The sequence below is a fragment of the Chlamydotis macqueenii genome, chromosome 1, assembly GCF_036417535.1.
Source record: "Chlamydotis macqueenii isolate bChlMac1 chromosome 1, bChlMac1.mat, whole genome shotgun sequence".
Taxonomy (NCBI): domain Eukaryota; kingdom Metazoa; phylum Chordata; class Aves; order Otidiformes; family Otididae; genus Chlamydotis; species Chlamydotis macqueenii.
Genome location: NC_141556.1, coordinates 191,659,043 through 191,947,400, shown reverse-complemented (window position 1 = coordinate 191,947,400; position 288,358 = coordinate 191,659,043). Strand labels below are relative to the sequence as shown.

General features: G+C 38.4%; 4 protein-coding genes across 6 annotated transcripts; 2 read left to right on the top strand and 2 right to left on the bottom strand.

Annotated features, from left to right (window-relative positions):
- The first annotated feature begins 46,237 nt into the window (after positions 1-46,237).
- FRY (FRY microtubule binding protein) lies at positions 46,238-216,270 on the top strand. Of its 2 annotated transcripts, XM_086771999.1 has the most exons (62): positions 46,238-46,307; positions 76,815-77,014; positions 95,192-95,245; positions 102,227-102,366; positions 103,400-103,490; positions 103,886-103,965; positions 104,083-104,163; positions 105,765-105,933; positions 108,279-108,371; positions 108,467-108,565; positions 111,072-111,173; positions 115,105-115,208; positions 115,702-115,810; positions 116,758-116,844; positions 118,622-118,793; positions 120,484-120,616; positions 125,001-125,108; positions 129,379-129,634; positions 130,748-130,930; positions 131,810-131,896; positions 133,635-133,894; positions 134,189-134,378; positions 135,141-135,265; positions 135,452-135,509; positions 138,700-138,791; positions 138,966-139,138; positions 141,071-141,231; positions 141,986-142,096; positions 144,056-144,210; positions 146,251-146,350; positions 146,681-146,852; positions 148,618-148,874; positions 150,604-150,750; positions 154,737-154,905; positions 155,645-155,735; positions 158,493-158,575; positions 161,615-161,765; positions 162,342-162,445; positions 166,479-166,664; positions 168,688-168,886; positions 169,533-169,654; positions 170,470-170,657; positions 171,589-171,683; positions 173,412-174,013; positions 174,296-174,393; positions 174,486-174,656; positions 180,748-180,888; positions 181,631-181,810; positions 182,850-183,011; positions 183,853-183,927; positions 184,979-185,149; positions 191,061-191,261; positions 191,787-191,948; positions 195,539-195,702; positions 196,910-197,099; positions 202,000-202,149; positions 203,000-203,098; positions 203,572-203,655; positions 209,676-209,693; positions 212,308-212,418; positions 214,057-214,250; positions 214,818-216,270. In XM_086771999.1, the coding sequence occupies exons 1-62, from the start codon at positions 46,238-46,240 to the stop codon at positions 215,074-215,076; spliced, it is 9,039 nt and encodes a 3,012-aa protein (XP_086628125.1). In that variant the 3' UTR covers positions 215,077-216,270. The 2 variants fall into 2 exon arrangements, with proteins under 2 accessions (XP_086628125.1, XP_086628126.1); XM_086772000.1 differs by lacking the exon at positions 209,676-209,693.
- A 2,737-nt stretch (positions 216,271-219,007) lies between these two features.
- ZAR1L (zygote arrest 1 like) lies at positions 219,008-220,782 on the bottom strand. The gene is made up of 4 exons (XM_086742141.1): positions 220,165-220,782; positions 219,785-219,877; positions 219,565-219,639; positions 219,008-219,151 (listed from the first exon to the last, which is right to left on the bottom strand). Exons 1-4 carry the CDS (start codon positions 220,780-220,782, stop codon positions 219,008-219,010), a joined length of 930 nt encoding a protein of 309 aa, XP_086598267.1.
- A 3,428-nt stretch (positions 220,783-224,210) lies between these two features.
- BRCA2 (BRCA2 DNA repair associated) lies at positions 224,211-267,866 on the top strand. The gene is made up of 26 exons (XM_086742127.1): positions 224,211-224,301; positions 225,101-225,352; positions 227,322-227,427; positions 228,224-228,276; positions 228,382-228,422; positions 228,516-228,627; positions 230,224-230,279; positions 231,196-231,310; positions 235,590-236,774; positions 237,560-242,392; positions 243,588-243,680; positions 245,137-245,206; positions 245,596-246,014; positions 247,036-247,226; positions 248,975-249,162; positions 255,090-255,260; positions 255,557-255,908; positions 256,574-256,729; positions 258,648-258,792; positions 262,067-262,188; positions 263,265-263,466; positions 263,648-263,814; positions 263,909-264,044; positions 264,790-265,046; positions 265,786-265,938; positions 267,228-267,866. The coding sequence occupies exons 1-26, from the start codon at positions 224,223-224,225 to the stop codon at positions 267,864-267,866; spliced, it is 10,293 nt and encodes a 3,430-aa protein (XP_086598253.1). The 5' UTR covers positions 224,211-224,222.
- Positions 267,867-267,922: 56 nt separating this feature from the next.
- N4BP2L1 (NEDD4 binding protein 2 like 1) lies at positions 267,923-283,750 on the bottom strand. Of its 2 annotated transcripts, XM_086771998.1 has the most exons (6): positions 283,367-283,750; positions 273,759-273,883; positions 272,840-272,928; positions 271,556-271,632; positions 270,213-270,476; positions 267,923-269,896 (listed from the first exon to the last, which is right to left on the bottom strand). In XM_086771998.1, the coding sequence occupies exons 1-5, from the start codon at positions 283,486-283,488 to the stop codon at positions 270,248-270,250; spliced, it is 642 nt and encodes a 213-aa protein (XP_086628124.1). In that variant the 5' UTR covers positions 283,489-283,750; the 3' UTR covers positions 267,923-269,896; positions 270,213-270,247. The 2 variants fall into 2 exon arrangements, with proteins under 2 accessions (XP_086628124.1, XP_086628123.1); XM_086771997.1 differs by having other exon boundaries at positions 267,923-270,476.
- Between the last annotated feature and the right edge of the window lie 4,608 nt (positions 283,751-288,358).

Below are 288,358 nucleotides of genomic sequence, written 5' to 3'. Positions count from 1 at the left end.
ATGTTTGGTAGATGAATACAATTTTTAAGGTCACGTTTTAAGACTTGGATTTTTTTTAATGTTTTGTTTAACCTGGGAGCAGTGATAGATCGTGTTGTCCAGGTGACTGAAGGTTAAGATGACTGTTATTTTCCCTAGGTAGTTGTGATGGCTCACAATGCAAAACAGTGATCTCCAGGAAGCCAGCAAGACAGCATCCAGACTGCTTGAAGTTAACCCATCTCTGCCTGGACTAGAAAACTATTCATGAAAATTACATTGCAAAATTAAAGCATTGAGGGAGATCACTACTGGAAACTGTCGCTTCAGGGAAAGGTAAGACTTTGCATTGATTATCTAGTCATTACAGATTTACATGAGATTTTACTGTTAGAATGATAGTGAATTTTCTGTATGAATACATTTCTTTGTTGAATAAATGTGGCAACTATTATCCTTTTTTTAGTAAATAGTGAAAAATCTTTTGCATAGGTGAAAAATAGAAAACATGCATATTGGGATTTGGAAGCTCATGTATATGTAGTTCTTACTGAAAAGGCTTGTGTGCATGAATTTAAATATTTGGCAATGACAGGCTTTGGTTTCTTGTGACCTCACTTTAAATATGAATTACAAAGCTATATTAAGACCATCACATGTGACATGAGATTGTGCACATACTTTACTACAAGTATTTATGGACTCTTTGTCTTAATGACAGTGAAAGCTGGCAAACCATTACCAGGAGCTGAGGAAACTTGTGGGTTTTAACTAATCTGATACAGTGCTAGTGTTTCGTTAAAGCCTTCCTGGGACTGAAATTTGGTTGGCTGTATTTAGTTTTGTAAATGCTGATATGTATTTGAAAAGAGATGAATAAGCATTTTTCATGTGTACTAACTAAGTATCTGAAATTGCTGCAATAGCTACCATGCATTTATATCTCAAGGAATTAGGGGAAAAATAGAGAGCAACACGAGTAGAAATTCATCAGTGTCCTTCTCTTGAACAAAACAAAGCCTTTTATTCCTACTAAGAAAGATTGGATGGGTTTTAACCTATCATTATTAAGCTGTTCTGTCATAGAAAAGTAAGATTTCTTGGAGTCAATTAATTTTGCCCTGTAATTGGCTGTAAGTCACAGCAAATTATGTTGTTAGCAGTATTTCTCATGGAGTACTGGCTTCCATAGCGCTCCCAATTCTACTCCACTGAAGAGTGAAGTATTTTCTTTTGTTTTTAAAGAGCAGTACTATAAAGGCTCTTGACAGGTCCACAGACTTTTCAATCTGAGTAACTATTTTTATGTTCTTCGTTGATTGCTTAAATACAGATTTTTCTGTTTCAGCTTTTCTGGATTTTTGGATGACTGTTTTCAGTACAGTGAGGCAATTATTATAGTACCATTTATTATTCAGTGCCTATTTTATTTTGATGTAGTCTTTTTTTATCCAAGACAGTGCAGATCAAAGCAAGTAGAACCATGTATTTATGCTGTAGAGCACAAAGATCTGTAAATGTGAAATATATATTCTAGACCTATATGACCAGATCGTGATTTTCATTGCCTAGAGGTAAGTTGTTCTGTGCAACAGGGCTGTGTACATGCAGGCTGACATGGAAAAGTCTCCATATGGCTGAGTCTGTAAGTTCGGTTCGACTTGTGGTAGGGCTCTAGGATGCATATCTGCAGCAGCATCTGCAGTTTCAACCTGGTGTCCCATTGGAGCGTGCTGAAATTCCCATGTCAGTCACTGAAGGGTGCAACAGAGGCGTCTAACCCGTATAAAATAATGCAGCTGCAGGAGTCTGCTGCACGGTCACTAGTGCTCTGGACACAAGATTGAGCACGTATCATTGCGCCATGTGAGCCAGGATGGAATGCGTGATGACTCTGGAAAAGTACAACTATATGTAATCACAGGCTGTAAGCTGGGAAATGAGCACGCCGTTTCCTAGACTACCTTGTGACTGTAATTCTAGGACCTCCTATATCCTGGTTAAGCAAACTCAGAAAATATGAGATATGGCCACTTCTGGACTAGTTCACCTGGTTTACTGTGTCTCGAAACAACTGATTATACTAATGCTTCTCCTTCACAAAGCAGTTTAAGAAGATATATCCTCTCAGCAGTTAAGCTAATGGCCTCTGAGTGAAAACAGTATCCTATGGCAGCAGGCTTCCCACTCCAATGAATACAAATTTGGCATACTAGCAGGTATCTTGTAAATGTCCTTGAACTCAGAGCTGGAATTACATGAATATGCAAATATATTCATGGACTTTTATTTTCGAAAAGGGAGATGAGACCAATTGACATGATGTGCTTTTGTGAAATCTCTTGTCTTTTACAGTTTAGAAAAAATGCCAGGGCATGGAGGGAATGATTTAGTTCCATTTAACTAGAGAAGTGGGTTTTTTTAATTACACTGGTGAGGTATCAGAAGAATTAGTAGTACTAAAGTCTGATGAATGTGAGACCTGTTGTCTTTCCATAGGTTCTTTCAGGTTTTGGAGGATGACATTGCTGGCATCACTGAGAGAATGCCAGGGGAGATCGTATCTGTTGCTACTCATAAACATAACTGCCTTATTTCCTCTTATGTATTTCATTGCTGCACTATAAATTTATGCTCTTTGATTGATTTAATCTGATGATATTTTAATAGTGTATTTGTCCAACCTTAAATTGAACTCGATCAGTTCTGCACCTTTGGCTTTTGGAACTGATGAATGGAACTAATGTCTATTTAGACCCACCAAGGCACGTGACAAGCTATCTGGCAGTAATCTAGGAATGCAACTAAATGTGTTTAATTATACACTTTGTTTGCTAGGTTAGAGTTTTAAAATTTTGCAAGATGGAGGCCTCAGGACGTAAAAACTCAACCATTTTATTTTATTTTAGTGCTTTGCTTTCATTTTTCAAAGGTTGAGAAACTCCATCATTTCTTCTCTCAGTTAATTGTGAAGCCTGTGTTGCCTCTGAAGGTCCTAATTTTTACTTCAGTTCCAATAGCAAGCGTTGGTTGTGTCAAAGTGTCAAAGAAAAGTGCAGTTCCCAGCAGCTATAGGTTCAGAAAGTTGTTCTGCATTTCTGTCTCCCTTTTTGGAGAGACTTAAGCGTGGCTGTGTGGAAGAGTTCAATTCTCCAATTGTCTAAACTAGGTACCTATATACATAGATTATAGTACTTCACAAGCTGGTGGGTGAGCTAGTCAAACCAGTAGTTTAAAAAAAAAAAGGAAAAATAAAACAGAGAAGGAAGAGCTAAAAATAGATTTGTTTTGTTATTTTTAGGAATTCCTACTGGTTGCATAAAAATGACTGAAGTTAAAAGGTCATACTAGAAATGCTTAGTACCTTTCAAACATTCATTTTAATCTAGTGCAGAGATCCAAATGAAGACTGACACTTGGAATTTGGGGGAGGCAATATGATTTTTTCCTAATTAAAAATATCAGTGTTCTAGCTCGAAATCTGTTCTGGGAAACAGATCAGCATCATTCATCATGTTGTAGCCAACAGTATTGATATTGTCTTGAATAAAGTAATAACATTTTAGGGCTGATAAGCATCATTTAATATTGTGTAACAGTGGGTTTTGTTTTTCTTTTCATGTTAAGATACTGTAATAGTTCATGAAAGGAGTTTGTCAATATTAATCCCAGAAGAATTCTTCAGAATCTTTATAGCTATAAGATATGTGAGTGTTTAAATAATTTGGTTTTTTGCATGTACCTTTTTACTTCCCTAAAAGAAGGAGGAGAAGAAGAAAAATAAAATGTGGGAGACCCGCATCTGGTATTAAAGAAAATATTTTTTGTTTAGGAGTGTGCATAGCATGAAAGATATCACGAAATAGGCAGCAATTCTTACTAAAACAGCAAATACTTAAAAAAAAATCACAAGATGAACAACAAAATCACAGAAAGTATGTCGTTATTTCCAAAGTAAATATTTTACCAAATAGGTTTTTGATACAGGGAACAAGATGTACAAGGAACAGGATGTGATACAAATCCAGTACAACATTTTAAACTTCCTGGCTTTTCACTTGCTTATATTTAGATAAAGCTTAAATGGTTCCACTCAGTGCTATTTTGCTTTGATTCAAACAGATAACATTTTTCCCATGTAGGTGGCTGATTTGGGGGATTTTCAAAGCATAAGGAATTTTTTCTTCTACATGTTCCTCCATGTAGTAGGATAAGGGAAAGGCTTTCATTCTCCATTCCCCCCTATAGAGAAATGAGCTAAAAAGTCCAAAGATACAGATACACTACTTTTTCTCTCAGTGCTGATGTGCTATTTTGGGATACATGCTGACCTACTTTCTATGTTTCCAGAAAGCGAGCTGAAAAAATTTAGCTCAGGTTGCAGAAAGATTTGGATTTAGTTTTCAGTGGATGTCCGTACATCCTTTCACGTAGATATGCACACACACAGACACACATTGGCTCATGTGGGGGTTGATGTATAGTAGCAAATCAAGATTGTCAATTTTGGTACAATTTCAACAATAATAGCAGCAGAGATCTGCTGCTAGACACCTGCCTTTAGAGGATTTGACAGGAAGATGTTTCCAATCCAGTGGTGCCGTTATTCAGGGTTACATGGTAGGACAGAAAGCTTTCAGTTCCCAATTTTGAATAAATTTGATACCTAAGTAGAAACATCTAAAATTGCTGTAAGAGTCTCGTTATAATATTTTTTTCCAGTTTCTTCAGCATTGTCTTAGAGACTGGTAGATAAATCGCCTTTGAGTCATTTACTTTGACTCTGTGCCCCGTGCATCTCTTTATTCAGCACCCTGACCATCAAAAAATGTTCAGCCCATTAGTTTGCCATGCCCAATTAAAATAATGATACATAAAGCCTGGGAATTGTATGAACAAATTATGAAAGAACAAATAATGAGAGATGAAGACTTGCTCCTGCCCTCTGCTTAGGGCAGAAAAAATTCATCAGCTCTGGTAACACCACGCTTACGTGTGGGCTCTTCCCAGCAGAGCAGCTCTGCTGGTGGAAGAAAATCCTTTTTTGTTTCTTGTGCTTCACTCACGATGACCATAGTGCAGAAGATCTTGGTGCGGCATTCCTCTCATCTGTATGAACATCCAAAGGTTAAGCATCTGTAAGTCTCGGTAAAAGTCTGGAGCGAGTGAGAGGAGGACCACGAAGATGATCAGAGGGCTGGAGCACCTCTCCTATGAGGACAGGCTGAGAGAATTGGGGCTGTTCAGCCTGGAGAAGAGAAGGCTCCAGAGAGACCTTACAGCAGCCTTCCAGTACCTAAAGGGGGCTTATAGGAAAGACGGGGAGAAACTCTTTAGCAGGGCCTCTTGTGATAGGACAAAGGGTAATGGTTTTAAAATGGAGGGAGGCAGATTCAGACTGGATATTAGGGAAAAAAAAAATTACACTGAGGGTGGTGGAACACTGGAACAGGTTGCCCAGAGAGGTGGTGGATGCCCCATGCTTGGAAACATTGAAGGCCAGGTTGGATGGGGCTCTGAGCAACCTGATCTGGTTGGAGATATCCCAGCTCCTTGCAGGGGGGTTGGGCTAGATGACCTTTGAAGGTCCCTTCCAACCCTAACCATTCTATGACTCTAAGTGTGCAATTAAGGGGAAAAAACAATATCCCCTATTCTCAGTTAGGGGAGATGAATTCTGCTTTGCAGTGGTACGTCTCTCCCTCTCTATGTTAACTACAGATGGAGTTTAGACTTCGGCAACTTAATCTTAGAATGTCTGCAGCTAGGTGAGAGAAATCTGGTGCCTTTTCTTTGTACCACAGCTAGAGTCAGGAGTTTTGTTGATTTGTCAGTACTGATGTAGTTCTACAGGGAAAGGCGCGACAGTGTAAATGAGGCTTCAAAATATCATGAATGGCAGGTCTGAATCTTCCTGTGACTGACAGACAGCGTCTTCTCTGGAAAGTATTATGACCTACTTAAGTTAAACTGTGGATATGTTATATGCATATTTTTCTAAGGCATTTTAATTTGATATGTCTCATTTTTAAATTTACATTGTACAACATAAAGACTATACGCAGGACTTTTAAAAAAATCTGTCTTTCAAATCTTCATTTATAGTTGATAATTGAGGTGAGTTTTAGCTCTGTGAGAGTTATGTTAAGAGTCCTATAGACGCAAACCTTTTTAGTAGGCTTTTTTTAGCATTTGGATGATGTAAAATTTTAACTTATTAAGTATTCTCTGCAGTTGTACTACTTTTCAGGGTGTCCAAAATTGGTGAGATATTAATAAATAATGAAGATGAATTAGTATTACAGCATGATAGTTATATGTGAGTTGCCTAGTTAAGTGCTCGTGGTACAAGAAAGCATGTTTTTAATGCTGCTACATGGAAAGTAATAAGAGCACAGATTGTAGATTTACAAATACAAAACTCTTCAGGGTAGTAACTTGAAGGAAAGCCAAGGGGCAATTTAAGAAGCTTGTTCAGTTTGGCTGTCAGCGTGATGCTAAAATATTGTGGTACTAAAATATTGCATCCAGTACCTTGATATTTCCGCTTAACAATGAGGTATAAATAAAGGAGACAGTTAAAAGAAGAGGCCTGTGGAATTTTTAAAGATCTGCAGGAGGAAAAAAAAACCGAACAAAACTTCTGTACTCAAGAGTTCAGTCATGTAAATCTATAGAACAGAAATTTGCCAGATGAGCTGATCATCATCTACAAGTTCTTGTCTTTCAAGAGGCCGTTTCAAAGCAAGGAATTTCTCGGCTTTATAAACAAAGGCACCTGGAAGTTGAAGCTGAACTAGCTGAAAAGTGATCTGAACTTCACCCATTTCTCTGTGTGCTTCCAGTCTGTGTAGGAACCAAGGGGATCTCAGGTTATTTAGGTCCCCTTGGGGCACCCTATTAGCTTCCACCCTCTCAAAAAATATTTGTTACATTTGCACACTATGCTGAAAGAGCTGTTTCCCTCATACTCTGCTGGAGTCAAGACTTGGAAGGATAGTCCCAAGTCATTTTCTCCACCTAAGAAAGATAGAAATGATATGACCAGTGGCGTCAAGTGCCATGAGTGGGTCTGATCCTTGCTATCGTACTCTTTCACTTCCATAGCTGAAAGTTGTTCTCAGATGCAGAGTTGCTTTTTCAGCTAAATTTATAGTGCTAACATGGCGGTAGTGCTTAATTAGAAAAAATGTAAAGGTAATGATTCCTAACGCAAACTGATTGAAGGACTTATCTTACTGATATATGTCTTCCTGAAAATAATTAGTTTTTATAGTATTACCACTTTTTCTTGGATGTTTGCGTAATTACAGGAGTGTTCGGGAATGTATTTTTTCATCTTTGCCTGTCCTACAGACGGGTAACAGCTTGACTTCCCAGAGATAAGGGAGATCATGGTATTCTATGCTATCACAGGCATTAGTTCTTCAAATTCCTCTTGAAACTAATCTGAAATGTCAGAAAACTGTAGTTTATCTGAGCTATGTGAAGATACTGCAACAGGGCTGCACAGTCTTTGTTTGAATATTTTTGAATCTAGATTAATTTCAGGATTATCATCATCAGGATTATCGTCCTGAGTCCTAAATGGCCTGCAGTCCGGCTGAAAAAATTATCGCTCCTCAATATTTTGCCACTCATCTTAATTTGGGGGTTATAAAGCCTGGAGCTGAACTTACAAGAAGCAGGAGGATGATGGTGTTTGTGCACCTCCCTGGACTGAGGAATGAATTACTGGAAGAGTTCAGTGGGAGTCTCGCTATGTTTTGGGAGTGTTGCAGGATTTATCTCCCTTGGCAAGCTTTTTTCTCTCTAACTAAGCTCTTAATTGACTTTGTGTGAAATAAATTCCCCAGTTCTGAAGCCCTGTATAGAGATAACGGTAGAAGGCAGCAAGGAGTGGAAGGGTGTTTCCTTTTCTTGAGACAACCGATATACATGTCGATTAATGTTTGCAGTCAGTGAGCAAAAAGGTGTCTTAAAATATGTACTTGCTACAGTGAGTGTCTGGCTTAAACTAGATGATTGCACAGTTTCACTGAACATTCACGCTACGTTTTTTCTCAGTTGTTTTCATACGTGTTACTAGTCAGAACAAGGTTGTGTCATCTTAGTTTAAAATTTACCAGTTGCACAGCTGACACTCAGAAATGTAACAATCCTGTTCTGGTGTTGCAAGAGTGATCTTTATTTCTTATTTTCATTGTGTACAATAGTGTGCGTGTGTATATATATATATATATTTGATGTTTATCTGGTGAGCCTTGGGTCACTGCAGCTGTGTGCAGGGGCACACTTTCAGCAGCACAATCCCTGAAGGGAGCATCTGTTAAACCCTTGATCTCTTCTGTCATTTTGCCTGTGTTACGGCACTTGCAAAGGGGATGCAACCACTCTCTCCTGCTAATACTGTTTTGAATGCCTTTGCTGTCATTATTGCAAATTAACTATTGTCAAATTAGTCTAAATTGTAGCTAACTCAGGCCAGTACAGGCCAGTCGCAAAGAATCTCATTCAAATTTTAAAATGTTTTTCTAATTTTCTAATTTGTTCATGTTCTTGTGTTAATAACAGCTACAATCAATGAGGGTCCTGATCTGGATAATCATAGGGGAATTGAATAATCGGATACATCTGTACAGTTTTATTAGCCTTATTTAAAAATATAAAAATATATAAATAAAAAATACGCAAGCACACTCCCTTAAACTTAACATTGGTATGCAGGCTATGTAAACTGTGTCAGGTTTGTGGCAGTGTAATACAGCATGATGTTTTTCCAGTCCTGTCCAGGAACGATGTTTCATTATTTGAATGCCATCTTGTCATGCAGCTGATGCTTTAAAAAGTCAGAGGAAAATAACTGGTAAAATTGGGAGCTTTTAATGTCATTGTTCAAAAAGGTGGTGCCTTTTAACTACTTAGGTTCTCATACATCTTCAGGAAACGAGGTGGAGGAAAGAGAACCCCAAAATATCTCTAACTTCAAGTAAGTCTGTACTGGGAATCTTATTCTTCTTTTCATGTTTTGTGATGTTTTTTCCCCTTTTTCAAAGATGCATTTGGGATTTTTCACTTACCTTGAAGTTTGCTTTAGGGGTCAGCCTCTGCTTGTGCTTGCCAAGCAGTGCTCGCTGTTGTTCAAGGCAGCAAGCTTCAGTGGTGGTTACTTGCCGTTGGCCACTGCTTCCTGTGGTTTCGACACCCTGAGTTGCCCCACATCCTTTCCTTTTCCATATTTTTCCACACATGTACTGGCTGTCACCTTTCATCGCTGAGTATGGGGACAAAAAAAATAGTATTTAATATTCAGGTAGCTGTTCCTTTCCTTGCTTTCTGCCTTTCTTTCCATGACAACGTATGAGGAGCTCCAGACTGCTTCTAAATCCACGTTTACGAACTTTCCCTCAGCCACTCTCGTTTTATCCAGGCAATGCTTTGCTTACTGCAGGCAGGAGAGGGAAACAGGGAGAAGAGAGGGACACAGAGAGAAAGAGAATCTATTTATTTGCAATATGGAGTTCAAATTCAGGAGCACTGGCAAAGCGTGAATAACTAGTTTGTCTAATTCAGGTGCAGTTTGTAAGAGAGGTGACCGAACTCTGTTGTAAGTCTGTACACAGGAAAATGCTTACTTTATGAAAGAAGTATCTTACTGTATTGTAGTGTTAGATGCAGTGAGTTTTATTAATTCTGCTCAAATGCAAAATAAGTATGTATAATAAAAGTACAGAAATTTAATGTTGTGCAATTAAACATGTACAACTCAAGTGTGGATATTTATGTCTGGAGGTTTTAAAAATAATTTACACATCCATGCTTTATGATGCTGTAGCAATGTCATGTTGGCTCTTGTATACTGCTGACTTCTGTAGCAGAAGCTGAAACTCATGTCCTTGGGGTTGTGCATTCAAAGTAGCTGGTAAGGATGTTTTCTGGTGTTTCTAGAGCTCTGGCCTCAGGTTGAAAACCTCAATTTTCCTATTGATTGGTCTCACACTTGAGACAGTTTTATAAGTAGTTCTGTGGAAGCTGAAATACAGCCAAGTATAAACAGAGCAAATTGAGTATTTCCCTAATACTAGAGAGAGAATAAAATTAAGTCAAAGTTTATATAAATCTGTATGTTACGCTTCCCATGAAAAGGAATGCTCTGAAAGCATGCTAGAGAAATAACTTTAAACCTATTTCTGTGCGCCAAACATGAATACATGCGCGGTTCTGACTCTCCTGAAAGTGTTACAGCTAAGAAGGAGGATGGTTTGCTGACTGATGGAAACGGAATGCATTTGTCATCTTAGACAAAAATTTAAGGTGCTTTTGGAAAGACTGCTTTTGTCTCTGGGGAAAACAGAAAGATAGGCTCACATCTTGCAGTTTGTGTGCTCCTTTGGCCAATACTGTTGCTTTAATAGATACCTTGATGATTGCTAGATGAAACTGAGAACGCTAATTTAGAGAATCATTTGACTAAAACTAGGTTATGTTTCTATCACTGTTAGGAATCCATCTAGCTTTATTGTATTGTTACTAACACTCTAGAATTATCATAGCTAAATGTCACTTTCCTATTCAGCGCACCACACTGTGCATGAAAGTGAAGTGAGCTTTTGGGGAGAATATGGAGAAGCTGGAAAGTTACAGGCTCAGCATATAATCAAGCGTCCTCTGAGCTGATACTGAACAATAAAAATTTCTATGTTCCAATTTCTTTAATACTAATTAGGAATATACTTATTTCTGAAAACTAACAGTATGATTTGTGCATCTGAATTTAGGTGTGGCCTGAGTACACGTACATGATCCGTCTTTCTGGGGATTCAGGTAAAATATAGATACTTTACATATTTGTCTTAAATGGAAAACTAAGATAAAAGCTATACATGGCTGCTCAGACCACTGCACTTCTGAAAAGGAGCAGGTGTCAGTGTTAAGGATCTAGGGAACAGTTAGCCCCAGCATAAGGGTACAGATGAAACTTAGACCAGTAGGAGCCTGAGGAGTAGTGCTTTCTGCTGTTCTGGAACCGATTCCCACCAGAGCCAACACACTTCTCCTCTATTTCTTTTTTAAATCCCAAGAGCACAGATTTTTGAGAGCAAGTACAGCTCCTGGCCCGGTTGACATGTGGGATCATGACAGCCTTGATTCTGAGCTTAAGTGCTGGAGAGAAGGCAGTATGGATTCCTAAGATTTGGGCAGAGTTCACTCAGATCCAAAATGAAGAGGAAATCAAATGGTCTGAACCTCATCCTTAATTAGTAATAGATTATATAAAATGTGTTTTGTTATGTGGATGTAGACGTAGTTGTATCCAGACTCAGAACAGGAAACAGCTATTAAAGAGCTATTATTACTGAATTCAAAAACTGGTGATAAACAGTTTTTCAAACACAAAAAGAAAGTCTGCAGAGGGTCAAGTCAAGGACGGGTAGCCTGGGAGGAATACAGAGAAATTACCTGAGCAGCCAGGGATCAAGTTAAGAAAGCTAAAGCCCTGATAGAATTAAATCTGGCCTGGGACATCAAGGGCAACAAGAAAAGGTTCTATGGGTACGTCAGGGATAAAAAGAAGACTAGGGAAAATGTGGGCCCTCTCTGGAAGGAAATAGCAGATGTGGTCATGGAGAAGGCTGAGGTACTCAATGACTCTTTTGCCTCAGTCTTCACTGGCAAGTCCTCTAGCCACACCACCCAAGTAGCAGAAAGCAAAGACAGGAACTGGGAGAATGGAGAACTGCCCACTGTAGCAGAAGAGCAGGTTTGAGACCCTCTAAGGAACCTGAAGGTGCACAAGTCCATGGGACCTGATGAGATGCTTCCGCGGGTCCTCAGGAAACTGGCGGATGAAGTTGCTAAGGCACTATCCATCATATTTGAGAAGTTGTGTCAGTCTGGTGAAGTTCCCACTGGAAAATGGGAAACAACCATCATTTTTAAAAAGGGAAAAAAAGGAGACTTGGGGAACTGCAGGCCAGTCAGTCTCACCTTTGTGCCTAGCAAGATCATGAAGCAGATCCTCCTGGAAACTATGCTAGGGCACATGGAAAATAAGGTGATTGGTGACAGCCAAGATAGCTTCACTAAGGGCAAATTGTGCCTGACAAATTTGGTGGCCTTCTAAAATGGCGTTGGTGGATAAGGGAAGAGCAACTGACATAATCTACCTGGACATGTACAAAGCATTTGACACTGTCCCAAATGACATCCTTGTCTCTAAACTGGAGCGACATGGATTTGGTGAATGGACCACTTGGTGGATAAGGAATTGGCTGGATGGTCACACTTAAAGAGTAGTGGTCAACGGCTTGATGTCCAAGTGGAGACTGGTGACGAGTGGCATTCCTCAGGGTTCGGTATTGGGACCGGCACTGTTCAACATCTTTGTTGGCGACATGGACAGTGGGATAGAGTGAACCCTCAGCAAGTCTGCCAAGGACACCAAGCTGTGTGGTGTGGTTGACACACTGCAGAGAAGGGATGCTATCCAGAGGGACCTTGACAGGCTGAAGAGGTGAGCCTGTGCAAACCTTATGAAGTTTAGCAAGGCCAAGTGCAGAGTCCTGCACATGGGTTGGGACAATCCCAAGCACAAATACAGGCTGGGCAGAGAATGGATTGAGAGCAGCCCTGAGGAGAAGGACTTGGGTGTGCTAGTGGACAAGAAGCTCAACATGAGCCTGCAATGTGTGCTTGCAGCCAAGAAAGCCCGCCGCGTCCTGGGCTGTATCAAAAGAAGCATGGCCATCAGGTCAAGGGAGGTGATTCTGCCCCTCTACTCTGCTCTGTTGAGACCCCACCTGCAGTACTGCATCCAGCTCTGGAGCCCCCAACATAAGAAGGACATGGACCTGTTGGAGCAAGTCTAGAGGAGGGAGACGAAGATGATCAGAGGGCTGGAGCACCTCTCCTATGAGGACAGGCTGAGAAGGTTGGGGCTGTTCAGCCTGGAGAAGAGGAGGCTCCAGGGAGATCTTATAACGGCCTTCCAGTACATAAAGGAGGCCTAGAAGAAAGCTGCAGAGGGACTTTTGACAAGCACATGTAGTGATAGGACAAGGCGTAATGGCTTTAAACTGAAAGAGGACAGATTTAGATTAGACATAAGGAAGAGATTCTTCACTATGAGGGTGGTAAGGCACTAGAACAGGTTACCAAGAGAAGCTGTGGATGTCACATCCCTGGAAGTGTTCAAGGCCAGGTTGAAGCAACCTGATCTGGTTGAAGGTGTCCTTGCTTCTTGCAGGGGAGCTGGATTAGATGACCTTTAAAGGTCCTTCCAACCCAAACTATTCTATGATTCTATAGTTCTATGATAGTTTTTACCTTCTTTTGCGGCAGTTTCGTAATACTCACCAGGTACTAGCCCAGGGGTTTGAGAACACATCCACGTGTCAGGTTGTAACACACAGCCTGTTAGGACCTAAGGCATGCATATTTAGGGAGGATATGATGGAAGATGGCTGTGCATTAAGTAGACAATTACAAGAAGATGTGGCGAGTGGGAAAAGATGAGAAATGAAATCTTCACAAGGGCTCAAGAGGACTGCATGGCAGAATTTTCTCTCCTCCCTTCTTTTCAGTGTGGTACTTATTTCAGTGTTCTCTGATACAGTGTTCCTGTATTTGTTTTCCTGTAATGTAGGAAAGACATGTGAAACCTGTTTTAGGTCTGTCCCATTACATTGCATAGGACAGGTTTACTGAAGAGGGAGATAAGTTTTGGCTGCCTTTCTTGTTTCCTCTTCATTAACAGAATTTCATGTAACACAAGCAATCCAGAGTCTTGAGCAAGGGACTCTTTCCGCCACAGTGCAACCCATTTATCTGTGTTGTGTCTCATCCAGCACTGAATCAATACAACATTAATACACTGGAATTTTTAGAAGTCTCTGTTATTAATAGGCCACATTTATTTGACTGCCTGTCCATGAAAAGCAGAATTTTCATTATCGCTTAGTTTTCATGACAAAGAAAGGAAGAAGACTGAATCTTCTAAATCTCTGGGATCACTTTGGACAGTGACATCACTTAACAGCGAGTGTAGAATAAGCTATTTGTAGTTGATGATAATTTTCATTAAAACTATCCTCTCCAAAAAGTACTTCCAAGCTCGAAACATTTTGATTTTTTTCCTCTAATCTGTAACACTTACAGAAGCTGAAATGGATTGTTATTATTTCACAGATATGTGCTAACAATAAAATACTGAACTAAAATACTCAGAAGCGGTTGTAAATAGAAAATTGTATCTGAAATCTGTAACCTTCATAATCATAACTTGCTCACGGTATTCACTTTCTACACAGAATGCAATAGGAAAAGAAGGCCATCTGCCAGGTTTTATTCATGACTAATACTGCGCTCCACTAAATAAAATTCCTGCACAGCCTCTAGGTCTTTCTCGTAGCACTGTACCCAGAGCACAGGCCTCATTGTCACAGATTACAGTGGAATAATAGCCAGCATGATTTTGTAACTGCGAGTGTTACTGTCGTGCAGATTCTGGCAAGTTCCACCCTCAGCCTTTGATCTTTGGAAGATGCCCAGCCTCTGGGCTGCCGCTTGGCGAGGCTGCGTGTCCTGGCAGCTCTGAGGCCATCTGCCAGGAGCCCCGTCAGCCGGCTGCGTTCCTGCGCTGTGCCTCTGTACACCGTACTCTGCTAGAAAATGCCTGTTTCCAGGCAGGGTTTGCGCTGCTTTTCTGGTGGGAGAAGGATCAGCTTTCAAGTCCTTGTGAAGATAAAGTTGTGACAGCTATCATGTAGTGAGGACATCAGTGTGAAGTGAAATTATTACAAATGCACATTAGCATATGAATTATTCTGCTTATGAAATGCTGTGACATGAGTCAGCTTCCCCTCTTAATATGGGAAGCACGCGTTACGGATCAAACAGTAAGGGACTAATATTATCCTAGAAGCAGATTACAGCTTTAACCATATATTTTGTTTGTTGTTAGCAAACAAGAATATGACTACAAATTAAAGGTGCTTCTCTTCTTTCGGCTGAAAAACAATGCAGTTGAAACACTTGGCCAAATCTCCTGTCAGTATGCATCTATAAAAATCAGAATGCCAGCGTAGAAAGCAACTCTGGAAAAGCTGTTTTATCTGTTTCTATTTCTGTGAGGCAAGGAATTGTTTGGGCTGAAAGCTTATTTCTCTTTTCTATGACTGTAATTCAACATTAAGTTATCTATCAATCACAAAGGAAAACTGTCAATGTAGTGCATGGTATGGCTAGCATCTAATACTCTGATTTAGCTTCCTCTCAGGTCGGGTGTAGAACTGAGCAACTGAGAACTAATTGCACTATTCTATGAGTTAAGTGTTCGTTACAAGGCTAGAAATTAATGTGAATCTAAAATATCTTCACTGTCGTTCAGAGTATGACCGTGACTGATTATTTGTTGACCTTTTCCTCATATACCCACTTCTGAAAAGTGATGCTTGACTAAAGAGAGTTTGTTTGGATGCTAAGCTGTGTCAAATCGAGGCTCTTTGCTTGTAACAGCATTAGAGTGGAAGAAATGGGTTAACTCAAGCAAAGAACGTGTCAGATGTTCACATCCTATGGATGAAGACAACCAGGTTATTCCAGAAAATTAAACAAATATTTTTTTTTTAACAGTTGGAGGGCTTGAACAGCTGTGTGTATTCCTCACTTTTTGATTCCCCGTTTTCTCTTCTTGCATTGTTTAACTTTCCTATTTGAAATGCAAAACAAAAGAAGTTAGAGACTTCATAGCACAGAGCTATGACTGCTCTGCTATGTACAGGGGATAAGACCTAGGTAACAAGTGCTTACAGGAAAAAAAAAGAAGAGAAAGTTTTCTAAATGAGTATATACTGTTAAACGACCTCTTCTCCGCAAGCAGGTACCCAAGAATACTCAACTTCGTTGTTATCAACTTGATTTCTTTGAACACTTCTAACACCTGTAAAACTCAGCCAAAATGCAGTAAGTAGCTTGAACATTGCCTTTGTAACCTTAGTTTTAGAAATATTTTAACTAGGGATAACCTGGCACAGTCACTGAAAGAAACAATTCACATGTCACTGTCCTGGCTGCTTACTCCTGTCTTTTTGTCCCTTGTGGCAGCATGGCTAAAAAGAAATAGGTTCATCTAGGTTTGTGCCATGGTTTGCTGTGCAGCCTCACAAAATTGGTTCTAATACAACACAGAGGGAGGCTCCGTGGGCCACAGGCTTGTTTGATTGATGGATTGACTGACTGACTGTGTTGTACTGGTTTAAAATGCTAGTAAAGCTCCAACTTTCCTTTCCTGCCATTGTAGTTCCTCCAGCATGCACGGCTAAGAGGCCTCATTCTCCCTTGGAGGTATTTATGTACCACTATACTCAGCTATGTATGGCATGGTGGGAAGGTCCATGAATCAACCTATACTGATGCGCACGTTACTTTACCAAACCAGACAGGAGCTCATTATGTTGTTGATTTTTTTTTCTTCCATCATACAGGTTTTCTGAGCCAGCCTGCGCTGGCTGAGACACTGAGAGCGCTTTTTAGGAAACCTTTTCTTATTTCTGCTGTTGATGGGCATGAATATTTCCTCAGCTGAACAAGAGGATGGCAGCTGTAAGGCAGTCATAATCACACATGGCTTACTGCACATGAAATATAACAAAATTTGCTGCCATCTTATTAAACAGAAAGCTAATGATAAGTCCTCCTTTGAGAAAACTTCTTTTACTATGACCTAGACCATGCTAATTTTCTATCTTTAAATCTGTATTTCTGCAGTACAGTGTATAGTCCAAACAAATCAGTTATCAAATATCAGTTTCTGTTAGCTTTTATTTACCAAACTTTAATCAAAAGAAATAGTAATAGAAACTGCAGAGACTACAATTGGGTAGACTGCTGGAGGCAAGGGGTATAATGTTCTCTTTTAGTCGTCAATCATAATGGATAAACCAAATGATCTGTAGTACAGCTGTCTAAATCGGGCACTTCTGAGCTTTCAAAATTGTTAGAAAGTACTGAACTACACAGAATCTACTAGAGAAGCCTGAAGCCTTATAGATCTTTGCCAGCCTGAAAATGTAGCCAAATTATAGTTCCCAGGCTTTGTTTTTCATCAGTTGAGCACTTTCATGATTCAGTCCTGAATGTAACACGATGATTACTTTCTTGTAGTAATCTCTTCTGAAGGATCTTGTGTAAACCTTTGATGGGATAAATAAATAATTAGTCTTCTTTTATCTTCTATGCTAAAACAACTGTAATAGATTAATGACACTTTTTTTTTAGAAACCATGTTGATTAGTCCTATTGTGTTGTAATCTTGGTGTTTTACTCAATTCTTAATTATCATTTTAATCGCACTTTCAGATAAAGGCTCCCTGAAGTGTAACTCCTTAAACTATATCCTTCTAAAAAAATGATAATAATAATAATTTGTTCTCCAGTCTCTATTATAATTTTCAATTATTTACTTATTTTTGCAAAATACTTCAGCCATTTGATTCTTTATTTCCTTCTCAGTTCCTGGATATATATGATAGGAACCTTGTGGTTGATTGCATATAAATTAGCAAGTTTATTTCCACACATCATGCTTGCATTTTTTTGTTGAGTCCTTTTTCTGGTTTTATTTCCATCTATAAAGGTGCAAAGCTTCTGTCTCTAAGTAGAAAATAAGAGGTCTTGAGAGGGATGTTGGCACTACAACCTCGGTGGAGAAGACAAATTTTATCAAGATTGTGCTTTTCCTTCCTTCGTGTGCTGAATATTAATATCTTTTTTGAATGCTCAGTGCATCTGCTTTATTTCTTTGGTCTTCTAATTAATAATCAGCTCTTCCAAGTCCCTCTTCCTCCCCAGTTCCTGGTTTTATTTGTTGTATTCTGCTGTAACTTCTTCTGTAATGGTCTCACTTGGGAGTAGACTGTGAAGATTTCACACATATGTCTCAAAGATGAGAAGATGACCACAGGAGGTACATAAACTAAGTCACTAAAAGAGTTAGGCTACTACAGTGGCACGTAGGCACCTCACTCCAACAACTTTCAGACACCGCTAGGACCCTCAGCTTCTCTTCTACTGCTGCATATTCCTTTAACTGCTTAGGATTTACAGTTTTCAAGTATTTGCTTGTCTCGATTTTAGGTCTGAATGAATTTTTAAAGAAGGTGTTCCAGAGCAGATCCTACAATAGGCGATTTAGTGATGAGAAGTTTGGGGTAATTTTATCTGTCCTCTTCTGGATTCCCACCTGAAGGCCACTCAAGGGTAAACTGTTCTTAGACTCCAGTGTACCACTGCTGGATCAGGGGCTTGCATCCTTGACAGGTCTCCCCCCATCTGAAAGAGTGTGATCACTATCACACCTTTGAGTATCCCAGCGGCAGTTTCTCCTGTTGGAAATGTTCCACTTGGCATGAATATTCATTGGGCTGGAGAAGGTGAGATTGTATAGTGCAGCAATGGTATCACTTAGCTAGGATATGGGACAGTCACTTTCAAGTCACTCTTCTAATGAATATTTAATTATTTATACGTGCTGGAGTAGTTTCAGCAGGAAAAGTTACGAGCTGCTTCCAGAATATCCTGTAGCCTGGTGGTTAGGTCAGTTACTGAAGATGCTGAAATTTTATTTAAAGCTTCTGTCAAACTTCAGTTTAAAGCTCCTCAAATGTCAATTCCTGCATTTGGTATTTGTTATTTCTCAGTCTTCACACATGGTTCAGATGTATTTATTTTTGCTCAGATTTAAGCACTTTCTGTTGTTTTGAAAAGCTTTTGATTCCATTACTTTGACTTTGTTGGACTATCAGGAATGGACTGAATACTTTTATGTTGGTTTAGTTAAAGCTGAAAAAGCAAGTGGAGTTGGGAGAGAAGGGGAAGCGAGGAAAGCTTCTTTGACCTGTTTTATTTTTATTATTGTTATTAACTGGGGAAAAAAAAGAGGATGAGATCAGATGCTACAGATTTGAAGGACATGAAAGAAGTATTTTGGCCTCTAATGATGAAGACCAGTGCCTAGAGGAAATTTTTTTAAGTCCCTGAGGAATTTAGACATTCAATTCCCTTTGGTTATAGCCTAATTCCCACCAGCTAACGTATTTTGGAATCCAGTGGGATTTTCAAAAGCTTGTTTCTGGATATAAACAGAGCTCATGATCCTTTGAATACTCAGCAAGACTAGAAATAATCAGTTTGCTATGTACGGTTAGTGTTCACTTGGTTTAAATCACTTTGGTTTAAATAATCAGTTTGTTCTGAATGTAAGGTATGATTTCTATGTGCGGTTGACACAGATTCTTACATTCATAATTTCAGCTTGCAGCCAAATGCAATTTAATTTCCAGAGGAAGAAGACAAAATCTAGCAGACTATTTGGATCCTTCTGCATTTCTAACACAATAAAATATTTTAAAGCTATGTAGAGGTATATTAAGATACATTGTTTCCCCCCTTCCCTTCCAAAAGCATGTATGTGAACAGTTTATTTTTTGTCAGCAATAATAAATGTTGTATTGAATTTCATACAAAAACTGTATTTGGAGCAGCCAACCTCTTGATCATTACACCAGTCATACAGTGTACCCTGTCTTTAGGAAAGTAATTAAAGCGTTCATGGTTTAAGTAAGTGTTTTAAATGATTCGGAGAGATTAAGTTCAGTCTTCAGGTGTTAAAATCAGTTTGCCCTGATATCCATGGTTGAAACATCAGTTACTCTCACTTTGAATTACCACTCTGCTCATTCACTTTGCCATATTATAAGTTATGGTTATTTAACAGTAAAATGTATGTAGTTAGAAGATTTGTTAGTTTTAATTTACTAATTAATTTTCTCTCATTTATGATAGAATTCAAGTAAGAAAATCAGCAAGTTCACAGAAAATGTTAGGATTTGCCCTTTCTTCTTTCTGAACATCTGAGAAATTAAGATCATATCCTTGGGAGGCTCACAAGATTTCATTGGGATAACTGGAACAAAACAAGAAAAGTACCTTGGCTTTTAGTCAAATGGAGAGTTTATAGAATCATAGAATGGTTTGAGTTGGAAGGGACCTTCAAAGGTCATCAAGTCCAACCCCCCTGCAGTGAGCAGGGACATCTCCAACCAGATCAGGTTGCTCAGAGCCCCGTCCAACCTGGCCTTGAATGTTTCCAGGGATGGGCATCCACCACCTTTCTGGGCATCCTGTTCCAGTGTTCCACCACCCTCAGTGTAAAAAATTTTTCTCTAATATCTAATCTGAATCTACCTCTCTCTATTTAAAAACCATTACCCTATCTTTGGCTTACACATATTTAAAGGGTTTATTTTTATTAGACAGCAGTTACATAGAAAGAAAATCAGTCACACTGGCAGATATTTGATTCTGACTCCAGTAGGAAATAACATTATTCATTCTTGAGGAAAGAAATCCCAGACTGATAGTTGTGGCCATAAGAACCTTTGGACTGTTATCAGTCTTTAAAATGGAACATTGTCAAAGGACAGGACTAAAAATCCAAACGTACTGTTCAGGTTGTACCTTTCCCCAGACAGCTCCCTACACTGGCGACTGGGTTGTGTTTTTGTTGTGGGTTGTGGTTTTTTTTCTCTCACTCTATTTTCTTTTTTTAAGGTTTAGCAACACTTGTTTAGCTTGCCAAATTAATGAACTATTAATGAACCGATCTGAGAAATGCTGTTGGTATAATATAATCCATACTAGCCCTAGACATAGCCCTGTCTCATATTAAATCATATTTTCCCCTTTGCACAGATAGTGCTGCTGAGCTCAGGTTTGCTGAACTTCCTAATTACCTCCAAACCTTCAAATGAGTTATTTCAGCCTGCCTCCTCCCTGTGCTGTTTCAGTGATGCAGGGAGGAGCATGCAGTAACACTACACCTGTTCCAGCACACGCCTATCAACTTGCTCAACTTCCCCAGCGAGTGACAAGTTGAGCATGAGAACATCCGAGATTGCTTGGGTCTGGAACCACTAGTCTAACTTCTGGATGTTCGGATTGGCTTTGCACTGGGGTGGCTTTAACAGTTAGTGCTCTATAATGGCTGTTGATGACAGCAACTTGTACTCTAGGACTAAGAGTAAACTGAATTCCTATCAGACTCGTTGTAAATCAACAAGACGGAGAAGCCTACCACCAGATATCCTGCTAGAAAATGACTTGAAAGGAAAGTTTCAAAGAAATTGTAGGAATATAGAGCCTATACATCCAAGGCGCCCTAAGAAAAGACCTTCTATATTTTCAGGTAGGAAATGCTATTGTTAATAGTATATTGGTGCAATATCTTTTAAACCTTTTTGGTAATACTTGAAGGATTCAGTAGCTGATTCCAGTCAGAATTTATTCTGTTTTAAATCCTAAGACATTCTTCACAGATAGATTTAGTGAAGTACCCTTTATGTTAAATTATGTCAGCCATTAGAGTTAAAGTGCTGGAACCAAAAAGAGAGACTTTCATCGTATTTTTTATTTCATATTGCTTGCTTGTGGTGATTTTTTAAAAATACTTAGCATTTAAAGAAAACCAGTTGTTTCTCTACAGCTTTAAACTGCGTTTTGCTTAACCCCACTTACAAGCAATGCAGTCAATAGCTGCAGTATAAGTGTCTCTGTTGCTGCTGTAATGCTATGTCTCATTGCTTTTCTGGAGCAGGGTGGTTTGGGGGATACTCAGGGTAGCTGGGTTTTTTGTGTAGCCAGAAATTAACATCACTAAATAGTCAAATGCATGCCTTGAATTCCTGGCTTGCACTGGAGCCTGTAATGTCTGCAGTTAATAGTTCAGTTTAACTCTCTAGTTGTTAAGAAGTAGGAACAAGGTGTAAGAGTGGATTTCAGTCCAGCTCATGTCAAGCCTGGATTATTTTGTGGTTTTTTAAATTATTTGAAATATGCCTAAAAATAGGCAACAGATTAGCATGAAGACAGAGGATTTGTTGCAAAACAATCAGGTCATCTTTACTAGGAGGACTTAAAAGGTTTTATGGGGACAAAACCAATACCAGCTCATCCCTGCTGAAACTGAAGATGTGTTTCTGCGAGGTGATCAGAGGAAATTAAATCCTTTATAGAAACAAAAATATACTGGTTTTTAAATTGAGGTATCTCCATTTCCAGGTGCAAATGAGGTGGGTTTTTTTTTAATTTCTAGGGGGAAACAGTACAATTGTACAGATCTTTGAAGACCTATGAAGTATATAAAAAAGTGTTACTGATTATTTAAATATTAATATTATATTCCTTAATAACAGCTAACTTTACATGGGTACCTTCTCATGAGCTGAAACACCGCTGAAGGAATGGGAACACGATGTTAAAAGATGACACAGGGCAGCACTGTTTATTTGGGGTTTAGAATCCCCACTGTACCTATGTTAGGGTATTTGAAATATTTCAACACGTTAGGAAATAAAGCTTTTTTCCTCCTTCCTGTTCTACTTCCTCAGCTTAAAAAAATGCCGAAAGCCTTATCGGATCTTAAGTCAGGTGACTCAGACATGCCCAAGGCTCCTGTGCTTCCCCAGTGCCTGAACAGGCTCTTCCTGAGGTGATGTGATCGGTTGGTGACTGTCAAAGCACATTATTTTGGGCAGGATAGACCTTCTGTATCTTATTCTTTCTCAGTTGCTGCTTTTTGTCTTCTAGCTACCTATTCTGCTCCTTAATAACTTCTTTGTTTGTTTTTTTTCCTTCCGTAATTTTTCACTTCTTTTCCATGTACATCAATATTTTTGTTAGAAAAAAACATATTAAATAGCCTTGTGTTTGGTCTCCCAACACCCATGTTGTGGCCACCTAGATTTCTCCTTTATTCTGTGATCTTCCTTTTTTTTTTTTTAAATAATACAATTCTTCTTTCTCTCTGTTCTCTTTCCACCCTCCCAAATTACCACACTACCAGTAATACTCCATCATTTGTGCTGCGTCAGATACGAGCACTTTAATGTAGTTTGTGTGTCTGGAACGCTGCCATTACACTTGTGAAATCCACTGCAGCTGTGTTACTGTACACTCAAGGGCACTTAACTCAAAGGTAATGCAAATTGCTTGCTATAAGCAATTGATGGAGTGTGATGGAAAGATGGGTGTAGTCTTTCATTTGGTAGGTCAGCAGCATACATGGGAGAAGCTTTACTTGATTTGCTTTTGAAAGCAGGTTAACAAAGTAAGCTGAAGTCCTCTAGACCATTGTCTTTCATGCTGTAAATGTAGGTTAGAATGGTTAGAGGTATGGTAGAATCACTGAATGGTTTGGGTTGGAAGTGACCTCTAAAGCTCATATATTCCAACCCTCCTGCTGTGGGCAGGGACATCTTCCACTAGATCAGGTTGCTCGAAGGCCCATCCAACCTGGCCTTGAACACTTTAAATAGATATTAAATATATATATATCTATAATATATATATTGATATACTTGGTCTTTGGGATCACTGCTGAAACCCGCTGAAGAACGTGGTAATTCATACTTCTTTGTTCCAGCCTAGTCATCTATTTATATAAATGAAGCACTGTGATCCTGTCTTAGTTTTAGGACATGCTTGCAATTCAGTCTGAAGTGTTGTTTTCTTTCCTTTTACCCTATCTTAAAGAGCTTAACTAATAAAATAGTGAATAGTGACACATCAAGGCATCTAGATGCAAGGATATAGGTCAGTCCATACGTGGGGACTCATCTTTCAGACTTGGCGCAGACACAGGGAGGCATTTTGCACGTGATAGGCTTGGTTTACTATTTTTTCTTAACTCTGGCTAGAAGCTCACTCTTTAGAAATGAAAGCTGAAACCTGAGAAGAGTGACATGTCTGTCTGTCCTGTCATCATGAAGTTAGTCATTCACATATGCTTAGGCAGGACTATCCAAACAAGGGTATCACTTGGTTATTGTGTTCATTCCCACGTGGCAAGGGGAGGACAGAAACCATGACTGTGAGGAGAAACCATGGCATTGCCAAAGGGATGCACTGCACAGAGATACCTTTTCCTTCTTTCAACAAAGCACTTCATTTCTTCTTGTCCTTTAAATTCAAAATGTTTAGAATGGTTGTGTACTTCAGGGCTTCATAATATCAACTGCCAATATCTAAATTTTCATTTTTACTATTTCATGGTTACGTGCTTTTTTTTTATTTTGAAAATGACGACACAGACATAAGCGATCATAATCAACATTATAGGACCATTTATTGTCAGTAGAGAAGTTCATCACCTTAATTAGCTGAGTTTCTACATTTTTGCTGACATGCCCTCAGCTCAGCATACTCTCCTAGCCATGAGTGAACCTTACCTTGGCAGGACCATACAAAAATGAACAGTGTCATATCTTAACCTGAAGATAAACCTGTCACTTGTTAATGTGAAAAGAAAAAATTGTAAAAAGGCGGAGTGGGCAATGAAGGGGCCATGTCTTTATAAAGGTACCTCGGAAAGGTAAATTGAACTAATGGAAGGGCCATAAAATTAAAATGGATTAGCTAAACATCATTAAATGCATTAAATGCTAAACAGCATTAAATGCCTATGCACAACAGCCTGAAGAAAATTAGTCTGTATTTATTAATTTTAATCTAGGGAAGTGTAGGATGAGTTTTTACTCTTATTTCTTTTTGGAAGAAGGCTGCTGATACTGTTGTTGTTCGAGTTGCCACTTTATACATGGGAAAGACGTGAGATTTTGGCTGGGATTGTTGATTTTCTGAAGAAAGCAGAATAAACAACACAGAACTTATAAAGATCGAAATACTAAAAAAAAAAGTAATAAAGTTCTTACTTGGAAGCAATACATATTGTGAGCTAGGGATGTTTGTTTAAGTAAGTACCACTGAAAATCCACTTTAGTAGTGTTATTAGCATCTTGTAGGCTTTTTTCTTCTCCTTCTTCATTTTCATATATGTGCAGGTAGCCTATATTATTGTTGAATAATGCTTGTTGACTGCTGTGTCACTTTTAAAGGACGGAAGGTGAGAAAAATACTTTGGATTTTCTGCCTCTCCCAGGACCAGGCCCGCCTCCATTTCATGGCTGAATGCCTGTGACTCAGGCATTGTCTTCACAGCCAAAATAAGCTCTGTTTATTCTGTGGGACAACACGGTATCGCTATTTTTGTAAAAGCATTGTGGTGTTGCCGTGAGTTAATGTAACGAAGGTCAGTGGTTAATATTACGTTATATAGCTGCTCAAAGTAAGAATGTAGGTTGCTGGTCTGTGATTTTACAACAGAATAGCTAGTATTCTGTAACAAATTCACTGCTTTTTTTTTTTCCAGTGAAAATATTGTCGCAGTTAGAAGTCTTGAGGCACTCTCTCAAAGCATTTCTGGAGTTCAGACCAGCATACAGTCTAGCAAAGTCACTTTCTAAAATAAGTAAGTTGATTTGACACCATATTTGTATGTAAATTAAAATACTGAAAATAATAAAAGAAAGAAGGGTTATATATATATAAGAAAAATATTGTAAAGTTATTCAGCAGTGATGTGAATAAATTATTTAATTTTTCATAAGACATGGAAATAAAATAGCCAATATGTAAGTTTTATTTTTCTTTTGACTGGCTACGTTAATTGGGAAAGACTTGCCAAAATCTAATTATTTTTAATAAGATTCCAGAAAATCATGGGCACAGTATGTGTCTTGATTCAAATGAGTTATAATGATCTGTGTTCAGTATTTTAATTCAGTGAAGATTTTAATATCTTACCTCCTCTCTGAATAAATTGTACTGTATGATAATAACGTATGCTTGTAATCTGCATAGGATAATTGCTGCTCACTTACGGTACCCCTTGTGTCACCCTACGCATTGAAGTTTGGTAGAATGGCTTGAGTTGGTGCTGCATTTTACAAGTGTCATCCACTAACTGCAGAAGGAAAGGCAAGACTGGCTTGTCCCAAAGTTGTTCTCTTCCCTTCCCGAGTTGAAAAAATTGACTTGGGTTCTCCTTAATACTGTTAGCAAGACCTTCTACTGATTGAAAATGTGGGGGGAGGAGGGTGTTGCATTTTTTAAATGACTGTTCATATTGTAAATTAGCATAAGTTCTGTATGTTACTCTGTTTTATTGAGCCTCATGTTAAGATATGCCACTATGCTATAAAATTGGTACATTGCTGATTGAGTCTGTGTCCACCCATTGATCTGGGTGAGTGACCACTGCTTTATTAATATAAATTATCAAATTGATAATATCTTGCTTTTCTCTTGGCCTTCTGTATTTTTATGCTCACTTACATATTTCTACATATATTCCTTAATATTGTCTTCAGCATTTTAGTTCTTGATTTTTTTTTTTTAAGTATCATTTTCTTCAGAAAGAATGGGTCAGTGATTGAGAGGAAAGGTCTAGATTCTGCATTTTTAATTGTGATGTAATATATGGATGTTGTCAAACTTGTTTTCTTCTTGGGTTCACTGGTATTTTATGGACTATGGAGACTGATTTCCTAATGTTCTTGTAGGCAAGTGATGAAGATGCTACCTCACCTTTAAGTTGTATTTGAGACATAAGGGAAGCTCTCTGTTCCATTGGAGAGCAACTTGAACATGAAAGTGAGGGGGAAGATAGGGAGGAAGGTGAGGTTCAGATAGGGGAGGCTCCTTTTGCTGTTGTGGCTTGGATTTTTGTTTTCCGACTTGTTGTTTGTTTTAAAAACTGTCAGTGGTCTCCTAGATTTAGACCGCCACCATCATTTGTTATGGATGTTAAGACTCTGCTTTAAAGCAGACTCCAGTGTTCAAGTAAACAAAACCCATTGTACACACAGTAATATACCTCAAATCTTATGATGTCTAAGGATTCATAGACTTCACTGTGCTGGAAGATGTTGTGAAGCAATTACAGCACTTGCTTCCTGATTTCAGCATAAGTTTCTGTGTGTGCAGCTGTAGAAATAGCATGTGAAAAAGAATCCGGTTTAGTAACATGGTTCGCCAGTTTGACCCTTTGGCTCTCTGCTATGTCCTATCTGGAGGATCATGAGTAAAGCATAGAGTGAAATCTTAAAACTTGTACTGAATGCTCGCCTTCTGGGAAACATAACAGGCTCTTTTGTACGTTTACGTAATTTTCAAGAATTGAATTAATATTCAACACTGAATCTCCAAAAAACGTATGTTGAATTTTAAAATAGAAAATCAGAGTGCTAAGGAACATTAGCAAAATAGTTTTCTTCATTTTAATTTCTTTGCTGTCTTATTGCACCTGAATTTAAACAATAACAGCAAAAAGTTCAGGAGTTTCTGAAAATACTTCCTCTATTTCAATAGGAATTTTAAAAATCAGTATTTTATTAATCTGTATAGGTTCAGAGACTGTTTTGCCTCAAGACAGATGTGGATAATAAAACTGATGTTAATTACAAAAGACTACCTAATGAAAACTCTTTGAACACAACCAGAGGGAGCTGGAAGGATTTTGTACTGTTTCTCATGAAAGATGCCCCGACAGTGACATGAAATCCTTCTGGCTCTTCTGGTAAACCAGCTGAAAGCAGATAGGTACTGAGTTCATATATTTAGGTTTTCATAAAGAACAAATTTCATCAACTGTATCTCTCATATTAATTTTCTTTATCGCTACTAATTAAGAGTGGTTAATTTGGAATGTGATTTTTATGATTTTGGGGGATTGAGTCTTGAATTAAGAACTTCAGGAGCTCAGAACCTTCTTTATTATATTTGGTTTTTCTGTGAAGTTGAAATTGCACAGTGCTTCACAAGTTGAGATCAATTTAAATTCTTCTTGCACAGGATTTACTAACATCTAGCTGCTACACAATGTTGGAAGGCAGTTTTACAATCACATACAATTTTGAAGACCCAACAAACATCTATTCATACTTTTTAATCATATACTTAAGAAGCATTTAAATTTAAAATTTCTTAAATAAGAATTTTTTTCCCATCTGTTACTAGAAGACATTACTCTTTCCAGGAAAAAATTTCTGTAGATGAACAATGTCAATCTAGTGGCTCCTCTTCCAAGGACCTGGCTGTGTAGTTGGGTTTTCGTTTATTTGTTTGTTTTAGAACTGCCTGAGGGTATTGCTGTGACTTTCTGTGGGGTTTTGCTCTGTGTTTCTGGATTATTGTTTCTGCAATTTCACAGTGGCTGTAGTGGCAATGTGCTTTAGTTGCAGAACACGCTACTGTGCATCCCTATGCTTACTTTGTTGTGAATTATCTGCTCTTCCTAATAAACCTTTCCTGGGGTAATCTGCGATGCAAACAATAAAGGGTTAGCAAAATAAATTTTAATCATAATGTCTGCATGTTGGTAAGGAAAGGAGCAGTCAACAAGTGTAATCTTTCTTATTGTAACCTCAGTTGTCGTGTATTTCCCACTTTGTTTAGGGTCAATCTCTTGCCAGCCTATCTGTTCTCTTCTGTTCCTCATATGCAAGTCAGAGAAATCCCTTTCTAGCAAAACTGCTCCACTTCTTCCCCATTTTACCTGGACCAACTCACAGCCTCCCCTAAAAATTCCCAGGCATAGTTCAGAAGGTGTCAAGAGCTGAGGAATCAAGAGAGGGTTGGATGTTGCCACCAGCATGTAGATAATGTTTTATTCTATGCTTGTAAAGCTGTTTTGTGCCGTCTGGCCTCGTGGCCAGAGAACAGCCCCAATTATTACTATAAGCATGTCACTCATGGTCTAACGTAGTTGAATCACCAGTCTGTCCAGCAAGACAAAATCTTAATGACTATAAAGGTCATTAAGGTCATTAAAACTCAGTACCAGTTTGTTCAATGAGTCATCTTAAAGTACTTCTGAGAGGACTTGTTTAGATTTATCACGGACAGTTATTGACTCCTGTATGGAGAATCACTCAAGCATTAGATTTCCTCTAGAAGCTGAGACTCTGCTCTGAAGGAAAAAGTTTAATGTGCAGCAGAGGTTTTACTCTCATACAAAGATGCCAGGGCAAAAGAAGAATGACAAGAAAAGCAGAGTACCAGGAACTAAATTAGGCTCACAACATGGAATTTCAAGGTCTGAATTGTATTTCATTTTCTGCTGAGCAAATTGAGGAGAAACAAAGCATTATGTATACAAGTCCAATTCTAAATCCATTCTGTAACTAGAAAATCAGCAGTTCTGTCTTTAAAAGCTAGTAATAATGTAATTCAAGTTTAGATTTGTCATACTAAATGTTATGGGACTCTTAAGTAAGAGTAGAGTTACAGATTGTCCTTTATCTGGTTGCAGGGTTAAGAATAGTTCTGCATAATCTTGTTATATTTTGATTCCTCAAACTTGAAGGAGGTCTCAGTGACTGTGTAAACTTCACTCAGCGGCAAGAAGAATGATGGTGATGGGAACAGAAAAGGCCAAGATAGCCAATACCGCCTTTGCCTCAGTTTTTACTTTCAAGAGGCCATCAGGAATCCCAGGTCCCAGAGAGCAGTAGGAAGGCCTGAACTAAGGCAGGCTTACCCTTGGTACAGGGATAACAGGTTAGGGAATGTTTTAAACAAACTAGACATGCATGAGTCCATGGGACTTGATAGGATGCAACCGCAAGTGCTGAGGAAGCTGGCTGATGTCACTGTCAGGCCACTCCTGATAGTCTTTGAAAGCTCACGGCAACTGGGGCAGGTTCCTGAGGACTGGAAGAGAGCAAACGTGACTCCTTTTTCTCAAGAGGGCAAGAAAGAGGATCCAGGGAACTACTGGCCGGTCACCTTCACCATAATCCTTGGGAAAGTAATGGTGCAAATAATCCTATAACCCATTTCCAAACATAAGAGAAGTAGGTGACTGGGAGCAGGGGGAAGGGGGAGCAGGGGGAAGTCATACTTGACCAACTTGATACCCTTCTACAATGAAATGACTGCCTTGGTGGACGAAGGGAGAGGGGTGGATGCTGTTTATCTCAGAAAGACTTTTGACAGTATCTCATGCAACATCCTGATAGATAAGATGATGAAATACAAACTAGATGAATGGACAGTGAGGTGGATTGAAAACTGAGCTGCCAGGCTGACCGGGTTGTGATTAGCAGCAGGAAGCCTAGCTGGAGGTCAGTCACTAACAGTGCAGCCCAATGGTCAATACTGGGGCCAGGAGTTTTTGACAGGAATCTCATGAAACTCAACAAAAGTAAAAGTCAAATTAATACGATTTTACAACAATTTTGTTCAATATTTCCCCTACTACTTCTGCAAGTACTTTGGTTCATAATCCACACTGTATTACTGAAAATTATACCAATTCTCATGCTCTGCTTTCCAAGATTATTGTAATTGTTCAGGCATTTCTTGAGTCTTCTTTTTATTGTCAATCTTCTGCACTAAATATTACCAGAAAACCAAATATACTTTTTTTTTCTTTTTGTGAAATATAAATGGTAAAACCATCAAGCAATCCTATAGACCTATAAACCCTCCAGTGTTATGTTTACTAACACAAAATTCAAACACCTTGAACATGAAGTGCCTCTTTGTATACAATAGGATTTTTTGTATTCCATCAATGCTGTGAAACATACCTGCACTTTGTAGCATGCTGAGGTGCATCACCTGCAGAAGATACAGACTGTCACTAGCATTGATGCCAGTTGCCACAGTCCTGTTTTCTGCTCTGTGAGCTCAGAACTATGTTAACTAACTTCTTAGGGCTATTGTGGCATGTTAAGTACACCGTGTAGCATCCTTACTTCCCCTTATTGTTAAAAAAAACTCCAACAAATCCCTTATCTTACATCTCCATCCATTCATACCTAGCACAATGCTGGAACATGAAAATACAAAATATTACATGCATAGTATTTACTCAAGAGCTTAAATGGCAGCCAGTCACATGTTAATGACAAATGGGACCTGTAACAGTATGGTGGTGCAATGTTGGATCATCAGGTGGCTTCTAGTGAAGTTTCCCCCAGACCTGAAGGGATGGTGCTGTCTTCTTTCATTTGTTGTTCCTGTTTAGAGTGACTCTAGAAGAAATGAATGTCAACAGACAGTGTTCTGCATTTGACTCTAGTGAATCTGTGTAACACATGAACAGTATGTAGAACAGCACAATGTGTCCCTGTTGGGAAAATTTCCTTTAAGTTTCAGGAGAGACCAAGACATCGCGTTCTAGAATGATCTTTCAAAGAGCTGGGGATTTTGTCTGTTTGAAGGCTTTATTGTTTTGTGAAGGGCAAAATAAGATTTTTTTTTTTCAGAATTTTTGTGGATGATCTTGATGAAACAAACCATTGTTAAAAGGGAATAAAATCAGTTATGTGTATTGACAATATGAATGACACTCATCCTCATTTAACTATCTTCAGTTCAAATTAATATTCTTCAACATACTCAGTGGTATTTCTTTGCATCAGTCAGGTGCTGAATGCACATTCTTTTCATTTCATGTATAGTAAGTATGCTTCTTTGTAAAGACCTTTGAATTGTTCAGTATTTAAGATGAATTTTCAAGAAGGTTGCTGCATGGAAGCTCCTTTCCATATCCCCAGAGAAACAAATTGAAAGAGTATATGCATATATACAGATAAGTAAAACATAGCTGAGATATTTAATTCATGGTTCCATTTTTTTTTTTTTTTTTAAGATCACCATACCTTCTTTTCAGCAATCCAAATTGACTTTAGGTACAGATTGCCAGCTGTGTATCCATGGGCACAACTACACTGAAGAAATGATTAGAGAATCTTTTGGCTGGGTACGCTCCTTTTTTCTCTGGACCTGACCTTCCTCTCTGTTACATGTCATTAGCTGGGTTCTGCCTCCTGGCGGAGCAAGTCTGTGTGGGCTTATCCCAGGGAAGAAAGCTGCACCAAAACCCTGTAAATTTGCGTTTATATTCCCATACCTCATAACTGTAATGAGTAGTTTTTTGTTTTAAGATTATCTATGTATTTTGTGAATAAAATTTCTTTATTTTTCTTTCTATGCCATTTTCAATTTGATTTTCTTTGTGTCATGTATGGAGTAGGCAATGTAGGGTTCAATATCAGGTTAATATTGTAATCTGCTGATGAAACCTGACAGAAACAAGTATGAGTTGCAGTAGTTGCTTTTTAATAGTAGTGTACAGCCTGTTGTCTACACAGATGGATATCTTGGATTCATTATTTTGATCTGATTGTATATTATTGAGAATTAACAGTGTTGCGTATGTAAGTATATGTGAAATGTTATGTTTGTGTCTCATGACTAGAGCTGACTCCATAAGTACATATTTCAGCATTTGCAAATAGTTTAACCTGGATCTAGCATTACCTGTGATAGAAGGTTTTTCTGTTTTGTCTGACTGCTCTGAATTACTGTGCATGGGTCAGAAATAAAGACATTCTCTGGCCTGACACATACAAATCAGACTGATCATCACTGTCCCTTCTGGCTTTTAAAATCTTCAAGCTGGTTGCCTGGCCTTGGTTCTTGCAATTAGACCTAGAATGCATCTGTTCCTGCAACAGCCAAAGCTTACTAATGGCTCAGCCAGAAATGTGGCTTGGAAGAGTATTCTTACTATAAAATGCAGCTGCCTGTTATAGGTGTTTGTAAATGCATGTGAGCCGTTGGGAAAGCTATTTAACCACATAATACCTATGAAAAGTATACCTTTGATTTTTTTAAACTTTTTTTTTTTTTCAATTTAGAAGCATTGCTTTCCCCACCCAACCACTCATGCAGTCTCCCTTGTGTTGACTGCAGTGATCATGTGCCTCTGCAGGGAGACTCATAACCTCACTCATCAACCAAAGGTCCTATTCCCAGTCCTATTCCCAAAAACACATGCACTCACCACCCAAATCAAATTTCTGCTCCTGACTAGTGCCACCATAAGGAGACCTGATGGAAATTATGGGGGAAAGGGAGAGGATGCAAGAACTTTACAGGTTTTCCAACAGTAGCACAATCTTAGATGAGCTCAAGTCAACGTGAAAACACACCCTGGGTCAAATCTGTCATAGATCAGAAGAGGAAGAAGTAGCCTTATCTTCTCAGAGAGGTTTCCGTTTTATAAAGGATTCTGTCTGTGCTGATGCTATGTTTTTAGTTCATTGAATTAGTCAGTAGCTATTGATCACCTCCCTCACTCTGCAGAAGAGTTCAGGCAGGGTTTGTGCATTAGTGCCCTGTGCGAGTCGGGAAGATACGGTGTCACTGAGCGCTGGTACCTGACCAAGCATAAGCTCAGGTTCCACATCCAGAACCGCAGCCCAGTGCTGCTTGCAGCTCCACTGCAAATTTCAAAGCAGATGAATCCCAGTTGTTATTTTTATGATCACCATTCTCTTTTGAATTAGTTTTTTATAAAAGTTAACTGGGTTTTCTCCAGATCTAAGCATCGTATTCAAATACTTGAATAAAAGTATTCTGTGTCAGTGGATTGTTTTCAGTTATATGTCCTTTATTTTGGATTTCATTTCACAGCAAAGCCCTTAGTGATGCAGTGGACAAACGAGTACTAGGAGTTTGATACTTAACCAGATTAAGCACTTAATAATCTACAAAACAACTGTCTGATATTTCAGGAGCTAAATACCTTTGAAAATCTAGCCTGTGGTGACTCAAAATCATTAATCATTTTAAATGTAGTTAAAGTAATTATAATTGCTGCTGTCTTTATTAGAAAATCATTCAGTTTTAAATGTGACTTATCTTTTTGTGCTTTCTTCCTTCGGTACTAAGCCCAAAATAGTATTTTTTCTTTTAGTTAATAAAAAGCCGATTGTAAGTTTTGCTTTCTACATTTTTTTCACTAAATTGCAATTTCCATTCAAATGTGGCATGAGACAAACCTTGAGTAACATTACCCTCTTAAGCAGGAAGATCATTTGCCTTTTTCCAACATAAGCAGGGAGCTGTGTTAGACCTCGTAGCTCTCAGAAAACCGAGATGTTTGTTTAGTTAGCAGGAAGGAACGGAGTCTGAAGGATATAAAAGACCCAATTACGAAGAGTGCACATATATTTAACTTGGCCTCCGTGAGGACACTGGTGCTTCTATAGAGAAGCAGCAAGTTGGAGGTTGCTGGAGCTCTGTTAATATATTTTCTGTGCCCAGATGGAAGAGTTGCTGTTGCAAAACGTTCACCACAGCAAGGGAGAGCTCTTACACAAGTGCTTATCAGTTAAAAAGTACTGTGTTGAGGGAGGGGAAAAAAAAAATCAAAGAAAAACTGTCTCTCTGTAATTGAGATCTCTTCTGCCACAATTTAGTTGAAAAGCTGAAACAATACATCCTTATAGATGTTTTAATTTTTTTAAAAAAGTTTTGCTTCCCTATACTTTAAAAAAATACAGAAAAGATTTTGCAAGTCAGAACATTCTTATGTAAGACCAGTAAGATTTTTTTTTTTTTTTTGACCAAAATGTTACCTCCTATCTAGGCAGCATCTAAGCACGCCATTGTGTAATTAAGGGTATTGCATGGTAAACCCTGTGTGCTGTGTCTCACCAGCACTTGCCTAGGAGGGTTACACAGAAAGGGATTTCAAAACTATGTAAAACAAGACACCTTCCCTTCAACAACTGATTAGGATTGAGATGGTTCAGTTGATGGCATCAGTTCTTCGAAGAATGGAGAAAATAATTTTGAGTAGTAACAGGAGAGTGCTAAGGCATAAGCTCTAACTGAAGAGTTGTCTGCACATAATGAGGAGGCATAGGAGGGAAAAACAACTGTGAGAAACAGAAATTTCAGTGTAAAATTATATGGCCTGATTTTTCCTGACACTACCTCACTGCAGTCATTTATATAAATTTGCTCTAAAACAGGCAGTGGTTTGAGTCACGAAGATTTCTGCTGATAGCTATTTATGCTTATTTTGGATATACAGAAATATTTTTAAAAGGATGCAGGGCATGGTGATTGACAGCCTAGCTATTAAAGGTATCAAGTGAGCTAAAAAGTGTATGTTCGTGTGCATGCCCTGTTTATAAACTGCAGTCAGGGAAATAAAAATATTTATTTTGGTCTACTACCTGGCATGACTTCTGAGGTGATCTTGATTTTAGAAGCATTACTTCTTCTCACCTTGAAACAAAAAAGAATTTTGTAAAAGTTGTAGATGTTATTCAGCTGAATCATTAGGTCCCTGGTCTGACTGGACATAGCGCTAGTCTGAGCTACCTGAACCTGAACGTTGGAGCTTTCTGTTAGCACTTCTGAGTAAAATGAGAAAAAAAGCTCCTTATCCCGTAAGGAGCCAGGGCTTCAGCTATGCCAAGCACTTCACTCACAGCAAGGGCTTGAGTCCTCCCTGAGGGATGTACAGTTTTGTTCAAGAGAGTACGTGGCAGCAACTGGGGAAGGCTAATGCAGTAATACCTACAATTTGATACTTCCTCATTCTTTGAAAAGAGTGGTAAAAACTGTTAGTTAAGGTCAGCTAATCCTGACAGCACTCAGTTTCCCTGTTTCAGCTGGGTAATTCTTACATAGGCGTTGCAAGAGGTAGCATAATAATTCAGAGTGAACGCTGTATGCACAAAACCCATCTGAGGGAGCGGTGGAGGTGTTTACGTTACGCAGGCACACATGCGCCAGCTCTGACCCAATGCCTGGCTGGTCTGATGGCCTCTCTCTGATAGCGGGCAGAGCGTGATACCTGATAGGAAGGTATAAGAGGCAGCAAATGTAGTACAGTCTGATCCCATGTCCATCTCATCTTGATCGGTAGTAGATGGAAGTTGGCTGAAACCCTTCCAACACCTTTATACTCGTTTTATGAGAAAAGTAAAAAATCAATTTCTCTCCTAAGGTTGACGTTGTTAGTGGAGTAAAGGGACATAAACAGAAGGATGCCTTTCTACAGAGTAATGAAAACGTTGAGGTGTGAGTATCCAAATAGGTCAGCCAGAAAGGACGAAGTGTTAATAATTAAAGACAAAACTAGAGAATGGAAAGGAAAGTTTAAAAAAAGAACAAGCGAGCAAGTAGCTTATCACAAGAGCATCTTATTTAAACTCAGAGAAAGCTTTAAGAACTGCTGTGGCAGAATTAAGAGGAAGAAAATATCTCTGTAAATGTGTTTTTTTTTTATTCAGGAAAACATTTGTGTTAAAAATCACACTGCAAGAAGTGCATACGTTGAGATAAGAACTGTCTGAGGGATGGACTAGTATTTGAGAACAAATTGGAGCTACTGCACTGAAAATTCTTCCACCTAATTAGATAATCGATGAAAACATCATAGATATGCAGCATGTTACAGGAGGCATCTTGTGGAAAAATAGTATTTTGAACATGTCATTCTACAAGGGAGACAAAATCAGGAAAATTAAAGCATGTGATATGGCTTGTATTGAGGTCAGGGATGCCTCACTTTTGGCATCAGTTTGCCACTCTGGGTGGGTACAACTGCCTCCTCCTCTGCCTCCCATCACATCTAGGGCACCTCTGAAGAAAGTCAGGAGCTTTTCCTTTGCCAAGGTAGATCCCTGGCTGGCTGCCTCCTGCCTGTCTGGGGATGGGAGGGGACAGGGCGGTTTACCCTGGCTCTGTGGCCCTGGGAGAAGTGGGGGGAACCTGTGCCTGGACCTCAGAGTGTGCCTGCTAAGGGGCACTGCAAGAATGAGGACAAGAGAAGAGAAGCAGAGAGGTCTTACGATCTCAGCTATGTAACATGCAGGAATTGTTAGCCATCCCTAGAGACCCTGTAGAAATGAGCAGGTTGCTTTGAGCAACCTGATCTAGTGGAAGATGCCCCTGCCCATTGGCAGGGTCTTGGACTTAGATGATCTTTTAAGATCCCTTCCACCCAAACCATTACATGATTCTATGAATATCTAGTGATGGGCATGCTCCATCCCTTCCCCTTCCTGACTTCCACTTCTCTGTCCTCCCACAGAGCTTGCTGTGAGGAGGGTAGAAAAGATACAGCTGCGTCACAGCTGGGAATTGAAAGAGGCCCTGATTATGACCCTAAATTTTTTTAGTATTTGAGGGTTCAGTCTGAGCATTGTGCAATTAAATGTCATAACCTGAGGACAAAGAGACAGCCACAACCCCTGCATTCCCTCTCTCCTAGGCTCTGTGTGACCTGGTACCAATCTCTTAGGCACAAGTTACCCTGCTGCAAAATATTCTTTGAGTGGGTGGGGAGTTCGGTTACTAATCTCATCCCTGAAACAGGCACTCAAAATAGAGGCACCATCAATGGCCCTTTGAAAATTTCCTGCTATGAGGAAGTTCTGACACGTCACGCTGCGACGTTTGGAGAGTATGCTGTGTAATCTTGTCTCAAAAATACAGATAAGGGTTTGTAAGAAAACTGAGAAGGAAATAAGTGTATAGGATTCCAGTAATGGAAAACAGCTTGTTTAGGGACAGTGCCTGGAAAGTAATGTGAAGGGCAGGAAGAAAATACTACTGAAGTTATTTGTAATACCTGCTGATGCCTGTAGGCTGTGCTTGCAGAGCACAGGCTGCGTTTTGACTTGGGCAGCAATATTTCTTGTGTCAGTGTCTCCTGAGTCCGTGTCCCAGTGGTGGTGGTGCAGATTTCAAATTGGCTTATGGGATGGTATTTTTTAGCACATGTACGGTAGGTCTGGGCAAAGAAAATTTGTTCCTGGCTGGCTGGTGCTTCCAGAGACTGTTCAACGAGGGAGAAACTCAGAGGCGAACAGCGGAGTCCCAGGAGTACGTGGCAGTTTGACAGCTCCAAAGCAAAGTGAAGGGAAGGATAATAGTACTTTGAATCTTGAAGGTATAATTCCAACATTATTGCAACAAAATGCTCTACAAAATGCCTTATAATTTGTTATTTACAAATAAGTCATGAACCCCTTACAATCTATTTAATTACTTTTATGAATTCACTGAACAAGCTGAGAATGGGAGCTGGGTGATACATGAATCTGTCATGTCTCTATTAAAATATTTTATTCTGTTAAATTCTATTTAATAGGTTTCTAGTAAAATATTTCATATGATTTTATATAATTCTACCCAAATAGAAAGGATAGCAAAGGCCTGGTATCCTTTCGCCAGAAATTCAGACATGTGCTTCATTTTTATGCTTCTGTCTTCCATTCTGACACAGTTTACAATGTAAACATGTATTCTCTTTGCATTTACTGTTCTGCTGCTTCTGCTTGTTTTGCTTTTCATCACTAGATGGCAATATCTCAACAGTCACCGACACATGGCAAAACAAAATGGTGCAGCACAACTAGTGAGACGTAAACTAAGGGTTGTTGCTTTATTTAGAGCTTATCACATTAAATCAGGTTTGCTTAATGAAATCTTATTTTGTGCATTGCTTTCTGTCACTCTGTACTTTTAATTTGGACCCTAGCAAGATGGTTATTTTACCTTGTTAAATCATGGGACATCATAGATTCATAGAGTTCAGTTGATTTAGATAAGAATTTTGATTTTCATTTTAACATTAGTAAAGCACGTGTGCAAGCTGCTTTGTTAATATTTGGCTTGAATTGTTTTGTGTTATGTAAGCTGTAATAAGAAAAGCCAAAAACCCTGTAAATATTTTAATATAAGGAAAGAAGTACATAAACTCAACAAATGCCACTACATATAAATACTATGTTTTTTTCTGCTTAAATGTAAAAATGTTATTCCATTTTTATTCCTGGCTTACATGTGGACTTGTCGCTCCACAAACAATACAAAGACACGTCATTGTTTTCATTCTTTCTTTTTTTTCCTCCTGAAATCAAAGGGAACAAATCAGATACCTAAACATAGGTGGCTAGGAGAAAGCCTCCAACTGCTCCAGAAGGCTGTGGGTCTAATGTAGGTCTTTTGTCATATCTGCCAGTCTCTGTGAATAGCTCGTACCTTAGGGTATCTATAATCACACTAGACACCTGTATTTAGGCACCTGAATACCATTCGGCTATGACCAGTATCCATCTGAAAGCTAGCGCAGTCTTTCAAGAGTAGATCATAAAGAGGTTCCAAGTAGTTTTACTAAAGAAGGGAATGTGAAATCGTGAATGCACTGCGGTATATCCCAGGATGTGATAATATAATAGATCCTTTTTGCTTTCATCTGTTGTCTAAGTTCTGCACTGGAATCAAATAGATCTGGGAATCATTCTTTGTAGGGTTTTCTTTTTTTTCCCCAAAAGGACTAGATCTTCTCAAAACCACAGAGACCCTAATAAGCAGCCCTTACTTATTCCATGAGGGAAAAACTCCAGACAGCCAAACTTTTATGCAAACTGTACCAATGTAAATCCAAGCTGATTCCGTGTAAATCAGAGGCACGGATGTAATTCAGCATACAGCACTATCTGGCTACAAGGACATAGCATTTGACCCAAATTAAGGAGGAAAAGCTATATGACTTGGTGAAGCCACCGAAAATAAAAAACCATGTTAAAACTTCCAGCAGTTCATTAAAGCTACTTTTGGCTTTGGGATCTGTGTCCACATTGCTACCTGGAAGCTGTGGGGAGCTGGGCAGAAGCAGAATGATTGACACCTAGCAAAGGTAGAAGCAAGTTAGGCAAATAAAAAGTTGTATCTTGCTTAAGTTTTTGGGTAGATTAGGGCTGAAGTGCTCCTGTCTTGCAGGGTAACACTGGGTTATAAAGATACATCACTGCAGACCAAGGAGAGCCTTTGTACTGTTAGCAGATATTTGTGCACTCGTAAATACAATCACTGTGATTTATTGATGGCGTTTGAGTAAATGTCCTTGGAGATCAAGAATATAATCACCTGCTACATAAGTTAAAAGACTCATTCTGTTAGCAACAAATAGGGAACACGCTGTTATGCTTGCTGGTTTCTGCAACTAGAAGACAATCAGTGTGTGAGGTAGCGAGGCCCTACAGAGGGATCTGGACAGGCTGGAGAGCTGGGCTGAAGCCAATGGGATGAGGTTCAACAAGACCAGATGCCGAGTCCTGCACTTCGGCCACAACAACCCCAGGCAGCGCTACAGGCTTGGGGCGGAGTGGCTGGAGGACTGTGTGGAGGAAACGGACCTGGGGGTACTGATTGACGCTCGGCTGAGCATGAGCCGACAGTGTGCCCGGGTGGCCAAGAAGGCCAACGGCATCCTGGCTTGCATCAAAAACAGTGTTACTAGCAGGAACAGGGAGGTAATTGTCCCCCTGTACTCGGCACTGGTGAGGCCGCACCTCGAGTACTGTGTTCAGTTTTGGGCCCCTCACTGCAAGAAAGACATTGAGGCCCTGGAACGCGTTCAGAGGAGGGCTACGAAGCTGGTGAGGGGTCTGGAGCACAGGCCTTATGAGGAGCGGCTGAGGGAGCTGGGATTGTTCAGTCTGGAGAAGAGGAGGCTCAGGGGAGACCTTATAGCTCTCTATAACTTCCTGAAGGGAGGTTGTAGTGAGCTAGGGGTCGGCCTTTTCTCTAGTGTAGACAGTGATAGAACTAGAGGCAATGGTTTCAAGCGGCGCCAGGGGAGATTCAGGCTGGACATTAGGAAATATTACTTCTCGGAAAGGGTAGTCAGGCACTGGAATGCACTGCCCAGGGAGGTGGTGGAGTCACCAACCATGGGGGTGTTCAAGAAACGTTTGGATGTTGTGTTGAGGGATATGATTTAGCTGAGAAGTATTGGTGATGGTTGGACTGGATGATCTTTTAGGTCTTTTCCAATCTTGATAATTCTGTGATTCTGTGATTCTGTGAGCACGAGGAAAGAAATCTAAGTGTGCAAAATTGGACTCTATATTTGCTTTGTTAAAGTTGTCATCTCTTAGAGGCCTTCAGCTACTCTTTGCATTTAGCCTCAGATTCTGAAGAGTTCAGATTGCAAAATCCATAGAGGTCCTTTCACACCAAGCCCTGAAAGGTTGTGCAAGGGCTGTGGTGTATTCATATCTCCATGTGGTTTTTTAAAGATTCCTGCAAGCATTGCTCAGCACACAGAGCACTAAGCTGCCTGTATGACTGTTAGAAATAGTTGTCACTAAAAATGTAAACAAAATGGATACCTACGCTACTAAATATTAAGAATCTAAATAAAATACGCGATTTACAGAAGTAGTTACCCTAAGTATCATGTGTAGACAGAGAAGAGAAATAGGCTTCTTTGGAAAACAATTGTGCTCTGTACTGGAACTCCTGGGAGCTCTGGAGTCACACTGAAGGCACTCACCTCCCAGTGCAGGCATCTAAGCTGGATGCCTCAAGACAGATATTGTGAATACTTCCAGTGGTATGTATTTTTGTTATTCTTTTTCTTGTACCAAGTGAAAGTTTTGGAAGTCTAGGTTTCAGATATTTTGCTGTGAAACTAGCTGTTCATGCAGTGTTCTGCTCACGAGGACACTTCTGACCGTGCTGACAAACAGCTTCTCCCAATCTGTTTTTTCAAAAATTGGGTTGTGGAAACTTCGTGGGCTTATTTCAGCCAGAGAAGGGTATAAGCCAGGTACCCAAGGCTCCTGGATATGTACTACCTCTGATCTCAGAAAGCAGATGAGAGAACAGAAGGTGCACTGCATGTCACGAACGTGGAGTTTGAGTTACAGACAAATGTTTGTAATTGAAACAGTGCTTCTGTTGTCATGGTAATCAGCAGGTGTTTCATCATGGTAGACCTATGAAAAGCCTTACGTTATGGATTTGTGATTTCTTATGGTGAAAAAAATGTTACATTGTCATTAATTTATCATAAACTCCCATGTAGTAGCATCATAAAAAGAAGCCTACTGTATTTGTAAATATGTGAGACTGTAATATCCATCACCAGAAGGCTTTTTTACACTGACAGATTTTGTATGCTTATGCCTGTCTATCTTTCACAACCTGGAATATGTAATTAAATTCTAACTGTCATAAAGTCAACAAGAATTAAAGTGGAAGCTGAATAACTTCAAAACTTCTTAGTCTTATCAGCCTCTCCAAAATAAGTTTAGAGCACTAGATTAGAATGCCGCTGTTTCTGCCATTTCAGCGTGTTATATCTGTTCTAGGAGTGTTCCCAAAATATGAGCAAAACCATTGTATTATCTGGAGGATGTCCTGTTTGAGCAAATTTAGATTGGCAAATATTTAAATTAAGTTTAGCATTTAAAGAGTTTTTTAATAATTATTATTTAATGATACAAATCAGTAAGATTTTAATTGACTATACTTTTAAAGAAGCTGTTAGAGCAAAAGTTAAATTTGGAGACATTTACGTTCTGGGTGGTACTTTCTAAAGCAGAACTGATAATGGAGGAGTATGAAATCTGAAGTAAATTTTAACAACAGTACGGAATACTGTGCTGTGTTTGCCTGTATGAAAGTAGTGGGACAGTTTTTCCTCTTGTAGCTCATTAGACTGATGGGTTGTAAACATTGCTGTGTGGACTGAAAGCAGTTCCTTAGTCTGTATGTCTGCTTGCAATGTATGTCTGTATGTCTGGTGCAATTTTGAGATCAGGAAGCATAATGTTAAAGTTGTATTCTGTATGAAATCTTACATACGATGTCAAAATATACAGTCTAAGAGTGGTGGCATTTTTCTTGCATATGCTTTGCATTAAGTTGTTCAATATTTTAGTACAACAGCTTATTTTCAGTGGAAGTGCCAACAGGTAAACATGTTCTTCAGAAAGAATACTAAAAGGTGAAAGGAGTGAGATTCTGCATTGTGTGTTAATGTTGTGATGCAATGTTAAAAAAAAAAAGACTACTATACATGAAATGAAATTACTTTGGCTCCAAATCACTTCTGCAGAAGTCAGCCAAAAAAAAAGGTTCTAGGGGATCTGCCTAGACAGAAGGCTGAATGTAGCTATAGCCTTTTTAATGTTAGTCCATAGGGAAGTGCAAGTAGGCATTGGCTGATACTTTAACATCTTAGACACAAACTCTACTTAGAGTAGTCATATCAATTTATTTATTTATTTGCCAAATGATCACAAAGGCAAAAAGAGATTTTACTGGTTAGACTGGGTAACTGGTGAAGACTGAGAAGGACAAGTGACAGGAACATTATTGGATCATGTTTGTACAAGGTGATTCAGGATAAGCAAGGATACAGTTTTGAAAAGACAAACTATGAGAAATAAAAGCTGGTTAGTGACAGGGAAGAAATCAGATATTCACTTACAAGGGCCACCTGAAATTTATTTAACTTGAAAGCACCAAAACCAACCAACCAACCAACAAAACCTTGAACTTTTCATTCTGCCTAGGAGGGAAACATGAGACCCTCAGGAGCACCATGTGCCCACCAGGCACCCATCTCACCTGGTATTCTCCTCCCCACAGCAGCAGTAGAAGATGCTGTTTGGGAAGAGTGCACGTGGGTGTAGCCACTTTCAGCAGCCCATCCCTCTGATACACCCCAGCTCATGAATTGCTGCCATTAGGGATGTTAGAGGGGAGTACTTTCCTGCCTGGTCTACCTCCACGACCTCCAGTAGCAACTAGTTCCTGAAACTCACAGCTTCCTGAGGAAAGAAACGCTTTCATTTGATCTCCCAGTCATTTCATTGAATGCTCCACCATTCTTACAGAGAAGGACTGCAGAGTTACTGGAAGAATCCCCATTGCAATTAGCGAAGCCAGTTGTGGCTTGGAGGTTAGAGGGTGTCAGTTTAAAGTGAGCACTATCAGAAGTTCAGCTGAGTGAGATTATGTGAAGAAATTAAAAGCAAATGGTTAAACATCCTTGGTCCTTTACTATTTTGAAACAAGAACATCGATTTTAAAGGGTGAAGTATCCAGTAAGGATGAGAAAGAGAGTAAGAATAAGATATAACAGTAACTAAGTGAATACCTTGCATTTGTTTTCCATAAGGATGGGGCCTTGTAGAGGGACAGAGGTAGGAGGAAGAATACAAACAAAACAAACAAAATAAAAAATCAATTATGAAGTGGAAGAAGACCTCAAAGATGTTCAAATTCACATTACAAAAACAGAGTACTTCCCACTCATAATAACAGAAGAACAGGCATATGAAGTTGCAGTTCGGGTAATAAAATTTTTGTTGAATCTATCAAAAGAGAGATTCTGCCTTGTAAATATAAACCACAGAATTTATGAGGGAAAAATTATCTATGTCAACAGAGAGGCTGCTTGACCTCAGCCATACACAGGGCTTTGAAACAAAATTTGGTGGGAGATTATATTCAAGGGTGTGGATTTAATTGAAAATTGGATAAAATCCGATACAGATTTAGGAAAGACCACTATTTGCAAATGAACCTTATATTTTTATTTTCAACAAGAGAATTATCATAAAATTAATGTATCAGTCGTCTTCAGAAAAGCATTTGATGTAGCACCACAGGGGAAATAATTACTTAAATCCTTGAACATAGAAAGTAATCCAGCATTTGTGAGGATGAATAAGGACTTCCGAACCTGCCTGGCATTGTCTCTGCTGAAAAACCAATTAGTGGGACGGTGGGAAGTCATCGGTCTTAGGTCTTGGCACTTGCCATATTTGGTATTAAATTTAATTGTAAAAAGTTGGAGTGTGCTGGTTAAAATGGGATGGTACAATGAGGACGCATTGTCAGTGGGGTTTGACAGGGACAAGGAGGTCTCAGAAAAGAAATTGGGGGCCCAGAGTGACAGCAAGGGGATGATATTTAACAGTTTAGGGAGGAAGAGCTTATCAGATCTCTTTGATAGCTGCTGGGATCAAAGTTGAGATACTCTGAACATTTCTGATCATCCATGTTCACAAAATGGTGTAAACTGGTTTTGAGTAAACTTCATTTAGGAATTGAAAAAAGATTTATAAAGTGAGTTTCTAAAACAGCCTTCCATTAGTGAGGACATGAAACCTTATCTCTAGATGAGGTATGTTTACAGAAGACATTTAGCATATTTTCAGTGAGAACCAGAGGAGTTTGTTCTCAATGACCCTTGTGTTCCTCAGTTTCCAATCCAAACATCAAGTATTCTGTATACCGAAACTAAAAATAATGTGCAAGTGTAATTGCTGATGAAGTTTTTAGAAAAATCAGCAGCAGACATGCTCTGTTTTGGCTCAGATACTGTAATTGTGAGATGCTGCAGGAAATTTATTCCACTAAGTGAGAAAAGAAGTACTATTATTCCCAGGAAATAATATCAGGAAGGACGCTATGTGAAACAAAAAATATTTGTGACACTGTTTCTTCTTATTTTTCTTTATTACATTAAGATATGCGTAGTGATGTACTGTGATTATTTGTAATAAAACCTTAGGAATATGGAAATTGTAGCTAGCAATTAAGTATTTTGTAGAAAATACAGAGGTTAACAAGCAGTGAATTGCTTCTGCCTCATTTTCTTACGTGACTTCCTTATGTGAATTCAGTTCCTTTTTAAAAAAAAACATTATTCAAGATAAAAATGACAGCAAACTGAAAATTTTCTGTAGCTCTTTTGGAGGTGAATACCAAGCAGTGAGCTTTGGTTTCTTTGCCATTCTGAATGAGCTTGCTGTCTCTCATCTTTGTTAAGGGTGGGGGAGTCAAGAAAAAAATGACAACACGTTTTTCTGTAGCAGTGAAAGAAAAGCAGAAGCAGGCAGTCTGAATGCTGTGGTTTTAGCGCTCTGGAAGTGCTTCTCTTGTGCAACTGGGCTGAGGGAGGGAGAGCCTTTTTTTTTTTTTCCCCTTCCCAACGTCACTGCAATCAGATCTATGGGTGCAGCTCTGCTTTACCGCAGCATGATGCAGTTGTGTATAGTTCCAGCGTGCTCTTCTTGGAAGCAGGCGGAAGGAGAGCAGCTGACCAGAGCAGGCAGAGGATATTCATTAGAGGGTGTTTTTTCTCCTAAAGCTAAGCAGTACGCGTGAAATTCCTCTGGCTGCAGAAGCGACGTCTTCAGTGGGGCTTCGAGTTGGTACTCGGTTTGCAAGAGGACGTGTATACGCTCGGGCTGTCAGCGTGTGATGGAAAAAAAGCTTCAGATGGGCAGACGGCACGTTATTAAAAGCACAGCTCAGGCAGCCTTCGGGAAGATACTCTAACTGTGCGCACGGAACAAGTGCTGTGGTACTGCCTATGCCTTAACTGACCGGGAGAAATTTGCCCAGTTGTGGAATGGAATAAATGAAAATCCATACTGAGAGGGTGAGGGAATAAAACCCTCTGCAGATAGAATTAAGTACAAGCCCCGGAGGAAGAGCAAAGGACAAAAATCCCATGGTGTGTTTTTGTTGTTGTTGTTGAGCGCCTTTTTATTTTTTTTTTTTTAAATGAGCTTACCTACCATGAACGGAAGAAGTGGATCTGCGGAGACTTCATTTCCTCCTCTGACCCCTCGTTTACATCACTAACTGGTGACAGTCACATCTACATACATAGTACCTGCCACTTCAGCTGCTCAGAATTATAGAAGCCTCTTTGTATGCAGCAGACATGGCTAGCCAGCAGGATTCAGGCTTCTTTGAAATCAGTATCAAATATTTACTGAAATCCTGGAGCAATAGTGAGTAGCAGAAGAGTAATCTTTTCATATTACGCGTTGCTTGGTAAATAGCTAGGATGACCTAAAGGATAAAATCTTGTGTTTCTGTATGTTTGTGTTATAAACCAAATAATGTTTGCTTTTTTCGGCTCTAAAAATCAGAATGTCAGAGATTTAAATAGATTTCATTAACTGCAGAGGCTGTAATGAGATTGTACTAGCTTTTGCTTGATTGAATTCTGAAGTTAGGCTGCTTGCTGGCTCTCTCTATTAGTACATTGCAGGGAGTGCATTCCAAACAGTGTTTCTTGCCTACATGTTTATTTGATTTGTTCAGGCTTTATCTAAGTATTTTTGAAAATGCTGCTTAATCACAAGGGTGTGGCATTGCTCAGAAGTTGGTTTTTATATTTGGGCACTGAGGACAAAGATATAATTATTATACTTCAGGTCTGAATGTCATTATTTTAATGTGATGAAAAGCAAAACATCAGTTGCTTATATCTGCACTTCCCACCTTCTATGCTTAATTTCAGAATCTTATGCAATATTTCCATGCAGAAAGAATCCGTCTGTTTATCTAATCCAGGCTGGGTTTTGCAGAATGTAAACAAATGGCATTTTAGTCTTCCTTGGTCTTTTCAGTATTGCTGTTCCTGATTTCCATTGCTATTTAAATCAATCACTCCTTAGATATTGAGCAATATTATGTAATAAAGATTTCTGAATAAAATTTAGTGCTTGCAAACATATTCAGATTAGGTAAGGCCAGGAGATAACTCTGGCAGAAATTTGCTTTTTAATTTAAAATACATTAATAGTATATTCCTTTTCTATAGAAGCTTGTATTAGCAGTGCTAGATCTCCATAATTAAATGTTTTTAAAAGATAGAACACAATGTCTCTGGAAAAATCCAACTTGGCCACATATGCAGTAAGGTTCTGATCATCCCACTATCAATAATATAATAACTTCTTGCATAAAAGACTAGTATTTTATAATTCTATGGTATAAAAAATTGCCAAATCTGCATAATACAAGGCATGCATCTGAATACCTGCGAGGAAATAAAGATAACACTATATTAGATGTGTGACATGCAAGGCTTGTCTTCATTAAATGATATCCATAGAAACTGTATTTTTCCAGTTTATTTGTAACCCCAGTAACACTGTACTGCTTGTTTGAATCTGTTTTTCTACCACAAGTGTGAAGCCACCAGGGAATACTACTGTTACCTAAACAGTATGCTTATCTGCCCTCTTTCTAAAATATCTAGTGCATATTTATTCAAATCACTGATCCCACAAGGACTAGAAGAGAATTTGTAATTTAGTTACTTTTAGGGGCTAATGTTGATCAAATACTGAGAACGTAAGTGTGTATTGTGACAACATATATTTTGTAACAAGCTAGTCACAGTTTATGACAAAAGAGGAGAAAGTCACTTTATGGTGAAGAAATCAAATCAGTTTTGGCATTATTTTTGTAATGGGCTACTGTGACTTTAAGTAAAACTGCACTTAAGAATATAAAATTACTATATTGTGGAATTAAATATAACATTTTAATCTTTTTATTTTCTTTTTCCTCTACATTGAAGTATACTGAAAGTATTTCAAAACAGCAAAGATGCTTCTAGTCTGAAATTAGAAGTCCTTAAATGCAATTCTGTTTTACAGAAATTGAAATAGTATATGAATAATTTGTATTTCTGGCATTATTTTAGCTGATAAACACATTTTCTACTGTATTTGAATAAACAGTAAGAGGAAGTACAATAAATTAATCCAGTTTGACTTAAACTTGTTGCCGACTATATATTTTTTTGCTTTCAGTCTGGAAGGCTATGTTCATAAATCTGTACATATACTTTCTAGCAGAAAACCAAACAATTTGATAAGAAGACAGTAGGGAGTTTAAAAGACCTAGGGCTTTCTTCAGCTCTGCTATGTGATGGGTGGAGCAGAGGAAAACACTTCCCTTGCTTGAGAAACTGCTGGGAAGCCTGCACATGCATGCACGGGAACATGTTTTTCAGAGAATAGGTGCTGTGCCTGCACACCCAAGAGCAGAAGTAAACTATAAATTGTGCCATGGCATTTGCCTACTAGCAAGAGGTCTAATATACTGTTTTAAAATAAAAAGAAAAACAATTTTGGGTCCTACAGCATGTATTTTGCTCAAACAGTAATAGTGTAGAGGTGCTGTCCATGCATGTTTCTGTAAATTGGCACTTTAAACCAGTACCTGTAAATAGCATTTATCCTTCCCAGGCTTTATAGTCCCACCAGAACTAGTCCTAGCTATTGATTTGTGTTTTGGCTTACACAGAGCATTAACATTTTCTAAGAGATTGCCAACCGCATCCGTTGCCCATACCATACCATGAAATATACTCCGTTATTCTACCTGGGATGACAATTTTCTCTAATTTTGCTATCTACCTAAGGTCTTTAACAAACTAGCATTCTGGGCATGCCGGGCAGGATTTCAGTTCAGTGTCACTCAGCACTTGCAGAGGTGTTCACTTGGCATGATGCTTGGATTTTCGTGTTCATCAGCCAGCTAAGGTGGCAGATAATTTATGGGCACTGGAGTCGGTTCATTTTAGGTACTTGTTAACTGTTGTCATCAGGATGATACAGTCGGTGGTGTGTTCTCAGTGAGCATGCACTCTTGTTCAGAAGGGACAAAAAAGCCGAGTCACAGTCTGGCCTTTGAATAATCCCACCAAACTGAGAGATCTCAAAATACTTCTTTGTGCAGCTCTCAAAACAGACTTTTGCTCTGCACATGTCAATAAGATGCCATGCACATCGTGCAGTTCTGGAAAATATTCCTGAATGTGTTGGAGATGGGATCAGAAATAAGTATAATCTTTTTTTTTTTTCTTTTTTTTAACCGATCTCATTTGTGTTCTGAAGTTTTCTTAAGTATTCAAGTATTTTTGATCAATGCTGCATTAGTCAACAACTGCAAACTCTACATTAGCCAACTACTGCATTAATCATTTGCATTACTACTTCTGAAATTACTGCTAACATGGCCATGCTTACTTAAGGTGAGTAGTAATCACTTGGCCCACTGAAGCCAATAAGATGAGGAGAATAAAATAGGGCTCACTAAAAGTAGGACGATTAAGAGCCTTCTCCTCAGATTTGTTATGGAAATATTGCAAAATTATTTTTGTAAATAAATATTTATAAAATAACATATGACTACAAATGTTAAGAATTTGAATCTGCTCTTTTCTTAGGCTGTTTTTACTTTCTGAATGAATCAGATGATAGTTAGATTTTTTTTGTGAATTTAATTTCTATATGCATTTTTCCATTCATAGTTTAAAAAAAAATCTGAGTAGAAGTTTAAAAATCAAGCTACAAGAAGCTGGAGTACTATTAGTATAAACTGCAGGAAATTCTATAATAAATTCAAGTTTTTGCAGTTTCTAGATCAGATCAGCAATTAAATTTCTTGGAGGAAAGGATTCTGTAGAAGAATCCAAAGGGCACAGGTAGATGGCTTACTTGTGCTCTCACAAGTCAGCTCTTACTGGGCTGGTAGAAACTGCACTTCAGTGTCTCCTAGTTACTGGAGAGAGATTTTAAGGTGTCTTTTGTGTAATGACATGAGGGGGCACGTTTTGCATAGTAAACATTTTAATTTTATTTGCCACTTTGCATAGAACGGAGTTATTTTCAGGGCCTTTCTTTTAAGGATTACACCACTTGTTGATCTGCCTTTGAATGGCAAGAAGTTTTTTTTCTGTGAACTTGCATTTAATTCAGATTCAGAGTAAGGCCCTTTTCTGTATTAGGACTTCAGGTCTCTTTCCCATGGCCTGTACTTCCCTGTATTCTTCCACAGTAGCCACTGTCCACATAAAAACCCTCACGCTGTCATCCTCTTCATCTCTGTGCTGTACAACGCCCATTGCCCAGTCCTCCGGCTACACACCCTGCACTCCTGCGTGCCCAGTCCCTGTAGCAGCGGCTGGCCAAAGCCACTCGATGTTTAATATGGTGGTGAGATCAGAGACAGCTCCATCCTGGGTGGCCATGTAGTCCTTCATTAAATTAATGTAATATATTTAGCATTGAAATTCAACCTTTTTACAGAGAGTATTCATGAAGTCCTATGCTCACGAGCAAGAGAAAGGGAAGGCCATGGGCCGTGTCTTAGGTAAAAGTCCGCATTATGTGTAAGTTCTGTGCTGCGCTATTTTAATATTCTAGTAAGATTTTGTTGTGCAGGAAGAAGCTAACAGCTGTTTTGCAGGGGGTCGCTTATCTGCAGGCAAACACAGACCTGTTTAAAGCTGAATAAGCTAAGCAGACCCTGCTATCAGGCCTAGTGATTGTGGTGAGATACTAGTGAAGGAAAGAGGCTCCTTCTTGTTTCTCAGTGCCCAATTAAAGAAAGTCATTCACTGAACAAGAAGAACCTCTCCTTCCCTGCCATCTCTTTTGCTCTGGCGTTCTTGCTCTTGCAGGCCCGAAGTGAACTGATTCGAGAAGCTGATGTGCTGCAAACTCACTCTGCAGGGAAGGGATCAGCTCCCGCCTGAAGCGAGTGGGTGGCCTGTGGCGGGGGAAGGGGCAGGGAGGAGTGGCGGTGGTAAGGGGGAGAGCAGGCTGGTGCTGGCGGAGAAACTGCAGCCAGGGCTCGGGCCACGCTTGGGCCTTCTCCTCTTGTTGGCTGCTGAGGTCTCTCCCTCATACGCCTGCAGAAACCTGGCCACTTCCACAGCCTCCATGCCCTCCACCTGGGCGTGTGACTCTGCCTCGGACAAAGGATGCTGTTAATTCAAGCTGTCTTGCTACAGAAAGGGAATTGATTGCTCTGTCCATTGAGGGTGCTTAGTATATTCTCCAGCTTTAAGTAGTCTGTGATTGCCAGCAGGTGGGCACCCTTACCTTCTGATCTCTTCTCCACAGAGCTGTAGGGAAAGATATTAAACCAGAGTGTTCGGACTGTGTTCTGAGTGGTAGCCATTTTAGAATTTCCACTTTAACATGGCTCTTCTTAGAAGGGAAAACAGAAGTTTTATGACTTTGGGGACCTGAGAACTCTTAAAAGAGGATTTTTGTTTATTTTGATGTTTGCTACTCTCTTCAGGGCCTTCCAGAATTGTTTCTACCATATTGGGAGGAAAAAAGCATGAGAGAATCTGAAATGCTCCATTATGAAATTCAGTTTATTTACAGAATGAGTTTGCTTGCCATTAAGAAGTTTGAATTATTGTCATAAACATCTACAAATCCTTTGAGTGCAGTCTTACTGCATACATTTTTGTGGCAAAACTTCAGTCCTTATCTCAAAATATAAAATAATCTGGAAACTAGACATAAAGTAGGCATAGACAATTACTGGTACATAGTCCATAAACGTTCCGTTAATTTTACTTGTGATAAAAACACAACTAATCTGTTCTACTATTAATATCCACTTTTAGTGATTAATTTGTGATACCTGATGTTGCAGTACTGTTGGTTTATCGAATTGCCAGCAGTTTGTATTCTTCCAGTATGACTAGTTACTATTAAAAAAGATCAGGAAAAGAACTGACAGTTCTTGTGGTTTCCTCTATTCTGTACTTAAAGGGGGCTTATAAGAAAGATGGGGACAAACTTTTTAGCAGAGCCTGTTGCGATAGGACAATTGGTAATGGTTTTAAACTAAAAAAAAAGAGTAGATTTAGACTAGATATAAAGAAGAAATTTTTTATTATGAGTGTGGTGGAACACTGGAACAGGTTGCCCAGAGAGGCAGTGGATGCCCTATCTCTGGAAACATTCAAGGCCAGGCTGGAGGGGGCTCTGAGCAACCTGATCTGGTTGGAGATGTCCCTGCTCCTTGCAGGGGGGTTGGACTAGGTGACCTTTAAAGGTCCCTTCCAACCCAAACTATTCTATGATTCCATGATACAAAATAACACTGAAGATACTGTAGGTGTTTTTATATATATATGTGTAAAAATAAAAGAACAGATATAAGGGAATTGATAATATACAGGTTACCTTAGGTGTATAAAAAGTACAAAAGTGTCCATGGTTTGCTAAAGGAGGATGTAAGCTGAAATGCTATTTAATATTCCTTTTGTATTTCAGTCACTTTTTATGCCCTCATGTCATTAATAGTTTGAACTCTCTTCTCTATATTGACCCTGTGGACAGTAGGAAGCAGGTTCTTCACTTCCAGAACTCCAGTTGCATGTGCTTGTCTGGCTTTATTTTCTGTATTCATTCCTGAGTTTCTAAGCGATTGGTAAGTGCTCTGACACTTGCTGTGAGTTGGTAGCCCTGGAGACTGAATTCCTGTGGGTATTGAAGCCACGATGGGCAGATGTGGCATTGTGTACAGTAGCTGTACCTGGGAGAGGCAGTCCCATCCCAGCCTCTTCTCCCTGTCCCCATGCTCCTACCCCTTCTTTCCCACCCTAACTCCCCATACAGTTAATGTCCTGCCAGTTAAATTTTCCAAAATTATGTAGATGCTCAGGTCAGCATAAGGAAGGGGTGAATTATACATGGCTAAGAGTGGGAGGCAGTTTTGGCTGATTCCTGCTGTTAGACTGGTGGAGCAGTATGGTAAATCATATTTACTTTCTTAATAGTGACTTCTGTACCTGTGCCTACTTCAAAATATCGGAGCTAGTTCCTTCCCCAGGGCAATCTAGCTTTTGCATTCTTCTCTTCTCTGCTTCAGAGCATCAGCAGTGAAGTTGTTGTTTCTATTATTGTTTCTGTGATAAATTAGGACTGCAGAATAATTTCACAGAGGTAGGTAGCTGAATTATTTGTGAGTTGGTGATTTTTCATTCACTGCAATTACCTAAAATAGATTTGAATCAATTGTCCATAGAAATAAAAACCCTTCTCCTTTAATATACTTTCTTCTGAATCATCCAATCCTTTGCCTATTGCTTCAGGTAAAAGGAATACGAAACATAGTGTTCAAACTTCACAGCAGCTCTTTCAGCCACATATTGTAAGTTCTTATACTGTTCATATTTTTTTTTTAAGAAAAAGAGATGTTCAATAGTATGGCAAAGTGAGGCAAGACATCTGCCAGCTAGCTCATCAGCCTGCTAAGAGCTTGAAAGTAGGAATGATGGTGGAGAGAGATTTTGGCCCATAGTTCAGTTAGGTAGCAGTGAACTGGGGTGGAAAGCAAAGGGTGCGGGGCAAAGGGAACAAGAGAGACCTCAGCAACTGTAAAACAGGATGAAGAGACACCTACCTGAGGTGTATGTATGCAAAAACATGCACTCTAGAAAACAAGCAGGTGGAAGTCAAGTGCTGCATACAGTCACAAGACTACAGCATCTTCGGAGTAGCAGGCTTGGTGTGAACAGCTCACACAGTTGGAGGGCTGTGGTGGATGGATGCAAGCTCTTCAGGAAGGACGTGCAGGAAATGAGGGGTGGAGGTTGCCATCACTGTGAAGGAACTCCTCATGTGTATGGAGTTTTTCTATGGGATGGGTGGGTGACAGTGTGCTTGAGAGTTTGGAGGTCAGGAACGTGAGAGAGAACTTCAAGGGTTACATGATGGTGGGAACCAGGATATCAGAGTGAGGAAGCAGACAAAGCCTTCTTTAAACAACCTGAAGAAGCTGATGAATTGCTGATGTTCATTCACATGGGGGACTTGAACCTCCTGATGTCTGCTGGAAGTGCAACGTAGTAGGATGCAAGCAGTCAAGATTCCTTGAGGGTGCTGGGAATAACTTCTTGATACAAGATGGACTGATCAGGGCTGAAGTGCAGCCAAATTTGCTATCTGCTAACAAGGAAGAATTGATTTGAGCTCAAGATCCTGAGAAGACTGAGGAAAGATGGTGGCAGAATACGACCGTGGACATCAGGAGAGCATATTCCAGTTTTTCAGATTTCAGAAGCTGTTAGGTAGCATTCCATGGGGAGCAGCTGTGAAAGGCAAAGGAACTCAGGAAAGCTGGCAGGTCTTTGAGGTCAGCATCTTCCAAGTGTGAGAGTAGGACACTCAAAGGAACAAGCAAACATGTGAGGAGACTGGCTTGGCTCATCAGGGACTTCATGGCTGAGCTGCAGTGCAAAAAAGGCAGTATACTGGAGGTGGAAGTGGGGGTTGGCTACAAAGGAAGAATTACAAACATTACCCAGGCGTGCAGGGATGGCGCTTGGAAATACACAGCTCACTGGAGGTGGGAATTGCAAAGGATATCAAGGGCAACAAGAAGAGTTTCTCTTGTGTCATTAGAGGTAAAAGGCTGAACAAGGAAAATGTGGACCCGTCGCTGAATGGGGCAGGGGGTTTAGTGTCAGTGGACTGAGGCACTGAGTCTTCACCAGCAACATCTCTCTAGCCTCTGTCTGCCTGGTGCTGGAGTGCCACTTGATATGCCACTTCTGATAAGGGGGGAAGATACAACTTTTGCAAGTCTGGAGTTTGGAAGCACAGGCTCTCTTCCTCACAGAAACTCCTGAGGAGCCTGGCAATTCCATACATGTTTATGATCTTTTATTTACTGCAAATTATAGCCATGTTCAAAACTGAGGGACAGCAAAGGTTTTCTATTCACAGCAGACAGCAGAGCTTGCTAAAACAAGTGGCTGAATGAAAATACATCTGAGAAACACTGGCCTCCTAGTTTGCTCTCAGCCAAGTAGTGCAGTGGTTTCACTGAGCTGTCGAATGCTGCATCCTTCCTCTTCTGCATGAAATACACAGATCACCAGTACAGAGAAACCACCAACAGTAATGATGTTTGTGCATAAATATCAAGGTCACTGATGCAACTGGTATTACAGAGCCAGCCGAGAGATTCAGCTCTCTCTCATCCCACGGGAGATTTTGGGGTGCTTTTCAGGCCACCGGTTGGAAGAGAAATCTGAGTGTTGTTTTGTAAATACTGTGGGATCACTGTAGTGACACGTATCACATGTCACTAGGGGAATGTGTGGCTGATAAAGAGCTTAATTAGGTGCTTGGAGTCTTAGCAGAGAAGTTTCACACACAAAAAAAAACCTGACACCCTTTTAGGAGGCATGCTATACAATCTTTATCCTGAATATTTTCTGTGCTTTCAGAAATTTGTTGTCATCAAATGTAGCACCAAGGCATACCAGTAGAGAGGCTGCTGTGGTTTTCAGTAGTCAGTGAGGGGTTCGGAAATCATGGCTTGGGTGTGGTCAAAGTGTGAAGATGTTAGATGGATTGGCGTTCGACAAGGACTGATCAAAAGAATGTAACAGATCTTGATTAATATTGTTCTTGGTTTTATTTATAATTGTGAAGTTGCAGATGGTTTTAGTTTTATTTTGAAAGGCTTGACTTTGAAAGACTCGTATTTCCTTGAGTTCTATAGTAACCAGTAGTACCTGGCTCAGCAGAACTCTGCCAAAGGTATTGTTTTGCAGGAATTCTCCTATAATTATGTGATCATTATGCTAACATGTTTTCCTAATCTCTAGCTATCTAGCTCTACTCTATCTCTGCAACTTTGAAGAGTCTCTACTTGTATGTGGAGTAGATTAAACTTTGAAGGATATCCATTTGTCAAATTGTTTGTTTTGATATAGATTCCCTTGAACAACTTTTGTTGAACAGAATATACAAAATTATCTTTCTAACTGCATTTCTGATTGTTATTTATGAATTTCTTTAAATGTCTGGATCGGTTTTCCTTTATAATCAGAAAGGATAGCTGTATAGAGTTCTAGCTAAAGTTCTTCCTTGAGCAGTTTGTAGAGTAGGATTCTGCATATACTCACAATAATAGATCATTGTATGTTTTCAGATTTATTCTGTGCTTATTACAGAGATAGCATGTGTTGAAAGTAGTCTAAGCTACCTGACATCAGGTTTTGCAATTTATTCACTTGTAACTGGAATTCTTTTTAGTCTACTTTCCAATGGAAGCAAAGCTTATCCAGTCTGTCTGCCTTTTTTGAACATGTTGACCAGATTCAGAACAATTCAGAGAAGATTAGATATTATAGTTTCTTCAGAATTTATAAAATGAGTCTGTTAGCTAGTGAAGAGAGAAGTCCACCTGATGAAAAATGGAAGCATAAGATTCCTGTCTTCTTAGACATAAGAAAATCCTTGCTGTGACAGCCTTTGTAATACCCCAGCTGTGAGCCAAGCTTCACTCACATCTCTGGGAGGACTGCACACAAAACTCCTAGCGTTGCTTATTTTGAAATACATTCCCAAGTTGCAAATTGGCGTTCGTTAGTTCAGATGCAGGGAAACTGCTGCAAATACCTTGCTTGCCATGGTCTACATTATAATGGTATTCACACAGTGCTTCCCATCTGGAAGCTTTACAGACTTAAATTCTTTCAGCATTATTACATGAAAGATGGAAGTATTATTCCTTTATTGGTATTCCTGGCCAAATTGAAACTGAGAAATTAACTGAGAAATACAAGATTACACAGGTAACCTGTGTTAAAGCTGGAAATGAAGCCCTGTCTTCCGTTCCTTTACTGGAAGAACCTTTCTTCCTTCACATTCTTGGTAGCCAAATGACACCTTGTGAATCATGACTCAACTGGTTATTATTTGTAACAAGATTTTTAATTGGCAGTAAATACTAATTTTAAAATGGAAATGTCCTTGGATTATTTTGAATTCCACAGGGTGCATATTTGTTGCTACAGATGCCTTAAATTAGGAGAAAATTACTTCATTATAGTTCTTTTTCTTTGGAGGCAGATGTTTGAAACAAATAACCTCCCTACACCCTTTACCTGTGTGCTGTCTGAACCAAAGCTAAGTGGTTATTTTGATTTTTATTTTATTACTCATGGGCAGGAAAATGTGGCTGAGCAGTGTATGTATTCTTTACTGCGGTGAGTGCTTGATCAAGAACAATAACTCTCTGGGAATCAAAAGTTGGAAAGTACTGCTTTGGAAATACAAGTCATTAGGGTTTGTAGTAAATTAAGCAAAGGCTCAGCTTGTCCATAGTGAATCTTTAGCATTTATGTTGTAAAATAGAAGATGGAAATATTTTCAAAGGGAAAGTGAAATTAAAAATTTAGATTGTTTTTACTCATTTTTCTGTCATGTATTCAAGCAGTAAGGGACAGGTCAGGTAGAAGGGGGTGTTACAGGGAGATGCAGACTTCTGTGGCAACTGACATTACTGGAATAATTTGAATTCTTATTTTAATGAACTTTAAAAACTAAATATAGACAGATTGGAATTTTGTAAGATGATAGGAAAAAGAGAATATTTGTTAATGATTATAGGTATATATTGCTGTGCCTACATTTTATGTAAAAACTCTCTTTTCTGTTGCCAATAATTTTTTCAGAGCTCCGTAGTTTGAACTAAAGCACTTCTAAACTGAATGTCCCTGAAGGTAAATTTTGGAATTTTCTACAGAAATGCTTCTACCCTCCCTAAGAATGAGCAAATGCAAAAATGTTGTTGTTTGTTCGTGTTAAAAATTCTCTTAAAGAGGATCTTGGGGGTAGATGAGGGACAAACACCTTACAGCCAACTGCCTCCATACAGTGACTGCACAAAGAAAGTGAGGGCAGAGGGGAGAGTGAATTTGGAATAAAAGCCCAGCAAAGAGCCAGCAGGAGCAAAGCAAGAAGAGGCAGCCGAGTCATAGTCGGAGAGGAAGGAGAAATTGGGGAATTGATACTTCCCAGACAGTGGGAGTGGAAGTGAAGAGTGACTGGTAGGAGATGGGGCAAGAGGGAACTGGAGAGGGGTGGGTGAAGGGGTAGGGATGGGAGGAGAGATGGGATGAGGGTGAGAGGGCTGGAAGGACGAGATGAGTGATGTTTGGCTGGGCAAGGGAAACAGCACATGGGAGCCTGGGACTGGAATGGGGAGCCTGAAGTGAGGAAGACACAGCAATAAGAAGACAGCAGATTGTCAAGGTGGAGTAAGGAGAGAGCAGCTGAGGAGATGGGGGAGGTGAGAGACAGAGGAGTCCCCTCCCAAGCACAGAATGCAGTGCAGGATGACTTATTTCCATCCTGCGTCCTTGCTTTATAGCAAATCCCTCCAGCAAAGGATATGCCTTGTGTTGCCTTAGTGCTTGGGTTAGGTGACGTAAAGTGTTAAATGCTGTCAGGTGAGGGGAGCAGCAAGTAACTTGTGTCTGCTGTTAAGGTAACTGGGTCAACAGCTGGTTCATTTGGCATCAGATTAATCGTACATCTGCTATCTTACTTTGCTTATCGTTTTCACTTCTGCAGGCTGGAGTCCAATGAGGTAATGCAGGACACAGCACATAGATGTAGAAAGAAATACTCTTTCCAGATTTTTATTTGATTTTTTATTATTTGTAATGCAGCAGCAGATAACATTTCTTCTAATACATTTCTTCTCCAATACAGCAGGTAGTTTATTTGGTAATAATAGAACATAGTCTGTCCTAGGACCTTCTAAGGAAGCATGTCAGACAGATCTGGGGGTTTTTGATGATGTTCTCAGGTGTATGAAGGAACAGACAATGTGTTTGGGTATAAGTGAATATTTGAGCATCGCTCAGCATACTTTCAAGCGTAATAGTTTTATGAGCAATGTGTTAAAACCTGGCATAAGGCACTGTAAATAAAGTATCCTTGCTGATGGTTTGTTGTCCCATTAGACTGAGCTAAGCAGTTGGATACTGCCGGGGTGGACTCTAAGGCTTTATTTTATTTTATGTCCTTGTTAGGGATTTGGAAGAAGGTAAATAGCATGTTAATGACATTTGTGATAATCCTTACATTAGAGTATGTAAGTATCAGCAAAGAAAAAGGAGGGGAAAAAAAGAATAATCAAATGAAATGAGGGGTTATTTGGAGTAAAAATCTGCAAATGTACTTACCATGGGAATCTGCAAATGTTTTTCGAGACAGAATTTGTGTTTGAAACGTGAAAAACAAGACTGACTACATTTTCAACTGTAGTGTAAGGGCCAGCTCCTCACTGGATGGAGAGGCACAAGGTTGACTGTCTCCTGCAACTGCAGTGATAATGGGCCAATTCCCAACTCTGTTTTGCTCAAAGTGAGAAACCCAGAGGTCTGTCCATTCCAGTGGAGCTGCTGAGAATGGCAATTACAAGTAAGGGTTTTTTAATTTCTTTGAGGACAAGCAGTAGTCTTTCAAGTAGTAAAATGGAAGCATCACTCTACTGGTACGTTAGAGAGTTGTTTAAATTTATTATGTGCTTATGATTTTAATAGATACTTAGAATTACTTTCTCCCTAATATTAATACTATTTTTTTCTATGTCACCATAAAGGCTACTATTACTTTATGCAGTCATTTTCTTGTTACAAAAAGAAAAGTATTCCTGCAAAGTAATGAGATCGTTTCTACAAAGTTACTGCCACTGATTTTAATCAAGCATTTTTCTCAGCTAAGTACAAAGGGGTGTATCCCTGCAGGTATTTAAAAGACGTGTAGATGTGGTGCTTAGGGACATGGTTTAGTGGTGGAGTTGGCAGTGCTAGGTTAACAATTGGACTTGATAATCTTTAAGGTCTTTTCCAACCTAAACAATTCTTTGATTCTGTAATACTAGTCAGATCCCTTGCACAGCTAGCACACATCTTAAACAGTTATGTACCAAATTTCAATCTTATTGGTAAATTCTCCTAAAGCCTACCTGACTGAGATGTCATGCACCTTAAAGATTACATCTATGTTATGATGATATCCTCAGGACGTCGCTTTTTGTTATAAAGTTTTCATTTTTATAATATTAAATCCAGAAATTACATTTCAAGTTGATATAGTTTACATTTATTATGTTGGACATGTTTACCTAGTTTATAGAAGCAGAGTTTGAAACATTTGACTGGAAGATTTGAATCTATACTTTTTTGTTATATATATGTGTGTGTGTAAATATATATAACAAATCCTATCTTGCTAATTAATACAGGAAATGATCTTCAGTCATTAAACATGACACAAGTGATCAATGTGATCAATGACAGTCTTTTGCAATCTCTTTTTTCTGTTTTGAATCATACACATTGTGTGCATTTTGGATTCAAATTATAGCTATGGTTTTCCATAAACTGCACAAGAACTGGCACAGTGTCATGAAATTCTGATAAATATCTGCATTGATAATTTAGGTAAGATATACTGAGTAACATTTTCAGAAAGCTGAGCATTGTCCTAAGGCTTTTTCACTGAAGACAAGGGAGTGTTTAGTTGTTTACATCAGTGGAATTGGAGTTAGACTGATGTTGTATATTTTTTGAAGGCCCACAAATGATATTTTTAAAATGCTCTAATAGGATATTCCACATAAAGTTTTAGACTATACTTTTTTCCAGGAAATAAGACTATCTTTAGTTTCTTTTGACAAAATCATAAAATCAAAATACAATGTAAAGTTTTAAAAAAACAGCATGTAATACAATTTTTTATCAGTCCTGATGTTTGCAATTTCATCTGTTGTAACTCACTTCTATAACATAATCTTTTCTGAAATACTGAATAAAAGATTACCCTATGGATTTCAGCATTTCAGGATGCTTATCCAGCTTTATCTTTAAGGATGTATTTTAAATTAACTCATTAGTTATGTTGCATTTATAGTAGAAGCAGCCCAGGATGAAGATGAATATGATTGATAGAAATTATTTAGCATGGCTCAGACTCAGGCAGAAAAAAAGGTAAAAATACCTGAAGGATCTGATTTGGAGGCATCCGTGAAGTGTATCTAACACACAGTGACAAGAACAAAAGGTGGTTTACAAATGTAGGCATTCCCTTGCCCAAATACATTTATTGTTTGATGTTACTTTTTATTATAACTTAATCTGTCACATAATTTTTAGTGATTATAACTCATTGATTAACTGAGTGGCAACTACTGAGCTAGAGCCATGCTTGCTGTTATATTTCATCTCTAATCCGAAGCACATTGAATTCTTTCTTCAAATTTGACAAACCTCAAGTGAGTGGAACATGGGTAACCCTTACCATTCCGGCCAGTAGCCAGAAAATGAGAGTGGTCTCCAAGAAGGTAGGCGAGGAGAGTTCAGAACCCTGAGATTTAATTAGGCATTTGACTCAAAGCTACCATGTTCTGGGTGAGTACTGTAGCCTCTAAGCTGTTAGATAAAAAGCAGTTACAGGCAAGTTGAAAAGGAGAGGAGCTGCTTCTCTGCTCTGCTTTGTACATCTCAAGTGGCCCAACAATGTGAGGTCCATGTGAGGATGTATCTCAGGAGGTGTTGGGCCCAGGCTGGCATTCTGGGCTGCTGCCGGACTCACTGGGAACCCAGTCAGTTGGGTCAGTTTTCTGGTTTCTGTTCCACAATCCAGGTTTAAGCACACGGCTTCTCAACTGACTCGAGCCCTGGGTGAAAGTGTCTTGGAAATACCAAGTCCCCACAATCGCGATGTCTGGCTGGGAATCTACTGAAAATTTCAGTGCTTCTTTCCGTGTATATATGGAAAGAAATGTCAGTGCTGGTGTTTAAATTCTTAATTTATTAACAGCCTTATGTACCATTTCAGGTGCTTGAGGTTCGTGCTTCATACAGTTTTATACATGCTTTCTTACTGACAAAGCCATTCATTATCATTGGGTTGCCATGGAGTACTGATCACACGGATCTGGGAATAATAACCCATTATGCTAATATAGCTTGTCATTGTGTTTGATGCGAAGTGATGTCCTATAACAACAGCTGATGTTTGTAACTAATACAATTTATGGTAAGATCACGGTTTATGGAACAGCATTGCCAAACACTGCCTACCCTATTTTCTTTGAATTATCTTTTTGATTCCACATCTATTTACAAAAACATTTATGCATTTTTTAGGTCAGTGTTTTTCTGTTTTTAATTTATTTCTACAGTGAGAATCAGGGTTTTTTAATAGAACAATTCTATTTGCTTAATGCTAGAAACATACCTTTGTCTTCTGAGCTCTTCTGCCCCTCTGGAGCCTCAGCTTTGTGTTTTAAAGTTCCCTTTGGGACAAAGGCAGGACAATTTACTGGATTGAGTGAACTTCTTAGATGCCATAAGAGAAGAATGAAGAAAATTATGTTCAATAGGTGGAATACATAATTCTGCAAAGCAAACAGAATTACCACAACCTTTTTTATACACACAAATATGAAACGGAATTTTATTTCAGACTGTGCTACTGGACAAGGAACAGGCCTTGAATCTTTATATTGATTCAGCTTTGTTCTGTAGCATATGAACTGACATTTGTTGGTGATCTGTAACATGCACCAAGATGTGGTTTTTGTCTTCTCCAGATTCTCAGGACAGTCCACCTTCATGTGCATGTGAGCATACGTTCAGTAACAGCATTTTGGACGTGGTTCTTCTGTGCTCCTCAGTCATCCACTCAGACAGTGGAATATGGCTTCCCTGGAGCATATCACTGTGCCTTCAGAGCGCTTCACTTTTCTATACAAGCATTCTCTTAAGGCAAACCACTGTTTGTATGGTTATCGCTTTTAGTTATAAGGCATCTTTATAAATTATTTTGGCAATGTACTTTTTCTTTAAAATATTCCCTGAAAATTGAATCATCCCAGTTAAGTTGCCTCCTCTTTCATGTCCTCCCAAGGCGTATTCTACAAAACAACCCTTAAGTTCAGCTTCTGTTTTGACAAAGCATGTTTGACAAGCAAACCATAATGGCAGGACGTTATTACATATATCACAAAGATACTCTGATCACACAAGTTCTGTGTACCTGGATGTGCAAGGAGAAATCAAGCACTGATAGGCATTCAGACTTCTACTTCTTGATATTACCAAGATTACAGATAGAGGAATCCTTCTTAGAACATCTGGGTCATACTTTTACCAGTGAAAGATTGTTCTCAGCAATATGTTTCCTACTAATGTATTCAGCGAGTCATAAATTATACAACCAGAAAAAACATTGTGTCATCCAATCTGTTCTCCTCATAGAGGAGGCTTTATGGCTTCTCTGAATTAATTTCTGTTTGAGTTAAAGCACATCTTAAAAAAAAGAAAAATCTTAATTTAAAATTTCCACTAATGGAAGAATAAGCACCAGCCTTAATAGTATTCTGGCGATTAATTTCCTTCCCTTTGTGTTTAACTTCTTTAATGCATTTATCTAATTTAAAATTCCAGACATTGGATGTTGCTGAACAAAGAGCTGTCTGTTAGCAAATTTCTGTTCCTCATATTCATGCTTAGCAGGCATGGAAGTCATCTCACCTAACTTACAGGGGTCCTCAGGTTCTATTACATCTGACATGGTCGAGCCTGGCTTTCCTGGTTGCCAGTGGAGAGAAATACTCACTTCCAGGATACAGTTCAGATGAGCTGGTCTAGATGTGTTTATTAGGAGGTAATGAATCACACCTTGGAAGTGCCTGAGTGCTTGTGTTGTCTAAAATGGCATTTTGGGTTGAGTGGCTCCATGTAAATATGTTTTGCAAATAGGTGCCATTATAGGTGCAATAGGTGTAAATTCCTGCAATTAGATATGATTAAATGACTTTCTCATGGTCAAACTAAACTAAGCTTTAAGGCAAGTTTTCTAGTCATTAGTTATAGTTGCCTTTCCTGTATGTCCTCTAGTTCATCAGCATATTTCTCAAGTTGCAGACACCAGAACAGGACTGAGCATCCAGCAGTGGCTGCAAAGACACTAGCAGTGAAGCAGTAGAGCTTTCCTGCTTTTCCTTTTGTTTATCCTGCTTGAAAAGGCTCTCCATAGCTCTTCAGGTCACAAGAATAGCAGCCTGTTTTCGACACATTAGTCATCCTGGTCTAAGGCCTTTTTTTCATAATCAGTGCTTCCCAGGAATAGAAAGCCTTATTCTGTCGCTGTGGCATGCGTTCTTTGTCTCTGGCTATGCAATTCTCCATAGGTTAAGACTTAATATCTCATATATTCTTTACTTGCATTTAGTTTTCAAAATGCTACTCAAAGTAGAAGGACCTTCTTACTGTTTTTTCTGTCTACCACTCTTAATTTGTGTTTTATCTGTAAACTTTATAGATTTTTTTTTTTCATTCTGTGTCATTAACAGTAAGGATACATAGTACAGGACCAAGCACTCGTCTCTGTACCTCCACTAGACATACATTCAGTAGGGCATGATTCTCCCTTAACCCATGTTGAGAAGCATCTGTTACCCAGCTTTTAATCTATTTCTGGTGTGAACATTGATTTTTTTTTTTGTTCTTATTTTACAGTTTGGTAAGACACCAATCCAATTGCCAAACAGAAATATAAGACTACACCTTGTTAATCAAATTTATAATCTCATAAAAAGATACAGTTAGTTTAATAAAATCTACTTTTTGTAAACTGATGCTTATGGCATTGCATTATCATACTTTGGTTCTTTAGTAATAAAATTCAGCCATTCCTGGTTATTATCAGACCAATTGTGTTGCAATTGCCTGAATTGTACTTGCTGACACTTTAAAAAAGACTGATACAGCAGTAGTTTTGTCCCTGTGGACAGGAATGCTGAATTTCCCTTTGAATATCCCATAAAAGGGATCTTCGTATTATTTTCAGATGTAATTAGGCTTTTCAGTTTTTCTAAGGAATTACTCTGTTTTCTCGGTCTTTAAACTGCTCATTTGGGAAATCTGATATTAAACTTAGGATTCTTTCTTTATTTTCATAACTAACTGATGCAGAGTTTGTCTGTATAGGTGCCTGTTCCTCTCAAAATTTAATAGTGTATTTCTGGCAGTCACTTATTCCAAAACATTTAGACATTTCAATATACAGAAGGCGTTTTCTGTCATGGCCCACTGACCAGGATGAGAACAATGTCCTGTCCTTGTTGTGTTTGATATGCGCAACTGCCTGGTCGTGCAGAAGTTCCCTCAGACAGCAGCTAAATTCCATGCACTTCACTCAGCTGTTCAAGTGAAAGTTTTTCAGTAGGCAGCTGTACTCAGGCCAAACTTTCAAAAACCTTCGACTGAGCTCATGTGAATGGTAAAAGTCATTATCTTGTCCCTGCTGGTTTTATGTTTCAGAGTCCCAACGAGAAATATTTATGTCCTGAAGTGTAAGTATAGCAAAGCAGCTAACATTTACATTTGCCTTTAGGTTTGTGGCTAAGAAACAAGTGAACTCCACTTTGAACAAAAAAGTTGTTCATGTAAGGTTAATAAAGGGTTTTTAGATACTACAGCATCATAATGGTGTGTGGCTAATAAAAGATGACACGTGTCAGGTTGTCTGTAAGCAAAGAGGCCAAATATTGTTTAATTCAATATAGAAATAGACAATGTTGTGAGAGTGCTGCTGCGGCCGGTATTAAGTAATGACAATAATGATTCAATGAGACATAGAGTGGGGGATTGGTAATGATAATTATTAATCTAGATTTTGGATGCTAAATTTTTTCTCTCATCTTTCTTTGTATAGATGTTACTTTGTATGCTCCCCTCTAGAGGGTTGTCTGACTTATTCTCATGTTAGTCTTTCTTCACAGAAATCTCTCCTGTGGTTTCATCACAAAAAAAGCTTCACAAAATTTTGTAAAAGTCTTCTTGGTCTGTGAAGGTTTAGCTTGCCAGTTCACAGCGCCAGCTTGCAGCTTGGTTTACTGCTGGTATTGTGCTGTTTTCCACCCACACGAGCAAGGGTGTGAATTGGAGCCAGCAGCAGCTGAAATGCTGTACCAGATACTCTTGAAGAGTTTACAAATCTAAGAGTGAGACTCATCTCTTAGAACCTTGGATGCATATCTTTGTTGTCAGTTCTCCTTCAGTAATCACTGACAAGTGATAGGCACCTCTAGAAAGTGATTTAAGCTAAGAATCTAAGAAGGATACAATGAATCACCTAGAAATGTCAGTCTCTCTTAATTTCCTCTATTTGGAGCCTAAATGGCTAGATTAAATTCAATATTTGAACGTTTCCTGAAAAGGGAGCTGTAGAGTAGATCAGGTGCATCAGAAGATGAGGTCAAGGAAACAACTGCAGTTTTACAGATTTTTCCTCAGCGTAGTACTACACTTTGGAACATAACTAAACATGACATGTACCCATGGAGCAGCATTAGGTCAGTAGGACTGTTCAAGACCATGCAATTTCAGAGGGAAATGAGCTACAGTGTGTTTCTTTTAGCACATCAGTAATAAAATACTGCTTATGTTTGCATAAGTGCATTGCAACACGCTCAGGTTTTCATTCACATGTGTACATTGCACAGAAGCCATGTCATCCATAACAGATACGCCGTTTTCATTCCAGTGAAACACATGAGTTTTTAACAGCATGAACCAACATTTGCCAGTGATTTGGAAGAGCAAGCGTGGACAAATGGACAACAGAAATTCAGGGAAGGTTGAGGTAGCTATTGAAAATGGAATAGGACTCATATGCAAGCATTCAGTGTCTTTCTGCAGTAAAAAATAAACAGTTTAATTATCTTTTTGAAATTACATCTTATCCAGACTCTGACAGTTTTATCGTAAAACATTCAAGGAGAAAAGGAAAAGTATACTCTCTCCAAGGGAAAATGTGTAGGGAAGGAAGATGCAGGTCATATCCTCCCTGTTTGCTGGTCCCTCTTTTGGAAGTAGCTATTCCTTAAGGCTCTGTTGGACTTTTTTAGCCTTGTGCTTCCTCGGCACTTTTCCAAGTTCCCTAAAAATAATTCTTGCGCTAACACCCATCAACCACAAAACGATGGGTATATCTTCATCTCCCTGTCTCTGAAAAGGAAAGCAAACCCAACAAAACATCTTTCTAAAAATGTTATTGAAGCTATTTTCTGATCCAACAAAACCGAGTGGAAGCTAGCTTTTTCCCCTACTACATTAAAAAGTATAAAAGAAGAGTATTCAGATCTTTATTTAAAATAAAATGCTTTTTAAGCGCTATTTGAGACCAAAGAAATTCTGGCATAGTTTCAGAAATCTGAAAATTATGGTCTGAATATATCTTTCCACTGTTATATCGAATTTTTACTTTTGGAATAACTGGCAAAGATAACAAAACTTTTGAAGTTATCTGGAGAAGTTACCAAGATTTTGAAAGTATATTGTTAATCTCAAGTCAGCCTTCAGAGAGGCAGCATGTCATTCCTGTATAAACCACAGAAACTGAGAAATATTTATGTTTGATTTGGATCCCATCAGAAGCAACAGAGATGTTTCCTTTAGTGAGAAGTCACCCCCAAATGGAGCATTCAAATAGGAAATGAGAATTGTTTTGGAATTGTCCTCAAGATTTACCATGTGATTTAGCTTTTTCAGTCTTTAATCTTATAATAAATAAGAATAAATTCTAAAATCAGCACAGCTAAAAATCTTTATGTTACATGCCTAGATTCCCATATATGTTCAGCACAGTAGTGTGTAAAAAAGAAAATAATGATCTGAAGGAAAAGGAGCAGAAAACTAAATGGTGAGGAAAGAGAATGGGCAGGAAGGATAATTGCTTTCCTGCCTCACTCAGATGTCTTGCAGGGATCTCAGATGAGATGGGAATGTTGTTAAGCTACTCAACCCTTGACCTGCAACTTGGGAGAAAGAGAAAGTCTACATCTTACAGGAACACAGTTATTAGGAGCTTTGCCGGGTCAGTGAAAATTACTTTAGAAATGGATATATGTGTATGACAGGATTTTGTGTTTGTTTGTTTGTTTTGGCAGTTGTCATTCCTGAGTCCTCTGCATATGGAGGCATGGTCTCTTGCAAGAGGAGAAAATGTGTTCCACCCACTGCTTTCCTCTACAGGGTCTCATTCCCATTACCCCTCTCTTGCACTGAGTAGCAGTGCACGTCTGAGGATTACAGAGCTTAACACCTACGTGCCAGCAGCTGGGATGTGGGGGCCAGAAGGTTGCCAGTGCCTAATAAAGGCAAACCAACAGTTTTAACCTTTCCAAGGCACCAAGCTGAACGAGACCTTTGACTTCAAAGCTAACAGGCACTTCATCACATACGTCCATCTCAGATAAGACCTGTCAGTGTGTGTAAGGACTGTTTTAATGTTTCCCTGAGCTTGGGCAAAGATATCTATATTAAATTGGTGATTTCCTAGTGGAGTTCATCTCAGAAGATGGCTGCTTTATAAGCATCTCCGAGCAGAATGAGCATTTGAGCTCTTTGTAGACGTGCAGGGAAGAGCATCCCTACCAAGCAGTATTTTAACATCCATGAGGCCTATGGAGTGGCTGTATACTTATTTTCATGGATGCTGCATTTTATTTCTATCCTGCAGAGGACTGGATCTGATTGTTAAGAAATGACCACATCTGGGACTTCTTTTGAGGCTCCATTCTGCAAACCACTGTTCACCCCTAGGATGGAGGTGGGTGCAGAATGGGTTTACTACAAGGAGTTAGCCTTATGTCCTGAAGTGTTCAGTCTCACTGAGGATATCATACAGTTTGTTTTAGGCCTGCTATTTTATAACAGCCCTGAAGACATGGAAAATAAATTTAAGAATGACATGTGTGTGCACATGTGCACACACACATGAAGTTCAAGTCTCCTTTTTCTTCGCTAGAGAAGTTAGGTTGGCCAAAGCACTTTCTCGGCAAATCTGCCACTTCTTAGTGGATGCACTGGTTAGTCTCCTGTTTTCTGGCTTTGCTGTTCTTTGTGTTCACATAGAATTTACACTCTTTTGTTGTGGTAAAAGGAATTGAAAGTTTGGAGAAGGATTGCCCGACCAAGTCTACAGAGGTTGGAACTGTCTTCTGTAGATCAACGAGTATTCTGAAAAGAGTGGAATAAATGTATCTGACCCTGGAAACAGCATTTTTTCAGTAAGTCTTTGGACAGAAATAATTTAAAATGTTGGTCTTATCTCAGATAATTCTGTAATGAAGTCCTCTAATGCCTTTATCACTGAAGATATCTCCTTCATTTATCTTTCTCCATGCCTTTTTTTCCCAAATGGCTCTCCTGAGGCATGTCTCTTTAAAGAAATGGAGGAATCTGAAATTTATTAATTAGCCTTTTCTCCCTTACAATTTGAGCATAATCAAGTAGTTTGAGAACTTCCATTTCGAAAAGCTTAGGTCATCTCTCACCACCTTTTTGGAAATCCTTCCAAATCTGTTATTCCCTTCAGAGTTGTTTTCAGAATGAGCCATTTTGCTCCAGAATCTTGAACTTCTTTTATATTTTTCCCTGCTGACCTCACAGCCTCTTGCTTTGTTTTCTAGACTAGATAGTATTTCCTCTAGCATAGGGATTTACATGCTATGCCCAGACTTTTGTTTTGCATGGAATTGTTGAGTTTTGTCTTTGTTACATGGCAGACCATCTAATTGGTCAACCAAAGTAACGCTTCCTGAAGAATCCTGTATTTGGATTAAATAGGCTTTTGAAAGATGAGTTGGGGTAGTTTTATGTCATGTTCTTATGTCAAGACAGCAGCACAGAACAATCTAGTGCTTTCTTCCAGTAGTTACTTGAACAACGGTTTTAGACAGAGTGTCCAGAATCTGAAGTTTTAAAATCCAAGTTCTCAGAGATTTTTATTATGTGTAGTTTTGGAGACAACTTTGTTCTACTAAGAGGGAAAATATGTATGAGCTTTTTGCAATATAGACTCCCCCATACATTCTTATTGTCTGTGTCTACTGTCTGAGTCTACATAGTGCTGAGAGTGAGTGAATTTTTCACTGAAAAAAATTCCCTCACCTGCAAGTGAGCCTTCACAGGGAATGAATTTCATGCAATATGAATATTTGCCTACATGTTTTGTCTACTACTTATTTTACATTTTTAATTAGAACAGAGGAAGCTTTGCAGCAGTACATTCAGTTAAGTGTAGTATCAAAGCTCCACAGTTGATACTCTCTGCCTGGGACATACATATGCAAATGGTAATTCCGGATCTCTCCATCCCTAGGAGAATGCATGCCAGCCTCACCCTAGTTGGAAGTGTAAATGATTTCTAGCACTAGAGAAGGAAAGCTCTGTCTGCGATGCTATTGCTTATGGCAGATTACAGTAGCTTTTATATGGACCTTAGAAATTGCCATAGGCCATACAATCAGGTTTTCTTACATTAATTTTAATAACCAGTTTAAATTATATTTAAGTAAGCATGCAGTTGAGAAAAGGGGATGAGTATCTTTAAAAGGATATATTTACTCCCTGGTTTATCAACTCTTTCAATAAAAAATGGAAAATAAACAGTAAATGAAACATGTAGGCCAATATTCATATTGCATGGAATTGATTTCCTGTGAAGAGTAAGGCCAACACGGGTACCACCATAACTTACGCTTCTACTTTCCAAATAGTCTGGATGTGGGACTCAGATGTCCACTGAATTCTTCCTGGACTTCCATTTTTGAGTGTAAATCCTCCTAAGAGGGGGTCAGAAGCACAAAAAGATCAGACATTGGTAGCATCAATTGCTCATCATGAAGTCCTGTACTTTAAATAAATTTATTTCCTATCATATATATTGCAAGTCATTAATATTATATTTTATTGGATAACTTTATGGTTATTTTTTGTTGAAATGTGCAAATGAATTATGAAAGTATTGCTTACATTAAAACAGTGCTACTACCACATCTTACTAATATGCTGGAATAACATTTTCCTTGGGAATCTTACAGTTTCTTTCAACAGGATAAAAACGGATCTGCTAGACATTTAGTTTGTTTCTTTCAGCAAAAGTTCCCTTGAATTTATTCCCTTTATCTATCAAGCTCAAACTAATTAGGAATGTTCTCCTTCAAAGGGCAAAAAAGCCACCTTTTGGTAGCCTTGGCACATGTACCATATCCTTGTAGATTAAATTCTTCACACTTTATTTAATGATGTGTTTTCTTTTCAATATTATAGTTGAAGTTTTAAATCAAAGCAAATTTTCTTGAGAGTTATTTCAGTAGATGTGTAATTATCCTTAAGGATATGTGGTTTATCGCTGACTCTTGGCATGGAAAGAGAAGAGATGCCGGGTTGGTTTTATTGCAAGGAATTTAAGCTGTGTGTAGTTTTGGCCAAAAGACCTTAGTTACAAAACAGAACCCATTCTGTGTGGTCTCTGTGCATTGCATTTCTGTACTAATTACTTTCAGCTTGGATTGTATGATAACGCATGTGTTTGATACGCGTGGTTTGTTTATGTCGAACTCTGTTATCCTGTCTCATGTTCTTGGAGTGCCTGAAGTAGTTTCGCTAATCTGTCAGCATAGCATGTACTTGTGGATAAATATAGACAGGCAGCCACTCTGTGAGTGGTCATCATCATATGCTGAAGCTAAAAATTACCCCTTTGGTTGTGGAAAGGCTGATCTGATCCGGAGGCCCGCTCTAGCTCACATATTGTAGATCTTCAGCACTTGTCTGTTAAAAAACAAAACCAAAAAAATAAAATAAATGTCTGCCTCAATGCTGAAAAATTTATGGTGAAGTATGAAACTGGATTATGAAACAACTAATTTCCTTTTCAAGTTTAGTTAGAAGAGGACTCTAACTTTTCTAACTGAAGGAGTGGAACATTTCAGGTATTCACAGGCTCATGGATGTTACAGTAGCGTGTTGGAGGAAATCCAGTGTGATCGGCTTTATAAAGGGGCTCGGTAGGTATGAAAATATGGCAAATACATGTTTTGGTTTGTGTTAGTAGTTTGTTCACTGTTACTAAAGTGTAAATTTGACACAGTTAACTAAAAAAACCCTGCAGTCTCTGTTTCTTCTGCTTGAAAATATCAAAAATTCAGTATCTGTGTGTGGCTGAAGTTGTATCCAGTGTAGCACGGACTCTTGGCTTGTGCATTATGATCGTTCCAATGTTCTGCTTCATCTTAGAGCTTTAAGAAGAATAGCTGTAGTGTAAATCATAGCAGAAACTCTCTTACAATACTTTTATTTGGTCCTCATCCACATTATCAGCTTAGTGACTTTGTGTGTGTATGTGTGTTTGTTAAAAGTACTGTACATTTTTTACAGCCACTTCTCTAATCAGGGAAATTAACAATATAGGAAAAAAATAGCAGTGATTTTAGTTTAGTAATCCTTTCTGTGGCAATAGTATATGGTTGTGGTTACAACCATATGTGAAATTGCATTGCTACTTCGGTATTTACTCCTTGTTTTTAATATCTTGAAAATACATAACATTGAGAAAATCTTATGGTTATAACCTGAACTAAATGAAAGTATTCTGTAGGAAAAGAGTATCATTTGAAATACAGTTTATTGCAGATATAGTAGAAAAATAGGTAACATATCTTGGAAACAAGAAAATTAATTGTTTGAGAGAAGTAGCCCTCAGATAGAATTTCACCCCAAAATGGTATAGATGTGTTATAGTTGATCAAGCATAGTTAATCTTTTTTACAGATTTTCCCAGGAGAAGAGCTTTAAATACATATACAACTTTCTCAAATTGACCTACAGTTTCCCTATTCTTGCAAGACCCTTGGGCATCAGGGTTACCACGGTCTCCTGCGTGTGCATCACCATTCATTCTCCTGCAGAATGAGCTACTTTTCTCTAGGTGAAGGATTTAGTTTAATGCAGTACGCGTGTGGTGACCAGTACCCTACAATATGGTAGGAGTTCAAACTAAATGTTTCAGTGGTCCATTCTGGAACTTCTCTTTGTAGAGCATTACTATTTTGAAATCAGATAGTAGAAACTTAATTTGTCAATGAAATAAATGTTTAAAATTGAGCGTAACCCCTTCCTCCCACCCCACCCCCACCAAATTTCTTCTGTGTAAACCCATACAAACTGTATGTGCCGATTTCTCAAGTGAAAATTATGCCTTTTATTTAATGGGGCAGTGTTTCACTGGCATAGATGGCAAAAATAGACACAGCTTTTTTATTGCTATTCTTGAGACCAACATTATAATGTATCAACATAGAGAGACCAATCATGGATGACTTTAATGCAGCTATTTCTTAAATTTTGAGTCCTTGATTTCCAGTTTTATGTCTCAGAGGCAACTTTTTAAAATTAGGTTTGTAGAGCTCTCAGTCTAGGAAAAAAATATATTCTGTTAAAGCACATACATCATCAGTGTGGATGTCAGTGATGGGGCAGATTTTTGCAATGCAAATATCAACCACATGCAAATGCTTGAGATAATAGAACTGAAAATATGCATTAGAAAGCCAAACCTGTATATAATAGTTCATGACCAACTCATGATCAGCTGAGGACCCTGACACTGTTGGCAATGTTAACTTCCACGCTAAGGATGCTTATATGGAGTTAGCAGCAACAAAATGATATTTTAAAAATTTGAACAAAATCAGTGTCATGTGTCAGTCATTTCTATAACTGCTGCAATTGCTGTAGCAATGATAGATATTAACCCCTAAGATATTCCTTTTCTTTCCTTCGGGGGAAAGGCTGTGCAGTCCTATATTTCAGAGAAGAGCTAGAATAAAAATTTTTGGTGCACTGACAAATTTCACAAATAATTGCATTTCTCTGTTACAGTGTGCACAGAATTGATTTTTCAGTTAGATGTCTGGAAAAAAAAATAGATAAACCTATGTGACAAACTTAACAGCATCGTTGTTAAAAGGCTTCCTAGTAACAATGACTATGTGAATTTAAATTCCAGTTTCAAAATCCTGGCTGAAGGCCACGGTGATTGAAGATAAGGGTGGCAGCTCCCAGCTAGTGTGACTAGGGTTTCTTAAACTTAATTTTGCAAGGATGTGAGGCGTGCATGATCTCACACACTGCCTGCCTTCCTTCCATCCCTCCTGTGTGTCCCTTCGTAGCAAATTTTGAACTTAGTAGCCAATATAAACCAAAATTGCCTGAGGAACAGAAGACAAGTTTGCATTTAGTGAGATTCGTACAGATTACTTCAAGAGGAAGCCTGGGATGGTTGCACTGGCCAGTGAGAAGCGAGTGGCCCAGCCCAGGCGTATTTTGCTTGGCAGAGGCTGGCTGGCGGGCAGCCTGCCTGCCCAGCCCGGGCACAGAGCTCGGGAAGGAGCTTGGGAACAGCTGGGGGGAGCTGAGGAGGATGACTGGGTGGAAGACAGGGCTTTTAGTACACCAGTGACATGAGTTGTTAAGAAAATTGGTTTCACTGCTCACAAAAATAAATGTAACCTGACTGAGCACTTGGTGATCAAACTGATTTCATGGATAGATGTGAGCCAGTCAAAACCAGGCATTTGGGATAGATATTAGTGACTGGAAAAATATTGTCTGACTCCTTCCTAAAGCTATTTGTGGAGAAATTTCCATTACCTAGTGTATTTGATAGTCCATATAAATTTGCATCTGATCCTTTGCATCTCACTGTCTTCATGCTTAAACTTCAGGAGAGCCTAGGTGGTGACAGGAGTAGTGCTGACACTCTTCTCCGGTGGCTCTTTTTTCGTTACTTTCAAGTAGATTATTATTCAGAACAACAGTGTATTTTTAGAAACAGTTTTGTATAATATAAATGTAGAACTGTTCTATACACCTTGTTTCATGCAAAGAGATTTTTGCCCTCAAAAATCAGGCGAAACTTTTCAGGAAGCAAATCTAGCAGGAAACATCTATCGGAGCGAAAGAAGTGGTGCTGCTATGCTAAGGAGTGATGGTATGCCTTGTCAATCAGGAGAGTTATTTTCAAAGTAAAGTATGGATGTGTTTCATTTAGGGAATAATAGTTACGTGAACAAAAGCATTTCTATCTTGCATTATAGTCATACAGTGGACTTACAAACTTTTTTTTTTCTAAAGGAAAATATGTTCTCTTTTCTCCAATGCTTCTTTTTTATTTTTCAGTCCATGAATCTGAGGTCTGATTCTACCACATCTTGAATACTCTTGAACTATAATGTAGTCTTTGGGATTTTGTTTTTCCAGTTTTTTACAGCAATGAAGTGTTAAAATATTTAGGAAAGATCTGAAATCTAATTTATTCTTAAAACAATCTCATGTAATTAATAGTTGACAATTGCTTTCAGTAGCAGTTGCAATTCTGTTCCTCAAAAGGAAAGGCTAAAGGTATTAGCTATGCAGCATCCATCATTGTAGTTCATTCTTCCTCATTTATTTCCTTGCAACTTGGATGCAAAGTACAATGTAACTCTCTGGAATGCAAGGCTATGGGGAAATGCTATACGGGTGTTAGTTCACAGTATTTTCCACAATTTGTATTGCATTAAAGCACCTCTGCTCTAATCACCAGCAGTGCTCACGGGTGTTATGACACTTAAATTGCATTTGGAGTGGCTAATGGCTGATCTCCCCGGTGTTACTTGATTTGCTACTTTTAAAGTCTTTGGCAAAGCTACCAGTACCTGTCTGAAGACCAGACATTGCTTTTATTGCCAGTAAGAGCCAAGCCTGAGGATTTTGTTTGGGAAATTTTATGCATAGAATGGTAATATTTGAATTGAAGTTTTGTTTCATAGTACTTCCAGAGTTAAGCCAAGTACATAATACCTTGATACTGGTTATGGGGAATTCACAGAATCATGAGATTATTCAGATTGGAAGGATCTCTAGAGGATGATTAGTCCAGCCTCTACTCACCAACTAGAGAAGGTTTCTCAGGGCCTTGTCCAGTCAAGTTTTGAGTATCTCCAAGAGTGGAATTTCTGCTATATATGTAGACAACCTGTACCAGTGTTTGGTCACTCCCTCACAGTGGAAGATATATCTTCCATATATCTAATTAGAATCTCCCACTTTCCAACTAGTGTCTGTTGCCTCTCTCGTCCTGTCACTGCTCAGTCTGGCTGCATCTTTGCTACGCCCCATTACATAGCTGAAGACTGCAGTAAGATCTCCCCTTAGCCTTCTCTTCTTAAAGTTGAACCAGTTCAGCACTCTCAGCCTGTACTGATGTAGCAAGCATGTAAGCCCCTGACCGTCTTTCATGGTCCTCCCTTGGCCTTGCTCCAGATGAGCAAGGCCATTCATGTCATTCTTGTATGGGGGAGCCCCAAACTAGACGCAATACTCCAGGTGTGATGTCACAAGTGCCAATGGGACTGTAAGGTTTGGTACTTTCAGAAAAACTAATACATAATGAACATTTTTTGGCTATGGAAAACATTTTGTGTCTGACTATCCATATAAGATTTATACTAGTGAAATGTCAGTGTTTTTAAGGAGTCATTCTTGATTGACCTAATTTTGAATGAGAGGAAAATCAATCCCTTTACAACTCACCTTAGTGAAAACGTCAGATTCCTGACTTTTGCAAGGATAGGTCAGTCTGAATAGCAATAAAGAACAAATTTGTTATTTGACAACTGAGTTACAGTCTGGCCTACAAGATACAGGACAAGAAATGAGGATGTTATTCAAACAGTTAGGTGTCAGCAAGTCTTACCATGTAAAAAAAAAAAAAGAGGACTGAGAGTGCACTGCATAGTAAACACCACTGTATTTTAATACATAAGGTTTCATCTTTGATTCCTTCTTCCAGTCTAGATTAGTTAAATTTTACCTGTAACTATACCACAGAAATTGTATTTATGTATTGTGTATTTCTTTGGTTATCAACTAGTCTCCAGATTTGCTTTGACAGTATAGTGGGCCACTGGGATGCTCTGGAAAAGTTAAGATATGTTGAATTTCCAAAAGTAAATAGGTCTTTTCTATGTTTCAGCTTCTCCAGTTGGTAACGGATATATCAAGCCACCCGTTCCAGCTGTTTCTGGTACACAGAGAGAAAAAGGACCTCCAGCCATGTTGCCTATCAGCGTTGACCCAGACAGTAAACCAGGCGAATATGTCCTGAAGAGCTTGTTTGTTAACTTTACTACTCAGGCTGAACGCAAGATTCGCATCATCATGGCAGAACCTCTTGTGAGTAAAAATAAACTCTAAATATATATGTCCTTTACTTTGAATTTATTTTTAAATCAGACTTGCTTGCCATGCAATGCAGAATATTTTGCTTGTAATCTGCGTTGGAGTTTGATAGTGTTTTCCAAAGTGTAAGATATGCTACTATGGCAATTAGAAGGTTATGGGAGAGGACAGAGGCATGCAAGATATGCCAAAGGGGTGACATGAAAAGGAATTAATATTTTATTTCTGTTTGCAATATGGGCATGTGTTAATGTGATTGAGAGGCAGAAGAAGTGTCAACCAACATAGAGTTCACAGCTGGGAGAGTGATCACTTGAGTCAAAACAGATTAGAAAATGCTGAAATATGATAAAACCAGTATTTTTGAACATTGCCAGTTTTCAGCTAAAACATGAAAATTAATAGCACTTTTGGTTCCTGTGTTAGTTCTGACAATATTAAGTTTCATAATCTAAAAAATTTCTATAGCACCTGTTTTCCAAATATGAAAAAGCATGTAGCATTTGAAAAAGGAGCTACATTACAAAGTCTTGCATAGTCAGTGAGCGAGCCATCATTATTTGTATTTTAGGCAAATTTAACATACAAGTGTGTCTGTTGCGAATTGCCTTATGTAACTGAACTTCTGGGAGTCTGCTGTTTTAACTTTGAGACTACATTTTATATACATTCTTGTTATTTTGGTTAGAGAAGCATAGTTCTGTAACCTATATTTTACTTCTGACAAGGTAAAAAAAAAAAAAAAAAAAAAAAACCAGGAACCTGGTATTTTGAGCTGTAAGAAAACTTTTGTAAACTCTTACGACATCTTTGTTATAAAGCACAGTACAGAATACTTAGTTCCATTCCCACTTTTCAGGTCTGGATATTCTGAACAGTAAAATTAAGATTATCTTGATTCTGATGGCATCTGTTCAGCTTTATGTCTTAGTTTAGTTTCAGAAGCATTTGATGCTGGGAGAGTTTTTCCAGACTTTCCTCTGAAACATTAGGTAGATGCAAGATGAAAGAAATATCTTACATAATTTGGAAATAGCATACACAAAAAAAAAAACCTAGCAGGAAGGAATATTTTGGTGAAGATCCAGTTTTTTCTTCTTTCATGAGTCCCTTCCAAATCACAAAAAGTAGAATAAACTGACAGTCATAGTGCAGGTCCTTTAAAAAAAAATGCCAGCAGCTATTTATTACCATCCAGTATTCATGTGACGCACATGAAATTTTAAGACAAAATGTGTTGTAAAATTACTTGACAAGATCAAGGAAAGAACAAAAAGACCAGCTCTGAGAACACAGTTTCCTTGCAGCACCTGTGTTACTCTTATACACTAACCTCTGCATTTTAATGTAATATTTCAGACATAGATATGAACCAATGACCCTGATTTGTTCCCATTCCATCTTGAGTTAAGATGATTTTGAGTTGTTGTGTGTTGATACATTATTTTTGTCTCTTTGTGAAACTATGAATATCTGAATGTTGTTCTTATCTTATTCCAGAGGTTATTCAGTGAAATTTTATTCAGTAAATTCAAATTTTATTCAGAGTGTAAGAATATTACAGGAGACTGGAATGTCACCTTCTTCTTGTTAAGTTTTCAGAATGTATTTGTAACAAGGGTCTAGCCATGAGACACTGACAATAATTCAATTACATACTCACATCTTATTAATACTAATTGGACTTACAAGTTATGGCATGCTGCTATTTGAGGGTGACTGTGACTAATGTGTAAGCAGGTTTTTATAGACATTCAATCAAAATGATCTTGAAATCATTAGGTTATAATGAAAGAAGTGACAAGGGAAAATGGCAAAAATTTTGGAATAGTGGCTGTGTTTAAGTCCACCCTTTTTATGGGGTAGCTGTTGGATGTTTAACTGTTTTATTTCCGTATTTCTGCTCTACTGACCAGAATTGCAAGGAGAAAGTCCCAGGGATTTGTGAAACAAAGATTATAAATTGGTAGTGCAGAGCTACTCTTTGGCCTTTTTTCACAATAGATAGTCAAATGGTGAGCTCTTTGAAGATTCTGTTCTAATTAAGCATACTTCAAAGAAAATCAAACTTGCAAAGCGCTCTAACGCTGAGATATTTCTGGTTTGAATTCTCTAAGTCATTACAAGAAATGACAGTTTAATTTTGTAATAAGTGATGAATACTTAAGGTATCTTTTAGAGAAGGTAGAATGATCTACAGATAATATAATTGCTTTTTCCTCTCTTTTATCACAAAGTCTAGCTCAGATTCAAGCTCTTAAGTTACTATAGGATTAAATTTAAGACTTATTGATACAATTTTTTTGCCAAGATATTTCTTCTTATACACAAATTTCATGAGTTATCCTTTCTGATTGTCATTACTGTTGTTGTTACTAATTTTTCTTTCTCAGTTTCTTTGGGCTCCATATATGCCTTTGAAATATCAGATTTGATATATCAGAGCCAAACTGTAAATTAGAAGTTTTGACAGCTGTGGTGGAAAACCAGGTTTGTGTCCCGCCATGAGTTGCAGATGCAAGCAAGGCACAAAAAATTTTTGCAGTTTTCTAGGGCAGCAGTGAAGGGCACAGCACCCACCCCCTCCTGCAGCCCCATGAAATCTCGGCTGGGATAACAAGATTCCAGCGGCAGAGAAAGCAGAGGGCAATGTCACCTACTCCTCCTCCTGCCTTGGCTGTAAACTGAGTATGATTTGACATTTTGGTTACTGGATCTGGCAGCAATCATCATAGGAAAACACTCTCCCCAGTTAATAAGTTTTCTAGGCATGAATCTAATGTCGACTATCCACTGCTAGGTCTTTGACAAGTTAGAATGGAAACCTCTCACTTCCAGATGTGATTTTTTTTGTTACTTTGTGTGGAGAATATTTTATTTGGAATATCAGGTCAATTTTTTCACCTTTGTAGGGTCTCTGAAATATAACAAGCATTTAAATAATTACATTAAGTTCACAAATATGTAGCTAATTTTTAATGATTAATCTACTGTATCCAGATTGTCAATTTATATTAATCCAAATTAAAGGTATTAATTAAAAGGGCTTTTTCCAGTGAATAAGATAAAATTCATATAAAGGAAATGTAAATAATTTCTTCTTCATCACCTTTAATAATTTCCTGCTTTTCTTCTGTAAATAGTTCTTCTCCTTTATAGTGAACATTAAAATTTTATCCTGAAGACCTTTCTTCCCGGCTGATTACATGCATATTTACATTTTAATCAGTTTATATTGTAAATGTTCTTTGCATTGCTTCACTTACTTACAAACAAAATTTGACATTTTATCACCACTGATTTTTCTTCAAGTGGTGGTGACCTTATAATGAAGCTAGAATGAGGAAGCCAGGATAATATTTTTGCCAGTTCAAATGATAAAATATGTTTACATATCTTAACGCTGTAAGGAAAAAACCCAGAAAATATTTTCCTTTTTAGGACTGTTGATTATCACTTAGTATAATAATTCATCCTGTGCATACTGATCAGGCTAATCTTTAAATACGGCTTTCAGCAGTACTTACACACAGCTGTAGACATTGATAAAACATAGTGAGCTACAGGCATTGACAGTGGTTAATGGTTAATTTAGCTGTTGGTAAACTTTCATTATGTTTTTCTCCTGCAAGCATCTTCTTTTACTGAGCTTGTTTAAATTCAGGATCTCTCTGAATACTGAACTCAAGAACGGAATTTACTCATTATAGGATTAGGATTATAAGCATATTCATGTATTCTGCCTGTGACTCTCATTTTATTAGCTGCGTATATCTGGCTGTTGGGGAAAAAAAATTATGTGGTTGATACTAGTGTATTTATAACTTCCATTTCAGTAGAAGCTCAAAGACATTAAAATATAGACCTATATCAAAACAAGGCTGCTGATAACAGCAAAACAGGTGGTTAGGAAGACTGAAAGGGCAAGAATAATGCAAGTTTGTCTTTGCAAAGACTGACCAACCAACATGTATAGTGGCACTGCTGTCCCATTAGCTTTAATCTAGGCTTCACTTTCTCTAGGCATTGCAGAAGAAATATGCTAAGGACAGACTTGGAAGAAAAGGAAGTAGAAGGTTTTTTGGTTTCTGAGGACTGGGCTGTGATAACTAGTAAGATTTATGTAGGCTATAATAACACCAAGCAGTTTTACCACATTTTCTGGTTTATGTAGACTGAAATTCCAGCTGCATCACGAGGGATGACTTCTTTGATCTCATCTATAATAAGACACATTAGCATTACACACGTTTTACTTCTGAAGTCCTCATTAATAGTTTGGCATACACAGGACCTTTGGACACTGTTTATTCACAGTACACAGACAGGAGTTACTATAAGGAATAAGTAATTTCATGGGGAAAAAAAAAGGAAAGACAAACTGCCTTGCTCTGTTCTAACTATCCACTTAGTATGCGCATGCCCAGATGAAAGACTATTTTAATAACTTCATGCAAGTATATATTGCAAATGCTGTTTTTTTCCCGTACAAAAAGTATCCTCCCTAGGACCTTCCTCTATAAATGCTGCCATCATGCCAAATTTCCATTGTCATCTCTCCCTATCCACCTCTGTGTCACACAAAGCTTATGTCACTCATCATCAATATAATTATTTTATTCCACTGGTGTTTGTGGTAGTCAAAATGCTGTAAAGCATGTGGAAGCATAGGAACTCACAGTTCGTAATATCGTAACTCTGTAACTAATGTATCGTAACTCTTTATTTCTACTGTACTCTTTATTTTGTATTTAAATTATATAACTAAATAGTAGATTAGTTCTTTTAGATCCAGTTGAGACAAATAATATGTAGGACATTAAGAATAATTATCTATTTTTTTAATAATTGTCTTTTAAGTACTTAAGATGCTTCTTTATTACATGCTGCCTCACTTTATTATCCTGTGCTGAGGACTGTCCTCTCACCTGTTCGTAAGAAAGTGAAAGCATCTATACAACATCTTACTTCAACTACTCGATATGTAACCTGAATATACTATCCTTTTATTGTATGGAACCCTACAGATCTGTTACAGTGGATGCATTAAGTGGCTTGTTGAATGGGTAGATCTAAGTCTGTCAGTCATAGGACAGTCTGGAGAACCGAGGACAGTCACTGTCCTCGGGAGAAGGCCTATTTTCTACAGCAAGTGTCAGCTCTGCCGAGTTTCTTTCCTGCAGATCATTGACTGGATCTCAAGTCAATTTTTTAGACTAAAACTTGGTCTCAGAATTTTATTCAACTCCCAGCCATATCTAAGGACCAAGTTTGATTTCTGTGTGGATTGTCCCCTTGGTTCTGTGTCTTTTTACTCAGACTTTCCTGCAGCTAACTTCTCTGTTTCAAGAAATCAGTTAAGCAGAACAGTGATCTCAGCCATCACTCCTCTCTCCTTCACTAATTGACTTTTGTTGGAACTTCACTGGCTTTCCAAGTATAGTCCAGTCCACAAAACCAGGCTCTGACAGCGATAATGAAGCCCAAGCTGTGCCAAATCAGCTGCTTCTTTCCTCAGCAGAGAGACAGCTAAGCCTGGATGATATCATCCATGAAATAAGCAAGCTCTGCTCGTGTACTCGAAGTATGTGAATGCAGAAAAGTACAGGAAAAATCAAGCTTCTATACTGAAGATGGAGAGCATCAAATATAGCAAAGACAACTCCAGTAGCATAAAGAACCTTCACTTCCCCTTCCACTCATCACCTCAGAGATACCTCAGTATGTGTCTCCGGCTGAGACCTGTAGCAGAAGCCAAGCACTGTACAGTGTAAAGCAGTAGTCCTTCTAGGGTGGCTAATCTGAAACCTCAAGACAGTTATCTTCCTGAAAGACCTAGAAAGGTTTGTGTGATTGAAGCAGTGGCCACAGATGAGATATATTCTAGGTAGTTCAGGGAGACATGCCGTAAAATTGAAAGACAGGAGTTGAGGGAAAGAGTATGAAGACATAGTTGGAAAAAGAGTTAGAGGAAGAGACAAATGTAGAGTTTCAGAAGTAATCATGGGGAGTGCAGGAGGATGGAGACAGGATGCAGTATGGGTCAGATTCCAGCCTACGTATGAGGTAGAGGGAAAAAGTTCATGCTATTTTAGCAACAAGGATGGAAAAGGGCACATTTTTGCATAGCCATTGGCATAGGTATTTGCCTCTAGATATAAGTCTGCAATAACACTTATACATTTCGGAGCCAGGCAATGTCAACAGGAGCTTTCTCAGTTGTCTCAGGGTTTCCATAGCTGAGCGTGTGGGCAGAACGCTGTTTGAAGCTTCAGATCTCATCTGACAGCAAAACTCTCCAGGCTGCTCGCTGCCCTGCGCCTCGCTACTGCATGGATATAGTTGCAGGATAGTCAGTGGTGCATATGATGGTTCAAATTGCTAAGAGGATTTAACATTGGAAGACAAAGATTGAATGCAAGGTCACCAAGGCTGTCACGTGTTGGCCGATGCTTGCAAATATAGCAGAGAACCGACCACATGCCTCTAATCACAGTTTTGTGTCTTTTAAGGATATTGGTTATTACCACTATCCAGAAAATGAAAGTCATACTGCAGTCATCTCAGGCCAGCCTGATCACTGGTCTGTCATCATGAAGGACAGAAAGAAAATCAGGTATCTACTTTAGTAGCATGCTTGCCAGATAAGTAGCAATTAATTAAAGAGGTATTTTTCCATGTTTTTTGCAACAGCTTCATCCTTTGTATGTTTTCAGAGTCATGTTTGAAGTCAATGAGATGCTGCTTCATGGGGATTGCTGTATTGCTGTATTGCTAATTGTTTTTAGGTTAAAATTTATGTGCTCTTTTCTGGGCCTGAGTCTGGCATAGTACAGTTTAAACATCAGACAGCTGCTGGCATGACAAATATGAGAAAAACTTAAATACTTTACATAGCTACATTCCCAATTTGGATATCCACCCAATAAGGTCTTGTTTCCTTAGCTGGGCATGTAGTATGGGTGGAAGCTATGGTTTTTGTGGCCATCGTACTTGTAGCAAAAGAACAGTGAAGTCTGATGCTAGCTCTGCAAGGGCATCCTGGCATCCTCCTTGAAAATCTGTCAGATCGGTACTAGTAACCAAGAGGAAAAAGCTTTAGATCAAGTCACCTGAAGATACATCTTTTATGGTACAGCTACAACCTTCAAGATAAATACATAGCCAAGAAAGCCGAAAATAAAGGAAGTTTAAAGAAAACTAACCACTGACAGTCACCAGAATTTTTCAAGTTCACTTTAAAAATGTGTGTTTCCTCCACTGTTGATCTATTATCTGAAAATAAACATATAGGTAATGACATTAAGTAGCTACCTGACCTTAAGGCAGCAGTGGCTGTGAGACAGTTACTGGGAGTCAGTAACTGTTGTTCATTACCTCTGTCTGTCTGAGGTTAAGAGAAACGTGGTTCCTGTTTACAGAGCTCTCAGCTGTGCCTGGAGCAGCCCTGCAGTTACAGCTCTAAATTTATTCAAATCAACTAAGGGCTTCCTATAGCTTTGATTAAATTAGGTCAATCTACTCTGAATGGGTCACCAGCAGTCAGGGCCCTGAGGGCACTAGTAAGTCTTAATGGCCTCCTCTGGGTCTCCTGCACCCCTGCCTATGGCCTCGGGCCCCATTGCAGCCCCCAGAGTGGTTGGTCCCTGCCACAGCAACACCTCACCGAAGTCTCCAGCTCCCCACAACCCTGCCCCGCCATGGGTCCTGCTGCACCAGGCCCACCTGAGCTCCTTGAGCTCTTCAGTAGCTCACTTCGCCGTAACTGAAGCAAGTCCTGCTTAGTGCTCCCTGTGGAGGTTAAGATACTGGGACAAAAGTGGGATCTCCAGCAGTTCTGTATCAGAAACAACTGCGAGTCTCTCTCTCTCATGTAGCCGTGCCTCAGTATGCAGTAGCAGGTAGGATATCTGCCCTGCCTGGACGTAGGGTATTTTGGATGTCTGCATCCAGACATACGTTCTCCATTTTACTCTGCTGTACCTTTTACTAGAGGTCTAGTGCCAATCCAAATTTTCATTTCCAAGGCTCACAAATGTGGGAAACTTGCCTACCCTTCCTGACCTCCCTATTTTTATAGCATTTCACCAGTTCTGTAGAAATGTACTAAAAGAAGGAACATCATCCACTGCTTAGAACACAGAGGTCCCCTAAATCCTTGTAACATTGCTCTCACCATGGGCAGGAGATCAGGTTTGACTGAAGGTGAGGACAGGACTCTTGTAGTAACCCAGAGAACTTGGTGAGCTCAAGAGAGAAGCTGCACGTCCCCCATTCTGTGCAGGAAAAAAAAAAAGCTTCCTGCATTTGTCTACCGTGTCCTTCTTGCACAGAAGAAATAACTTTGCTCACGTAAATCAGTTGGTGTAAAACTCTTATTATATAGGATATAATAGGATTGAAGTGTCAGTTAACTTATCTGTTTAGGAAACTAAGCTGTAACCAAATGACATGGGTACATGAAGATTAGGGAAGAGATCATTCTCTCCCCCTCTTTGCCAGTTCTCAGAAGTAATGTCAGGGATGGAAAGGAGGGAACAGTACTGCGCAAGTTACACACTTTTGACTGTAGTGACTTTGTCTCCTAAATCTATTTAATTTACCACTGGATCTTTCAGTGTTTCTGTTTCACAGAAGTCTACTATCACAAAAAGCTTCTCCTCATAGAAGTGATTATTATATGTGTGACCCTGAATTATTTTTTTCTAAATACATATATTGACTGATGAAAAGTGCTTAGCTGAACCACCTTGGTAAAAACTGAATCAGGGTTTTGAATAGCAGTTTCATGCAAAGGTCTTAACATGAATGTGGAAGTCCAGATCTCCATAGTCTATTGTTCCCAGAATGCTAAAAATAAGTTAAACAAAAATCACTGTATCACATGCTTTTTTTCAGAGCATCACATTTATTCCAGTCCCACAGGCTCATAGATGAAAGATCTTGGACTCTTATACTGCATCTCATGGCACCACTCTTGACTGAAGCCTTACACAAAGTATCATTAATTATTACAGTATTACTCCAGACAGCCTTCTTCCTGGCTTCGTGTTGAGAGCAAGGTGGAAATAGTGTTTTTATTGAGTATAGCTTGCTCTGAGTGTGTATTTTGAGCATATTCTTGTTCCTATTACGGAGAAGCGTTTTTATGAAAGTGCATTGTAATGGATCTTGGCACAAACAACAGAAGAAGAAATCTGTGTTTACTTCAATAGTTTCTGAGAAGTAAATCCTATGTATCTTGCTCACCTTGAAGAAAATGCATCATATAAGAAAAAAAAAACCCCTCTTTTATTTGTGTTTTGCTGCAGTCTGGCTTAGTTTAGTCGATAACTTTTAGGAGCATAAATCACTGAATCTGTAATAATTGATTAGAGGTATAGAAATTGTGAATATAGATAGGATCAGACTTAACCCATGTAAATCACTAACTGGATTTGGGGCTACTAATAAACCCAGTCCTGTACCTAAAGGTCAATTAACATTGTCTTAGTTAGTCCATTAGAGTAACGTTGTAGTTCTTTCCCAAGTTGTATGTCATGGTCCTTCATGAATTTTCATCATAAGTAAGGATGTTGCTAAAAATTAATATGTTCCCTGCCCCAGCAAATTAGGTTTCAATTAACAAAATTTTATCTTCTTACATTAGAAGTTTTTAAGTCAGAATCAGTCAGTCTACTAATGCCAGTCTATGGTGGAATTATGGTGTCGACATTAAGTGTCCACACTTCATTTCTAGATACTCTTTTTAAAAGTATCAAACTTACAGGTTGTAAAAATTGCCTATTTTTCTGTAGTACTGGGGTAATTAAAACCAGGGAAAACCAAGGAAGGTATCATGGTACTAGCCCAAACCTTACAACTTGCATGTGTTCAGACAGAGGATTTTGATGTGTTCATTAAGTTACAGTTTTTAAAAAGGCATTCCCATTAACCCAAAACTCTGAAAATAAACAGCCAATAGAATTTCCTTTCTTGTTTGTGCTAGAGTCTAGCTCAAATTTCAGTAAAATCATCCTTAGGCCTCTTTTCAACTCTCTAGATTTTACAGAAGCATGCATTTAAAATATTTTTTTCAGAACTGGTCCACTTGTGGCCATCTGCTTATTTGGGCTTAAAATACTTTACTATAAGGATTATTTTACTTCCTACCTACAAGAAAGCACCTTACTTCACAGTAGAAAAACATCAGAGAAGATACAGATGCTGAGAGCAGTATGGTTTTTATTTGGGGTTGGTGGGTTTGGGTTGTTTTTTTTTTTGGAATTTACCTATATATCATAGAATCACAGAATGGTTAGGGTTGGAAGGGACCTTCAAAGGTCATCTAGTCCAACCCTCCTGCAAGGGGCAGGGACATCTCCAAACCAGATCAGGTTACTCAGAGACCCATCCAATCTGGCCTTGAACGTTTCCAGGGATGGGGCCTCCACCACCTCTCTGGGCAACCTGTTCCAGTGTTCTGCAACCCTCATTGTAAAAAAATTTTTCCTAATCTAAATCTACCTTCCTCTATTTTGAAACTGTTACCCCTAGTCCTGTCACAGCAGGCCATACTGAACAGTCTCTCCCCATCTTTCCTGTAGGCCCCCTTGAGGTACTGGAAGACCACTGTAAGGTCTCCCTGGAACCTCCTCTTCTCCAGGCTGACCAGCCCCAACTCTCTCAGCCTCTCCTCACGAGAGAGGTGCTCCAGCCCTCTGATCATCTTGGTGGCCCTCTTCTGGACCCTCTCCAACTGGTCCACGTCCTTCTTATGTCGGGGGCTCCACAGCCCTTAACCTTTGTTTAAAGTTTGTGACCATTTATTATGAACACTGAGTTGAGGGCATGTCTGGGAGTTTGTTTACTGACAAAGTAAGAATGTCAGAGCTCTTGAGTTTTGTTTGCTCAAGGTAAGTGAAAGAAAGAAAGCTTTCATATTTGTTTTTTTGTGAGGTTTTTTCCTTAAGTTCGACGTTATTTTGGGGAAGTTGCACTGTTAATTTTTGCACTGTGCATCTAATAGCTTGGAAAGCAATCTTTAATTCAGTGGATTTGCGTCTCTCTTCAGTCTGCTTGGAGTTTACTCCACTTCTGTGTACTGTTAGTACTAAAAATTAATTTGTTCTTTCTTTGGCTTATTTGGAGTTTTTTTTTTCTAATAAATCAGTTACTTCAGATTAAGCATTCCTATGGCCAAATTTTCTGAGTGTCCACATTTTAATTTTGTTAGTAGACAGCACAGGTAAAAGATGCCTTTTGCAGAGAATGTGATAATCAGACAAAAATTAGCCTGTAATACCTGATGTGATGACATAAGCTATCACCGAGTCAGAACAGTACGTGGATGCCAAAGAGGCGAGAGTCAGAATCAGTGAGTGAAAACCTGTACTTGAAGCTGAACTGGTGTTTTCTTACACAGTTTTGTATTGAGCAGTACAGCAGTACTGGGCACATCCTTTTCCACATGAGCCAAACAGAAGAGCTGTTACAAAGAGCAATTGCATGAAGAAAGAATAGACTGAGTAATACTAAGCCTGGCTTCTAAACATGCACCTTTCATTATTTTTATGCTATAGCTGTAATGACAAGTAGGTTTTTGACCTGAGTTTGCTAATTAAAATTTATAGATGTATAATATTTTTACATATATTTCATAGCCACTTGAAATATGCTTTTTTTCTGCGTATGAAATACCATGTACAATTAGCATTGCTTTTTTACTTAATTTTCAGAAGTCACATGAAGTTCATCAGAGTTTTCTTTAACATTTTTGGAGTCTATAATTTTGTCTTATGCAGAGTTGTGTTTTCCTGAAGCTGTATTATCATATTTTTATTATGTTTGCATTTAGAATTTCCTTTTGGTGTGTGCTTAGAATTTCAAAGGTTGATGAAGGAAATCCCCTTTTCCGTTTATTTTACTATCTGTGTGACTGCTGGTCACTGACACAGTCTCTTAACAGAGGTATCTAGCAGCTAATTGATGCTGAGCAGAGCAAGAAGAGAAATCAAAGATTCTGTTGTCATCCACTGAACTGGTGATTTATTTTTTTGTGCACGAGAACCTGCTGATTTGAAAGAACAGTTGTGAAAACAGGACACTAAATGCCTGTTTCATAGAAGTTGCAGGTGGGAGACATTTGGGAAACTATCAGAGTAAACAGATTGTGCTTTTCAGTTAAAAAGCTTGGCTCCCTTAATTGCTTAGGTATAAATTAACTAGGCTTCCTGTAGTGGTGGTGGGAAATCCCAAATAGTAAAAAGGTAAATAAGAGATGAAAATTATTTCCCAAGAACTTCAGAACCATTTTCAGTACAACAGGTTTTTTTGTTTGGTTGGTTGGTTTTTTTATGGTACCTGTGATGGTTTAGCCCAAATCACCACACAGTTTCTTGCTCACTCTCCCCCTCCCCAGGGGGATGGGGGAGAGAATTGGGAAGGAAGGAGAACTCGTGGGTTGAGATGAAGACAATTTACTAAAATAAAAGGGAAAACTACAATAATAACAGAATATAAGGATATTAAAAATATACAAAGTGAACAATATGTGTTTTCTCACCACCCGATGTCCCAATGACCGATACAGCCCGTCCCGAGCAGCGATCATGGAAACAAAACCGAGCAGCAAGCAAAGGAGCAAAAGGGAGCCAGCAAGGTAGGGGGAACGATGCCAGCAAAAACAAGCAGGAAGGATGGATGCCAGGAAGGCAGATACCCACCCTGGCCTGCCCCCACTTATATACTGAGCATGACGTTTATGGCATGGAATACTCTCTTTGGCCAGTTTGGATCAATTATGCTGTCTGTCTTTCTCCCAGCTTCCTGCATCTGCAAATTAGCGAGACTTGGAAAGCAGGACGGTGTCCTTGGTCTCATTCACAACAACTGGTATCATCAGGGTGTTTATGAACATTCTTCACACACAAAATCCAAAACATACCAGCTACTGAGAGGAAAAATTAACTCCATCCCTGCCAAAACCAGGACAGTACCGTAGACCGTTCTATGCATTTTTGAGAGGTCAAAACAGAAGTAAGTACTTGCAAGTTCAGCTGTGTGAACCTGGTCAATGCAGGATCAGCATAGATCTGTTCTGGGAGGGAGGAGGTGGGAGCACACAGCTGAAGTGGATACAGGGACCAGACAGACAAACTGTCCCTTCAGAGGCAACTGGCTGGTAGGTCAGCTGCATCTGAGGGGTAGGTGCTCCTCTGTGGAATAAAGTTTCCCATGCCTAACCTTCAGAAGCAAATCGGCATCATGGCATTTTCTCCTAGATGATACAGATAATGCCTTACACACCACACGACCACAAGATTGACAGCGATATGTTTTCCAGTCTTTGTATATACAGAATAACCAATAGCAAAATTAAAAATGTAGCCTATTTGATACAGCTACTTTTGGAGCAGATCTTTTCCTACAAAACACCACCTTCCTTTCCTGCTGAAAAGAATGTAATACAAAGATTATAGAGTCATAGAATCTTTAAGGTTGGAAAAGACCTCCAAGATCATCAAGTCCAACCATCAACATAATACCACCATGCCTACTAAATCATGTCCTGAAGTGCAATGTCTACACGTTCTTTGAACATCTGTTCAATTTCTTTTGGAGCTCATGTGATGATTCATCATAAATGGGAAAGAATTACAGTTGGGAGGTTTTTTGGGTCTTAGGATTGTGCTTAGATGCACTTTATATATATTTTAGCTGTAGTAGTTGAATGTGGTCTATGTCTATGCCATTTTATGTGAAAAGGTCCATTATTCTGCTGTTTCCTTTTGGCAAGTCTTCCATCCCAGGAGACTACTCTACTGGAGGGTATGTGTGCCTGCTTTTTAGTATGCAGTGCTAAAGTTACATTTTGTATCAAAATATCCTTGCATCCTCCATGCTCTTATAAAATGAGGAGATTTATCTCAGTTGATAATACAGTACCCAGTCATAGTTCAGTAGGAATAATATGCCTAATGGTTACTGAGTTTAGAAATAACTTTAAGGGGCATTATATGTCATTATGACATGGTGACACAGTGAAGTTTAATAGGCACTACAACATCCTTTTGATTTCATGTTTCACTGAACACTCAGTTTGGTGACAGGTGGTCGAGAAAAGCTATTCCTGTGTAAATTTACCCAATTATCTTTGTGTAGCAGCCCTGAAAAAGCATTAATATATTAGTCATTAAAAGTATCTGGCAGTCTTTGGAGAAATGTTTTAGTGTGCCTATGTGAATAGAGGGTTTGACTGATATGTTATTTTTTATATAAATTATGAATATTATATTTAGTTGATGCATGTAATGTGACAAAACATAAATCTGACACTGCAGATTCAACATATTCTGCTTTACTGTATTCTCTTGATGTTTTCCCAACAACAATGAGGCAGAGGAAGGAAATTAATTTTTAGGTGAGCATTTTGTTTTGTAAGCATTAGCCATGCAAAAAAGTTTAGAAAGTTTTATTGAATAGTGATAGTTTCAAATATTGAATGCAAAGTTGTCTTTGCTATCTTTACTGCTTGTCTCAAATGTGTATTCAAATCATGGGAGTTTCCATCATGAACAAACATGAAGTATACAATTGCAGGCAGCACTTCAAACAAGAAATAAGGATGTTTAACCTAGTGATTAAAAATGGAAATGTTATTATTAAGAGTCCATTCTTCTGAAATTTTCTGATGTTTTTTTATAGCCCAGAAAGCTATGGGCTCTTTCAGATTAGTCAAAACTTTCTTTATTCATATGTTGTGGTTGTAGGCTTTGGCTCCAAATTCAGCCTACCTATTCATCCAAGATTTGGAAGACATTTCTGTAGAATGTATTACAGCTACAGAGACTCAAACAGAGTCAACTCATGATATAAAAAGGCCTCTTTGCCATTTCTGAATTGGGTGGGCAAGAAAATAAATAAAAATAAAATAGTGCCTTGAGGCTGGAAAACACTTTTAAGATTTTTAAAAAACTTTTAAATAAGTGTATCTCCAAGATAAATAGACTGCTATGGAATCTATTACTCAGAGGCAATTTCACTTTGTTATACTTTTAAACCTTGTATTTGCCAGTCCTGAAGCTTTGGTGTATCATGAAAATATCTACCATTGAGTATAAGTATATTTTGTATAGTAGCTGCCATAGAAATGATGTTGAAAATACTGCATAAAATGAAATGGTAAGATTTGTAAGGATATTAGAACTACATGATATAGGATAGGTAAGTCGTAGATAAGAAGATATTACCTATTGCATAACGAAAAAATGCTATTTTCAAAGAACATCTGAAGCACCTGCATGTAGTTGAGCTGTCTTTGAATTTACTCAGCAGGGTCTTCTCTTCCTGACATGGTCACTTGTCACACTCATCATGCAAGCAATCATCTATTTATATTTTAGGAGCACTTAGACACCCAAACCTGCATTTCTGTCTGGCCTTTCATCTTTATTCAGTTCATTATCTATTCAGTACTCATCATTAGCAATAAAGTAAATAGCAATAACTTCTACTTTGAGTTCTCTCAAATCTCCAAGCCCTTAATGTAAATTTGTGTGGTTATTGCCATTCACTGCAGGGTTACAATGAGTTGCTCTGACGTGGACACCCCACTCCCAGAACGGGAGGGTTTGTGCAGAGACACTTGGCTTCGCGTGGTAGGCTTGAGTCCATCCGGGCTGAACCATCACCGCAGTCGCTGCAGGCAGAGTCAGTGGCAGAGCCGTACTTGGGAAGAGTCGAGGTAAAAGCAGCAACAGCAGCAGCTCGAACAGGGGGATGAAGAAGAGGCAGAGACAGCTGCAACAGCAGCTGCTGCCTGGCAAGAGCGTGAGGAGAAGGGAAGCGACAAGAACAGCAGTTGGTGCAGGGTGGGATGAAGGGAAGACAAAGGCCTCAGTTAAAGTCCTAGACTGGAGACATTGAGAAGTTAAGGCAGCAGAACCTTTCCTGGCTTTTGCTAGGTGTCCTTGGCCAGTCTCCATCCCAGGGCTTCCTTCTTCTGCAATGAAGTCTGTTGCACAGCCTGTGAATGGTTTCTTTAGTTCAATGTACCACAGTTTGGGAAGCCCTGGTCTGGTTGCCTGTATGAGGGCAAAAGATGAGTTGTATTGCCTTATCAAAATGGAAGGATCTTCACTAACTCAGAAGCACAGCCATTATCATCATCGGAAACTGAAGTATTTGAAGCTGTGTGTGCTTCCAGAGACAAGTAACAGGTGATTAGGACATTTTCAGGATTGCAGTTCCAGACCTGGGTTCCCAGAGCATATTTTGTCTTATTGTGTCCACCTTACAAATAGGCATATAGCGAGGAATTCCATACCTCATTTCTGCCTGAAACACTGAGTGCTTTTCTGCAGGATTTTAGATACTGCTCTGAAAGCCAAGTGTTGCAGTGTTGGGCACAGGAACACAAAGCTTCTGGATGCCAAAGCCATTTTTACTGAAAGGAACCTTAAGAAACTTCTCTGTGGTAACACAAGTCTTTTGTAACAGAATCAGAAATTTAATTTTTAAAAAGGTTATGTGTTGAGTTTTTTTCTAAACTGCATTGATTCTCGGTACGTTGATTTGTCCAGGACCCATGAAAACTTCAGAACCTTTTTCCTTTTAAGTAAGTTGAACACTACTTTTGAAATATTATCTGCTGTCCTTCTCAGTGTGTGGCAATAGACAAAAGAAGTAGTATCCTCCTGTGAGACACAACTAGGTAGGGTAGCACCCAGTTACTCATTGTGGAGGAGGTCTGTGGGTGGGGTGGTGTTGTCTGTTTCTGGGCTGCGAGGTTTTACTGTGTCTCTTTGTTACCAATAATCTGTCATAAAGTTCTAATTAATAGTTGTTGTGCTCTTAATGTAACCTGGAGGAGTCACTTTAAATATTAGAGATAACAATGAAAAATATTGATGACTGCCCTGGATAAGTCAGTGACTCAGTAGAAAACATTTTGTTGATTTTTCTATTTGGTGGGTAGTCAGGGGATACTGCAGTCACCCTGCAGCCAGCCTCCTTGCCAGCTGGCATTACAAGTGGATCAGCATAATTAATTTCAAAATCAGCCATCAGATTATACTGGACAACATTTTCTCCAGAGAGAAACATTAAATAATAGAAATCTTTGGACCACCTCAAGTCTTTCTATGCCATTATCTTAGCAGCTTTACAGATTTCTTTGTTTTGCATCTCACATCCCCTGGCAGTGATGATATTTTGCTTGATACATTAACAGATGAGTGTAATAGTTTGCTGAAAGCTCAACAGAAAATCTCATGCTGAGCTGGTGGGAGAGCCCCGATCTTGCAGCTGTAGGAGAAGAAAGATGCATGATTTACAGAAGAATAAGGCGCTGGCACATTTCAGATAGCAACAGTAGTGCAATTCAGTTCAGAATTGTGATGGTGATGGTGACATGTTTTTCAGACTGTCGTCTGTCTTCATGTATTGTTTATTTTCATTGTGGTTTAGGAGATTCATATTTTGTATACTGTTGTGTATATCTAGAATCCTGCACTGTGTACTTCTACATGCCTCAGTAATTGAGCCTGCTTGGCAAAAAAGCTGTAAAGGTAAATAGATGTTGACACACGGGGACTCAAATTTCTGAGTTGGGCAGTTCTCCTTGGCCTTCTCAGGTGCTCTGAGAATGTGTCCTGAAAATTTTTTTTTATTCCGAAGATGCCTTTTTTTTCTGAGTAATACAGCTATTTTTCCCGCAATTATAATCCCTAAAAATGAACTCTATGGTATTTGATTCTGCTAAAATTACCTTTCCTTCACTACACACTGCATGATGCGCTATATCTATGGACATGTTTGTATTGCCTGGTAGCATTGTTACAAGAAGGTACACCGTGTAGCTAAATAGAGCTTCTTCGTTATGTATGAGAGGAAATACCAGCTGCTTTTTAGGATTTTGAAAGAGTTTGTTGTCAGTGTGAGCACCAAGTAACTCAGGTGTAATAAATAGTTAATCCTTTTATTTCTTGGAGAGACACTAAGGACATTCTGAATATTAGATCATATGTATCCAGAAGTCTCCTTTGCATGTAAAACAAACAGTATCTCCAGCATGAAACCGATCAGGAGGCAAATTATGTGAGTAAAAATCTAACAGAAAAATAATGAAGTTGATAGAATATATCATAGTATTGATATTAAGTAATGCATATTTAATATATTTTCTTTTAGGAGAAGTCACTGACCAAATCTCTGCAACGAGGAGAAGATCCCCAGTTTGATCAAGTAAGACACTTGAAATTACACTCTTTCCATTCCTCAGGCTGTAAGACAAATACTTGGAAGGCAGTGTAGTGTCCTTATGCTATTGTTGAATACTGCAGCAGCAGTAGTAGAATCATGACTACGTTGCCTAACCACTTTTAGTTTTAAATTAGGAAGATTTTTCCATTGTTTTCAAGCTCAATAATTTTTTACCATACAACTTATTGCTTATTACAGTATATTAGGCACATGTATTATTTCCTGGCTGTTTCCCCTGATGGGAGTTTCCAAGCAAACTTTGTATTTTTTCAGAATATCTGGTTTTTGAAACAGGCACATGACCCCCAGTATTTCTTTTATAGAGTTTCTCTTACAGTTAATGTGAGGGCCTTTACAATCATTGTCTCATCAGTCTGTTTTGTCTTTATAGCTGTGACCCAGCATGACTTAACTGTATGGTGCACTTCACATAGGCTGACCAACCTGTTGAATTTAAAGTTAAGCTTAAATTCAGTTGTCAGGAAAAATGCCTATATGTGACAAGGTAAATAATAATTAGAGGAAAATGGTTGGCAGGGAAAAAGTATTGAAAACTGCTACTCCACCATTCCTGCCTCAGCTGCCATTGCTGCCAGCTCCATGGCTGCCAGCTCCACTGTGCTGCCAGCAGTGCCAGAAATACAGGACAGAAGGATATAGCAGGAGCAGCAGCAACAGCAACAACTCTGAAAGCAACTGTGGCTAATGCCATAAGCTGCAGGTACCATACTGATTAACTTAACTTCGGGAAAGGAGATGAGTATGAGTAGGACTTCAGAACCTCAAATGAATTTAACACATTTACTGTATTTTCTGGGACGTTAGATACATTGCACCAGAAGCAAAGATGCTTTGTGAGACCCCACTGGTGTTCAGAAAGGCTCACTTTATAATTTTAGCTTGACAAAGTGACTCTCTCTGGGTTGTTCTGTAGCTGCTTTTTTGGGAGAGGTAGCCTGCTGGGAGGGCTGTTTGGAGCAGGAGGGAAACAGCAGGACTGCTGCGTTGCACTGGGGAGCTCCCTGCCCACTTCGCTGACCACAGAGAGACCCCACAGGGGAGCCAGTCACTGTAGGCTAAAGGAGACTTTGTGAGTGCTCCCTAGCTGCCTAATGAAATTTCTTGTGGTATTATGACCTTAACTTTATGTATATATTTTTTTTTCCTTCCTGTGGGAAGAGTGTCACACATAAATGGAAAAGAAAAACAAATTAAACCACCCATATGCAAACCTTGTGATACTGTTCCTGCAGTGTATTAAACAAACACATAATGGGTGGCTATGATTTGATTAAATATTTATGGTTAAGCAAATTGTGGCCATTTACAAGGACGAATACGAAGATTTATGCTTCCCCTAGTTATTGGCAAATACACAGAAAATTGAACAGTTAAGTCAAGAACAATTAATGAGAGCAGCGAATGCTTCCTAGAGTGAAACAATCGTTTATTTCCTACTGTAGCAGTTTAGTCTGAATGCTAGGGGGAAAAAAACAAATGCAGACAAAAACCAAAGGCAAATTTTGTTATACACAAGATTTGTATATATTTCTAACTGCATATCTAGAGTTCTACCTATGTGTAGAGTTGATAGAAAAGTATAGAGCTGAGATTACCTTAGATGTCCTGTCAGAAAACTTTGTTGTTAGTTCCATGAAATTTTTCAAATTAACTATTCAGATTGAAATTTTCAATCTATCGGTCTGCCTCAGCCTGAGTTGTTGGCAATGCTTCCCTTTCAAGGTTTCACATTGTTTTCTGCTTGAATAGCATGATCATTTTGAGATGTTCTAGTGCTCCTGGGATAGATGTACACCTCTGATTGGGAAATGGAACCTGAAATGTACCTGCCTGATGAGCATATTTTCACAAAAATGGTTCATACCACAATCATTTTTGTTTCGCTAAATTGTAGTTAGATTTTCATTCAAAAATTTGTAATGCAGAGTGGAGAGTTGATAGAACTCAGCTAGAGTAGAGACAGGAAGACAGAGCAAAAAGTCTTTCTTTACTTGGCATGTTTCACTCAGTAAATCTACTTAGGTCAGTACATCTCAGTATTATAAAGCTGTTTTGCAACTGATAATATGTCAGTATTATAAAGTTGTCACAAAAGTATGGATAATTTTGCTGATATTAAAAATGAAGGTGTGTTCTACCTGGAAAACTCTGAAGATCATGATTCCACATGATACTAAAATCCAAGTCAGAGAGCATATGTTTTTAAGTCAAACCATTTAAGTTTTATTTTTTTAGTTACCTCAAATATTTAAAGAGTTTATGTGATGAAGGAAGACCAGATTAATAATCTCTTGCTTCTTCCTTCCAGGTAAGGTGTGGAAAGCTCTGGTATTTATTCCTGGAACACATAAAGTCATCTAGACAAAACAGGAAAGGCTACATGACATTCCTGTAATTTTTACTACAGATATGAAGGAGGAAAAGAGGGAGAATCCCCATGAACAGAAGTTTTCAAGGGTTTTCTAATAATTTAGATTTTCCATTTTAAGGCATCAGAAATGACTCAATGTCAAAGGATCATAATCATCTTTTTTTTTTTTTTACTTTATCAAAACTATCTCTGTTCAATTTTAAAGAAATTCCTAGGTGATTCTGAAGTGACCAGGTCACTAGTCACCTTAAAACATCTGAGCTGCATCTTCTAACCATTAATTAGAAAGCAGCAAAAGTAAGACATGACCTGATTTTAAATTTACCTTTTGCAAGGCAGCTTCAGAGGTGGACAAAACCAGCCAAAAAAACCTCCCTTTGCAGTAACTTACAGTGAGCAGAATGAAACTTTAGCTACCCAGAGTAATTAGCATCAAGTTTAACTTTGAAACTCCCAAGTTATTTAAAACAATTGTAAAAGCATTGCTTACTTCCCCTAAACACCTTTACCTCTGGTTCTCTGAAAGCCAGTATTTTCTCCTGCCCATTCTTAAACACCATTTTAGGAATGCTAGTTGTGATGGCGGTGATGGATCCTGCGTCTGGGGACCTGAGTGTGCACAGGCATGCAGTGTCAGTGCCTCCTGTTAGGCAGACAGTGTTGTCCTGTGAGCTCGGTCTGACTGCCAGCTCAAACCCTCCTCAGACTCATAAGAGTATCTTGAGCAATGTATGAAGTGATCTTACTTATCCTGACTTGCAGAATGTCTCACCATTAGCCTCACAAACTGGATTCCTTACACTGTCTGTATTTTCTTTTCTAGGCATGGGTTTATATAAAGAAAATATATACAGTAAATTATATTGTTTTTACATATGGTTTTAAATATCTTTATACTGTCTTTAAGATAATGTTTTAAAAATTCTTGATTAGACAACTCTAGTTGCCTATTGGCAAAGAGCATTACTGCTCCAGCGTTAGCATGCTCCATGTCCTCAATTACAGAAATGTTATTAAACATAGTACTACTGAACTATGACTTAAACTTCCTATGACAGGAAACCATAAAGTAGCAGTACATGAAAAGATCAAAAGCTAGGATGAAAAAAAACATAATTATCCAAGAGGCTTATCCTCACCCAAGGAAACATTTTTATTCGTCTTTTCTCTGCCTCTGCTAAAGTATCTTCTGTTCTTGCCACAGTATAGAAATGTTCTGTGAATTGACAACACTAGAGACAGAAAAAGGGTACTGTGTAATCTTGGACCAACCTGCAGACATTTTTCCATCTGAAAATACAAAATTAGTATAATCTTTTGGCCATGGAAGTTAAAACTTAATAGCAATACTTAGTTTTCATATGAAACAGACTATATGAGGGGCCTGTTGCAAGAGTTTCAGCTTAAACTGCACAAACATTTGTGGTCATTTTAATTATTCTCTTCCTAGAAGTGCACTAGGTTGGAGAATATAGATTGGAAAACAACAACATTTAATGCTTTATGTACTTTTAGGAGACGGAAGCAAAAAATAGGTCAAGCTACAAAAAGAGAAAATAAAAATGTAATAATAAAAAATAAGTAATAATAAAAATAAGTAAAAATATAAGTAAAAATACACTAAGCAACATACTAATGATTAAGTGCCCCTTTTTCATAACTGCCTAGAAATTGAATGCAATTTTGAATATATTTGCTGTTAAAGCACATAGAAATTCATATGTGAAATTTAAAAAGTAATCGGTATCTGTCTGCTGTTAGTGGAAATATTTCTTATATTTGTATTTTGACAATATAACAAGGCTTTTATGACAGTATATAAATTGTAGCAAACTATCTGGGCAGCATTTCATTAAATTTACTCTTACATATTAATCCAAAATAAATATTAAGTGTTTTCATAAAGTATATTTAATGCTCTGTGAACACAAGTTTTAAACAGCTCCCTACTTGTGCAGCTTTCTTATCCTTAAGCTATACAGTAGGTAGTTCATTTATGATGGAAGAACATGATCATTTGTCCAACAAGGACATATTTGTACATCTGTGCACTCCCTTTCAGGAGCAGCACAGAGCTAGAATTCATCTCACTCGTGGACTTCCAGTAAATGAAAGGGTTGAGTAACCAACGGTCTGGCTAGACTTCCCTCCCTTCCTGTTCCCTGACAGCCAGGTCTTTGCCCAGTCCACCCTTCCTTCCTGTCTTAAAAGTGCAATGACAGAAAGATTAAAAAAAAAGCTATATTTACCTTTTATCCCTACTAAAGACACACACTGTAAATTCAGCAGGGCAAGTATGGCTTGAAAAGATTTAACAGGAATCACTTTGAGTTTTTGTGGTGAGGGAAATTCTGTACCTGAGATTTAGAGAACAGCATTGATAAATATGTCGGTGAACAACCTGATTAAAACAACTTTTCACTTACAGTTAAATATTGTGATCTCTTAAAAGATATTTAGGTCTATTTGGGGACAGACTTTTTAGTACAGCTTGTAGCAATAGGACAAAGGGTAATGGTTTTAAACTAAAAGAGGGTACATTCAGATTAAATATAAGGAAAAAATTTTTTATTATGAGAGTGGTGGAACACTGGAACAGGATGCCCAGAGAGGTGGTGGATGCTTCATCCCTGGAAACGTTCAAGGCCAGGTTGGATGGGGCTCTGAGCAGCCTGATCTGGTTGGAGATGTCCCTGCTCCTTGCAGGGGGGTTGGACTAGATCACCTTTAAAGGTCCCTTTCAAGCCAAACTATTCCATTATTCTTCTATAGTCCTCCCCAGCAAACCTTTTTTCACTACATCTGATAATTAACAACTGGTGTTATGCCAGCTTCAGAAAAACTTTTGGAAAACGTAAAGAAGGAATTGAAATGTCTAAGCATCCTGTGTTGGTAGTGAATAGTTTGCACTGACACTAGGTGATTCATTTCTCCTAAGTATTTATCTGGAAGTCTTACACTTGAAGGCTTTGGTATAGTTCAGCCTGAGCTGCTGTAGTAATTCTTCATGAAAAGCCTCCTGTCATTGCTGCAAGCAGTGCCTTCATGCCATCTTCCACAGCAATTTGTTTCATATTTCAGGTAGTAGAATATATTGTAAACATGGACTGAAAGCTTTCCTAAAATAGTACTTTTGTAGAGACTTTTATTTTTACAGGGGCAATTGTTATAGCTTTCTAATGCTCCATGTTTAATTTTAGGCCGTAATACGTGAATAATAGTACTTCATCCTCCAGGCACCTCATTAACTTTAGACTACAACACCACTGTGAATGAATTAAATTCTGAGGCTGAAAAACTGCAAAAGAGATCAGAATTATTGATCTAAACTAGCTGTCATCCACAGAAGTTCTCATTTAAGGCTTTAGTTATGTTTGGGAATTGTATCTAAGGTACTCGATCTCCCAATTTTGCTCTTGCATTAGTCACAGAGTTCACACAAGCTTTATCTTATATAAGACATTAAACTCTACTGTTGTTCCACAAGCAGTGAAACATACTGGTTTGAATTCAAGCAGGTGGATAAACCTGACAGAGTTAATGACATAATCCATGTGCTTGACATGAAGTACATACTTCAGCACTTCACTCCTGCTACTCAGCACTTCGCAGGATCAAGCCCTGCATGATCTTGAGGTGGTCACAAGTCTCCAGATCACTAGTTTATTCCTATTTTAAATAGTTGTTTTCTGTTTTCTGTTTTCTTAGAATGTACATAAATGCTGTAGCTTTGAATATCCAGTTGCAATACATACATAATCCTCTTGTATAAAAATGGAGGCGGGGGGGAGTTCACCATAGCATTTGGTCTTTTCATGTTTTGCAGTTTTATAATTCCCTGGAATAGGGAGTTTAAGTCATAGTTCAGTAGTAACAAGTTCGGTAACATTTCTGTAATTGTTGACACAGTTTCTACTGAGTGAGCAGTAATCTTCTTTTCCGGTATGCCAATAGAGCTGTTTGATCAGGAACTTTTAAGGAATTATTTTAAACTATGTTTTACTTATTTGTGTACACAAAGACATAGGGAACTGTAAATATTTTCCTACAGATAAAAGAGATATCTAAGTTATCACGTATGTGAGCCTTAAAGTAAGATGAATGCATCTGCGTGTTCAGTTAGTTAAAATTATTGCAGAGCTTGTGAGGTTTCTCATTATATTCTGAGTTTCAGGAGGGGCATCCAGCAGTCAGATACAAGCCATGAAGACAGCAGCTCTGATTCATCACTTCTTTCTTTCTAATGTGCTCAAACTCAAATCAACATTGTGTAACAAATTAAAATAAACCCCTTAACGAACTAGATAATTTTCTGATGTGTTGTAAGGTGTGATACAGAATTTTCATGTATTTTAGTATCATCAATGGAAAGACACTATCAGCATACAACCCATTGTTGTATTTCTGCTTATGTTTCAACAGGAAATGCAGAATATGAAGTTACTTCTTGTATAGTGGATCTCAAAAATTAGATGAAAAAAAGAAAGAACATGTCTAACCATTGAATTATTACTTTTTTAAGGAGGAGGAGAAACTTGAACACCAGTTGATTTGTTGTATTTTCCCCATAGGTAATAAGCTCAATGAGCTCACTTTCAGAATATTGTCTACCCTCTATCCTGCGCACTTTGTTTGATTGGTATAAAAGACAGAATGGCATCGAAGACGAATCTCATGAGTACAGACCAAGAACAAGCACTAAATCCAAAAGGTATGATTTTAAATGTGCATACATACATGATTGACAGATTCTAAGGTAAAATATATTACATTTCGCGCATCACCTTTTGTGATGTTACAGTTGTTTGGAAGTTGTCATCTTTTTCTGCTTGTTCCTGGAACTCCTCTCTCAGATTCTAGATGTATGAAGTAATTGTCTCTTTAAAATTATGCTCCTGATAATTCAAACACTGTTTCTTGCTGCTGTTTTGGATGCTGTGATGTCAATTAAATAGTAGTTTGTATAAACTATGTCTATCTTCTTCACTCTTGTAAGCAGACAATAATTCTGTGACACTTGGAAGGACTTTTTAATACCACTTTCTGCTTAGTCATAAAAATTTCTCATACATCTATGCTCAATCCAAAAAATTGTGAATAAGTCAAAGAGCTTCAGCAACATTAACTTAATTCTTAAAACAAACAAGCAAACAAAAATGAAGACCTCAAAACAAATATATTGATCTCTTATGATATCAGTAGTTCCTCAGTGATAAGGCAACAGATGGGTCTTAGTTTATATTGAGGTCTGATGGTTTGGTACAGGTATATTCTTCAAACTTACTGTTTTTCTGAATACTTTGGTACTACATTTACACGTTTTAGTGAAGCAGCAGGATGTTTGGAAGTGCATAGGCAGTTCTTCACATTAGGATTACATTATCCAGCAAGGAAATTGAAATGAAATCCATTTGTTTGTTAGAATATAGAATCTGAAAATTTCCTTGGCTTTGTTTTGGGATTTTCTTGAAAAGGTTTTATGTTGATCTTAAACTGGAAAAAAGGGGGAGGAAATGTAGAGTGACATTTAAACATTTGAAATAAGGTAACAGTAACAAGTTGGATTTGTTCTATTTATCTCAGATTTTAATAGCGTATCAGAGTATTGCTTTCTGAAATGATGGACTGCACCTTAGAAAGTAGAACACAATCCCCTGTTATCTGTATTTGTGTAATTGAAGAAGGCATATGGTATGAATTATGACACATCTCCTAATACTGTGTTTCCTGGTTTGATTTTGCAGTGATGAACAGCAGAGGGACTATTTAATGGAGAGAAGAGATCTGGCTATTGATTTTATTTTTTCTTTAGTATTAATAGAAGTTTTGAAACAGGTATGGAGTTCTTAAATTATCCATTAACTAATAAATGGTGGAAATTACCAATATGTTATGATTCTTTTTTCTATTTCCATCTTTAAGAGTCTAATAAAAACATGAGATATATCCTGCATGCTTGTTCATTGCTGTCTTTCTTGCACCTGTAAGATACATAGTATTCTGTACTCTTACAGACTTCACTTTGCCAAATCTTTGAAGCTAAAGTATTTATCTTCAGTATTAAATAAACTTTAAATGGCCAGCCTCATTTCAGCTGTTTTGTTAGCTAGATGCTGTTTCAGCTGATACTATATTTCTATATGGAAGATACGCATGAGTAATACTAGCACTAAGGTATGCAACTTGAAGTATAATATATGTTTCATATATATTTCATTTTATGTTTTCAGATTCCACTTCATCCTGTAATAGACAGTTTGGTACATGATGTTATTAACTTGGCTTTCAAGCACTTTAAGTACAAAGAAGGGTAAGGCTCTTTTTCATACAAAAATTCTATGAAAAAAAATACTTTATTAGTTTTTTAATAGTAGTGGTTTAAACAGTATGCTTTCTCAGCCAAGAATTCTTTCTTGTCTCTTGCTAGGTACCTTGGTCCTAACACTGGAAATATGCACATTGTTGCGGATTTGTATGCAGAAGTAATAGGTGTTCTAGCTCAAGCAAAGTAAGCAAAATTGAATATCATATTTCTCCCATAAATCTGAGAAGTTCTTAGCATGTGAATATTCTGGTTTTCTCACTTTCTTTAAAGATAGTGTAGGAATAAATCATTTCAGCTCACTGGCCCTCTATTCATCTGGGCGTTCTAGACCACAGAACTCTAGGGAATTGCAGGCTTTCTCCATCTAGTTCAGTGATACTAAATAAATTCAGCTCGACTATGGCAGCATTATTTTTCTTATCTCAGCAATGATGTCTGTGGAAAGCTCAAAGGGCTGAAGAGAGCTATTTTGATTAATTTTCTTCTATATGCTATTTTTTCTCTAGCTGGGCAAACCTAAAAATGGCTATCCTCCAACATAGCAACATTTTTAAGTCTCTCTGAAGTTATTTCAGTTCAGAACTTCATGCAACTGCTTCTGAATCCTTCATCCTGCACTTCTTAGAGCAGATGACATAAAACACTTTGTGGATCACTTCTTACATTTTGAATTTGGAAGCAGATAGATTCAGAAAGTCATGTACCCAATATAACGTCTCATCGTACGCTTACACCACAAACAAAGCAGAGGATGAAATTACTCCCTCAACACAGTGATCTCTGTCTCCCAACTTCTTGGTGTTGCTGAGAGTGAGTCTGCTCTACAGAACCAATCAACTTAGCTTGATGTAGCCAAAACAGTTTAAGTTCCTGGAAATCATGTGACTTTCACAGACTTCAGCTAAGGCCTTACTTGGCCTTCTGAATTGTCTTGGTCAAAGGCAAAAGGGGAAGTGATATCTGGATCCAAATATTGAAGCTGACTGTCCAAGAAAACAACTATTATCCATAAATACTGCTCTTCTCCAGTTCTGAAGGGCCTTGCTAAGATGTTACTACCACTAAGGGCTTCTTCCTACCAACTAGTTTCTTTGAACTCTCCTGTGCTGTCTATCAGAGGTGATAACAAGATTGTTACATGCTACATCTGCCCATGAAAGTGATGTTCTTTTTACTTTGTTTTAAAAAAGGCAGGAGGTCCTGTTGGATAATCTTCTTATGTGTTGTTTTTGTGGATAGTGTGTCTCAAAAGACACCTCAAGTAGATTTGTGAGGGAGATCAAAAATGGTCACAGACCCCTCCATCCCAAGCTGTTGTAGTTAATGCTGAAGTGTTACTGTAATGACTATTAGAAAAAATCTGAAGAAAGGAACAGCCTATCTGAATATTTTCATGGTTATCATTTAATAATTTTCTTTTGAAAACATTTCATTTACATGCAAGAAAGCTATCTTACATCTTGGATTTAAAAAAAAAAAAAAGGAGGGGGTTATTCTAATCATATTGTTAGCTCTTATGTAAAAGAGGGGCATGATAAGAAAATAATTGGAAAGATGTGGTTGTCTAAAGGGACTTAGATCAGGCTATACTCTTTTGTTTTCTTTTCTGATATTATCAGAAGTGAAAGAAAACTAAACAAAAAGGTATCTATTCACATACTGACTGAAATGGTATTTTACAACCGAAGTTGAATCTTCTTTAGGTTTTTCAGCATTGATATACCTTACAATACATTTCAGACATTAATGTGTACTTTTTTTAACTAACAAATGTGAATTTGTAGATTTCCTGCTGTAAAGAAGAAATTTATGGCAGAGTTAAAAGAGTTACGACATAAAGAACAAAGCCCATATGTAGTTCAAAGCATTATCAGTCTTATAATGGGAATGAAATTCTTTCGCATTAAGATGTATCCTGTGGAGGACTTTGAAGCTTCTCTTCAGTTTATGCAGGTAAAATTCTTAAGTATATAGCTGTGGTTCTCAGGCCTTTTAGTATGTGCTCCCCTTCATCTTTCCTGTAACTCTCCAGGAGATTTTCCATGTGTCATTCCCACTTAAATGTATGTGCAGCAACTTTCTGCTTGTTCTGAACCTCAGCACTCTCCAATCTTTGGAGTGTATCATTCCATACCAACTTTTCATCAGCCATATATCCCTAGTCCCTACATCTCACCCTCCAACAAAAAGAGGTTTTGTTCTGCAGACCTTCCACCCTGCCATCCCACAGCTGTTCTTTGTCCTGTGTCTCTGCCTAGCTATGTCTCCCTAGCTACTCACTGCTTCCAACGTGAATCTGCCACCATTGACATAGTTGCCAGAGAGGAAAGGAACTTCTGATGGAGAAAAACACAGAGGAAGTGACAAAGAATTGAGGGGAAATCTGGATGAAATTTGCCTTGGATGTGTTGTCTCCTTCCACCACACCTTCACCCTGCTTCCTGTAGAACACATTCTGTATGCACCTGGTTTGAGAACACTAGTACAGAGCATAGTTTGACTATCATGAATGCTTTAAATTAACAGATTACATCATTTTGTAAAAGGAAAGAAAATATTTTATGTTTAAACATTTTAAAAGTCCACATTCTTGCTGGTAATGCACAATAAGTTCTGTTCCCATCAGCAGGTTTATTTAGCTTAACCTTTTTATTCCCCTGTTTCTTCTTGGGATCATCCTCATGACTACATGGTAGCCACTCATCCACTAAAATTCATGGTTTATATAAACTTCCGTGTAAAGATCAGCTTATTGATGGTGTCAGTGGAGTGAAAATAAATGTTAGATGCCCACAAGTAAGGATTTTACATTGGTATACAAAATACACAAGTGTACAAACACATAGAGCCATTTCTCTAAGTCCTGAAGCACATTCTATTTCAGTTTTGCAATGTGTTTTAAACCATTTTAACAACATACTTAAAACATATTTAACAACACAGAAACAGGTAATTTTTCTTCTTATCTTACGCTTCATTAAATGAACACAGCTTAGTATGTGTTAACTTAAAGTAAGTTATCCAGAATGGGCAAGGTATCAAAGTGTTGTGTGTTCAGTGCATGTCTAATATGAGAGAATGACTTTGTGGCACAACGTTGTGGCACAGCACTGCTGGGATCCAGTGTTAACTGCTATTTAAATCAGTGGTAAAGCTCCTGTGTAAGATGCACTGTGTATGTAGGAAAACCAGTTTTGCTCAATTTGGTGAAATACAGTTAGATTTTTTGGGCAATTCGTCTGTTAGTTTGAGTATTGTAGATACTGTAGATGCAGTGCTTCAGCTACAAGCTCTGTCACACAAGCTCTGCTCTAGTAGAGAGAGATATTTTCAAAGGGTGAGCTAGTCTCGGTAGCGAGCTCCGGAAGAGCCTGTATTCCAACACAAAGTGCAGAAGCAGCTCAGAAAGGCTACTGTGTCTGCGTAGGGGCCTCAGCCCTGTAGCAGAAATGCCTGGAGTGACTGAAGCCCTGTGGTGTAGAATCCTGATTGCAGCCAGGAAAAATTATGCATATTCTAGTGTAAACTGCTCTGCACACACATGCAGGAAAAAAGGTCAGTGGAGAGCTTCCTTGTAAAGTCAGTGGCTGTTTGGGCCTTGGACTCAGAGAGGAAGAAGTAACTGGAGCAACATGCTTTGTCGTCCTCAGAGAAGTTGTACAGAAACACACAAGTGGGTGGATGCTTCTCTCTCCTCCCTCGCTTCCTGCGCAGCACAACTGTGTGGGTAGTAGTTCGCTGCATGTTTAGGACAAAAGTACATTTTTACTTTCTCTGTCACAGGCTGCAAATTGTGGTGATTTGCACCACAAGTCTCTTCCCTCACACAGCATAGTTCTATATAAACCCTTAATCCACAGTGGATCCTAGCAGTGAAATTTATCCCAAAATATTTACAGTAAGATTGTTCCTTGCCTTGAGTATCTTACGTTCCTTTTCTGCCCTCTCAGAGCATTGTGTAGAGCAGTCCATGTGGGCTATTACTCCTGCTCCTGAAGCTATATATATGTATGAGCCCCTGAGTCTAACTCCCTTTCCATCCCCAAAACACCATTGGGCACAGCTGGAATCAGAGCTTGTGGGTTATCATGGTTAGAGTAACAGATGTTTGATCTTGACTTATGCCCTGCTTTGTGCTTACTGTGAAATGCAAATTTAGAAGTTAATAGACAAATGTTTTCGGTGGGATTTACAAGATAAAATTGCAAGAATGACACTTGATGTGCATTCAGGAAACATTTAGAGATCTTTATTCCAGCTGATATGCAATTTATGTTTCTTGTTTTGTTTTGTTTTAGGAATGTGCACATTATTTCCTTGAAGTTAAAGACAAAGATATCAAGCATGCACTGGCAGGACTGTTTGTTGAAATTCTTGTCCCCGTAGCTGCTGTAAGTTTTTTTTTCAAGTTGTTTGCATAATTTCTCTAAATTTAATAAAAACAGCTTGTGAAATAGTGTTTTATTAACATGAATTTTTCTTTCAGGCTGTTAAAAATGAAGTGAATGTCCCCTGTCTGAGGAACTTTGTTGAAAGCCTGTATGATACAACGCTTGAACTTTCCTCACGAAAGAAGCACTCATTGGTTGGTAACCCTAAGAAGCAGAGGCTAAAATTCTTTGTCAGAAATATATCTAAGCAAGAGTCTTGGGAAATTGCAAAACTTTTTTTTTCTACATTTGTCTTTATAATCAATACATTTGTATTTGCAGGGAAGGTTATTCTGTTTGCAGAAAATAACCATAATTATTTTATTCAGAATGTAATCTACATCCGTCTGGATCAAGCAGATGTTTTCAGCTTCTGGTTCTATGATTATTAAATGGTTAGGTTTTCTCATACTTGTTATGTGTAAACATTAGGAGAAGAGGAGAAAGAATAGAGTTCACCTCTTGTCAAGCGAGAGCAAATGAGGCACGTGGGAACAACTCTTTCATGGGGCTTAAATAATACATTGTAGGAACCAAAAAGTGTACAACACATGCCCTTTTAAATCCATAACTTGGCTACTGTGCAGCTCCCTGTTTCGTTTTTATTTTTTTCTTGTGAGATGAACAGTGGCACTGCAGTGTATTTTTGGAAGCATGAGTTGATCTGAATTAAATGAGGATCTGAGTCAGTTTGATGCTGGCCGCCTTAAGCAGTCTATCTCTCCAACTGGGTCAGCGCATGTCAGCAATGTGGTGTTAGCTAATCCGTTTTGAAGTCTTGGACCTTTTAAGTAAAGAAAGTTGTTGTTTGCACTCCCTCATTCTATGGGAAGGTCAAAAAGACTTCCCTGTTCCCAGCGCTCTCAGCAAATGCTAGTCATTAGTGCTAGTGAATCTACTGGCAGGACTGCAGGAGCATGCTGGAGCTCTCTGCCACCGTTACACTGGTCCCAGGGGAGAGTCAGAGCATCCCCTTGGGATGCAGTCCTGATCCAGTTTGAATTATTTGGAGTCTTGTGATTAATTTCTGATTTCACTCTGCTTGTGTTTGTTTGGCTCTATTCCACTCTACCAAATTAATAAAACATTGTTGAAACTGCAGCAGGGTAAGAGCTTTGCTGTACAGTTTTTACACTAAATAGAACTTCCCCAGACTGGTGGCCATACTTGCCAAAGTCAATACTTCATGCTTGAGAAAGGATTGCACAGCTGGGGCTTTGCATTTGATTGCTTGTCTACACATACTGCACTGGAGGCTACATAGTTAAAAGTGACAAAATAGACTAGATTCTTGTGAGGGTGTGATTAGAAATACAAACATTGCGAAGAGGAGGAGGAGGGGAAAGACAAACAGTTGGCAGAAATAGCCACAGTGCATATTTTCAGGCTTCCAGGAAGAAAGCACACTCTTTAGAGTCTGAATAGGACCTTCCTTTCAAAGATCAGTGTTTTGGAATTGGTGCACTCTCCATACAGGCAGGATGGGAGCATTCATTTTGCCTCGTTTTCTGTCTAAAAGTGTCTTGTCTGAGCTAGCCATTGAGGTTTTCTTCATAGTGAATGGAGAGAACTGGGAAACTCCAGGACGTGATATGTGCCTTCCCTCCTAGGGTTCTTCCTTAGGATGGGTTGTAACACTCCTGGGAAGTTGCTAAACTCTGTGATCCTGTCAAGTACTCGACTAATATAGTCATAATGTTAATATGGTAAGAAACTCTTCCATGAGAGTCTTCTTCAGTTATCCTCTTCCATATATATTTTGGACATGAAGATTACAAAAATAAAAATTAATGTGCATTTGTGATTTGCTCAAGAAATTAGGTCTAACCTAGCTATAGACAATTTATGTTAAATATTACAGGAACAGAAGTTGGGTTTTATGGTGTATTTATACCTTGAGCTGTGACTTAAGTTAGAATTTCAGGGTTAATTTTGAGAATCATTGGCCTTTAAGATAAAGTTACCTTATTTTTACAAATAGCTTTAAAGTCCTGATTAGGTATATTAACATGACAACTGGAACAGAAAAGTCTTACTGAAATAGCAAAGTCGGTTTCAAAATGAATAGGTGCATTTTAGCTTTTTTTTTTTAGTGTAACATTTACAAGATGAGTGTCAAAGTAAGTGTTGACAAAGAGACCAGGTTCCAGCATTTGAACTTCTCCATTCTGCCTTGCTTCTTTTTATTTTTCACTTCACAAGATGTAACACGATTCTTTAGAGTGTTTGACATGCCTCTCAGTAAATATTGTGAGTGCAGATTTTGAGGAGTAATAGGCATCTGAGCATTCACAAATTCCAACAATCTCTGTGAGTTCTGTTGTTACTATAAAAAGTTTAGTTATTTCCATGCTATCATTTCTCAGTTAGCAAACAGAAATTAGTCCCCTGAGTCTGTAAAACTGTGGCCCATCTTTGGATTTATTATACTGCTGTAAGTAGATATTTGGTTGTTTTTAGTTCATCCATAAAATGTATCTGTAACAGCTTAAGAGAAAGGCTTCTTTTAAACTTTACCACTTAACAGTGTGTTTACGTTGACTAACATGTACTGCACCAAATGGAGGAGTTAGAGCTTTAAGTTTACAGTAGCTTTGTTAAGTTATTTTATGTTGTGTAGACATGCAAATAATACAGTGTCGCCATCCATTTCCTGTTTAGGCGTTGTACCCTTTGGTAACATGCCTGCTTTGTGTCAGTCAGAAGCAGTTCTTTTTAAACAGATGGCATATTTTCCTCAACAACTGCCTATCCAATCTCAAGGTTAGTATCTTCTGGTTTTAATATTGTATTAAAGCCTCCATAGGTAGTATTGATCTGTTGGAAATCCGTTTTAGGTAAATGTGCTGAATTATTGCTGTTAACTGATTCCATATATAATTTTATTCCCAACAGTACAAGTTCTTTAGCTGTGCAGATTTTTTCAATAACAAAAAAGTATTCTTGTGCCTAGTTTGAATTTTTGATGTTTCTCTAACTCAAACCAAGCCTGAGTCAAACAGCTGTGAAACAGGCAAGATTGTTGATGAATGCTATTAACTTGAGTGACATACCAAAACTGGCCCAGTATTAACTTGCTTTTTTTCACAAAGGCATTCTCAAACAAAGCACTTGTTAGTTACTTTATCAGAATGGAACTAGTTGCAGGACACTGATTCCATTGCCTGTTTCACTCTGTTAAGTTGCATTTTAAAAGCTATTTTAAGCTGTTTCCTCCACATATCCATTCTTACTCCTTTACTATGGTATCAGTCTTTGAAGTTTAAGGTTGGATGGGGCTTTGAGCAACCTGGTCTAGTGGAAGGTGTCCCTGCCCAGGGCAGAGGGATTGGAACTAGATGATCTTTAAGGTCCCTTCCAACCCAAACCATTCTGTGATTCTAAGATATGCACTGTCCACTGTAATCTGCTGTGGTTCCTGGCCAGCATGTGCTGTCCAATACACATATACCAGTTATCATTACTACTCCTCCATGTTTCTTTTACATGTGCAATAACTCACGTCCCATTCCGTGCTTAAAGTGGATTTGTGTGAAAGGATTATCCTGTGCCTACTTGAATAGGCCAATGTAAGAAGCACAGTGAAGTGGTTAGCTCAAGTGAAGGGCCTCCAACCTGCTGCTTGATTAACCAGTGATTAGGAGGCTTCTGCAAACAGCACAGGTAGAACAAGCAGCCACTTTCTCAGCTCAGAGGAAAACTGTAGAGGCATTCTCTGTTCTCCAAAAGTTGAATTCCCAAGCTTGTTGACAAGGTATATATTACATCCTTTATTGCTGTTGGTTTCTTGCTGTACTTTGTCTCAGTGAAACAATTTGTATTGACTCTCTTCAAATGGATCCAACTGTTAGAATAGCTCTTCAAAATGTTCATAGTCTGTCTGAAGATTTCTTTCCACCTGTACCTGAATTACTTACTCTTGCTAAAGATGTATTAGAACCTTATTTGCAAAGAGATTCAGAAAATAAACATGTTGTTATTGCAACTAATTTTATGGATTTTTATGAGGTTGTACCAGCTTTAGAAAAGGCGACTACAGCTGTATGATCTCTGAGGAGCCAGCTGGGAATATAGATTTTTCTAAAAATTAGGGAGATCCTGACATATTATTTGAAACCATTAGAGAAAATATAAGTAAAAGGTTTGTATTCTAATCATATGTCTGATTTTAATATAAACTGGCAAATCTCTAATCTTACAGAAACAAACTTTTCTCTTTAATTAATAAAGGAGACTCCTACCAGGAAATGGAAATATTTGACTCTGGCCAAATTCTGGCCAAAGGACATTTCATAATGTCCTGTTGAAAGCGATGTAAAAGTTAATAGGTGTCCTGGTTTTGAAATGAAACATTTATTGTTAACTAACCTTTATGTACAAAAAACTAATCAAGGCAGGAATTCTATATAGGAGAAAGTCAAAGCACTGTGTTTCATTTAGAGGTAAAGTTTTCCAGTGGGAGCAACAGTTCCTTGTCTCCAAACTAACATGGGACAAGCAGAAAGCTCCAGTACAATTTGAGCTGAGAGTGTAAAATTTACTTTACAAAGAATGGGTCAAAAAACGCCTGTCTCAGGAATAAATCCATTGGTACCAATGCAATATCCCTTTGACCTGAATGGGCCAGACCTAACACCATATTATTGGAAAACAGAAATGGAGGAATTAAAGAAAATGCCCTCACTCCCTGCAGTCTGGTTGCTCCTCCACCAGTCACAGAAGAAGAGGCATAGGCATTGGGAAAGACATTTCTAGAAGAGCAACAATGGATAAAAGCCAGCAGCACTTATCAGTCAAGAAACAAAGCAGATCCTAGCCGAGCTCTGTTGCCGACTTGTCTGTTGTTCACCCCATATTCAAAAGGCTCACATTGACTTCAACAAATTCTTCAGTACCAACAGTGAGTTGGGCACAGCCAATGGCAATAGTTCCTGTTGGGAAAATGAAGAAGATGTCAGATATATTAGGCAAAATACTCCTTGTCCTGGATGCATTTTTCTTGTTGACAGAAATCTTTTAAATACTAGAGAGGTTCAATTAGTGGTGGACTTCTCTCAGTTTTCCAAAGGGAGACACAATATGTCCTTTCCAAAGTACCAGGCACCCAGCTACCATGCACTTGCACAGATCTTGCCCATGGACATGCCTATTATATCCCTGCATGTTTCTCAGACTTTTTATCATCTACCTCTCAATCCTGCTTCTGCTATGCAGCTTGCTGTTTCTGACGGAAGACTGGTCATCTTTTTCTGAAAAGCTCCAGTGATATCAGTCTCAGCCCTTTTCTCCTCCATCTCTTCTCAGCTGCCCTCACAGCTGAACTATCTCATCACTGGAATACTTGAACTTTTGCTTATAGGGATGACTTCATTCTCTGCCACACAAGCTCTCGTTACCTTAACTCAGTTAGCTGCAGTGTCTGGTGTTCTCTTGAAAGCTTTAGGGTAAGAATAAACTTTGATAAACATACTCCATCACCTGTTAAAGAAATCAAATTGTTAGGACTGAAATTTACGAGGACTGGCATGATAATAACTGATGAAAAATGGATTGAAAGTAAACAGGTTATTAAACAAATTGATTATAACAGATGTTATGATTTTAAAATCCTGCAAAGATTAATAGGTCACATAAACTTTGTCATTCCTTTTACTACTTATTCTAATAATGTGCTACAAACATTGTATGCTCCTATAATAAACAAAAATTATTTTCAATTTTCTGTTCCATACAAAACTCTATTGTATAAAATGTGTTCTCAAGGAGTTAAATGAAAATTGCAACCCAAGGACAGTGTTCTTGTTCCTAGGCTTATAACAGATGCTATGTTGTAAGTTGGAGCCATATCCCCTGTCATCGGCAGGTTGTCTTTCTTCCATTTTGCAGGACATTCAAGAATTATTCATGGCATTGGTTGCAGTTTCTTTGATCAAACCACGGTCTTTGATCTGTGACTGAACGTTTGTCTGCAGACAAAATTTCAGCTTTTTGCTGCAGAGATTTGCCTGAGCCAGGCAAGTCTTATCTCAGGTCAAAGTTTACTGGACTCCTTCAAAGTTTAACCCAGCAGATGGCCTAGCACACAGGAGACCATCTGATTGGACTACATATACTTGCACCCTACTCAGAAAGCCTTTAAAGCTGCCACAGAAAGAGAAAACTGCAGATGACCAAATTGACCCAAAGACAATCTTGTCAGCAGCAATCCGGACAGATAATCCAATCCCAGATGCCATGTTATTTAGGCCGGCCTAAGCATCCACAGATTTCTGTCCTTTCACTTTTAAATATGTGCAGTACATGTATTTATCTGCCGTGTTCTTCATACCAGGTCTCCACCATAGGGCAACAGCTTTTGAATTGAAATTTGAAACCAACTGAAGATGAGGTTTTCTTTTCAGAGTCAAATTGAGGTGATTTTCAAATAGAGATTTTAAATTGTAACATGTATCTAATTTAACTAACTTAATACTTGGTTTTTTTGGCAACTTAAGTGGTACCAGGAGAAGTAGGTCAGATGCATCAGCATACTGCAGCTATAGGAATGGGGTACTGGGCAGCTCTGAGGCCTTATCTTTTTGAGTTTTTTGACTCAATCTCATTATGAAAACTCTGAACGTTGACATCCGTCAAGTGCAGAACTTCCCTTCTAATTTGTGCCTGAAGTTTACTCTTATGTTACATATTTCTCTAGAATAAGGACCCAAAAATGGCTCGAGTTGCACTGGAATCTCTGTACAGACTACTGTGGGTTTACATGATCAGAATTAAATGTGAAAGCAACACAGCTACCCAAAGGTAAGAAGCTGTATTTGTAATGATAATCCGGCCTTGTAGAGTGGATGTTGCCAGTGAAGAACTTCTGCAGTTCTCCTGAACTCCTCTGAAGTGAACCTATATCTGTTGTGATATAAAAAACGCAATTGTACACAACAAAATACTCCCTTTTGTAGCACTGTCAGTCATTGTCCCATCTATTAAAATTACTGCATAAAGTGTTTCTGCTTTTGAAGGAACTAAAAATCACTCTTTTCCTGGTTAAAATTAGAAATATTTTTGTAGTGGCATGTCATTGACTGATTTATTTTTACTTGTAATCTAGTAATGGAAGAAAATCATTACATTGACTTTGTAGCAAAGGATCAGAACAAGAAACCCTGTTACATTTTCATTTCAAAGGAAATACATTCTAATCTTTCTAAATGGAGTAGGATTTCCAACTTATGTTTCATAGTACGTGAAGGTCTGCAAGGTCCAGAAATATCTAATGCTTTTTTTCCTTCTTTTACAGTCGACTTATTACTATTGTCACAACACTTTTCCCGAAAGGGTCCCGTGGTGTTGTGCCAAGAGATATGCCTCTAAATATCTTTGTGAAGATAATACAGTTTATTGCACAGGTACCACAGAATCATGCTTATGTCTTTCCAATTAATTGGAAATTAATCCAATTAATAGGATTGTATTTTTTCCCAATAAAAAAACCCAACAAATAAGTAAATTTCTATTATCTGAATTTTTTGCAACCTCATTGTCAATATCTTTCATCTAGGCAATGATAAAATTATAGATTGAGCTGAAACAGACTTCTTTTGAACAACAGGTTTTGAACTTCATTCCACTAAAAAAGAATAAAAATGTTTTCACTTTGAATTAAATATATTTTTAATCAATTTGTGGAATTGCCAGAAAGTCAGAAAATGCATTTGTTCACAAATGCAAAGTTCAAAATAATAAGCCATATTTTGTCCTGATACTGAATCATTTCTACTATATGGGACAATGAGTTGCACTGCTTTTAAAGCAGTAAGTCAGAAGAAAACCAAGTTCAGCATGTAGTTGACACATTTAGTTTTTCTCAGTTCAAATGGGAATTGCTAAAATAAACTAACCTTCAGAGCTGGAAGTTTCATCTCTTTTCTTACTCAAATTCAGAAAACATTCCCATTGAGCAAAGCTCTTGAGCACATACTTAAAGTCTCTGTATAGGAATGAATTAAACAGATGCTTAAAATCATCCCTGAGCTGTGTCATCTGTGAACAAGCTCCTTTTATATAAAATACTATGTTAGTACCATAATTATCACAGTTTAAATGAAATAATTAAAAGCTTTATTTCCAAAATGGGTCATTTTCTATTTAATGGCTATACATTTTTTAATTTGTCAACATACAGCAGTGCTGAAAGCTTAGATATAATAATATGTTCTGCATACTTCTGAAAATCTGTTTTTCCATACATTTAAATAAATCCTGATTAAACCACTTTTCTACATTCTATTGCCTTAAAGAAAATAAGTAGCAGAAGTGAGCAGCTTAATGATTTACAATATTTTTACTATTTTAGGAACGTTTAGATTTCGCAATGAAAGAAATTATATTTGACTTCCTTTGTGTTGGAAAACCAGCCAAAGCTTTCAGTCTCAACCCTGAGGTATGATATGCATCTGCATTTTTTTGAGTTAGTTTGTATTGTATTGTGGTACATTTACTTTTGGTTACATTCTAAGCATACTTTGACCTTTGTCCAGCCTTCAGGCCAAATCTTGAACTTGATTTATTGGTAAAATACATCTGTGGACTTTGATCTGTGAAGTGTCATATTGTTTATGCCTATCTTATGTTGCCTCAGGGAAGATTATCAAATGTGATGTAGTGTAGATGTATAAAATGAAAAGAAAAAGATAAATAAAATTATTGATCACAGTATCTCCTTATCACTCTGCTATTGTCATATGCAATGCTTTAAACTATTCTAACATAAAATAAATTTTCTGTAACAATTTTAATGTTTTTCAAAACAATTTTACTGAAAAAGAGTACATGATGCAAGAAGAATTGAAGATGACAAAAAAGAAAGAACTCAGACAAAATTTTACCACACTGACCCATAAAGCTCCACTAGCATTAGTGTCATAAGTCAGGTTCCTAGTGCTTTCCCTACATAAAACAATCAGAAATTTGAAAAACTTTTTTTAAAAAATCAAAATAAATATAAGTGGTAAAATATTAAAAAAATCATTAAAATAATTATTTGCTTAAAATGTTGAAAACATATTCATTTGAAAAGTAAGAATAAATACATGAAAATTAAAATCATTTGTTATCATCTCATAAAATATGTCCATATTAATCTTGCAGTATTAAACAGTCGTATCTGTTCACTAAGATGTTAAAATAAAATGAGTAACCTTACAAAAAGTGTATTTGATACAAAAAGATATTTGGAAAAGTAGATTAAACTTTTTACTGCCAAAAGCAGCAGAAGTGAATGGCAAGTTTTACTTTGAGCATAGCTCATCTTTCTTCAGCAGAGTAAAGAAAAATGGAACAGAATTCTTGAGCAGGTGGACCCCACCACATTCTGGGTCAGTCACCTGCAGTATTCACTGAGGAGGGTCCTGCAAAGGACATTGTGTCGTTAGCATTGCAGGAATTTGAGCATATAGGGAGTGGACATAGTCCTTAGCTTCTTGAGGAATCAACATGTGAAATTTTACTGTTTCTCAACAATAGTGTAAGTCCGAAAACATTGAAATGATAAGGCTACTTTTTGAAGTACATAAACTCTAGCATTCTAAAAAAATTGCCCATAATCTACGCAAATGCACCTCTGGGAGATTCTAAGTAGGACAGACTCTGAGTTTTTGGAATACGTTCCTGGGAAATTGAAACATTCCGGTATTGCAATGTGAAGCCTGCAAGTTTTCCTCTGGTGAATCCCCTGAAGACCTTCAGATCACTTAGCATCATCTTCCTGGTGGTGTTTTCACATTGGGGTTTCAGTGTTGAGCATCATTTCAGACTTTTCACACAGTATGGTCACACTATGGCCTTTTGAGATAGTTATTGAGCTTTTTTTCATAATGGCTACGTAGGACATTTGCGTTCAACTGAAGAACCGATTAAGATGTATTACTGAACTCAAGGTCAAATCCACATGTTTTTTTCCTGAAGATACACAGATAATGTACTAATTAAAATACTTAGAAATAAAGTTTTGAGAGAGGAGAGCACTGCTCATAGTGCAGGTATCAATTCACAATTTATTTCATGGGCACCTTATGTAAAATATATCAGACTAGTCAATGTAGCAGAGATATAGAAAAGAATGCTGGCAAGTGCATACTCAAAATTTCAAAGTGATTGAAGAATATTAGTAGAACGTGATTATTTGATTATGATACTCATTCACCTTCTGAACTTTACAGAGAATGAATATTGGTCTGAGAGCTTTCTTGGTAATTGCTGATAGCTTGCAGCAGAAAGATGGTGAACCTCCAATGCCAGTGACTGGAGCTGTCCTTCCCTCTGGAAATACTCTCAGAGTGAAGAAAACGTATTTGAGCAAAACTCTTACAGAGGAGGAAGCTAAAATGATAGGTGAGTAAGAGAATGGACAATACAGAAACTTGGATGAGAATGAACGTGATAAACTCTTTGGTACCTGAGCAGAATAATTTCCTATTGTTAAGTATTTATTGTAAACATTTACTTAATTGGCATTCTAATGAAATATATGGTTGAGTTTGAAAAATATTTGTTTTTTTAATTACTTTCACAGAAAGTCCTCAATGGTGCTAACAAGTGGTAGCAACCCTCTGTTCTGGTGGGGGTACATAGATAGCTAAGATTTAGGTTCTTTCAGTGCTGAACAGCTGTGTTTATTCATGGATAGTCATCTTACTAGAAATAGGGACTGTGGTCAGAAAATGTACCAGCTTTGAAAATCAGTAAAGATTCCTTTGATATCCTCATTTTATTTGCAGTATCTCACACAAAGTAAAACTTTCAAGATGGCAGAAACTTTTAAATGTAAAATAAAGATGAAGTGAAGCGCCTAAGTTAAAAGCATTGTTGCCTTGGGCTTCCTTCATAGTCAATGTAGAGAGAGAATCCTGTGCTGTAGGAAAAGAGCTTCTGTATCATGCCGTGAAGGTGCCTGTCTTTGCTGGCAAAAAATAAAATTTGGCTACTCACCTTAGCAGTTCATTAAGTCCCCAAAGTTACGTGAATGAAACAAAGTCTACATATTTCTGCACCAGTGACAAAAACCTGTGTTGTACTGTTGCTGGTTCATTATAGTAATATCAAGAAAATAAGCAATATAAGATACACCGCTGTTGAAATGTACAACAGAGACATAGTGTTTAGTGCTGTCACTAATTCAGTTCATTTTGGTTACTCCTCGTACATTTGATAATAAATGTTTGCACTATTGAATTCTTATATTTTATTAGCAATTTCTTCTCTATTTTCTGATACAGAATTCTAGTTTCCATGTATAACATCTAAGATTAAGCTAGGTAATTCCTGCATTTTATTTGCCTTCTACTCTGCCATTGAACTTTTGATCATATCAGATCTGAAAATTGACATTTTGAAATTCTAAGCTTACATTGTCATTATCAAATAGGAAAAGAATTGACTTGAAAATAGATTATTAAAAATATATTGTTTGGTGTTAACACACAAAATTTAATTAAGAAAAATTAGATTTTTTCCATTGATGAATATAGGAAAATAGTTATTTCAAGTTTTATTTTGAAGTATTTGATGTCCATCAGCTGCTATAACGACGTATGTCTAATACTGATTTTCACGTAAAATGTCATGAGATTAATTTCTGTAGCAAATGAGTTTCAGGATTGCTCATTCAGATTCCTTTCTTTTCTTTGCCTGTAGTTTTTATACCTTGCTACTGGATCAGAGTTTTTACTTCTGTCATGAAAAGTCAGAAAATACGTTGTATAACTTGGCAGACTGTGCAGCTTCACTTGACTATGTAGGGACATATTTTGACTAGATATTCTTAAAATTTTTCTCCAGAAAAAAAAAAAAAAGTATGTGTATATGTATCACTTGGGCTATTTTTACATATGATAGCATTCTTTTGGGAGAGGGCCACATACTCTGTCTCAGAATAAGGATATCATTACTAGTGGAACGTGCTATCTCATGAGGAAAACACTTTTCGTAATTCATGCAGTACAGCATGAGTAAGCAGCTTTCTTTTTAAAAATATATGTATCTATAAATATCCCAAATTATATAAAAATGCCTATTATTGCAGGTATGTCATTATATTATTCTCAAGTAAGAAAAGCTGTGGACAACATACTCCGACATCTTGACAAGGAGGTGGGGCGGTGCATGATGCTAACTAACATACAGATGCTTAACAAAGAACCTGAAGACATGATTACGTGAGTGCTAAAGAACAGTAAATCCCATAAAACATTGAGATGTAATTTCAGAACTTTTTCTCTATTTCTGTCTATCATGAGTCATCAGAGAAACAACAATAGACAGGAACACTTAGCTTAGTTATTGTATACTTTCAAAACGTGTTTATGACAAGTTGATTGTACTTCTTTGCATGTTGTAGTGTTTGGAACTGAACTGGTGCTCTTGATGTACCCAAAATCATGTGTGAATCCTATGAATGTTTAGACGGGAGACGTTGAAAGCCCAGAGTGGAAAACGTGTCAGCCTGTGCTCAGAACACTGTTTCAGGGTATTTTCAGGGTATTTTTGCATCACTGCACTTCAAAATGAATGCAACAAATTCTGTAAATTCCTATGACTAATAATCTTTCAAAATTCCCATTACTATTCATGCCTGTAATCAAAATCGAGTCTCAATTTAAAACCCAAGTCATTTTGTGATAAGAGTCTTGGATTTAAGAAGCATCCCACTGGAACAGAATCAAACTAGTACTTCTCAAGCAGTGTTGAACAGCAGCATTTTACACTGTCATCCACAATTATTAATGAGGGAAGTTTCCTAGAGAAAGTTCTAGTGAGGTGGACATCTAGTACAGTTTAGAGGCGCAGACATCATTTGAAACATGCAGAGCATGGAGATCCCAGCTGTAAGGAAACTTTGCATATCTTCCCTGTTAGAGGAGTGGACGTGGTAATTATGCTAGAAGAGAAACAACCCCTGGAAAAAAAAAAAGTTTTGAGGTGTAATGAAAAGGACATTGGTCTCTTTAAGATTGTTTTTTTCATATACTGTCAAAAAAAAGAAGACAACTTGCTAAAAATACCATGAGTGGTAGATAAACTGCAATGACTGGCCAAATTTAACTACCTTTTACGGCTGATATAATTACATTTTAATGTCATTCCTCTGCCCTTGTTTGTTACTGTGACTGTGTAATGAGATTGTAAGCTCTTTGTGTCTTTAGCTTTGTCTTACTTTATTTATATTCAATGCCAGTATTACTATCTGATAATATTTTGTATTTTGCTTATAATACTACCCAGTACACTGCTCAGTACTCACAGCCAGTTTTCATAACCATTTTGGATATCCAGGCTTTTGCGAGAGAGAAAGTGAGTTTTGAAATTCACATTTTATTCCCAAAATTTAGTTGCATAGTAACACCTCGAACACTTAGATAAGAAGCATGCTTAACCTTAGCTATAAATGTCCTTTCTGTGGCTTGTCAGCTTCACTAAAGTGTTGTTTATTTTTAAAAGCAGTTAACAAATAGACTTAAAAGAGTTTTAAATTTCAGAAAGTCTTATGGTTTGGTAGTAACTTTTGTCAGAGACAAAGATTTTAAGGTTGGAGCATCTAGATGTGTAAGTTACTGTATTTTTGTGTTGTACTTCATATGAGGATGAGCTGTAACTTGATCTATACACTTGAAAGGAAAAACACATTAGAACACATTTTTAGTTGTTCTTCCAAAGGAGAAAATATCTGAGATGCTTGATTATCAGTCGATCTAAAATAATGTGAACTCATGAAAAACATCATTAGCTGTTACTGTCACTGTTTAAAATGTCCCTTTTAAAAACTGCATTGTGCATGATAACTGGAAAAGCCAATATATTGGTTTAATGTAATTACTTATCATTTTATTCACAGAACTTCATGCTTCACTATAGTTACATATTTGTTTTGAGTTCTTATGAGTTTTAATACATAAATACAACACTACATTTATCTATATATTAAAGTTATGTCTTTTGTCATGTTTACATGTAGTTAATGTTACTGTATAAACTGAATATCATAATGATATTTTTAATAACAAATAAAATAAGACTCAGGGGGAGGTAGCTAGGCAATGAATAGTCATAACATTTAAAAGTATATAGATTCTGGAATTGTCTTTGGCAGTATTAGACATGCTTCTGTATTTAATGACCTATCCTTTAAGCATTTATTGTTGAAGCAGTAAGTGCCACTCTGAAGAGTCTTACTGAAATCCTGACTAAGGAGTGTCATTTGCATCCTCCACTGGGATATGAATTTCAATGCTGGTTATAATTACTTTCCAACATCTAGTCAGAATAGGGCATCCATTTTTCTAACATACCAACCTGTTCTGGCAAGTACTTCAGAGATTTTTGCCGACAATACCTAACTAAAATCGGATACTGCTGGTATGCAAACACATGCTTCCAGGTGAGGACAGCTGTCAGTGTGTTCATCCAGAGCTCATCCTGTTGGATCCTGAATCAGCTAGAGATGACTGCAGAGCCCTGTGAGGCCCCCATTGCCAGACACTTCGCATGCTGTGCTTGCTGGCTAAGTTGGGAACTTGAGCCTCAGATTTGAATCTTCTCCTGCTAGTCTTCTGAGCAGCTGAGAAGCCACAGAACACCCACAGATTCTGTATTTATAAATAATTACTCATTTGCTTTCATAGCAGTTTCCTCTCTGTCTATTATTTTACCTGCCTCCATCTTAAATTTGCAAACTGTTTACTCTTGCTGGGGACTGATAATAAGGAAACTCTGCAAAGCTCACTTTCCACTTCAATCCAAGGAAGACTCATTGGCTTGCCTGCAGATAAAATTACCGATAGCACTTTACTATTTACAACAGTAAAAGTATAATAGTAGTAGTTATTAATGCAGCTATTATTTGCATTAGCAATAATAGTTCAAAGTTTATAACCAAGTTCTCAGATAAGATGTTGTATTTTACTCTGTTTCAAGTAAATTGCTGACACCTTCTCTCAAGTTCTATGTGGTAGGATACAGGTACAATGAGATAGAGACAATTCATTGTGGAAAGAGTTTCCCCTCATTGTACAATTTAAGTCAGTAGATTAAAATCGTGTAATCATATTATTTTATTCATGTAATGCATATCCAAGCTGATAAGTATGTAGGATGTTAAGAAAATAATTATATTCGTTTTAAAACTCTGTTTAATCTTTAAGTTAAGTAAGCCTAGTGTCAGTTTATGCCTTTTCTGTACCCATTATTCAGTGACTGCGCAGTGTTACTCTATAAATCTTATTTTAGGCTTGCGAGATGGTATTACATTCAGACTTTCTCTGTGACTGAACGCAAAGTAAGGTATCCAAATGCAATGTCCTCTGTTGGGTGGAGAGGCAGAGCAATGTAGCAAGCAGAGCATTGGAGTGAGCTAGGTTCATTTTCTGTTTTGTCACTGAATTTCAGTGTGGTGTTAAGTAGCTTACAATGCTTCTTGGTGTCTCTCTTTTTCCCACATTCTTTTGTAGTTCAATCGGAAGCATGTTAAAGCAGGAACAGTCTTTCTCTTCATGTTTATAGTAGGATCCCTAAATAGGACCTTGCTCTTTTGATTCCTCCAAAGCATATTACAGGCTAATAATTAGTAGTATTGTGCGATAGACTGTACAATTTGAAATGCTGTTATGCTTTGGTTATTTCTTCTATACTCATTCATCAAATACATCATTGAGTTAAAAATGAGCAAATAAAAAAACCCTACATTTTGGGATCTGTGTGAAGGACTTCTTTAATCTGCATTCTTAGAAAAAAATACTGGAAACAAGTCAGAAAACAACTGCATCTGTTGTAAAAATAATCAGCAGCGGAAATTTGAGCTACTTTTAGAAGACTTAAAAACTCCCAACCGAGTTTTTGGTTCATGCTGAACTTCAGACTCAACCACTTTCCCAGGCTGTTAGGGAACAGTTGAGCCATTCCATAGATCAGAGCAGCCTTGAGGCTACTAAAATGTGTTTTAGCTGATAATGATTGCTAAAGTGGTGCTGTCTCAAGCAAGGAACTCTCTGGCCATACCTCTAACTTATGCTTCTTTTTCCGTGTGATAAAGTGTGGTGTGCGATTTCCAGAGATCTGTGCCCTATTGAGAGCAACTGTCTTGATCTTCAGTCTTCTTATTTGAGCTTCTTACATATCTGCTATTTGTTTTATACAACTGTTGTAATATAGCTGAACTGTGATGGCGAACACCCCAGCTTTTTCCTCATTGCCTCATCTGAAGCTTCCATCCTGCAAATGCTGATCTTGATGGAGGAACCCTCTTAGATTATAATTCCATCTTGATATTTCTGCCAGTTTCTCTCATAGAGAAAAAAAAATGAGTCAGTAATAATTGAGATTTTTCAAGTAGTGTATAGATATGATGCATGAAAAATGTCAAAACCAATGGAAACATTTATTCATGCTTCCTTCTTATTTCATTTTTAGGGTCCAGCTTTCTGTCCTGATGTTCTTATTAGGCTTCTGACACTCTGTTAGATCCAGCCCTTTTCTGAAAAACTGTAGATGGATCATTTAACACAGTTACTTGTTAAGCTTAGTAAAAATTCTCATTTAATTTTTCAGCGGTGAAAGAAAACCAAAAATTGATCTGTTCAGAACATGTGTTGCTGCTATTCCTCGATTGCTTCCCGATGGTATGTCAAAACTTGAGTTGATCGACTTGCTGGCAAGGTAAGCTGTTCAAGTATTAAATGACTGCTCAAGGGGAACAGAATGAAAAACTGAGCCACAGAATGCATAACTCTTTCTTAGACAAAATCATATGCTTATAAGAAGTAATCTGATATTAATGGATAAGACATAGAAGTCCTAGCATCTTTTTACAGGCATTGTGTTTATATTATAGGCTCCTAATTTTATAAAGGGGTAGATAAGTAATCCAGAACTCTTTTCCATCAATATGTAGATTACATTATATTCACTATTCTTCATTTTATTCACCATTCATTACCTTTTTTTAACTATCACAGCATTCTAATTAACAGGAGAGAACATCTTTTCTTGTAGTGGAAAAACATGGAGATAACATGGAGATAACCTGTTTAGTTTTGATTTATAATTCCCACATGTCTGTTTGATAAAACAGAATGTGTGAGATGTGATATCTTTCTAAGTACTTTTAAAATTGATAATAATTATTTTAATTATTTTTTTTTTTTACTATGGGACAGAAAATAAAGAAAAGGATAAGTTTAAATCTCATATCCTCTCCACTTGGGTTCCATTGAATTTATGTAGGTAGACTTCACTGAAGAAAGTAGTCTGCAACACATGACTGCTAAACCAGTTTAGGTTTCAGGACATCAAGTCAGTGACTTACTGCAAATATTTATGAAAACAGGTACTGCTCAGTACAGAAAAGTCTGTTACATTTCAGATCTAGCATCCAAGTCAAAGATTCCATCATGTGTTATTTAAGTAAGTGGATTATGGTGGTAAATCGAGCCACAAGGCCCTTGCAGCATATTGCTCTCAGGTAACTGTGACAAAGCAATGCTTGCCACTCTGTTCTTGCTTTTGAAATGTCTGTGAGGAATGGCAAGTGTGGGAGTCAGACAGCTACATGCAAAAGCAGTTTTTTCTGCTCTATGAACACCCAGCTCCCAGTGATGTGCTAAAAAGGCTTAACAATTTTGCTAGCAATAAGGAGTGCAGGCACCCAAACAAGCCAAAATTGCAGCCAAGGGTAGGTGTGCTGTGGTGCAATGCCAGCTTGATTTCCTTGTGTTTACATCCTCTGCTGTAAATCACTTGTGGGTTGTTTTAAATGATTACATTAAAAATTATACAAATACTGTTTTAAATACTAACATCAATTCTACTTACGAGAAGTTTAAAATTCTATATTTTCCTTTAATCTAATATTTTCACCAGCTTTCTATCCTTAGTAATGGTCTTAACTGAGCTGGTAGAAAGCACATATCCATTCTGGTCACAGGTCTTCAATCACAGAGGACGATCTGTGTCAGACCTATCACTGCTTTTAAGAAAGTTTGGAGTGTAGTATGGATTTTTTCATTAATTGGTGCTTCCCTCTTTAAGTCTCACAACTGTCAATATAACCACTGGTCTATATTTATTCTATTATCAGAAAGAATAAAGGTCAGTTGTGATTCTTTAACCAGAGTCAGTTTGTAAGCATTTCTTGAGTAATTTCCATACTGAGACAATGCAAGCAGTAGGGCTGCTGGGTTATCTGACTCTGACTGTGAGAAGAAGTGAGGCATCAAGAGGAGCTGAGGACAGCGCCTCTGGAGCAATTTTGGAAGCAATTACATGCTCAGCCTTTCCCCAAAAAGGAGACCTTTGGGAAGCTGTTCTCATTTCCTACATATGCTCATGCTACAGCATCTTTGAGACATTAAATCAAATTATCAACTATAAGCAAGGGAAACACAATGTAGAAGTAAGTGGATGCATAATAGGTTGGAAAGCAGTTAACAGATGGTTCATGGTTCAGGAGATGTATAGCATGGTGTTGAAATAACTGGATAGGGTCTCAGCATAGGAGAGCAGGATCACAAACTGAACACAGAAAAAATAGTGATATTCCTATGAAAAGGTGAACCTTATTCACATATGTAAATAGAAATAAGTCTAAAAAATTTTTGAAAAAGTTCTTCTGGTCTGATCAGTATCAAGCATGCCTGATTTGGAGAACAACATCCAAGCTAGTGTATTGCAGTTGAAGAAGAGACTGATTAAAGAGCAAGAGAAAGAAAGATTGGTGGGTTGAAAGGATTAGGTCTATTTAGTCTGGGACAGCACGGACTGAAAAGTCTACAAAAATACAACTTAAGAAAGTAACAAACTGTTTAAGGAATTAGTACCTGCCCTAATTTTAGTCTAAGTCTCCAGTCTACTCCAGCACCAGAGCTGCTTCTACGTTCTCTGTACTATGCCATGTTTATTTTGGTCCGGATTGACTACTTCTCCCAATTATGCAAAAGTGCTCCCGGGAGGTAAGTCTTTGCTGTTCTAGAGAACACTACATTACAATATTGTGTCTTTTCTGAGTCAGAGACTAAAATCAATACAAGGATAAAAAAACTTTGAAGAGGTGAGGTTTCAACTCCTCTCTGTTTCTGAAAAGAACCAAGGAAGCTGTCCTCCCAGGGATTTGTGTGGGGCTGTGTTGTTGGGATGGAAAGCTGTTAAATATTTTCTTTTCACTGAAGATAAAATAACATCTTTGGGTTAATGGGTTCTTTTATTCACAATTGGTTTGAATTTTTCATCTTTGCGACAGATGTGTCTTTTGGCTTTTTCCAGAAGGAGTGTGTAACTCAGCAGCTAGACTTTCTTCCAGGACAGCTGTATTCAAATTATAATCCATAAAGCAGATGTCAAGTACATACTGTGCCCTTTGCCCTTTCACTGCCCACTGAAACCATTCATTAAAAATTCCCAAGTAGGTCTTAAATTTAACTGACTCAAGTGCAAACAAACAAACTAACATTTACTTGCTTCCTCAAGCTGCCTGTCATACAATAGTAATACACAGATGCATTCTGATGCTCAGTTTGAATTTCATCTCATTTGATAATGCCGTGGCACAGTAAGATGGCCTTAGAGATGTGCGTCTTTTGTATCCTCTTTTCCATTATTGCTTTGTGTCATTGTGGAAGTCATTTCATGGATGACTTAATCATAGTCTCAGGGGTTTTGCTTGTTTTTCTGGTTTTGACATTTCAGAGAGGAGACAAAAATGGTCCTTTCTTAGCACAACAAAACACCGTGTTTCCAAATTTATATAGAAAGTCACATGGTTATTAAAGCATAACAGTTATTTTTGGAGTCATGTTCACCAGGGGTGAGGTTTCATGGCAGTCACTTTCCTTTGACTTAACTGAAATGTCCCCTGCCTCCCAATTAGGCAGCTATAATGAATCAAATTTGTTATGAGCCGCATCTCATCATACACTTCCAACTGAATGGAACTTGGTTCGGGTCCATTTGGCTGGTTTTCTTTTTTTTCCCTAGCTTTCCGGTCATTTCTTTATAATGCATCCCCATTTTCAACTACGTAGATTAAATGTAGATAAAATACCTTGAAAATTAGTTCTGACACACTACAGAAAATTGCAGTCTCATGGGTAATAAAAACAAAATACATCAGAAAGGCAATGAACCAAAAATTGGAGAGCACAGTTATCTGAATTTACTTTATTCTGCCAAGCTACCAACACAGAAATGGTTCCATAATTTTTGTGTAAAAAAGTATATAGAATTATTATGTTGAAAAGAACTTCAGCATGATGCAAATACAGAGGGAAATAAAATCTGAAAATGGGATCTACAATTGTGCCATCTTTCAGAAGGACTTTGGGGATGTCTGATGTGTTTTTAAAAGTATGGAAATTCTTGAGGTTGTTTTTCCCATTTCCCTATCCTAAGTTGTTTAAAACATAAAGGAGTTTTTTTAATTCAAATGCTTGTTTTTATTTCTTTTGAAGATTTGCTTTCAAAAATTGGGATTTGCTTCTTGGTTAAAGATTTAATTTAACTGTTAGGCAGCTGAGGTGTTGTGATTCTTTTATTTCTATATTGAAAGTAAACAAATAAATACATAAATTATGTATTAACCTGTAAGTCTTTTGTTATCATAACTAAATAGAAGTTATTTTGTAAGTGAGTAAATCAAAAGTATACTTAGTTCAGGGACACAGGAAGGTTGCCAAATGTTTAAACACACTATCCTTTAGGAGTGGAACAAAAACTTCTTTTGAATCCATGAATATGTTGTAGCAAGAATTACAGTATAAAAACAGGTTAAGGATGTTAATTGTGGTCAGTAATAATGAAACCCTGATAACATAACTGAAATTTTCTTTGTCATTGGAAATTTTCCATCAGTGTTAAGTTACCAATAAACATATGCTCCTTACCACAATAAACACTCCTTAGATTTTTATTACCTGACATTTACTTTTACTTACAGGCTGTCTATCCATATGGATGATGAACTTCGACACATCGCACAGAATTCTCTTCAGGGTCTGCTTGTTGACTTTGTTGACTGGCGGGAGGATGTTCTCTTTGGTTTTACTAATTTTCTGCTACGTGAAGTGAATGATATGCATCATACCCTTCTTGATACTTCATTGAAGTTGCTGCTACAGTTGCTTACACAGTGGAAGCTTGTAATACACACTCCAGGAAAAGCTTCTGAACAGGCAAAAAACAGATCTGCAGAGGTATGAAATCAAGAAATCTATGTCCTAACATTTCTACTAATTAAAGACAGAAATTATGTTCCTTGGTATTGCTGTGGTTTACATATTTTGTATTTACTCACCTGAGAAGAATTTACTATGTAAGATTTTTAAGGTAATTAGTTCAGCTGTCTTTTGAGGACAGCTATGTCCTTGTGTAACACAGCAGATGTTATTCTTGTTGAGCAACATAAGAGAATGCATGTCAAATTGAAATATGCACATCAACAAAAGCACATAAAATTAACTATGTGTATGTAGATGTGGCAGAAGGACGTTTTCCCAGGGCTGAAACTGATTGATAGTGCTAGTGGGAATGCTGAAAAGGGAGATGTGGATCTTCCCTTCCCATAGCCAGTTCATTTGGTTGATTCAAAAACATCAGAGAACTCAATTGTTTCTACAGCCTACTGTCTCCATGTGTTTCAAACATTCCTGGGAACTGAACAGCTTTGTTCATGCTCCTCCCGTCTGCACTGTCCCAGAGATAATTTCAGTGTGAGAGATGGTTTTCAGGCTTCTTATCTCCTAACTCTGTTACATTGGAAGTTTTTTCCTTTGGGCAAGCATGACATCTGCATTATATCACAGAGGACCAATAATTCATAGGTAATAATAGTATTACAAAAAATGTAGGAAACAGAAAGTCTCACATATTTTTCAGTAAGTATTGTTACACTTTACTGATGGGCTGGGGTTCTAGAGGCCACCTACCAGGATAAGGTGTTCCCTGCCATAGGATCAAAGCACCACCCAAGGACCTGCTATCTGGAGTAGAAAAAGTGTGAAGTCTTTGTAGTCTAACCTACCCATTCATTTTTTTTAGTGGAGGGTAGAACAAAGTAGGTATTTGAATTGCAAACTAGAGGGAGGGGTTTGGCCAAAGGGCTCTGCTCATATTTTAGTTTTGTGGAACAAGGTAACTTACAGCAACAAAACTTTGTTGTTTGAGGGAATGCTGCCAGTCTCCTACTTCAGCATTCACATGGCCTCTGCATTTTGTTTCTTTATATGTCCTTGTTAAATAGAATATTTCTTGGAAACCTGATTTTCAAACAGCATCACTCCATTTTCCCCCCTTGCACTGTTCTACAGTTGATACCAAATGGATCCAGCCACAGGATACAGTCTGAAAGAAGCCCCTACTCTAATGTACTACACGCAGTTGAAGGATTTGCGCTGGTTCTGCTGTGTAGTTTCCAGGTTGCTACACGTAAACTCGCTGTTCTAATCCTCAGAGAGATCCGTGCTTTATTCATGGCCCTTGGCCAAGCAGAGGTATGATTTTCCTTTTCTGAAACACTGAATTACAATTTTCCAAAGATAAAGCTCAAAACTATTACAGTTGCTTTTAACATGGTTGGTTCGGTGTAGCAGGTACGCATTAAGTTTATAAAAAAGCATTTGGTTTGAGCTTACTGTTTCTGTTTGCCTTAACACTGCAAACCTTTGTGTGTACTCAACAACATAACATTAATAACCTGTGCCCTGTGCAAGAATTTGAAGGGAAACATGTACAGCAACTTGCGATTTTCTCTTAGCATCATGTGAATGTGAAAGACACTGTAAAACCTTTTTTTAGTGCATGGATCATTTTTGTATTGTCAGGATTATAAATTTATATTGGGAATGAAACTCATTCCTGTAGCATACCATTTTGTAAAAAAACACAGCATAAGACACATTTAAGATTATTCACATACATTTTCCTTGTATAGTAAAGACCTCTAAATCTTTTTTATGGATATAGAAATATGGGGAGTCATGTTGTGTGTTGGCAGTCACAGCTCAGTGAGCCATCTAAATTCCTAAGAACACAAATATGTGTGTTCATGGCAAAGGAATGCTTTAGTAAACAGTAAGCTAATTTTTCAGTCTTTTGATACCAGCTATCCAAAGTCATTTGGGATTTCTGATATGTGCTTTTGTTCGGTAAGCAGTGAGCTATAGCCACAAATTAACTACATTTCAAACCACAGCCTGGACTTGGTTCTGAGATCAGTATGAAAAAGACAAAATGCACCCATCACTGAAAATGAATTTTTTTAGCCATTTTAGATTTGTGTCACAATTTTTAGATTATTCTATTTCATGTAGTGGAAAAATGAAATAATTTGGTCAGGAGAGCAGTTAACTTGTGTTCTCTGTGTTATGCAGGATGATGACAGGCCGATGATTGATGTCATGGATCAACTGAGTTCTTCTATTCTTGAAAGTTTTATTCATGTGGCTGTTTCAGATTCAGTAAGTACTATTTTACTGTTACTGCTAGTGTTTACATAGCCATAACAAATATCAGACATGAAATACTAAAAATAAAACTTCTGGAAATCAAAGAAATCATACAGCTTTAAGGCTCCAGCCATTTACCCAAGAGCTCCAAGGTTCCACAATGTCCCAGACATTCTGTTCCATTAAAATGATCATACTATGGATATAGAGGATCCTGCATACAGGAAGAAAAAAAAATATAATCAAAATTACCTAGATTCTGGACTTGTGACCTGTATCCAAAAGAACCATTGAGAAAGTCTTATTGCCAGCAGCACCTAATGCTTGAGGCACTTGGGAGTCACTCACTGCTATCGCTTTTTTCCAAAAGGGAATAAGCTTTAGCTTCCCTGCATGCACAGAAGTGGTCCTGCCGGCAGACTGAAGCCTCTGCTGTGGTATAATTCACAGCTGGGGTGAATCTCTGCTTTCAGTCTTTCATGGGCCTGAAGTGTCTAACATGCCACCAAAGGAAGGAGAGATGCAGTAAACATTTTGAATTAAAAAGTACCAGCAGAATAACTGATAGATAAGGCAACTTGTTTTGCTTAATATCTTAGTGCCCTTGTCCAGAGAGCAGAAACTATCAGTTTGGGGCACTTTTCAGCCAATTAAGTTTAAAGCAACTGCCACATGAGTGCCCTTTCCTAGGGCAGGAGGGGGACATCGAACTGGTGGTGAAGTCAGGCCATTTGCAACTGAAAACAGGAAAGTTCAGGGAACAGAAACTGGGCAAGCAAGACATTCTGACTCTGTAACCCAGGAATTAGGAAATTAAGCTGAAATAACAACACCTGGGTGTGGGTGTTGCAGTTTCTATAGACGAAGGTTTGGATTTTGTGCTTTAATTCTATGCATTAATAATATAGCAAAGCAAATGTGCCTGTGTACCTGCTTTCTGACAAGTACAGCAGGGAGTGGTGATTTAGTGATTACTTTTGTAACAGTGGATGCAGGATGCAGGCAACTCTTACATCCTATTTGAGGTCTGATAAGTGAATGATAAGGTTGCCAAAATACATGTGTTTCAAGTTTTCATTCCACCAAGTTGTTTTCTTAAGACAAAATTTAACTTACAGTAGAGAAATGGTTTGTTGATATGAGAACCCTAAATGCCACTGAAAGTAGCAGGATTTAAAGTGGATTAAAACTGCTTAAGTGCCTGCTTCAGCCTCTTAATTCCCTGCACACATATTCAAATGTCCTGATGAATTCTAAAGAATATTTATTAATAGCATCAGTATTTATCATATTGTCATAGCATGTAGGAGTCTTAATAATGGGCTAAGGCTTTGTCCGGCTGTTCAGACAATGAACATACGGACAGTCTATACCTATTACGGACTGCAGCGTCACACAAGAGACAGTGAATGGGCACAGGCAGCAAGGAGAATAGAAAGTAACAATGAGATTATATTGGTCAGAATAATCATCAGGTATTGAAGAGTTTAAGGGCAAGTTATTGTGCCTGTCACCGTAAATAGGAGCTTTAAGGAAGAACCAGAGGGGAAATAATGAGGTAGCTCTTATCAGCATTTGTAAAAAGCTCTTCTTGAGTGGAAGGGCAATGAGATGGGAAGCATAAAAGTGTTGGTCTAAAAAATCCAACAGAAGGTGGCCATGGAGCCGGAAGATAAAGACAAGAACTGAGGGGGGACATGGCAGGGAATAAATGACTGTCACTGTGATTTTTCGTCTTTTCTGTCTGTAGACAACAATCCCATTAACACACAGTGTGGATTTGCAGTGGCTGGTGGAGTGGAACGCTGTCCTAGTAAATAGCCATTATGATGTGAAAAGTCCTTCCCATGTCTGGATATTTGCACAGTCTGTCAAAGACCCGTGGGTTCTCTGCCTCTTCAGTTTTCTTAGGCAGGAGAATTTACCAAAACATTGTCCTACAGCTCTCAGCTATGCTTGGCCATACGCTTTCACGAGGCTACAGCTGATAATGCCTCTTGTGGATCCAAAGTAAGTGGCAGTCTGCATTTAACTTTCATTTCTGTGGGTTGTGTGATTTTAGTACAAGCTTTTTTTAGTCTCATATTTCAGTATCAGTCCGTAAGTCCTGCAAGGCACTACCCAGACATTCAGTTTTGAGTCTCATAATTGCAACTTCATTGATTTTTGGCCATGTATCCTGTCATGTTGAATTGTGGCTGGTGGATACACAGCATGTTTTATGCCCTTTAAAAATATTTTAAAATACTGTGTAATTAAGACTGGGAAATGATTTTAATAATTTTAATTTGTTTTTAATTCTAGTATTCCTGTTAATGCAAAGAAAACAAGTACAGCAGGCAGTGGAGACAACTATGTTACTTTGTGGAGAAACTATCTTATTCTCTGTTTTGGAGTAGCAAAGCCCAGTATTATGAGCCCAGGACACTTGCGTGCTTCAACACCAGAGATCATGGCTACCACTCCTGATGGAACCGTGAACTACGATAATAAGGTGATGTGTCCTGTTTCAAGCAAATTATTCATTTAGGAGAGTTTTAAACTGCATCTGCATGCAAAATCATATCCTGATGAAAGTATTTCAGTTAGGGGAATATTTATATATGCAAACTGCTTAAGGCACATACTCACCAATTAAAACATCTATGTAATCTGTATCAACATGATGTGTCAATAAATATTTGGCAAAAGCCATTGCATTTTCAAAATGCTACCTTTTTTTTTTTCTCATTCTGAGTGATATATTTTCAAAATATAGAAGTTCTGGACATACATGTTGAAGTTAACTTTAGTTTGTCATCCTCTTTCTTTCCCTGTTGAGCACTGCAATTTGTAAATTTATAACATTAATAATCAATAAGGCAGATTTCTGAATAGATATAATATGCTTGTTGGACATGAAGGAATATTATATGAAATATAACATTTTCAAGTAGTAGCAGTCTGAGAGGAACAGTAGCTCCACAAATGCAATTACTGGACTATTTTAATAAAACAACAAATGACAATAATCTTAATGAAAGCAAAGAGATTTCCCAGATGTATTTATTTGTTAGGCCTTACTGAGATGATTGTGATGTAGTGGACATCCAGTTAGACCAGTATATTGATATCCATAATAGTAAAATCATTTCAGCACATTTTTAAGATACATATTGATTCTTGAACAATGTTATTTTGTAAAAAAAAAAAATGTATTTACTTAATATTGATAATCCTGACTATTAAATGTCAATAATTCCTTAATATATTTTAGGCTATTGGAACTCCATCTGTTGGAGTCTTACTAAAGCAGCTAGTGCCTTTGATGAGACTTGAAAGCATAGAAATAACAGAATCACTTGTATTAGGATTTGGAAGAACAAATTCCCTTGTTTTCAGGTACTTCCCCACTTATATTCTCAATTATTTGCCTCTAATCCCAATGCATTATTTTTGTTGTAATTTAAATATACTCAAATTTTTATTTGCACTTTAGACAGTTGTTTTTATGCATTAAATAAAATATTTATGCATTTCAGAGGAGACTAGATTGTGTTTACAAAGATTTATTTTTTTTTAATTTAGGGAATTAGTAGAAGAACTTCACCCACTAATGAAAGAAGCCTTAGAAAGAAGACCAGAGGTTAGTTGCAGAAATTAAATGTACTAGTTTGTTCAAACTGCAAAATTAATTTAAAAGTACTAATTCTGTCTCTTTGAAGTACAAAGATATTCTTTTGTACTAAGTAACAAGTTAAGCTCTGTGTACAACAAGTATTTTATTAATTGTTCATAAGAACATAACTTAAAATAATTCCATTAAAACCTACTTTAATTTAAATTCTATCAGTGATACAAAATGTACAATATAGAAATCCATTCTGAGGAAAAGTTTCCAATCAAATATGGAACCTCCTCATATGGAACTCAGATATATTGGAAATCTGCTCTTCATAGCTGGAAAAAATACCTAGGGACACAGCTGGGTTACAAGCACGTTTTGCAGCAGTGTTGAAATGTGCTTTTTATTTGCAGGGTAGGCATAGAAAGTAGTGCTAGAAGGGATCCCAACAGGTCATCCAATCTGTCCCAGGGAGGATAAACTAATCTTGTGTCATTCCTGACAGATGTTACCTAAACTGTTCTTAAAAACCTCTGGTGATAGACTCTGTAGCCTCAGTAAGCAGTTTAGTCACAGGATGTGTCTGTGTGGCTAAACGGGAAAGCCATGGGGAGAGCTTCAGTTGCCTGTTCTGCTCAATTTTCCCTCCCTGGCTCAGTTTTGGACCATTCCAGCTGGCTCCAAGACAGAAACCTGAGATGGCTCTGGAGGTAGCTTACTTCTCAGGAGCAAGCCCCAGAAGGCACCACACCACCAAACACAGTCCTCCAAACTACCCCAGCTGCTTTTGCTCTGCTCTGCTTCCCCTCATCCCCTACCTCCCTGTGTGCAGCAGTCCACGGGCCGAGTTGCAAAACCCCTGCTGTGGCTGCAGCTCAGCCCTCAGGTTACAGCGGGCGCTTTGCGATAAGAAAACAGGCAGTGACAATGCCTTGGGCCAGAGAAGCATTGCATGAGTCCTGCTATTCAACATGGACATAGAGAGCCTTCTTGAGGTCTTCTGGAGCAGTGTGAATATGAGGCAGCCTGTGCTACTTGACTTTACGGCTACGAGCAGTCCCTGTCTCCATTTACCGGTGTAGACACAGCCATTATGTCCGTGCAGCTCTGCTGCAAAGTCTGCACAGCTGCGTACAGAAAGTGATGTTGTTGCATTAATACTGTCCTCTACCCAGGCTTATTTACCTGGTTTTCAAGCAATTTCAAACTGTGTGTTCACTACTCTGTCCTCCGCAGCAGTTTCAATAAGGTATTGTCATGGTGACTTGGTGTGCTGTCCCTATCTGCCAAGTCATGGTCTTTGATGCAGAAGCCACGCAGAGAATGGTGGTCAGGAAGAAGTTACGTTGTTAATAGGTGGACAGAGGCTCTCAGCTATGCACAATATGGAAATAAACAAAAAATAATTCACTTGGCGGATGCTTTGTTCATGTTAAGTTTTATGTGGATAATTCTTAATAATTCTGTGTCTGGCAAACATCCACTGCCATTTCCACTCTGTGTTGCTTCATCCGTCGACTCATTTGTGTGCCTTCCATCCCTTGATCTGAAGGTCACTTGTTTTAATACTGAGCAGAAATGCATTAATACACATTAGTGCAGCTACTTGCCACTGCACCACTGGAGACAACTTAGAGTTGAAAGGCCTTTTCTGGAGACATACATCTCCAGCCTACCCTCAGGAGAGGTATCACGAGAATGCAGAGGTTTACAGTGTGCTGTAAGAGCAAATTTAGCACATGAAAATGTCAACAGAGGAATATGAGAACAAGAGACTGCAATGTTAATTCCTGTATTGCTCCTGATATGAAGAACTGGGCCACCTTCCTGCAACCAGCACCACCAGTAAACCCAGGAGTGACTGCATGGGTCGTGTAGCTGAAGAGAACATGGCAGGCCTCCATGTCAGCAGGCAGATGTCCAACACGTCAGAAATAACGTCCTTGAACCAACATATGCTGTGACTAGAAAGAAAATTACCAGCACGGCCAAGTACAGCAGGGATAAACTAAAGTGGACATTACACAAGATCCGCCATGTGGCACTGGCAGAGAGCCTGCCAGATCGCCTCTGACACTATTGCAGGGGGCAACTGTGCCTGTTAAATACTGTGTTAAAATAAAACTGGTTTTTTTCCCTACATGTGCTTCCTGGAACCTTTAAGGTGTAAAGGGAGAAAAATAGGGCTCTGAATGGGCAAATCAAATGGCATAATGATTTTAATGAAGCCTTTGGCTAGGATGCTGCAGACTGCCATCTCTGGGTCAGAATACCAGGAAAAGTATCATTTTCTTCTCCCACACATCTGCTATCGGCAGAGCCAGAATACTAGAGGAGATAAGCCTTTGATCTGACTCAGTATTGCCATTCTTGTGTTCTGAAGAGGAAAATCTGAGCTTTCTCTGAGCTTTTCTTGTTCTGGCAGCAAATTTCTTTAAGTGCAATAGCAACTTTTTGACCTTCTCACATTTTTGCTTAGTGGAAATGCAGGATACAAAGAAACAAGTCAATTTAGCCCTTCAGCAAAGAACAGGCCTTATTGGATTCGCATCTTTCAAGGCAAGACAGAAGACAGAAAGGACAGCTTTCTAGAAGACAATGAGATAAAATGAACTGGTTAACAACAGTGCAGCCCTGTTCCGTGGGAGGAGTGTGTTAACTGTCCGTACAACCACTGCAGTCAACACATCCAAGAGCATACTACAGCAGCGTCTGCTGGGAGCTAACTTGAATATGGGCACTTCCAAGTTCAAGGATGGCTAATCACTAAAATATTTTCCTAGGGTCTGGATATCTGTTCTGCACTTCGCAATGCTTCCAGCACCCAAACTAGATGATGTTAAGCTAACATGAATATCCCTGCTAACTGAAGACAGCATGTTTTTTGGCACGGGAACCTTGAATAGCAATTATTTTTTATCCAGTGTTTCATTATTTCATTGCTACATTTTCAGTGAGGACTAAGGGTGATGTTAACAGTTTGTTCAAGAATAGTTACAAAACCAAAAATTTGATCATATTTAGTTATGTGTTGATGTATAAGCACGCTGTTATGATTAAGTATCCAAAAGCAGTCAAGTTCCTTCATGAAGAAAATGCTTGAGCTAGAATTCTTAAATCTCACTACTGTGCTGACATTTCTGAAGTTACTAGTTTTTAATATATGCAACTATGCATATGAAAAACGATTTTTTTTTTTTTAAATTCCAAGAACAAGAAACGTCGAGAACGCAGAGATCTATTAAGACTGCAATTGCTGCGAATTTTTGAACTACTTGCTGATGCCGGTGTAATAAGTGACAGGTAGGACTATCATTCATCATAAATATGTTTACAACACTGAGTTTATGTCGGTATGTTCTTTGAAGAATTGTGGAATCTTATCACATATGGAAAGATTTTTAAGCATTTCTTCAGAAAGCTGTGGTGTAACTACACTGTTACTCTGTATTAACGTACGACTTTCCCTTACGGCAGTACAAATGGAGCCTTAGAAAGAGATACGTTAGCCCTTGGAGCCTTGTTCTTAGAGTATGTTGATCTGACTCGCATGCTGCTGGAGGCTGAAAATGATAAAGAAGTTGAAATCCTTAAGGATATGAGAGCACATTTCAGTGCAATGATTGCCAACTTGATTCAGTGTGTTCCAGGTATGGTGTTAAATTATCTCAACATACTATGGGATTGCATTTAATGTATGTATTGGAAAAGTAATTTTTTTTTCTGTGCTTTTTTCACTGCTTGTGAATTCTCATATAATGGATGTAAAGGGGAATGTGGGCAAAAATGTGTTCAGAAGTGTATTAAGAGTCAAATAAAAGAACAGTAAAGCTTGTTGAAGCTTGTAATATTCACATATAAGAATCATCTCTTTAAAGGCCCAGCAAAGAAATTGTCTGTGACCTCTAGGGGTTCCAGATTTCTTTGACAGAAGGCCTTATTTACTTCCCTTTGACTTTATTGCTAGACTGTTCATAAACTCAGACAGGCCTTGAAAAATATAGGTAGGTGCAGAAAATACACAGTATTAAATGTAGTGAAAAACTTGCCTGAGGTGTTGAGACTGTGTCCCATGTTACCGGACTCCAGTTTTATGGCAAAGATTTCACCAATTGATTTCACGCTTTTTATATATTGCAAGAACACTTCAGAAATGTAATGTAATTCCACTAGGAAAAAAAAAACAACAAAAAACAATCTGCTTTAAAGTCCATGTAATTACTGGAAGACAAAGTCTGAAGGTTACTCAGTCTGTGTAGACCTGCTGTCTCCAGGTCATTTATGACAGGACATAGCAACATTGGTAGCAACCAATAGGAAGAATTCAAAAGAGTACAGTAAGGGAATAAATAATGAACAAATGTTTTCATATAAGTTTCTAGTTGTCAAAGTCATATAGTTGCTTTCAGCTGAAAGATACATAAAAAGTATTATAAACTATTATATAAAAACTATTATAATAGTTGAACAAGATAAGGAAAAAATTGCATCCTTGCTATTCTCATTTAAGACAGTAAAAAATTCCCTTTGAACTGAGTGGTATCAAGTTCTTAGCTGCTGTTAACAAACAAAATACAGATTTTCTTTTCTTTATTCCTTTTCTGAATGAAGCTCATTAACAATACAGAATTGCTAGGAGTATCTGCACAGGCCTTCTTCTTTGCATTTGTTCTCACATTTTGCAAGGCATGTGACAAAGGACTGCGTGTTGTATGAATTTTACACCATCAAACAGTCATGGTTTTAGAGAATGCAATAATAAATCCTGCATTTCAGTAATTCAGTATGTAATTCTATAAAGAGATGTATTTTCTACTAACATGACAGCTTTAATATATATCAATAACTAAGGCAGCCATAACATTTAACTCCTAGCAAACAAATGTTTATTAAGTCAACATCTATCATCTTTAGCCACTGTTCATATTGATTTGCATTAGTATTGTCTAGTTAGACTTTGTTGGTTTCTAGCAGTTTCTAGATTAAAAATAATTCCAGTAGCAGTTTGCCAGTGTCTTTAATAAATGTAGTACCGCCTCTACCATCATGTTTTGCTTTGGAGAATTAAAACTGTTGTTTTCTTACATGGTTAAGAATGCATTGATATTTTTAATTTGCTCTGGTAATTTAGCTGTTCAGAAAATATATCACATCTTTGTCATAAACAAACAGGCATCAAGTTTCTTTTATTTCTTGTTCCTACCTATTACTGTATTAGAATATTACATATGTTATTGCCTTTAAAGGACTGGAAAAAACAAGTAAGTATTTACCATTAAAGGAATGCAAGAGACAGTGAAAAGCCTGATTCTATAATTAGTTTCTTGCATGCTGTTTCTAAAGTCAGATGTACATGTTTGTATAAATACACATTAATTCAGAACTGAAGATTCTTAGAAATAAGAAGCATCTTATTCACGACAGTAGATTTTTTAAAAGGAGCTTAGATACTTTGGAGTAAGTGTATGCTGAACATTTAAGAAAAACTCCCTTTTTGTAGAAATTTGAAATTCATGTTATTATCTCTACCACATGGATGTGAATTTGACATTAACGAATCACAACTATTTCTGTTCACTTAGTTCACCACAGGAGATTTCTCTTCCCTCAGCAGAGCCTGAGGCATCACCTGTTCATCTTATTCAGCCAGTGGGCAGGACCTTTCAGTATTATGTTCACACCGTTGGACCGTTACAGTGATAGAAATCATCAAATTACAAGATACCAGTATTGTGCATTAAAGGTATTAGAGTTTCACTGTCAATATCAGTAATAGCAATTTTCCAGTCAAAATACAAGTAACTGTAGGGTTTATTTTATTTCATTTCACGGAAATTTGAACCGAGGTACTTGGTGTAAACCTGTATACTTTTCAAGGCTGATTATTTTGAAAACCAGAATGCATTTTAAAATTTTATTCAGCTGTTCATTAACAGGTTATCAGATTCAGTGAGAGAATATTAGGCTCTGAAATTAAATATAGTACCAATTCAATATCACATGCACATCTCAGGACTGTCTCCCACACTTGCCTACATACATGCTCAATAATAATAAAGTACTTTTGCAGCAAAACCAGTTGCAACTCCCCCACATAAGTAAGCTGGGAAAATAATAGCTTATGTACTTATATAAGCTACATAATTTGGTGTAGAACAATTTTACTTTCTACAGAAAGATACTTTTGAAACATCTATGTATTTTTATTGGTTTTGTAGCTTGATTTGCAAAGACAAATGAATGACAAAATGTATCTTGAAGAATGGGGCTATAGTATTCTTTCCAAAATGCTTAAACTGAGCATTATCTTGAATCGAGTAACACCTATGGCAACATAATTAATGAATTCTAGCAAAATCAGCTGTTACCATTTTCACCATAGTTCCCTCAAAAATAAAAGCAAGTGGCAGTCTTGTTAACCTGGATCTGAGACAAATTGGTCTGAAAGGTTAATTCATGTTTCTTTTTTCTGTAACTGAAGTTCCTTGTGTTTTTAGGCCATGTCAGCTGTGCTCTGCTGTGGACCTGTATTTGATAATGTTGGTCTTTCCCCTGATGGATATCTTTACAAATGGCTTGATAACATTCTGGCTTGTCAAGATTTACGTGTAAGTACTCACCAAAATGCAATGCTGATGAATAATTTTAATGTCTGTACTGGGTGAGTAAAGAGTTTGTGACTATAAGAACTCTGACTGGATAAATTCTATTTTGAGCAGGAAACAATAGCTTTATGCAAGGTTCTAGTACAAAAGTGTAATTAAGTGAAAAGCATTTAAACAGTAAAAGAATGATTATTCCTGAAAATATAATGTAGGTAAATAATAAGCTAAAAAAAAATTGCCTTATGGCTTAGTGTTGCTTGTGACAGAAATTTAGTGGCACGAGCTCAAAAATATTTGTATTTCTCTTTGGAGAACTTCCACCCACCTGATTGAAGTTTCTGTGGAATAAGAATGTAAAATCCCTTCCTGCTGGATAACATAGATCTAAGGAAACAAATTTGAGTGAAAGTGAGTGGGTGGACCTGCCAAAGAAGTCAAGAAGATAAATGATTCAGGAGAGGAAAAAAAGTTTGATTTTTTTTTTTTTAAAGAACATGTAATAGATCGTTCTTGCTATTTTCTCTTTCATTTCTGTGAGAATGGGTTTCTCTGTTGACTTTGTAACTACTCGGTCATATTTCTAAATTTATAGCTGATTGGACTGTCTCTTTGATTAAGAAGGAGTAGATTGGTGATTTACATCAAATGGAGACAGAGAACAATGATCTTTCCCTTTGTGGTACATTGCACTTTGACCTGCTCTTCTCCCTAAAAGTCTCATACCAGTACATGTGACTGTGATCACTAAAAAAATGCAGGAAAGCCTAAGGGCTTGTGGAGCATGCTGTAGAAATGGTAATTGATTAGAAAAAAAAATGGTTGGACAAATTAGAAGAAAGAAGGGATAGTGATAGAGAAAATCTTTTGGAAATCAGATAGCATTCTGGAATGTCGGTAGGGATGGAGCTATAAAGATATGTGTGAGTCATACGTATAATTGAAATTCTTATGGGTGTGGGAACGAAACACATAAAACAAGAGAAAGAGAAAGGATGCACTTTTTCTCCTGATGTTTTCATTATTATCAACAAATACTGTATCACCATGTCTAATTGATCATTAGTATATACCACTCATAAAGTAACTGGGGACAAAAATGAAATGCAAAATTCGGATAGGATAGGTGAAATTTGTTTCCCCTAAGCTAATCACTATAATTCATGATTAAACATTGTAATGAAGGACTGTAACTAAACTGTATTGCCTATACAACTAGTTCAGATTTAGATGAGAAGGATCCTACCCAATCCATTAACATTAAATATCATTTGTAGTCTTTACAAGTAGTTACCTACACTTGGTCACAGAATATTAATAAGCATTAGTGTTTGGTGTTGCAGTACTATCCTCTACTGAAGGATCACAAAGGCACAATCCAGTGCCAGTGTTTGTAGCAGTGGTGGTACCAGGATTAAGTGATACAAGGTCTGTAGGGAGAGTTGTTAGTTTGCTTGATGTAGTTGGATTAAACATACAAGTCTTCATAGCCCCAGGCTTGCAAAAGTTATTTTTCTTTGTGTGCCTTGCTTCTATGTAAGTCAAAAGAAGGCTAAATATTAAAGTGTGTCACTTCATGAAACTCACATGAAGTAAGAAGTATACATTTATCAAATCGGTTAAACAATACAAATGGAAGTTGCCCAAGAATTTCTATCAAGTGTCTTAGATATTCCAAAGATTCTGCTTTTTCCATGCTTAATTTTGGAAACCTTCTTTGAAAATGTACTTTGTTTATGTAGTTCTTGTACGTACAATTTTCTTTCAAGTGAGGAGTGTTGAAAACCGAGTCCCATTTCAACACTGCTATGCCTAAAATAAATTTAAGATAAATTTTCTAATTTCTTTTTACTTATTTTGAATACTCAATTTTCCCCTTGTTTTGCCCATGTCACACTAAGAATTTTAGAGAATGAACATATTTGATCTCACTGATCGTGTTTTGACATGTATTTATATGCTCAGGTTCATCAGCTTGGCTGTGAAGTTGTAGTCCTGTTGCTAGAACTGAATCCTGATCAGATCAATCTCTTCAACTGGGCTATAGATCGATGTTATACTGGATCATACCAGCTTGCCTCTGGATGTTTCAAAGCCATTGCAACTGTGTGTGGAAGCAGGTATTAATTAATCTATTAATCTACATTTTCAAATGTAAAGAAAAATGCAGGTCCAGCTTGTGTTGTAAAGAATTGTTAGTCGCACCCTTACATTATATCCTCTCAAACAGTTCTTGGGGACTGTATCACTTTATTTCCATGATTCTGAAAACAAAGTGATGTGCTTGGTAGAAGATGATCTTACTATATGTATATTTGAAATCTGTGGCATTTTTATGTTATTTTGCTCAGGAAGATACAAAATAATCACAATCTTTTAAATTGAACATAGGTCATGAATCTAGTTTCAAAAGATTTGGCATGGTTTTTAATTTACTTCATAAAAGGAAAAACATTTTAAATGTTATTAGCTTGAAAGTAATTATTTTGTTCTTTTTCTAATTGGCTTTCATTTGATTTGGTTACCTGTTACTTTTGTGTAGACTGGTGTCATCTGATGCTAATGCTAAGAAAGCACAAAATATTGCTTTTGTGTCAAGTCTTGAGAAAAATTTTCTTTTTTTCTTATCTTTTCAACACAAAAGTTACAGAGAAATTTAATGGCAGTCTAACAAAAGAAGATAATTGACACCTAATTAGACGCTGAAAATTTTAGTCTTGATGAAAAATAATTTGGCAAGATACATGATGAGCATATTTCAATACACAAATACTTGGGATTCAGCAAATCAAAACAAGTCAAATATTTTAGAATTTATCTGTAAAAACCATTTGTTCTTACACAAACAACTAGACTATACACTGCATTATACTGAGATTTTAAAAATATGAATGGAATTTTCTGTTTGCAAATTCAGTTATTTTAAGAGGTTTTTTTTTTTGTTTAATGAACACATAAGCATATCAGGTTTTCAGCCAGTCTTTTTTCCTCATTGTGTTACCTATGCCACTGTGTCGGAAAAATTAATATTTCACATACCTACGGTAAAGATTGAGAGTATGTTCTGCATGATTTACTTTCAAGGAAAAGTCCAATCTCTATCAAGCTGGGGATTTTTATTAACATTTGAAAGCTGTTAAGAGTTTTCCACTGTTGATTCTCAACATGTATAGAGAGGTCACTGTTTAAACTACTTGTAAAATGAGCCATAATGTATCTCATTGTTGATGTCTGTCTTTCTACAAAGAAGCCACTTGCCTTAATTTCTTTTTTATTATTATGTTTTAAACTTAGTGCAAGGGCAAAGAGACAGTAGTAGAGGTGTAGAGGGTGCATTGCAAATAATATTTGGAATTACCAGGAATGTCCCATGCCACACATGTATTTCCCGTATTTTTAAACACTAAAATATCTAAATAGGCATTCTGCAGCCACCCAGGAGCACAGCAGCTCACATCTAGGATAAAAAATTGATGCTTCACAATTGAATCAGGTGCATTTACAAATCAACATGAAAATGCAGGAAGTTATTTAATGAAAATCCAAATATTGTGACATGGGATTTGCTTTTCTAGCAATGTTCTCATTAGGTTAACACTTAAATATGTTTGCCCTTATAATTAATGTTGACTTTATAGATAGTGGACTTGTTGAAGCAGTTCCTGACGTTTACTCTTTGAAAACCAATTTTGATAAAACTGTCTAACATCTGAGAATGTTCATGTCAGAGATAGCACCTTTTCTCCTAAGGGACTGCTTCAGTTGCAGCTTGGCTTAAGAAGTACTTTATCCCTGGAAATTTTCATGCTACCCATCTTCTCTCATGGGTGTTAGCCTGTTCTATAAACAGTTTATGTTATAAATTAAAGTGAATTGACAGTCATAGACACAAGTATTATATTTCTTACTGTGGGTAACTTAGTGCATTCCTAAGCATTAGTCTAAGGTAATTATAAATAATCACTTCTTTTTTCCCATTCACCAGATGGCCCTTTGATCAAGCAGCGTGTATTCATAAAAGCTCCCTTTCCCATATTCTGGTGGAGAACAGAAAAAAGAAAGATGACATTCTCTTTAGACTATAATACAGAGCAAATCAGAGTGAATATAATCTGCATTCCTCACCAACATTCACAAAAATATACTGTTTATTCTTCTAGGAACTATCCTTTTGATATAGTGACACTTTTAAACTTGGTGCTGTTCAAGGCATCTGACACCAACAGAGAGATTTATGAAATTTCCATGCAACTTATGCAGGCATGTATCAGCTACTTTTTTTAAAAACAACTAAACTGAATGCATGTGTGTTCTTATCTTTGTGAGTTTTTTGTGAACTTATAAAGTACTGTTTGTTTGCTTTTTAGCTTTGTTTTGAAAATAAACAATTAGTTTTGTCTTGGCTATAAATACGTATGGGAATATTTATATGAAAATTAATGGAAAAGTATTAGTTACGATGTCTTTCAAATTTTGAGAATATACTCTGAAGCAGATAGATCATTCTCTGATATCTAAACTTGAAATGCTGACATTTCCTGAATTAATGAATTTTTATTGTCTCATTACATATTTTTTTCTCTTTCATAGATCCTTGAGTCAAAGCTTTTTGTTTATTCAAAAAAGGTAGCTGAGCAAAGACCAGGCAGTATCTTATATGGTACACATGGTCCATTGCCACCTCTTTACAGTGTCTCGCTTGCCCTTCTTTCATATGAGCTAGCAAGGATGTATCCTGAACTTACCCTTCCACTTTTTTCAGGTACCTATATCTATTTGACTTATTATCTACTTTACATTTTTGTACAAATGGTAGTGAGCTAAGATATTTCCACCTGTGAACAGCAGTTCTGTTCATAAATTTTGCTTGACCTCATTTTATTCTGGTTCAGGTCAAATCAGATTTAGGAATGTAACATATATTTCCTAGAGGTACTTAAACAAAGTACAGAATAGCTATTTTAAAACCTCGATTGGGGATTCTGTGCCACTTGTGTCACCTTAGGGTAACTTTGAAATTACAAGGGGTCTGGATAAGTTAAAGTGACATTGGCAAACTGTACTGTAATGGGTTCTTGTGTATAGCAATTCTTCTTATACATACATTTATATAGATGATACTTGTGAGGATAGAATTCTTCATTTTATATAAAGATGACTTCAGCTTTGGGAAGATTTATCGCATGTGTCCAGTTTTACTAATAATTCAAATGACTCCTAATGAGTCATCTCTACCTTCTGTTATTTGCCACATCTGCAAGTCATTAGTATCATTTCAGTGTTATTAGAAATACATTTTCTCAGAGTTACTGAGAAAAATGTTAAAAAATCAGACCTGCAGGAGCACCATTCAGAATATCCCCACTCTGAGGCCATTCCTGGGAACAGTTACATTTTGAGACTTACCTGTCTAGTTTAATCCATTTATTTTTTAAATAACAGAATCAATGTCTATAATTGTGGGAATTCTTGCTGCCTCATAAGAACCTTTTATATTGTTTTCACTCAGTCTGTAGGGGCTGGAAGAAGGGTAAAGGAAAAATACATCATCCGCTCATTAGTGTCCAAGATACCATGAGTTATAAATAAATGGTGCAGGGAAATTCTGATGGCTCATTTATCTTAAAAAAGCAAATGTTGTTCATTATTATTGTTAGCATCTGTTCATGTTGCTGTAGTGGCTATGTCATTTAAAAGAACTCAGACGCACAGTCCAAATTGGAACCCCTTTCCGTGCATCTAAAATTGTAAGGAGCGTGAACAGTGTATGTCTTGAGGGTTTTTTAAAACCAGGCAGTGAGGAAAGAAAGGAAATGTTAACTGTACTGATTCTACAGAAGAATTTTGGTAAAGAAAGTTAATGTGGTTCACCTTGGCAGGAAGCCTGTCACTGTATTTCTGATCCCAGATTTTTCAAATCCCTTCCCCTTACAGTGCCAGTTCTTTTTTTTATAAACTATACAAAGTGCTGTTTACAGCACTCCTGGACTGGCAGCCAACTATGAATTTTATAGGCCTCCCAATAGGAAATAAGACTCCTAATATATGCAAGGTGGTTTTGTCAACTCAGTATAAGTGCCTTAAGATTTAAACTACAGCTTAGAAATGTGGAGGCTGATGGGACACTTGTAATTCTACAGAACACTTTTGTATGTTTATTGTAATTCTCCAAAAGCCCTTGAAATTCTAGAATAACAGCTAGTAACTGAATTATTCTTTTTCCTCTTTATTGACATTCGTTTCACTTAATACATAATATGGCACAGGAACAAGGGGTGACTTTCTGTTTCTAAGCCCAAACTGTGTTAGTTGTTTTAGACAGAAGACCTGACCAATAGCTTACTATTATTGACCATTAAATTAATGTTTCTCTTCAGGAAGCTCAAGTACATGCTTTTGTGTGCTTGTGGTTTGCAAGGCAAAAACTATCCAGTGGTCTAAAACACATCAGAAATCTGATTTATACTGTGTATTTAAGGTTTCCTACATAAACTAACATATTGTCCTTTTCAAATTTACTGTTTTAGAGGTAAGCCAGCGATTTCCAACAACACATCCAAATGGAAGACAGATCATGCTTACCTATCTGCTACCATGGCTTCATAATATTGAACTTGTAGACAACAGACTTCTCCTTCCTGGTTCAAGCCCTACCACTCCAGAAGACGAACTGAAGGACAAGGATGGAGAAATAGCAGTCACAACTGGACTAAAAGGCAATGGCTGGGGCTCTCCTGAGGCCACCTCACTGGTTCTTAATAATCTCATGTATATGACAGCCAAGGTAAAAAAGCAAAACAAACAAACAAAAAAAAACCAACCTGTAAAACAATTTCTGAAATATTCAAACTTATATTTCTTAAGCAAAAGGTACTTAGGTTTCTTCCCTCTGATACCAGAAATTTTGCACTGGAGCAGTCTGTACTAATCAGACACAACCTTCTTTTTGAAGAAGTTCCTTCATTTTTTTTTTTTAAGGACAGTACTAAAACTATTATCTTTCAAAACATGAACAAAGAAAAGTGTTTTACCGTTAAAAAAAAAAAAAAAACTTAATAGTGAAAGCATTCAGGATTAGTTATAGAGAAACTAAGTTCAGTTCCCTCCTGTATCACCTCCTAGGTCAAAAGTTTATTTGAGGGTGAGAATGAGCACCTAGAATTTGTCCTACTGAAGCTTTTGTACTTTCTAGGAAACAAATACTCTCTGAGAGAGATAAAAGGGAAGAAAGGAGTGTACATTTCTAAGGTGCTAGTTAGAGCATTCTTTTGTAAAAGGGAAGATATTTTACATCCCAGGTCCTGATAAATGACAAGGGATTCCTTTTTTCCAATTACTTTTTTTGTGTAAAATGCCTAAGCAGCTGGTGGAGAAGGTACCGGGAGTCCATCTTTTCCTTCTCTGTGCTGAGTTGCAGGCTACTATACTAGTATGCCATGGCTGCTCTAGCACTGCTTTTGCCAGATCCAGTACATATGTCTAAACAGCTAAATGCATAAACTCCAGGAATTAATGCCTGGTACCTATGTCATATGGGACAAAATGGTTCACATTTCCTATCCTGCTCAGGGTTAATCCTCTCTCAAGCAGAATGTCTATATCCATGCTACATAGCAGTTGATTCCAGATCTTGCCTCATGTTGAGGCCCGGTAAGTTAAATAATTATTTTGTGTTCATTTTGGCATGTTAGGATGTCTAGAAGTAATGTGGAGGCTGTGCTTCAGCCCACTAGAATTTTTTTTTATAAAGGAACTGGCACCTTCAATTGCCAGTGTAGATTACAGTAGCTGTAGAAGCCAGTGGTAGTGTGGATGTAGCTAATATGTATTAAAGCACTTTCAGTAGAATAGCATTGCCACTCCTCTCCTAGCAGCATGTCAGTCTGTGCAGTGGTTAAAACAGTTTTCTCAAAGTGGGAGCCAAAGATTTTATATACGGAACAGAACAGCTTCAACTCTAGACTCCCACATCCTGGATGCATGTACTAACCATGTAAATGACCGGACAAAAGGGAATCATTCCTATAACTGTGTCTTGCCAAAGAGAGCAAAAGCTGCACATTTCCAATGTGAAGGCAAAGGGCTGTCTAATGCTTAATTCTGCTAGGATTTACTCAGGACAGAGGTGCCAAATTGTTCACCATTGTGAAGGCTGAAGCACTTAGGTACAGACATGCAGAAACAGAACTTCAGTTGCTTGAAGTTTTGCTTGGTTTACAACTGTAAAGATGAAACAAAACTGCTTGATTTTAGGATCACTTTTTGAATTTACATTCCTGAAATACTTTTTTGTGTGTGTGTGTGTGTGTGATTTAAGTCCTATGGATCTGAACCTGAATACTTTTAAATAGAATTTATGCTCTGAAGTCTGTCAGGTAGCTTTTGAAAATACTGTTTTGTCAATTTTTACAGTATTTTACTGTTGGTTTTGCATGAGAAAATGCTCTAAAAGAGCATGCCTTAATTTGGAGGTCTGCATATTTCGAGAAATGTATGCCTATGATTCTTTGCAGTATGGAGATGAAATTCCTGGACCAGAGATGGAAAATGTCTGGAATGCTTTGGCCAACAATGAAAAATGGAGTAACAACCTTAGGATAACACTGCAGTTTCTCATTAGTTTGTGTGGTGTTAGCAGTGATACCATCCTTTTGCCTTATGTAAGTGTTTGCACTTTATTTTATTTACTATTGGTTGCACAGGTTTTAATGAAGAAAACAGCTATCACCTGCAGAAAATTAATTTCTCTTTCAAAAATAAGAAGTATAAACATATTCCCTACCACACTGTACAAAACTAAATTGTGGAAATCAATGAGCCAAGAAACTGAAATACAAGAAAGGAATTGAGTAGTGGGAATCTGTCTCCACCAGTGGAGCACACCTCATTTCAAGCAAGAGGTGGGCTCCTCTCAACCAAAGAGCAACTTTGCAAGTCTGTGTAAGGGGTCAGTAACAGAGACTGGCCATAAATTGCCAGAATGAGTGAAAAAAAAATACTAGAAATATTTTTTCATATCAGAAATACATAAAAATATCAATTTTGTATATTTTTTTTAAAGATTATTTAAAAGAATGGCTGTTCGGAGGTTAAATAACTTGCATGAAAAGTGAAGAGAAGTAAAAATACTAAATACTTATGATTTTTCTCCATAATCAGTTTACGGAGCTATTAGTTAAATTTTGAAAGTCCTTTAAACAATGGATGTTCTATCATGAATGGGACATAACATGCTATGATTTATTAGCTTGTTTATTGTAAAGATGTAGGTGTTCCTTCAGAAAAGTGTGTAGTTTTATGAAAGGGCTACATTCTCTTCTTTAGCAGTCTAAGGCTTTCTGTGGGACATCTCAAGAGGCACATGATAGCTAACCTTTATAAGCTCCTTACCATGTCAACTTTTGCCTTTGCATGGCTGTCATGAATTATGGAACTGCTCCGGCAATGTGCAAGTCAAACTGTGCAGGATATTGTTATTATTCAAGTTAAAATAAAATCAGGGCTGTCTGAGAAAAGCAAAATAGTCCCATTCCCATGTTCCTTAATGCTCAGTTGCTGGGCGAAACAGAATCTAAATTTAGTAAATTTTCCAGCACAATTACAACATGCTGTTTTAGTAGTCTCTTTCTATTGATTTCCGTGAAATAAATTTGAAATTGATATTCATGTAGTAATCCTGGCTAAAAAGCCTCACAAACATAATTCATTTACAGTTGCTGAAATAACACTTTACTTAAGCGGTTCATGATGACTGCTAAGCATAGTAGAATGAAAGAAATATAGAAGACCATTAAAATTTTCAAGATGTTGTTGTTGTACCATAGACAACCTGATAGTTTCCTTTTATGTGCTGGGTTTACTGTTGTATATTATCAAATCGGTGCATATATATGCTAGGTCAGTGTTGTGCTAATCAAAAGAGGAAAGATTTAGAAGTGGAGTTGCTGTAAGAACAAGCTTAAGGTTTGTAGAAGACAAAGGAGTTGATCCCAAATATCTTGAGGATAATGAAGATCTTCCTATCAGCTGTGAAAGAGGCTCTGCATTCTGTGTTGACCATGTTTTGAGCAGGAGGTTAGATGAGAGACCTCCCAGGTCCTTTCCAACCTGATTGATCCTACAGTCTATGACAGATTTGGGATCAGGCCCAAAGGTGGCCTCCATCAGGAGGAACTACGTTGGCAGAGAACAAATGGAAGTCTGCGAGATAAGAAACAAAGTGAGGGCTCTTTTATTTCTGACAGCTTAAAAAAAGGAATAGGGGCAGTTTTGTAAAAGGAAGGAATAGTCCTGTACTGAGTATATATTTTCACCCCTTAATCTGTAGCCTGATTGGAAATACCTAATAACCCTGTTGCCTCTTGCCCAAGAGCCCTTCACATACCTCATCCTGCCCCCATCCAGATACTTGCCAACTCAGAATTTTCAACACATCCTTTTTCCAAAACTATTGCCATCCCACAGCTCTGAGCAGCCTACCTCAAACCCCCTTACTACACATAGCACTTCCTTCTTCAAATTTTTTCCAAACCTCTTTGCCTGGAAGCCTTGGCTCTTACAGTCCTGTCCTCCTCCAGAACAATACAGTCCTCTTATTCCACAAAGAAAGCCGTCTGTTTTGGCATCTCCAGCTTCATCTGCTCAGCATCTCCTATTTTGCCTTGGGACTTTTCTGCTCTCCCTCCCAGGCTTCCAATGGCTGTTAACAAGACAATCCGGTCTTCACTGGTGGTGGCAGCTGACAAGGTGTTTTCGGCCACTCTGTTTGCCTGTGTTTTGTAATGTTGGGTTAAAAGTCTGATTCTTGGATTTCGCAAAATCTGAAAAAGGTTTCAACTTATGTAGGAAGCTTGACTGTGCTCATGAGTCACCCCTTAACTGATAGCTTTGTCTGGAGTAGGGAAACACACCAGGCTTATCGCACACATCTGCTTAGTGTTTTGATAATGCCGTGGAGCTTACAGATAAGAAATCATAGCTAACTCTGCTAATTACACAAAACTGCTGATACCATAGATATGTATCTTCAATTGTCATGTAGATAACAAATACACATTAGCAAATAAAGGTAACTCGAACAGTTTATCAGCACTGTTCCAGCTCACCTGGGCTCAAAAGACCATGCAATTGCAAGATTGCCAGTTTACCCATCTCCTTTTGGAGCCCTCTGCACCCCAAGGCAGTCAGCAGCTGCTTCTTACCTTCAGCCATCTGTTCTGCCTGTTGGGATCCAAGACAAAAGCATGCCTGACTTATATTTTTTAATTTTTTTTTCAAGCAGATAAATTTGTTGCTTTGTCTCTTATGTTCCATGTAAGTGTTTTTTCCCAGTGCGCCAGTGCAAATTGCTCAGCTGTCTTTTCTTTCACACACGTACTGAAAGATTTCTTAGAATATGTAGAATTCAGAAGCCTCTTTCACAAAGACTTTTATTGTAGGGAACGTGACCCCTCCTGGGGTGAAAGAATCTGGAAGCGGCACTGTGAGCCCAAGGAGAAATGAGCCTCAGAAGGGAAGTGGATTTGTATCTGGAAAGTGCCTGGAAAATTTTTAGCACAGTAGACTTTGAATATGTGCATTTTCTCTACTTCAAGAAAAAGAAAAGGAGAGAAAAAAAGAAGGAAACAGAAGCAGTCAGGAAGTTATTTTAATGGAAGCGTTTAAGTGTATAAGAACAGCAATACTTGGTGAGGCCAACAGGCAGTTCAGTCCACTGCATGTGTTAGCTCCACTATAAGCATTTGTTTAGGGACATCTTTAAAAATAAGAAGGCAAGCATAGAGGCCTGCTTCCTCCTCTTCCTCCTTCCAAATTGTCTCCCAGCTGCAGTAGTTTATGAATCAAAATGTTTTTGACTCAGAGAGAGTCTCTGCTTTTAATAGCCATCAGGGTTTTTCCTCAAGAATTCAGTCTAGTTTGATCTCAGTATCTGAAGAAATACTGAGATCAACTCAGGAGACACTGAGATACATTACTGTTGTGCATACAGTAAGGTTTGAGGTCTTGTTAAATAAGATGAAAGCTTTTTACTTAGAATTTCTAGAAATTATACTCGCTCAGACAGATTTTTCAAATCAGATTGCATGTAGTCTGTATGCATAATTGCTCTGCCTTTCTTCTATGTGCTATTGCCTTGATTACAAATGTAAGTAGCTACTCAGAGCCTGGCTTTTTCTTTGAGCCTACATCTATCTCTTTCACATCAACCATATCTGGAAATACAAGCATGAAGTTTTGGGTGATCTGGCTTTCTAGATTCATCTTCAGTGGAAATCACAAACTATAAATCCCTTAGTGTGATTCAGAGTTAGTGTTGGTATTCTTAAATGACAGGTACAAAATTAGATGGGTTTTGTGTATGTGTATGTTATGTAGTTGTATGTCTAAACAGCTCATTTGTGGATGGCAAGCAAAAACTTTTAGGTAATTAGATCATAGATTCACTCTGCTGAGGAAATTATCTTTATATCAAAGTGAGCAGTTGTATTTCTGTAGGAACAAGATGGATGCAGTGGGATGGTTGTGGGGTCTCTTCAGGAGTAACACGTTGCATCCTGGATCTTTTCAATACTGCAGTGTAACATGTATTGATTTCTTTGGAAATTCACTTTGAACAGAGTTTAATAACTGTTATTTTTTTCTCTAGATAAAAAAGGTTGCAATATATCTTTGTCGCAATAACACTATTCAGACAATGGAAGAGCTTCTTTTTGAGCTGCAGCAAACCGACCCAGTGAACCCAATAGTCCAGCATTGTGATAATCCTCCATTTTACCGTTTTGCTGCCAGTAACAAAGCCTCAGCTGCTGCTTCTGGTATGAACTAAGTAGACTTTTCAGTTATGTTTTCCCACTCTTCATCTCTTTGAAAAAAAACCATCTCTTAGTTTTGCACACATTCAGATCTGTGTATATGTAAATTTCAAGTTTCAGGGCCTTGTTGCACATTTAAATTACAGTTCTTGATTCCTAATGTTGTATGTGCTTTGTAAACATACATTTAATTATCTCAAAAATTTTAATAGGATATTGTCAATGTTTGGTGCTGTTCAGAACTATTATGAGGTGGTTCTTCTACCACTAATTTCTCAGAACAAGAAGCCATCACCAATGCTGTGATTACAGCGGATATACCAAAGCAGCAGAGTTTCCTGAAAACTGAGAGCCTCAACTGTGTGGCCATTTCAAAGGCAAAAAGGCTATTTGTAAGCTGCGGTTATCAAAGATACATAAAAGACATCCACCTCAAATTCAACTTCATCAATGTTTTGCCAAAATCTTGAAAAACAATAGGTTACATCACCTGAGAGTAAGCTTAGTTCAAGGAGTGGGAGAGTATCATTATGTTAATCTCCGCCATGTGCATTTTTCACCGTTCAGCCACACAAGCAGGACCTGTTTTGCACAGGTAACACTGTTCATTCGTGTACGCAGTACTTTCAGGATGATCACTTTGACTGTGACTAATGAAGAAGTTAAAGTTATGAGCTTTTATTGCTTTGCAAATATTGTCTGCTGCATGTGACAGGTGTTCTTATTGACATCCCATATACAGGAACCACCTCTAGCAGTAACACTGTTGTAGCCGGCCAAGATAGTTTCCCTGATGTAGAGGAGAACAGAATGGTGAAAGAGACTGATGAAAGGTTTGTGGTTTCATTTTTTCCCTCCAAAATGTATGCATTTTCCTAGACTAAGTGGGAGATGTTGGGCAAAGTTCTATATTGTTTTGTGGGAAACTCTGATGCTTACACTGATCCTAAGTGGCATTGTCCCAGTAAGAACATTTTAAAATGAGTGTAGGTAAAAATGAAAAAAAAAAAGCGCTATTCACATGATTCTAGTTTCTGACTGCTGTTTAATAATACATTGCAGAGGAACATCTTTTAAACCTACATTGAACAAATTGTGCTAAGTAGATCATGGTTTTCTAGGACATATCCACAAAGGAGAAAGAAAATAAAGAGTGTGCACCAAATAATGACTATTAAAATCTTTATTAAAAATCAGGTTTGATCACACCTTTTGATTTCATGGACAGTGAGTAAAATTTAGTATGCAGATTTGTATCCATGATTGGATTGCAAGGTTGCAAGGACACCTCCTTTGTCTAGATAAAATGGCTTACAGAGGAAAGCTATGTGAAGTATTTTGCTTAGAAATCATACCGTCAGTTTAGTCCTTTACTACTTACAGTACATACTGACAAACAATGGATGAATAAATGCAAAGCTTAAGAGCCATCAGATCTATAAGCACAGACAGATATATGTTTCTTCTCTTACTGAAACCCTCTTATTTTTTAAGAGAACTTTGAATGACTTCTAGTAGCATTAATTAGTAAGTGTATTAATGTTACATCAGTCTGTTGTTCCTGGTAGTTGCTAATATCACTTCAGTAGTCCAACCCACCTTCCACGGGTTCAGGGCTTAGAGGTACAGAGACAATTATGTAAGCAAATTTTTCTGTACTTCAGAACCTTTTGAGTCACTTGCCTTCTACATATTATAAATATGAGTAGCATCTTGTCAGGTTAGTTATATCTGTCTGCTAATTTAAATGTAAGTAAAAAATGGCACTCATCTTAGTACTAAGTAAGGTTTCAAACTGATAGTAAAGAGGATTTGACTCAAAATGATGGTTTTCAGCATATGCACTAGAAATAAAAGGAAGATAAAACCATTTTACCTCTGGATTAGCTTTTTTTATTATTCTTTACATAAATGTTTATGTCTGTATAGTTTAAGCCGGATTTTTGTCTAGTTGATTTGCACGTAAGTTTAGCAAACTTCATTTCCTGCTATACTTTCAATCTAACAGTGTTTTCAGGATTTCTTATGTAAATCTTAAATGTGACTCCAGAAATATTTTTGTCATTCAAATCTGCTGCAATGCTAGGAAATGAATTATGATAAAAATGAAGGGAAGATTACAAAGTTCTGATATTAATATTCTTATTCCTAGTGAAAGACTTCTCAGGAAAAAAACGTAAAATAATTTGCCTGAATTCATTGCTAGCATTTAAAATATCAAAGACACTATAAGCTATAAGTGCATGCACACTTCAAAACCAATGTGTCAATCTAGAAAGTCCATTAATATTGACCTCTTGTGTCAAGACATGTTAAATAACATTGACAGACGGTAATAGATCATAAACAAACTTTTCTCATAAATGTGGGCATTCTTTTAATAATATGAAGCTAATCAGAAGATATGTATGTTTTTGTGTTGACCCAATATGATGTAAAATGCTCTGCTCTCAAGTAATTTCTATGACCTGTATTCTCTATTTGTTTCATACAAATAGAGAATTTGGATGGAATTTGTCTCTCCATAATTCTTCATAATTTTTTTCCTTAACTTTATTCTTCTTTTATCTTTTTTTTCTTTTTAGGTATGACAGATAAATATGTCAGTAGTTGCCAATTTGTGCACATTTATTAAAGGAATTTATTAAAATATAGGAGAAATAGATTCTGGAAAGATAGAAAGTGGCAGAATTAGCTGGCTCGTGATGCCTTTTGTCACCTTCACAATGAATTTATTGTGCTCTTATGAGACAACCATGTTTCAGAAACAGCATAATATTATTATTAAATTATAATAATATTATTAAATACTCTGCAATAAGATATATGTGCATTAATAAGAAATGGAAATGAATGTTGACAAGAGAACCTTCAACCTGGTTTTGTTTTAACATGGTTATTTATAATTAATTTCCTAGGTTTGCAGAAACGATGATGTTTTCACATTCTCGTTAATGTGTGAGCCTCCTGCATGACTCCTCTAACTCCACTTAAGGCCTGATTACACTGAAAGCACAAGGAGGTGGAGGAGGCTAAAGGAGATCACCAGTAAAAATTAGCTTGTCGTGTATCTGTGGCAGATTTGAGGACAGCTGTAAACAGTTTGTTCCGGCTCTCATATCCCTTAACTTGTCTGATAGGTCTGCTCTCGCAGTTGCTGAATTTTCCAGTTGAAGGGTGATCTGTTGCAGCTTTTGCTGCTTGATACATGTGTGGGCTTGACTTTGGACTCTTTAGTCAGTTACTTTAGCAGGTTGCCAGAATTTTACCCATGAACACAGGCTGTGAAAAAACACTAGCTGTGAACAGTTTGTATCTCAGTTCAGCCTTAGCAGTTTCTTGCCTCAAGAAAATCACACATTTGCAGTAAGAGAATTTTCCCTCTGCTCAATTGTAAAAGCTTGTGACACAGGAGCACGCTGCTGCAAAAATCTTCTTTTATGGAAAGAAACAGCATTACGTTCACATTGCTGTCTGCTCCTGTATAAAAGTGCATGCATAAGTAAATGCCTTTTTTATACAGTAAGCATACAGTCCAGATGTTTAATGTCATTCTGTGTTTTTAATGAAGATTTTTCTTGTATTTGAAGGTTCAGTAATGTAGTCAGAGCACATACTCGACTAGAATCAAGGTACAGTAATAGCTCCGGAGGATCTTATGATGATGACAAAAGTAAGTTCTATTATTCAATTTGATGAAATGTCTGGTGTTTTGGTGGGAGAGGAAAACATTCTTATGACTAGTGCAGGCTCTCTGTTTAAATTCTGTATAAACAGTAATGTAGCGTCACCATAAAGGGAATGTCCTCATTTAATTAATTTCCGTTTTAAGCTGGGCTCAGTCAAAATTATTTAAAGGCTAGAGAACTGCACAGAAGGCAGCAGCAGAGAATTCTCCAGATAGTAACACCCTGAACTTTTAATATATGGCAAGGCAAAAGACTTCCAAGAGCATTCCAGCGAGTACTGTGAATTGTGCCCTCTGTCAGTATTTCCCTCCAATTCAACCGCTGTTATGAGCATGAAGAAGAGATTCAGGAATTTCAAAAAATTATCTCCTTTTTAGCTTTTCTTTGCTGTCTGCAACCCATTTCTGGCTGCACTGTGCAAACCTGTGCTAAGAAGGGAGAGTGAGATAGGGCTCCTCAGCATGCTTGTTCTTTATTTATTTCTGCTGGACAGACTAGAAATGGACGCTTGATGCTGAGAAGGGATTCCAAAGAAAACCAAGATAATTGCATCAACTACTTAATTGCAGTGTAGATTTCAGGAGCTCGATTATTTGAATTCATTTCTGGAGTGAATTGTGAAGAAGCTAATCTACAGATTTTAGTTAGGTCCTAACCAAATGTAAAAAAGACCTTTTCATGGACATTTATCTCTGGCTTAGTAAAGCCAGGCCAAATAATGTAGAGGCCGTAATGTCTTGTCTTGGTGCTACGTACACCAGTTTGGGACAGCATTTCAATGTGAAAAATAAAGATGTTGTATATTCTTTCATAAAAATATTTTTTTTTGCATTACTTTTCTGCAAAATAAGGAAACACTGTTAAATATAAGATGATAGGCTAATTTTACCTATATCATTAACTATGGTTCATAATTATGAAGTACAATATTTACAAAATATTGTATATGTACGTAGTGCAGTATTTAAATATACAAATAAGTGTGCAACATATTAAACTCTGTGGCTTTTAGTACACTTGTCTTGTTTTTCTTAGGATTTTCTCATGCTGCAGCTACTAAAAATTCTTCAGTAGATGTTAATTGGAGCACCAGTGGTAATCTGATCTGCATGAACAATCTTTCAAAATAGAATAATGTTTATGTTATCAGAACATTCTTCATGAGTGGCTGGTTTTGACATGGGCTTTGAGTAGTACAAGTTTAAAAAATACTGACATTTTCTTTGGGTCTTTTGGAATGTCTCCTTAAGCCAGTGCCCAAGCTTTATAGCACTGTGAATATTTATGCAAGGTTTACTTCTCACAGGAGGTCCTTCTGCAAATATTCTAATATCTAGGTGTAAAATAAAATACATTTTACTTAGCTACTGACATTTACATTGAACTCTAAAAAGAATGAGTAAATTTTATACCATTTGTCATTCCACAAGATAAATAATGCGACCTGCATAAGAAGGTGCAACTTATCCCTCTGACAGGCAGCTCAGGCTGTGAAGGGGTTGGTGGTATGACTTCTCTCTTCTCTCCAGTCTACTTGAGCGTATGTCTGTTGCTGAGGATGCAAATAGGGAACACAACTCTGCAGCACAGAAATTCTTTTGTTCATGCAAAGATTGCATGTTAAGGTGCGAAGTGCTTCTTTTCCTTCCCAGTCTGCACATAGATCTCCGTGAGTGAGGAGCTAGGTCTTAGTGTGGACTTCATGAAGCAGTTTTATGTGAAACACTTAAATTGGTAGTAATAAATAGTGACCTTGCAGTGCTTTTTATGTGAAAAGCATCTGGTAAACGTTATCTTGTTAATCCTTAGAAGATGGATATGTGAAAATGTTATACTTTGCTACGGTTTTAGGTCAGTTTATTCTTCTTTATTTGTAACTAATAAATAATCCTCCAGAGGATGGGAGAGATAAGTAGAGGTCTAAATCATGAAGATCTAAAGTGCTCCTTGGAAGACTAGCACTCCAGAATGGGAATGTTAATTGACCTTGTAGTAATGATTGGAGGAGCAGCTACTGCATTGAAGGGCTCCTGAAGATCTGGAAACTTGAAGACATTTTGTCAAAACCAAAAAGTGGCATGCATTAGAAAAAGCTAGCTCTGATACTTTTGTTTTGTTTCCTGTGGCAAAGCTAACAAGCATCAGATACATGCTTTTAAAACAAAAAAGGAAAGTGCTGAAAGTTTAAAACCTACCTAAAATGCAAAAGCTTAACCAAAAAAAAAAAAAAAAAAAAAAAAAAACAAAGCAAAAAATAATGTTGACAGTAAAAATTCACAAAGGGCAATGTTTGGATATATGTCAACAGGCCTGGAAGGGATACTTTCCATGGCAGTGTATCACAGACTGCCAGACCTGGGAAATAAAGCTGAGAGAATACAGAGAGTGATGGAAATAACTTACTTGACCCACATCACTGTGGATAAACAGGTGGAATAAAAATTGCTTATTAACCTACAGCAGCTGTCATACTGAAGCAAAGTTAAATACCTCTTTGAGAAATTCAAGAGATAATTAATCTCTGAAAGAAAATTACCCTGAAGATGTTTTTTGCATTCCTTATGCCTCCTTCCTAATACAGGATATTTAACTTCTGCCTTTGTAGCATCGCTCAGCAGAGCACTGGTGAGGAGTTGCAAGAATGTGTCACTGGCACACGGCTCCTTGCAGCAGATGGCTTCCAACAGCAGCCTCGTTGGCTGAACTTTCCTCTCATTTTTGAAGATAAAGTCTGTTGCTTGGTGCTTTGTGATCACAATCCAAAGCTACTAAGTGACAGCAGGGATTCAGCTGCAGCTCCTACCATTCAGTGCTGTCTGCCTGGAATGTCTTTAATTTCCAGCAGCATGAAAGAGGGATTAAAAATGCATCACTTGTTATTGAACATGGGAATTTGGAAACCTCATGTCATCTTATCACATTATTCCAAACAGCTCAGCTCAGCTAATACATTAGCATAAACTCTATTTTATTATTTCTCAAAAATGAGTAACCAGACTTGGTTTTAATGCTTTTCCATGCAGATGACCCTGTTTCTCCATATACAAGCTGGTTATTGAATATTGTTGAAACCAAACAACCACATCCCCTGCCCATGCCTTACAATGGAGGATGTTGGGCACCACTTGTGGACTACCTCCCAGAAACCATCACACCCCGGGGACCCCTTCATAGGTGAGCAGCTTCTTATTCTGACATTTCAAACAGTGAGATGCTTCCCCTTACTGGTTGACAGCTGACAACACCAGTCCAGCTGTCCTACCACTCAGAATATCTGAAAGTCACGCCTTCAGTTTCTGCTGATTTACAGTGCTAAAATCAACATGCAATGAACGCTTGCAGTTCTACCAGATTTCTAGCAGAAAATGTATTTACAATGTAGGACATCACTTTCTAATAAGAATCAGAATGAAGAAACAACGAAATCAGAAAAGGAAAGCTTCTCTTTTCCAAAAGTCTGTGGCTGTTATTCATAGCACTTTTTTGTCTTTGATCTTTTATTCTAACTAGGCTATGCATATTCTGAAATTTCTCTTTTACATAATTTATATTGACGGTAATAGCGTTCTTTTCAGTAATGGATACTTACCTGCTTAATACTGTAACTAAGGTGCTTCAGCATTAATCATATTGAGAAGAAATGCTACAAATTTGAAAATCTAGGTTGTTTATTTTATCAGAAATAGCCATCATGTTACTTTTTTCCCATCTCCAGGAGGTTTCAACTTGATACTGTGATTTAATTTCCAGGTGCAATATTGCTGTCATCTTCATGACTGAGATGGTCGTGGATCACAGTGTGAGAGAAGACTGGGCTCTTCACCTTCCTTTATTGCTACATGCTCTCTTTTTAGGTAAGACCAACAGAACAAGAAATAAAGTGTAAATGTACTCCTGTCTTTTTATTTTAGTTTTGCTGAAGCTGTAGAGTTGTGTTTCGTATGTTTTTAATTATGATTTCCTAAAAAAAAAAAAAAAGCCTGAGGCAATTGCAGTCTGTGAATGAGTCTCAAAATTCTGAAGCTTTTGAATATTTTGGCCAATTTCACACAAATCTGAGAGGTGGGTAGAAATTTTAAGATGATTGACATCCTAAAATATCTCTTAAAAAAAATAACCCCCCCTGCAAGAAAGGCAGGTGGAACTCAGCCTTTGTACAGTCTGGTTTGTGGTGAGCAGCTGGGCAGTCACCACATTCCTTAAACCTGGACTAAACACACCAGTGCTGTCTCTTGCCTTTGCGCAAATATTAGGTAAGAGAGCTGAGATTACTGCACTGTGGAGATAGCGAAGGCAGGATACAAACCACTGGAAAGCAAGCTTCATTAACTTCACTGATAATGGAATACTTGATACTTGATCGCCAGCGTCTTCCCTTGTATACCTGAGCACAGAGGCACATCTTTTTCCCCACTGCTGCATCTGTTTTTGACCGTAACACATTTCAACTGGAGGCTGATATCTTCCTTATCTTGCCATTTAACATTATGAGTGGCCTAATTTTTTAGCACATAAGAGTGTTTAGAATTGTAAACACAGCTTATAAGTTTCATCATTGATAAATACTAGTTATCACAAATAAACACAGACAGACACTTGTGAAATAAATTTATTATAACTGGAGATCACAGTCCACTTCTCATTCAGTCACCATAGTTACTACTAAGTCTATTTACTGACAATCTGGGAAGAGTCTGTTCTTCAGCGGGCAAAAAAGATTAAACTGGGAGGTTACAGCACAGTGGAAGAATAGATGTGATATACTTCAGTAAGTAGTTGAAGAAGATACCTTATTCTCCTTTTCTGCTACTCTGTTACCAACTGTTCTGTTTGAAATTTTTTGTTGAAATAGGATTTTTTGGAAAATGCACACTTGTCAAATACTCAGGTTTTGTATATTAGTACATTGATTTCAACAAGCTTCTAATGAAACACAAGAATAACAGCCAGAACCATGTCTGATGGGGCTTCCAGGGTCAGTTTCAATACAACATTTCAGATATATTGTTCACTTACTTAAAAGTTAAATCTATTTTGTGGCTGCCTATAACAATTTTTTACTCCTTTTTTATATTGCTGTGAACTTTCTAAGTGTGAGAGGGAGCTGGAAGAGAACTGGATGAGTGTATTAATCAAATCAGTAACCATCAACTGATCAAACAATGTATTTAATATGATTTATAACAACTGTGAGAAAACTGATGCTTACAGTTAGAAATTCTCATAAGAATAAATGAATAACTTAGAATCATGGAATGGTTTGGATTCAAAGGGACCTTTAAACGTCATCTAGTCCAACATCCTTGCAAGGAACAGGGATGTCTCCAGCCACATCAGGTCGCTCAGAGCCCCGTCCAGCCTGACCTTGGATGTTCCCAGGGATGGGGCATCAGCCACCTCTCTGGGCAGCCTGTTCTAGTGCTTCACCACACTCAGTGTAAAAAAAATTCTTCCTTATATTTACCCTGAATCTACCTCCTTCTATTTTAAAACCATTACCCCTCATCCTATCACAACAGGTCCTGCTAAAAAGTTTCTCCCCATCTTTCTTATAAGCCCCCTTAAGGTACTGGAAGGCCACTATGAGGTCTCGCTGGAGCCTTCTCTTCTCCAGGCTGCACAGCCCCAACTCTCTCAGTGTGTCCTCATAGGAGAGGTGCTCCAGCCCTCTTATCATCTTCAGGGACCTCCTCTGGACTCGCTCCAACAGGTCCATGTCCTTCTTATGTTGGGGGCTCCAGAGCTGGATGTAGTGCTCCAGGTGGGGTCTCACCAGAGCAGAGTAGAGGGGCAGAATCCCATCCCTTGACCTGCTGGAGTATGCAGCAGTTGTGGCCACTTCAGTTAAGACAGCTTTAAGGAGCCATCAGGGAACCATGCAAATAAAGATATGCAGAAACAGAGTTATGATATTCGTAATCCATTATAAAAATATCTTTAGTGATTTGTGCATGCAATAACATTTCCACATTACATTATTTCTATTACATAAATAGAAATTTATGAATACCATTTGAGACAGTCCCTTGGCTAAGAGCTGTTAATTCTCAAATGTGAAATTTAAGCTAAATGTTACTGGTAACTAAATGGAACAACTTAGTGGTAACTGAAATGAGATCACAGCCTCTGGGCTTCAAGTTCAATTTCTCTAGAGTTTTTATACCTCCTGTGGAATATTTTTCTGTATTTTGTAGTAGAGCTCTGTTGTGGTGGTGTAAGGAAGTTATGCTACATGTTAGCCTAAGGTATGAATGTAGTTGAAGTATTTCTGTCCTGTTGGAATGTGAGCAGATAGATGCATCTGGCTTAAGAGGAAACTGGACACTGGTATGATGGCTAGATGGAGAGCCTGTGTCCTTTCATTTGCTGGAAGGAGTGAGAAAATACTAAAATGAAAGAATTTTGCAATGCGTGTGTTCAATACGCTATTGGATGGTTTGTAATACTGACAGTGAAGTAGAGAGGCAGGCTGCTGACGTGAACCTGCCTACTTCAGCAGTGTATGAAAATCACTGCTGTTTAAAAACTTTCTTTGCAAACAGTGTGAAATGAGTTGAGCAGCTAAACTCCTTTCTCATGAAAATATGTCCACGTCACAGAAGTTTACCCTCCCTAGAACTCGTGTAAGTTAAAGAAGGGCCCGGCACTGGAGAAGCATGAAGACTGAACTGTCCTTCTCACTTCATAGTTAGCATATCTATGCCAATACTTTCCTATAGCCCTAGGGTTTAACAGGATTTCAGTCACAAGTGCTGCCAATATAACATTTACTTTTAACTAAAATAACTTTTAATATCCTTTTCAGTGTATGTTAGAACAGAGTAGGATGGGTTCATTATCTCCTAGCAGGTGGAAGGAAATGGAGAAAGGAGAATAGGAGCAAAAACCTGAAGAAGCTGAAAAATAGGTGGGCAGGTTGGCTCTGATTATTTTGGAGGAGGCTATAGGCAGTAAGACCAAGGATCACAGGACGTCCAAAGACCTGCCCATAGGAGCCAAAGATACATTGTTCAGACTATGGCAGTAGTCTTGCAGGACAGACAAGAACCAGTGGGACTGGAGTATATTAGAAAATGCCTGACTTGAAAGACCTGTTGGCTGCTGCCACTTAGAGTAAAGAGGGAGGTGCTTTTTAAACATAACTATATCCTGAGAAGAGAGGAACCGAAGAAGAAAACAATTCAATTTTTCACCATTTAAAGTGCCCCTAAATGGAAGAAAGTATTTGTAAATATCCTGGAAGATTCTGAAAGAGAATCAAAAAGAGATTACTACGACAGAGTGCAGATTATTTTACAAACAACTGTTTCCCTTATATTTGTAGTTTGTGATTTATTCAGGTTGTGTTAAAATCTTACAAACAGCAGTAGTGCTAACCAGAGTCTTTCAGTGCTAGACCTTGGGTTTCAGTTCTGCACCCCAAGCAAGTGGCTAATTTCTCATGCTACTCACTGGTTGTCAGAGTTCTTTTTCAAGGGATTTTGCCTGTCAGTTCCTTTCTTAATACATCAGTATCTCCTTCTTCAGCTTGCACTCATTGTAAATCTGATGTCTATGCAAGAAAGCCAGATACTGAGCTAAGCAGTGTAATTACTGCCACCACCAAGAATTTATCATCTTTAGAGATTTTCCAGCCCTGTCAAATTAACACTGCGGTGAGACAGAATGCACACATTGTTTTGTGCCTCCTGTATTGGACCTCAGTCTAGAAACTAAATATACACATACATTTGAAGTAAAAACACTAGTAACTGTATCTGGAAATACTGCATCTTTTGTTTGTTTGCACTGTTGCCATGAACTGCCTTGGAATTTTTGCTATTTCTGGAATGTGAACTTGCTTATTATTACTTCATATTCAGTGATTGCTGTAACCTTTCCTTTTAGGTCTTGACCATTACCGTCCTGAGGTCTTTGAACACAGTAAAAAGTTACTGCTTCACCTTTTGATTGCATTGTCTTGCAATAGCAACTATCAAGCCATTGCATCAGTGCTTCTTCAGACCAGAGAGATGAATGAGACCAAGACTCTGACAGTACAACCAGCATACTTACCTGAATATCTATACACAGGTAATAAAGCAAAAGAAGGAAAGAACATTGCATTATACTGAGGTTTTTGAAAGTAGGATGTCAAGGTTACTTTCCTAAAATATAACAGTTCTGATAAATTAAAGTAGTAAAGTGGCAAATATGAACAGTTCCTATTAATATTAATTCCATATGAACTACCCTAGAGATGAGCTCAAATTATTATTAGATAACTTTTCATGGTAGTGAGAAAGCTATCTGATGTAAGGCAAAATATATAATGTAGAATTTTAAACATTAATACAGCTAATAACTTCCTAACTTCCCCCTCAGGGAGCCAGGACTACTTTAAATGAGGACAGTCGCTCCTCAGCCTTCAAAAGAAATTAATAAAAAATTCCAACACAGGAAGAGCAGCAGAATATGCTGCTCAGATTTTCCATTATTAAGTTAAATTTCACATTATATCCACCCTAATTTATATCACAGATACACTTCATTTCGGTCCTGAAATCTGTTTCTGCATTAGGAGGCTTACTTCAGATCTCTGCTGAGATGAGTGTTCTGTTAACTTTTAGGGTTGGTTGGGAACAGTTTGTAGAAAGCTGCCAGCTAGATTTACTATTGTCATGTAATATTACTAAAAGCAAGCATACTGTTGAGATTTAAAGGAATCACAGAACCAATGTAGAGTTATGGAGGTAGGATTCGTTGTCTGGGAGAGGTAAAGGACCTTTACCGTACAGTGAGAAATCAAAAAGGAAAGATTATCAAATTAGTGGCATTTCTGTAGTTCTTTAGGAATATAACCAAAAGTAATAAATAGTTTGGCTTTATAAAGAATATTACTTGATAACTGATTATTATTTTTTATGAGACACAAAAAAATTATTTTAAAGTAATGAGAAGAAGGGATAGGTATTTCAGATTAATGGATTAGTTTGGCCATTGAGGTTTCATTCTGAATAACATCTATGCAAAATTATTTCACATGTGAATTTCCTGTCTTGAGTTTTATAGATCTCTTTTCCAATGCATGTCCATGAATTATTAAATACAGAATAAAATTCTTACATTAAAATTACATTACTGCTTTTCTGACAAAATGAAAAACTTTTCATTCCTGTGTCTGAAAAACATAACTGGTAACCTCTGTCTGTGCCTCTTAAGTCCAAGAAATTATGAAAACTTTGTATTTGGACTCTTTTTTGAGCAGCTAACATGAAGAATGAGAGTGTGGGTGAGGAGCTATAGCAAAGAATCCTAATTGAAAATACTTCATCTCAGGTTCATTCCACATAATATCAGGGAACTAAATTAAGAGTCTCCTGACCTGCCATGGGTTTTGTCAGTAGAAATGCCCCTTCTGCTCTCAGTCTTCTCATAAGGCCAGTTTTTCTGTTGTAGATACAGCCTAAAATGACTAGCAGTCTAACCTTAAGAAAACATGTCTTAGTTTCTAATTTCAGCTCTAAAATTGTTGCAAGCTTTTGATCTAACAGAACTCATACTCAGATATTTAATCTTAATGCTGAAAATACTTAGTATAAGTAGTCCAGTGTTTACAGTTACTGAAGGTGTTGAACAGAAGCCTTAAATATTTGTGTCTTGGTTTCTGTTACATTTGTAAAATTAGGACAACATCATTGTCCTAAAAATTACATCCTGGAGAGGTTTTTTTCCTCATCAGACTAGCCCAGACAAGTGAGCTGAACTTTGCATGCACTTAGCTAACTCCAAAATTCACTTTACAATGTCATACTTCTGAATGTAAAATGCCTGGAAACATTTGTTTTTCAAGTACTATAGCCCTCATGAAGTTAAAAAAAAAAGTCTCGACTTTGATATTTTTCATTTTATATTGGATTCTGCACATTTAGAAACACAGTACCATTTTCACTCCCGGGAGCATTTGAGGATTGTTGTGTTCTGCAGGTTTTCTCCATGTTTCACAGTAGAAGGTTTGTGCTGCTGACTCTGAAAAGAGCTGCTTGGCAGACCCTTTCATCTGTAATGCTGGCCCAGTAGTGCATTCCATCTTTATCTCCTCCCTTTTGACTGGCAGGTGGCTTTGACTTTCTGCGGGAATACCAGTCGTCTCCAGTGCCAGACTCTGGTTTGAGCTCCAGCTCCACCTCCTCCAGTATCAGTCTGGGAGGCAGCAGTGGAAATCTCCCACAGATTACACAAGAGGTTGAGGACATGGACACTGCTGCTGAAACAGATGAGAAAGCAAACAAATTGATTGAGTTTCTGACAACCAGGTAATGGAAATACGCAGAGGTTACATTCGTACTTGAGACACATACTTTCGTGTCTTCTCTACAATTATCTGTAGAAACTTGAAAGACTCAAAGGAAAATGACTGAGCTTTTATAGTAATTGCAGACTTCCATTCCTTACTTATTAACACCTATAGAAGTAGGTAGGTACTTAAAAGCATTACAATGCCAGGAAAAAAAAGAAAAAAATCTTGCCTGACAGAAATAAAATGTTTAATTGACTGATAGTATTATGTTCAGCAATGTACTAATGGAAGAAGACTTATTTATTATTATAAAATTGGATAGGCACTGTACAGGGCATAGTGAAAAGCCATGATGAAACTAGTATTAACTACCAATGACAGCCAGGAGATCCTAGGCACAATGTTAAATTCAAAAACAGGAATTTTTTTTATGCTGCTCTCTAAATGGTATAACTTATATTTGAAATGAGAGCGTTTGTAAAATACAGCATAAGAATATTTATTTACTTGTACTTTGCTCCTAAAATTCTGTTCACTGGCATGTTTTGCAGGCTGTGGCCCTAGAAATATCTGATTTGTTTTACAGTTTATATATTTTAACTTATTACATTTATTTCAGATAACTCAAATAAATTTTGCACTTTGTTATGTATTTCTTTAAGGGCATTTGGTCCACTTTGGTGCCATGAAGATATCACACCCAAAAATCAGAACACCAAGAGTGCTGAACAGCTTACTAATTTTCTGCATCATCTTGTATCTGTATTTAAAGATTCCAAGTCAGGTAGTAATTTTTTTTTCCTTTCATAACTAAAAGAATATCCCCTCAAGGTCACACTGAATGTTTATCCTGTGATTGAGTAGATGACAAATGAAAGAATTTCTTTTAAAAAATCATATTAGATTGGACTGTGGCTGGATGTTAAATCGAACATTTCTTCAAAACTGTTGATAGAAAGCCTTTAGGTTGATTCTACCAGATAAAACTCCTCTATGTCCTGTTGGTAAAAATACATCACAATTACTAAGTAAATGTACTTCATTAAAATTCTTCTGGCAATTAAAGTTTAGTTTTAATTTGTTATGTTTTTTAGAGCTTAGGAAATGTACTGATTGTATTTTGAAAACAGTCACTAATTAAATATCTTCCAAGATCAAAGCAGAATACAGTATCACTATTTATATTTAAGATCTTATCCAAAGCTTACTGAAGCTAATAGAAAGACTCCTACTTCAGCTTGGTTTTAGGTTGGGAGTGTTCAGAAGTTACTGTGTTGCTGCTAGCAAGAATAGTGGATGGCTTGAAAGTGTGTCCAGAAATTGTAAAAAAATTAAATCAGATTAAGAATTGCAAGTTTTTGCTGACAAACATTTGCAGACTCAGAGTTTTGGTTTTGCAGTTTATTTTCTTACATTCTGTGTGAAATAAATGTAAGCAGTGGGAAATTCTCCCAAACCCATCTGCATCTCCATTCTCACAGGGTTTGCAGGATACACTGCAGCACATACCCTCACCACAGAGTTGGTTCAGCCTGTTTATGACCCACAGTGAAGTCTGTCATTAGAAAAAAAAAAATGACATACTATTATTTTGCTTAGGTTTTCATTTGGAGCAGCATCTGAGTGAAGTTGCTTTACAAACAGCTCTTTCAAGCTCTTCAAGACATTATGCAGGTCGCTCTTTCCAGATATTTAGAGCCCTAAAGCAGCCCCTTTCCGCGCATGCGTTATCTGACCTCCTGTCAAGACTGGTGGAAGTTATTGGAGAGCATGGAGATGAGATTCAGGTATGCGTGTGTACATAATGCTTCTTAGTACTGATTTAATGTATACTTAGTTTAAAATTACCATTTTATCAAGGTGTTCTGGAGTCAAGTGATGCAAAGTAGAATGTGGCCTTAGAAAAAGTTACCTGTGAGTTTGCTGAATCCATATGGACCTTATTAAAGCTTTTGCCAGGCTGTTACAATCTTATAGAGCTCTAAAGAGAGCAACTACAAAATATCTAGTAAACGTCACTCAGAATGAAATCTTCGTGATGACTGTTTTTTCCCTTTTCACATCATTAATTTGTGCTTGAGGAACTCATCATTCTACCTGCTGCCATAATCTGACAACGTGAAGTAGACATCACCTCATTTCTCAAATGTTAACATCTTTTGGAATAAAGAAATCCACACCATCCATAACAATACAAAACTTACACTGGCCTAATTCGATCCAGTCTTCTCTTAGTAAATTATGATGTCCAGTTGGTTTAGCTAAACAGACTGAGATTTTACAAACAGAGACTATTTATTGTGAGATTCAAGACTTAATAAAGAGAACTACTACTCTTAATAAGAAATAGACTGACATCACCTCCAAATTTTACTTAGGTAGTGAAACTGCCACAAGATGACAGTAATATTCTGTCACAATTGCTTGTGCAGCATTTCAGTCAGTGACCTGCAGCTCAGAGGTTCTGTGTGCCATTACCCTGATGAGATAATGTGCCCTTCTTGCATGCCTTCATAGATCATTCAGAGGCAGAAAATAAAACACATTTGTAGTGACATTTTAATGTTCAGGGCAGAGGCATTGATGTGAATGTTGTTCTTTTTTCAGGAGAAATTATAGGTTTTCAGTGGGTGACTATTCCTTTTATGAACTGAAGATTTATAGATGTTCACTATTTTGAATGTTTTTGTTGAAATTATTAACCTCGTGCATTCATAGGGGTATGTAATGGAGGCACTACTTACTTTGGAAGCTGCTGTGGATAATCTATCTGACTGTTTGAAGAACAGTGATCTTTTAACAGTGTTATCACGGTAAGAGCCTGTTCTCCTAACTGTATCTTTTTTTTCCAATGTCTCGTGATACTAAGTGTGCTGTTCTGAGTCTGACAGCATAAAATAATTTTGAAAAGACTGAATTCATTTGTAACCTTCAGAGAACTAGAATAAGAGCACATCTCAGCCAAATTTTGCTGAGTTGTTGATACAACTAACGCAACTTTACAATGTATTGTAAATTCTGCGTTGCTGCCACTTGGCTGTAACTCACTTTAACATCCTTTTAAAATACTGTAATTTTTGCACCTTTGTACCATATACTTGAAAACATATCTAGGAAGAAATATGTTTTTCGTAATATTGCTTTCATACAACCTGTCATTCTCAAATGAAGTGTTCCTCAAGAAGTAAATGACCATAGTTTATTCTCAGTAAAACTAGGGAGAATTTTGTCCCATGTGTATATAACCCATGGATTTTGCCAGACATGTAGACCGTCTTTGTGAAACCTTTGGCCTTAAAGTAGATCTTTGTATGTAGAGGGAAATTGCAGACTCCTTCTGTAACACAGCTGTTTGCAGTACTGAGGGAGATTAATGTCTACCTGACTTCTAATAGCAACAACACAATAGGGAACGCTTTTTTAAAATACCAGTAAGTTACCATGCTTTACATGTGGAACAAAAACACAGGGGTTATCATTTCTGAAGCTAGTAGGCAGAGTGCTCTGTATTAAACTGCAATGGCAGAACACAAGTATTGCCTTGTGACAGTGGAGCTATTTATCTTTCTTTAGTGCACATTTCATGAAATGTTCTACCACTGCCCTGTTATATGGGCATTTCCACAAGTCACTTCACATCTCTGTATCTCTTATCCTCAAGTCGTTCTTACCTGTCTAGCCTGTAGGCTAGCCTTCTCTGGTTTGGTGCAGTGCCACGTGAACCTCACTTCAGTCATGTCTGTGGGCACCTCTGGAAAAAAAAGGCTGCAATAGACAGTGTGGTGTTTTACTTTTCCTATTTAACTATTGTCCTGGTTTTGGCAGGGATGGAGTTAATTTTCCTCTCAGTAGCTGGTGTGTTTTGGATTTCATGTGTGAAGAATGTTGATAAACACCCTAATGATACCAGTTGTTGTGAATGAGATCAAGGACACCGTCCTGCTTTCCAAGTCTCGCTAATTTGCAGATGCAGGAAGCTGGGAGAAAGACAGACAGAATAATTGACCCAAACTGGCCAAAGAGAGTATTCCATACCATAAACATCATGCTCAGTATATAAGTGGGGGCTGGCCAGGGCGGGTATCTGCCTTCCTGGCATCCATCTTTCTCCCTCGTTTTGCTGGCATTGTTCCCTCTACCTTGCTGGCTCCCTTTTGCTCCTTTGCTTGCTGCTTGGTTTTGTTTCCGTGATCACTGCTCGGGACGGGCTGTATCGGTCACCAGGACATCAGGTGGTGAGAAAACATATATTGTTAGCTTTGTATATTTTAATATCCTTATATTCTGTTATTATTGTAGTTTTCCCTTGTTATTTTAGTAAATTGTCTTCATCTCAACCCACGAGTTCTCCTTCCCTCCCAATTCTCTCCCCCATCCCACTGAGGAGGGGGAGGGGGAGCGAGAAACTGTGTGGTAATTTAGGCCAAACCATAACAACTATTTATTTACATTTTGATAAATACTTAATTTGAATCAAACATGTACAAGTTTCAAGCTGTGCATTCACATATTGCAATGTATGTTATATATTTTGGGTTCAGGTCATCTTCACCAGATTTAACATCAAGCACCAAACTGACTGCAAACCGGAAGAGCACAGGACAGCTGAATGTGAATCCTGCAAGTGGTAACACAGCCACTGCTGAACGAAGCAGGCACCAGAGGAGCTTCTCTGTACCCAAAAAGTTTGGAGATGTGGACAAGTCCTCGGACCCACCACGCAGTGCCACACTAGACAGAATTCAGGCGTGCACGCAACAAGGCTTGTCCTCTAAAACAAGAAGTTCATCTTCTCTAAAGGACAGTCTCACTGATCCATCCCATATTAATAATCCAACCAACCTTCTGGCCACCATCTTCTGGGTTGCTGTGGCTTTGATGGAATCGGATTTTGAGTTTGAGTATCTAATGGCATTGCGGTTACTGAATAAGCTTCTGGCTCATTTGCCACTAGATAAAGCTGAAAACCGGGAGAAGTTAGAAAAGTTGCAAGGGCAGCTGAAATGGGCAGACTTCTCAGGACTTCAGCAGCTACTTCTGAAAGGATTCACCTCCCTCACTACCACTGATCTCACACTACAGCTCTTTAGTTTGCTGACACCGGTGTCTCGAATATCCATGGTGGACTCCTCTCAAGCGATAGGTAAAACCAGTATACTTTCCTCTCTTTCGGTTTCCATTGCAGAAATAGGCTAATGCTTTATAACAGTACCGTTGCCCTAAATGATATTCTGGATTTTCAAATTAAGGCCCCTTTAAGACAAATGTGGCATGGCCAGTGGCATGAACCACTTGACAGGGTCTGTGTGAGTTTACGGCTAATGTAATATTGAAACTGTGACCTCCCACAAAAAAACCAATTTAAAGATCACTGTGGCTCTTCCTGTCCAAAATATACATTTTGTTCTGTATTTTGCTGTTCTAGGATTTCCACTGAATGTTTTGTGTCTCCTGCCCCATTTAATTCAGCATTTTGACAGCCCAAACCAGTTTTGTAAAGATATAGCCGAAAGGATTGCTCAGGTATCAAAGTTATTTACTGTTTCGTACATCCTCAAACTCTGTAAATGCAGTTGCCTTGTTCTTAATGACTTTTGACATTTACATTTTATTAGGTTTGTTTGGAGGAGAAGAACCCCAAGCTATCAAATCTTGCACATGTCATGACCCTTTATAAAACACACAGCTATACAAGAGATTGTGCTACCTGGGTAAATGTGGTTTGCCGTTACCTTCATGAAGCATTTGCTGATATTACTTTGAGTATGGTTACGTATTTGGCTGAGGTAAGTTTTCAAAAACTTTTTCTTGTTTTAACTTTTCTGTTGCCTAACAACCCAAAGAGCTGAAGTCTGCCTGCAGACTCTGTAGCTGTTATTTATAATGAAGAATAAAAAGCAGAAATTAGCAGAAAGAAGGGAATTACTATAAGAAATCAATATTGAACAATAAAACAGGAGCCAGCAAAGGTCTGCAGGGCTGATACCTCTTAAAGCAGCTTCATCAGCCAGTCAGATTTTCCACTGTGAAAGAAAAAGAAACTGGACAGCATTTATTTAGATCCACTGAGGAAAATAAGAGAAGGACTAATTCCAGAAGGGGTTATCAGCGTTAAGTAAGATATCATCTACTATATAAGGATCTGGTTGTTGACACAAATCTGTATGCATTCCTCTAACACTGAATGGGATCATCTTGCTGCCCAAGTTTTCCCCTGTGCTCATTGCTTACTCCTAATGTATCTCACATGCGGAGTGTAGAGCTCATGCAGCATTGTTACTGGGGATCCAAGGCTCAGTTCTGCTCTTTAGCTTAAGGCCACTTGATTTTCTGCCTCCTGTGTCAGATCAGTGTCAGGACACCGTTTTCTTGCAGATTTATCCCTTCACTCCCCTGCTATAGTGAGATGCCTTCAGTCTCTGCTCTCATCCGGGGAAAAGATAGTTCTGTATTCATGACATAAATTCACTAGCTTCTTTAGAGTGTCTTTGGTTTTTGGAGCAGATTCATTCTCCCATCTGCCAAAGGATCTACAAAACCTCTGCAGGCATCAGTGATACTGGCTATCCACACATTTTCAAGAGCTTGAGAGGCCAAGCTGTGCTCCCATACTCGAAAATTCAGATTAAACTTGGCCCTGGTACCTCAAGCCGCAATTCCTCACCTTGTTTGCACATAGAGGCTCAAAGTAAACAATCATATCAGATCTTAACTGATGGTGAAAGCCATGACTCTCCTGTAGGAGACTAAAATGGGACCTTAAGGTTTTTCAGTCTGTTTTCAAACCCAGTGACTGTAAAGAACTATTAGCTCTTCAAACACGACTCTAAATCCTCAAGAATCAAGTGTCTCCTTCACAGCAGAAACTTGTATTTCTAATACACAAATACTGTAAAAACTGAGATTTAAACTCTTTCTTAGCCTTAGGAAAGCATTTGACCCTCTATTTACCCTTCAGTGCTCTTACTGGTGCTGAAGCACCTCCACAAAGGCCATTGCACGTGATCTTGCTCCCCTCAAAACAGGTTTAGGCGTGCATGTGGAGACTTTCTTTGCACTTCCCCTTTGCTGTAGATTTTCACCACACTACTGTATTAAAAGCAAGTCAGGCAGGTTTTTGACCATGATTGAGGCACATTCCTCACATAGCACCGTCATCACAGGACAAGAGAGTAGTAAGCAAGAATTCCTTTCTCTTTATTTACATTGACTGGAGCTCTGTTGAGTCATGTCTGGAGAATATTTGTATGGGCATAGTATAGGGTAGCTGCCAGTCTGGAGGAGGAGCAAGAGACAAGAAACCATCTTGTTTGGCCTACTGTGGCCATGAAAAAGATTCTTCCAGCATTCAGAATATGTTTACTGTTTTCTTCTCAGTTAATCCCCGGTCCAGGATAAAGAATGTGCTCCTGTCTCCTATAAACCAACTGTGGGATATACTGTCAATAGGTAAAGCCAAATGAGTAATAGGTAAAGCCACTGGGCAATCTGCAGTTGAATGTTATAGCCGTTGGTTACAGAGCTTTGTGCTTTACTAATCCTGGCTCAGTCCCCAGTGCTTAAGCCTGAAGGAAGTTGAGACATGCAGTAATTAAGAATAACAAAGGAAATCTGTGTTGCAACAGGGACCCATGCACACATACAGGTATACCTTCAGAAGGAGACTTTGTACCACAACTTAAAATTTTGAGAACAAATGCTCTCCGCAGAAGGTAAAAGTTTTGATTATTGCCATTCAGACAAAAATATGCATTTATCCTATTTGATGGTAGGTAATTGCTTGTCAGCTAGGGATATGATCCTGGCATAAAATAAAACATTTAAACCATGTTCTTATCCAAACCTTTCAGTGACAAGCAACGCTCCTTACCGAGTTTTACATATTACAGCTCTATCCATGAAAAATTATCATTTCTTCTAGAAAAATAGTTGAGGATCTCAGTCTACAGATGAGGATAAATCACTATTTAATACTGCAGTAGAAGTTTGAACCTCCACTACCAAAAGCAGTATACAAACACATTACTGAAAGTTTACTTTGATTTTATGTTAGATTTTTTGCATATTATTTTTTTTAATCAACCTTGTACCATGAGAGCACAATCATTCTAGGAGAATATCTGAATTGACATGGGTCACATGTTAAACTAGTGACTAGTGATTCATTAAGTCTAAGGTCATGCTTGGACTTAAGCAGCTAGTGCTATTAATACAGAAGAAGGGAGAAGAAACTACATACTGCGTAGTAATGTGCTGTCATGGTTCAGCCCGGATCGGGACCAGACTACGCAGTCTCTCTCTCTCACTCCCCGCACCCTCCAAGAGAATAGGAGGAGATGATATAAGAAAAACGTCTCGAGGTTTGAGATAAGGACAGGGAGAAATCCTTAAAATTACCGTCACGGGCAAAACAGACTCAACTTGGGGAAAACCATTCATTTATTACTAAAACTAGCAGGAGAATGAGACAGGGAACAAGATAACCTCCCCCGACCTCTCCCTCTTCCCGGGCTTAACATTATCTCTACTACCTTCCCCTCCTGAGCGGCACAGGGGGGAAGAGGGAATGGGGATCGTGGTCAGTTCATCGTGCATTGTTTTACGCCACTACTTCGTTGTCAGGGGAAGAACTCTTCACATTCCTCCTCTGCTCCAGGGTGGGGTCCCTCCCATGGGCCACAGTCCTTCCTGAAACTGCTCTGGCGTGGGTCATCTCTTCCACGGGGTGCAGTCCCTCCAGAACAGCTGCCCCAGCGGGCCCTCCATGGGACAGCCTCCATGGGACAGCCTCCTTCAGGCCTCCACCTGCTCTGGCGTGGGGTCCTCCACGGGCTGCAGGTGGATCTCTGCTCCTCTGTGGGCCTCCATGGGCTGCAGGGGGACAACCTGCTCCACCATGGTCGTCACCACAGGCTGCAGGGGAATCTTGGCCAGGAGCCACATTACTCCTCCCCCTCCTTCTGAACTGACCTTGGCGTCTGCAGCCGTTCCTCACAACAGGCTGGCAGACACCTCTCAGGATCCTTTTTATATCTTACTCACTTCTTATCTCTTCTCCACTCTTGCGGCCGGGCTGGGCCTAATTGGGCCCAGTCGGCTGCCCAGCGGGAGGCCAGAGGGTGAAGCCTGCAAGGCCCATGAGGTCTGCGCCTCCCCCTCTCTGCCCTGCTCAGCTGCTTCACATCTTCTCTCCCTTTTTTTCCTATTTTCCCCTTCTTAAATACGTTATGGCAGAGGCGTTATCACGAGACATTCTGCTACCAATTGGCTCGGCCTTGACCTAGGTCCGGCCGAGTCCACTAAACAAAGGGGAGCGACTTCTAGCAGTTTCCTACAAAAGCTACCACCTTAGGCTCCCCCTCACCAAACAAAACCAGAACATGTGCTCATGGTAGATGTTTCCTCCTCCCTATTAGATAGGGGATTGCTTGTGATAGGAGCATGAGCATTCATAACCTGTTCAAAAAAATCACTAGAGATTGCAAAGGAAAGCATATCCTAGGTCAGGTATTATCCCACTAATGGCTTGTCTATCAGACGTGGCTTGTGAAATGCCTTCATTTCCTTAGTGGACACAGAAAACATTTGTTTGACTGACCAACATAGCCTAAGAGCAGAGTATCTCTTCACACCTTCTGCCAGATATGGAGGGGCAAAGGGAACTGTCTCCTGCGGTATCATCCCAGCAGCCACATCAACCAGTAGCAGCCAGCCCAGACAAGCCTTCAAGGAGCAGGCTTTGCTCTCCGCTTAGTTCTAGGTTAGTTACTGCTTCAGGAGGGGGATAAATGTTGCTTAATGGAGTGTGGATCCCTAAACCCAGGTAAGATCCAGATAGTTACCACACACTAACAAGAAAGAAATCCACAGTTCTTGAAAACAGTTCATATGGACCACAGTCAGGGGAAAAAAAAAAAAAAAAAAGACTGAGGACAGTTATGATTTCTTCATACATGTACAGTGGAAACTCTTTGTCCTGTAACTCACTGATCCAAATGATGTGTTACCACAACTCCCATCTTGCTGCTATCTTTGTTACTTCTGGCAGCAAAAGAACTCTTACTGTACTAAATGCATTTTAAAGTTGCTGTTCTCTTTTTAAACTGAAATACTCTTTCTTGTTACAAATTCATGGTGTATTTAAGTACACACTTGGACTATCAACCACCACATATACTCATCTGAATAAATGAAAACTGGCACAATCCAGAAATGTTTACAGTTTAAGGGCCAAGAGCTGTTTGAGTCAAAGGATTCTGTTCACAACAAATTTATACAAACTGGAATGGAAATTAGAAGCTTTCAGAGTTAACATTCCTAGAACAGCTTTCTAACCAGCAATAGAGACGAAATTCCCATTATGTCCCAAGAATTCCTTTTCCTATCACAAAAGTGATTGTCTGATGCAGTAGCCTCTGCCAGAGAACAAAAAAAAATTCTTTCTCTCATCCAGATAGTTTCTTCTAATCCTTTATTCCTACACTGAAATGTTATACCAGCTGATGTGCTGGATCATATAAACTATTTACAAGGAAGAAATCAAACTTTCCATTGCGAGATCCTAATGAAAGGATCAGAAAAAGTCTTTAACCTTGTTTTGAAGAAGAATTGCTAAGCACGTTTTATCTCTCAGTAAAAGTATCCATGGGGTGAAGCAGGTTACCATGTAGCAGAGGTATAGATAAAGCACAGTGAGTTCCATCTGTGTGCTGTTAATGAAATTTGCCTACTTTGTTTTATGAATCACTAATTACTACTCACTTTTACTGATGAAAGAAATCAGAAGATATTTAGTGGGGTGAGATAGATGTGTGTCCTACCTGAACATTCCATTTTGGCTGGCATGAAGCGTTCTCATTCAATAAAAAGAGGAGCCTTGTCATTCAGGCCAGCTAGGGCATCTAGTAAATTACTAGACTCTTCTTGGATAACAGCTGAAATTTTTCTCTGCTGAAGACATGAGACAGCATAGAGTTTTTATAAGTAATTGTTTTCTAGATCCTAATATTTCTAGTAATCAATGTTAGAAGAACTTTTTTGTCAGCCTGAATGAAAGGATAGAGTCTAGTCTTGAGCCTCTGGTAACCTCCAGCAATAATATTTGATTGCCTGTGAAATTTGTGGGGTGGGACAGTGCCTGTCACTAATGAAAGAACGTGCTATCTTCCAGGAAATTTTCAGCTGAGATATTTCACACACATGTGCAAACATAGCATGCCTCCTGAATTACTGTCATGTGTGTATATATATGAGGACAGTTGCATTTCCAAGGTTCATTGTGGTATTCCAGGATCTATACTCAGGTGTTCCAAAATTTCAGGATTTAGATCAAGCCCTTCTTTGTATGTGCCCCTACAGCAAGAGAGCCCAGGGACTCCATCTCCTCCTTAACAGAAAATATTTCTTTGGCAGTTACAGCCAGTGAGCGCTGGCAGTGAAGTATATTTAGATAAATATATATTGATGTCTGAATAGTAGTAGTTTTGTTTCTTCAGCATGTTTTCTTTTTTTCTCACTGACTTGCAGCAAAGGTAGGCATAAAAAGATACTGCTCTGTTTTTACTGGATGTGCTTCCCTAATTACAGTGTAAATTTTACCTAGCAGTTTACTCAACTGCTGAATGTGTTTTCTGGAAAAGTTAGGGCAGGCATATATCAGAACAGGATAGCATTTGGCTCCCAACTTAAAGGTTTTTTTTTATTTCATACTTGTATCATCATGACTTGTAAAATGACTGTAAAATGACTGTGAAATGGCATTGCAGAATCAATGAGAAGAGAGATTAACAGTACAAATGGCATTCATGAAACTAGAAGCTTTTTCCATAAGAAGAAATGTCTCAAAATTTAGCTATTTTCACTTTTTTTTTTTAACAGCTACTAGAAAAGGGTCTTCCTAGTATGCAACAGTCCCTTTTACAGATGATCTACAGTCTTCTTAGTTATATGGACCTGTCAGCTATTCCTGTGAAACAGTTTAACGTGGAAGTGCTAAAAACCATTGAAAAATATGTACAGGTAAATACCTTATCTTCTTTATATTAGCATAGGAACTTAGCAGTGTTTACTGCCACAAGTTGATTTTCTTTATAAGAATTTAAGACTAGATTAGCAGGGAGGACTGTGACTGTCCAGTGTGGTATCTGGTTTATAAATATCCTGATGCCTAATAGACTGTGCATCCCCAGATAAGATGCCCAGCTGTGCATTCACTGTGTGTGAAGGTTTAGGCTGCAGCTACACTACACCAGGAGCAAGCTTAATACCAGCCAGACTGTAACTGACCACTCTTTTTAGTTATTAGCATGAGGGAGATGTGGCATAAACACTTCCCTTCAGAGACTTCTGCACCTAATTCTCAGCAAGTGGAAAATACATATTTCTACTAGGAATTTACAGCTGTAAAGAGCCAATGTCAAGTCAGCCTTTCTGTTGAATGGAGATTCTTATATTTATTTGTACTGATTAAGGCATTCAAGTAGGAGATTTTAAACCTTTGGCCAAGTTGGCCTTGCACTTGGATCTCCCAGGTTGCAGACCAGTTCCCTGACAATGACACCTTAGGCAAGTCTTGGTCTCAGCTGTTGAAGTTATTCTGCAAGTATGTACCTTGTCAGTGGCCGAGAGAGCAAAAGAATAGTAATATTCCAATTCCACATTTTTATTATATGGTAAAAAATATGACTGTAAAATGTGTAAATAATTTTGAATGTGTGTGAATCTTTCTTTCCTTTTGCTGATTAAGTATACTTACTTCTAGAGCATTCACTGGAGAGAAGCCTTGAATATCCTGAAGTTGGTAGTTTCTCGATCTGCCAGTTTAGTTTTACCATCCTATCAACACAGCGATCTTTCAAAAATGGAAATACATCGAGTGTGGAACAGTGCCTCCAAGGAGCTACCAGGGAAGACTTTAGAGTTTCATTTTGATATTTCAGAGGTATTATTTGTAATTCTGCTACTTAAAACCTTAATTCTGTTATTTGATAATCCTAAAATAAGTGCTGCAGCTCCTTAAGAAAGCTGAAAAATTGGGAAAGAAAGGAAAATTACCAAACTGAAAGGCTGTTAAATTCTTTTCAATCCACAGTGACATATTTAGTGACCTTTTCTGGATTTTTACTAGATTTTTTTGGTGAAGGAATTAATAGTTGTATTTAAAATTATCTGGTGGGAAAGCTATGCTGCAGTTATGCCAACTGTAATATATAAGTATACTATATGTATTTTGTATTAGATGCCAATCTTCTCTGTAACTGTTAAACACAGGAGTATGTCCTTTAACGGAGTGCTGTCTGACTTCTGACTGAACTCTTTTACAGCAGTCTTTGTCCTGCAAACCCTGTACACCTTTTAACTTTACAGAACCGAATGGTCCTATTTTTAATGGGCAACTCACTTTATTTATAGCTATGAACCTGCAGGACTGTTTGCGGCATTATAGACTGTATTATATAGATAATAGTGAGATTTTGAGGTTAAAAGGAAATATGAACATAAAAAGGCATCTTGTACTATTTTATAAAGAGTTTCTTCTTGCTGTTTCATGTAGGTATAGTTTCAGAAAATGCTGAGCATCCTATTGCCAATCTAAGCAAGCATTTTAATGTTTGTTGGAACAGGGCTAGAGTGTTCAGCACTCTTAGGAAAAACCCATTAAAAAACACATGCAAGAAATGTAGATTTGAAATAAATTTCATAAGCTTTCTGGGTTTTTTGCCGATTCTTACATTAGAAACAAGTTTGACAGTTGCTTTGTGTATTAGCTATTCATGAACATAAGCACCAGCTACTAAGTATGCCAATTGTTACTGAGACATTAATAGTGGAAAATAACATACAAAGCAAGTTCAGTGCACTCCTTGTTTTACCCCTGTGAATGATCTTCAGAGTAATCTTTTACTGCAACTGAAGCAATTTCCCCCATTATAAGTTCATCCTGGAGCATAGTACTAGTGAATAATTAATCTCTATTTAAGACTCCAATTATTGGGAGACGGTATGATGAGCTGCAGAGTTCTTCTGGACGAGATGGTAAACCCAGGGCAATGGCTGTTACCCGAAGCACTTCTTCAACCTCCTCAGGATCTAACTCCAATGTCCTTGTTCCTGTGAGCTGGAAGAGACCCCAGTACTCTCAGGTAAACTCCTTTTAAGTGGCCCACTATTCATTAACAAGTTGAACTTGGAGCAGCTGAATTGACACATACTAGGCTCGTAGATGCTTGGTGCCCTCTGTGCCCTGTGCAGTGCTGCTGGCTAGGGCAGTGGCAGCACAGCATCTGACTGGACTGTCTGAGCTGAATATCATTTCTTGGACTCAGAAATGAACTGAGTTATGTCTGTCTTCTGTGCTGTCAGTGGTTTTTCTTTCAGCCTTCAGGAAATGCATCACTTTAAGACCTCTAAGTCTAGGTCAGCTTTAGCTAAGAATGACAGGTGAGTTCAGATATCAAGGAGAGCAGACAGCATGTGCAACTTTCTAAGTGTTGTTTTCTTGGGAAATCAGATTAAAATAATTGCTTGAAACAATTTTCCTAAAAGTGATATTTGATTACCTTATTGATTTTGGCTATCTGCCAGTTAGAATAAAACCAAGGAGAATAAATGTATTTGCCAGTTTGTTTTTTTTTTCTGTATAGCAGTAACTCAGGCACCAGTTCTGCAAATAAATTAATAATGCATGTCTCTAATTATAAGCTCCTGAACTGTCCTTTTGAAGTGATGCACAGAATCCAATGTTTTCTTATTATGCTCAATAGAATTAATGGGCTAATTTAAAAATAATAAACACTTAAATCATTAACAGCTGGTTTTATGTTTCCTTGTGTGCGTAGTTGCTCTGAAAGCAACCATTTGAGCACTGAATGACTAATTCTTTGGTTGATTCCTCCTAATTAAAAACTGTTAATGTATGCTTCTAGCCACCAGGAGAACAGGTGGTTAAAACAATGCTCATTTGAGAAATGTCTTGTTTTCTAGAAAAGGACAAAGGAAAAACTTGTGCATGTCCTTTCTCTATGTGGTCAGGAAGTTGGGCTGAGTAAAAACCCTTCAGTAAGTAGCCTCGTATTGACCATTTCTTTGTTTCATTGTGTCCTAAACTTTAGTAGTGAATAACCTCGTTTCCCAGAGTTGCTGAGCTGATTTGCATAGTTTCATGTCACATTACTGTCATTGTCATTTGCACTGCCCCACGCTGCATTTCTCAGCATATAGACCGGAGAGTGAATGGCCCTCTCACTTAAAGACAATTTGCTTACAGAGCTACATATGGTTTTGCTATGAGACATCTGTGATGCTGAGAGTTTTGCTTATGCCAGCTCAATGGGTAGAGAGTAATGACCTCTGCTATTACCAATCTAGAGCCTTTATAAAGTAAAAAATTAAATTACAGAAATTAAACTGTGGAGGGGGAGTGGTTTCTGATTTTTCCATTAGATAGTAGTTCTGAGGTTACTCATTAAAAATTAATATTATCTGGTGCCAGGAAATGGGCAATAGATCATCCAGGGTAGGAAGCTCTTAAAATAGTTATTAAATTTCTTCTACAGAGAAAGGAAAATTTCTGAATGTTTTTTAATATGTCGCATGTCATTTGTATTATGGTGAACCGGTCCTTCATTTCTGCAAGACAGGGACTGTTGCATTTTTGCAAGTAAATTGCAGATATAATTATTTTTAGTAGGAAAGGAAAAATTACAGCTTTTTGTGTTTTCTAATCTTGGTATATTTTTGAACATCACTTTCAACTAGAGATATTTTGGAGAACTTACTAGCTCACCCCCCTGACAGCATTTTCTTTGCTAAGTTCTCTGAATTTCGTTCCTATAAATGTATACAAACTTCCAGGCAACATCAATCTGCAGCCGTTAGGAGGTAGCTGTAATATTCTTGGATGTGTTCCTGCAGTATGAAGTTGTTTCTTTGTACAAGTTTAATCTGAAGGCACCTGTCCAACATAAATAATAAAGAGTGTTCTAAAAATACTCAGTGAAGGAATTAGGTGTGTACTGGAAATACAGTCTTCCAAATAACCAATTACAGCTTTTAGGAAGAAACAACCGGAGGGAACAGTTTGTTACAAGAGAAATCCTTTGAATTGTAGGTAATTTTTTCTTCCTGTGGTGATTTGGATCTGATTGAGCACCAGACGAGCTTGGTGTCTTCAGAAGACGGAGCAAGGGAGCAGGAGAACATGGATGATTCAAACAGTGAACAACAATTCAGAGTCTTTAGGGACTTTGATTTCCTAGATGTTGAGCTGGAAGATGGGGAGGTACAGTATATTTTCTCTGAAATAGCTTTTTTAATAAAACAGTTTTATATTCTTTCTACTAAACACTATACTCTCCTTGTAACATAAAACTTTAACTGTGTAACTATAAACTTAGTTTTAAGTTCAGATTGTTTATAATGTTCACTTAGTGTTTATTTCAGTAGCATAACAGTAAGAGGCTACCACACCCTTCCTTTCTGAATCTACTTTAGGAAACACTGCAAAACTGTTACTGGAAGATAAAGGCTCTGTTCTAGTACCATTTCGGTTAATTTACTTTTAAGTGAATTTGTTTTAAATACAGTTTTTAAAGGTCTAAATTTGTTAACAAAAATATATTTGCCGATTAAAAACCCATAAAATTAAATTGTTGCAAAACTCTTGGTTCATGAGTAACCCTCCAAAACATGAATTCAGGCCTTCAGGCTGTTGTTATTCCTGCAACTGCTGATGAAATCACTAATGCTGAGAGACGAGTACCTTCCACTCTGCTTAGGTGTCTGTGATTTCATCATTTCATGCAGGAGCTAAACAGAACCTTGACAGCTCAAATCAAGTCTTGACAGGTGAAGCCTGTCAGCTTACCTGGAGCTGAAACTGCTGAAGGGAAAAAGTTGAAGAACTGCTGAATCTGGGGGGGTGCAGGGGCTGCACCCTTTAACCTTGCTTATCTCAAACTTGGAGTATTTCTTTCTGTTTGGGTGGGAAAGACCAAAAATGAATACGCATTGTCAAACAAGTCTAACAATTTTGTTGCTATTTAAAAGTTCAGAAGTTCTTAGCTCTTTTGAAGTACTTAAGGTGCAGATGTTCAGCAAACCTAACAGTTTAATTAATTAATTATCTTGTCATAATCTGGACTTAATTTTAACATGAATTCTCCCAGGCATCATTGTTAGCCCTGAGATGAACATGTGTACAAGAAGAAATAATAATTTTTCTCCCTAGATGAATTACAGTAGTAAAATAATTTTAAGGTGAACAGACCCCTCGGGTGTGAACTCATGTACATCTGAATTTTAAATTTTTTTTTCTAATGAAGAGAAAGAATGAAGGAATAGAAAGAGATGTTACAGAGTCCTTATTTTCCAAGTCAGGAATCTGTATCAAAATATAGTAATTTTGGCTCACAACTGCCCATGACTTTGCTTTAAAAAAAAAAAAAAAAAAAGCAGTTGGCATTGGCATCAGTGGTTGAAAATACATTAGGCAAGTATTACGAAGGAGCTTTAATGTTCCAAACAATGATAAATTATAAAACAGCAGTGCCAGTTTGTCAAAAAGTATACTGGCTGCAATTATTTCTGTGTCTTAAATGCTTTCAAGATATTACAAGGACTTGGGACTGCAATTTTGACTAAATATCACATGATTATTTTTTTGTCCATTGAAATTCAGGAATTTCTTCTTTCTCTTCACTAGTTAAAACCATATACAGATTATATATAATTGTGCAGAACAATTTCTATCAAAATGAGTTTACCTTCATGGACTGTTTCCCTGCAAAGATTTGTTACATTCATGTGGCTAATTTCAAGACTGAGGCCTAAATTAATCGATGTACTAATTGTCTTAAGTTGGTCGTGGAACAGATACTAAGCTTCTCTAGCTTCATGTGAAGTAAAATGAAAAATGTAGTCTTTTACTTAATACAGTTTTTAAATTGTCATGGATCTGAGACCTTGCATTCCAAGGTTTAGTCCAGAATGACTGACTACTGTTTTAAATAGATACTTTAGCCAAATTCAAACTGGGTGTAAGAGGCTACATTTCTAATGACTGAATTGAAACTGCTGTAACATTTTATATCAGGTCTGAATTTGCTATATTGATAAACATGAACAAAACAGTGTTAGAAAGCTGAAGCTAGCAAGAGCACAGTCTTTCCAAAAAAAAACCTTATGATTGAAACAGGCCAGTGATTCTTGTATTGTCCCCAGACCACAAGATGTACTTTTTTGAATTTTCATAAAGATGTGAAAGCAGGTAATGATTATTTTCAAACTTAAGAGACAGGCTGAAGAATTGAAGTTTCTGTGATACTATTAGTTACAATTGTAGGCAAATGTTTGTCTATAATGTCTTTAATACAGTAATTTTACATAGATTCTTTCTATTTGTTTTTCTGTCCGTTAAATCTGCTACACAGGAACTTCAGGTAAGAATGCTGCTTGAACTCAGATGTGCCAGCATATGTTATGCCTTCTTGCAAATTTGTATTCTAGAATAACATAGTTTTGTTTTTGCCCTCTCCCTCTTCAGTGTGTGCGTGAGTGAGTGTGCGTGTGATTGCTCTTCTGACAGGTGCTTCATTTTTTGTCTCATATTAGAAATATTTCTGAAGTATTTTTCAAAAATTGTTTCATTTTAAGTTTGTTTTTGACATGTTCAACAGTCTCCACAAATTTTAAAATATCTTAATTCTAGTATCAGCATTTTTTAAACTGAGCCATTTCTCCTTTTAGTATTTTTGTGCATAAATAATATTTAAAAGCAAAAGAACAACTTCATTATTTATAATATAGTAAAGTTTGGGCCATTTGTTTCCATGGGCAAATGATATATAATTACCAGCTTTTCAGTTGTAGTATATTGGCTCTTGTTAGCATCTTGCTAAAGCCAATACCTGACACCTCTTTAGAAAGTTTATATCATTGCCTACCAGCCTGAATTTAATTGAATAAATTGATTAATTCATCTGACTTAATTTAATTCAGCTGTATACTCCTACAGACTTTGCTGGACTTATTTGCCCTGTTAAGGAGCAAATTTGCCCTCCTGAAAAGGAGCATCAGTGGTTGCCAGTTTGGGACCTAAACTTGCAGTTATCACTGTGTAGAGAGAAGTGAAATGACAGAGAATTGTAATGAGTTGTACAAATGATACAAAAATCAGCAACAACAGTATTTCAGTATTTTGCATATTTGTTTCTGCAAGTCTGTACATCAGGTATTATGCAAACACAACCCCCAAAAGATCTTTGTCTGTGCTCTAAAAGATACAACCATATGGAAATAGTGCCTTACTATGCAGTTCCACAATACTTTTGCCTATACCCTACAATATTTGTGTGACTCCATTAACTTTGCATACTTTGTCAATATAGTAAGGATAAAATCTTGTGTGAAAGAAGTTTTGCATTATGCTTTTTGGAGGAGCTATGCTGCTCTCCCCTCACATAGAGTTACTTCCCTTTTTACTGCCTTTCTGTGTCTCCCCATTCCCCTGGGTTGCTGTAGTTTTTAAAGCGGCTGCAAGGGCAGATCTGCTCCTTTACCAGAACGGTGATGATTGTAGGAAGTCCTATGTGGTACCTGCTCACTGCTGGCCAGACACATTTATAATATGTGATTGTTTCCTTTTGAGTTGATGTTTGTGGCTGATGGCTTTTCAGATAGGGGATAGCTTTGCTCCTGCTGTTGATAATCATTAACAGCTTCTCAAATACATCTTCCTTCCTTCTTCTTAACTGTGAAAGCAAGATTGCTAACAGACCATAAAAACAACAACTCCATCTTCTTAACTGTGAAAGAAAGATTGCTAACAGACCATAAAAACAACAACTCCATCTTCATAGACATGTGTTGACCTCTTGTTTAAATTCAGTATGATTCTGGGTGCCCCTGTAGCAAGCTAACGCTAACCCAAATACTCTGGGTGCTTGGGTTATACTGTCTTTTATCTGTCTTACCCTTTTCCCTTACTTTGAATTCATTCTCCCTTCTAATTGTATAACCTAGGAGTGTCCCTTTTCATTTTTCTATTTTTCTTCTTTTTGCTGGCTTCCTTCTCTAAGACATTGCAGAACAAAACTGCACCAGAAAATATTCCCATAGACATAGGTTGCAGTTTACAGATAGGCATCATGAGGATCAGTGTGTGATGACGGTCATCTTTGCTTGCTTGCTTATTTATGTCATTTTGTCATTTGTTAGTTCTGTAACTGGTGTTTTTGTGGAGGATGTCTCATTGCTGCATGTGTCCTCCAGCCTTTGAGGGAGAGGATGGACAGCCAAATAATTTGTTAAGATAGGTTGCTGGGCAATGCACAGTCATTTTTATGATTTAGAGAGACCTAATTTCTTGAATCTTGGAAGTGCTCTGTTCTCTTCCTGCACAAAACTACCATATGATTCCCGTTCCAGGATGGAAACACAGAGTTCTTCCAATAATGTGCTGAGCTTCATAACAATTTAATGTTTGTTTGCTCTTGAATATAGTGCATTCTTTAGTTCTAAATGTTCTTGTGGATTACAGTTCTTGCATTTCTGGATTGTCTTTTTCCTAAAAATTTTTTTTTTCTTTTTGCCTCGTATTTGTTCATGAACAGTCAGCTTACTGTCATGAAACTGAACTTACCCTCTCTAATCTTATTCCAAAGTCCATTGATTTAAAGAACAATCATACAAAATAAGATCTATTTGTGCAAGTTTGTTGCTTGATAAGGAGGTAAGATTGCAATTGAATTAATTGCACTTTATGCAGTTTAGTCCCCATTCAGTAAATGTCTGAGTAGTCCTGAATGGGAATTACTCAGGTGTGTAAAATTACAAATCTGGTTAAGTACCTTACTGCACTGAAACATCTTTCTCTGTGATTGCACATAATTTTAATCTGCATGAGCCCAGGATATACTCCTTCTATAATCAGTGACTTCAATGTTTATGATTTTTTTTTAGGCAGAACTCTATTTTTGTCAAATTCATATTTAAAAGGTCACTGTCAACCTGAATTTTCAGTAGCTGGCTTGCTTGTTTAAGAGTGTTGCATCTTACAGAGTCTTGTTTTAAACAGTCAGCTCTGAACCTTAAAAAGAAACATTATTCTCTTTACATTTCCTTCCCTTGTTGATGTAAGGTTGATGGCTTTCACCTAACTAAAGAACCCAAAACTGCAGCTGGATACTTTTGGGTAGACCCTTCATGCTGAGCAAGGCCACTTTGGGCTCTGGAGGTCCAGGACAGGAGCAGCTGTCGGAGAGAAACCTGGCCAGACTTGAAGAAGGGAGCAAGAGAATTGGTGCAATTAGGGAAAAAGGATACAGTTCACTGAAAAATACATAAAGTAAACAAATAGGAAAAGAGTGGAAAACTAATTGTCATTTTTATACATGAAAGAAATTAAGTGATCTTTGTATTAGTTCACCAGCCTAGCAAATAGTTATGCAGTTTGCTTAATGCACTCAGCTTTGTGTAACTCCATGTGGGATCAGAACGGAAAGTCAATATAAAGTGTTGGGTCCATTTGACGGTGTTCTGTTTAAAAAGTGAAATCTCAGTCAGTCAAGTTATTATCAGAGTATAGTTTCAAATAAATTCACATTTCAAAAGTAAGCTATATGAACCTAGATTAAAAGTTTTAAAAGGTGTGCTGCTTACCTATTGTATTTTGCTTGCTAAATGAAGGGTTCATTCAAATCTACCTTAACTCATGATTATGGTTATGTATATAATGAAAAGAATCTAAAATCTTTAACATATGTATCACAATTGAACCATTGCTATGAACTGTGCTCCTAATATTTTAAACATCATGGAAAAAATCCTTTAAAATTGCTTCCAAACTTTTTTTTTGCCTGTCATTGCTCTACTGGTATTGAGGTGTGTGTATATGTGGACTTACTTACAAAAACAAATTCTTAAATTGGCAAATGCATGAAAAACATCTAATACTGAAAAGAATGAATCTTCATTTAACTGTCATTTCCATGCTTCTGCTCTTATCTCCAGTTGAAGCGCTGGAAAATTATAAATGCTCCTGTTACATTACTGCTTAACAAAATCATGTTTATATGAAGTTTGTATTATATTTTTACATAAAGATATTTCTTGAGCTAACTTTGATCTAACGAGCAGTGGTTTGTATACAAAGAGTTTCAAATCAAGGAAGCTGATCCTGTATCTGATTTCAGGGTGAAAGCCTGGACAACTTCAACTGGGGAGTACGTAGACGGTCCCTCGACAGCCTGGACAAGTGTGACATGCAGCTGCTGGAAGAGAGCCAGCTCTCAGGGAGCATGCCCAGCCTGAACAAAATGAACCATGAGGACTCCGATGAGTCATCTGAGGAGGAGGACCTGACCACCAGCCAAATCCTGGAGAACTCTGACCTAGTAAGTTGCAAACTTGCAATTTAAGAAAAGATAGGGTTGTGTTTTTAAAAAGAAAGCTGGGCTTTTAGTTTCCTCTCGCCCAGGTGCAGGGTGACACTCAATGTAGTGTTTTGTCACTGCTTGATTTTCCCTTATTTGCAAATGTAAATGGGAATTTTAATGTAAAGTTTAAAACAGAAGAAACATCAGATCTGATTATTTGCCCTTTTTTCCACAACTTAACTGTGTGACAATTTTGCACACTTGGCCAGTAGTAAATCTTTCTGATTTATCTAATACTTAAGGAAATAGGACAAGACTCCAGTTTGTAAACTGTGTCAGGTTTTCATTGTTCACTTCTGGGTTGTTTGCATACAATTTTTATGATAGAAACGTTGAAAGGGTTATAATATGTCTGCATACAAACTAAGAGAGCCACCGTCACTGCCCTTTAAGACAATGTCAGCTTTGCGTATTCAGAAAAGCAGTGTGTGGTAGGGTAGCTGTCTACTCAGTTCTTCTGTGCTTTTGTTGTCTTTTGAATAGATTATAAATCTTTCCCCATCTGAGGACACAAATCATATTGACTCACTTTCTACATCATGCGACACAACCTCAGCAGACCCTCATCATTTTAATATAGGAACATCTAGCTTTGATGTGTCTTTGCCCGATATGAATAATCTCCAAGTGTCTGAAGGATCCAAGGTGAATAAATTTTTACTTTCTTTTCCAAACAGACTGTATTTTAAGTAACACTTTTACAAGTTTATTTTACTTACACTTCCATGAAGGGTTTGATCTGTGAAAGCAAGTACATTCTGACTTCCTGTATGTAATGGCATAGTACAATACATTCATCTGTTCCTGCGCATTCATATCCTTTCCTTTTTACTTATACTTTCTTCAGTAAAATATTTTATTTATTGTTTCTTAAGTATATTGCACTACATATGCACCAAGATACTACAAGTTCATTGGAAGACTAATTCATGAACTGGCTACAAGTTACAACCCTAAGGGAGTATTCTTTTGTTCTTCATGCTGATTTAAAAAAATGATATGCCAACTCATGTGGTGGGTGTATGCATGTATTCTCTGAGATTTTTTTGTATGTGGGAACCTATTGTACAGTTGTGTTCACTGGATTCAGTTCTTGCCTTTTGGCAGACACTCAGAAATTTTAAATTCATTACCACAATATTGGGGGGATGGGGAGGCAGGGTTTGCAAGGATACAACTAGGTTCAGCACAGTTTGTTTCAGACAGTTGTATCAGAAGATGAACACAGAGTAGGGCTGGTAAGTGATAATCAATGTGGGGACTGTTTCTTTAATCTTCTGTTTGATAATACTCATTTGAAGGAAATCAGGTGAACCTACTCCTCTCAATGTCTCTACAGATATATAATCTGGGGCGGGGGGTGTGTAGAGGTTAGTGGCTTTAGGACACTGTTGCCTTACCAGTAAAGCTTTCTCTATCATGTCTAAATTGGGTGATTTCTGCAGAACAGCAGTGTAAAAAAAAAATGGGGCAGGGGAAAATATAGTTGCTTGTATAATCATTGGCTTTCATTCCAGTCCTTGCCCTTGGTTGCCTCCAAATGCAGCCACACAAAAAATTCATGCAGTACTGTTAGTGCTGCATATAATAGAAGTAATGGAAACTTCCAGTGAAGAGATCATAGAAAAGGAAGTTGGAATTGTGCTGAATATTGAACAAATTGTGTCAGAAATCTCCCCAGGAGGAAGAAAGGACAGGAGGAGGAAAATGTGGGAAAGGAGGGGAACCTCTCAAAATAATGGTTGTAGAAAATATAAACTCATTATAATTTGTTAAAACAACTGTTGGTAGACAAGTTGCCACATAACAAGCAGCAGCAGCAGAAGCTGGCAGAATTTCAGTTCAGGAAGCTGCAGTCAGAACAGATATGTTTGCAGGTGGTGACTGCGGCTAATCTCATGCATCCAGTTGCAGTAGCTATTGGTAGGTACATTAAGAATTGCAAATCACAGTTCATTACTTTCATATATGCCTGGGGGTTTAGAATCTTTACTGTGAAAATGTCTTTAATGACCCAATACCCACGCACCAGTGTTGATCAAAAAAATGAAAAGCTTTGGAAAAAATAAATAAGTGAAGAATGTAAAATCACAGCAGTTTCTTGTGGGATTGACAGACAAATTCAGCCGGTCCTGAGACAGGTTTGATATTGATTATGTATGAAGTACATAACCCAAGTTGTCAGGGATTTGCCAGTGTTACAAAGATGTTTGAATTGATAAACTTTACACAAAATGCCTTCTTAGTGGTTTTTGCCTCAAAGATATTTTCTTCTAGTATGCATACTTCTGTATTTTTGCTCAAAACCAATTGGAGTTAGTATAAGCAACGTTAAAATGGTTTTCTATTTATTTTATGGAAGAAGTCATGCAATTTTTATTCAGAAAACGTGAAACTTGCATCTAAATAATTTTTATTTAACTTGATAACACAAAATCTGATCTCTTTCCTGTTCATCTTTTCCTCTGAGTTTTTATTTTCAGAGAGCTGATGGTATGTCAGCAATGCAGAGGAAAATTTTTGTAACTTCTTTACTGTGGTACAAAAATGTTTAGCTGTTGCATTGCAAGCAAAAACGAAAATACTATCTCAACTTTTAAATAGATGGAGTGAATGAGAGCAGTAGGCTGATTAAGTAAGCCTCTTCTCAAATGTTTCAGTGCCAAAATCTAGGTATTACTGTTAACCATACGAAATCAGTTAAACTTATTTTCTGTTAATGATAGTGATCACAATAATTAAGATAGTATTTGTAAAGGATTAGAAGGCAGTGATGGATAATGCTATGAGGTATACAAGGATTCAGATTATGCTATTTTATGTATTTTTCAAGTTATCTAAACTCACAGATTTCTGGAAGCGTACTCCAATCCTGCATGAATATTTGGAGTCCACTTTTTTATTTTGTTTTTTGGGCATCGTATTAGCCTCCAGTGACCGGGAGATGTTTCTTCCTCTTTCTTCCTCCCTAACCCTATCCCACCAGAATGTGTTTTCCTCATGCAAACACTCTCATTGCAGTGAACAAATAAATAGTTCTTTCAAGCTAATATTTCGTATTTGAAAGTGGGTAATACTAACTGCTTCTTGAAGAAGCATGAACCTTTATGCTTCTTGCCAACTGCTCTGGCTTCTATTCAGCCATATAGCTTTCATTTCTCAAGATGGTTTGGGCTCTGATTCATTTCGTTCACCCTGGACTCGAGAACATTCCTATCCCTTTCATTTAGAAAACAGAACAAACCAAAAAAAGCTCTCTCCTGCTTAGTTTCTGATCCTGTCCTTTCTGATACAAGTCGTGTTTAATTTTTAGAAATGCAAATCCCCAGAATTTATCTGTAGGATCCAAGCAGGTCTGGTAACCTGCAGAGGGTCACTTCACTCTTTTAATTCCACTTGCCACGTATTTCCCTCCCTACCAGCTCCCAACACATATACGTAGATGCACATATGCATATATACACAAACACACGCCTCATGAGTTAGCCCAAACACAAAAGATAAGAGTTTGAGCTACACATTGCAGTCATCCTGTCGTGGTTTTGGACACATCCCTACAGGAACTGCTTTGCAGGATGCTATGGATGATGCAGATAAAAGCAAAAGATTAAAACTGAAATGAAATTTATTCAGGCTAAAAATGCAAGAGAAATTGGGAAGTTTCAGAAAGAAATCAAGAGCATAAGGTGCTGATGGATGAAAAAGAAAGGAAATGATAGAACCATAATCTTTTTAATGACTTGTGGAATGCTTCAGACTCCTCTCAAGTGGAAGTTATTATGTAAATGACATGGTAAAAAATAATTATTAATTCTAAATATGCATATAATCTTCCAGACAATGATTTTTTAGTATATATATTTTGAGAGGCATAAATACACTCTTGGACACTATAAAGTGCTAAGTAACAAGGACAGCCTTACAGTAACAAGAACCCTATTGTTTTTCCTGAAAAAAATACTTCCCTGCTATGTTGCAAAATGCATTGAAATCTGAAATTCTTTGCTAGACAATGTTGAAGAAATGCCTTAAAAATAATGTTGATCCAAGACAGCAAGTTAAGCAAATGCAGTATTTTTGAAGTGTAACTTGATTCATGTAATTTATAATCTGTGGCTTTATATCTGTGCAATTTAACATGTTGTCAGGTGGGTTTTTTCATTAAATGCATTCTATTTATTAGTGGAATTAACTTACTAATTTGCTATTTTCTAAGATGTCATTCACTCTCCTAGGTTGAAGCTGTACATGAAGAACAAGATACAGCAGTCCATGAGGATGACCTTTCAGGCTCTACAAATGAACTCCCTGGAGCATTTGAATGCAGTGACAGCCTTAGTCTGGATATGACAGAGACTGAAGAGAAAGTTGACAGGCTGGAACAATTTGCTCTTGCTAGGTACTTGCATATGCTATTATTCATAAAAGTTCTTTTACACTGTACAACAACGTGGTAACAAGGTGTTAGTTAATGGAATGGCTATTTTGGCCACATGAATGAGGCTCTAAACTCTCATGAGTTTAGAGCAGTGAGAAGATAATGGCCTGATTACCTGCATAATTATCATACAACTCAGGAAAAACAAGATATGATTTGTACATGCATCTATGCAGTTAGTCATTATATATGTAATATATTTAATTAAAAGAAAAAAAAAGTATTTTTAAAGATTCGTAGTAATGGAAATACTGCTTAGTTAGCTGTTCAACAAATCAGCCATGTATTAATCCTTCTGATTTCTTATGGGTCATAAGGAAGTCACAATATTGTCAAAAATCCCATCTGCATACTCCTGAGGCTGCTGGTGAGCTTGGCTGGACCCCAGTATATGTAGCAACAAAGCATCAAGATTTTTCTATGCGTTATGGAGCCCGTATAGATTTTAGATGCTGAGTTAGACTGCAATTAGTCTGTATTTTTGGAAAGGGTAAGAAAGGAATGAGGATATGCAAAGAAGCCTTCTCTCTGTCTGTGTGGAACATGTTTCAGCATCACAGTTCCCATTCTTAGGAGCCATAGGAAGTATTTCTCCATCCCAAAGGACAATACACAAGATCAAGTAGCTGAGTACCCTTTAAAAATGGTAGTCAGCCTCTTTCACTGACCATGGAGTGCCAAAATAATGCTCTGTCCTAAGAACAGTGTGGAGAAGGGATGGATCTTCTCCCGTCTGTTACATTGGGAGGAAAGCAAACAGGTCAGTATATATGATGTTTGTATACACTGAGGTTCTTTTCAGTATTTTTGCTATACATTATTATAACCAAATTTTCCTAGAAGAGGAGTTTTTCTTCTATCATCCTATAAAGTTTCAGCCTTCTTCCTCCTAAAAATGGTACAATGAAACAATTCAAGTATTCTGGGATGGAGGAAGATAGATGATAATGGCCTGAAGGCAAAGATTCTGATTTTGAGGTTTTTCTCATTGTAGCCAACATCTTGCCAACTTTCAAAAGTAATTTGAAAGTTCATGAATATTTTTAGAAAGGTGCTGTAATTGGTCCTGTGATTTTATCTCTCTGTTCTAGCATATTTTATCTGCCACATTCTTGGTATTCTCCTCTCATCACAGTTTTTTTTGTTTGTTTTTTTATTTCTCCTTCAGTTTTGGAGATGTTGATCGAAATGCCTCCCCTCCTCCCTCACCATTTTTCTCTGCCATCCTTGCTGCATTTCAGCCAGCAGCATGTGATGATGCAGAAGAAGCCTGGCGTAGTCATATCAACCAGCTCATGTGCGACTCTGATGGTTCCTGTGCAGTTTATACATTTCATGTGTTCTCTTCCCTGTTCAAGGTGAGAAAATAAGTTTAAGACACAAAATCAAAATGTTTAGATTGTTTGTGGCTGTTAGGATGGTTCTTGATAGTAGTACCAGAAATGAAGTACTAGGTATATAACCATTGTAATTTTGCATGCTGCAGAATTGCCAAACTAGATTTTCAAGCGTAACTGCCTTCTAGGACCAATTTGTCATAAAAATAGTATGTATCTCATACTTGCAGGTTTGGAGACAACATTATAAGATGTGTATCCACTTTAAAGAGTATTTTCTTCAGTGCTTTACAAACAGCCTGAAACAATAAATGCAAGAGACAGGAAATAGCCTGTTAATCTGTTCTTTCATCTCAAACTGTTGAAATCTGACCATGCCCGTGTAAATGTCAACATTATTAAATATTCTGTACCTAGTCCTCTAAATAGAAATGTGCAGCTGTCCTCATGTAACATAAATGCCAGAGACTGAGTCTGAAGACTAGAAATACATTTCTCCTTTTTAAAACACTATGCTTGGAAAAAAAAAAAATCTCAGAAAAAGATAAGAGAAAAAAAAGGAGTTGAATGTACTGTTCTAAGGAATGATGTCTGGTTTTAGCTGTAATTAGTTTTAAAGTGTTTTTTCAATCGTTTCTCCTGCTTTAAATGAGGCAGATGCAGGATGTTCAGTGTGCTGCAGCAGTGTACACAGCAGCTAGGTAACTTTGTGCAGAGTTTAAGTATCCATCATCTCAAAATACACAATTTTTCATTAGTAATGGGTACCCCACTAATAAATATACAATCTCAATATCTTTGTATCTTTAAGACTATCCTTATAAGAAGGAAGCATCATACAATATGAATCTCTTCTCCATCCCATTTCCCCTGTGCTCCACCAGAGTTAATTTCGTGTCTTCTCTAGCTGCACGCAGTGTCCTCCTTTAAACATTACACCACTGTAAACATGGGTGCCTTATAGACATTCTTTTAAACACTGATAAATAGCCATTTGGAAGGAAAAAAAAAAAACAATGTGTATTTCAGCTTTTCTGCCCTTATGTCAGTCCTAGACGTTAATACCCCTGTTCAAGCGTTGTGAGTTATTTGTCCTTTTTGTTCTCTTTGGAGAGGTGAAAAGGAATTGGTGTCACACTTCTGAAAACTAAATAAATAATACTGTGTAATGCAAGACCTAAACATTACCTGTAAAGTAGCTGTTTAACTCCAAATCCTGGCATGCACACACTACATTTGCTGTTGTACTTCCCCTGTATTCAAAAGATAGCCTACTCACTTTCTTCAGTTGATGCTAGAGGACAAAGATAAGATACTGCTCTCAAAAAATTTTCAGTAACAGCAAATCCTGAATAACAGTGCTAAAAAAATTAATAAATTAAAATATGTTAATAGTAGCAACAAACCAGAATTTTCTAGCTGGAGTCACAGACATATTTTTCGTTTATAAAATTGTTTTGTACTCCTCTTCAGGATTAAAACATAGGAGTATTATTTTCCCAAATTTTTTTTCATAAGATCCCAGCTTGTATGGAATTGTATTGTGTTTGCACCATCAAACTTTGCTACTCATCCACTAACTTAAAGACTTTTGACCCTCATTAAAAGGAAGTTTTGGAAGCAAGCCCAGTATGCAACACAAAGTACTGCCAAAATATGTAACCGTGAAACAAAATCCTTGTTTGGAGGAGCCTGTCAACTAAATACTTAGAGAAGTGAAAGAAGTGCATTTTCCAGGGCACCTACATTTCAGTCTGCATCAAGTTAATGGTATCTTGGATGTTTGCCCACAACACGCTAAACTTGTTTAAAATTCCAGAAATTATTGAAGTACTTTTCCTATAAACGAGTCGTAGCTCAGAGATCTCTGGATTATCTTTTCGGCTGCCTCTTTGTATTCCATCAAAGCAAATGTCTTCCAGCAGATCAGCCAGTTTCAAGACAAGTAGATTTGAGAGCTAGCAAGTAGTTTCCACAATTCAGCCCTTTTGTTACAAAAACTTCTCTTCCCAGAAGAGGAAACGGGAGGTTAAGAAGAAAATGTTCTGAGAATATTTTGTTATCTACATTGACACAAAGCACAGCGACTATATGCAGACATCTTCATAATATGCTGGTAGTTGGCATTATTGTTCCCAGTAATCTCATTTCTTAAAATATAAACTGCATTCAGACCTTGCTTGAAAGATTTCAGCTACTTTCATTGCACTCAGATGTTTTTTAACTTTTTTTTCTCTAGACTGTTCTTAACCTTTAGGCTAAGATGAAACTTCACAACATTCCTAGGCAATGTAGTGCAATGCTTAACTCTCCTTATCACTTGAAAACTTCTCTTTTGGTGTTTTATTCCCATGGCTTCTTGCTCTATATACAGTGGTACTTCTCCTCTTTGCAGTTGCTGCTTATTTTTGAAGACCATTACCATGACTTCACCTACCCCAAACTTCTCTTATTTAACCTCAGTTCTTTCAACTTTCCCCATAAGTGACATTTTCAAAACTTCTCACTGTTGCTATGGGCTCTCTTCAGTTTGTGTGTTACTTGAAGAGCAAGAGCAGCTTTTGTATTTCAGCCTAAGTTCTTACCAGCACTGACTAGAAAAGGATTCCCTGTTTTACAGAAGATGTTCCTGATTAAAAACATCTCTCTGCTAACTGCTGTACAGTAGAATACAGTGAATTATTTTCTACTTGTAACCCAATCTAGTATGCAGATCTTCTACAAAATTTTGCTCCCTGGTTATTCTCCATCCTGAATGTGCTCTGTGGATTGTTTCAACCTAGGTGTACAACCTTGTCTTTCTTTCTTTTCCCTGTACCACTTTCCCAGTTTATCAAGATCAGTCTGAATTCTAATCCTGCCTTCCAAGGTGTCTGCAGCCCCTGCAGCTCAATCATCCATGCATTTAATAAGTATGTTGCATATTCCATTACTCAGTATTTTCACTAATGACTTGGTTAGTGCCTGAGACAGTCCCCAGTGGAATCATACTCAGTTTATCTTTTGGATTGGACAGTGAACTGCTGATAATTAACTTCTGAATATGGTTTTGCACACCTAGTTAACTCTAGACCAGGTTTCTCTGCCATACTTCTAAGATAGTAAATGAATTAATATATTTACATATAAATTGCTTCTCCTCCGAATATAAAATTCTAGCCTGTCATGAAAATTAAGTAGTGTGATACGATTTGTTCTGACCAAATCTGTAGTGCCTGTTATTCATCTCTTATATGTTCCCACCTTTCTTGAACTTTGTGTTTAATTCTTTTGCTCTTGGTTTGGTTTGTTTGTTTGGTTGGGTTTTCCTCAAGTTTTTACAACACCCTGTGTTCTGTCTTTCTAAATTTCCTTCCACTTTTACATTCTCAGCTAGCTCTTTTCTGTTAGTTACGATCAAATCTAGATCTCTTTCCTTTGCCAGAAGAGTTGTCAGCAAAAGTTTTACTAAAACTTGGATTGAATCTTTCTTTTCAGAAGACATTGTAGCAATAAATCTCCAACTGTCACCAAGCCCTATGATTCAGATTCTGCTAGCTGCTCATAAAAATAATAATTTACCTGGTTTGCTGATAATTAATAAGAGCCCCTTGCCTCTACTGCAGACTCAGTGCAGCAGAGAATCTGAACCATGTGCTTAGTGACATGTATAGTGCTTTGTTTCTGTGTTGAAGATGGTAGAAACATATAGTAAGGCAAGTATCAGTCTATTCAATCTTAACTGTGTTCAGATGGCCAGTTCAGATGCTGCAGAGAGAGATTCACAAATAAGCAGTTATGAAATTGGTCTGTAGAGAAAGTTTCTCTTTAACCATTTTATAAATGATTTATAGTGTAAACCCTACCTACAGCATGAGGGCTTATATAGCTTTTTAAAAAAATCACTCAATCCAACAGCTTCTGTTATCAATAAGATTTGAATTAGCTCACCTGATTTCAGGTACTTAACTTCAATGCTCCACTGTAGGAGCAGTAATGGGCTATTTATTTCTGTCATCCAGATTGGTATTTGGGAAGCACTTCTCTCCAGTGAGGCATGCTTATCATAATACAGGTGCTAACCTACATTCCTCAGAGAAATGCCCATGGTAACGGGGCTTGAATCATATAAACATGTTGCATACTTTTATTTTTTAAAATATTTTCATGTTACTCCCACCCGCTGAGCAGTTGGCCTTAGATATATTTTGGCAGTGAAATCTGCTGTGTATTTATCAATATCATTATTTCAGTTCTTGCAAGACTCAAATATTATTTTTATTTATTCTTCACTTTATATATTAGTCACTGAAAACAAAGTATCAGCACTAGAATGTTTCTGGAAGACTAGACTGGTTTAGGACTCAAAACACAAAAAAAAATCTAAGGAGAATAATTCCCGGATGCAATGTAGTATTTCTGGAGTCCTACCAAGCAGCAGAAAAGTTTTAGTAAGAAGGTTTTTCCCACAGGGGAAAACAAAGAGTTTTTTCTGATTTTTTCCATGCTGCTGTTTGGCATTAGGATGTCCATTATATTCTCTGATTAGCCACTTGACATGGAATATTAACAAAACAATGCCCGGAATGAGCAGAAAAAGTAATGTGCTGGTCAACTCTGTTAACTCTGTACAGCCAAGAAAAAAAAGAGCTACTTGTGGGCAAAAGGCTTTATAAAGATTGAATTGTCTTTACAAGAAATAATTTATTTCAGTAGTAGATTATTAGGAATTCTTTAATTAGTTTCACAGCTGCCCAGCTGTACACTGTCTCCAGCACAATAACTATTATTCAGTATCCTTGAGCAGATGTTCAGTTCTCCAAAGGGAGATGGTCCGTTTTGCACGATATTGTGCGAAGACAAAAAAGCCTGCCATTTGTTTACAAAGGAAAGAAGCTTGTACTTGAGTAAAGAAGGTGATAAACTGTATTTTGTTTTACAGAATATTCAGAAAAGATTCTGCTTCCTAACCTGCGATGCAGCTAGTTACTTGGGAGACAACCTGCGAGGAATAGGATCCAAGTTTGTGAGGTCGTCTCAGATGTTAACATCGTGTTCAGAATGCCCCACCCTTTTTGTAGACGCAGAAACAGTGAGTATTTTCCTTTCAAAAGGCATGTGCAGTATTGCAGTGTGTTATTTTACTGACTGTTTCGCTTCTGGGCAACTCCTGAACAGATACATTGAAAAGGTACCCACATCCTATCTCTAATTTTTATCTTTTGTTCTTAAGCAAATTTCCATTAATTTTCCTTATTATTTTGTTAGGTAAGTACTGGCAGATGGGCAATGTGGTATGTTGAGCCTGTGTGCCAAAAAACAATATAAAATGGATGCCTACTGGACCCAGTTGGCTCCACAAATGAAAAAGGAGAAGCTATTTTTTACATAGTTCAGCATGAAAGATGATAATATGTTTAGTGGTTTCATTTAAGTGAACTGTGATGTGAGCTGGATGACAAAAATATATATTAGGGAATGAATGAGATGGCCTTTCCCATTGTTTTCATTCTGGCCTGTGTTTATCCAACAGCATCAGAACAGCATGGTCTCACACAGAGGTACAGAGGTAGGAACTTGCCAAATGTAATCTTGGGCCCACTGCTGTGACCATGGAAGAGCTGTGCCTTACATCATCAGAGAGCTGTGGAGATTAACTAATTAAGCTTTGTGCAGTATTTTATTTTAGGGAAGTCCTCTGCAAAACTGTTAAACACAGAACACAATTTCAATTCCACATTTTCACAGGTGCAACTTTTGCTGTTGAGTTTTCAGTACAGTATTCTATTTATGTATGTACGTTTTGGCATAAATATTTTTCAGTATTAGTATCTGTAAATCTAAGTATTCATTTGCAAGACCTTTACTATACTTTCTACTCTGCTAATATTTGTATTATTTTATAGTGACATTTACTAGCCCTTTTGATTTAATTTCTCCAGCTGCTCTCTTGTGGCCTTCTTGAAAAACTGAAGTTCAGTGTTTTAGAACTGCAGGAGTACCTGGACACATACAACAACAGGAAAGAAGCAACGCTCTCGGTATGTCGGATTATGTTACATTCTTGGTTTTGTATGTGTCTAGGTGAGACTAGATTATGTCAGGAGACTGCAGATACACTCAGATCTGTTTAAACTAATATTCAGTATGAAAACGTGCTTCAGATACTGAATTCATTACATTTTTCTTCCTGAACATATGAACCAGAACTAAAATTAGCTGTTGTATCCCTTAATTTTAGAAACATTGGTATCTTTAATATTTCTGGTCTCTCCTTTCTCCTGCTCAACAATTAATTAATTTTCTTGGTTTATGTAATTCAAATACTAATAGAAATCAAAACTACACTTTTTGAATTACAGTCAAAGCAAATTGTCGCACTCAGTGTGAACACAAAGTGCAACTGCAAAATTTTATTTGTTTACGTGCTGTGATGTGGAACTAAAATACTGCTTACCTTTCTTCAAATCAAACTATAGGCCTTATGCATGTCTTTCAATTTCTCTAAAAACAGTGGCTTGCAAACTGCAAAGCAACCTTTGCTGGGGGCTCACGAGATGGAGTTATTACCTGCCAGCCAGGAGACTCAGAAGAGAAGGTAATGAATGAGCAGTATTATCTCTCTCCTGTAAAGTGACACGCGTGATATATCTTGTTCTCGGACTCACAAGACCCTGCGGTACTTCCTCTTTGTCTCTCTGCTGGGCTTGGGTGTAATCCAGTTTTCACACTTAAGGCTCCGAGGTATTGTTGTTGCCTCAGTCCTGACCACAGGAAATGGGAAGTATTTGGAGGCAATACTGCTGTCTTCCTGGTCTAGACAAGGAGGCAGAGCTAACCTTGCCTGGGTTGTGCGTGCTTTCCCTTTTAAAAGGTCTTGCAGCAGCCGTTTCCCACTGCACGGTGTCTCTGAAAATTATTCCTGGTGTACTGTGCTTCCACATTACACCTATTTTATCTACAGCTGTTCCAGACTGTGTCTGCCTAACAGCAATACTTGCCTGGTTGAAGTCCACTCAGATCAGTAGTTATGAAATAACGACTGTAAAATGCCCAGTGAAATAATTAATGCTGTAGATAAGTATTTATAGCTAAGGCAAAATATCTATTACTTTTTAACGAAACCTTTACACGCACATGCACACATGTATACCCATACAAATATATATTTTTTTTAATGGTTGATTCCAGTTAAGAAATCAATCTTTTCAGAAACCAGCACCATCAACAGGCATTCCTGTTATTTGATATACGAAGTATAGGAAACAGCTGGTATCTTAGTGGTGTAGAACGAGCTGTTATTTTGGGGGGTTTTTTTCCTTTTGGAGGAAAAGAATAGAGGGATGGGAAAAAAGGGAGCTGGAGAGAATTAGCCAAAATCAGGAAGCAGCAACAGCATGTAGAAAAAAAGTGACATTTCCTCTTTCCATGTATTGTAACTTATAAAAAGATAATTTGGACATTTTTCAGAACACATAGTTGCCTGTTGTAACCATTTTCTTCCAATACCTTGTTTTATTCTTATGTTGGTTTCAGTTTGTCTGTCTTCTCCAATTCAATTTATTTTCTTCTGTTTTTCTCTTAACATCTCTTTCCCACCTCTACATATTTGTCTCCCTGTCTTTGAACTCCCTTGATTTTAATTTTTTATGCCATTTCCCAAGAATCCCCAATCCTTGCCACCCCTACATTTTGGCTTCCTTATTTGCTAATAAATCCTCTGGCTGCAATCATAGGCAGTGGGAAGACTTCAATCTTCCCCCACCTGGCACTGGCACCAGCAAAAGTTACAGGCACCTTCCAAAGCATTTAAATAGGATACTGTCTCTTCTGTAACTGCAGTGGTGTACAGAGGAGTAGCAAGTGAACTATTCTCAAATCTAAAAAAGGACCTGGAACACATGCTGCTACCTCTCCTGCAAGTATATCAGGAGAGGGAGATAAAGTATACACAGGGAGGTGTAACTGTTGGAACGTGCATGGGCTTTCTCTTCCCACTGATGCGCACTGCCCTGAAGAGTGACTTCAGGCTGTAGTGTTACATACATGTAGCTTGTATGTACAGCTTAACTTACCCTCTTCATCCCTTTTTTGCAAACCCATAAGATGGGGTTGAGGATCACATATCTTGCTTATAATCTACATTGGTTCTCTTTTGAGAAAGAGAAAACGTGGAGGATAAGGAATTTGTGATCTGAGCTCATATAGCTGGCCTAAATGTATCTAAAAGTTAACAAATATCACATTCCTTTTGTGTTGTTTTTTTTTTTAATTAGATATTCTCTGTTTCAGAATTAAATGTGTGTTTTGTGAAGCTGGGTTTAGCATTCTTACTGCTTATCAGACAGACTGAAAAGAAGGGTTTCTCACTCTTGCAAGAATCCCTGGTCTCTCCCCAGCATTGTTTCTTCAGCCCAAAACGCATTATTCCTTGGAAGTTGACAGGATAGTAGGCCTTTGATCAACAGGCATATTTCTTTTCTTCCCTTCTTATTCATCTGTCCATTGAAGCCGCTCTTCCCTAAGGAACATTCTATTTATTCAACAAAAGTGTAATGGAAGGAAGAGTCCAGGGAAACTGAGGACATGTGATTAGGGAGGGACAAGGAAAAATTATGCTTAGACTGGCAAGTATTTGTTTTCTTATCTTTCCTCTCCTCTTTTCACGCAACCTGAAAGTCTGAAGAACCTAATAATTGTAGGAAAAAAAATCTGCCTTATAGTGGTAGTCAGAAGGGAACCTGTCTAAACCCTTAAACTCATTGAGGGTTAGACTAAAGCCTGAAATCCTACTGAAAATTTCTGGCATTAAAAAAATGCTTAGCTAAGCACAAAACCAGGCTACTTCTGGAAAAGGTTCAGAAATTATTGTAAGGAAGAAAAAACAACACCTTGCTCTACAGAAGGCAGAAATCTTAGATTCTCAGAGCTTCACACCTGGTAAGAGGCTTGAGCTGAAAATAGTCCTCTCCACAGACAAGACAAACATAAGATCAAATTTGGCGTTAGTACAAGCGGTTGCATCACAAATGCCTGCTGATGCTGGTAACTAATTTGGCACCAGATTCTCTAATCAGATCTTATTTCAAAATAATTGCACATGATTTGTTGAGCATTGTTACTGTTACTGAAAATGGGCAAAGGCAAAAATTGCATACTTTGATATTAGAGAAGTTTGAAATAGAAGTTGTCTAGGTCAGCTACTACAACTAGCAACTTTCTTGAAATTGGGTAAAAGCTTCATGTCCCAGAATGTCTTTCCCCTCCTTATTCTTGTAATAGATGACATGATTTGGATGTGTCTGTGATTTGGAAGTTTTGATTGAGCAACAGAGTCTCAAGGACATATGAGTCCATTTATAGGCAAAAGATAACTGCCCACACTATTGTGCTGTCTGTCTAGGTGTAACAGTCTTAGGTGAGTACAGCTATCACTTCATTCTTCAACTCTACTGAACAGGGATTGTTTTAATCTAGTTAAAGGACTTGCTTGATGGGTTGTTTGGGTTTTTTTTTTCCTGGAAAAGAGATACATTGAAGATCTTATTATTCCTGACAATTAGTACTGTTAATTCAAATAAGTATTTATCTCCTAATGAGACATTTCATTTACTCTGTAACTCCAAAGTTAGTACACACCTTTCTTAAACCCTGCTTATCCCAAAGCTCACCACAAACTAATGGATGTGAGCTTTGCAAACTCAATCTGTTAATGGATGTTTAAAACATGCTGGACCCCATAAAAATTTGCCCTGTTTCTATGGGTTTCCCTGTGACTAAAGGTTCAATTACTCTAGGCCACCAATAAGACTGGAGACGTACCTCTTGGGACCTTAGTCATCTGGACCTGAGTTACAGTAAAGCTGAAGGCCCAGTGAGTCTCATGGTTAAGTTAGAAATTCTTCATAATCAATGATCTGAATGCTGTTTGACAGATCCATGGATTGAAAGAGGTAAAATTGGCTGAGGCAGGCAGCTTTTCTAAAGGAGGAATGCAGCTGTGTGTTAGATTTCTCTAGACAGAATAGTTTTGTACCATCCTTCAAGTACGGTGGATATTTAAGAATGCACAGCATATGCTGTCTCCCTCTCTTTCTCTCTGAGATAGAGATATATAGATAGATAGATACACACATACACAAATAATATATACTCAGATTCCTGGATTGTTGGAAAAGCTTTTGTCTGCTGGAATGTCAGATCAAATAGAATATCTTCATAAAATGCACTTGCAATTATAAACCCTTGCACACAGCGGTTATTTTCTTACGTTGGGACTCTCCTGTGCCAATAAATGACTGAAGACTGAGTTGCCATGGAAGTGTTTATGTCTTAAGAAATAATTGTGTAACTCTCATCTCTCTTCAGTATGTAAAAACGATTCCTTGAAAAAAGCAAGAAGCCCCATGATCTAAAGATTACTACTTTGCTGTCTTCCTGGTCTGCCAATAGTACAGAATAGTCATTCTCTGTCTCAATAAAAAACTAATTCAAAGTGTTGCTGCTAAGGGCTGTGTCCTTCTTAGGACTAGCATTTACTAGCTGCATAAAAGACTGTGCAAGTGATCCAAATACTCTAAACATTCAGTATTTTCAGCTGCCAAAACCACTAATTGTGTAGTGCCTATCAACTAATCTAAAACAACACTTCCCTTACTATAGGAATTAAACTAGAAATTGAAAAGAGTGAAGGCTAGGATCTTCCACCTGAGTCCTTGCTGCTGGGGACTAAAAGAAACATCACTTAGTCCGACAATTACTGTCTTTTCAACTTCCAAGGAATATTTCATTTTGTGCTGAAAGAGAGAGGAAGTAAGTTACAATCATGAAATTGTAGAGCAATGTGGAGTTAAGCACCAGTAGCTTAGGGAGATTTTGTATCTGGTATACTTTCTTTCAGTGAAGAAGAAGGGTTTTTCATGTAATGTGAAAACCCTTCCCCGCTCCTTTTTTTTGGCTTGCCCTGTTTTGAAGGCAGTACAGAGAAGACAGTATTTTCTGGAAAAGATGACCATGGAATTCACTTATTTGCTGCTTCCCCCTACTCTTCATTAAAGTAAATTCCATGGCAAATTAGAAATTATCTGTGGATTCCAATATTTTTGAAAGTCCAAATGAAACTTGGTGGCATGCTAAACTTTAGGGGAGCTTAAGTCAGATACAAACAAGATTTGAAAAACACAAGCCAGCACATCTGTGAATTTACTAGAGCACCATGATCTGTCTGCTCTTGTCCTCTTCTTATCTTCAATTTAGCTTTACAATGCTTAATTCACATGCGCTGCATGGAAGCCAAGATATAAAGATGTTTTTTCAAGAGTACTAAATAGAAGGAAAAAAAACAGAAACTATTCAAGCAATGTTACAGGCATAAAATTAAATATCACAAGAGCTTAAAGCTTAGTTTGTTATGGTTTTATGGAAGAGTAGTGCAGGATTTGGGACAATACTTACTATTTTTTTAATAGTAAGAGTCATGGAAAGAAGCCAGACTGAAATACTTTGTCAGGCTATACAAAGTTAGCATTATTTTGCATTTCTAGGTTTGCTGCTTTTGCATTGATGGTGCATTGATGGTAAAGTAAATAGTTTCAATAAGAATTCCAAATGTTTATTAACACTGTGTGCATATGCACTGACATCAGGCTGTAACTGAACAGATGTCATTGTGTTTGTTAATTCCAGCATTTACATGATTACTCTGTTCATCTAAAAAGTCATGAGAATGTAATCTATATAAAATAAGGAAAGCTACATTAGACATACACAGAGTGTAAATCTTAGCTCTTGGCAAAGAAAAGAAGAATATTGTTTTTTTGAGGAAATAAGTTAGTCCCCTAATCTTTGAAATGCTACTGTAGATCAATTAGAATTTTTATTACTATTGCAACAGTACGTACACTGACATTTTAATAGCTCCAGAATTACGAATCAGTGAATCATTACTGGTAAGAGGAAGGAATACAAAGCTGTCTCAACTTGTGGTATTGCTATGTAGTGAAAACAAACTGGCATTTTCCATGGATTTTCTTTTTCATATGATAGTCATAACCTAAAAAGTTGTATGCAAAATGTTTCCATTGTGATGTGCCAAGTAATAAACCCAGCAGTCACAAAGCTTGTCCTGGAAATGTCATTAGATCTATTACGTCCAAAAATATAAGTATTTATAAATAACAAAATATTTGTAAATAACAAAGTTCATTTTTGTTCATCACTTGAAAACCTTGCCTAATTTTTTGAGTACTTTGCAATATGAGCTCTTTTTAATAAGAAAGAAAGCAAATTTAAATAAAAGTACTATTTCAAGAATTTTTATAACACAATTTCACTGTAAGTTCCTGAGCTACTGAGTGGGATAAATCAAAACTAATAAATCTGAAGATCTGAGGATATTTAGACTGGAATTTACCATGAGAATTAAAGCTTGATTTTTATTAAGAATGCTGTGCATGTTGTATGTGATATTTCCAACCAGTTACCAGGTTGAGGCAAGCATTGCTAATACTGCTGACAAGTTTTGCTATTAAAGATGGGCTGTGCTTCCTATTGCATGCATTACACTGACACTATACTTTCTTTCCTTTCCTTTTCTCCTGTGCCATGCTTGCTGTGTAGCAAATGGAATCTCTTGCAGTAAGTTGAAGTTCTTTCATATTCTTTGTCCATCTCTAGATGGACTAATACACCCCAATTTTACTGTTTTACTTCTAAGTATGTTTTCCTTTTTCGTTATAATTTTCCTGTAGAATATGTGGTTCTACATGCACTGACTAAAATAATTTACTAAGGTGTGTTTTGTGAAGTCTAAAAATACTGTGCCAAAATTCTGACACCTTCATATGCTGTTCTAACTGGTCTTTTACATAAATGTTAAAAATTCAAGCCTTTGAATGGATATAATATGCTGGAGTGGAAGATAAAATTCTTTCTTATTTTGAAATTAATAATTTTCAATTTGTCCAAATGAAAAACTGGAATTTATAGTTGACAGTTAAGTTTCAAATTGGTTTTCTTTATATGTTGTTGAATAGTTTCACCACAATTGGTTTCTAATACTTACTCAGGAAGAACAAAAAATTGAGTTGCTTTATATGATAACTAAATACTGAGTGAGTCAAACTTGAGTCTTCAATTTGACTTTAGTTTGTCTTCACTCAGGTTAGCAGCCAGAAGGGTGAAACTGAATTATTGTTCTCCAAGGACTAAAAAAAAAACAAACAAACTGTTACATGCCAAGCTATCATGAATTTTTTTTTAATTATGTTATGCTGTGTCCTGGTTTTCAATTAATTTTTAACTCCCTGACAACTTCAAGAATATGTGTGTTTAACTGCTCTGTAGTGTTGCCAGTTCTCCAAAATCCAGAGTGATTTTGATCCCTACTAGACAACCTCGGGCTGTGTCTCTACCAGTGAACTAAACAGAACCAGGGGGCAAGTCTGTCTCCGCAGGCTGACGTTAGGACGAACTGTTAGCACCTTCCCTGGCTGGGGCACCAGCCAGCCGCTCACATGCCCGAGCATGATTGAAGAGAAGACAGAAGTCGGAGACATTTCCAGGAGGTTGTATCTAAACAGTCATTCTTTATTTTGGGAGGAGAACAATTAGCCACACAGATGCAAGCTTGGCAGTGCTTCATGGCCTCAGTTACAGAGAATGGCATCTGGGCAGGTTTATTTAACAGGCAGCGTCTCTCATGCCTTGCCTCTTCATTATCATGGCCACCAGTAGGTTTTGTCCCTTCCCACAAGTCAGTGCTGTCCTAGCAAGTTGCACATCTGTCCCTTCCCTTTTTTTCCCCACTGAGGATCTGCCTGGCCTCCCTTCAGCTCCTATGGATCTTTGCTTTTGTATCAAAAGTGTCCAGCCTTCCCTTACAAAAGCTGAAATTTGCCAAAGAATGTCTCTTTTGACCTCAGCCCCTCAGCATTGTCTGGTTGGTACAGAAATTTTGGGAACTGGGACTTTAAGGATATGGTTCTAATTTTGGCTTAATAATAAAACCTCTGGCACTTCTATATTGAACCATATGTAAAGAAACACTTCAGTCAAATTAATGCTTATGATATTTTTAAAGTGCTTGTTTATTAGTATTTGTGCTGGCATTTGCACAGACCCCAGTTCAGCAAACAGCTGAAGTACATGCTGGTAGCTAAGCATGTATGAAGTGCTCTAAGGAAGCAAAGTTATTAATACCATCTTCATCTTTTCTGACATATTTGGCATGAAACTCTGCTCTAATTTGTCCAAGAAAATTGAAAGATCACTGAGCCCACCCTTGGGCACTGTGTCTGTAAGACAAGACAAATCAAATATGGTTTGAAATCTGTAAGGCTTTCGTACCAAAGGGTCAGGAGGCCTCCTGGCAGGTACTTGCAGAATTTTCACTTCTTCCTTAATTTGCCAAAGATTAAATATTCCTCCCTTCCCCACCATGATCCAGCTGTGGAACCAGGAGATTTCCCCCTCCTGATAGGCACACAGATACCAGGACCATGCACATATTAACTTGATTTCTCTGGCAGACATGCCTATCGCATGTTACGTCAATGTGTCTGACACCTTTTGTGTGGTGCTGCGCATTACAGTGGAGGAAACAGGTTAATATTCATAGAACAGTAATCTGAGAGAATAAATTGTACAAGCCAGATGTCCTCTTACACATGAAACTGTGCACCTGTTGTATGGTTTCTTTAAGATGGTGGAAAATCCCTGAATTGAGGTGTAAGTCGCAGAGCTGGCATTTCCTCCTCTTCCCGCTCCTGGCTGGATTTATTGCCTCTGTCCCTCTCCCCTGAGAGAAGCAGGCAGGAGCTTTGACATCTTGGACAACTACTTCATTGCTTCTCTCTTAGATTTCCATCCTATTAGAAAAGGTCTTTGAGCATTTCAGAAGTTTTAGAGAGTTTTATGTTCTATGCAGAAGAGTCACTTCCCCCATATTCTGCCTCTGCTTTCCAGCTGCAAACTGGAGACAGTGAAGCTAACCTATATAAACTGCTTTGAGATTGATGCTGACGTGCTACGTGAGAGCTAGCCATTATAATTTTGCTTTTAAAAGTTGGATATGACTGACTTGCAGAAGAAAGAATGTTACTTGTTTTCTGAAAGAGTATATTATCATACTTCAGTAAAATAATGTTTTTGGAAAAACTGAACTATCTTAACGTGTTCTATTCGTTATTGAAAATTATCCCAACTTGCTGATCTTTATTAATTAGTTCATCTCCTACAAATCTTTCCTTAGCAATTGGAACTGTGTCAGAGATTATATAAACTGCATTTCCAGCTGCTGTTGCTTTTTCAGTCCTACTGTAAACTTATCGGACAAGTGCATGAAGTCAGTTCCATGCCAGAGGTATGTAACAAACTACGAAGTCTTATACTGAAAATACCACTTTACTTTCATATTCTTATTTTTCTTTCTGTGGGCTTAGACCAAAGATTACACTATCTGACCCTGAATATAAGCCTGCAGACAAAACCCTTCAGTACATCAGCATCCACATTAAAATATAGGCAAGATGTAATTTATTGTACTTTTGGAGACTGGGATCTTCCATACATTCAGTCTTCAAAAATCATTTAAGTCAGTGGTAACAAACTAGAATGATATATGGAGTCTTAACTTCATTCACACACTTTACATGTAGGCAAGGCTCACACTATGTTAACACTTGCAAACTATTTTTATTTTAATTGAGGCCATATTTTTTAGGGAAAATGAGTCTTCTTCACACACATAGAAGATACTTCAAAGTATTACATATTTTATGCAATTGGTGAAAATAAACTTGCCTAACAGTATTGTTCTTGTGAAGTGTTTTTTAAAGTAAAATACAAAGATTTATCTAAAACTAAAAGGCTATTTTGGTCAAAAGTGATAGTGTGCTGTGTCGTACTGTTAGTCAAGTTTATTTTCAGCAATTGCATAAAATATGTAATACTTTGAAGTATCTTCAAGGAAAGATTTAACTTGCCATTCTGTATGTATTTTTCTCCTGGTCAGGTGTATATATTTTAAACTATTGAGGGGAATAAGTTATTGTACTTTGCTTGCAACTGTAAAACAAAATGTGAAGCTATAAAATGTATTTTATGGCAGATTCTAATAGTTTAGAGATTCTCTATAAATGGAAATGGTTTGTTTCATCAGATGGTGTGCTAGTAGTACAAACTTGTTGTATGTTAAGGAACCGTTCTGAAGGCTGGCTCATAATGTGACCAGACTTTTCACTTTTAAGAGAAGACAGGACAGTAGGCATCTAGTCTTAGAGTAGTCTAAATTTTAGACATATTTTGTGTTCTTTATAAGATAATTGATTTCTTGAATTGTATTTTGCAGTTCTGATTTTCTTAGATAGTTATAAATAACGCAGCCTATAGAACTGGGGAACAATAATACCAGCAATAACTGTTTCATTGTAAAATTTGCATATTTAGCTGGAGCAGTAAGCTTTTAAAGGAAGTTCCATTGTTAGTTCATGTGATAGAGCATTAAAAGGTAGATCTTTAGAAATGGACTGTTCACTTGTGAATTATTTATGAGTCTTCTGCCACGTTAACTTTTTTGGCCTGACAAAGGGGTATACAACTCCTATCCATCTGTTAATCGTATGAGATTCTGCATGTGTTTTGTAAATAAATAACAACATAATTGCTAAGAGAAGTAAATGTTTTCTTAAACTTTTCCACTATCGTATGAAAAAAATATCAGGGGTGAAAAATAAAAGATTGTTTACGTATGCTCTTACATTTTAGCAAGCCAAAAATACAGCCTAGGGTTAAAGGAAGCACAAAGCTTAAAAAACTGTAGTTTGTGTTTTCCCTATATTGTACAGAGCACAGAGATCAAGAAATGTCCTTGTGTTAAAATGGGGTCTTTTCTGTAATACGCACATCTATTGTAGTAGTAAGACCAGACTTGAAATACCTACTCCTTTTGGTGCCTGTGGAGAATGAAAACACCTGTCTCTCATCTTTCTCCTTGGAACAGCTGTTAAATATGTCAAGAGAACTGAGTGAGCTGAAGAAAAATCTTAAGGATGCTACTGCTGCAATCGCAGCTGAGCCTCTGGCAACAGAATCTGAGCCCACATTCAATTCTACGGAAGCAGCTATTCAGTCCATGCTGGAGTGTTTGAAAAACAATGAACTTGTGAAAGCCGTCCGACAAATAAGAGAATGCAGGCAAGTTTTGCTACATGGCTCATATTAGATCTTCAAGTTAATTTATTATCTTCCTAATTTTATGTGCTGGGTCAGCATAATTAATTTAATGTATTTCAACAAGGTACATGTGGGCATTGATATTATTAACTTTTGTAGGGGTGTGCCACAAGTAACAATATCAAATCAGTAATACAAGCATGTACATTTGCAACAATGAAGATATTGTTTAGTTACATTGTGTAGATCGAAAGTACTTCTGTGCGGCTCTTAAGAATCTCTTACTCTTAGAGGTAATTCCTGACAGGTGTATGTCACTGGCATCAGCTAACATTCAGCCCAGTTTCACTTTGACTTATTTGAATGAGTTTTCTTAAGCTTTTTTTTTTTTTAGATAGTGGAAATTGCGCTTTTATGTGACTTCAGTGCTTGATACCAGAGCCTGAGTAACAAATGACTAGCTTAAAACAGTCAGTTGCTTTTGCCTTATAAGCATATGCAAGTCAGTTCTCCTTTTAGAGATCTTGATCACCGTCTGTGCTAATAAACCCATAATGATACGCACATTCTTTTGCTGTTTGATTGCAGGATTTTGTGGCCCAATGATATCTTTGGAAGTAGCTCTGACGATGAAGTCCAGACACTACTGAACATTTATTTCCGGCACCAAACCTTGGGTCAGACGGGCACCTATGCACTGGTGGGCTCCAACCAGAGCCTGACTGAAATCTGTACCAAATTAATGGAGCTGAACATAGAGATCCGCGACATGATTCGCAGAGCTCAGAGTTACCGGGTCATCAATACTTTTCTTCCAGACTCCAGCGTTTCCGGCACAAGTCTCTGACAGGACTCTTGTGTCCTCTTTCAAGCTGGGAGTGCTGCCCTGTTGGAGTGAGGTGGCTCAATGTCTTCTCAGCCTTACAAAGGTTTGGTCAAACTGCACTCACTCTTGTTACATTTAGGATTTCTTCTAAAAAGATATGGGCTGAACTTCAAATGTGTAGCAATACTGTAAGGACAAAGGTAGCATAGAGCATCTGGGACAACATCCTTTGTTCTCTGTTGCACAAAAATCAGTTAGCATTTCACTGAGCAACTGCAACTCACTACTGAAGAAGTGACTTCCATTGCATACCAAAGCCTACTACACTGAACAATACTTCCTTTATAGCAAATTAATTTTAGGTTGGCAAAAGTGCAATGTTTCCTTCATGAAATAATATTTTTTTGTTAAAAAAAAAATCTTGTACATTTTTTCTTTTTTTCTCTTATTTGTTTGAGTGAAAGATGGGCAGAATGAAGCTGGCCACAGAATCTCGCAAACTTGTGGGTCAAAAGCTGAGAGCCTGTGTGTATGAAACAAATTGTAAATGGACTACAGTTTAATGTACACTGTAATTTGATTACTGTATCTTAAAACAACGAGCTGCTATGGAGTACATTTCCTAATGTTACTAGGCTACTGTCTCTGAAGGTACTGGATCATATTGCAGAGGTCTGTTCTTAGGCCCCCCAAGCATCATGAATGGTCTTGGTAGATTTTCTTTTTTTTTTTTAAAAGGACCTTGGCTGCTTTTTACTAGAGGGTTGCTTTTATGAATATATTTATACTATTAAAGGATGGTTGATCTAATTTAACTTGCCATTTTGTAGGAGAAAGTCCTATCACAGAGTCAAATCTTTTGAACTGTTATGCATGCATATTTTTATTTAATATAAATTTTCAGTATAAAAAGTAAAAATATTAACGTGAAATGCAAGTTCTCGTTAAGTTTCTTTAAAGAGATGTCTTATTTTATTCGTAATGTATATATAAAAGTCATACCTGTATGGTTTTTTTCTTACATTTAACTGCTGTCCAATGTTAAATGTATGCATGTAAATCTGTTCCACATCTGAGACACTTTTATTCTGACAACTGTGTAACTTATTCACTTTGTAAATACACTTACCATTTTTGTGAAGTAACTTTGGTTGATATTTGGCTCAGTACATCCATTTAACTAAAATATAAAAGTCATATATAATCACAACAGAATATGTGCTTGTGGTGGAGATTGTGTTCTTGTCTGGATCTATACTGTTGCAGATGGGATCCACGATCCACAGCCCTTTTTCATTGTTTATGGTGAAACCGTTCATTACACCGCAAGAAACCAGTCAGAAATGTAATGATTTTTTTTTTTTTTGTCAGTCTGTAGTTAAAGTTCAACCAGGAAGAGTATGTTGACTAAAGCAGTTTCATAACTGAAAAAAAAAAAAATCCAAAATGGAGCTGCAGGTTTGTTTCTGTTAAAAACATCAGTAATGGTCCTATTAATTACAGCATTGGGTTTTGGTGTTTTTTTTTCCCCTCATGCTAAAGGTAAAAGAAAAACTGTCCAGCCTGCTGTACTAGCCTCAGCTCTGAGAATCCAGTAAAGCCCTCTCCCCTTCACTTCTTTTTCATTTTCAAAATGTTTGCACAATTTTACACAGATCTTGAAAAAATACTTGTATTGATGCATAAAAGGGGTGAAATCTACTTCTTTTACAGATTTTCTGATTTTGCAGTCCACAGAGGGCTGCACAGTTGTAGTTGCCAGACAAAACAGAGGCCAGGCAAATCACAGAGCTATTTTTCTGAGTAAAATAAGGTGCAAGGGTTAGAGAAGTCTTGAAATTTCAGTTATGTATTTCACTTTTGAAAGCTATTCAGAACTGTAATTGGGCAATCTGCAAAAATTTTAGCGGATGGTGAAAGCTGAGATCTGCTCTATCACTTGAGGAAATCATGGATATTTTACAGATCACAGAATCACAGGAAAATTCAGGTTGGAAGGGACTTGAGGAGGTCATCTAGTCCAATCTCCACTTTGAAGCAAGGTCAGCCATGAGATCAGGTCAGGTTACTCAGGCCTTTATCCAGCTGGGTCTTGAAACCATTTAAGGATGGAGAATGCACAGCCTCCCTGGACAACCTGTTTTACTTGACTGTTCTCATGGTGGAAAAGCTCTTCCTTTATCCAGTCTGAACCTATCTTGTTTTATTTTATGTATGTTGTCTCTCAGCCTATTACCATGAGCCACATTGAAGGGCCTGGCTCCATCGTTCCTCAGTAACCACAACCACACAGGCTACTGTTAAGTCACCTGGAAGTCTTCTCTTCTTCAGACTGAATAAACCCAGTTCCTTCAACATCTCCTAAGAGCACAAGTGCTCCAGCCCTGTGACCAGCTTGGGGGCTGCCACTGAACTCCTTACAGTTGATCAACTTCTTTCTCATATAGAGGACTCAAAACTGGATACAGTAATCTAGATGTGGTCTACTGAGCACTGAGTAAAGGGAGACAATTGCTTCCCTTGTTCTGCTGGCACTACTGTTCATACAGCCCAGGACACTGTTGCTGCCCTTTCCGGGCAAGGCCCTCTGCTGGCTCATACCCAGCTCACTGCTAACCAAACCCCAAGGACCCCTTCTGATGAGCTACTCTTCCCTAGCCAGGCAAGCCCCTGTGTCACTGCAAAGGGTTCTCCCCATCCAGGGAAAGGAATTTCCTCTTGTCCCTGCTGAATATCACAAGGCTGCTCTTGGCCCATCCCTCTGGTCAGCCGAGACCTCTCCAAACAGCCACACTACCCTCAGCTGTATTGGCTGGTCCCTCGTTTTGTGTCACCTGCAAACTTAACAAATACACTGTTGTCTCTTCCAGGTCACTGGTAAAGATGTTGAACAGGACAGGTCCCAGGATAGACCACATGTTGTACACCATTCAATACTGTCCTGCAGGCAGAGCACAATCCATTGAGCAACTTGATTCAACTGGTCCTCCACTGAGTAGGAAGACCTCCAGAGGTTCCTTCCAATCTAAAGTATTCTGTGATTCTTCACAGATGAAAAAACCCCATGATGCAACCACCTAGCTTTCTTTGCATCATTTCTAAACTTCAGGTAGAGTAGGAATCAGTGTATTCCCAACAAAGCCTCACTGAAGTCCTGGGACAACATGAACTGCAGTAATGCCCCACTGTGCTGCTACACCAGTACTTTAATTGGGACTCCCCTGACTGCATTTTGTTTCCATGAAAGCACATTCAGTTACTCCTTTCAGTTACATTTAAGCCACCTGCCCCAGAGATGCATGACCAGAAAGCTTCTGAGGCAGAAGCCTTTCTTTGAATCAGAGGCACTTGTTCTACCTCTTTTAGAACATACTAAGTATAGACTATTTCTTACACTGTCATAGATACAGCAGCTCAAAAGGTTTTTCCCTCCTCAGGTAGAAAGCATGCGAAGCTTACACTTTTCTCTTATATCTTACATAGTCTTTAATTATCAAACTACTATTTGTTTGTTTTTCTTTTATACATTTGACAGAGGCAGGGGGAAGAGACACTCGCAGATGCACTTACCCCAGACTTTATGCTCTAGAACATTTATTTGCATCTTCCACACTAGTTCAGTTTGAGCGACTGAAGGAAAAACTTGCTAATGCAGTTTAATCTTAGCATTCCCTGAAGGCAGACTGAAAACAAAACCTATTTTCTTTAGGAAATCAAATAGGTTCTGTTTCCTTCCAGATATATTCACCTTCCCAGCAAGATGAAGCTAAGGGGCAACAAACTAGTGCAACTATTACTGAACTTCATTCACAGCATATGTATGCTGAAGTTATATACTTTATAAATAATACAGAAGTCTATCCATTATCCAATGCCAGGTCAAAAGCCTAAAGTCAAAACATTGCAAGAGACATGTCAAAGTGCAAGCACAAAACAGAAGAGGGCACACAGATCAGACAATGTATTTGAAGCTGTAAGTGTTATCACAGGACAGCCTCTTGCCTCTGCAGCGGCCACAGAGTTCTTGGCGATGAGGTCTCTTGAGATCAATGTGTCTTTTCTTCTGAGGGCAGGAACATCGAGTCTTTGAACAGGTCTTAAACAAGACATTTTATTAGCAGCAGATCAAAGGTGCTCACTTCATATTAGACTAAAGTTTAGTTTTCCTTAATCATAGCAACACATTTTGGCTGGCAAATTTAAAAGAGCTCTTGTGGGAAAACCCCCATGGACTTCAGCTGTAAGAGCTTGCTCACCTAGAAGCACAAAGCCCTACCCTACATGTAGCTAGGTATAACACTGTACGAACAAAAAACTGTTTGTGTAAGCCATCTGCAGGAGGACAGAGTCCTATCCTATTACAGCTTTCACAAATAACATTTCCTAGTACTTCAAAGAAAGCAAGTTATCTTCCAGATAAAGTCAGTATCAAATTCAGCAACTGTAAACTATTACAAGTATAGAATAAACTCTGGCAATCTTACCAGGATATAGAAATCTGTAACTCACCTGGCACTGGATTGCTTCCACTCGATAGGGATTGAAGCCCTTTTGGCATTTGCGACAGAGCTGCTTGAAGTACACCTGAAAAAAAAAGTTCTTGGTCACTATAGAGACTAATTCAGGGTGTTTGGTACAGGTACCTAAATTTGTGTCAAAACATCTGACTTGTCACAGATTTGGTGCCATTCTTACAAGTCTTGGGAGCAAGGAATTACTTGTTAACTACCTTGTTGCTTCCAGAAATGCACCACACATAAGCACTCTCCCATCTGGTCTTGCAGTCTTTACAGTGGAAATAGCCATACTTCTGCTCCAAAAACTGCAGAGAGAAAGTTCACTGAGCAGCCTCCAGCACCACATGAACACCCAGCCCAGCTCCCTCATTACACCACTTATTTTCAGAGGCAGGAGGCTCCCCTGCTGCAAGGGAGCCAGAGCTGCCTGGGGACTACCAAGCAGACCTGAGCAGGAAGCCAGGCTGGGGACCACTCAAGAGCACATCTCTCTCCAGCCTGCTCCATGGTTTGCCCCCCACCCCTCTTGCCCAGAGGGGGCTGCACCAGGTCCCAGCCTCTCCTCAGGCCCCGCTGCCCCAGCGCTGCAGACCTGGAAGACAGCCCGCCGTCTGGGGACCGCAGCCTCCTCCCGCGGTGTCTCTGCTGTCTCCTCCCTGGGCAGGGCAGCCGCTGCCTGGCCCTCCTGCTGCTCTCTGCTACCATCCTCCGCCTTCTGCTCTTCAGGGCTCGCTTTGGAGGCCTCTTGCTTCTCCTGGGGTCCAATGGCCTCGGGCAGTGTGAAGAGGCGGCGGTCCGGCACAGGTGAGTAGAGGGCGAGGTGCCCGTGGGTGCGGAAGGCAGCAGGGCTCAGGGGGTGGCCAATGGGCAGCGTGCGCGGCCCCAGCGAGCACTGCACAGCAGCCTCGGCCCGCAGGTTCACCTGCACGCCCACGTCCTTGGTGTTGGCCCGGCACAGTCGTGGCATCAGCCCAGGGCTCACCTGCGACAGCAGGGCCTGGAGCTGGGCCCGGCGGTAGCTGTCCAGGTAGTCAGAGGGTATGGGGGTGAGGGGCCCGGGCCCCCCGAGGAAGGGGCTCATGCCGCTGCTCTTGCTCTGCTTCCAGCTGGGCAGCTTCACCATTGGGTCTCTGCTGCGGCTCGGTGTGAGGCTGCCCCTGAAGCCCTGGTAGGTGCTGAAGGGGGGATAGACAAAGCCCTCCATGATCATAGCCACAGAAAAGTCAGCCCTGGTCATCTCCCTGCCCTGCCTTTATCTTATCTCCAGAGCTGCTGCTAATTTTTGCTAATTGATGGGGAAATTGGCCCCAGCCGGGTGGGGCTAGCTGGGGCCAGGGAGGGAGGAAGTACTGATTGCCAAGGGAGGGCTGCAGGCTTGCCCTCGCCTCTGTGCTCAGAGGTTTTTCCTGGTGGCAGAGCTGGCACAGGAGTCGATATGCAGGAAGCCTGGACACACAGATCACGAAGGCCCTGTTCCAGCCATCACGTACCGAGTTTCCTTGCCTCACCTCATCAAGATGTTTGTAGAAGGTCAAGGCCTGTAGAGAGCCAGCCTGCAGCCTTGCTGTGCTCCTGGAGGCCTTCATCTCCGATTTCAGGTAGGAAATGCAGCCACAGGCCGAGAACCTGCAACAACACAACCAAGGCTGAATAAATTTGCAGTTTATGTGGCTGTAAATTGGTGAAGATCTTGACAGAGATCTCTTGACAGAATATTGCAGTAAGGCCTGAGAAGTAATTGGTGCTCAGAAAGTAGCACAGCACTGCAAGACTCTGTAAAGATGAACAGATGTAATTCAGCCATAGCTGGGACAACAATGGCTTTGGTAGCGAGGGGAGGTGTGTTTTTTTTTTTGTTTGCTTGCTCACTACTCCTTCTGTTTACAGTCTTAAAAAAAAAGGAAAAGGGGGTTGGGAAACTAACAACACCCAGATAATGTGGGTACTCCACAGACAGCTGAGCAGGCAATTACAGCTCTGAAAAGACGCCTTTATCCATATTAAAAGCTCTGAGCATCCCCAGTGCCCCATTACTTGGGGATTGTCTATATGCAGCTTTTCTGTCAACTGTATTGGTTTAGGAAAAGATGGAATATACTTCAGTTTGTACAACACTCCAGAGGGAAAACAGTTATACTGGGAAAAGTGGCTTAATACTTGTATAATTAAATAAATTTTAGCAATACAAGCACTTACATACTAGACTAATAGTTCTTCATCCCTAATTACGTCATTTTAGTTCAATTCTAAGATAATACAGTTAAAACCATATAATTAAATCATCCAAACTGTGTATGTGAGTCTCTGGAGACCTCGGAATCCCCAAATCCCTGGACCTGCTGTGATGTGAAATAATTTATTTGCAGGACTCCTCATCACCTTTATAAAAGCTTTGCATTATAAATTTCAGTGGGCCAACAAGATAGGGGCTAGAGAAGAGCTGGTAGGGGTGATGTCTTTAAACATTCACAGAGTATTTGAGGAAGATCCTTTCAAATGTCTGAAATAAATCAGTAAGAAACAACATTTTATGGAAAAAAAAAAGGGGTTGAGATTCAGGAAGCACGCATTCATCACAGTTAAAAGGAAGATGGCTCAAGGCTCCACGTTATGCTTGGGTTTTCAAAGAACGGTCTGTATCAATGCAAAGCAAAACCAGGGTATCAAGATGACCAAGTTAAAATTTATGGCTGCAGTGTAGCTGCAAAAAGAGTAAGTTGCCAGGGTGCATTGGAGGGGGATGGAGATTAAATTGGGAACCACATGCCATCATTCAAAACAATGGTATGGCTTCCTCTGGAATGCTTTGGGAAGAAGCAGTTACTGGAGCTCGCAAGGACACTGCAGGATTAGAAGTTAAAGAAGTTTGTTGGAAGGAGGAGGGACATGGAAAAATTATTGTATGAAGAGATACTGAAGAAGGTGTGACAAAACTGTAAAATAAGGACTGGTGTGGAGAAGTAGGAAGAAACCCCTTTATAGCACATGAGCAGATGAATATCTGTCTAAAATGAAAGATAGCTAACTTAAAATTGGTGATAGGAAGAATTTTTCACCCAACTTGAAGTTATTTTATGGACTCACTGCTGAGGCCAAGAACTTATCAAAAGTCCAAATGGGATTGGATGTGTATGTGGAGCATAATAATATTCTTTAACATCAGCTACCGTAATAGTGTCAAGGCCTACAAAACCGCCTAACTAAAAAGGTGAGGCTGAGACCTCCGCAGGCAGTGACACTCCATCGCAGCCCTCTGCTCACTGGGAGACTCTGGAGCCTTTTTCTGGGACATTGTTGTTAACTGCTGCTGCAGTCAGATGGGATATGTCGGCCTTAGATGTGACGCTTCATTTCTGAATTATACACGGACGTGTAAGTAAAAGAAGGTGGCTGTCATTTGCCTTTTTGTTCCGTGAGAAATCACCCACGGAGGGAAAGCGTTTAGAGAGCACATTGCATTCCCCCCGCGGGCAGCCATCTCACACACAGACACACCCCCCCCCCCCAGCCCCGGCGAGCGCGGTGGCCGTTACACCGCCTCCTTCCCGTGACGTAGCGGCCGGGGAGGGCGGGAACGGCGGATGCTCTCAGTGCGCAGGCGCCTGGGGGCGTGTTGGCGCCAAATTGAAGGTGGTGGCAGGGCGGCCGCGGCGGCGTTGTCGCTCTCTCCTCCCCCCGCGCCCCGTCCCGCCCGCCGCTCCCGCGCGGGAGGCGATGCTGCGGCCGCCGTGCCGGCGGAGGGGCCGGAGGGAGGTAAACGCCCCGCGTCAGGCCCGGCCCTTCGCGTGAGGGGGGGCCCCGCTGCTCACCGGGGATTTAACCCCGCCGGGGTTGGGGAGGGGTCCCCTCCCGCGGCCGCCCCTCTCCTCTCAGCCAGCGCGGGGGTTTGCGGTTACCGGCCAGCCGGGGTTGGGGGGCTGGGGCCCGTCCCCTGAGGCCCTGCGGGGTGGCCTGACGGCCTCCGCTCCGTGCGTGGGTGGGTGCCCGGCAGGAGCTTTCCCTAACGGGAAGCAGCGTGGATAGGTCGCGTCGTCTTTTAAAATCCACTTCTGAGGCAGGTTTTAGTTTCGTGACTTTCTCTCTTCGGGCAGCCTTTGCCCTTTTTTTAAATGCCTAGCCTTCCCAACGTCTTGGTTAGGCAGCGTGTGGGAAACCGATTTTTACAGTGGAAACAATAAATGTGTTAAAATAAACACGAAACTTTCTGTGGCAATCTTACTTATACCTGCTTTTCAAGAGAACTATGAAAGTGGCAATGTCTTCTCCAGTTGAAAGCAATTTCAAATCAAATTATTGTTGTAATGCTTGTAGAGTTTATGTGTAATACCATGTATTTTAAATTTATACTTAAAATACCTCAAAAGTTTTCTGCACATTCCATCATGATTTTTCTCACATATTTGCTTAGTGTTTTTATATATATAATTCCCTATACTCTTCTTACCTGTTGTTTTCATACCATGTTCATCCTTGCAGTGTTTGGATGCGCATCGCAAGTCCTAAAGCTGAAGAGGTCGGGTTACAACACACCTACCAAGAAACGCAGGAAATCGAGGTTATGATGTGCAGCCCCACGGCATTACAATAGCACTGTGTGAAAGTGTTTTCTGATTTCTTCCTAGGTTTTTCAACAACTGTTCCAATAATGTTATGGATAAGAAAATGGCTTACAAACCTGTAGAAAGACCAACTTTCTTCGAAATATTTAAGGCACGTTGCAGCGAATCAGGTACAGCTTCTCTACAGTAAATAATGTTTATTAGGATTTCTTTCTGGGTGTTGATGTTTTATACACGTCTGTTGTATATTCCATAGAAAAGCATTATGCAACTTGTTAGGTGCTTTTCTTACCCCAAATCTGTATTTGCTAGTATCTATTTTTAATATATTTAAAAAAAAAATTATTTGTAGCTTTTTTCCCTAATATGTGCTCAGTTACTGTTTTGTTCCTTTTTGGTTTTTTTAAGCTGTGGCCTCCTTATGTACCCACAGGCAGACCAGGTTTAGTCTTTTGCTAAATGCACCTGCAGTCATGTGATTTCTTAGTGTTAAAAGGAACCTGTTTAACTTGCCAGTCTGAATAAAATAAGAAATAAACTAAAAGCCAGGCGTATACTTTTAATTTTAAACAAACTGGATGTTTATCTGCACTTTGATTAGTTTTGTTAATGGTCTGAGAATTTGGGCAGGCATTCTTGTATACTTTGTGGGTATTAGAGTTCAAAGCTATCTAGAAGCAAAATAAACAGAAGTATGACAATGGAATGAGTAATGTGGTTTGCTGCTAGCATTTAAAGGCTTAATGTGTTTTCACATCCTGCATGGAGCATTAGTTTTATATTAATTTAGAACTAATTGCAGTCTTGTGTATCATCTATAGAATTAAGATTACTATTTTATGTCCTAGTTTAATAACATTAATTCATACTTGTTGTTATGTGTTATTTGCATGCCATTTGGCAGGCTTCTTTCTTTTCTGTTATATTTTTTTTTTTAAAATGTATTTTTCTCTATGTTTTTCTTCATAGATTTAGGGCCTATCAGTCTCAACTGGTTTGAAGAACTCAGTGCAGAAGCACCCTCTTATGAGCCTAAATCTTCAGAAGAACTTGATGGTCCCGTTGGCTGGCCTGATGAAACATCTTTTAAAACTCCAGGGGCAAAACTCTCCACATACAGTCAGCTGCCATCAACTCCACAGATTTTTAAAGATGAAAATACAATATTGCCACCTTATTCTTCTCCTGGAAAAGACCTGGATCAGAAAAAAATAGGAGCAAGTGAGTAATTTGGTTGTTTTGTTTTGGTTTTTTTTTTTAAACTTTTTGTTGTGGTAACTGGTGACTACTAATGTAATAGATAATGCTACTGCAAAAATTGTGTGAGTGAAAAGGTTATTTTAGTAGGCTTCTGAAGATCACCTATAAAAATGCAGAACTGATCTTAATGAATTCATCCTTGCAATAAACTGGTAATGTACATGCAAAGTTTCCGGTAGAAGAGATATTGCTGTGGTCCTAATACTCCAAATCCTGTTAATGTACGGAGATAAGAGCTTATTAGTGTAACCTGGTGACTGAGAATCAGAGTGAATTTTTTTAGCCGTCTGATTTTTGTTCCATCCAAAGTCTTTGAAAATCTTTTCAAGACAGAGGATTATACTTATCAGGCAGAAGTGTGAGGCGATCCATAGGCCACTCCTTAAACTATCTTAGAAAGATCTAGAAGCACTGAGCTCTTTGACTTAGTAAAACTGTAAGTCATGGAAAGAAGTTACACTTTTTCATTTGGAAACAAGGACTTCTACCACTTCTGTGAGGTACTTATCACTACATTATTTCCAAATCCCAAGTGCATCACTAAAGTACGTGTCATTCTGCTCCTTTTTGATGTACCTGCAAGCCATAGTATCTATCCTCCTTAGACGGAGAGAAGAATCTTTTCTACGGAGAATGTATACAAGATTGATGTATACAAGATTGTATGTAAGAACCTTTTCTATGGAAGAATATTTAACTCCATTCCTGCAATATCTGCTTTGTACATCTACAGTGTCTGTGCCCTCCTAACAATAAGATAAGCTTTTCTAAACAGGTTACAGACACACACAAGATTCCTTTTATTACCAGAATCTATTTTAGATCCTAAAGCAGTCTTTAAAGGTGTAGAACGGTGCTACTGTTTGAATATACATTGCTTCCATAGAATATTGTGACCCTGTTCTGTGTTCTCAATGTATTCTCAGCTGGGAATGTATTTTTCCTAAGTTTAGCTATTTTGACTTCTATAGTGTTAAGTCTCTGGTGAATTCTTTGTAGCAATTTAATAAATTGCAAACACAGGAACCTTACCATTCTTCTGTTTCAAAATGGTTACTTTTGCTTTGTGATTCTGTGTGCGGACGTTTGTATACACTCCCTAAAGGAAGGGAAGAGGAGTATTTTACCAAGGTTTCTGTAGTGACCTGTGGCTGGCCTGAGATCATCTTCTCCTGGTGTTCTTGGTTAGAGCCAGCTGGCTCATGCACCTGTGTTTTCCTCTTGTGAAAACAAGAGCATGGATAGAAGCTGATGGATTTCACCTTGGTATGGTACTGAGATGCCGCTGTGCTGTGCATATGGACTCAGGAACTAGGAAGCAGAGGAAGTGCAGAAACTCGGGTGTAATTTCTGATGTGGAAGTTGTTTGGAAATTTCAGGGTGTTTGTGTGAGGGGCTCGCTGTTCAGAGGATTCTGCTGCTTTGGTGGGCACATTCTTTCTCTATTTGCCTGGAGATGCATAGCATATGATAGCTACTGTTACCAGTGGCAATGCCTCCACTAACAGTACCAGAAATAATTTTTGCTTTATGCTGCTTATTCAAATAAAGAAGTCTATATCTTAAGTGAATTTGAGGGAAATGCATGTTTGCATATGTTTTCTCCTAATGCATTCTGCAATGATAAGAAAGACACAATACAGTACACTAAAACTGAAATGGAGTATGTGACTTGAATAAAAATGAATAAAGTGACGCAATGAGCATTTTTGGTTGTGCATTTGAAATGTGTTTAGTGTTGTTTGGATGTAGAATTCAAACACGTTCAAAACACTAGAGGAAAAGGTAGTGTCTTATTGAGGGGTTTTTTGAGTAAAAATTGGACATTATATAATTTTTTAAAATTAAAATCTGATCTTTAAACGTGAAAATCAAAACTGGTACTTGTAGTTTTACAAGGTTATGTTGATTAGTTGATTCTATGATGTAGGCAGAGAGAATCTGATAAGCCCAAGTATCACAAGAAGAAAAATAGATGAAGAAAATTACATACTTGCTTCTCCTCCTGGTACCTGCCACAACTGCCTTGCTGCTAGGTAAGCTAAATATGTCAACACAAATATAAAATAAACTGGATTTTAAGCAAAAATAAATATTAAAACCACTGTATTTGACTGATAGACTTATTTAGAGCAGTCAATAATCTTGTATATTTATGATGCTTTTAAGTTGCTAAGTGAATTGAAAATAAAATACTAATTAATTTTGAAAGCTTCCTTACTTTTAGGTGTTGCTCCTTTCTATTTTTCTACTCCTTCAAAGCTGGCTTATGGCATTTATTGTCATTATTTCAACTTCCCAAATCCTCAACATCCAGTGCAAGAAAGAGTTGTATGATGTATCATGTGCTTCTCAAATAGTATTTGTAAAGCTATTTATATTTACTGAGTTTTTTTTAGTAATAGTCTGGATTTCTACATTTAAATGTGTATATTTCAGACAAATCTGCTCAAAGTACTCATGTTGATTATAAAAACAGTTAAACTAATTATTTATTTATAACCAATTAATTAAGACAGTTTCCATAGTTTCGTATACTAAGAAATGCATCGTTACATTGAACTCTAGTAAACTATTTGTCAGACAAATCATAATTGAAGATTAACATATTTCACAAAACAATTATTTTACAATTTGAAATAAACTTATGGTAAGGTTTAAAATACTGGCTGGTTAGGAGAAATCTACATTTTATTTAGTCAGGGAAATAGCTATGGTTGCAAAGAAAGAAAATAATGGAGGTGGTAATATATGTCATGTCTGAAATATTTTCTTATTTTCAGAAACTGAGAAAGGAAATTAATATTTTTTTAATTTGATTTTGTTTTTCAGTCCAGCTATTTTAAGGAATATTTACCAAACACCTCAGAGAAGTAATATTCCTGGTTTGTATTTTCACTTTATTGGTTTTACAAAATATCTGATATCTGTAGATATAAATCCTTGTGTCTTAGATATTACTTAATGTCCTTATTACATAATGTTTTTAGGACCATATGGAAGCTTGTTTTGCACACCAAAACTTCTGGAGGTAAATATTTTATTGTTGTATTTTGTTTTATTTTTCCTGAGTAGTATATTTAAAATTCTATATAGAAATAATTATTGTTAAATACATTTCTAGGTCAGAACTCCAAAACGTATTTCTGAAAGTCTGGGAGCAGAAGTGGATCCAGATATGTCCTGGTCAAGTTCTTTAGCCACACCTCCTACACTTGGTGCAACAGTGATAATAGGTATTTCTAAAAATGATACAGTTGCTAAGGGTTAAAATCTTCTGGTTTCGATACTGGAAGTTGACAGTGTGAACTGGTCCCCCGTCCCTGTCCCCCGCCTCCAATTACAAAGGACAAAACTCTTAGTGATGCTTAGTGGATGACTTTAAGTAATGCAGCCCTAAAGGGAAGAAACGAATTTAAATGTATTGCTTTTCAAAAGTTTTCTTTCTTTGTATGAGAGACTAGGGGATATAAATTTAGAAATAACATAGCAAAGCGTAGAAAGAGGATTAAATGATTGCTTTGCACTATCACAGAACTATTAGATTAAGTCATGGTTGTAGTTTATGAAGTCTAAGGAGGTAGCCTGTTGAGTAAAATTTCCAGCAGCAGTGCTGGCTTCAGCTTTTTTAAGCCCTGTCACTGTGCCTACTGTTGTCTTGATGCAGTGAGACAGACGGAGACACTGATCCAATTGAAGACCATATTTCCTGGGTTATTTGGACAGGACTGTTTGTGGGCCTCATTTACTGTGCAGCTGCACAAACAGCTGTGCCAGCATAACTCAGGATGAGAATGAGTGGGTGATGACTGTTTGGGTGGCACTAACAGTGATGCTAAGCATCAAGCCTTGACTTAAGGTGTTGCTGTAAGTAGGATGAGCAAAATGAAATTTGACTTCATTATTTCTGGATGAAAACTCTTGAGAAAATGGGAAAACCTGTATGTCTGCTTGTTTCCTGACGTTGCTGTTTTTGATGTTTTTAAACTATGACTGTATAAAGCATAGAGAGATATTTTATGATTCAGTGGTTCCTCTGTTGGCAGGGAGGGGGTGGTACTATTCCCAAGGTTACTGAGCTGTTCCATTTTGGGTGTTCGCTGGTTCAGAATTATGTGCCCTGAAAAGAAAGGCTGGGGAAAGAACCCATAGTTTAATTATGCTCTTCTGGGAGATGACTTGAGGTTTGAGTTCTTTTTCTCATTCTCCCACTTCCTGGATAAGCCTAGTGTTTTATAGTAGTGATGCCCACTCTCTGCCGTCTGGCACCTGTAAGAGGAAAGAATGAGTCATTTGGCTGCTACATGGAACCTTGATGGCATGTCTGTGAAATGTGTATATCTATATAAATCTATCTATATCTATAAAATCTATATAAAATATATAGATATAAAATAGGGTTCCCTTTCTCCTTTTGTAATGTAGGTGAAAAGATATTACTGCTGTTGTGGGAGGAAATGGGGAAAAAACCAAATTTCTGACAGAGTGTTGAAGATCTCATCCAGATCCCTTGACAGAAAAAAAATGAGAGAGTAGTGCCATGAGTAACTACTGGAAAAGGGATTGGCAGTGATGGTGGGCTCAGGGTGGTAACAGGCCTACCTACATAGCAGCAACTACAGCCTATGATTCAGGGTGTTCTATGCTGTTATGAAACTGCTTTTCTACACTGCCCCTCAGCCTCGCCTGTGGGACTTTTTAGTTAGAATTTTTGGTTAGTTTTTAGTAGTTTCTTGTTTACAGATATGAAAATCCTCCTAAAACACAACCGTATTTGAACACACTCAGCAAATTGCTTAGGAGAAATGAATTGACTTGTCTTTCTTCTAAAGCTAGAGAGAATGATTCTATTTCTGGAGCAAAGCAACAGGATGAAAGAGCTGAGACAGTAAGTAGTTTTAAGAGCTATGCTGTTCTTTAATTTCAGTTAAGCTATTTAGTTATATTGTTTACATTTCTTGAGCCAAGAATAAAAAATTGTCATTTTTATTCTAGGCCCTACTATCTGACTATTTTACAAAGCTCACAAAACTAAACTTGCAAAACCTGGCTGTAGACTGTATTTTCACAAATAACCCCCTTTGAGGAATATTTTTGCTGTGTTTTTTTTTTTAAAAAAGCAAAATCATTTGGATTCAGCGGGAGTCATTCAAAGAGAAATCAAACCTAGGAATTGCAATATGCTGCTTATCTGTGGATTTGTTTGTTTTTCTTCCTCTTCTGTCAAAGTTTTGGGACTTACTGTTTGGCTTATGTTGTCCAATAACTTCTGCTCAACCACTGTACCAAGAGTTGAAACAGAGTATTAATTTCAGTCTTTTGATGTTGTTAGGAAAGGGAGAGTTCCTGCAAAACTGTAATTCTGCTCTGTGTATATGAAAGCTGAAGGATTTTTCAGACTGAAAACCTAGGATGGGGCTAATAGGATTCAATTACAAATTTCCATTTGATTCTTAACTACCTGAAACTTCGCAGTTAACAAATCATTACAAGTTAAAATAAGCAAAACATCTTTATCCTTTCTCATATCTCCTTCATTCATTTTTGAGAGGCTTGCTTATAGTAAAGTACTGAACCCATTTGCTGCCCTTAAATTGATTATAAAGTGGAACGTGGTTTGCATTGAAAATGGTTATTATTTGCTTATTTATGTTCAAGTGTACCTGTGAAAATGTTACTTTTCATTTGAAGAGATGCAGAATTATTCGGATATTGCAGTAAATGTTTAGAATTGCTTGCTTTACTGTTAAAGTGCCACTTACTGATATGTAATGTATAAAACAGCTTATGTCTTTGATTTACAGGTTTTGCACAATTTCTTTTCCAACCATGATAGATGTTCTGGGACAAGTGATAGAAGTATGTTGTCTGTACCAGAGACAGTAAAGCTAAATGCTGAGGATGACATCAAAGATTTTGGTATGCACTGATGCTTTACTACTGGGTATACAGTGAAGCAAGACTGAGGGTAAAGTCACCCTGAGCTGATCTTATGATTTATCTCCTCTGATGACTGTGTACTCTCACTTTCTGAATTGATTCAACCTTGTAAAATTAATTTGGCCTTTAAAAAGGGGATCAGTTTCTGTTGAGTCAGTGAATTAAATCAGGTTACCATGCCACTGGATAACAACCAGATTAGTCCTGGTATAAGTGAAGGCATGAGACTTTATGGGAGAGCTGAGAGAGGAAAATGGTACAGGCTCAAGGGGGAGCAAGACTACTACTTCTACCTATTGAACAGGTTTTGCTTTATCATGAAGTTTCACCCCAATAATCATTATTCTGTGATGAGCTTGTTTTTTAACTTTGCAAAATCCTTTCCTCATTTACATCACCTGTTAGTAGTTCAAAATATGACAAATCCTTTAGGAAAATGAAATGATTTATTTTTTTTATTGAATGCAGAAAATACTTGACTAAGGGGAAGAAAATATTTTCATGCCATGTTAGTGAACAAACGAAAATCTACACTTCAGTGCGAGCTTTTTTATTTTTGTTGAGAAATGATGGCAGAAGAGAAGACTAACAGAAATTTGTTCAGCACGCATGAGCGTAGAAGATTGACATGTGCTAGGCAGGACAATGTATACTTAGGATCATGTGTCTCCTTGTCCGTATTGAATAGACTGCCCTAAAAATATTGTTTGGTGGTATGTGTAAGAATTGTGAAAGGATTTGATGAGGAAGGCTGAGAATGCTGCAGTCAGAAAGCATTGTTACTTGCAGAGTGGTGTATACTGCTGTCTTTGTATTTTAAGTTCAAGCATGCTGAGAAAAATGTAGTTGGTAGCTAACATATGCAAGAAATCTGTAGTCAGTAAAATACTTTCAGAAATTAAGGCCAAATTAATATCGTGTTCTGTGTTCCAAAATGACTAATTTCATCCCATACCACAGTAGAGAAGGCTAGTTAAAACAATATCTGAGTAAAAATAAGAGAGAGAAGAAACCCATTTCAAGTACAAAATAACTTTTGCGGAAGTCTCTTCCCCCCTGCCCCATCTTCCCTGGTTGATAATAGTTAACTTGGCATTTGAAGATACAATGTGAAAAGAAGGATAACTGAAACATCTGTAGCTTTCAAATGGTGGTGTCCTCTGAAATAGTGTTATATGATCATGAAAGACAGTCAGTTTTATTAGGTATACACTTTGTTTCAGTCAAAGAAAACAAGAGGGATCATCATGTTGATTTGAATACCTATGTGATTTTAAGGATGTGAAGAGATTATTTCTATTGTACAAACTGTGTCCTTAGCAAGAGTGAGACTGAATATATGCCCTCAGTCCAAAGTACAAGAACTACCAAATATTTCAAAGATATTTTTCTGGATTTTTTTTTTTTAGTTATAAGAATTTGGGGAAAGAAGAAAACTTTTTCAAACTGTTTTACATTTAGCGTAACCATGGACTACAAGATGCATACTGTCATGTATTTCCAACCCTAACCATTCTATGATCCTATGATCCTATTAACAATTCAGAATTTCACAAAAGGAGCTAAACAGCATCCTGGGCTGAATCAAGAGGAGCGTGGCCAGCAGGTCGAGGGAGGTGATTCTCCCCCTCTACTCTGCTCTGGTGAGACCCCACCTGGAGTACTGCATCCAGCTCTGGAGCCCCCAGCATAAGAAGGACATGGACCAGGTGGAGAGGGTCCAGAGGAGGGCCACAAAGATGATCAGAGGGCTGGAGCACCTCTCCTATGAGGACAGGCTTAGAGAGTTGGGGCTATTCAGCCTGGAGTAGAGGAGGCTCCAGGGACACCTTATAGCAGTCCCTCAAGGGAGGCCTACAGGAAAGATGGGGAGAGACTGTTCAGTAGGGCCTGTTGTGACAGGACGAGGGGTAACGGTTTCAAATCAGAGGGAGGTAGATTTAGATTAGATATTAGGAAATACATTTTTACAATGAGGGTTGCCCAGAGAGGTGGTGGATGCCCCATCCCTGGAAACATTCAAGGCCAGGTTGGATGAGGCTCTGAGCAACCTGACGTAGTTGGAGATGTCCCTGCTTCTTGCAGGGGAGTTGGACTAGATGACCTTTGAAGGTCCCTTCCAACCCTAACCATTCTATGATTCTATAATCAGTAGCCATATTAGTTTATAAAGCAACTATTAATTCGTAAGGTTCACGTCCCTAGTTTAAGTAAGTCTAAGTGTGGTCCTTGTAACATTGTAACACTAAGCTGTGGGCATCTGGCCCTTGTAGCAGAATTAACAGGTTTGCTGTAGGTATATTACCTGGATTCAGAGTTAAGATTCTTCAAATATGTAGGAATCAGCATATTGAATTGGAAGCTGTTTAAATTGGAAAACTAATGGGTAACATGGAATTCTGTAACATTTTAGGTATTTTACTTTGGCCTGTTGCCCAAAACTTTGTGTTTAAACTCTTTAATTCAAAAACTAAAATTACATCATTCAGTTCCTTTATAATCCTTGTCTGAATAAATGGTTTATCTTTAACCTTAGGGTCTAGAATGATTCATCAAGTAGGAGAAATGGGTTCAATACCCTCTGCTTATAGGATTTCAACCTGACATGTGGCAATGTGTTTTAACAGTCAGTCAATATATGACTCCAGAGCAGAAACATCTAATGTTAAGCTTCTTTTTTTTTTTTTCCTGAGTATTGTATTATTTACCCAGAAGGAGAGGCTCTGAGAAAACACATTAAGTTGTTATTGCCTAGTTAGGTCTGTTACTGGGAAAACAGAATTCTGTTGTTCAGTTCTCATTTTTGGGGTTGTCATTTCCCTGCCCCTCCAGTGAGTTTAGAAGTCAAAATGAACTTCCCTGATTATTATTTTTTCCTGTGGCATCAGGTTATTCATTGTACAACCAGTATCTTTACAATCTTTCAGATACTCCTGGTTTTGTTTCTTGATTAAAGGTAATGGCTTCTGTTTAAGTAAAAAGAAAAACAACTATGTCTTTTTAGAAAGCTCTGTTGACAAATTATTACAGAAGGAAAGGATGTGGACACAGAAGTTATTCCAGAGGAATGCCCTTCCGTAAGGGAAAAGGACCTGTACACTCAATCTGTAGTTGTTAGCTTTTTCTTTTTGAGATCTCATTTAGTGATACCTTCTGCCACTTGGGCAAAAAATAAAAAGTAAAGAGAATGAGTAACTGTTCAAGACATGTGATGGGCAGGAACCCTTGATGGATGTGTTTACAAATAGTTGGATGTGTGTAACCAAGCACTGGAAAAGCTTCTATGGACTTCCAAATGGAAAATCTTTCAAACACGAGGTTATTTAAATGCTCTAATAGGGAAAATAGTTCTAAATTGTAGAAATTGTATGTAGAAAAGGCTTGTGGAAAAGTTAAGCTATCGGTTATGTGCCCAAGGAAAACAGAAGACAAGGATGTTTTCTAGGTACTTTGTTACTATTTCTTTGATATCAAAAAGCCCTAAAAAGTACTCTCAAAATAAAACCTACCTATCTTTTTGAATGTGAAATATTTTGTTAAGTGAGTTTTGTTCATACATTTGAGAATTTAATATTTTTATTTTGTATGTGTAAGCTTTTGCTTACAAAATAGGGTTTAGGTTATTTTCCCCCACTGCATACTTCCTTACAGAAAAACTTCTAATTATTTTTCTAATATTTGTACCAATCATAGAACTTTCAAAAAACTTCCTAATCAATTAAAAATTGTGAATCTTTTCTAAATCTTTCTAGATACTATACTATTCTATATCAAAGCAAAAGACAGTTTAATAAATTAATCCTTAAATAACAGTTTTCTTAGCTGCCAGTTATAGACAAAAATAGGCATGTTTGGTGCCTACCATCTGGTATAAATTTTGGAGGAAAAAATGTAGATGTTTGTTTTGTAAAACTTACTACTCATTCGCCTGTCCTTCGGGGGGGGGGGGGGGGGGGAAATCTTTTGAGATAGCTAGGTTTCATCTTGGAAAACTGCTTAACCACCACAGTCCTCAGGAGGCCAGGGCATCTGCGTGTATGTCCTTTGCCTCCTGTTTCCTCTAACAGCTCCTACTGGAGAGTAATGTACTTTAGACGTGTAGATTTATCTTTCCAAACTCACTCCTGAGTGAAGATAATTGTCATAAAATTGAAAGCTGTATTTACCTATAAAAACATAATGCTATTCTTAAGTTATTTCCCAAAACTTACCTTTTTTTAACTTATTTTTCTCTCCCCATCTTCTCTAAACTATTTAGAGTCGGAGATGTTAGATGGCTTATTTGGTGAGATTAATATCTTTGAGGATACATTCAACATACCTGCTAAGTCCAGTGGAACTCTTCAACTGATGCCGCATGCTCTGGATGCAGTAGAGAAATGTGAAATAAACACAGATAAAGCACAAGGAAAGGAGAATTTTTCTTCCAAGCAGTCCATTAGAAGAAAGACTGGCATTTCACAGGAGGTGAAACCAACTAGCTGGACTGAAAAAAGCCACTCTGTTGAAATGGAGGATTCTTTGCTCCAAAACACAGATGAAGATACAGGGGATGGTAAAGATGGCTGTTTGATAGGACACAAAAAAGAATTGGAGTCATTTAAGATCACAGGAGATGTGCAAGATTATAGAATACACAAGTCATTTGAGAATGAGAAGCCTGTAAAAGAAGACATACAATTTCCTTCAAGCCAGTGGTCTCAACTGAACTTATCTGATCTTGATGTAACTCACTTGGAAATGTCTCTATGTAGCTCTCCACCCTCTGACTTAAGTAGAGAGGAAAATTTAGAGAAGTCGGTACTAATGACCAAGGATGATGCTGTGGAAACATCTTTACTGAATACTTCAGGCTTGATAAAAGCACAAAAGCTGTTGAGCGTCAATTTGTCAGAAAAGTGCTATGAAGTGAAAAATTCTGAAAAAAACCCAACATCAGAAATAACTCCAGTAAAATCTGTGTCTCTGAGTGTTCAAGATCCAAAGTTAGTAAAAGGATGTGCGGCTGAGAATGTTTCCAAAATGAGCTTCCTAAACTGTAATTCTTTTTTAATAGAAAGTACAAATGTCACAGAGTATTCTGTGGTCTACAATGGCAGCTTTTCCAAGCATATAAAAGCAACTTCTAAATCTGTGGTAACTGATCTTCTGTCTCACCCACTTGTATGTAGTGCTACATCTCCAGATAATTGCAATGACCTACATTTAACAAATAGTGAAAATACTCTTACGAAGTCTGACTTTAAAAGCCTAAATATGTTATCCAGCTTGAGAAGGAGATCCAAGAGATTTATTTATACGATAAATAATGCTTTACTGTATCAAGAAGAAAAAATACAGAAAGAAGTGACCTCTGAATTGCCTATTCATCCTCTGTTACCACATTTGGAATCTGGTTCGTGTGAATTTAAAGGTTGTCATGTGGCCAGAGTTGATGAGCAAGGTATATTATTAAGCTTTTCATCATTTGTGGAGGATTCTGTATGTGTTTATTAAGACCTTTTGTGTAAATGTTTCAGATAAAACCATGTAAAATCTTGTGTTTGTGATGAAGTAGCTCTACAACTGACTAGTCTGGGAATTGAGATATGGAGCTGGACTGTGATAATCATAGTGACAGAATAGCATTATTTTCCGATAGTCTGGTGCTAAGTTACTGGTTTAGTCTCAGATTAGTTTCTTGAATAAAACTTCCACCTTGAACTATTATTCCAATTGACAAGCTTAATTATATGTTTGTCAATGCTGTTTAGACATTCATGGTGTCAAGAGCGATCCTGTCTGAGTTGATAACTTATAAGAGATCAAGCTGTTGCTCTTGCTGGAATAATTACTTAATATTAGGAATTTAAGTACTTCTCTTTAAAGTTTGAAACAAGTCCTTATGTTGAGACGCAGGAATGGAAGCCCATCTCTTCAAATTTCATTACAACTGAAAATTGATTTTTTTTTTTAATTGATTTTTTTAAAAAAAAAAAACTGATAGTACTAACTGCTGGTTACTCACTTGTTTCTGGTTATTAGAACATGATTAGATTAAACAGATCTCCAGTCTTGTCAAGGCGTTCACATTTGAAAACAAAAGTGATACTTATGGTGCCGGTGCTAAACACATGCAGAAATGACCTTATGGTCCAAAATTTTACCAAAATCTGAATCTGCATTTGTTTGCATAAATGAGAACTAATTTATTAACACTTTTTTTTCCTGTAATGTCTTCTTTTGTAGACTGCCTGCTTTTTGCTGAGAGGAAGCATTTGCAATCGAATATCGAGGCAAATAATTTCAGCACTTGTACTTTAAAAATGGATATAATGAATAATTCTTCTGATAATTCCTTCACCGATAGGCTGAAACAACAAGACCTAAGAGCCTTGGGAGAAAATGCAAGAGAGGATCAACCTGCTACATCATTAAAATGTTTGAAAGTATCAAATACAGATAAAGAAGACACAACAGATTCTTTAAATAGAGAAATAATTTCAAATATAAAACGTAAAGTTCTAGCTTCAGCATGCCTGATGGCAAGAAAGCGTTCCAGATTGCTCCCTAAAGGCTGCTGCTTAGAGAAACGCGAGGAAGATAAGTATGTGAGTGCGAATGTGGACGATGGAGCCACTGTACCTTGGAGCCTTAAAGAACAACTTGTGTGTTCTCTTAGGGATAATGAACGCTTTATTGATATTCACCATGACACTACGTCTGTGACAAACGACGGTTTCAATAATACTTTGAGTCAGATCAAGTTTGGCATAAATGGAGCCAGTAGTGACTGTTGCAATAAAATAACAACTGATAAAAGGCATGCTACAGGCCAGTGGTCAGTGGTTGACAGTAAAGAAGTACTTGGACCTTTGGGAATAAACTGCTCAGAAAATGATAGTACTGGGTTAAAACAAGGGGGGAAAACAGATGCAGCTGCCTTTTCAGAAGTTGTAGCCAACAATCAAGAACCAAAGTCAGTTGAAAACAATGAAAGCCCTCAAGCAGCTGCTTGCAATAATGTAGCTGTAGAGATTGCTAAAGAATTGTTAGATTGTATAGATGATAATTCTTTAAATGAAGTAATTTCTGAAGAGGATAAACAAGTAGCGCCTATATATTCCAGCACAAAGTCAAAGGAAAACCTAAAGTATAAAGGGAAATCATCAGGAAATCTTAATGCATGCAGTTTGAATCTGGGCTTTGGTGGCTTTCAGACTGCTTCCAATAAGCAGATTAAATTATCTGAAGTCAGTATAGCAAAAGGCAAAATGCTGTTCAAAGATATTGAAAATGAATGCTTTGAAGCCTCTTCCATGGAAAAAGTCAGAAACATTTCAAATCAAGTTAAAAAGGAAAATACATTTTTCTCAGATTCAGAAAGCAAGTTGGGCAGTGATTTGTCTGATTCTTTGGATTTGCAGGCAAGTTTTCTTGAGCGCACGCATACACAGTTTATTCCACATAGAGCTGCCTCATGTAAATGCTTTCCTAGAAGTCAACAATGCTTGCAAGAAACAAATCAAATGCTGACAGCAAGCCAAGAAGCTGAAATTGCCGAACTTTCTAGTATCCTGGAAGAAACAGGTAGTCAGTTTGAATTTACACAGTTTAGAAAGCAAAGTAATGTGGTACAAAATCATGCCTTTCAACAGTTTGGAACTGTAGAAACACATGGAACAACGAATGTGGAAAATATTCCTGAAACAAGGAAAGATACTGATTTTTGCAGCACTTTTAAATCTGAAAATCAAGTAGAAAATGACAAGTATTGTACCAAGCAGGAGGAGACACATGAAAACTCTGAAGTGGTGGAATATGAAAAAGAAAATGCAATGGTTTTCCATAAAAATGACAAAAAGGTTACTTTTACTAACTTAGACAGAAATGAAAGTAGAATATCTGATAGGAGTTTTCCAGTAGCTAAACAGGACCACTTTTCTAATTTTGTAGGCTTTACTTCAGCTGGAGGTAAAAAATTAAATATTTCTAAGGAGGCTTTGACCAGATCTGCAGAGCTCTTCAGGGACTTGGATGATGATAACTATTTGTTTGTATCTTCTGAAAATAGTGCTAGATGTCGCAATTCAAAAGGACATATATCATCTAACTGTAATTTTGCCAGATCCCTGGCAAAAGAAACAAAAGAAAAACAATTTGTGTTTCAGATTTCAAAAGAAAACAAAGGAAAAACAATTTGTGTTTCAGATTTCAAAAGCACAGGTGCCATTTCCCACCATGCAAAGAAAAAAAATGAGGAAAATATTAGTACACTGTTCACAAAAGATACAGAACATCAAACAAAAAGATCAGTAAAATATAATGAAAATGTTAATTTCAGTAGTACTATCATCAACAGCTTATCATCCATTAAAAAACGTAACCAGAATCATAAAACTTCCAAACAGGTTTTGAATCAAGGAGATTGCCACGTTGAAGGTAGTTTGCATGAAGACTCATTAGGTGTAACATGTCTAGGAGATGGTATTACAGCTGCAGAAGAACATAGTTTAAACATATCAGATGAAATGGAAAACTTGTCTCCTAATGAGAAAAGAGAAGAGACAAAGGAAAATGAACACTTGTCACAAAAACTTCTAGCTCCAGCTGGTGGTGATATATCCATTTCTGATGCAGCTTTGGATCATTCTCTACATTTGCTTAACGTACCATGTGGAGAAAGAGATGTAAATGTTTTGGAGAACTCTGATAAACAAAAGACAAATCATGAAAATATGGAAGGAGAAGACACTACCCATGATAAGAACCTGTTAGTGAATGAAAGCAGAATAAAAATAGATTCATGTCATCATCATCAAATACATTTCGAGCAAGAGGAGAATGTTGAAAAAGATGAAGTGAAAGGGAGTTATCTGACTGGTTTTCAGACTGCTAGTGGCAAGAAAATAACAATTGCTGATGGATTTTTGGCTAAAGCTGAACAGTTTTTTGCGGAAGATGTTGATGCAGGGAAGGCACATAATGACAATTCTGAGAATCCCTTAAAGAAAAGGAAATGTGGTAAAAATTGTTTCAAAGACTGTGATTTATGTATTGAAAGCATTGCTCAGTGTGATCCAGAAGAACTTAATTTTAATAAAAACCTTGTTCCTGGAGAACCTGGAGATCAATTTAAGCAGACAGTAGAGAGCAGTTCCATTAAACACACTGTGATTCCTCATACTGTTCAAACAGATACGTTTGTTAATCTAGGTGAAGATTGCGATAGAAGTTTGGTAACTTCATATGTGCGTAAAAAAGCTGATATCAGACCTGGAAAGTCAGAATTGGAATCCATTCCTGAACAGGAGAGTGATGCTTTAAGTAGAACCCATTTGTCTGAAGATGGAAAACTGTTTGCAGAGAGAGAGATGGAATACTCAGCAAAAGAGAGGGATGATTCAGAAAACATGCATGATTTTCCTGTGCACTCTGCTGCATCTCTGCATTTAAGGAAGGTATCAAATGATCTTGAAGATAATTCTGCGCCTGGAGATACAAAAATTACTTCATTTGTTGAGGATAGTAACAATAAATCTAATCAATCCCTCCTCTTAACTTCAAAAAGTAGCTCTTCTAATTTGAAGTGTGACACTAAGGAATTTGACTTAGAACATTTAAATCAACCTTGTGCTGATAGAAACTGCATCACAGACACCGTAGTTAATGCTTGCCAAAAACAGCTGCTAGTCAGTCTTCCTGAAGACGAAACTAATTTAACCAGCTTAAAAGAAACATCACTTAATGTTGACAATCAAAAGGATGACATGAAACAAACTGTGTTTACTACAGCAAAAGGTAAAGCAGTTTGTGTTTCGGAAAGTGCGTTAGCCAGAGTCAGACAAATGTTTCAAGAGGAGTATGGTGAATCTGTAAAATACGAAATTCAGACTAACTCGAGAACTAATCAAACAGAAATTGCTGGAAATTCACCCTCCGTCACTCATGCTAAGTGTCCTAATTCCGCTAAGTTTTTAAATGCTACGAGAAGTGAAGAGATTAACTCAGCTGCATCCCATTATATTGAAGTACATGCAAGTGTTAGTGAAAATGGTCACCAAGGTGCAAACACATTTGTAGATTCCAAGTCTGTTCCAAATTCTCAGAGGCAATGCTTTGGACAGAATGTTAAGCTTTTAGGGCACTTGCCTGTTCCAGCTAAGCAGATAAAGCAGTCAGATTCTTCTGCAGGCAGTCTTGGATTTTTTAGTACAGCAAGTGGTAAGCCTGTACAACTATCAGAAGAGTCACTCAGGAAAGCTAGACAGCTCTTTTCAGAAATGGAAGATAATAATTCATTGCATGTGCAAGAAGCACTTCTAGTCAAGGAAGATGTTGAAAAGTCTGAAATGCACACTGAAGTAGTTCCTAGGAAAATGCAGATAGTGTTACCAGAAGGGGAAGAAAATGCCAGCACTGAATTGATTTCAGATCCTGCTTTTGGGTTCAGCACCGCAAGTGGAAAGCGGGTAGCAGTCTCTAAAAATGCCTATCAGAAAGCAAAGGCAATTTTAAAAGAATCTGATGACTTTTTGAGCAGTGGGCTTTGCATTACAGATCAGCTTAGTGCAGTTAAAGAGAGTGGTCAGTGTGTGAAATCTTTCACTGATAAAGTGATCTCAGAATCCAAATTTGAAAAAAGCTGCAATGAAGAGTCTGACTTAAAAAGCATCTACTCTGAAGAAATGAAGTCTTTTCCAAGCACTCACCATGTCAAAATGCCTGAGTATGTGCCATGTAGTAAAAAACCCAACCAGTTAACATCATTTAAAAATAGCTTTCAGCAGGAGGAGACTAGGTCTTTTGGAAAAGAGCAGCTGAATCTAGGGATGAAAACAGAGTCTGAAGCAATTTCATGCAGTGCTACTGCTAAAGCAGAAACGAGTGTTAATCTTCTCCAAACTCCAAAACATTACTTGGAAGTGGAGGCTGTAGAAAGTGCAAGAGCCTTTATGGAAGATGATCTTTCCAATTCTGGAGTACAAATTAGTGCTGCACAGTCCTTCAGTGGCAAATTGGATAACAACTTTCAAAATAAAACCTTTGGGAAGAGGCACTTGGAAGAAAAACACTCACTTGGTAGGTCTTTGTCTTGTATATGTTCCTATTTCTGCATGGTGGGTTGTTTGAGGATTTTGCATGTCACATTGATTTTTAGGTCATATAGAAGTTGAAGTTCTTTCTTTAGGTGTCAGTGACAAGAATTCTTGCTACAGGCAATAGTTCATCCACTCTTTCTGGCCTTAAATGCACAGTACAAGCTAAACTTGTGATGAGTAATGTTGCAGGTGTGCAGGTTTTGCTGTTTTATCCTAAAGTTAAGGAGGAAAGCTCCTGCTGCTTTTCTCTCTGAGCAGACTTCTTTTTTTTTTTTCTGTGCACAAATCTAGTGGGTTTTAATTGAAAAATGAGTAGTAATATTTCCATTTTCACCTTTTTGTGCCTTGTAGGTGAGGACAAGGTTTCACTTGTACTGAGATTGCTGGTTTGATATGAAAAATAGTTGTTGGTCTAAAAGTGCAGTTTCTTATCATCTAAAACTGATCTGTCTTGTAGCTGAAGCATTGGTACTTAATGCTTGTACAGTGGCCCAGACCTGTTCAGGAACCTGGGCTAGCTGGAAACTATTTATGGAAGGGTAGATTGCAACAGAGCGGCTGCCCAGCTGCACAAGTTCAGGTATAAAGGTCAAGCAGGCTACTGCAGGAAAGTCTGGGTAGGCCTGAAAATGCAAATAGGACTCTATCAGTCCAGCCTGAAACTGTGACACAGCTGAACCATATCCTTAGTTAAAGCTTCTGCAAAAGATGTGCTACGCACTTTTTTAGAATTCTGTTGGGACTCTTTGATTACTGGAAGTACAGAAGAAGACACAGGTGAGCTGTGCTGCTGGAGTCCCCGTGGTGCGCTTTCTGAGGCAGACTGTCTCTAGTATGTTTGATAACTTAAGGCTTACAAACTTTGATTTGGAGAAACAGACCTACTGACCACAAAAGATTCTGCAGCAGGCTTCATTGTATGGAGGCTTGAAATCATTCTTAGTAACGCAATATACAGTAATTCTGTACAGAATAAACTTTTGCAAATTGTGGTGAAGTAGCTCTGTGTTTGAAAAGGTCGTTTAATACAGATGTGTGACCTGAAAACTTGCTACTTCTGCTTGCTCTGACTTCTTGAATCTTTTATTTAGAAATTATAATTAAGTTATACAGTATTGGTAAGAAATTGAACTTAAAAGGAACATCACTTTTAAAAATCTGTGTTTTTATCCTAGGAGAACCTCCAATTAAAAGACAGCTACTGCTGGAATTTAACAGAACAAAGAATCCTCCCAGATCTCTGAAAGCTTCGAAAAGCACCCCTGATGGTAATTTTAGCCTTGTTTTCTAAGCAGTAATCTGATGTCAGTTGTTATCTTTAGAATTCTTCAATTTACAATAAACTAACATATAATCACATTGCTTAACTGCTGCTTTTATCCATATAATCATGAAAATTCAGGGAAGCTGCTATGGTAATGTCTCTGCTGACTTGAAATCACACGATTAATGGTATGCCTTATTGTGTAGAGTCTAAGTATATTACAATGTATTACTTCTGCAAAAACTCTGGTTTAATTTTCAGCTTGGTAGGAATTTATCCAGTTTCTCACAACCCTAAATCTCACAAATTCTAGTCTCAGTAAGAAGAATATTTTTTTCTTGATCTGTAGTGACTCAATTAAAAACTTTATCTACAGGAACATGAGAAGATACTGGTAATTTCATCCTATAATAATTTGTGAAGAAGATACTCACTGATAGGTTTCTACATTACAGATGCTTTTAATATTTTGACCCAGTAATATGGAGGCTTATGAAAGTGAAATCAAGGTTTCAAAGTTTGAGTTGATACTTTATATAAAGCTAGTGTGTGATTAGGGTATTAGGATAATGTGATTTTTGGCTACAGCTTTTGGTTATGGGATAAGTTGTCTTGTGTAAGGAACTTGTTCTTTCTAAGCACTGCATGCTCTTACCTAGAATTCAGTAGCAAGATTCATCAAATATATTGGTTTAACCAGTATATTGGTTCCTGAATGCTGTCCTAAATCTGTTCTAAGCATAAAACCTATGACTTAAAGAAAGTTTTAAATGGAATTTGTAAGTTGCTGCCAGAGAATATTTCTACATCCTTCATGTGTAAATATTACCCTACCCTGCAGCAGGATCTGAACAGTGTTATTCTTTGGTGGAACAACTGAAAGCAGTTCTGATCTCCAGTACAGTCTTGCCTCTGACTTCTAGAACATGTGACATCTTGTATATATGACTCCTCTTATGAAACTTCCTCTTTGCAGCATGAGGGCATAGTACAAATGAGTTTAAATTGCAGGCAGACATGATTTAGTTATGTTGATAATTCCGAGGTAAGCATGTTCTTCAGTGATGGAAAGAGGAGTTTGTGCAAATGTGCCCTTTTCTGTTGTGACTTTAAAAAAAAAAAAATGGCTGAAAGAGTTCTAAATTGAATGGTCAGCCTGCCTGGAATTAAATACATTATAATCATTTCACTTTCAGGAGCCTAAAAACATTTTGCAGGCTCACAAATAGGAACTTTTGATAATTCAGCATTGTGACTGGTTATCCTTTAGATCTTTTTGCAACTGGTCTGCAGATGTTTTATACAAAGCTTTTATTTCAGGGGAAAACAAAAAGAACAAAGCTGTTTAAATCTACTCTGGAAACTTTTCTATATATAACTTTATTATAGAAAAACATGTGCTTTAAATATCTGTCCCTGTAATGTACCAATTCTAAACTTTTTTTCTAATTATCTTATAGGTATTTTCAAAGACAGAAGAAAATTTATGTACCATGTTCCTTTAAAACCTGTAACTTGTCAACCTTTTGGGTGAGAAATTTATAATATATTTTGGAGTTCTTCTAATGCAATTTCTTAAAACCTCACAAGCTCTTGTAGCTTTTCAAAAATATATGGAATTAATTTGCTACCCAACTTTATAACAGACTAATAATTTTACTTCAAAATAAACAAATTACCATATAATGCGCTTTGCTGCAGGAAACCAGTGAGATGCTAAACAAATTTTACACTTGTATTTCTCTTTTCTCAATAGATAGTAATTAAGTATTCAGTTTTTAAAATGTCAAAGACTGATATTTTGTCTTTCTATTGACGTAGTGTTCGAAGTTGTATTACTAAATTAAGAATATCAAAATCCTGACAAAGATTTTTGTCAGGAAGCTGAAACCTATGCTTAAATGTTTTCCTCTCTGTAGGGCTACTAAAGAACGACAAGAAGTCAAGAATCCTACCCTTACTCTACCAGATCAAGACTTCAAAGGATTCAAATCTAAACCTGCCATTTTTCAGCACTGTGCCCTAAGGCAGTCTTCAAATGGTACTTCAGGGGTTTCTACTCCATGTAAGGCCTCAGCAAAAGACAGTGAAGAAACAAGAAGTTTGCACAAATCTGGCAAAAATGTTAAAACTTTTATTCCACCCTTCAAAACCAAGCAGACGTTTTCTACAGGTGAAAAAGACAGCAGTAAAAGATGTGACTCGCCAATCAGCAAAAATACAACTGAAGAGACGGAATTAAATCAGATCATGACTGAACAAAATATTGCTGAACCTCAGGATCACCAGTCTTGCAGCCAGCATGCAGCAGACACTGACTTGGAAAATGGCAATTTAGGTATTTTCAGATTTTGATCACTTACATGTTGTGAATACTGTCAGAACTGAAGCTTTAAGGGTTTGTTGCATATTCTGTCAGGCTTCTTTTTTTAAATAAGAAGCAGCTTCTTTTTAAGCTTAGGTTTTAGGGTTTTGTTTGTTTGTCTTCCCCAGGAAAATCAGAAAATAATTACTTTCCTAGTATTTTATATTGCACTCCTAATAAAGCATATGCATCTCATTTCCAAAGTTAATTAAGAACATGAACATTTTTTTTTCACATGATGCTTCAGAAATAAGTTTTTAAGATGGCTTATGTTTCATTTGATATTTGATTTTTATATAAATCTTAAGTTAAATATTCTAGGAACCTTAAAGACTAGCCTTGCTATACTTCATTCACTTTTATAGAAGCTTGTTTTCGTTCTGTTTTTTAATTAAAATGTAGGCTTAACCATATAAATGACTGATTGTATCATTTTCAAAGAGGCAGAGTTTAAACACTTAACTGTTTGACTTCATTTAACATGTGAATTTATGCCTTCTAAGCTCTCCTGAATGTTCCAGTGTGTATAACTTCTGCAACTGATACTATGAAATAATCTGGATTTTGTCAGAAAGACTCCTTGTGTATATTTGAACAGTTGCACGAACATTTGCAGAATTAGATCCTGTATTTACACATGAAAATCTCAGGGTTACTGAGTTTATAATAGTCAACTAATTTCTGGTCATCTGGAGTTTTATATGAAGATAGAATTCAGTCTGATGGGAAAAGTATCTGGATTTAAGTTTAGTTCAAGGACTTACATATTCATATTCATTTTCTATCATTAATTTCATATACATATTCAAATGCTTTCAGTAAACTGCTTTTTAAATGCATTAAACTGTGAATATTTAGACTGTTGCAGTTTCTAAAAAATTGCAGAGTGGCTTAGAAAAATATGCTTCTCTGATCTGCTTTTATAGTATGACTGCATGTCTTAAGCTAATATAAGCTGTAGAAAGGTTTTGATGACTTTTTTTTTTCTTTGCAGCTATGATCAAGATGATAAGAAATCTGCACTGTGCCAGAGATCTACAGGAGATGAGAATTAAAAAGAAATATAAGCAAAATATTAGCTCACAACCAGGCAGTCTTTATGTCATTAAAACATCTGCAAGAAATAGAATCTCTCTGAAAATTGCAGTAGAAGAGAAATCTCCTAGTTTTTATTCTACAGAAGAGGTACATTGATAACTTCTTACTGTGCATCTTTCCTGGGGTCTGTTCCTTAGGACAAGCAAAGAAAAACTCAGTAGCTTTTGAACAGATACATTCTTCAGTTTTGAGACAAGTATTTATAGTAGCTGTTACACCAGTTGCTACAGTTTTTAAGTAGCTTTGCATAGCCACACTTTTTAAGACTATTCCAAATAATAAGGGTCACAAATGTCTCTGTGGTATTATAATTAAAAAAGAGAAGGATCAAACAAGGAAAAAGTCGACCAATTATAGTTACTGTTGACTTTTAACTCATAGGAAGAGCTGTTTTAAGATAACACGGTTAAAATTTAAGCTCAGGTAAGTCTATATCTCAGTATTCTCCTAGGGAAACTGGCTGCCCGTGGACTGGGTAGGTATACCCTTCTTTGGATAAAGAACTGGCTAGGGAGCCGTGCCCAGCGGGTAGTAGTTAATGGAGTCAAGTCCAGCTGGCAGCCTGTTACAAGTGGTGTCCCCCAGGGGTCGGTACTTGGGCCCATCTTGTTCAATATCTTTATTGATGACCTAGACGAGGGGATTGAGTGTACCCTCAGTAAGTTTGCAGATGACACCAAGTTGGGTGGCGGTGTTGATCTGCCTGAGGGTAGGGAGGCCCTTCAGAGGGATCTGGATAGGCTGGATCACTGGGCTGAGCTGAATGGCATGAGGTTCAACAAGGCCAAGTGTCGGGTCCTGCACTTTGGCCACAATAACCCCGTGCAGCGCTATAGGCTCGGAGCTGAGTGGCTGGAGGACTGTGAAGAGGAAAGGGACCTGGGGGTGTTAGTTGATGCTCAGCTGAACATGAGCTGACAGTGTGCCCAGGTGGCCAAGAGGGCCAACAGCATCCTGGCCTGCATTAGAAATAGTGTGGCCAGCAGGAGCAGGGAGGTAATCATCCCCCTGTATTCGGCGCTGGTGAGGCCGCACCTGGAGTATTGTGTTCAGTTTTGGGCCCCTCACTACAAGAAAGACATTGAAGCCCTGGAACATGTCCAGAGAAGGGCAACAAAGCTGGTGAGGGGTCTGGAGCACAAGTCTTATGAGGAGCGGCTGAAAGAGTTGGGATTGTTCAGTCCGGAGAAGAGGAGGCTCAGGGGAGACCTCATTGCACTCTATAGCTTCCTGAAGGCAGGTTGTGATGAGCAGGGGTTTGGCCTCTTCTCCCAGGCAACAAGCAGGACCCGAGGAAATGGCCACAAGTTGTACCAGAGGAGGTTTAGACTGGACATGAGGAAAAACTTTTTCTCCCAAAGAGTGGTCAGGCACTGGAATGGCCTGCCCAGGGAGGTGGTGGAGTCTCCGTCCCTGGCAGTGTTCAAGAGGCGGCTTGATGAGAAGCTACAGGATATGGTTTAGTAGCTGTGGCAGCAATGGTAGTGGGAAGACGGTTGGACTAGATGATCTTATAGGTCCCATCCAACCATGTGATTCTGTGATTCTATGATTCTATATCAAAAGCCTCTTGCTGTTGGTACAGTGAAGGTTCAAAACTATTTAATTTTTTAAAACATTTTTAAAGCACACTGTGATGCTGTTCTTCTGCTGAAATAATTGATGGGTATTCCTCTGTTCCTCTTGGATTACGTATGAAATGACAAGGTGAGACAAAAGCTGACTGAAGCTCAGGGAACTATTTTATGTGAATTTACAGCATTAGCTCTAAAACCCCTCAGCTGGATTCTTCCTGTATAGTCATTATTTTCTCTTTTTAATCTAATTTTTTGCAGCTTTACACATACGGTGTTTCAACACATTGCATACAAGTTAACAGCATAAACGCAGAATCTTTCCAGTTCCTCATCAAAGACTTTTTCAGTAAGGAGTATTTATTAGCTGGAAATGGGATGCAGCTTGCTGATGGAGGATGGCTAATACCTACAGATGAGGGAAAAGCTGGAAAAAAGGAGTTCTACAGGTACTGTTACTTATGAACTTGAGACAAGTATCCTATTTATTAGTAAGTAATTCTCTTATCCTGTAGAGTAAATCCAATGCAATGATCTTTTAAAGCTCTGACTACTTTTTTACTGTGCATTTTTAGTACACTTCTGATAGCATAAATGAAGATATTGTAGGATTGTAAATTTACTATGTAGACTAATGTTAGTGATCTTCACTAAGCATTAAAGAAAACATACAAAGTCAATTCAGAAAATCCCTGGGGATTCTTCAACAGCATAAATAGTCTAGAAAAAAATGTTACCATTTTCTGTTAATTCAGCACTTTAACACTTTGTTTAATTAGCATTAATAGGTTTCGATTTTGTTTTCAAATGGAAAAGGATTTATTTCTGTTGGGCTCGATGGAGTTTTTTGATGGGAGTGAAGGGCAGGGCAGGACAGGGCTGAAAATACATTTTTCAGTATTTTTTTTAAAGCTGGCTTACAAAAATAAACTAGATTTATAGTATGATTTGAAAGAAGTCAAGACTTCAGTAGTAAAACTCACTGACTCATTCAAGCTTCCTTGGAGTGTATGTAAGAAGCAAAAAAAGAAGTACACACACAACCCTTGCACTCTTCCTGGTCCTCCTACCCCTCCTTTTGCAGGTCATCTAAGATCAGCTGAAAAAAAAAAAGTGTCTATTTTGAGTGCATCTCTGCTATACACTTTCATTAGAATTTTGTTTTGTTTTACTGTAAGCAAGTTTGTACATTATAACTTCATCAAAAGCATGTGCAACAGAACAAGGAACTATCAGTGTACTGTTGTTCCAGCAAAACTTCAGAAAATGCTTTACCATTACTTTCTGATTTCTTCCATAAATTTGAGATGCTCTTTTTTCAAGTCAGTGTCACTGCTGGTATTGCATTCATACAACCAGTTAAGACCTGTGTTTAGGTAGTATTTGTAGTCAAGCATGCATTGCAAACCTACATAGTATCAGAGTTCAAGAGGTTTGCAACATTTGCTTCCCAGTACCAAAGTGCGATAGAGAGAGGTCTGTTCCAAGCTCAAGGACTGCGTTTATTTGAAAGTTTGAGTTGGTGAAGTTAGTGCTAGTAATCTGATATGGGAAAAGTGACTAGTGTAAGATGTGTACTTCCACATTGTGATCTGTACTTCCTCATGGGGAAAAAAAAAAAAGTCTTTCTGCTCTTGCTAGTAAGTCAACATCATTATTAGCTTCTCCCACATGACTTTGGGAAACATTTTTTACGCCAAAGTCATTGCCATGACTTTGGGAGATGTTTTTGGTGTCAACTGGAGATGTTATGTGTCCATACCCAACAACTACTCAGTGAAGATCAGTCAAGTGCTGGAGTTCACAGAATCATAGAATAGGTTAAGCTGGAAGGGACCACTGGCAGTCATTCAGTCCAAGCCTCTGTTCAACACAGTTCGAAACTCAGGGACTTGTCTAGCTGAACACCTCCAAGGACAGAGATTCGACAACCCCTCTGCACAGCCTGTGCCAGCTGACCACTCTAGTCATTTAAAAACACCAAACAACAACTCTTATCTCTTGATCAGAGTTTTCCATGTTCCAACTTGTGTCTGTTGCCTATCATCCTATTGTTGCGTGCTTCTGAGAAGAGTCTGTCCCTGTCTTGTCTGAATCCTTCAGTCAGGTAGTTGTAGACAGCAAAAAGGTCTCTTTTCCTTCTCTCTTAAACCCAAACAAACCCAGCCCTCTTAGCTTGTATGCCATGTGCTTAGCCTCCGAGAGCACAGCAAACCCTCTGTGGGTTCTCTTTGTCCTGGTGAATCTAAAGCTGGGTTCTTTGGATCTGGAAAATCAGATACAGTTTCCCAAGTGCTGAAGAGAGGAGAAGGATCACTGCCTTCCTGGCTTTGCTTGTCATACAGCCCAGGATGTTTTTGTGCTTCTTTGCTGCAGGGGCATATTGCTGCTTCATGGTCATGTTGTCCAGCAGGACCTTGGATCCTTTTCTGCGAAGCTGTTTCCCAGTCAGCCTCAGCCTGCTAATGTTGCATGGGGCTGTTCTATCACAGGTGCAAGACTTTGCTTTTGATGATTTTTATGAGATTCCTGCCAGCTTGTTTCTCCAACCTGTCCAGATCCCTCAAAATAGCGACCCTGCCCCCCTGTTTATCAACCACTTCCTCAAATTTGGTCTTATCCCTAAACGTGCTGCAAGCATGTTCCATTCATCATCTGGGTTGTAACAAAGACATTAAACAACATTGGTCCCTGTACTGATATCTGAGAGGTGCCACTAGTTACTGCCCACGTGCTGGACTTTGTGCTGTTGATCACAATTGTTTATGCTCCAGCCAGTTTTGCACCCACCTTTTCTATTTATCCAACTCATACCTTACCAATTTCATTATAAGGAGACTGTAAGAAATTATCAAAGTCCTTGCTAACATATGCAACATCCACTGCCCTCCCCTTGCTGACAGCACCAGTTACTTCATCACAGAAGTCAGTTGGTTTGGTTAGGCATGATTTGCTTGTAGTAAATCCACACTGTCCATTCCAAATCACTGTCTTGTCTTTCACTTGTTTAGAAATGGCTTCTAAAAATTTTTGCGTGCTGCTCTGGAAGTTCTCAAGTCTCTCTGACAGTAGACAACTTTGTCTCAAAGCAGTCCTTAAAATTAATTGTGTTTTTTTTTCTAAATACTGTAAGGCGAAGCTAATCCTCCCACAGTTCCGTTTTGCACCCTGTGGCATCGCATGCCCCAACTGTTTCATTGACAGCTGTGGAACGTGTAGGCATACGCGTTTATGTAGCCACTCAGAGGCAGGGTATGCAGAACTTGACCTAACTTGTTACTTGTCTGTTTCCTGCCCATTTGGCAAGTATTTTGCTATTCCATCCCTGATTCTGCATTTCCCTCCAGTGGTGACACAATTGTTGAATGTTTTGGGGATATAACTTGCTAGATAGAATGTTCCTGCAAAGCATTTATGGTAGATGTGTAAAAGACTGTCTGGGATGTTCATCCATGTGCAGTTACGGTGCAGGACCTCTTGCCTACGTGTCAGTGTTCAGGAGTTGCATGCATTTTAGAAAGCATGCTGCTCATTCTTTTCTCATGTGAAAGTGCTTTTTCTAGGCCAACAAGCAAGACCACTACACAAATCAATAGGAAATGTGAGCTTTGAGGTTGTTTTTGTCAAGAAGCAGTAGATCTCTGCCAACAATGCATACAACTCTAGATCACTGTATTTGCAATCTGCTGCTTAGGGATGTTGGAGGTAATCTTGATTAATTTCATACAATTTTCCTGTGAATGGGAAAGGTATTAAAGTATTTGCACAAAACATTTTATGCCTAGATGTGCCAAAGATTGGCCTTTTTAGAGCTTCTTGATCCGGAGGCAGCTTGTCTTAACAGACATTTTCAGATGTGCTCCTGATTCTGTGGTCAGGCCAGGCCATCAGATATACAGCTTTCTCCATGTTCATTTTTCAGAAACAGAAGAGAGAAATCACCAACATACCACTAAATATCTCAGAATAGCTACAGTGGTTTTGATGTCAGAAGCTGCTCTGGGTGTCAGTATCGATCTGACCCTGAATACTTGATAGTGCCTCAAGCAATTTGTAGGTGTTCTTCTACAAGAGAATCATAGAATCATAGAATGGTTAGGGTTGGAAGGGACCTTCAAAGGTCATCTAGTCCAACCCCCCTGCAAGGAGCAGGGACATCCCTGACTAGGTCAGGTTGCTCAGAGCCTCATCCAGCCTGGCCTTGAACGCTTCCAGAGATGGGGCCTCCACCACCTTTCTGGGCAACCTGTTCCAGTGTTCTATTACCCGCATTGTAAAAAATTTTTTCCTAATTTCTAATCTAAATCTACCCCCCTCTATTTTAAAACCATTACCTCTCGTCCTATCGCAACAGGCCCTACTAAACAGCCTCTCCCCATCTTTCTTGTAGGGACCCCTTGAGGTACTGGAAGACCGCTATCAGGTCTCCCCGGAGCCTCCTCTTCTGCAGGCTGAACAGCCCCAACTCTCTCAGCCTGTCCTCATAAGAGAGGTGCTCCAGCCCTTTTATCATCTTCGTGGCCCTCCTCTGGACCTTCTCCAACTGGTCCATGTCCTTCTTGTGTTGGGGGCTCCAGAACTGGACACAGTACTGCAGGTGGGGTCTCACCAGGGCAGAGTAGAGGGGGAGAATCACCTCCCTCGACCTGCTGGCCACGCTTCTCTTGATGCAGCCCAGGATGCGGTTGGCCTTCTGGGCTGCAAGGGCGCATTGCCTGCTCATGTTAAGCTTCTCATCCACCAGCACTCCCAAGTCCTTCTCCTCAGGGCTGCTTTCAATCCATTCCCCGCCCAGCCTGTATTTGTGCCTGGGATTGCCATGACCCAGGTGCAGGACCTTGCACTTGGCGTGGTTGAACTTCATGAGGTTGGCACGGGCCCACCTCTCCAGCCTGTCAAGGTCCCTCTGGATGGCATCCCTCCCTTCCAGCGTGTCGACGGCACCACACAACTTGGTGTCGTCGGCGAACTTGCTCAGGGTGCACTCTATCCCACTGTCCATGTCGCCGACAAAGATGTTGAACAGGGCCGGGCCCAGCACGGACCCCTGAGGGACGCCACTCGTGACCGGTCTCCACCTGGACATCGAGCCGTTGACCACCACTCTCTGAGTGCGGCCATCCAGCCAACTCCTTATCCACCGAGTGGTCCATCCATCAAACCCATGTCTCTCTAGTTTAGAGAGAAGGATGTCGTGCGGGAAGAAGGATGTCGTGCGGGAGGTTGCCTTCACTTCCTGTATCTTTTCTGGGTTTGCTGTATGTAAAGCATGTGGTTGAGAATACATACTGGTTGGTTAGCTGAATCTGTCTCTTTATCCCTTTAAGTATATAAACCAGATTTCCTAGAACATATATGCCTTCATTTAGTTATATGTATTTAGGATTTTAAGCTTCCACTGAATTCTGTCTTTAACTCCTGAATTGCATCGTCCTTCACAAAAGATCACAGAGTATCTCCTAAAGACTGAGATTGCTTGACTCTCTTCTAATGTAGTAATAATTAATTTGATGGTCATGCCTGCTCCTTATCTTCCTGTATATGACTTTTTGGCTTTTAAATTGTTTCTTTTCCTCAGTCAACCGCAATACACTTCCTTAAAATCTTCTTGAGACTTTCTGACAAGTTGGAAAAATTACTTTTTGATAGGACTTAACTTGTGTCCTAATCTGTCTAATCGCTCAGTTATTTGAATCTCTAGTCTAATTCTTTCTCTTCTGCGTTTAACGACATGACCTTCCTAGTGACTTAGAACTGGGAAAAGTTAGATGTTTCCAACCCAACTCATGCAGGTCATGGTGGTGCAGCTTGGACTCAACACAGAATGAAAGTCCATTTCAGGAGTTACTCAATGGAGAGAAGATAGTTCTTCAGTAGTAACTCAAAGAAGAAAGTTCTTTGAAATGCGTTGTCCACATTCAGGCTTAAAAAAAGGAAACAAAGACAAAACACTCAAACCACAATTCTAGAAATTGTGAAGTAGAGGGGCATGGATCGTCATGAACTCATCAAGCAAACAGGGGAAATTCCAGGGCTGAAAGGGAACAGAGCACACTTCTGTCCCTCAATGCTATGTGCATAACTGCGTGAAATAGACAGAGTGTGCCCCTGGAGCTACTGCTAGGGTCTAAAGTCTTAATTTCAAGAATGCGTGCATGCATGCATGTGCATGCTGCCAAAGTGTATAAAGGCAAAACTTCAGTGTTCAGACAATAACCAGATCAGGTTATGTAATGTAACCTTCCTGTTTTCACCATAATAAATATTCCTTGTTAATGTTGCCTATGAACATATACTAAATACAATGCTAGGGAAAAATACGCAAGTAAAAACTTAAAATGCATTTTAGATTAATTTATTAACAATTTGTCTGCAGAGCCCTCTGTGACACTCCTGGTGTGGATCCCAAGCTAATAACAGAGGCCTGGGTTTACAATCACTATAGGTGGATTGTATGGAAATTGGCAGCCATGGAAGTATCTTTTCCACACAAATTTGCTAACAGATGTTTGACACCAGAAACAGTGCTGTTGCAGTTGAAATATAGGTATGTGTATAGCAATATCTTTAGAGTTGTAATTAGTGATACTGTGTGCTTTCTAGTTCATAATATTACCAAATAAGCACCTCTACCTTGCTTTTACTATTTATCAGAATGCTTCTATTGTTAAACTTATGCATATTGACATTAATAATGTAATGCCCGTTATTTGCAAAAATTTAGGTAACTTTCACTTAATCATATAGATTGATTAAGCAATAGTTTGCTACAATTGTTTTAAGGAAAAACAATGTGATAGACTTCATTTGCTTTAACAGAGCATCATGGGTTCTTTTTTGTAGGTATGATTTGGAAGTTGATAAAAGTAAACGATCAGCAATCAAAAAAATAATGGAGAGAGATGATGCGGCAGGTAAAACACTTGTGCTGTGTGTCTCTAAAATCATATCGCTAAACACCGTTGTATCTCCTAGCAGTAGCAATAAGAATGTGGAAAGTAAAAAAGCAGCAGCAATAATTGAAGTTACTGATGGCTGGTATGGGATTAGAGCTCTTCTGGATCCACCTCTCAAAGCTTTCTTACATAGAAGAAGGCTGACTGTTGGTCAGAAGATCATAGTGCATGGAGCAGAACTTGTTGGCTCTCAAAATGGATGTACGCCACTGGAAGCTCCAGATTCCCTTATGTTAAAGGTAAACCAAAATATTAGTTCAGCTTGATTGGATGTGACAGAGATGTGATAGATGCTATTTACTTGAGCCACATTTTGTAAACAGTAAAGGTTTTGTCAGGTCTTTATAAACAGCCAAAGTTTTGTCGAAGTTTAATAACAAGGTAGCTGACCTTATTCAGTAGGGTTGGAAGAGAAGTTTATAACATAGAATTCTGCCAAATTTTGCTGCGTGTTTTATCAGTTCTAGTTCTTTAATCTGGTTAAGTACAAAGTTACAAAAAGTCTTTATTTATCACAGACAATATGGAAGCTGGAGGAAGAAGAGGGGGAAAAAAATAGATTGTGAGAGGGTGGGCTTGGGTGCGAGGGGCTCGACTTGTTAGAGGATGATTAAAGTGCTATGTGAACTCTTAGCATAAAAATTTTGCTCTTCTGGTATAAAGCAATGGCTTGTCTCATAGACATTCATTTCCTAGATAATTTTAACTCCTCAAATTTTTAGTTCCTATTTAAAATACATTCTTCACTGTGAAAAAAAAACCTTGAAATTAAAACGTCGTATGTTCAGGTGCAAAAAAAGATATTCTTAGGTCTGTGAAAATAGTCTTTACTCTAGAAATAATAAGTTGGATAACTTTTTGACCTACCAGTGACAGTTTATCATTCAACATTTAATTTATTCAGATTTCAGCAAACAGCACTCGATGTGCACGGTGGCATGCAAAACTAGGATTTCATCGGGATCCCAGACCTTTTCCTTTGCCTTTGTCATCGCTTTACAGTGAGGGTGGTGCAGTGGGGTGTATTGATGTAGTTATTCAAAGAACTTACCCAATTCAGGTATGGTGTAAGTATTTTATGAATCTAACAGGTTCTATGTGATCTAAATTATATTAGTGAATTGCTATATCATTCCTCAAATCAGATATAATATAGAGACCTAAAAAATTTAAGAAAAGGTACCATGATGTGTACAACGAACAGGAGTGGTTCTTGCAGGGTTGCATGTATTTAGTATTTCAGGACTGGAATATCCTGCTTTAAGAAGAGTTTCAGTTTGCACTTATCTTCTGGCTGACTTTGCTTTCAGCTTCAAAAAGCCAGAAATCATTGAATTTCAGTTCTGTAATGTAAAAAGCACAGTACTTGTCTTAAAGGAGGAAAAAGCATTGACATTTCAACTCCAAGTAGAAGTGAAGCCCAGTTTTTTTCTATTATTAACATATGTATCCCTGCGAAGAAGTTAAATATTTATAACCATTAATAAGAGTACTTTTTCTTACATGCAGCTGGCTATATTGTCCAAGATCTGTTATTTGAAAGTATTACTGCAAATACAATGTGATTATGGCGTAAAACAGAATGAAGATGTTTTAAATACCACTTGATATCCAGACATTTTAAATGTGGTCAGATTTCACTGTAACTACTTGTTTTTATAACAATGCCAACAATTTTTTAGTAATCAATCCTCTTAATGTTAACATTTTAACCAGGATACAACTTTCAGATTTTGTTACACTTCAGAGTATGTTACACTTGGCATGTACATATAGGGTTTTTTTTCATTGCTTTCTTTCTAAAGTGTTGTGTAAGGTGGTCGACATAGAATGAATTCTGCAAAGGTAATAGTAATATTTGGTTTGGATCATTACTTTGATATTTAGGTCATTACTTTAATGGAGGAAATTACAGCACTTACTATGTGAACTGCCTGATAGAACTGACATTTATTATCTATCCCCCCCAAGAAAGGGGACTGTCATCTGTAACCACATCACAGTAAATGGCTTCCAGGCTGGGGATGAAAGTGGTGCTTTGTATCTCATTATATCAAGAGATTCATGTACTGATGTTGATTTTTATTAATTAAAAATAAAATAAAATAAAATAAAAACCCCTGACACTCTTGCTCGAACATACCAAAATGATAGGAAAACTTAAGCTATCTGTCTCCTTTTTGCCTTAAGAGTCAAGGAGTGTAGGAATCACAGTAACACTAATTACAGGTGTCAAACTGTGAATAGTGCAGGAAATAATGGCATGCAGTTAGTCAAACTGCTGACTATTGAATTAACAAACTGATGTGGTCTAATGAGATCAGCTATATGCTAGAGCCAGCGCAAGGGCAAAGAAGGGACTGTGCAGCAAAGAGGAAGGGAAGGGACCACTTTCAGCAGCAGTGACCTCCTCCTTTGGCTCGTCTGTCTCTTCCCACCAGGCACTTAAGGCGTCAGGCAAGCCCGTTCTGGCAGGGTTGTGGACAAGGCTGTAGTCCTATGGAACCATTAGAAAAAGTTTTAAGAGCATCTGCAGAACATCATCATAGTTCTTTTACAGCATCTAGTCTAGCATGTTAAAACAGACAGTACAGCTGATGTGGAAAGACAAATGGGGTAGAGTGGAGTTCTGGTATATTTTTAAGCATTGAATTTGATGGTTTGTATCTTAATGTATCTACCAGTGGGATCCAGCTATCTTCTAAATTGCATCATTGATACCTATTACTATAAGCTGTGGTTTCTTCAGCTGTTAAATCATGCAGTTTTGACTACTGCTCCATTCTGTCTGTATCTTTAAAGTGAAGATTTACCAACTAGTGCTGTGCAGTTTTGCCTTTTACCTATTTTACTGAAAGAACTTCTCTGCCTGTTCATTTTTTTAAATCATTTTTGCTTAACAGTGAGTATTAGAAGGAAGCTAGATGAAGTTAAAAATTTTTAAAAGTTTGATTTTTGGGTTTTTTTTTTTATTTCAGTGGATGGAAAAGACATCAGCTGGTTCATACGTGTTTCGTAACAGCCGAGCTGAAGAAAGGGAAGCTGCCAAGCATGCAGACGATCAACAGAAGAAACTGGAAGCTCTGTTTGCAAAAATCCAAGCAGAATATGAAGAGCATGAAGGTAAAGTTTCATTGTTTAAGAACACGTAATAAGAACAGCAAAACTCTTTTGGTGTTTACAGAAGAGTTTAAAGAAACTGACAAAAACGTCTCTGGTGATAAGAGAAGCAGAGATCAGGTGTTGGGTTGTTTTCTTCGTTGTTGTTGGCTTTGGTTTAGGTTGGCTATTGGTTTAGGTTTTTTACTTCGTATTTATCAAGACCTTTCACTACAAAACAGTTACATACTTACTTGCTTGGCTTTGCAGCCATCTAGGAAAGTCTTCCTAAACACGTTGTTAGCCAGGCTACTAAAAAATTACCACTGAGATAATGGTCAGGGAAGTGCTACAAAATTGTATAATTGGTAATTCCATTCTCTTCAAAGATCTGACACTAATATTTCACCCAGAAGTGGGCGCTGCTTAGGATGTATCTCAATAGACTTGAACACCAAGACTGAGCACTGAGCATCTTTCCTCACAAGCACTGCGGGACTGTGGAGATACTGAGGTCAGTGGAGCTGCTAAATGGGACAGGGACCCTGGTGATGCAGGACATGGAGAAGGCTGAGTTACTGAACGCCTTTTTCACCTTAGCCTTAACTGGTAATACCAGCCTTCAGCAATCCCAGGCCCTGGAGACCAGGGGAAAGTCTGAAGCAAGAAAGACATATCCTTGGTGGGAGAGGATCAATTAAAGAATACTTACGCTAACTGGAGATAGGTAAGTCCATGGCCAGTGATGGGATGCACCAACAAGCCCTGAAGGAGCTGGCTAATGTCTTTGTGAGGCCACTCTTGATCCTCTTTGAATGATCATGGTGATTGGTAGAGGTGCCTGAAGACTGGAGGAAATCACATGTCTCTCCTATCTTCAAAAAGGACAGGAAGGAGGACCCAGAGGACTAACTGCAGACCAGTCAGCATTACCTTGATCCCTGAAAAGGTCATGGAACTGATAATCCTGGAAACCATTTCCAGGCACATGAAGGACAAGAGGATGATTGGGAGTATTCAGCAGGGATTCACCAAGGGGAAGTCATGTTTCACTAATCTGACAATCTTCTGTGATGAAATTACTGGCTTGGGTAGATGAGGGGAGAGCAGTGGATATTGTCTGCTTTGACTTAGTAAGGCTTTTGACGCTGTCTCCCTTAAAATGTTCATAGAGAAGCTGATGAAGCAAGGGCTAGACGAGCAGACAGGTGGATTGAAAACTGACTGAACAGCTGGGCCTAGCAGGTGGTGATCAGCAGCACAAAGTCTAGTTGAAGGCCAGTAACTAGCAGTGTACACAAGGGATGAACACTAGGTCCAGTCCTGTTCTAACAGGATCTGGATGATGGGGAACGGTGAACTCTCAGCAGGTTTGCTGACAATACAAAATTAGGACGAATGACTGATAGACTAGAGGACTGTGCTGCCATCCAGCGGGACCTCAAAAGGCTGGAGACATGGACTGACAAGAACCTTATGAAGTTCAACATAGGGAAGTGCAAATCTTGCACCAGGGAAGGAACAGCCTCGGGCACCAGTACATGCTTGGGGCTGCCCAGCTGGAAAGCAGCTTTGCAGAAAAGGCCCTGGGGGGTCCTGGTGGACAAGAAGTTGAGGAGCGTTGCCAGCAAGTGTAGGGACATGATCCTTCCCTTCTGTTTAGCATTGGTAAGGCCACATGTGGAGTACTGTGCCCAATTCTGGACTCCCCAGTCCATGAGACACAGGGACATACTGGAGAGAGTCTGACAAAGGGCCATGAAGATGGGATTGGAGCTTCTGACATAGGGATTGGATTAAGGGATTGGAGCTTCTGACATAGAAGGGAAGGCTGAGAGAGCTGGGGCTGTTCAGCCTGGAGAAGAGAAGGCTCAGGGGGATCTGGTCAGTGTACAGAAATACCTGAAGGAGCGTTCAAAGAGGACAGAGCCAGGCTTTTCTTAGTGGTGCCCAGTGACAGGACCAGATGCAGTGGGCACAAACTGAAACACAGGAGGTTCTCTCTGCACATCAGGAAACCCTTTTTCACTGTGAAGGTGACCGAGCACGGGCACAGGTTTCCTAGAGAGGCTGTGAAATCACCATCCTTGGAGATATGCAGAAGTTCACTGGACATGGTCTTGGGCAGCCTGCTGTAGGTGACCCTGCTGGAGCTGGGGGATTGGGCAAGATGACCTTCAGAGGTCCCTTCCAGCTTCAACCATTTTCTGATTCTGTAATGGGATGACACTCCACACCTCTGGCAGTGATTTCTAGCAGTAGTTTCTGGTTTGCTTCCTCTTAGATTTGACTCTGTAAAACTGGAATGAGGAAGGATATTAGGATTCTGGCCACGCTAATCATAGATTCCAGCTGCCTTGATACTCTGGTCTGGTTTTTGGGAGGGGTTTTTGTTGGTTTTAGTTTGTTGGGTTTTTTTGTTTTGTTTTTCCCAGGAACAGATAGGATTCCTTCACTAGTGTGGCCTATGCAGTTCAAATATCACAGGGTCATATGTACAACCCAGAGAGCCTTTCCCTTTCCAATAAATCTGTCTTGTGGTGATCTGTAACACTGTGAGATGTTCTCTAGCTGCTTTCTCAGAACCTGAAGTCACTCATGAATAACAAGGAAAAAGCAAATAAAGCCCTACCCTAAAAAAACCAAACCAAAACTGAATTCTTACTTCAAATCTGAGATTACTTTATAATTCTTAACTTCACAGATAGCAACTCCCACATATCAGTCACCTCCTTTTGTTGTTTTATGTTGGACTGGTAAACTTGTCTATACTGGAGTCTACTACACTAAGGAGTTCAGCAAAATGCTAGCAGCAAAATTACTTACCTAAGAAGAGGGTAATAGTTTAATGTAGCCACATTAACTTGGCTTTCAGCTGGTGTCCTAAGGAGGCTTCATGTCCAAGATCTTGGTATCTTTGAGACTTTTCTACTTTTCTGCTGTATGTGAGAAAGTAACTGACATACAGCATATAGGGTCAAGTATCGATGAAGTTTTGTGGCGGCCCGTCAAGTCTCCTACCGTCTCCTAAGTGCAGACACTGGTACTGGCTTCCCCAAAGTTTATATAGTATTCTAATCTTTGTATTTAAATGAATGAGATTTTTTTCTGCTTGTATTTTCCTTATATATATGTGTGTATATATATACACACACGCATATATATCAGTTCCTATATAGAAGAAGTGTTTTTCTATTCTGGCAAGGCCTAAATACTACTGTGCCTCTTACATAATTATTTTTTCTTTCACTTTTAAAGCATATTGCTTGTACTCAATGGAATGGCTTTTTTTCAGCAGAGAGAACTAGCAGAACAACACCGAGATCACGCATAGTCACAAGACAGCAAATCCATAATTTGCAAGATGGTGCAGAACTTTATGAAGCAATTCAGAATGCATCTGATCCTGGTTATATGGAGGTAACTGTAGATCCTACTGGGCTAATTTTGAAGTACTTGTGGAATAATTTAAAATTTACCTCCTGCTAAAATCAACCATTAAATTACTATTTATTTTTGTTGCCTTTTGAGATTTTCTACAGCATGTTTATTGCTAAATAAATTAAGATTAAAAATTTTGAAAATATTTTAATGAATGCTTGTTGAAATAGAGTAATAATATCTTAGATTACAAAAAAAAAAGGCTATTTTGTCTTGATATAAAACCCCAGGATATAGCACAATTAAAAGTTAATGTTTCTTGTAATTTTATTACTTTGCTTTGTCTGGCATATATGAAGACTAAATGCATCTCACAGGTCTTGAGTTTCACAGGCTTATTCTTGTATGCTGTTTGCTGAAGTGTTTGAATGATTATATTGTCATTGTTCTCTTCATTCCCTGTTCCAGTTCAATCACAACTTTTAAGTGTTTATGCCTTTGTTAATAAAGATGCAAGTGATTAGTCCCTGCTAGTTATTAGAAATTAAACACATGCCTTGCCTTTTGCAAGTCAGGGTCCTTGACTGTCATAAAATCATACGATCTGTGACTTTATTTGATAAATCTCACACATATCTGTGATGCTACACGTAAAGGCAGCTGGATCTTGAAGGCTTGGTCAGAAAGGTAACACTCCTGATGCATTTTAGTGTAAATCACTGGTTCAGCTCAGAGATAGCAGCCTGCTGAGAGGTACAACTCTTCTTTTCTTCCTACAGATTTTTTTCTCTAATATTTCTTCTTATGAAACAGGCAAGCATGCCTGTTACATTACATATTCACCTTAGTTATGCACTCTTAAGCAGGCTTCTCACTAATCATCACATAAGAACAGTGTGTAATATAATACTTACACAAGGGAGCACCAGCTGAGTACCGGTCAAGACTGGTGACTCCTGTTGTGTCAACATACCTTACTTCAGTCCTAGTAGTGTATCAGTTGAACAATAAATTGCTTGTAACAGACAAACACTTAAGAATGTATCTAAAAATCTCAACAGGTTTTTTTTTTAATTAATAAAAAATATACTGAAGGTGTTTTCTCTCGGTTACAGGGATATCTCAGTGAAGACCAATTAAAAGCTTTGAATGCTCACAGGCAGTTGATGAATGATAAAAAACAAACTCGGATACAGGAAGAATTCAAGAAGGCTTTAGAGTCAGCAGAACAAGAAGCAAAAGGTTGTTCTAAGAGAGATGTGTCTACTGTATGGAAATTATCTGTGGTAGACTACAGAAAGCAAGAAAAACATAAAGGTTAGTACTTGTAAAATTATAGTGATTCCCAACAATATTCTAGCTTGCATGTTACTATTTACAGTTTTATTTGGTTTTCGTTTAGGGCTTTTGCGTGGGAGGGAGCATTGTGGATTCATTTTCTTTAAAAGCCTTCAAATTAGTATTGCACACCTAATACATCTCAATCTGATATTGTTAGGAGTGATACTGAGCATATGGCGCCCACTGCTAGATGTTTGTTCGTTGCTAAAGGAAGGCAGTCGGTACAGAATCTACCAGCTGTCAACATCCCAGTCCAAAGCACGATCAGACTCAACTAACATACAATTGACAGCAACAAAGAAAACTCAGTATCTGCAACTCTCAGTAAGTGCTTTAACTGCATAAAGATGTACCATTAAAATGTATCACAGTCTATATAAGTGTGTTGTAAATACTTTAAAATTTTGTGTTTCTTCAGGCATCACAGGAGATGTTGGTACAGATTTTCTTTCCAAGAAAGGCTGTAAAATTCAGCAGTTTGTCGGATCCTTCTTTTCAGCCACCGTGTGCTGAAGTTGATTTAGTCGGTGTTGTAGTTTCTGTTAGCAGAACAGGTATGTTGTGGACCACATTCATGTCCTCCCATTGAGTAACCACTAATTTTTTTGTTTTACAAGTCAAAATGATCTTGGTATTGTGCCTCCATCTCAGGCCTGTAAAAACTGCTAATATCATCATGACATGCTGGCAGATAATTCTGTTTTCCTAATGAAAATCTGTCTTTGCTTATTAGCTCAGGAAGAACTTAGTAAGGGAGGATCTAAGCTCAAGAGAAGCTTTTCTTTAGTTGTTTCCATAAATAGTGGATGTAAGTTCTCAGATCTGTGCTCAGCACGTGCAGAAGTGGCATCGTGCATGGACGTGAGCTTCCTCTTTTGTGTACTGTGTCATGGAGTGAGTAGAACCCAGGCATTGGAGCTCATGGGTAGGGACAGGTGCATAACCTAATAAATAAAAAGGAAAAGCATCATATGAGTATGTTTATTTTTTAAGCACTGGAACACAGACATTGAGTTGTTTTCTGTAACCAGAAGGGAGATAGCTAGAATATGAATGAAGTATCAAACCCATGTTACTATGCATCTACAATGTTACCATGCAGACAGGCTACCATGTTATATTTATCAATTCTCTTTCAAGATGTGTCACTTTTTTATAAATAGAAATTGCTGTAATCAACCTTTACTTAAATGTTTAAGGCTTAATTCAGACTTTTTTCTTGCTTTTAGGTTTCACTACTACTATCAACCTTTACTTAAATGTTTAAGGCTTAATTCAGACTTTTTTTCTTGCTTTTAGGTTTCACTACTATGGTGTACTTATCTGATGAAAGCTATAATTTGGTGGCAGTAAAGATCTGGACAGATCTTAGACACTTTGCTATTGAAGATATAGTTGTCCGCTGTTCCTTCATTTCTGCAAGCAACCTTCAGTGGCACTCTGAGTTCAGATCAGAAATTCCTGTGCTGTTGGCTGGAGATCTTTCTGTATTCTCAGCCAGTCCAAAGGAAAACTATCTTCAAAAGAAGGTTAATGAACTAAGACATACAATAGAGGTAAATCTGTAGATTTTTAGTTTAGTGATTAATTTTAGTTTCTGCTTTCTTAAATTCTTCACCAAAAAGTCTGCTAGTACTAATAAATCTTTAAAATGAGTAATGCCCATAATGTTGAATTTGAGGAGATTTTCTGGGAGATAGAATAAGGTGTTAATGCACTTTTCCTGGAGGACTCTCCATATCACCTGCTGAATGTTTTTAGTTGTTTTGGGTTTTTTTGGTTTTTTTTGTTGGTTTTTTTTTTTAAGTCAGCTCAACCAACACTGTCTTTAGGATGTGCCGCAGAATCTTCTCTGGCTAGCAAAAAATATTGTACCTGTCAACAGGGACAGTTGTACGTGTCATGGACAGTTTGGCTCTAGCCTTTTAAAAGTTGAAATGTACTGTCTTACTCAGTTTAACAAATTCAGTATTGGATTGTTGATTTAATTTATTTATTATGTCAATTTTTTTAGCTGTGCTAACTAATGTGTCTCGGTCATATGTTCTCACTTCTTACTGAAAAATAAGTTTAAATACAAAAGGATTTTTTTTCTTGTTAATAATAAAAGGAAGGTATGGTATTTCCCTCCACGGGAAGTGCAGCAGTCTTCCAAGTTGTTGGTTTGATATAAAATAAACTTCTAGTGGGATTATGATGGGAAAATAAAGTCCTAAATACTTTGTTTGTGAGCATATAGTACTTGAACAATTTGAAAAACAACTATTCTGCATTGTAATCTGTTCTCCTTTATAGAATGTGGCCTCCTTTTGCTCTGATGCAGAAAGTAAATTGATGAATTTGCTACACAGAAATCTCTCGCTTCCACCCAGTTTAAGTGAAAGATGTGGCGTGGAATGCCTTTCTCCTCCCTGCAACTCAGGGCTTTATGCAGAAGATAAAAGTTTGGTAAGCTTCTTGTAATTAATAGTGTGTGTATCCTGACAGTACATACAGCAAGGATATAAGCATGTTTTATCCTTATAGCTGTGGTGAATGGTCTCAGTTCTCAGTCTGCTCTATACATTCCCATCAGTGCAGTGCAAGCTGATTAGAAGCTCTGTGTGGGTTTAGGATTATTCCCCAGGAGGAACTGTGAGACTATTCTTCCTCCAAGCAGTACATGAAAACCTCCCCTTGTGGCCTGTGTTTTCACAGCATATTTTAAATATTCTGAATTTTATATGAACTGAATCATCTTTTCCCTATAGGTGATTTATTGCTTCCTTGGTCCCATTGTGAAAACTAGCCGACATGGATGTCACTGGGAGGAAAAATCTTGATCTGTAAATTTTTCTTTCATTCTGCAGTTCCTAACCTTGCTCAGAGAATTTACCTCCTGGTCTTTTTTTTTCTAGATATTGTTCACTATTTTCAGGATTTAAAACGGAAGAGGTATCACTTAGTAAATGTTTACATTTTATATAAAATATATCTTGACAAAAATTTAGTTAAATAGTACTGAAGTTTCCCATGAAGGCTGCTGGTGGCAAGTTGTTCCTGATGTGGAGTACTGAGCGCAGTCACAACAAAAATTTTTCCTGCCACTAGTTGCAAGGTGGAAACACCCTGATGTGAGATCAGTTCCTGTGGACTAAATTTAAGCTTGTAAGGCATCCTTTTCCATTTCAGAGAGAGTGTTAATATTTAACTCTGAAGGTTTAGTTTATACCTGGTTATTAAATATATCAATCAAGTTAAAACAAATTAGACATTGAAGGTATTCTTAAGTTAAGCGTGTGTTTGAATTATCTGCTGTGTAATGTCTGTCTTGTGTATATTGTTATCTTCAAGTTTTTTGGTCTAAATTCTATACCTTTTTTCTTATTTTTTCCCTCGTTTTTCCCTATTTAACAACCTGTTGAGGATATATCCAGTGCAGTAGACTTAACTCCTTTTTACAAGTGCTTTGATTTCTTACATCTGGCACAGAAAAATTCCCATGTATTTAGCTTAAATCTCAGAAACAGAATGTAAATGTGTTGTCTTAATGTACATGTAAACAGTGATTTATCAAGCATCAATACTCGAAAGAGTACTATGAGTCACCATCAGAAGATATCAAACTAAATTGGACATGAATGATGACATAGCATTTTTGTGTATTAGTTTTTGCTGCCCTGTCTTGTGGCAGTAATTGAGGAAGTTAATGAAATAAGACATGCTATTCAACGTAAAACTTATCTCTTTTTAACTAGATCTCTTCTAAAACTGAAATAAAGCATCCAAGCCCTTTGTCAACTAGCACACCAAATACAAAACTTGTCGCACAAGGGTCATCAAAAACGCCTTTATCTGCTACAAATAATGAAGACCATCCCAAAAACAGCAAAAAGAGAAAAGCGATGGATTTCCTCAGTTGCATACCTGCGCCTCCACCACTGACCCCCATCTGTTCAATTATTTCTCCCTCTTTAAAAAAAGCATTTCAGCCTCCACGAAGTTTGGGTTTACAGCGTGGCAAGTCATCAAAAGAAACAAATCAGAGTATTGGTCCTGTCACTCCCTGTAGAAAATTGAGAGAAACTGTCCATCTTCCTGCAAATGACCTGATTGCTGATGAAGAACTTGCAATGATTAATACACAAGCACTCATGAATAATTTACCAGAAGAAAAGAAGATTGATTATGTAAATGAAAACAGGAGTACAATAGCTACTAACTTATCTGATGATCTTTCACCCAAAAATAGTTCCAGGTCTACTGGGGAACCAAGTAACTCATCAAAAAGCAGTGCTGGAGTAGCTGAGGCTCTTGAGAAAGAAACAAAGGACCCTGAGGACTTGGTACCAGCCCGCAGAATGCCACAAAGACAAAAACCCCGAAAATGCTACTAAATGCACGTGTACAGTATTGTATGTATTTCAAATTCAAGAGATTTTTACACTTTGTACATTAAATTCAGATTGTATTTAATAAAGCTATATTACAAAAAAACCAGACTCATGACATTTCATCTGCAAAATAATTTGGATTGAGTAATTACAGATTGCTCACACAAACATGTATCGTACAATAGCATCAGTATGGCTGAAGGTTTGATGACATTTTATAAGATATTGCTTAGATTCTGATGTGTTCTTAAATTACAGCAGGATCCTTCTTTCAGTCTAAAGCAATCAGTGCAGTTACCCTCTGTACTAGTAGAAGCGTTGTTTGGCTGTCAGAAGTAGTAGCACAGGGCAAAATAAACAATTCTCTAAGTTCATTGTTACCAAACATAACACTTTAATTCTGAAATATTGCTTTGTAATTCTGCCATAGTTCTTGTACTTTTCCCCTCAAACCTTCCATATAGCACTAAAAGAGTTTGAGAACAGCTGTGCTTATTTGATTCATAGCAAAATGCCATACAAAGGTATTAATGACAGATCCTTGGTCATTGTTTCATTTCCTCCTTAATGAAGCACTTGAGGCCACAGCATCATGAAGGATAATCAGATTTTTCTTTGATTTTGTCACGAGATCTTTCTGCTGGGAGTGAGTTACTGGCTGAATTCATTACTTTCTTCTCATTAATTTCAACAGGTGAAGCTTCTCGGAACTGGTTTTTCTTCTCTTCAGAGAGAAACAGTCCTGCTAGACCTCCTGGCAACTCCACATTTTAGCTCATTTGTTGTCATGCTGCCCCTTGCTCTGCTGCTTCCCACCAGGCATGGGTCAAAGAAAGGGAGGGTGTTTCAAAACTGAGACCACCAGCTCCCACTCTGCAACCTTTCAGAGGTCCTGTGCCATTCACTGGGCTGAAGTGCTGAACTGAGAGTGGCTCCTGTGACCAAGCTGGACATTGTAGCAGGACTGGAGAGCTGTAATGGGCTGACACAAGCTTGCCAATAGTTCCGTAAACTTTTGTGCAATACTGCAGAGCCAGGTTCCCTAGGCCCCCTAGTTCACAATTATTTACAATGATGATACTGCTGCTTTAAATGCAGCTTGAGTAGAAAACGCAATTCATCTTGTACATCTGCTGTGTCCTGAAGACAGCTTGGCCTTTGCCCAGAAAAGACCTATTTCTTTATACTTCTTATTCTTCTCTGTCTGCTGAACTGCTAGACAAATAGCAGCTATACCCGTATTTCTTAATGTCCAATGTGAGCTGTCTTAATTTCTTATTGCAAAATAACTCACTACTGTCCTGTTCTACGAGCACAGCCTAATAATCCACACCTACTTAAAAAAAAATTGCCATCACAAATGCTGAGTTTTAAAAATGTTTTATGAGGCTTCTTGATGAGGACGTAATCAGCAGAATTTAACAATATGGATAAAACTACTGCAGGACAGCTGCTTTTCTCATCCATCAGTCAGTGGCTTCTCAGCACTTAGTGGTGGAAAGAGTTGGTTTCTCCCCTTACAAGAATGTATTTTCTTCTTTTTTAATTCATTATTTTGTACTTCTGAGTTAGTTTGGGTATTCGGTAGCTTCAGCTATTCAGAGCTGCTCCTGTAGCCCTGTTCCTACTTAGAAGTTAACAAGCACTAGCCTAACAGTAACATTTCCTTTTAGGAGCCTCTGTATACAGACTCATCTCAGGATCAGTTGAACTCCTATGACTTGGCAAGATAAAGGGCTCGGTTTGGTGTGTCCAAGTGTTTCACCTCCAGGCTGGAGAAGCTGTTTGGCTGTGACAGAGCTGAGGTAAGACCAGCATGAATCCCAGCAGCAGAGGTGTAGATAGGGAAGAGCATCAAATCTTGCTACAATCATCTGCTGCATTTTCCACCATTCATTTTGCCTCTCTCAAAGCTAGCAGTGATGCTCTAGGCAAGATGGAGTGGGAACATACAAAAAGGTTATACAGCCAGATATAAAGTATTAAAATGGCAAGAAATGGCAACTGCATGGAGAAGGAATTGGTCACATGGCCTGAAAGAAAGAATTTAGGAATAATTATTGTCCTCTATTAGTGGCACAGCATGATGCAGAAAAAAGACTCAAAAAGCATGTGGCACAGCCAGTAAATTTCACCGTAAGCTTGAACGGATTTTTGTGGAGGAAGGGAGACGAGAGGGAACAGTTTGTACTGGGGATAGTGCTCTTAGATCAGTCATGTGGCGCTGAGATCATAACGCAGTGACATTTAAAGATTTGTAAGGAATAAAAGTAATTTAGAAATGTAGTACAAAAATAGAAGAATAAAAACCAGTTTAGAATAAAAATGTAAAACTAGAGACTTTTATACCCTGCTAATTAAAACACACTGAAGAATCCACCTCTTCAGTTAAATGGCATGTTGTGTGTACGTGCCACGTGAGGTCTCCTGTTTCGGAAGGCTGGAGGGGGGCTGGAATGGGCACCCATGCCATAAGCTGCATTTGGTCCACTGGAGCTTCTCTCATCTCTGCTTGGTTTCTCAGATTGAAGAACACTGTGGAAGGTAACATTGTGCTCGTATTCTTCTTTCATCCGTTGTATCTTTTGTCGAGGGACATGATGGATATTTCTTCTGTAGAGTCAACATGAACAGAAAATACAAGTATTTAGCTACCCGTGTATTAGAGATTACCTTGAGCTTCTTGCTAAGGTTCCTGGCATGTTCTGGGTAACGGTTTATGTCCCCACTGATCTATTTCATGCCCTTTTTCACCAAATGGTTGTTCGCTTCCACCTACTTCTTAAAAATATTATTATGACTGCTGAAAAATGCAACGCAAGTATTTTTGTGGGCAGCCAGGACATAAGACATTAGACAAATGCTTTGAAATGAAAGAGCTATGTAGAAGACCTGTGTATTATTTTATATAAGTATTGCTGGGTTTTAGCGCTAACAACTTGTTAGCCTCGGTGTGAGCTTGTATACATCAGGAGAAACGCAGACGAGGGCTGTAGATAGCCCAGGCACTGACTCATCAAGTACAGAGGTGAAAAAAATGTTGTTGCTTTGTCTGAGCGCAAGTGGGGAAAAAGCGTACCTGATGTGGCTCAGGCTCAAGGACAGATTTGTAAATGACAAGTTTGAGAGGGAGGGGAACAGGATGCTCAAACATGCAGGGCTTTCTGGACAGACCAGAAACAGCTGCAGTCCCGCAACACATTAGTGCAGACTGTTTTTCCAAAGACCACTAGGAGTTTCTGCTTGTCTGACATTTGCAAACCCTGAATATATTTGGTTTTGCTATTTAGCTCTATTACACACAACATAATAGAATCTAACTTTGTCCTGCATCTGTATTTTCCAAGCCTTGTGGTGTGCAAATCCTGCATTGCTCAACATGGTTTTTCCCTGGTGGAACTAAGGTGACAGAATTTGAGTTCCTCCTACAAGCAGCTTGCAGTATAAATACACACTTCATGGGGGGCTGCTTTTTCTACTGCCTGACTCACTTCAGCACAGTCAGGCTCTTTCAGGGCTGAATTCACTGCAGACCAGGTACTGAGTAATAGCAAATTTTCCACAAGAATCCTTCTGTTGTCATTTACTAGGCTACTTTTTTATAGTATATGAAGCAGAAGAGTGCTGACCTTTCTCAGAGCACAGCAGTAAAATAAGAAGCTGTCTACTATATCAAAGAGAAAAAGATGTACCTTGCCAGTTCTTGAACATTAAACTTCCAGGGTGTATCTGGTTCTCGGAATATAACTTCATACCTATGTTCACGTGCCTGAAGAAGGACATAGAAGTTTTAGATGTATGGCTGCTGAGCTCCAGAGTAGCCATCTGCCAGACCTCCTGAGATTCTACCTGACTAAAAGATGTATCACATGTACCAGGAGCCAAGAGGGGAAGACAACCATGACTCCCATCAAGGTGCTGATCTGAGTCCCAGCTAGTTCATTTCCTCTACATCAAAGAATTTGGGTCTCCCAGCAAAACTTGCTTCAGCATTGCCCCTCATCCCTGTGCCCCACAGCAACAGCATCCTGGCACTTGACCTCTCTGGAAGTCACAGATGACTCAAGAGCCAATCTGGAGCTTCTGGGAGTGTGAGGTCAGCATCTACCAGTCATGCTATTTCCAGCCACTGAGTCTACAGGCTTCAATATTTTTTCAACGTAAAGCAACATATTTGTGTGTGTACATACACACACATATATATACACACAAATATACATATTAATTTAATACAATTATTGATTGCTTTTGGGTTTTGATTTGGGGGAAAGGAGGCAGGGAAATCTGCTGACGTTTTTACATCTTGTCCACCTCTGGCTGTGCTCTCTACTTGCTTCCTAGTTGCTCACAAGCATCCACAACTGCTCCTGGAGTGGTAGTCCAGGCTTTCCAGACCACTATTAATTCCTGCCTCTTTTGTGTGCCTGTACAAGCAATACTTAGACCCAAATTTCTTAACTGACAAGACCATAACCCAAGAACTGCGCACAAGCATGACTGTAATATTAGCAGATAGGCCACATTATGAAACTGTGCGAAAAACATTGCTGTCCCTGCCAGAACTCCTGGCAAGAGACACCAGTGTGTCTTCGAAGACTCTTTATGGTGTATTTTTTACAACTCAAACTAAAACTGTAAGTTGTATCTTGATACATTTGTCAATGAGTAGTTTGGGAACTGTTTAATTCGTGTCACTACTGGGGAAGGGGACAACATCTTGATTGCCAAGAAATTACAGGACAAGTTCAAAGACTGTTAATCTTTTCAAGTAATTTTGCCTTCACTGAGGTATTTATCTGACTAGATAAAACAACTACACTGGCACCTCTTTCTCTACTTCTTCACAGTATCAATCATTAACCATAATTAGAGGACCAAAGGAAAACTGAAGTAATTATTTTGAACCATTTCAGTCAGATCACCTCTTAAATGTCACAGCTGAGCATATAAAAGCAACAAATCAGAGCTTTCCCTACCATCATCACATACGGCTTCATTTCCCAAGCATGGATGTTGGTATTATCAATAATAATCGGGCTTTTCCCATTCTTCATTGCCTTGTGTGCTGTAATGTAACACATTAAGTAACGCTAAAATGTATTAAATAACAGACTGAGCCAGGTCTTACTAGCCCCAAAGCGTCCTCTCTTTGCCCACAGCTAGCACGCTTGGTTCCCCACCAGGCTTGGATTTGCAGCTATCATCCAAACGGGAGCAGAGGTCAGTGCCCGCAGGTGCTCTCCTGGCAGAGGTGATGGAGCTGCTGGCTGTGCTCAGCACTGAGATCTGATGCTCTCACAGCATTATTTTTTTCACAACAGCTAAAAATTGACTTTTATTTGCAAAAAATCCTCATTATATGAGGTCAAAGTGTTTGCCATTGCTAGAAATGAGTCCAGAGCACAGACACAAAAGCATGTTACATTTTGCTCTTTGAAGTAGACATGGGTTGTTTCATTCTCAAACTTATAATTAGGTTTGCAAGTTTTCCTCCTAGCTATCACTAAGTTCCCCCATAACACCCCCTTTCAAGTCAGCCCAGACATCCAAGGTGTTGCAGTCTCGGGGTGCACAGAGCCGCCCTGAGGTGCTACTGGGCTGGTATTGCGTACCACCTGCTGTTACCAAGCTTCACCAGTGCTATCTCATAGTCACCATTTTACTTTTAAAACAATACCTATCAATCACTAACATTTTCTTATTCATAAATTTCTCTCTTATAAGTCAGAAGAAGTAAAATCAGAAGTGGCAAATGCATTTCTTTTTTAACGAGTACCCCATGAACTGCAGTGTATGACACCACTGTGAGACATTTTATTTTGGAGGGCTAAGTTTAAAGACAGACTGAAAAGCACAACTATTCTGCAAAACCTGGGATGGATTTAATGGATGGACCTCTTTTTCGGTTCCATTTGTGTGCATCCTCTAGGAACTCAGGCTCAAACACGTATACACCATCTTCAATGAAAAAGTCATCAGTACTAAGAATGACAGCACTGGGATGGTCACGTTTCAGTTGTCTGGAAAAAAAAAAAAAGATGAAAGAGGGATTAATATATGCTAACGCATGCCTTTAATAGAGAACATTCAATCAAGAGCCATATGAATGCTCTGCAAATACCCACAGTGCTTCATTTGAAAAACCCCAGCTTAAAGCATCTGGAATAACGCAATCTGTAGATGGCCACATAGGAGGAAAGGAATGGAGCTTAAAGGCATGGCCTTGATTTCTTTAATAAGCAGAGAAACGCCAACAGGAGTCTTTAATCATAGTAATGCACTCAGTTTTCTTTCTGAGCTCTCTGAGAAGGTACAACTGTAAATAAAAAAAAAAAATACCCTCAACCTGCTAATCCTAGGGAAGTTACTCTCAAAAGACAACTTGATCATGGGAGTTTTGCTGCAGAGAGATTTTTTTAACGATAACTAGGAGGAATGATTTGTCATTTAGTAAAGATGGTCTCTATTACCATCAGTATGTCTTGGGGTTTGTTTTTTTTTTGGCCACACAGCACATCGCACTTTTTTTTTTTTTTAATTTGCAAACAAATAGCTGAGTGATTGGTCATATTTCTTATTATGTCTTGCAATGTTATGGTTCCTTCTGCTTTTCACTTGTTCCTGTTTTACTTCATCCTCCTTTAGTAGAGTTGAATCATTTTAATTTATTTTCAGCTTTTAAACATGTTTTATAAACAAATCCCCAACCGCGTGGATTGGCAGCCCCAAATGCAACAGATCCACAAAACCAGTCCCCTGTGGTCCGTGGTGGAGGGCCATTTCCCTTCTCTTCACACTGATATGTGTCTCACAGGGATGCTCATTCACACCCACCGCCCATGGAGGGTGGACGCGTGTCCTGCCATACGCTGACCAGCTGCCTCACAGACAGTGACTGGCTCTAGGAGGGGAAGTGCTGGCTTATGTGGTGGCTGAAATGTGAAGCGTTCCTCTGCCAGTCCTTAGAAAGGATTAAAAAAAAAAAAAAAAAGATAATCTTAATGTAAAATTGTGTTCCCATCTGTGTGTAATCCAGACTTACATCTGAATCATCATAGAAGCATAGAATGGTTTGAGTTGGAAGGGACCTTTAAAGATCATCTAGTGCAACTCCCCTGCAGTGAGCAGGGACATCTCCAACCAGATAAGGTTGCACAGAGCCCCATCCAACCTGGCCTTGAATGTTTCCAAGGATGGGCATCAACCATCTCTCCGAGCAACCTGTTCCAGTGTTCCACCACCCTCATCATAAAAAAAATTCTTCCTTATATCTAGTCTGAATCTACCCTCTTCTAGTTTAAAACCATTACCCCTTGTCCTATTGCTGCTAAAAATTTTATCTCCATCTTTCCTGTAGGCCCCCTTTAGCTACTGGAAGGCTGCTATAAGGTCTCCCCAGAGCCTTCTCTTCTCCAGGCTGAACAGCCCCAACTCTCTCAGCCGGTCCTCATAGAGATGCTCCAGTCCTCTAATCATCTTCGTGGCCCTCCTCTGGACCCACTCCACTGGTCCATGTCCTTCTTATGCTGAGGGCCCCAGAGCTGGACACAGTACTACAGGTGGGGTCTCAGGAGAGCAGAGTACAGGGGCAAGAATCACCTCCCTCGACCTGCTGGCCACATTCCTCTTGATGCAGCCCAGGATGCGGTTGGCTTTCTGGGCTGCGAGTGTGCAATGCTGGCTCATGTCCAGCATTTTGTCCACCAGTACCCCCAAGTCCTTCTCTGTAAGGCTGCTTTCAATCCCCTCATCCCCCAGCCTGTGTTAACACCAGGCGTTGCCCTGACCCAGGCACAGAACCTTCCACTTGGTCTTATTGAATCTCATAAGGTTTGCATGGGCCCACTTCTCGACTTTGTCCCGGTCTCTCTGGATGGCATCCCGTCCCTCAGGCGTGTCAACTGCACCACACAGCTTGGTGTTGTCTGCAAACTTGCTGAAGCTGCACTCGATCCCACTGTCCATGTCACTGATGAAGATGTTAAACAGTACCGGTCCCAGTGGTGTCTTGAGGGACACCACTTGTCACCGACCTCCATCGACAGAATTGCCTACTTGTTTCAATCAAGGGACTGTTGAGGAGGGGAGGGAGTCTCTCCAAGAAGTCAAGGAGAGCCCATGGCATCATCTCACTGCTCTCTATCTCCCTAAAGCCCAAAATGTCACTGGAAAATAAAGTAAGGCAAATCCAGACACCTCATGCCTCTCAGACATGACTGCTGCTGCCCTGCTATCTCACACCACACAGCGTCTCCAGTCCTCAGGGCTCATTTCAGCTTCCTTGATAAAATGCTTCTCTTCCATCTCCGTAAGCTGCAAAACAACTATTTCTCAATGTCTTATCTAATTGAGCAACAGCAAGGGAAAAGGTGCCTCTAGGTTATCGGCAAAAAAACAGACACACAGAAAAGGCTTAATTCTGTCCTCTCTAGCTCTGTCCTAACCATTCACTTACCAATTTTACCCTCAACTGCCAGCTAGCAGCAATTCTTCACTAGGCTTGCACGTTGCATTTAGCTGAACAGAGGTCAGCTTCTGACTTTGTTCTGCCTCCACCATAACTTCTACCATCCGCTGATTAATTAATATTATTTTGTGGTAGCAACCGCCCCAGAGAGCAGAGACTTCTGACAGCCTGGGCAGGACTGGGCTGCAACCACTGTTACGTATCATTTAGCACCTACAGGCCATGATCTTCTAGCTCCAAATACATGTTTTCTTCACCTAATTACTGCTGGGCAAACAGATCTAACAAAAGTCATGTTGCAAACTGTTAGCAGTCAAATTACTTTTGCTTTAATATTGGGCCCAGGCAAAGAATTCTTATCACAAAAAGCATGGGAGCAGCTAATGCTTATCTGGTTGCTCTTGTGCTGATAAACTGATGTGTTCAGCTCTCACTGTAAGTCAGTACCTCACCTTTGCCACTGCTTTACCTGTCTGCATCGCAATCTCTTCTCTAAAAAACTGACTCTGCTAAAACACGTCATCCCTTCAACTACTGATACACCCATACATATTAATACAAGATCTCAAGATTATTTTTTCTTGCTCAATGTTTCCTTTAAAAATGTTCTCAATCAGTGCAAATTTTAAAAATTATTTTCTTAGCACATACCTTACTAAATTTTCACACATAGATGCACACTTGCATGACAGCTTTGATATTGATCCTCTAAGCAATCTAAGTAGTATATGATCATTTGTAAACCCAGCCTATTACCCTCATATCATGGTAATTAAAGTAGATAAAACTTGTGCGTCAAAGGAGGAAAAATATGTCACAAAAAAGTGGTAAGAACTATGAATTACTGTCACATTTGCTATATTCATACCAAACAAACTCGTACTAACAGCAACATAAGAAAACATTAACTGGGAAAAAGAAGATGTTTCACTTTCTGCTTATTTTGCTATTTTTAACTTTCAGCTTTCTAAAACAACCAAATTGACCCTGAAGTTTACAACCATTTTCTGTAATCCCCTATTGCTCGTGAAGCTGACACACATCCTGTTTCTTCTGTCCCTTACAATTTCAAAGGGCACCCAAACGTCTTTCGTACGTTCCTTGAGAAATAAGCCTCCTGTGATCTGCACAGGGCCACAAGTTGGTTCAGAAGAAAAGTTTTATAATCATGTCAGGTGCCTCATCACTGTACGCAATAAAAATGCCTATATTTTAGCAAAATATACACCAGCTGTGCAAAATGGGAGGACTTGTGACCAGTGTTATAAATTAATAAATTTCAAGCAGCACTGTAAAAAGAAAATTACCCATGCTATTAGATCAGTAAGTGTAAAGCACAGAGGAAAAGACAAATGAAATCTCTTTGCCAGATCAAAGAGTACATATGAGCTATGGTTGCATTTTTTTCAAAAAGCCACTGAACTTGAAGCGCTGCATTGTGATAAGCAGTATCTGTCAAAGGTTCGGTATTAATTTGCGTACTTGGGACATTTAATTGCACGGCGTTACAGCTCTCTGTCTTGCAGTAGATACAAAATATGGTATGCTCTGTATCTTGCTAAAGAAAAGTTTGCTGCTGTTTCAGAAAATACGAAGGATCAGAAAATAAGAAGAAAAAGGGGGATGTCTCCTCTGCTGGCAATAAATCTCCCCAAACTCTTTTTCCCCCTTCTGCAAGGCGAAGTAGATTTCCACATCAGTTACTGCACCTCGTCAGATTGGCTGATACAGTTTGGGAAAAAAAAGCTTTCAGATGCTTCTGCTCTTCAGCTCTGACACAACAGCAGCAGACTTCATCTATCTAACAGTAGGGCGTGGGAGCTGATAAACCCCTGGAAACACAAAGCTGTGCAGAGGCACAAGCTTCACTGTCTGCCCACACCAATCCCACTGGCAGCCCAAGTAGCAAGGATGCTTCCGAATGATGTGGCATCTTGGCTACTGTTGGTGCACACTCACCTGCTGTCTCACCCTGGTCAGGTTCATGATGGGTGCTGTGATGAAAAATAGAGAATTTTTCTGTTGAAAATACAACTGTGGTTCTGTTTGACCACAGTAGCATCGTAACAACTGCCTCAGTGAATAGACAGGTGGTTTCAGAGTCTCCTGCGTTACTCATCTGAAGATCTGTTCCCATGATTTATGCTGGTTTTAAGTTGTCTTTTTCCTAAAAAGCATCTTCAGTGCTTTCAAACAATCAATTCAGATTTTAACTGTCTATATAGACAACAAAATAATTATTCAGGGTTTCAACTAGCTGGACACAGTAGAGTACTTGGGAGAAGCCTCCATGATCACTAGTGATGCCATTGGAGATAAAAAAAAAAAAATCTGTATTTCATAGGCTGTCACATTTTTTCCATCAGAAAATATGAAAATAAATTAATTTCTGATTTGAGCCTAGTAAGCAGATTGGAAGGAACATTTTCAGTGCTCAGAAGGCAACAGAACAGCATGTTGGGCAAACCTCAGAGCCAGTAAGTTCTCAGTCTACTCCCAGTGTAATCAGAACATGTACGTATTGACACCACATGCAACCACTTGCTTGGATCGCTGTTCCCAACACACAGCATTCCCGTGGCATTTAGTTCCAGCAGAAAATCAGAACTGTGAGATCGGGAGCACATGCCCAGCACTATCAGCTGCCTGCTGTGTTTTAACAACTAGTGTCCTGAGGACTTTGTCCCGGCGGGAGCCTGCCAGCCCATGGCGGGTGTTAGAGCCGCGGCTGTATTTTGTAAAGCAACGGGCTGCACGTCATATTTGATAAATATGGAGATAAATTCAGAAGAATCACCTGAAGCCATTTTATACAAAGGTAAACGTTTACAACGCATTGCCACCTGGATGCAGGAGCTGCCGAGCTAAGAAGCAAAGTCCATGAACCCTGGCCAAGCTGCAAGCCTGCAGCGGGGCTGGGCTGCTGGTAACGGTGGTGGGGCCGGCCCAGGGCTGGAGGTGCTGGGACAAACTGGGGAAAACCAGCAGAGAACTGGAGAAGAGACAGATTACGCCAAGCAGTGATGCCTCAATGCCAATGCATTTTTTTCCCTTCTGTTCTGGAAAATTGCTCCCTCTGTGCTTCATACAGACGCACAAGAACAAACACCCTTCCAGATAAATCAACAGTGGTGGCTGAAAAGTTACATGTTTGATCATGCCCAACCTAGTGCTTAAGCAAAACTGCTAGACAGAGGGTGACATGTTACACGAGCTGTGGATCAGAGTGATACACTGTAGAAGAGCTGGAAATACAGCTACTGGGCCATAAAGAGTCAGCTGGGGAAGCAGGTATGAGCTTGTATGCAGCCCATTTGATTTTCTGGAGGCATTTTTGGAAGCTATACCTGCCACTGCACCTCAGATAACTGTTTCTTAGCAGTTGGCTTGGTCTGATCATGAAATCTGTACTACGAAGCTCGGGGGAATGCATTCAGGAGAAAGGTTACACACACCTGATGGAGGCTACTGGAGATGCAACTCCCAGGTACCCCTCTTCCACACACTTCTGCTGGTGGTGACATGTATTAGAGGGAACTGGTTAGGGTCACCTGAAATAGGCAGTCCAGCGAAGCATATTCTCAACAGCAAAGCAATTGGAAAGGCTTTGAGCTTGGTGGCGAGCAGACCAACTCTTCATTCTGCCCTGGCTATTCAATATATCACAGGTGGATCCTTCGCTGTCTCTACCAGAAGCCAAAAACCAGACCTGAACCAATCTGTGCCAATGTGCTGCTCTGCGCTGGGGGAGCAACTGGGATGGGGAATAATTTTAACAAAGATGCCATAACTAAATCTTACAAAGTTGTATCCAAGTGGTACTGGGTGACACTGAAGGGTGAGGGAAATGAGTCATGGATCCAAGGTTGTTCCTAGGATTATGTGATGAACTGAAAAGAGGCCTTTCTGCTGGAGCTATGAGTGAGTTGCCATGTTGTGATAACATTCACAGTTCCTGACACTTCTGAGCACTGTAAACACAAGTTGTAACAGAAATACTGGCTGATACAAAGAATGAATGAATGGAGGTGTGTGTGAAAGCACCAGAAGAAACCACAGAGCAAAGGCTAAAACAACAGCAGACACTGACAACCAAGAGTGTCGTTAACAGCAATAAAACTGGGAAAGGTGCCATTTCCACACTCCCCAAAGGCCAGGGCTCTGCTGAGCCCCAGCAGGGATGAGTTGCTGCTAGACGACCCATGCTCTGAGAGCCGAAGGATGGCTACTGGGTCACACAGGACCGTACACACCTTCCCTCTTCCCCTTCTTCCAAAAGGGGGAGAAGCTGTGGCTGAAAAGACACCCAAAATGGGAAAATGAAAATAATGGGGAAAAAAAAAAAAACTCTACCTAAGATTCACAGAGTGCCAAGTAAGCAAAATTCGGAAGCAAACAGATGGCGGCATAGAAACTACTGGCTGCAAGATGGCACAGCAGACCTGCCCAAATCCCACCCTGTCACCACCAACTGAGAGGAATCCAGAAGAGAAGTGAGGATGGGACAGCTGAAGGTCCTTGTCCTCTCTGATTTTGGGCAGACCACCTACGCATATACATCTCGGGGCCTACAAGTATTTGGGTGTGATGATGTGAGTGAATAAAATCTGAGAGAAAGAATTTGAATTGATAAAATGAGCTTACCAAAGATTTTGCAAATAAATATTACTTTCCTCCTCCAGTAGGATCTTGCACTGAGCTTCACTGCAGTAATTTTCTGCAGCCATTGCTCTGCTTAGCACATTGTTTACCAACATCAAAAGTACACAATGTAGGACTAGCAAATCTCAGAATTCCCTTGGCACAGTCCTTTCATAATCTGGACAGAGTCAATGCAGAGGTACTAAATGCAGTTTTTACAGCTACCCTTTGATCTGTGTACTGCTGAATGGCCAAATGCAACGACACAATTATTTGCCAGAAACAGAATCAGCTCCTCAAACAGTCAACTCACAGGACACTAAAACAATACCTAAAATTGATTTTGTAAATCTGTCATTAATAATTAATCTTGTGTTTTGACCTAAAAAACAGGTGAGTCAGCTATTTTCACTGGCTGAGAATATGGCCCTAAATTGTTACATTCTGATTGCACTATAAGGAGACCCAAAGGAGAAGCGGTCTGCCCTTACACGATCTCTTTAGGGAGGTACGTGTATTTTGGGTGTCACTAAAAACACAGTATTTGGCTGTTCATTACAGAATGTGGTCTTCCAGAATTCCTATAAGGCAGAAGGCACAGTGAAACAGGAAGGACTGTACCAAAAAAAGGAAACAGCAGGTTAACCCAGCGTCTCACACAGCTTAGTGCTGACACATTTCACGGCAGAGCCCTTCCTGTGATCCCAGCACAGGTTCCTTAACCGCGCAGAGGAAGATGACAGCGAATGCTCCCCTTATGAGGGAGAGTGGGCGTCACTGGGAGCTGTGAGATTCCAGACCATGAGATTTTACACTGAGGGTGGTGGAACACAGGAAGAGGTTGCTCAGAGAGGTGGTTGATGCCCCATCCCTGGAAACATTCAAGGCCAGGTTGGACGGGGCTCTGAGCAACCTGACCTAGTTGGAGATGTCCCTGCTCCTTGCAGGGGGGTTGGACTAGATGACCTCTAAAGGTCCCTTCCAACCCAAACTATTCCGATTCTAAGATTTCGTGACACCAGATTACGGCTACACTGCATCATGCCAAGCATGGTGCTGTCTCCCAGCACTCCCCTCTGGGTTTTTCCACCTAGTTCTTAATCTGTCTTGGAGCTGTTGGAGAGTGGAAGTCTCCTCTTCCCATTTTATAGACCACTATGGCTTAGATGAGGAGTGCAGTACATCATGAAAACAGAAGTCAGAGTTGTCTATTTTTCCAGTCAGAGAGGAAGTATCTTACTGTGTTTGTAACCACAGAAAAAAAAGGCACTAGCCTGGCACTTTTCAGAGAAGAAACAACAACTACCTTGGCTTGGGCAATCAGTCCACCTTACTAGAAGCATGACGTTTGGTACTGTTCACTCATAACAACAAACACACCTACAGGCAGTACATCCGTAAACCAGCTACAGGTCATAGAATCATAGAACGGTTTGGGTTGGAAGGCACCTTTAAAGGTCATCCAGTCCAAGACCCCTGCAAAGAGCAGGGACATCTCTGACTAGATCAGGTTGCTCAGAGCCCCGTCCAACCTGGCCTTGAATGTTTCCAGGGATGGGGCATCCACCACCTCTCTGGGCAACCTGTTCCAGTGTTCCACCACCCTCACTGTAAAAATTGTTTTCCTAATATCCAATCTAAATCTACCTCCCTCTATTTTAAAACCATTACCCCTTGTCCTATCACAGCAGGCCCTGCTGCAGTTTCTCCCTGTCTTTCCTGTAGGCCCCCTTTAGGTACTGGAAGACCACTATAAGGTCTCCCCGGAGACTTCTCTTCTCCAGGCTGAACAGCCCCAACTCTCTCAGCCTGTCCTCATAGGAGAGGTGCTCCAGCCCTCTGACCATCTCCGTGGCTCTCCTCTGGACCCTCTCCAACAGGCCTACATCCTTCTTATGTTTGGGGCTCCAGACCAGATCAGAGCCCTGTCCAACCTGGCCTTGAATGTTTCCAGGGATGGGGCACCAACCACCTCTCCGAGCCACCTGTTTCAGTGCCGCACCACCCTCACTATAAAACATTTACTCCTTATAGCCAGTGTGATTCTATTATTTTCTAGTGTGAAAACCATGACGCCTCATCCTACCACAACAGGTGGCTGAGGCAATAGAGCTCTGGCCATTTCCGAAGACAGAGGAGGTTTCCAAACGGCTGTGTTTACTCAACACTCCTGCGGGACCCCCACTCTCCTCCCGAGTCAGAAAACTGGATTCTCAGCCTTCTCATGGTGGCTTGCAGCGAACTATTTCCCCTTCTCCGCTCCGGAGCGGGAGCCGGGCGGGCAGAGGGCTCCCTGAACCCGGGAGGGAGCTTCCATTCCGGGGACGCCGGACGAGGAAGACCGACCCGTCACCACCGCCGCCGCAGGCAGAGGGGTCCGGATCCGCGGCCTTACCTGGCCAGGGTGCTCTTCCCGGAGCCCGGCAGCCCCCGCAGCAGCACCAGCCTCCCGCCGAAGCGGCGCCGCGGGGGCTGCAGGCTGAGCCCCCCCAGGGCGCGGAGCAGCTGCTCCTCCATCCCCCCGCGGCCCGGGCCGGGGGTGGCGCCGGGAACGGCCGGGGTCGGCCCGTGGCGGCGGGGGGCGCGGGGATGCGGGGGCGCGGGGATGCGGGGGCCCGGGGATGCCGCTGCGGAGCTCGGCCCAGGCCCAGGCCCCGGGGGGGCCGCTACAGCGGGCACGAAGCGGGCGGGAGCTCGCCTCCCTCAGCGGAGAGGGACGGTTTGGCAGCTTCTTCCCTGTGAAAATGAAAGCTGCTATAAAAATCTGCAGGGAAGGACAGGCGTCTGCGGCTCACACAGCAAACCCGGAACTAGCGCACCACCCGGAACGCGAGGCCCAGATGCCGTGTTTAATTACTGAAAATCAAGATTAATCTCCAGCTTCTCAACGACAGGAGAGCCAGCGCTGAAAATACTCAGCCCCAACCGCCCCCCCCCCCCCCCCCCCCCCCTGCTGCCCGTATGTTCTGTGAACTGCGGGGCATCCCAGAAAGGGAACCATGGCATCACGGCAGAGGAGGGGAGATACCCCACATACCGACTGGTCTTCCCCCCCTCCTTATTTGACAGTGATGGAGCTATTGGAGTCAACACCCTTTTCCTCAGGGAAAGAAAAAAAAAAAAAAACCACCAAACAAACAAACAAAAAACCCAGCAAGGATTCCAAGCAGATGTAGCTACATAACATGTAGTAACTGCTGTAGTGACCCTGGCTGTCACACTCACTACACCAACTTCACTTTTTTTCAAACACATTTTCACATGAGAAACTAGAGGAAGTTTAACAAGATTTGTTTCCCCTACAGAAAGCCTGGCCTGCTTCAACTTGACCACTACAGATACCAAAGAAAGGGAGGATGGTTTCCAGTTAAACCAAAAAGAATTGATGTGGTACCACACTCTCAGAGCGTCACACAGCATCAAGCCCAGGTTGGTTAGAAGCCACCCTCAGACATGCCACAGGGACACAATGCCGTTGAATTAACCCACTGCAGCTTTAGGCTTAAGAGTTTGCAAATACCACTAAAGAGAGCATTGACGTGCTGGGAGAAGGCTCGCCTCCCTTGGATGTGGCACACCAATGCTAGGTTAATCAAGTGGGGAAAAAAGTAGCATGAAATAAGACACATAAACTTGAAATTCAAAGATATCAGGTTTTTTTTTTTTAAAAAAAAAGGAAACAAACTGTCAACACCCTACTAAAAGATGAAACAGCTTTTGTCCATACAAGAATACTGTGAGATTTTGAAAACTTTTTATTTTAAACATCCTGGAAGGTCAGTATTCAGTAGCAGAAAATATAGGCATTCAGATTTCTCTCTCAATAAATAAAAGTAGGAAGAAAATATCAACCTTTGAGTGGCACTGTCTTAAAATCAAACTAAATTTTATTTTGCCACTGGTACCTCAGGTAAGCCCAAAGCTGCCGTTGTGGCCAGCATGAATTGCCTTCCTCCTCCCCATCACATTTTGCATAATACTCTGCTGGCAGTAGAGCAGCACATTTCCAACCAAGGAAAGGAAAGTCACACATGCTCATGAGAAATGCATGAAATAAAGTGCAGACAGTAAATTTTGCCAATGGTACAACATTAATTTAGAAATATATACATCTTCAACTGCTTACATGTATATGTAGTATTTGTTTAAGTGGAGAATGGGGGATGCACCGGCAAGTTAGACCACGGTGGATCTTCAGCACGACTGCAGTCAGGTACTGGCTCTTCAGCTGCTGCGGGGTGCAGAGAAAGATGAGGAAGAGGAGATGAATGAATAAATGGATAAATATGGTGAATCTGGAAGCCATGGAAGTGGGAAATATTATTTCTTACAAATACACACAACCTAATCTTCCTTGCTTCTCCTCTTCTCATTGATCTTTTCTCACCCTTTTCACCATAAACGAGTTAACTTTTCTGTCACTCCCCCTCTCACTACAAAGAAATTTCCACCCTTGTGTGTGACAATTTATCTCATAATTGACAAAGGTTGCTCTTTCTAGTTAAATTAATTTTCCTTAATAATCAAGTTAATTAGGTGTCTTTTGATTTGTCCTCTCACCTCCCTCCATTCTTCATTGCCTGTCTCACTTTTGTTACTTGCTATTTCAGCAAGCACTCCTGATTTTTCTCATAAATAGCAATCTTTCATGATCCTTCTATCCCCAACGGCTCCTTCTCTTTCTGGTCCATCAAACCGCACCTCCTGCTTTCTGCTTTCCTCTTCCCATTTGTGGTTACCCTCGTGTCCTTCTGCAGGTAAAAGTGCCGGCCATCTTGGCATCATGAACTGGGTCAACCCAGAGCACTCCGTTTCCAGGCACCACAAGCACCACTTTAAAGACAGATGCACAGAACACATCACAGCATTTTATGAACTACAGCAAGACATCAGGGCAATTTTGGGCTTCTCCACAAAAGCAACAGAGATCTGGTGTAGAAGCTGTGCCGTGTTTACAGCGTTCACAAAAAAAAAAAAAAAAAAAAAAAAAAAGAAGAACATAGATGGATCCAGTCATGCCTTGGAAAGAACCCAAGAAGATGTGTTTAAAAACTTGGGATTAGATTCATCATCAGTGTAATTCAGCTTACTCTATATTTGGAAATATTTCCAACTTTTCTGATACCTGTGTGGCCTTACATAGACATTTATATGAGCAAAATTTTAGATTTTACTGTCAAAGGTTCATCAATTCCTGCTGCTCATCTCCTCAGGAAATCAGCACTCAACTTGTGTAGCTGGGATTATTTCCTCAGGAACAGAATTCTTAATAGTAAGGTCACTACTAGGTAGGGAATAAACACCACACTTAATTTTGAAGGAAACCCCCAATATATTAAAAAAAAAAAAATAGACAGAAAAAAGGAGATAACTGCTTTCAGTTTAAATTTCTTCTTGCATCATAAGAATTTTAAGTAAAAAATGGTAAAAGGAATACTACCAAAAAAAAACCCCATCAAATCACTGGTTACCAGTGTTAGGTATAGGTCTTATCAATCTACCACAAACCATATGCATCTTTCCTCCAATGTGTTTTAATCGGTTCTACAGTGAAATTTTCTCCTTATTTCTGTGGTCCTCAATGAGTCTCATCAGAGGGAACAGTTAAGCCTGGTTTCAGGAGAAAACAAGGTAAGTTATGCATCTGTGGATTAAAGACTAGGAGCAACTGTCTGCTTCACATTGTAAAGAGACCGGGGTGTAATTATGAGTGGCAGGATGAAAGGTAAGAGCAGGCAGAAGTAGAGTATGACACAAAACCAGGCACCTTTTCCTGCAGGTGGGCATCACTGCCAGTTCATGTGGCAACATCTGGCGTCCTGACACAAGTGAACTCGGTACCAGAGCCTGAAGCTCACACCTCATGCCAAGAGACACCTCTTTTCTGCTGACTGGTCTCCACTCTCAGTCTCTTTGTACCACGCTCGAGGATGGGATTTATACCTTCTCAGTACAAACAGCTGCAGAAAGTGACCTTTTGCCACACACAATTAAGTTATCTCAATTTCTATTTTTATTACATGGACAGAGAGGTTGATAGCAGGGGGGCTGCGAGGGAGTGGGGTGGGGGGGAAGATGACCAAAGATTCACGGCAAAAATCGACAGTGGTTATTTTCTTCCTCACATTTAAAATCCTTGCTGGCCAACTGAAGTCCTTCCATGGTGGAAGTGAGATGTTTCTGAAACAAACAAACAAACAAAAGATATTCTGCTGAAATACCACAACAGCACAGACTGTAGAAAGACTTTAACAGTTGCAAATCCTCCCCACAGACTGAGAAGAGTTCACCTGTCTGATATTTTTTAAAGTCTCTTTCTTTCTCATACTCAGCTGTTGGTTATTTGTTTAAAATGTTAAAAAGAATGGAAAGGAAGCAGATGATGGAAAGCAAAGGGAAAATTTAAAAATGCCAGGAGAATGAAAAAGGAACAGAAGAAAACTTGGATGTCAAAACTAGAGACAGTAAGGACCTATCTATCTCAATGCTGAAAAATAAGGAGAAGAAGGAAGTGGAATATTTTTTTTTTCTCTACACATCACAAGCACTAGATAATGAATAGCCGTTCAACCAATACTACTATAGCATAGATACACCTCATAATTGTTTTGTTATGCTGCCAATTTTTTCCTGTGTTATATTCACTCAGGATCCCAGAGGCCTCCAAGTTACAGAGTTCTCTTTTTCTGAGAGCTCCAAAATCACTGTTCTGGGAAGCTCTTACTCCCCCTGGTAATTATACTCTTTGCTTAAGTAAATTTCCTGGTAAGCACTGTAAAAAGGCACGTGAGGTTTTCTGGTCCTAATTCTGTACACTTTTTCTTGCTTCATTTTGTTTAAAATTAATAGTTAAATGTCAAAGGACAGATAATTTTTTTTAAATTATTATTGTATCAAAGTAGCAACTGGAAGAGATTTGGCTATGGGATGGTATTTTCTGTGGCACTACTGGAAGACTCCTTTAGTTTGCTTTGTATCTTCTGGATTAATTTTTTTCATGCTAGCCAAAAGACAGTCCTGCCTGTCTCCGCTATGTGTTCCTGCTCCTTTGCCCATGTCCTGCTGCTTGCACGGCTCTAAGACAATTTGTTTCAGCTCGATGGTCCAGCCTGAAAACTTTTTGGATGCCTTCATGCATTGGATGATAGAGTTGAACTGCCTTACCCTCTGACTGCGGAAGCACCATGTCCTGGAAAGGGGAGTGACGGGAATAGCGCAGCCAGGGAAAGGAGGAGTGATAATGCATGTCATCAAGAGATTTGTCTCATCAAAATCACAACCCTACTGGGCTGTCACAGAGGAAGTGTCCCTGCAGGGAGATACTGCAAAGTACCCTAGGTATCAACACAGGCTGGTGGATGAAGGGGCTGAAAGCAGCCCTGCAGAG

What these genes read in the sequence shown, in the direction of transcription:
- N4BP2L1 (XM_086771997.1), bottom strand. Translation starts at nt 283,488, where the DNA reads ATGGAGGAGCAGCTGCTCCGCGCCCTGGGGGGGCTCAGCCTGCAGCCC. An exon ending in GGGAAGAGCACCCTGGCCAG is followed by an intron (nt 273,884 to 283,366) that starts GTAAGGCCGCGG and finishes TTTTTTTTCCAG; the next exon opens with ACAACTGAAACGTGACCATC. An exon ending in TGAAGCCGTATGTGATGATG is followed by an intron (nt 271,633 to 272,839) that starts GTAGGGAAAGCT and finishes GTCCTTCTTCAG; the next exon opens with GCACGTGAACATAGGTATGA.
- BRCA2 (XM_086742127.1), top strand. Translation starts at nt 224,223, where the DNA reads ATGGATAAGAAAATGGCTTACAAACCTGTAGAAAGACCAACTTTCTTC. An exon ending in TCAGAGAAGTAATATTCCTG is followed by an intron (nt 228,277 to 228,381) that starts GTTTGTATTTTC and finishes TAATGTTTTTAG; the next exon opens with GACCATATGGAAGCTTGTTT. An exon ending in CTGATCCTGGTTATATGGAG is followed by an intron (nt 262,189 to 263,264) that starts GTAACTGTAGAT and finishes TCTCGGTTACAG; the next exon opens with GGATATCTCAGTGAAGACCA.
- FRY (XM_086771999.1), top strand. Translation starts at nt 46,238, where the DNA reads ATGGCTAGCCAGCAGGATTCAGGCTTCTTTGAAATCAGTATCAAATAT. An exon ending in TAATAGAAGTTTTGAAACAG is followed by an intron (nt 103,491 to 103,885) that starts GTATGGAGTTCT and finishes TTATGTTTTCAG; the next exon opens with ATTCCACTTCATCCTGTAAT. An exon ending in TTTTTGTAGACGCAGAAACA is followed by an intron (nt 202,150 to 202,999) that starts GTGAGTATTTTC and finishes TAATTTCTCCAG; the next exon opens with CTGCTCTCTTGTGGCCTTCT.
- ZAR1L (XM_086742141.1), bottom strand. Translation starts at nt 220,782, where the DNA reads ATGATCATGGAGGGCTTTGTCTATCCCCCCTTCAGCACCTACCAGGGC. An exon ending in GACGGCGGGCTGTCTTCCAG is followed by an intron (nt 219,878 to 220,164) that starts GTCTGCAGCGCT and finishes TTCTCTCTGCAG; the next exon opens with TTTTTGGAGCAGAAGTATGG. An exon ending in TGGAAGCAATCCAGTGCCAG is followed by an intron (nt 219,152 to 219,564) that starts GTGAGTTACAGA and finishes GTCTTGTTTAAG; the next exon opens with ACCTGTTCAAAGACTCGATG.